Source organism: Columba livia, chromosome 2 (genome assembly GCF_036013475.1).
Source record: "Columba livia isolate bColLiv1 breed racing homer chromosome 2, bColLiv1.pat.W.v2, whole genome shotgun sequence".
In the NCBI taxonomy this organism is placed as follows: Eukaryota; Metazoa; Chordata; class Aves; order Columbiformes; family Columbidae; genus Columba; species Columba livia.
In genome coordinates, this window is record NC_088603.1 from 150,569,913 (window position 1) to 150,858,270 (window position 288,358).

At 41.7% G+C, this 288,358-nt stretch overlaps 4 protein-coding genes and 1 long non-coding RNA gene across 7 annotated transcripts; 3 read left to right on the plus strand and 2 right to left on the minus strand.

The window, feature by feature from the left end:
* Nucleotides 1-33,738: 33,738 nt before the first annotated feature.
* SQLE (squalene epoxidase) lies at nt 33,739-52,750 on the plus strand. Its single transcript, XM_005507292.3, has 11 exons — nt 33,739-34,315; nt 36,466-36,718; nt 37,010-37,190; nt 40,002-40,098; nt 43,277-43,390; nt 46,937-47,108; nt 47,398-47,493; nt 48,057-48,199; nt 49,210-49,306; nt 49,825-49,912; nt 50,917-52,750. The coding sequence occupies exons 1-11, from the start codon at nt 34,031-34,033 to the stop codon at nt 51,107-51,109; spliced, it is 1,719 nt and encodes a 572-aa protein (XP_005507349.2). The 5' UTR covers nt 33,739-34,030; the 3' UTR covers nt 51,110-52,750.
* Nucleotides 52,751-63,632: 10,882 nt separating this feature from the next.
* On the minus strand, nt 63,633-91,036 carry WASHC5 (WASH complex subunit 5). 2 transcript variants are annotated; one of them, XM_065054371.1, is made up of 29 exons: nt 90,873-91,036; nt 89,626-89,925; nt 87,213-87,358; nt 86,034-86,118; nt 85,668-85,768; nt 84,540-84,732; nt 83,448-83,600; nt 80,839-80,952; nt 79,570-79,741; nt 78,632-78,759; nt 77,699-77,828; nt 76,454-76,566; nt 75,675-75,841; nt 74,972-75,047; nt 74,265-74,375; nt 74,011-74,151; nt 72,531-72,611; nt 71,771-71,872; nt 70,960-71,139; nt 70,158-70,282; nt 69,602-69,764; nt 68,761-68,863; nt 68,576-68,655; nt 67,536-67,639; nt 66,954-67,083; nt 66,740-66,836; nt 66,188-66,341; nt 65,824-65,911; nt 63,633-64,023 (listed from the first exon to the last, which is right to left on the minus strand). In XM_065054371.1, exons 2-29 carry the CDS (start codon nt 89,809-89,811, stop codon nt 63,967-63,969), a joined length of 3,480 nt encoding a protein of 1,159 aa, XP_064910443.1. In that variant the 5' UTR covers nt 89,812-89,925; nt 90,873-91,036; the 3' UTR covers nt 63,633-63,966. The 2 variants fall into 2 exon arrangements, with proteins under 2 accessions (XP_064910443.1, XP_064910442.1); XM_065054370.1 differs by having other exon boundaries at nt 90,838-91,014.
* Nucleotides 90,926-224,997, plus strand: NSMCE2 (NSE2 (MMS21) homolog, SMC5-SMC6 complex SUMO ligase). Of its 2 annotated transcripts, XM_065054385.1 has the most exons (8): nt 90,926-91,168; nt 92,479-92,537; nt 94,472-94,619; nt 120,855-120,961; nt 153,080-153,233; nt 220,819-220,904; nt 221,225-221,331; nt 224,621-224,997. In XM_065054385.1, the coding sequence occupies exons 1-8, from the start codon at nt 91,018-91,020 to the stop codon at nt 224,778-224,780; spliced, it is 972 nt and encodes a 323-aa protein (XP_064910457.1). In that variant the 5' UTR covers nt 90,926-91,017; the 3' UTR covers nt 224,781-224,997. The 2 variants fall into 2 exon arrangements, with proteins under 2 accessions (XP_064910457.1, XP_064910458.1); XM_065054386.1 differs by lacking the exon at nt 92,479-92,537 and having other exon boundaries at nt 90,927-91,168.
* On the minus strand, nt 193,063-205,308 carry LOC135578699 (uncharacterized). Its single transcript, XR_010470790.1, has 3 exons — nt 205,179-205,308; nt 193,886-193,989; nt 193,063-193,513 (listed from the first exon to the last, which is right to left on the minus strand). It is a non-coding gene; the product is annotated as an uncharacterized LOC135578699 (long non-coding RNA).
* Nucleotides 224,998-234,195: 9,198 nt separating the features above from the next.
* Nucleotides 234,196-239,607, plus strand: TRIB1 (tribbles pseudokinase 1). Its single transcript, XM_013368575.3, has 3 exons — nt 234,196-234,637; nt 235,023-235,315; nt 237,373-239,607. The coding sequence occupies exons 1-3, from the start codon at nt 234,335-234,337 to the stop codon at nt 237,839-237,841; spliced, it is 1,065 nt and encodes a 354-aa protein (XP_013224029.2). The 5' UTR covers nt 234,196-234,334; the 3' UTR covers nt 237,842-239,607.
* The last annotated feature ends 48,751 nt before the right edge of the window (nt 239,608-288,358 follow it).

A 288,358-nucleotide genomic window follows, 5' to 3' on the forward strand; every position in this document is an offset into this window, starting at 1 on the left:
AAGGATATTCTTGCACATGGATTTGTTTGTCAGGAATGTCCACAGAAAGTTTTCTGCATATAGTGCAGAGTATTACAAAAACAAATGCCAGCATTACGCCAAAGCAAACACCTTAAAACCAGCTTTCTTTATATGTAGTTAGGATAGTTAAGATGCTCTTCAATAAAATGGGAGCCCTGGGCTCATGCCCTCTCAGGTTGCCATTAGGCTAAAGGGGAGAATCTTCCTCCTCTTCCCCAAATCATACTACTGCCTAAGTACATGAGATAAAGATTTGAGTGTGTTTGACTCCCTATCAATACCTCTGGGAATGAACAGGAGCAGTGGCCTGGGCTCCCAGGAAACTTAATGCCTCCGTTTTCAACCATCAATTGAATTTAAGGTTCACTTAACTTGAGGGCACAATGAGAGCCTGCATAAAGACTCAAATTAATTGTCTCAAGCCATGACTAGGTGCAATTTAAGTCCAGTGTAGCTCTATATACTCAACAGGAGCAGCTCAAATGTTGATTGCTAAATGCTTGTAAGCAATTGTTCACAAACATCAAGGAGAGAATCGGTAGGAAATATTTAATCAAAATGAAACAAACAAACAATCATACAACCAAAGCCAAAAACAAAACCTGAAGTCCAGAAAAGTGTAATCTACTCATGAAGAACTTACGAATAATAGTTACTCCACAAAAGAATAGACAGGAGCCATATGTTGAACTATGCCACAGATGCCCTCAAAACGCTTCATTTTTTTCCCCAGCAAAACACTCCCTGGCCCTTTAGTACCAAAAGACAGGGGTGGTCTGTAGATGGAGGTGAGCTGCACTGTCATGGAAAATTATAGCCTGCAGAGGCAAGCAGAGCGATTCAAAAGTTTTGGTTCACTTTCCCTGTCCATATGCAGGCTGGTGGCCCCAAAGGAACGTGTAGTAGCCGCTGAACCAGAGCCACACAAGTTGCCCCCCCCGAAAGCAGGGATGCAGAGGCTTCTGTCTTCTGGAGAAGGTCCAGACACTTCTTCCTTCTTCCCCCACATCACTGGGAAGTCCCACGCAATCCTTTTTCCCTGTCCCCTTTGTGAGGTGGGAAAGTCTTGAAGAAACCCAAGTCTTAACCTACTGACTATGAAATAGGTATCGAGGCAGGCAGTGTGCCTGAGTAGGAGTATGTGTGACAGGAGAAGGAGCTTGGAGATAGGGGAGGAGAGGAGTGGGACAGAGGAGAGGTGGGCGGGCTGGCAGCAGCAAGACTGGGCAGGCCCGGATGCAGCAAGGGTATGGAGTTCAAACAGGGTGATGCACAGACAGGTGCAGGTTCTGGCCTCCTGTGCACACTGTGTGGTGGCACTAGGGAAGAGTGAAACCTCCTGAGATACGTCAGGGAGAGAAAAGCTAAGTCAGGGACATGGCCTGTGAGCAAAAAACTTCTAAAGGTTAGTGCTTTGACAAGAAGAGGGTGATCTGGCAACAGTGGTGGTTGATGGGGAACAGAGTGGACTCAAAATCTTTTTATATACCTTGCTATAAAATTATTAGCAGCTAAACTATAGAGGATGCCTCAGATTCCTCATTCCAGGCATTATCATTTATAGACATTTTAAAAAAACACCCTCAAGTTCCATCACATTATCTATTAGGCTATGAGGAATCACAGAGACGAGGATCCGTCATTTCCCTGTCCACACAAGTCTCATCTGTGATGAGAAGTATTAACTCAAACTGTCTAAATGATCACCAACTCTCCAAACAAAATTTCTCCTTCCATTAAAAGAGTAAAGTAGTCAAATGACATAAACCACAGAATCACAGAATCACTTCAGTTGGAAGAGACTCTCAGGATCACCAAGTCCAACCATAACCTAAATCTAGCACTAAACCATGTCACTAAGAACCTCACCTAAACACCTTTTAAACACCTCCAGGGATGGTGACTCCACCACTTCCCTGGGCAGCCTGTTCCAACACTTGACAACCCTTTCCATGAAGAATTTGTTTCCTAATATCTAATTTAAACCTCCCCTGTCACAACTTGAGGCCATTTTGTCTTGTCCATTAATATTGCAGCAAGCTTTTCTGGGGGTGCCTTGGCCCTCAGAAGCTGTTTTGCTAAATCAGACATTAAAAAGAGAGAGAAACCTGAATTACTAAAACTGCCCAGGCAATGGTAACCTGCTTATCCCTCTCTCTGCCTCACGCCTGTGCTGACCAGCAGCAGCCCACCACTGCCCAAGGGACAAGGTGGCCACTTCTACAGCCCCCACACTGTACACACGTGCCACTCTGCAGTTTTGGTTCCCAAGAGGAGGGCCATAGGCGGGTCTTTCCCATTTCATGCCTCATGCAAGAAGGCAACCACTAGCCCATGCTCTTTTTCTCTTTATTTCCCGCTTTTTCAGCAGCTTGCAGAGTTAAAATATACTCAATTGCTTAACCAGGGCCATCACCTGGAACACAGTCAAGATTAGGAAATCTGCATCTTGTGTATTTCTGAACAAAGTGCCTTTAGGTATCTTGAGATAACACACTCATTTTCAGCTCTGTGTCAGCAACTATTTTGTCTCCCCCCCTCTGTACTTTTTCTTTTTAATATGAAATGCATTTTAAAAATAACTCCAATCTTTCCAAAACTAACAAGGAAAGGATTTCTTCCTCTGATTGAAGTGGAGTTAGCAAGGTTGTGATGAAGCGTTGCGTGCTGAGACCTGTACGATGCCAGCAATGAACACGTATTCAGATGAGAGGAGTCGTTGTAAAACTCTGGGCAAAGGGGCTGGGCCCATCTCTCTGTGGCCTGATGTACACCTCATTATTTCAACAGCAGACAAACAGCAAGACCAGATTGTTTACAGGATTGTGGAGGTAAATCTTGAAAGTATTTTGTTTCTTCTGTAGTTAGTGATGACAGAACAGGCGATCATGAAAAGCAATTGAAGTATTTCTTCTCAGATTGGATGATTCACAACTCCTTGTTGATGCTGTTATGCACTTAAAGTGCTGTCATGCACTTAAAGCCTATTCATAATTTCTCACATTAAACCATCACTCAGTATACCCCAAAATAAATAAGCCTGAGTAAATCTCAGAAAAGTCTTTGTCAGAGCACAGAGACCAAGAAAGGCAGAGGCTAACACAGGCTACATCCTCACCTGCCTTAGTCAGAATAACTAGAACAAAGCCAGTGCAGTTGTGCCAGTTTATACCAGCTTAAGCTATGACCTGTTTAAACACTTTTGGATGGAGTCCAGTGATAGAGTCTAGACATTGTTATTCAGAAATAACTTGATCTTCATCTTTTGCTTTTGTAAAGAAAGGAAGAGGAAATGTAAGTCACAAAGCAACATTTCACGCAGAACAGCAGGGAAAGACAGGATGGTAACCCAATTAAAGGCAGATCGGAAATCTTTCAAAGCCATTTATAAAGAAACATAAACCATCTCCATCCTCCTGTGGCTGAATAAAAAGAGATTGCACGGAGCAAAGAATCAGGTGATCTGCCTTGCAAAATCTTCTTCGCCTCAGAGAACAAAATTCAAGAGCCCATTTCATCAGCCTTGCCCCTTTGGTCACTGCTGCAATCTTCTGCTTTTATCTTCCTCAGTTCCTGACCTGGCAGACCCAGCACCCAAGGAAATGAGTCTGGCCACTGTCTGCTATCTTATGTTTGCAAGGAAAAATCTAAGGAGCTTACAAGGTCTTCTGTGTTTAGGGGCTATGTCAAACAGCAGTGCTTTTTTGCCCCTAGTTGCTTGCTGGAAAGATTGTCTGAAGCAAAATACCATCTCCAGTTCTGATATTTTTTATCTTTCTGGTCTTCATTGCCTCTAGGTCTCCTGGTCATACAGTTTTATTTTTAGCTCACTTCCATGGAAGAATTCGGCATGGTCCTTCTACACAAATATCTGCACTAAGAGCAGGGACATGGGGGATTCTTTGAAAGGAACATCTGTGAAGTCTTTGTGCTACAGCTTCCCGAAGGCCCTGACATTCTGTCTCTTCCTTTGCTTCTACACCAGCTTCTTGTCTCTTCATATGCAGCTTTTAAGTATATTTTTAGATAGCTGAGCAATTCAAACAGTTTGCCTGAAGCCAGCATTTAAACTTAGACCTATATTTTTTATTAATATATTTTTAAAAATAGATTTTAAAGTTATAATGGTTATTTAGAATAACCATTTATACAGAAGTTTCAAAAAGATCAAGCTCCTGCTGATATTTTTACATACCTTATTTTTGTAGCTGCTTGTATTTCAGATGAAAAATTCGTACGTTTTAAAGAAACATATAATCTGTTTCAAGAGAAATAAAAAGATGTCACTAAATTCTGTCATAAAATGGCAGAGTTTTATTTATTTTCCTGTACTTCACAGGCTAAGCTCAGTAGGACTGCTTTAGTACAACCCAAGCTACAATTTGATGATAGGCTAAGGTCTGTGTTTGAGGTCTTAGTACTGCTTCTCAAACATCACGCACACATCATGACAAGCACTGGTTCAATAAAACCCCCTCAGTTCGCTAGTTCTTTTTTATCAAAACCATTGTTTGTGTATTATCGTGGCAGAGGTAAAGCAGTATGCTGCATTGCGTGCTGTCTGTTCTCCCGTGGCTGGCCAAAACCAGCATAAGCATCCCCTTGTGAGCCTTTACGAGTTGAACAAAAGCCCACTCATAGCCCACACTCCAGCCTGATCCAACAGGGCCCAGGTTCTACTTCCGAGTGGGGAACTACAGCCTTAGAAGACAGATGGAGAAGAAAGCCAAATTATCTCAGCAGCTATCAGAATGGATGCAGTGTTGGGATATTCAGCAATAAAAATGCTAAAACACAGCCCCTAATCTCAGAGGTGTTCCCCATCTCAGACTGCAGGATTCATTGGAAGACAGCAATTGAGCTTGACACACAGATTAGTCCTCCTTTAAGAGAACTCCAGGTGCCTCCACCAGAGCCTGTCTTCCAGTTCCAGGGAACCCAAACTTCCTGACCTTACTCAGGTATCTGTTGAGAAATTCTTCATCAGCCATATGAAGAAACTACAGAGAGCTGAAAGATGGTGAACTCCAATGGATTTTTGTCTGGAGAAGAAAACAGTTGTTCCCCAAGAACCTCACCCCTTCCTGGCCGGACAAACCTGTCTTGTGTACCCAGCTGCCCTCTGGGTGATCAGACAACACCAACCTCAGCAGGTGAAGACTTGCTTCCTCCCACAGGTGAGGTCTATGGTCAAGGTTGTGCTGGTCCTAGACACCAAGTCCTCACAGGAGTAACACAGGAACTGCTGGAAAGCCATGTGTGGCTCAGGGGTCACAACACAGTTACTACTGTCTTAGTCAAACCTGCTTACCATGGGGATCGCTGATCTCATTGCCTGCCTACCCACTCCTCTCTATTGCTCCTATTTCATTAAGGCTCAGACTACATGTACAAAACCAAATAAAAACAAAGTTCCTTGCTTTCTCCTGGCACCACTCCTGGTCTGACCCATGCACAGGTCGTCTTTTCACTTTATACTTGCTATTTCTGCTGGAGCCTCAAGTCCCTCTCATACCTCCCACACAAGTTATACTGCCTACCATCCAAACATCGGGATCTTCAAAGGCTGCCAGTCTTGATATGGGGATAGTTCCCTGCCCCACGCTGCTGGCAGTGTACCTTTCCTGGGAATTACTTCAGACATAGCCTGTGATGCTGAAGTAGAGGAGACTGAGTAGAAAGATGACCAGAGCAGCAGTGGGGTGACTTGACCTTGACAGTCAAGGAAAATGGTATTTAGGTGACTGGGACAACAGGTAGAACAGCTCAGACAGAATGGGACTATGCAGAGAAAAGTGATTGCGACGGGGTCATAGTGGAAAGACAATTTACCACTTCTCAGCTCATCTCCAGGTTTTCTTCATGGTAGTATTTTCTTATCTACACCAAGTAATCCAAAGAAACTTCTCATGGCCTCAAAATGGAAACCCAAACCAACTGGATATCTTTGATATTTGCTTATCTGAACTTCAGCTCTCTCTTAGCAAAACTTGGTATTATACTTATCTCCAGAAAAGTATGAAAATGAATTCAGTAATATTCATGATAGTTCTGAAGAACCTGTTAGGAAATTAACATTTGTGACTTCAGTGTAGGATTAAACAGAACCCACTGGAACACAGTCCGAAGCTGCACAGTGAAACTGTTAAAGCTGATAATTCAGCAGACATCATCCCTTTTTTGCACTGAACAAAACAAGCGTCATATAGAAAATACAGCGTGTAGTCATTCAATAAAACCCTGCACCGTAACACATAGAAAGGATATAAACTAAGGTAACATTGCAAATGTTAATTCTAACACTTATGTTCAGAGTTACTGCATTTGTAACTCAATTTTCTTCTAATACAGCTTTTTGGATGAAATACCAGTATATGCCAGCAAAAAAGAAATTCAAACCAGACAGCTGGATGTCATTTTTTCCCCCTCTAAGGAATGTCACATTTGGAATGGCCCAGTGGGCAAAGGCAAATACATAATGGTTATTCAGAAAGCAATTAGATTCTGACCGCAGGGAAATGTTTTCTGAATGGATTGAGCTTTAATAGAATAGACCCAATAGTCTTTTTTGTTATTTCTTATATAAGGAATCTTTTTTCCTTAGAGTTAAGATCTGGGTTAACGATGAACACATAATTATATTCTTCACACAGTTCTTCACTATGAACTCATATATATATATCCTAATAGTTACAACAGCTGTATTCTAAGATAGTAGTCAGTGTTTGGGGCTGATACAAACAACAAAAGCAAGTAGTAATCCAAGCCAAAAATGAAAAGGAATTTATTTGCCTTCGAGCAATTTCTAATGATTTAGAAATCTCACATCTTTTTGTGCTGCTTCTTTCAGTTCTAAGACACGAGAAGTTACACTGTATCTAGAGATCTAACAAATAACAGACCATCTTCTGCTCTCAACAACACTGGCGAATCTCAAAGCTAAGGCAGGGGGCTTCAGGTAGGTTGTGTAAACCAGCGCTGCTACCAGATCTCATCAAAGTCTAATCAGCAGCAGAAATCAAAAAGGCTGCTATAAATCAGTGTTTGATAACATGAGAAAAGTTAAGTCTTTACAATATCTAATCTCATACCTCTGTAATGACAAACTGTAAATATCTACATTACCTGAATAACCAGCAAGAGACAAGATTAAGTAGTAACACAGCACAGGCAGTACAGACACTGAAGGAGGGTGGAGGGGAAGGGATAAAAAAGTTTGTTCTTTGTTTTTCTTATGGACATCCTCATACCAAAGGCAGGCTGATAGTGTGCCCCAGCCTAAAAGGTACAAGGTAATACAGAAAAGAAATAGCTTTGCTAAATAGCTACAGAACAAAACACAGTCTTCTAGGTAGCAAAGTCTCATGAGGTCAGCTGCACTTTTTCCTGTATAAATTACTATTTCAGGTTTTGTGTTATTGCCAGTAGTGCTTAAGAGGTTCCACTAAAACAGCACATTACTGCACAAGCTCAAAAAGCACTGGCACCTTACAGACTCATTTTTTTTAGGGGGTTTGTCAGTTCTCAGTTCTGGTGATTACGTGCACCAGGGCTGCTTCACGCAGGTTTGAATACACCAGCTGCTGCTGGTCTTCTGACAGACCAGTTTCAGGTGTCTCTAATTAGCCAGTGAGATCAGGTGCTCTCATAAAAGACTGCAGTGTTGGCTCAGCTGCTTGGTGCATCAAAGCCGATCTTCTGTGTTTGGTAGTGATCAATAGCTGAGGTGTGAGTGAAAATGCCTGAGGTTATATCATCTCCTCTTTTGATACTGGGTAGAACATAAGGTGGTGTCCTGGTTTTGTGAGGGATAAAGTTTATTTTCTTCATGGTAGCTGGTATAGTGCTGTGTTTTTGATTTAGTATGAGAATAATATTGATAACACACTCATGTTTCAGTTGTTGCTAAGCAGTCAAGGAGTTTTTGTCTTCTAGCACTGGCCTGTCAATGAGAAGGTGAGGAGTGCACAAAAGACTGGGAGAGGACACAGCCCAGACAGCTGACCCCAACTGACCAAAGGGATATTTGACACCGTATGATGTCGTGCTCAGTATATAAAGCTGGGCAAAGAGGAAGGGGAGGATGTTCAGAGTGATGGCATTTGTCTTCCTAAGTAACTGCTACATATGGTGGAGCCCAGCTGTCCTGGAGGTGGCTGAACACCTGCCTGCCCATGGGAAGTAGGGAATGAATTCCTTGTTTTGCTTGCTTGCATTTGCAGCTTTTGCTTTACCTATTAAATTATATTTCTCTTAGCTCATTAGTTTTCTCCCTTTTACCCTTCTGATTTTCTCTTCTATCCCACTAGGAATGAGTGAGTGGCTGTGTGGGGCTCCGTTGCTGGTTGGGGTTAAACCATGACAGGTGCATAAATCTCTTTTCTTCCCAATTTATTGTATTACTTCTTCTTTCGAAGTAGGAAAAATGAATCTGACATTCAATACATTTCTCTATCTGAGCACCCAGAATACCTGTAGGTCTGTAGCACAACTCAGTTCTGATGTCTGTGATAATTTACAAGAAAAAAAGACTTTCTTGATTTTGTAGCAGTATCTCTAAGAATATTTACCCTGTGGTAAACACTATCTAGCTATTAAGCAGAAGAAAAGGCTTTTTGTTACTAGCAACATGCAAATAGTGATAGAATTCTAGTCATTAAGGTTGTTATAAGAATGACAAAACACCTGCTTGGATAAACACCAAAGTTTAAACACATGAATGATATAACGCGTCATCAAGTGATAAGATCTTGATCTTATGAAGTGTTTTTCACTGGTGGTGGGAAGAAAATCCTTGTCTCTTGATTCCTGGATCAGCTTTCTGTCCATCACGCCGCTGCAGATTATGCCATTTAAAGTTGGTGGGGTTTTTTTGCTTGCCTTTTTTTCTTTTTAACATTTGATATTATAGAGAGAAGTCCAAAAAGACCAAGAGAAAAATAATCCTTGTGAGCCGTCAATTATTACGATACTATAATGGGAGTTTATCCAATGGAACCCAACATCCTACAAATCACCAGTTCAGTCTTCCAGCAACATGTGAGATGACTGGGTCTTACAATGTTCAAATAATGTGTGAACGAAAATGTATATTGTAAATGTTTTTACAGCTACAGTTTAGCATACAATCATTTTTGGAATGAATTATCAGGACTGTGTCCTGGTATTTTTGAGAAGTGTGTATGTTGTCTTCTATACAAGTAATTTTGAAGAAATGCTGGAAGAACGTGATAACTGTGTTTTCATTTATTTGCTGTCTCTCTGTGAAACCGAATGTAATAGTTTACTGCCCCTTTCTCTATAATGGATCGTTTAATCAGAATTTGCTAGTCCAGTGGATGAAAATGTTTAAAGCCCATAGAAAGGCATTCAGTAGCCTGGCCTTTGCAGGCAGGCCACAATAAAGTCAGTTGTGAAGATGTGAGAGCAACTGATCTAGAACTGGAAAGATTTACCTTCCCAAATATTTTAAACACATAGACTAACTGTGTATTACAGATGTTGAAGTTTACCTGGTTTATGATCTTCACTCTAAATCTCTCTGTTTGAGCCCATTGGGTTGGATCTGTGAAGGGCTGTAGACACCTGAAGCTAGACTTAGGTGGTGTTTAGGTACTAACTTCAAAATATATAAATCTCAAAAATACCACTTAGCACTGGAGATGTATGGGATCTGTAAACATCTCAACTTTGATAAATTTTCCCAGCAACTTAACGTTCTGCTTCTGGGCCTACTCAGAATCACCAGTCAAGCTCTACAGTCAGGTCATCCCCCCACCTACATCTCCTGCAGGTCCTGATCCAGTTGCTGTGCTCACCTAATGAACACCTATAGCATCCTGTATTTCCTACAATAGCTGCCACTTTTGTTTGAAAATGTGACTTACAGAAACCTTCCAGAGCTTATACAACTTGTACTTAAGATGCTCTCAGGGAAGGACAGCAAGGGGTTGCTAGCAGACACGAAGAACAAAGGGGCAACCTTTTCCTAGGTCCTCAAAAGTACATCGGGGTGTTTCCGCAAAGAACGTTGTTGATAAAGAATTGCTGTATATGGCCTTAAGGGTGTTAGGGTTTTTTTGTTTGCTTGTTGTGTTGTTTTGTTGTTTTGTTTGTTCATTATGGTTGGCTGCAAAATTAGTAATTTATTTGTTTCTTTTTTTTAGAAAGAGCAGAACAATATTTCTACTTGATTTTTTTTTCTTCTTTCCTGGGTACAGTAGGAATTATCAGCAGTGTTACAAAACCTGTATAGAGAGTTTCTGAAGTGTTCTCTGTGGTCATCCAAGCTTCACAGAGCTTCTTATTAAACAGAGAGACTAGCAGAGAAGGCAATTTCATATTGTCCACAGGACATTGCTACACAGCATCATTTTTTTTTAAAAAGTGCTTTATATTGAATGCTACAGATACAGACAGATTTTAAAAGAGTATTGTTTTAAGAAGCACATGGAGCTCCTAAGCCAGCGTCCTCTCTTTGTTCCTATTCCAACCTCAGCCTCAGTTCTTCTGAGATGCCCCAGGATATGAGTCAACAATGACACTTAAATCATATCTGTACTAAAGACAAGGAAAATCTGCAACAACCAGCAAGTCTATTGCCTCGTGATGTGTAAATGCATTAGCTGAGTAACTACACCATCATCCTCGGTATAAACCCTGCTCACTGTTTCTGACTCTTCTTTCTCTAATCTTCCTGAATCTACTGTATCTTATTCGTAATAAAATCTAACATTTGATGGATTCTGTTAGTATATTCACATTTCCAAATTCAAAGCCAAAGTTTTGCAAGTAGGTTCTTAGTATATAAGGTGCCTTTCACCATTTTACACACAGTAAAATATTAATGTATTATAAGAATAACTTGCTACAAGAGTTAGTTTTGAAATCATGGACCATCAGCCAGGGGCCACAAGTTAGACATCGAATGTACCCTGAGGGCTTTATCTTCTGTGATAATCATGGAAAATGTTTTACAGTTAACTTTAATGCACTCCTTGGGTCAATTTTGAGCTGCAATTTGTCATGCATCACTAATTTACAAGTCTAAACAAGACCTGATATGAATTATTACTTCACAGCAGCCAAACATTTTATAAAGCTGTAGTATTCCTGTTCTTCATCTCTTCCTGTAAGTATCTGGTTGCTGAATATTTGATACTTGGTGCTTACTTTGCCTCATACTTTGAATTTGTTAGTCTGCACTTACTAGGAAAAATACTGCAACATAAAGCATGCAATTATGATATTCATTCTTTAACCTTCTGTGTGGTATTTGACACCCACAGAGATTTTCCCAGCTCTGGGAATTGTTGAGTCAATGTTGTCTCAGCTACAGACCAGCAACCATAGCAAATGTTTTCAAAGCTGTCAGAAGCTGCACTCTTAAATCCATTATTTATACCCTTAGATAAAAGCGATCTGATTTTCAGAAACATGAAAAACCCAATAAATTCCCAACTGGAATCAATGAAGAGTAATTATTAGCAACCCTAATTAGCGATTAGAAAAAATAGTCTATATTGACTGTCATGTATAATATTTGTGTCTAGTCATACCTCTTTTACCAGGACCAGTATGGCCCAGAGGCTCCCATTAAATTGCCTGTTACATTCAAAAGGCGGTTCTTAAATTTGGGGTTAATATTTCACAGCAGTGACCAAAGGGACACCAAAATCCAGATCATAGCAATAACTGAGTTGCAACAAGTATCTCAGAAAACTGATGTGTTAATAGTTTAGAAATGAATGTGAGTGGATAAAAATACCAAAATGTAACATGGCTCTAAAATTTTTTCTGTACATTCTTAAATAATTTGATAATTTTTTAATTCTAGAGCCAACCAATAGCTTTGTAAAGGCTGATAGACAAAAGAAAGAAGAGGAAGATTATTATCCAAGAGTTTTTCCTTAGAGACTTGCCTAGAGGACATGGTGGGAAAGGTGAAGACTCCTCCCCATCGGGCAGCTAAGAGGTGGAGGTTTCTTCCTTCACTGCAGTGACTCCTTGGCCTTTCCTGCCACCCTGGTCCTCCTTCCTACTGCAGGACACCGAGGTGAGGGCTGCAAGTGCCACAGGAATCTCCCGGCCCTGCCAGCACAGAGTTCTTGGCCACAGCTGATGTTGCAAGGAGAAGGGAGGAGGAGGAAAGCACGCAAAGTCGGGTGGGGTAGCAGCAAGGGGAAGACATAGTCTTCTTCACCCTGTATCCAGACAGCAGCTGGCAGGAGGTACCTTCATCCTGCCTTAGAATTAAGCCTCAGATTTAGCTTACCCCACCTATTTAAGCCGCCTGGGTTTATGTTTCCTTTGCAGCAGTAATGCAGCCAGGCCAGTCTGGCTGACCCCAACTGGCAAGCCCACAGCCCAGAGTCTCGTTATGGCTCCCATGGATATGCTGTACTTTTATATCAAGAGCTGAAATAAGAAACTCGGTTCATTCAGGGGGCAGAGCTTTGGACTCATCTCTGCTTGGAAGGCCTGGTTATTTATTAATTATATTTAAAGTTTTATAACAGCTTAAAAGGAATGTGAGCCAGAGGCAACACTTCCAGTGAAGCCTCCCTTGTGCAATGCTTGTATAATTCTCTTCTTTTAGCACTGGTTTGTGTAGCTACGGAAGACTCCAGTCTGTTCCCTTCTCTAATGCCTCGACTGGTCCTGGTGATTTCTTCATCCTTTGACCTGGGACGGTTCGGACACACAGACCCCCAAAAGCACTGCTTTGTTGTGAAATCCCGGTGCATGGGAGTCCAGCATGCAGACTAATGCAAACACTTGCCCAATCACTTTCTAAGGAAAATCTGCAAGACTCCTGCCTTTTGATACACACTCAGTGAGACTGGAGAAAATGCTTTGCCAACTGCTTCCCTTCTCCTTGAAATCCCACTCCCCATACCAAGGTGAGTGTGGCTGGTTGGCTGCAGGATTCAAGTTTCTGATTCAGAGCCTGCTGAGATCAGAGTATTAAAGGGTGGTGTTACTTAAGAACTGACGTATACCAGCTCATTGAGTCAGGACAGGCCTTCACAAAGATATGTAGGATTTACCACAGCCATTTACATGGTGCCAAACAACCGTTTACTCAGTAGCAGGCACTTCTGAAGAAGAAATTCCCCAGTGTGAGTGGTTCGAACTTCAAAACACTGCACAGAACAGGAGGATGGGAAATAGATTTTGGCTGAGCATATTTGGGGCATGGATAGCCAAGGACTAGACTCTGCCATAGGGCTGTTTGTGAAGGTAACTGGTGTTAATTACTTCAGTGAACCTACTCAGAGTTTCATCCAGTGCAAGGCAGCCGGGGAGCCTGACCCACTCCAGGGAGCTGCTGGTATCTGCAGCCATCTGCTGCCTCTCTCCTGCATCCTGAAGGTTTCTGCGCCAGCTCCTGCAAGGCACAATGAGAAGACTGGGTGTCAATCTTCCATACCACTGTCTTTTTAAACAAACATCACCTACTTAGTTTGAGAGCAAGTTCTCATTCTGAACAGATCTTTTGAGATCTTTATTGCCTTAGTGTTCTCTCTGTGTATACATTCACTCTTTTAGACAAGCCAAGAGTTACTCCCAGACACTTAGAGCGTATTAGCTAATGAAAACATTGCAAAGCAGATTAGTGTAATTATGCCCATTTTGCAGCAGAGAGTACAAGAGAAGTAAGTCAGGTGAAGGTTCAAGGTCTCTCAGAAGCATTGTTGGTATGTGCTCTTGTCTGACCGTTCTTGCCCATGCAGTTTTATACTTGCTGGTTTTTCTTGAGATGCTGGCCCTAAGGAAAGAGAAGCTGGGCAATAAGATGTGCTGTACCCTGTTAGGAAGTAGATGAGGAGTCCCTAGAAATCATTTCACCTTCTGTCCTCCTCTGCTGATGAATTCAGCTTTGCAGGAGTACAAGCAGGGAAAGGCAGGCCTAAGAAACCTGACGTAAATTTAATGTATTGTGGATGAGCTGCAGGTTGTACTTTGATTAAATGAATTTGCATAGCCACTATAAGCTATATCCTAATGTATTTAAAAACATGTTAATCAATTAAGAAGTGCTTAGAAAATGATATGCGAACTAAATAAAAGAAGGCATAGGAAGGCCTGCTGACAGGAGGGGTTCCTGAGAGGTTTCTTGAGCTTACTGCCTATGGATAAGATGCCACCCTGCTTCAGCAAGGCCTTATCAAGATAAGCCAGTGACTGCTTTGATTTTAGCAATAAAAGATATTATCTATGCTTCTGGATTTCTTTTAAATTAACATGAAACTTTCTGTAGTACTGTTACAGGTTTCATAAACAAACCCAGCAAAGGTAACAAATGTTTATTGGGCCTACTAACCTCAATTTAATATGATAATCAACATCCTTGTTTTTTGTCTTCCTGTGTTGCTGACTGTGTAATTTCTTCCCTATCCCCCTGCTCAGTGCATTAACCCTTCAGTCACCCTTTTGATTTAATTTTTCCAAGAAAAGCAACCTCTTCTTGGCCCATTATGTGTCCCTTTATGTCTCTGGCCTTTGGTGCTATCCAAATGGATAAAAGTGGAACACCTTGTCCTAGAGCTCTCTGTGTCTAAATGGATGAACAAACTGACTGTCGTGGCAATAAGGAAATACATCAGCCTCTCTAACGTGTCTGTTGCCCTTGACACCACTATTAAATGCTTGTCCTTTCTTCCCTTGTTACATTGGCCATCATGACTTTTCTGTGCTCTTGTTCTCTCAGTCTAGACTTCTCTCCAGCATCTCTCACCAAACTTTTTCTCCCACTTCAGAGTGTAGCCCCCTCAAAACTTCCCAGTGTCCCTTCCCCTCCACCAGTTCTCTGTCCTTGGGTGACCTCTTCTGCTGATGTGGATGTAATTATAACCTCTGTGCCAGCTATCTTTAAAATACTTATCTACTGCTGATCTTCTGCACGTCTGTTTCGCATCTCACTGCCTCCGTGGTGCTGTGTCCTGACAGACAGCTCGCTACCAAGCTCAGGGAGATCCAAAAAGGAACTCATTAAAAAACAAACCCAACAACAGCTTTCCCTACCTCTCTGGCCAGCAGCCAGTGCGTGTGTCAATTTTAACGTCTTTGATATTTAAATTTAGCTCGCTCTCACTGCTGATACCATTTGGCAGAAGCTGTACTTACAATATTATTCCCAAAACTATTCACCAGGCATCTCTTTGCTACACTCAGACCTTCCCAGGAATACACTTTTGTGAACAGAAAAATGATGAGCAAACTATTGGTGCTGTCCTAATTGGCTAAAAGGATGATTTTCTTGTTTTCTCTCACTTCTTTCTGCTGTTCTTATGTTCAAATCTTCCCTTCTAGCCAAGGACTGTCTTTAATTGCTCATGACACATCTTCAGGTTTTTGGAAAATTAATGGTTTTTGTGCAGTTCTTTCATAGAATTACAAACAAGATATAAAGTATTTTAGTAACAGGACAGTATGACTATGCAGCTGCAGTGTTGAAATGTGGTATCAGAGGCAGATGTATCATCTGCCTCAGAATATTGTACTTCTAGGTCCCAGATTTGACACTAGTTGTGCAAGACACTGCAGATTGGACTAAAGCTTTTTACATGTTGAGTATCTTGGTTTAATAAGAGAAAAAAACCCTGTTGCCTCACAGCTAGACTCAACAAGATTCTTTTGATTATTTTCGGGTTGGTTTTTTTTAGGCAACTTCAACACTTCTGAGCTGTGCAAGCATTACCCTCATGCTTTTCTTAACTTATAAACTCTTCTTTATTGAGGTTCCTAATTTCTCTTTCAAGAAGACTTTGAGAAATGATTACTCTTGGATTATTAGGACTCAATTCTGTAAATTTTTAAGCCATTATAGAATGTTGAAGTTACACAATTGGGATTCAAGTGATTCTGTGTAATCTGCTTTTGACCAAAATTTGGTGCTACTGGTTACAACAAATAAACAGTGTTTTTAAAATAATAAAATTAGTGACAGTTACTTAGATGTTGCAAAAACCTAAAGATATTTATCATGCCTCAATACCAACATCTATGGCATTACAGCACTGAGATATTTTGAATTTAGACAGAAATCTCACCAAGATTCAGGGGACAGATTTTTGTTGCTCCTCCTATTTCACCTGCAGGATTTGGTATTATGTATATGCTGATATGCAATTCCATACCACCATGGCTGAAAGAGTCTGTCTTTTTTCCATAATAGCTCAGAAATGAGGCACTTACCTAGGCCTAATTATTTTCCAGTTTTTATCCTAAGACATTGGAAGTATCTAGTAAGTGGTAGAATCACCCAGCTATTCAGAGGAGAAGTTCTATACTTTGTTTTCCATACAATGCTTAGGTACTAATGAGAGCTGGGCACAACACCCACTTTTTGAGTGCTCTAATGACCATCTTGTAGCATGGTACTCATTTGCTTTCCTTGTCCTTCTCAGTATTCAGGTATGGCATAGCAAGGAGAGCTTCCACAGGAGACCAGAATATCCTGCAGCAGATGGGTAGAGCAACAACAAAGAGGACGGAGCTCTGGATTTAAACCTTCTCCAGAACAAAGGCACCTGGACTTTGGTGTCCCACACTCTGAGTCCCTTACCCAGGCAACGAGATAACTACCCTGAGCATTTGGATAAGTGGTCAATTCCTGGCTACGCTTTGAAAGGGCTGATGGTCTTCATTTTATCTCAAAGGTGTTCTTGCCAAGAGGAGAATTACACCTCTGTATGTGCCAAATCAGAACCCCAAATGCACGTGGTTAGAAAACAGGAGTTACAGTAAAGCCCCCATTGATAAAGTCTTCTAACTAGATAATTAATCTTTTACGAATTATGGCCAAAAAGGTCTCCATTTTCTCTTGCCCACTAGCCTTTTTTTTCATGAAAGCCCTGCTATTATGCTGTGGAGAAGTCCTGCTTCTTTTTAGCTTCTTAGAACAACCCAGCAAGAACTTCATCAGGAAATACTTAAAAATGCGAGTTACACTAATTGTCTGTAATAGATTTGGCAAATTTAAGAATTAATTGGTTCTTCCAGCAACAGCTCAAGAATAGCACCTAGCTGTGAAGTCACCTATGACTTGTTCTGTATTGCAGTTTTTGTTCGCAATATAACCCAAAGCCTGTTAAATTTAGTGAGGAAGGTGTTGTTGCTTCTGTTGCTCAACTGGATGGTTTTTCTCATGGTGCTGTAAAAGCTCTGCAGAAATTAAAAGGGGAAAGTTTCAGTCTGAGAAGACTGACATAAATTAATTATTGAAGACATTAATATTCATAAGGACCCAATTATCTGAGAAAGTCATAGTGATCTTATTTGCTGATTAGCACAGAAAACACTGGCATGATACATTTTTAAGTTCACCTTGTTGACTAAAATTTGTGTCAACGAGCAAGTGCAAGGTTAAGAAGGAATAAGAGGATAATCACACTGGTGAGATAATAACTGCTGAAGTAAAAGTAATACAAATGTAAGTGAGTGTTTTTTCAGCAAGAATCATAGAGTCGTAAGAAAATTTAGTTTGGAAGGACCTCTGGAGGTAGGTTGGTTCAACTCCCCCATCAAAGCTGGGCCAAGTTCAATGTTGTATTCCTCAGGGCCTGCAGGGGACACTGAAGTGTTAACAAAACATGAGATGGGAATGCTTGAGAAAAGGAGGTGGTTACATAATCAGGTATAAAATACTTCAGGGTGGTTTGTTGGAGTTTCATCCAAGGAAAAATGTTTTTTGAAGTCATCAAGCTGTTCCATTTGGCCAGGCAGTGTTATAAAGTAAGCGAGATAAAAGGCAGAAACCTTGTCTAAAATTAGTGTTTTAATTCGGATCATAAGGGAAAGTCTCCCAATTTTTACAAAAACAAACCTCGGACTTGCTAGAAAAACAACAGTGATTCAGAACAGCCATGAATGTACCCTGTTTTCCCAAAACTAACACCTACCCTGAAAATAAGCCCTAGCATGATTTTTCAGGACTTTTGAGGATGCTTGAAATATAAACCCTACTCCAAAAATACGCCTTAGTTACAGTTTTTAAAAAGTCAATTTAAATAGTGTCCAGCCAGCCATACATGTAAAAAGTAAGCATCTTTTGGAGCAAAAATTAATATAAGACCCTGTCTTATTTTCAGGGAAACAGGGTAGTAAGTAGCAGCTGGACTTTATCAAACAACATAACTGAGTAGTCAGCATCCCCCAAAAATGTGAATCAACTATGAGGGTCATTGCAAAGTGGCTCAGAGGAGACACCTGCCGCAGGTCTCCAGGGATGAGAAGAGCTTCCCAGCACACGTGTGGGGGTAATGGTGCAGCTGTACCAACACCTTCCTGACCTGGTGTGTGATGAGCAGCAGCCTACGGACACAAACATCACCATGAAATGAAGAGCAGCACGTCCTGCTCACACACACGCTCCTGGCGTGTATTTACGCTGTTCTATATCACATGCATTAAAGCCAGAGAGTATTAGTTTATTCCCATTCCTGGGAAGGGTCACCACCTTGAGATTTTATCCAGGATGCATTCAACCTTGTTACAGCTCTGCCCACTGCTGTTTTTCTGACTCACGGCGAGGGTGAGAATCAAAGGTAAGTGAAGCTCCTGCGGGCGCTGCCCTTGTTCAGCAGGGCTCTGCCATCGCCAGACTATCTTCAGGTTGCCTCTGTACAGCAAGAGAAGGCTGACTCACCTGGTTGTTGTGAGGCATAAAAGGTACTTTGAAAACTGGGTTTTGCTTTCAACTGTTTCTACTATTTCCACACTGGGCTAACTTGTCAGTTGGAAAAAAAATTATAAAGATTCTTATGGAACAACATGGATTTTTTTTTTCTCTCTATGACTTATATTTTTTTCAAAGCCCCAAAATCAACAGCAAACTAACTGAATTACGTGAGACTTTGTGAATGCCTAATTTCTTCTGTTTTTTCCTCTATTGTTTGCTTTCTGTTTTGAGCCACCTATGCCAGCACAGCCTTACTGACCGGGCATGTTTCATTATTCAGGTCTGATGTATGAGTGATTAAATTTTTGGGGTCTTCCAGCTATTCTATCGTCTCACGAATGCTGTAACACTTGCTTTAATTTTGCAACGAAGGATTTAAAAACTGCCAGTCAGAAAAGCATGTAAAAGTCTAATTAAAAGGTTGTTTTTCCAGCAGTAGGTTTTTGATTTATGTAAGAGCCATAGACCGAATTTTTTGTCCTTTCTGAAACGTTTATGAAAACACACAATGACTATTTTTTAACATGACCTCTCCAACACAAGTTTTATCAAAAGACTACTGTGGGTACAAAGGGAAGATTCTGAATAATATTAATTTGTGGTTATAAAATTACTAAGTTAATCACAAATAAAGACTTCTCCATGCTGTTTTGAATTTAAGGCATCAGAGCTTCCAGGTTGCCTCCCTGAAAAGATCGGCTTGAATTGCTCCTCAGTCCAGATCTGCTTCCAATTAAACAGGAACATACACAGCCAGAACTAAGGAAGATGGATTATGGAAGGTTTTAGTGGTTGAAGAAAAAGAGGATGGGATATGGCATTTAAGATATTAACACTGACAACAGAAAGGCAGAGGAAAGACTTATGGGTGTGATCTTGAGGAGAAGCTGAAAGATGGTCTTTCTTGGTCCAGGCCCTGGAGTCACACACCCCCACTTTTTATGGGCGATGAAAATTCCAACATTTGCTGCTTCTGCCTACACAGAAACAGGATTTAAGCATGTTTTTTGCAAATAAACAAGATTATACTAAGCGCATATCTAATTTGTATCAGGAATTTTTATTGAAGTAGAAAAAACATCCTTGCAAGGCCTTGCAATTTGATGACCCACTTGAGTGAAAAGGGCAACACTAGTCAATAACATCTCAAATGCAAAGCTCTTCAATAGACCTTGAAATGCTTTGGAGAGTTGGCTTTTAGTTAGCGTTTTGTTCTGTGACAGTCACAAAGTAAACTAAAACATCAAATTACATTTCTGTTTTTTCTCAATCCTGAGGAACAATGTGTGTGATTATGTGCAATAATACGAGACTGAAAGGAGTATTGCTCAAATTGCTCTTCAAAGCAGGCAAATCTGGCCACAGCACACAAGAAAAGAAACTGAAAAGTTTTGGGAAAGGAATAAATGAGACTCAGCAGAAAGCCTGAATATGACTGGAAATCTCAAACATGTTTGGTGCTGCTGAAGAAAAGGCAGGAACTTCTACAGAGATAACTGGAATTGCAAAAGAAAGAATTAGAAAAACAAATTTCTCAATTCTTGACATGAATGCTTGATACTGAGAGATAAATCTGTTTTTTAAAGGCAAATATATACTTGTGTGTATGTACGTCTGGTTTATTTATAGACGCAACATTTCAAACATGGGAAGCTAATAAAATGAAACACCATTTACTTCAGAAAAAGGACAGCTACAAAGTTTTCTTATATGACAATAAATCAGATTAGAATAGGATTTTCTTGCAGCTGCAGATTCACCTTTAGGTCCCTGACACATACGCAGTGACAGATTAAATCTGGTTGGCTGAAATTGTTCTGCCTCTGGCTGTCTGCCAGACCTTTATGGCACAGCTAATGCCACAGTGTTTTAAATACAAAATCCGAAAGCAAACTAACCCTAAACACAACTTGCCTTATCACAGTAGCCTGAAAACTGTGGCAGTCCAAAAGCTGCTTCACTTGCCATTGACTTATCCCAAGGCTGGATGAGGCGCATATGTGGAGTGGGCTGAATATGCCATCAGTTTTAATCTGCCATCACATTGTGTTCGAGCATTAACCACAGTTCTGCTGCTGGCAGAGAAGAGAAAACTTCAGCCAAGAAATGTCATTGGACAAGACAAGCTTGAGAAAAAATGTTCAGTCTGATCTGTGAGGAAAAACATACTGAAAACATGAGCCAGAGAAGATGAAATTTGAGGGTGAGATCAGTTCTGTTAAAGGCATTAATTTATCTTTAACTATTTAGTCTGTCACTTGTATTTGGGAATAGGGTGTAGAGGGGCCAAGGAATACCCTTATTCATGTAGCTCTTTATAGCACAGTAGCATGAACGTGGCCAAAACCATCTCGACCTTAGCTAATGACTTCTTTCACAGCAGAACACCCTCTCATTCAGACACTCCTTGCACAGTCTGCTTGTCATTGCAATCCCTTGCATGGTTTTGGATGTGAAATCAGGATTTCTCTGGGACCTTCTCTTTGGCTCTGGCTCCAAACAAGAATGCCTGCTGGTGTCCCGCACAGGGCAAGTTAACTGAGAGACCTCACTTGACTTGACTCTAATGACCATGCTTTGTCTTTGTTACTCCCTCTGTACCCAGTGCTGTTTTCTCAGACCAGATCTCCCAGGAATATTTGCATGGCTACAGCCCATTAGATAATTATAGACCAGGATTCCTCAAATGCCAGAACATGGTCTGTGTTCAGGCTGTAAGTCAGCTTGCCAAGGTCTGGTAAGACTGAGGAACAACCAAGACCACAGGGAACGCTCAGTCAGCAGCGGGGCAAGCCCTGTGCACAGGAGGACTCGCTCTGTCACCCCTACTTGTCCCATCCTGCTCCACTGTCTCTCCTGTCAGAGCACCCTGAGCCCCTCTCTCAGTCCCTCCTGATGTCTGCATTTGGCCCTTTGATAAACAGTGAAGGATGAGGCTCATCTCACTGATACCCACTTTTAGTAGAAGCACTTCAGTTTTGGCACAGAAGCCATTGTCCAGTGACACATCACTTGCTTTCACTCTTGAAGCACCTCAGACACCAGTGAACGGGCTAGAAGCACTACAGGTAACTGAGTCTGAACATCTTCTTGACCTTGGCAGGCTTGAAGAACCTCATGAAGTTCAACAAGGCCAAGTGAAAGGTCCTGCACCTGGACTGGGGCAACCCCCAATATCAATACAGGCTGGGGGATGAAAGTATTGAGAGAAGCCCTGCCAAGAAGGTACTAGTGGATGAAAAGCTGGACATGAGCTGACAATATGCACTTGCAGCCCATAAGGCCAATTGTATCTTAGGCTGCATCAAAAGGTGTGTGGCCAGTAGGTCGAGGGAGGTGATTCTGCCCCTCTGCTCTGCTCTGGTGAGACCCCACCTGGAGTCCTGTGTCCAGCTCTGGAGCCCTCAGCACAGGACAGACATGGACCTGCTGGAGAGGGGCCAGAGGAGCCACAGAAATGATCAGAGGGATGGAACAGCTCTGCTGTGAGGACAGGCTGAGAGAGTTGGGGTTGTTCTACCTGGAGAAGAGAAGGCTCCAAGGAGACCATAGTGTGGCCTTTCAGTACTTAAGAGGGCCTTGTAAGAAAGATGAAGAAACGCTTTTTACTAAGGCTGTAGTGACAGGACAATGGCTTCAAACTAAAAGAGGGTAAATTTAGATTAGACATAAGGAAGACATGTTTTACAGTGAGGGTGGCGAGGCACTGGAACAGGTTGTCCAGAGAAGTTGTGAATACCCCATCACTGAAAGTGTTCAAAATCAGGTTGCACAGGGCTTTGAGAAACCTGATCTAATAGAAGGTGTCCCTGCCCCTGACAGGGAGGTTGGACTAGATGATCTTTAATGGTCCCTTCCAAATCAAACCATTTTATGATTCTGTGATTCTTCACATGCAAGCCCAGACTGTAGCAATAGAGAATAGATGGAAAACAGATGTTAATAAAAGGTATCTGCTGTAGACAATAAAATGGAAGAGGTCACCTTCTTCTAGCCCTTCTTTCTCTCTCTAATGCATCTGCTTCAGACTTGCCTTGGTTTTTCTCATCTTCTTGCACTTACTGTATGTTTGCGGGTTCTCTTTAGAAGCTCAGCTCAGATACTTGTCCATAAAGGAAGCAGTCCCTCCCTTTTCTCTATGATTCCACCGATAGAGTCATACTTGTCTTCATTTCATTATACCAGCTATCAGGAAGTAACAAACTCCTTTTTCCCTCTGAGAGGCAATGCTGAATTTTGCTTTAAGGACGCCAGCTAGTGTTTTTAAACAGAATGTTGTAACACACCTGCAACTCTGCTTGTACCACCAAATCTGACATTTAACAGTCGTCTCTGCTACAGCCAAGTACGTAGCTTTTTTATTTGGGATTTTTCCTAATATTTCATTTAATTAGTATCCCTTGGCATTTTACAGATGCTCACAGGCTATCTCAGGAGTGTGAGAACTCCTTCCTTCATTAGCTCTACCTCCCTCTCACGCTGGTAAACAGCTGGTTTTGAAACCACGAGAGAATACAAATTCATAGAATGAAGTTCCAGGAGGGGACGCAGTAATTTAAACTCTCACATGTAATGCAAACCATCTTGTGTCAATCAGTTACCTCTGTATTTAACCCAATTACTTATGTTGAAGAAAAGCTTAGCTTGTGGTTGGCTGAAATATGTACAACGTGACACCTGATTTACAGACATAAGGAGATGGCAAATTGGCACCTCCATGCAGCAGCACGGCTGTGAATCAGACCCTGATTTAAAGACCAAATGTGGGAGTTTTGGCATGTAATTTAGCAAAACACCACAAGAGGGGGATACTGGCCACAAGCAAAGCCTGGGCTAAAAATGTAAACGTGGTCTGGCTGAGTTGGTCTGCAGGGAGTTTTGCAGTGAAGCTTATTTTTTAAAACTATTTGGAGATGGAGGTGAAAATCCAGCCTCACTGTGGTTGTTGCTTAGACAGCCCTACCTCGGTTGTTTTTAGGATTCTAAAGCAGCTGAAACAGTTTCTATATAAAACAATTGAAAAATAACTTTTGAAACAAATGTTGATTGAAGCTATCCTATTGATCACTTCAGCTTTTGAGGTAATAGGGAACAAACTCCGACTCTAGAAATACAGCAGCACCTGACAGTAGAATTTGTTCCCAAGCCTTTATGAGAAAGCTAAAAACCAGGTATCCTCTTTTCACAGAGAACATTACTGAGTAAAAAGTACAGATCTAATTTAATCCACCACTGTTCACATGCGACTGCACTATACAGAGCAAGTTCTATACCCATTTTTAACCTCTTTTCCTTTTTTCCTTAGATACTTTGGGTCTTTGTTTCCCATACTTGACACTTTGAAAGAAGTAAGTCTCTTTAGTCTTGTAGAATCTGAGTTTTACATGTTGATTTTCAATGCAGCTCCATTTTCTTTTTCTCAATGCTGCACGTTTAGTAGAGAAGTGCCTCTGTAGTCACGACACTGTGATAGCTGTGTATCTGCAGAAGAAAAAGCTCAAACTTGGGGTCGTATTTGGCTTATTTCACAGAATCACAGAATGTTAGGGATTGGAAGGGACCTCGAAAGATCATCTAGTCCAATCCCCCTGCTGGAGCAGGAACACCCAGACAATTCAGCATGTACAGCTTTCTCCAGCACTGATGGAAGCTGAAAGCAACCAGCGTTCTTGGAAATCATCCCAGTTTTAGCTAAGAGAACAATCTTGAGATTGTAGCTGAAAGAACCTTTGGGGAAACGTGTGCAATTTCTGGTAAATTCAGTGTGTTTATGTTTCTTAATGTTTATGTTTCCCTGGCAATATACTGGTACTCATTATGCACTCCTTTCTCCTTTTGAAAGCCGGTTGCCTCTGTTGTTGTCCTGGAGATTAAACCAAGCAGAAGCTGTAGTAACCCAGATATATTTCAATAGATTTCAGTGGGAAATGCAATACCTGTTGCCTCAACTCCTGGTCTAGATGAAAGAGACATGGGCTCATGTGCTAATAGAGGTGACTATCAACTCATCACATGCACTTAGAGATTCCTGTGGAAGGCCACAGACAGAACCATAGAATCACAGATTCATTTAGATTGGAAGAGATCCTCAAGATCATTGAGTCCAACCATAACCTAACCTAACTCTAGCACTAAACTATGTCCCTCAAACCTCATCTATACGTTTTTTAAACACCTCCAGGGATGGTGACTCAACCACTTCCCTGGGCAGCCTGTTCCAATGCCTGACAACCCTTTCCGGGAAGAAATTTTTGCTAATATCCAATCTAAACTTCTCCTGGCACAACTTGAGGCCATTTCCTCTTGTGCTGTCACTTGCTACTTGGGAGAAGAGACCAACCCCCTCCATGCTACAACCTCCTTTCAGGTAGTTGTAGACAGTGATAAGGTCTCCCCTCAGCCTCCTTTTCTCCAGGCTGAACAGCCCCCGTTCCCTCAGCTGCTCCTCATCAGACTTGTGCTCCAGACCCCTCACCAGTTTCACTGGCCTCCTAATGTTGTTGTTAAAGTTCTTCCTACAAGGGTTTCATGCAGGGTTATTCATCTACACCTTTGCCAGTGGGGCTCTAGAGCATCTAGAGAGTGACCGCACTCTGTCACAGGTAGATGACTCTTGCAGACACTGTTTATCCCAGCAGTCCTTGCTGTGTACCTGCTAGCAGTCGTGTTTCTCTCCTCACTCTCAATGACTGAGCTGAGGAAGGGAGATTACCCATCTATAGTGTGAGTCCTCTTGGCCTTCCAGTGCTTGTGTTTGTGGCTGGCTGTAGAGGCCAACGAGAATACAGATGGCAGCTTTACAAAGCCTGCCCTCCTCAATGGCTGTACAGAGGATGTCCATCACCTGACCAGCACATCCTTCGCCAGGGACCCAGCTTCTCCCTGGAGGAAGAGTCAGGCCAGGGACGACCATCAGCAAGACTGGTCCTGCTCATCAGCCTTGACTGAGCTGAAAGAAGCTGGCATTCTTGAGCTGCAGAGTGGTCTTATATGCAGAAAAACAAATATAGGAGCCAGGGACCTGCCCTGAACTAGCGGAGACAGAATCCATGGGATACAGAATTGGCATTGACAAGAACATGTGAAAGAAGCTAGAGCAGAGGTAGAGCTAAAGCAGGACATTCAGCAGTCACCACTAAGAGTTGTGAGGTCAACAAGAAGGGTGGAGATAGGCAGCCATATCAGCAGCTGTTCACTTATAATTGTAGCAGTGAAGCAGGTTTGAGCCATGATTGTGGGCACCTGAACAGTCTCATCCCAGAGAGACAACACAGTGAGCTTAATTTGAGGGACACGTAACACTGCTCTGGTGGGGGAGCAGAGAGTGAGGAGGCAGTGCAGCCTTTCATCTAGGGGTGCCTCTGTCTCTCATCCAAGGCCAAGTTTGATGTAGCACAGCTGAGTGAATTTTGGACACATTCATCAAGAAAATTGTTAAGACATGAATAAAAAAAGCATGAACTGAAGCCTTGCCAGATAAGGAAATTAAAAGCAGAAGTGAGGCTGTTGAAATTGCAGCAGCAGCATAAAGATTAGAACAGAATTATGATATGAAAGATATAAAATCCTAAAAAACAAATCAGAAGACCAGCAGATAGCAACTCAGCAACACTGGGGCTCTCTCCTTCTCCGCAGAGCAGTGGAGGTCAGCCTCTCCCCACTTAACCAATGTTCTTCAGAAAGCAAAGAACTATAGGCCTTCTCACCTAGGGCAGTGAGCATATGCCCAGCCCAGCAGCTCCTTAGTTCTAGCTCTGCATTTGTTAAGCGTTTTGGCCAACATTTTGGGGGGGTTTTGTTCTTCACTTGTGTTCATCATACCTGAAGGGCTTTTGCTTACACAGTAAAAGTTACCTGAACGAAGTGGCCTTTGATACCCTCAGCTGGTCAGAGGGAAACACTATAAACTTCAGTATCCTTAAGGAGGCGAAATAAGAGATTAGTGCCACTAAATTAAGCTTGGACTTCAGTGGAAAATATTCAGTTCTCCAGTCCAAAAGGGTATTTTGTCTAGGAGTACTTTTTCTAGCTTTTAAAGGTTAAGAAGCAACTGTGCCTCCTAATGAAAAATTAGAGTAGATGCAGAAAACACTGAAAAGAAACAGGGAAGATGGATGGCAGGCAAGACACAAGAACTCAGTGGAAGAGCTTATCCACACACTGAGATGACGAATTTTCAGAAGTTTTACCATATGCTCCTACAGTCCAGAAGACAAACTTTGGTTTACAAAACACCAACCAAACAACCAAAAAAACCTGCTAAATGGGACTTGCCAGATGTGGATTCTCTCCAAGTTTTGTAGGTCAGGCATCTTGCTGTAATGTGGCCCTCCAGAGCCCGTGATTACAGGCTGTCCCCATTTTTACAGACATTTCCAACCCATAACCTTTACCTATCCTTGACGTTTCTAGATGTCAACCAATTCATATATAAAACTTTTATAGGCAAACAATATCTTTTGTTATAAAGTCATGTGGAATTTAATACGTGGCAACTAACTCCCTTGGGCATTAAGTTAGCTCAACAGCAGGAAAAGTTCACTCCCAGCAAAGCTGATGTGAATTAATTCCTGTCTCATAAGATTTTTTCTTTTTTGTTATTTGCTAAGCTCTCTCTGCTGTTCCTTTCTGGTTGTCTGGCTTGTTCTTTTTATCTGCCCTTGAGAGCTCACCTGTTTTGAAATTCTTGTGTATTAGGGAATAGACTGCCTTAGCTTATTGAATTGTTTGGTACACTGGTTCTTACAGAACTGGATTAGAAACTGCTTATATAGAATTTGTTTAGCATAAGTAAGTTGGTTTACCGCAACTTCTGCAAGCTGTGAACCTTTGAACTTTCTGTTTCATTAAGTAAAAAAGGCCCCAGAGTCTTCAAGCTAAAATAGGGGTGTCAAACTCATTTTCACCGGGGGCTACATCATTGATACAGCATCACTCCTAAAATGACATTTGGCCCTCTGAAGGTAACTGCGAGGCTGATGTGGCCCTCGGTGAAAATGAGTTTGATAACCCTGAGCTAGAAGATGAGGGGAGCTGCGTCCCTGGAGATAAGTAAAGGAACAGAACGGTGTCTAACAGAAGAATGTTTTGGCTATTACCAAAAACTTATTTTCTCCAGTTGCAAAATAGCAACCGAAGGTCAGAACTTCAACTGACAACCTGCCTGATGAAAATTAAGAGATCTGATGAAAAACTGGGAGACCCCAGTCTCTAATTTTGCAATTGGCCCGGAGTGACAGGCGGGGGTGAGGGCTTGGGTTGTGGGGCTACAATTGCCCAAGTTTTTTTCCACTGAGGGTCCCTCTTCAAGAAGGCACCAGCTCAAGCTGCACTACGCTGTACCTTGCGAATAAATTATTTGGTTTAGAAGAATTTCTGGAATCCATGCCTGAGTCTCTGCTATGTGAAACCCAGGGAAAATGAACTTTCCTAACATAGTGCATGGATGGACTATTGTTGATGCATAACCTGCAATTTCAGCTCATGAAAATTCACCAAAATTAGCTGCTTTCTTGTTTATAGAGCTAGTGCACCTCTTGTTTCGGCATTGCTCCATACTGCCCTTGAAGACTCAATTGTCTTCTGGGAGAATCTGAGCTCCAGCTATGAAGAAACAAACTGCTCACTGAGCAACCGATGGAGAGAAATGGATTCCGAGATCCATGATAGGTCTGCCGTAAAGAGAAGGAACCAACTATTGCATGTGGCGCTACAGAGGCTGCATTTCTGTTAAATGCTGTGTAACTGCACAAAAAGAAAGTCTTTTAAAATAAATGTCATTAGAACACTGATATGCTGCTCTAACCCTACCTCTGTCTTCTGGTTCTTTAACCTCTTTTTCCCTCTCAGTATCTGTAGTCGGCTATTTATTAACCCTATGCCTACCTTGCCACCTTCACACTGCAAGCCTGAGGACTGTATATGCCTGTAGCCGCTTTTGAAAATGTTTGCCTGTCTTCAGCAATGCACAACTAGCAAACATGTATGGAACAGAACTTCAAAATCATTGAAAACCACAAAACTTCACCACTGCTCCTGTGAGGACTGTACTTTTTAAAATAAAGAGTTAGGCTTTCCCTATCCTTCTGTCCCAGTCAGCTGACTTGAGGTTATGGATATCATTGACTAAAGCTTGCCCATTCTATATAGGATAAAAGAGAGGTAAACACTGATCGTACAGGTAAAAAATCATGATGTGCAATCTAAGACATAAAATTCTCATGATGATCAGTGAAACATAAGGATAGATATTTTTCTTTCATCTTTTAGTCTACACATCAGGCTTTCCCCATCTATCTACCACTGTGGGTAGAACCATAGAACAGTTTGGGTTGGAAGAGACCTTCAAAGGTCATCCAGTCAAACCCCCTGCAATGAGCAGGGACATCTTCACCCAGATCAGGTTGCTCAGAGCCCTGTCCAGCCTGACCTTGAATGTCTCCAGGGATGGGGCATCTACCACCTCTCTGGGCAACCTGGGCCAGTGTTTCACCACCCTCAGTGTAAAAATTTTCTTCCTCATGTTTAACCTGAATCTCCCCTCCTTCAGTTTAAAGCCATGATCCCTTGTCCCATCGTAACATGCCCTGCTAAAAAGTCTGTCCCTGTCCTTCTTACTAGTTTCTTTTAAATACTGAAACAATACTGTAACAATACGGTCTCCTTGGAGACTTCTCTTCTCCAAGCTGAACAACCCAAACTCCCTCATCCTGTCCTCATAGCAGAGCTGTTCCAGCCCCTGATCATTTTTGTAACCTACTCTGGTCCCTCTCCGACAGGTCCATGTCTGTCCTGTGCTGAGGGCTCCAGAGCTGGACACAGGACTCCAGGTGGGGTCTCACCAGAGCAGAGCAGAGGGGCAGAATCACCTCCCTCAACCTGCTGGCCACGCTCCTTTCGATGCAACGCAAGATACAATTTGCTTTCTGGGCTGTGAGTGCACATTGCCAGCTCACGTCCAATCTTTCATCCACCAGTACCACCAAGTCCTTCTCTGCAGGGCTGTTCTCCATGCCTTCACCCCCCAGCCTGTACTGATACCAGGGGTTGCCCCAATCCAGGTGCAGGACCTTGCACTTGGCCTTGTGTAATTTCATGAGGCAGGAGCAGATGACCATTAACGAGAAGAGCCTCTACATGACATGCAGCACGCACACAGACGGGAAGGCTCAGGCTCATGTAGCACATGCTGCCCAGTTGTGCGGTTTATAGCCAGTAGATCTGAAACCTCAGATATTGGTCCTGATGCATGTGCTGCCAGGGTAGTTGTCACCATGAACTAGGGGCACGTCTTATGTTTTATGGGTCTTCATCTTAAGATGGCACACATACGACGCCTGCTTCTGCAAAATCCACAGAGTCTTCATCAAGTGATTTGGTTTTTATAGCCTGGAGTTCAGCCAACCATTTCTGGTTATTCCAACATCACATTGCTGCCCTGCCAACTGCTGCTTGTCTGAGCCTGAAAACAGCACTTCACTGAGTGACGCTCCTTCTGGAGAAGGGCTAAGAGGCAACTCTGCTCAATTCCAACCTCTTCCTGGGTGCCTTTATTTCCTGGTTGTGAAGTTGTAACGAAAATTTAGAAATTCTTATTCCAGCCTGTTCATACTTACCACTGTGAGATTTAAATCATTAAATGATGTTTCACAGTAGTCATCGTGACAGTGCTTCACAAGTGAAGCAAGAAGTTTCTTGTTCTAGAAAGTTATTAATAAAGTTCAAGAATGCGCACAAATGCAAAACTGAAACAAAAATATTGTTCTGTAAAGCTGGAAAATAAGGACATAGCAAAAAATCAGTAGCTCTACCTATCTGCGGAAATACCTTCTTATTTAATGTAAGGAAAAGATAGTTCTCACAGTGAACAAAGACACATAAGTATGTCAAGCTCTTCACCATGGCCAGGTCAGCGAGAATAAAAGAAGAGGTGGTGTGGGGACACCCACCTTTCAAGTCTTGTCTGGAAATACAGAAATGTTCTGATAACATCTGAGCCTTGAACAGATGCATCTGTGAATGTTGCATTCAAACCCAGAATTCTGTAGCTGCTTCAATTCATAGTGCTAACCACTTCAAGTCTCAAGAAAAATTACTCACAAATTACATAATCTTGAAAGACAGTTTGCATGAATACTTCATCAACAGAAGGTGATTTCTTGGGGTGGAAGGAGAACGAGTGTCTGGTTTATTTGGTCACCTAATAAGATCTAATTACAGCCTGCAGCCGAAGAGACACCCACACTCACTCCTTCTGGACCAGCCATTTGTTACTGCCCTCTCCTCACGTTCAGGCTCGGTGACTACAGGGTGAGTTGGATGAGACAGAAAGTCGATGTTCTGTAGTGGGTTACACTTCTGTGTCATCACTGGGTTGATGCAGGTAACCTTACAGCTGCATAAAGCTGTACATACATAAACCATACAGCTGGGGGGTGAAAAGGGGTTTTTGGTAGTTTGCGGTAAACCAGGAGATGAATTTTTCCTCTAATCTTAAAATCATCATATAATTATCTTCATTCACATAATTTTGCTTCAGTCCTTTTTCTTAAACACCATCCTTTTTTCTATTAGCCACTAAAGCTTGTTTGGCTCCTTGGTACAGTTCTGACTATGCACATGCTTTATTCTGGTATCATTTTCAGTAGGTTTTGGTTCATTTATTTCAATTGACATATCTTAGTCTTTAGAATGTTTGTGTTGGCTCCAGTAACTCAAAGGCTTTTGTTCTTCTTACGTTTGGTCTCTACCATGAAGTGCCCAGAAGGGTTACACAGGGTTTAGTTTGGTCTTACAACATACTGAGTGACTCTGCGGAGCTCAGTCCATTTAAAAAGGGCATTTTTAGCAGGCACAGGGAACATTAGTAAATTGAACATAGGAAAACAAGTACAGATGTATTTAAGAGGTTCAATTTCAAGTAGTGTAAACATAAAACTTGTTGACAGCTGTAATAACGCTAGTTCAAACTGGGGAAAAGCAGCTTCTGCTGTGAACACGTTTTTACAGGTTGATGCCTAAAATTACAGATGCCTCCACTGCACCAGAGTTCATTTCAATGCTCGATGAGACCTGTGTCTTTACCACGTAGAAAAACCTGTGCTTGATCTCTTTAGCTCACAGGATCTTTACTTTTAGCCTGAACTGACTGATCTGATGAATGAACTAAAGCCCCTTCTATTATTGCTTCCCATTTTCACCTGTATTCATTCAAGTCTACCAAATTGTTTTCAGTCTCCTTTCTACTGCATGAGAAACTACTAAATGTTGAGGTGTTTGAGTTTTCTGGTTTTGTTTTGTTCCTGTTTTTTCCCCTCTTCAAAATCCACTCCATTTTACTGCTACAAGGATCTCATCTCCTTTCACTCCACTCGCATGTGGTTGGGTTTGCTCATTCTTTTACCAGCTCTGCCTGGAGTGGGGTCCTGACATGATTCATAGCTTCATCACTTTTACATATTATTATACTGCGGTAGAGAGACACGTTCAATATGGTTGTGCTGCGACAAGCACATTGCCCAGTAAAGGTCCCTCTCACAGCGCAAAGGGGGATCACAAGTGTGTGCTCAGGAGGAGCTCATAAAAACAAGGATTATTTAGGTTTTGTTGGTTTTGTCCAGCCATACAAATCATCCCAGGAGCAAATCCTCAAATTCCCCTTCCTGTCAGTAAGGCTGGGGCACAGCAGGCTCTTTATTTAGCCCCACAACCCAAATTTCTTCCATGGGTTTTGCATCTCTGCGCCCACAATGTTTTAAAATCTCAGAGCAACAAAGATGATGAAGGGAGTGGAGCATCTCCCTTATGAGGAAAGGCTGAGGGAGCTGGGGCTTTTTAGCTTGGAGAAGAGGAGACTGAGGGGTGACCTCATTCATGTTTATAAATATATAAAGGGTGAGTGTCACGAGGATGGAGCCAGGCTCTTCTCAGTGACAACCAATGATAGGACAAGGGGCAATGGGCACAAACTGGAACACAGGAAGTTCCACCTAAATTTGAGAAGAAACTTCTTCTCAGTGAGGGTGACAGACACTGGAACAGGCTGCTCAGGGAGGTTGTGGAGTCTCCTTCTCTAGAGACATTCAAAACCTGCCTGGACACCTTCCTGTGTAACCTCATCTGGGTGTTCCTGCTCCGGCAGGGGGATTGGACTGGATGAGCTTTCGAGGTCCCTTCCAATCCCTGACATTCTGTGATTCTGTGATCTCCTCAGGCTACAGGCCAGTGCCGGCCCTCAGGACTGACCAGCGCAGCGACCAACGCTGCTCCACCCTCGTTCTTTGCGCTGTTCGCCTTCAGCCTCCTGCCCCCCGCAGCCGGGCAGGCGCCGAACCGAGCACGGGCGATGGCGGTGCCTGGATACTCCGGGCTGCCCGGGAACGGTGCGGACAGGGGGAGCGGGCGGGGCGGCCCCGCTGCGGCGGGCGGCAGCCCCTCATCCCGTCACCATGGCAACTCCAGCGCTCCCGCCCCGCCCTCCCCGTCGTCACATCGCCCTAGGAGCCCGGCGGGCGCAAGCCCCGCCTCTCCCCCGCTTCGATTGGTAGCCTGGCCATAGCGCCATCTCGGCATAGCACCGCCGATTGGCCAGATGCCGCTGAGGCACCAGGCGCGCGGTACCCAGAAGGAGGCGGGGGCGGTTGGTCATTAGCATAGCCCCGCCCCCGGCGGAGTGCCGCTCTCCCGCCCCCTGGCGCTTCTGGGTGCTCGGTGGGGCGCCGGGGGGTCGGGGCGCCGGGCCGGGGTTCAGCTGTTGGCCGGGCAGGAAACCGGGACGAGGGGAGGAGGAAGACGAGGAGGCGGCAGCGCCGCATCTTCCCTCCGTGAAGAGGCCGCTCGGGGCTCTGACTCGAGCAGGTAGAGCATCAGCCGCGCCCCCCGGGCCGTGAGCCTTCCCCCGCCTGGTGCGTCACGGGCGCAGCGGCGTTTGACTCACTCAGCGGGCGTGGGGGCTCCGGCTGCATCGCCGCCAACGGAGCCGCGTCCGTCCCGGCAGCCGAGGCGGGGCTGGGGCCGGCGGAGGAGCGAGCCCGGCAGGCGGTGGCGGGGAAGCCCCCGGGCGGGAACCAGCTCCAGCTCCGCGGGCATCGCGGGGGCGGCGGCGGCTCCTCGAGGGGCCGTGCGGAGCTCGGGGGTTTTTAAGAAGACGTTTTTTTGAGCTCCTTGCTTTTTCATTGAGATCTCCCTCCCTACCATTGCAAAGCAAGTCTTTGCATTTCTATACGTATATTTTTCATACCTTGTACTAAAACCCGTTTTGGGGAGCATCGGTCGGCAGGAAAGCTTTGGAGGAAGCAATCAGGACCAGTGACCAGTCCTCTCACGATGTGGACCTTTCTGGGTATCGCCTCCTTCATCTACGTGTATAAAAAGTGTGGGGACCTCATGACTTACGCAAATAAGGAGGTGCTGCTCTCCGTGTTGGTGTTTTTCTCTCTTGGCTTGCTGCTGTCGTACAGGTACCGCTTCAGGGGGCCCAAACAGCAGCAGCAGCAGAAGACCCACCAGGGGATGCTCTCTGATGTTCTCTCAGCTTTGCCACTTGTTGGCTTCTTCTGGGCAAAACCCACCCCAGCATCTCAACAAGTTGAACAACCCAAATCCAGAAAGGTAGGTTGAATTCAGACGTGGCATGTGGGGTGCAGTGTCTTCCTGCTCTTCCCTCTGACCACTGACCCCCTGCCCTGGTGAGGGAAAGGAGCTAAGAAAGGGTTGGAGAGCTTGTCTTTAGATGCTGCATGTCTGATTTGCTGTATTTTGTGGTAGTTTTGGCTGACAAAAGAAACATCTAAAGTTATTTAAGTGTCAGGCCAGGGGTTTTGTAGACTAAAATAAAATATAAGTGTTTGAAGAAAGAATTATAGTAAAGGTTTATTATACTAGCAGAAAAACATCTTCAATGGCCAGTGTGTTGTAGAGACGAAGGACTGGAGCATCTCTCCTATGAAGAAAGGCTGAGAGAGCTGGGGCTGTTCAGCCTGGGGAAGAGAAGGCTCCAGGGAGAACTCATTAATGTATATAAATACCTGATGAGACAGTGCATAGAGAATGGAACCAGGCTCTTTTCACGGGTGTCCAGTGACAGGAGCAGAGGCAATGGGCACAGACCAAAACACAGCAGTTCCCGTTGAACATCAGGAAGCAGGTCTTTTTACTGAGAGGGTGACTGAGCACTGGCACAGGCTGCCCAGAGAGATGGTGGAGTCTGTATCCTTGGAGATACTCAAACCCCAACTGGACGTGGTCCTGGGCAGCCTGCTGTAACTGACCTTGTGTGGGTGGAGCTTTGGACCAGGTGACCTCCAGAGGTCCCTTCTGACTTCTGGCCATTCTCTAGTTCTGTGATCAGCTTCCTAATCCTTCTGTATAAAACACAGTTGTTTAGACAACTGCAGGGTTCGTTGGAAATTGTTGCTAAACTATTGCTTGTGCAATGGCTGCAGGACCTGAGCTCAGATTGCCTGTGTGTTCCACTGAACCCAGCGTGAGCCTTGCTGTGAGGCAGTGCGGAGAGCTGTAGTTCGTGGCTGGAGCTTACCTGGAGTCCTGCCATCTGGGACTCCCCACTGGACATACATATTCAATATGTCTGTGGGTCAGCACTGTTTGGCTCATTTCCTGTGTGCTTCTGGGCATTTTTGGCTGGGCACTGACCCCTTGCACGAAATAATTTGAAACTATTTTTGGCTGCAAGTCAAAGGTTCTGGATTTTATTTTTGTTTTCTGGTAAAACCTGCCTTTACCTCCATTTCTTGTATTATCTGAATTCAGACAGTTAGTTTTGCACACCTTTGCTGCCTTTTAGATATAAACACAACACTATGCCACTAGAAATCCTTGTGTCAGTGTTGTTCTGGGCATTTGTTCCACAGATGCAATTGTATTTTTACCAATGTCAGCACTGTAGTGCTGAGGCATGTGTGAAAGAGTGATTTGAACTCTGTTCTACCAGCTGGAGAAGTGACATGCAGGTTTGCACTGAAATTGCCCTTATAAGATTTTTTCACTTTTAAGTGCATGTGATTAAATGCTATTGGGGAGGTACAATAACATAACTGGTCTGTGGGTATCAGTGTGTATGTTAACTGATGTGATCTGATGGATGTCAATTCTTAGCAGTTTTAAGTGTAAGTGGACAATAATTTTGCCTGTACTTTTGACTTTCGGATGAGTTTTCATTTCAGGACCATTTCTTCATAACAGTTCCCTGGCAGGTGCTTCGGCTGACACTTTTCCATGCTGAATATTACTGTATTTTGGTTATTACTGTTATTTTGGTAGGTAGGTTCACTTCAAATAAAATTAAAGAGAAATACATTTTCCAATGAATCTGATAACTTTTTCGTTGCAAAGTGCTAAGGCCTCCACGGAGTGGTGGCTCAGGGGTACAAAGGCATTGGTGTGTTGTTGTTACTTCGTAAACCCAGAATATGGGACAGCCTTGGCTTTCTGCCCTTTGTAGGAACTTGACTCTCAGTCTCTCTGAGGCCGTGATAGTGGTTTGACTTTGATCAACAGGGCAGGATCTTGATTTTGTTTGGGGTGTGTCGTTTTTTCTTTTCCCTGCTTGTTGTGTTTCTGTTGCATTGTAGAGGATGACTGGTGTCATTTTGGACAAAACTAAACCAGAAGATGCTCTCCAACTACCCAATGTGCTCTCAGTGCCCTGGATCAAAGTAGAATTAGTCCAAAGTCAGCCCTCTGATAAGGTTATGGTATAGATACACTGGCACTTTTAACTGTGGCTTTCTTCTCTAAAGGGTAAAAAAGAAGTAAACTTCTCAGATGTATATCTGACAGAGACTGCTCCAAATGCAACACTGTCACCCCAATACGATCCAGAAATTATCATCGTGGGATCAGGTGTCCTTGGTTCTTCCTTGGCCACGGTGCTCTCAAGGGATGGAAGAAAGGTGACCGTGATAGAGAGAGATCTGAAAGAACCTGACAGGATAGTTGGAGAATTGTTGCAACCTGGAGGTTTTAATGCCCTTAGAGACTTGGGTCTTGAAGGTGAGTGCTTTTCAAAATGTAAATATACTTATAACATAACAGTCTCTACACTCAATTATGTTTGTAGAAAAATCATGCCTATGGTGAAAATGAAAAAATACATTATCTGTGCTTAATATTTGAATTGAAATTGCTCGTCTATTTCCAGTCTGCCATTTTGAAAATTTTCAGGCTTCCGTATGTGTGTTTTGATTAAGAAGATTGGACTCGATGTAAAGAAATAATTTTCATACATAATTAAGCTTTCTTAAAGACTTTTTTTAAACTCATCTATTGCCTTATATTTTGCAGATACGGTAGAAGGTATTGATTCACAAATAGTAAATGGTTACATAATTCATGACATAGAGAGCAACTCGCAGGTTGAAATTCCTTACCCGACATCTGAGGATGGCTGTGTGGCGAGTGGAAGATCTTTTCATCATGGCCGGTTCATCATGGGTCTCCGAAGGGCAGCGATGGCAGAGCCCAAGTGAGTCACCTTGTGAATGGCACCTCTGGGATCAGACACTGAGCAGAACTGTTCCCAGCATCCGTGAGATTCCTTAAACATTCCCTCTTTCCCAACAGAGAGGGCTGCAATGAACAGGACTTGAAGTAACAGCTATAGTTACTCGTTCTATTTTCTGTAAATATGTTCATGAGTTGCATATACATCACGTGTTACCCTTTGGGAGAAGGTAATCTTCTTCTCCCAAGTAGCAAGTGACAGAACAAGAGGAAATGGCCTCAGGTTGCACCGGATGAGGTTTAGATCGGACATTAGGAAAAAATTCTTTACGGAAAGGGTTGTCAGGCACTGGAACAGGCTGCTCAGAGAAGTAGTGGAGTCACCATCCCTGAAGGTGTTTAGAAGGCCTTTAGATGAGGTTCTTATGGACATGGTTTGGTGCTAGAGTTAGGCTATGGTTGGACTTGATGATCCTGTAGGTCTCTTCCAACCGAAATGATTCTATGAAAATATGGGAATATAGGCTTTAAATATTAGGCGATGTACTGGCCCATCCGTGTGAGAGAACAGTTCAAGGTTAAAAGATTGAGTCTCTTCTACTGATTCTTGGGTTTGGCATTTTATCAGAAGAAGTGACCTCTTCTCTGCGCAATGAGTAGAACTTTTATCAAGAAACGAGCGGCAAATCCAGTGTCGTTTCTTAGAATCATAGAATAGTTTGGGTCGGAAGGGACCTTAAAAGGGTCCAGCCCTCCTGGAATGAGCAGGGACGTATATTTCTTCCACTTATGTTATCTCTGATGCCAGAAATCAAGCTTCTTTTACACTTGGATGTTGTGCTTTTTCTGATAACAAGAAGTCAAGCAGAGTAACTAGAAAGAAGCACTAAATGGAAGCAGCTCTTTCCAGTTATTCACTTCTGGTTTTTAGAATCTTGATGATGCCTTCTCTTCCTCATTAAATAAGAATGAGTGTTTCCTCTTAAACTGAATTTTCTTTTATACAAGAGGTGAGAAGGAAACTTTTATTGGAACAGAATAGATTCTAGATGCTGTTTTCTGTGGGCTGTTTTTTTGGTTTGACTTTTTCTCCCCCTTAATAATGCCTATAAGGGAAACATGGCATTATAGTCTTTTTACCTTACATGTCTTTATTCTGAGCTGGAAAATTGCTTTCTCCTAATCACTAAAATTAGCACTGAAAGATAGCAGCTCTGTAGTACAGTTTAAATTAATGACAACCACGTTTACTAGCTATAAAAGCTAAAGCCACCTTATTGAGGCTTCAAGTTGGTGAAATCTGAGCACCTGTTTGCTCAAATTATGGGAAGAACACCAGTAGCTGTACACAATCTTTGAAGCAGAAACTTACTTAAGTTAATGTTTGTGACTTAAGTTTAATTGTTTCTCCTTTTTTCACACTGTCTTTAATGTTTATTTTGTGTATGCTTGCTTTCCATTATAATTGCAGTGTAGAAAACTGCATATTAAATTAAAGTGCAGGAGAGATCCAGAACTCTAAGTAGTGCCATGAGGCTTTGTTTTTCATCTCAAAGCTTGTTAAAATATAGGAGAAAATTAGTACTGATTAATTTAACCTCTTTAGAAGTACTAGGCAATATGAATTTAGTTCAGATGAGTAAAATCAATTTTGCAGAGGAAGGAGGTGGGGCATCATTAATTAATGATTTTTATAGTGGGTGAGAACCAGAAAATAAGTGAGCACTTATTTAGATAACTGAAATGACAACTACGAAAGAAATTTAAAGCTGATAGGATCTGCAGCACTCTGATTCACCTGCTGGTAACCTGACGTGTTGGTGCACTCCCTTGCTGTTGAAGTTTCTGCTACTGTGTGTATGTGTAACCAGTTTGATACTGCTCTGAAATCTCTGTGCTGGCTGACAGAAAAAAGACATTAATTCAATTGCTCATGTTCTTTCTGAGAGCCTAAAATATCAAGCTGTTGTATTCTCATGTGGACCTTTGGCTCATTTCTCCAAGTTGTGAAATTCCGTCTGGATATGAAAATATTTGTGAGGGAGAGAGAGTGTCCATTTCGAGCTGCTAAGTCTGAACTGCTGGGGTCAGGTCTAACAGCTCAGACCTAACAAGGGATAAAAGTTTACAGGGATTTAATTTGTGAACCCCAAATAGCTCTGGTTGGGAGGTAGAAGTAAGAGATGCACCATTCAAACTCTGAACATAAACATTAGCAGAACTTTGAAAGCATAAATAGCAAAAAAACCCAAGCATCCTGAATTCCTGAGGTGAAAAACTAGATGTCTCTGTCCTAAACAAGTTAGATTATTTTGGACTACCCTGAGACTTAGGTACTTCACTTTTACCCGCTGTACATGCTAAGTGTTGAAGTGCTACTTTGGATCTTGCTTCTGAGTTCTGCTTGGAGTTGTGTCTCACTTTGTCAGCATTTCCCACTGTTGAGCAGAGATGACTCAGTCAGCTGCTGATTTCTGACCATTATTAGGTGTCAGACTCCTCTCTGTACCTCTCACATGGCTGTGGAGCACCCAAAGCGCAATGGGGGATTCTCCTAAGTGGTAGGGTGTTTAAGACAACCGATACAGTTTTAGAATATTCTCAAGTATCAAATCAAATGATAGTGTTGAACTGAAATTAGATACAAGTACTTTTTGACTTTCAGTGTGGCTTCTGAAGGTGATCAAGAACGTATCTTTGTAAAATTTAAACTGTTTGTGTTGGCGGAGACAAGATTAGTGAAAATCTGGTTCTTGTTCTGTGTCTAGTGCCTTGAAATGATGGCATCATGAATCCTCTTCCATTCTGTTCTAACCTCTTTATTTTATTTCAGTGCAAAATTCATTGAGGGGACTGTGTTACAATTACTTGAGGAAGACGACTGTGTTGTGGGTGTTCAGTACAAGGACAAAGAAACTGGAGATACTAAGGTGAGACAAGTCTCTATTACAATCTTTGTTAACTATTGAGAGAATAGAGGTTTATATATATAAAAATAAATATAAACTTATATATATATCATTGTAAAACTCTACTGGTGCAGAAATAATGCAGTTATCAAGAAAGCAAAAGCTTTAATAAAGGGAGATTACTTTCTGGTGGATACAGTTCCAGAAAATGGGAATTCTTGTTATAACTTCTTGTGCAGCTTCTGCTTTCAGTGTTTCTGGAGAATTCAGTTCATTATTTGCTTCCCTATTCATATGTCTGGAGTTTAAAATCTCTTGAGAGTTACTCATTGAAAACCAAATATATTAAGATTCATGCTTTGCCTGTGTGTGATGGTCTACGTTTCCACATCCTTTTCCACCACTGACTGAGGTGTCTGAAAATGAGAAGATAGGTGCCTATTCAGAGAGGTAGATCTGTCCAGTCATTCCTTGGACCACAGAAAGAGAGTTCTGGCCTATTTTAATTGTTTCACTGATTTGATCAATGTTCTTTGCCTCAACTAATGCTAAACAGCTGGCTAAATACTGTGAAGCTATGTGAACTTACAAAAAAGTTTAGAAAAGCCCACCTGAGGTAGAATGTATGTGCTGAAGTTTTGGATATACTGCCTGTTCTCTAGAAAAGCCAAATTTGTAATCTTCTTTGTTGGCTTTAAAATTCCTGTGGTGTCTAAAGTTATGTAGCCAATGTGTTCAGGTGTGCTGTGATGGGGGCGACGGGAATCTCCTACCTGTGCTCTGCTGCCCTCTGTGCGAGGCTGAGAAAGTTCCTGAGTAGAAGGAAGATCCTACTCTAAGCATTACTAAAAATATCTCTCATTTTTAGGTCATTTAGAAATTGAAATGGTGGTATAAAACCATATGTAAAAGACCCTTTGAAAAGTGCTTACCCCAGATGTAAGGGAGCTGGTTTTAGGCCCTCCTCAGGCTAAGGGCATTCTAGCCCCCTGGATGGCAGAGTGCTGGAACTAGGAAGCTGTAAGAGAGCTGGGTGGAAATGACATCCTCGGCCCCTCTCGAGGCAGCTGGAGGAAGGGCAGTTCCAGGTCCTCCTCCTGGGTCTGTCTTTGATGTCATCTGAAATGAATAAAACTACATCAGGAAATCCACTCTGGTCGAATAAGCCGTTGAATCACACGTGGGTACTGGAAAGACAGGATGTTTTGGGAGGGGAGGCTTTGGGGGAAAGGTGGTGTTTGGCATTTTTTCCCCAAATCCAGTTGACTTAATCATCCAGCAATATAGAAGGGGGAGATTTTGGTTTTAGGAGCGGTAGTGCATATTTTGCTTTGAGGTTTATTTTTAAGTTTTAGACATGATAATACCACCACCATCCATAAATGTTAAGTATGACTTTATTTGACCAGCAGTAAGGTGAGCAGTGTTTTAACCTACATCTTTCCTGACAGTATGGATTTTGTTCTTAAGGCTTTGAGTTTCCTATCTGTGTAATGGGGATAAGCAAATTCCTGTTTTGCTTTGTATGCTGAAGTCATGTGGCCAGAAAGAGCTTGATTATTTGCTGGCCTAGATGTCTTTTGATGGTAGAAATCTAGTGTAAGAAGTTTCTGCTAAACATTTCTTCTGTGTTACCCTACCTGTGACCTTTTACAGCTGGGCAATGCACTAGGAACAATAAAACACAACAACAAATATGAAAAACACAGCCTGTTTGCATTCCTTAGACTGCTTCCGTAAGGAAAGGAGGCTGATCTATGTTGTCTGTGTTCTTCTGTGCTCTCTGTCCCCATTTTTCACCACATTACCTTTGAGATTTTTATTCTTTTAAATGAGGTTGAAGTTAGTCAGTATCCTAAAAGCAGGGTTATAACATTTATCAAAATCAGATGGCCAAATAGAGGAAAAGTCTTAAGATGTTGACTGGAAAAAATATAGCATCAATTAGACACCAGGGAACCCATATGGGCAGGTGACTTTGCTCTAACTGCAGGAATAATTAGAGCTTGTCTGAGACAAGAATCCATAGGAAAGAGGTTTTATTGGCTTTACTGTCTCTTGCACTGCTTCTGAGCTCAGTTCCATAGGCTCAGAGGCCAGAAATGTATATTGTTTTACTCAGCTGTACACTCATTCGATTTTGTCCGACTTCCCTTTGGTGTAAGGACCATGTGCCACAAGGGACTCAGTTCCATTCCTGAGCAGGAGGGAACTGCTTGTGGAGGAAGCCATTCTGAGCAGGGATGTACCATTCACATACTGGTTCCCCAGATCCTTCTATCCAATAGTAAAATAGTTGGCAGGTGTGCTGATAAAACACAGCATGCATTTTGCCATTACTTACATCCTGAAATCTTAAAAGGTCTGCTCTTGCCAAATGTATGAGCTTATTGAAGGCCAAGGTCTAATGCTCAGTATAAATCTATAGTCATTTGCAGATAAATCGCTGAGTACACTGACTGAGAAAGCTGTGGGTAGAAGGAAATATCTACCTCTAAATGCTTAATAGTATGATAATGTTGTCATATTGCCTTAACAATAAAATGCTTAAAAATATATTTTAATGATTGGAATAATTTGTTCATGTTTGAGAACAATGTGTGTGTCAAACATGAGATTTTATTTTATTATTTACTCAGATTTTATTTTATGTTTTGCCTACATACACAATTAGCGCTTGTAGTTCCTAAGTATACTAGGAACTGCTCAAAGTTCGCTGCTTGGTCTTTAAAATCTTGGTATGCTTACTGCATTCCTGTTTGTTATACTTTGGTTTGTTTCTGTTTAGTTGCTCATGCTTGGTTATTTTAGTTAAAATTTGTTTATGTTTTTTTTTCTCCTGAAGAGCATTATAGGCTGAAGGGAATGATTACTTTCTCGTCTTTGTTTTATCCAGGTTCTTACACAGCCACCATAACCATGTTATCTGAATGCATTTCTGAAAGAGCTGGAGCATGTTGTTAGGCTAATTCTTAGAGGAAATAGAGTTAAATATCAAGATAAGAAAGGCAAAATATACTTCATTTCTTAATCCATGTATTATAAATTTGATCTGTGATCCTCTTATGCTTATTGTTTTGTAGAGTATCTAGCGTGCAATTGAACGTGAGGGCTTGGGAGTTGTTTCACTGTTCTGAAATAAAATTGAAAAAGTAATTTTTTTCCTTTTCTCTTTTTCCTTCTTTCTTCCGTGCTGCAGGAGCTTCATGCACCACTCACTGTTGTAGCTGATGGACTTTTCTCCAAGTTCAGAAAAAAACTGATCTCTAACAAAGTTACCGTTTCATCCCATTTCGTTGGTTGTATATTGAAGGTAACCTCTATTTGTAATACCTTATAAGCCAATGTGCTACCGCTTCTTAATGTGGGTCTGAATTTCGCTGATTATGTTGAAGTTCATTACCTTTGTGCATATGCTTTGGTATGTTGGCTGTTTGTGGTCTGCACTGAGAAATGAGAAGAAAAGTGCTTCCCCGAGTCTGATGTCTCAGAGGGGCCTTGCAGCATCTAAATATTCTTGGAAAGATCACTGCAAGGTGACACCAAACCCTACTGTATTTAGTATGTGAGAATTGCAAATCGCTTTTACCTTAAGAAGAGATCAAGTATCTGTGCTGGGGTGGGAAGAACAGCTAACAATCAATATTTTTAAAGCGTTCATTAAACTGTTGTTATCAACAGAATCACTCTGTAGTTATTAATGGAGGATAAGTATTCACAGACATGGTGAGTTATTCACTCATGTTCTTCACTGTTACATTCCCAGCTGCTTGGCTGGGACAATCCTTGGGAGGCCAACCCTGACCATGCACTCGGGGGAAACAGGTTGTAGTGATATTCTAGTTGGTGTTTGGAGAGTGTCCCAGGAGTTTGTGTAACCCTGCACACATAATGCCGTGTCCTCTGTCTCATACAGCAGCCACCACCCTCTTGGTGGTGTCACACAAGCTGCTGGTGGTGCTGATGTGGGTTGGTGGACTTGTATCCATTCAGCAGACTTTTGGTGTCCCACTTATTGGTTCCTCTGTATTCCACAGGATTGCTGGTCTCCAGGGCTTATCCCGTGAGAAACCTTCTCATCCTGTCTTCTCAAGATGTATTTTTTCTCTCTTTGTTTACTGTTTGGCAGGGCTTTGTTTTGGTTTCCATCCAAATGTATAGGTACCTATAGAACCTGTTCATATGAACTCATGCAGAAGGGGCTTTTATAGCAGAACTTTGTGAAGTGAAAGATAAATGTTCAGAATTCTGTGCAAGGAGATTTATGCAACAAAGACATTGTTATTAAATATTGTTAATAGAGGCACAGAATAGAGAATATGCCTGTATAAAAGACTCAAGCATTCACTTTTTTTTAAAGCAACTATTGACATTTTATTCCAAGGACTGTCTTGAATTCTAACATTAAATGTATTCTAACAAAATCAATTAGAACTGTGCTTTTAAATATTTATCCAGCTGTTCTGTCAGTTTCTGTGTCCCTTTGAGGAGTGCTTGGAAATTTTAGCCTACATTTTTAACTCTTGTTATAAATTATTGATGCATAGTCCATCCCAGCTCTAGTATAGCTCAGCTCGTTATGTCAGATTTAGCATATTTGCTGCAATTGAAGATCAGATTTTTAACTCTTAAAATACTTAACTATGAGGCAGATGTAAAATACCTTTTGTTAAAAGTTAGATTTCTGATTTTAAGAGGAGAGTACAGTGTTAATCTATGCATGTAATTGAACAAAGGAGGGTAAAAAAAATTGATTAGGATTCAACATAGTGAGGTTAAACTGAGCACTGGACTCACTAGACCAGTTCATAGAAAATAGTTTTGGTTTTTTTATGAAAAACAAAGTTTCAGCACCTCATATAAAGTGCTATATATGCGCTATTAGTGCTGTATCTTCTAACATTAATCTCTGGATTAGAAGTAGGCACCGTTGTAAAGCTGGAACCCAATCTGCAGAATTGTTTCCTTAGGTATAGGTGCTTTGACTGGTTTGTGTGAAGATGTTGTAGGAAACTATTACCTTGCCAATTTAATAGGCCCAGGCAGGATCTGTCCCAGGACAGGAAACTGCTGGAGAGGGTCCAGCGCAGGGCAGCAAAGATGATGAAGGGAGTGGAGCATCTCCTGTGTGAGGAAAGGCTGAGGGAGCTGGGGCTCTTTAGTTTGGAGAAGAGGAGACTGAGGGGTGACCTTATTAATGTTTACAAATATATAAAGGGTGAGTGTCATGAGGATGTAGCCAGGCTCTTCTCAGTGACAACCAATGATAGGACAAGGGGTAATGGGTACAAACAGGAACACAAGAGGTTCCACTTAAATTTGAGAAGAAACTTCTTCTCAGTGAGGGTGACAGACACTGGAACAGGCTGCCCAGGGGGGTTGTGGAGTCTCCTACCCTGGGGACATTCAAACCCGCCTGGACACCTTCCTGTGTAACCTCATCTGGGTGTTCCTGCTCCGGCAGGGGGATTGGACTGGATGAGCTTTCAAGGTCCCTTCCAATCCCTGACATTCTGTGATTCTGTGTGATCTCTCAGCAAAGAATATTTTATCAACGATTTTGCAAGACAGGGTGTTTTACCTAGAGGTGGGCACACAGAATAGGGCAAAAAGCCCCTGCTTATATCCCCCTCAAATCCCAGCCACAAATTCCCTCCCCTGCTCCCCATTGGTTGGGTACTGCAGGGTTTACAGACTACCCGATGCCTGCCTCCGTTTACCTGTCTGATTCACCTAGTTCTAACAAACCCCTCCCACTGCCAATTTATTGAAAACATGGATTCCTGGCTCTGGCTACCCTTCCCCCTAGCTTCACTTTTTAAATCCACTAATCAGTTTGCATTCCAGGATTAGTTCGAAGAGACTTTGTTTTACATTAAGGATCCATAGTCAGATGTCTCTCAGTCCTACCCTGTGCTGGGGTCAGATGCCAGGTCCCCAGTTTTGTAAAAACAACATTCCTCCTTCAGTGGCTCCTTACAATATCAATAGCTAAGATGGTGACACACATTTTTACACAATACTCACAGCACTTGTTCAGGGAGTAAAAATCTCAAGGTTTAGCTTGTCCTGGCAGCTGTGGGTCAAACCAGGTATTTTTTATACTCAGGAGAATACCCAAGCTGTGCTCCTGCCTGAAGGATGCGTACCTTGCAACCAGGTACATCTGTACCTTCAGGACTCAGACTTTAAGAAAGAAGGAAAGTGGGAATTGGTAGCTGGGTGGCTGGAGAACCCAGGTAGGACTTGTGGCTGGTTCTTACCCTCCGTGGCTGCTGCAATAATGGTGATTAACAGCAGAAGTAATTAAGGGAGAAGGGACCAAAACTACAGAACTTTCACTGGAATGGGAACACTGACCTGGAGGAAGTTTTTGGGTCCCCAACCCAGTTACCACTGCCCAAATGCCTCCTGTTTCTCTACTTGTTCAAGATCTAGTTAGGTGGACCCTATGATTCTTCCTCAGTTGGAATCTCCATGTAGTTGTGTACAGACTAGTGTGTCTTTTTCCTTTCCACCACCTTATTTATGAAAAGTTACCGAAAACTACTACATTGATTACATTACAGATTTTCAATAGTATGTATTAAATATCAGTAGGGTATTCAAATGAAATGTATAATTTAACGTATATTCTAGTAAATATTAAAATGTATTGCTGAAAGAATTATAACTTTGAAGTTCGAAATCTTCTTTTTGAAAACACTTTTTTGTTCATTTAAGAGAGAAAAGTAACACAAACTTAATATGATAGGGGATATTGTTTCAAAGCATTTCAGAAAACGGTTTTGTATATCTGAAGTTTAACATCCTTTCATTAATCAGTCTCAATCTTTCTCCCCCTTCTTTTCCTTTTAAGGATGCATCACAGGTTAAAGCTAATTATGCTGAGCTTGTTTTAGCTAAAACTAGTCCAGTGCTAATCTATAAGATTTCTGCAACTGAGACTCGGGTCCTCGTGGATATTCGAGGGGAAATGCCAACAAATTTAAAAGAATACATGATTGAGAACGTTCATCCACAACTACCTGGTAAGTCCAGAAAGATTTCCATCTGTAATTGACACAATTAAATGTGCCAAAAAAGGCACATTTCATGGAATCCATGGAAGTGTGTGGGCTTTTTCCATGTGTGCAGTTACTATTTCAGTAACTATTCATCCTTCTTTGATACCACATCAAATAGCAGTTTGTTCAGCTCACATGTGTGAGATTAGCAATTCACAAAGCTTATATCTCTAAAAAGCAGTCACAACGGGTTATGTGCAAGTTATTTTAGAGTCTATCTAAGTAGTGTAACTAAAATATTTGGTTATTGCAGATCACTTAAAGGAACCATTCTTAATAGCAGTTCAAAATGATCGTTTAAGGACCATGCCAGCCAGCTTCTTGCCTCCTTCGGCTGTTAACAAAAAAGGTCTGTATTATGAAATAAAAGGAGGGGAAAAGACATCAAAAACTTGAGTTTTTGCTGTCATAGATGTATGTTTGTCATTCAATACTGCTGTCTCACGGTTCTTCTATTAAATATAATGCTTTGAAAATGTGTACCTTGGGCATAGTTTAACTGGAGTGTTTATATTGACACCAGACTTCATATCAGTGCCTGCTTTATTTTGAAGTTTAAATCACTCAGTTGCTCAAGCTCATACAAATGTGGTCTTTTTAAGAAAAACTTGATTAAAAAGGAAATAAATTACCTTGAAAAGTGTCTATGTTTGTGTTCTTTGACACAAACACCTGCATACCTATAGGCAAAAAATATTTTGGCCCTGATCATCTTAAAGCCTTTTAGAGCCTGTTAATTTCAATACATACTTTTTTTTTTTGTCCCCTTTCTTTTTTCTCTCTTAATTGCTGGTTGTTACTTATCTCATTTTCTGGAGGGAGTGGATTCTTACTAAGTTTGATTTAAAACAAAATAGAGGGTTTGAGTTCTAAGATTATGTAGTATCCCACTGATTTGTCTCTTCTCTCTAGGTGTTCTTCTTTTAGGAGATGCATATAATATAAGGCACCCTCTAACTGGTGGAGGCATGAGCGTTGCTTTAAATGATGTTAAAATATGGAGGAGTTTGCTCCAGGATATTCCAGATCTTTATGAAGATTCTGACGTTCTTAAGGTGAAGCTTTATTTTGGGCTTATTTTAGGCAGCTTTTGCTGCAATTTAATGACACACTTTTAAATCTAACGCAACTCGGGGTCATGTAATTTATTAGTAAGGCACAGCAGTTTTCAGAGCGGAGCTGCGATGTGCGAGTGCGGTGGCTGTGCCACAAAAGGCAGATTCAAACTGTGCTTACCGACCTGTCGTGTTTTGTCTAGTCAGTGTGCTTTGCTAGTACAACCCGATGTTCCCACATTACTCATGTATTTTTAATGTAGATTCATCTTAAATAGGGTGGGTTTGGACCATTACGCTGGTGTGACTGGCACTTAGAGAATAATGAGGACGTGTGCTGAGTTTTTCAAGACACATCTCAATGCTCCACTGAGCTCTTTGCATTAATGTCAGAGCAGTAAGTTAGAAGACGTGCTTCTTTCATAGAAATCAGCACTATCAGTGTTGATGCTGGCTTTATTTTTTCAGTGAGATTTAGACCCAAAATTCTGGTGAGTAGATAATAAGAGATCTTATTTATTTGTTTACTGCGTTTAATCAGGTTAGGCATATTGTTTTGGCTAAATTACAACTAGAATAATTATAGACTACAAGTTAATTATTCAAAAAGTGTATTTGAAAATGGCAAAGCACTTAGAGGGACCCTGAATGACAACACAGGGCTTACCTGACCAAATGCAGACACTTAATCTCAGCTGCTTGTCTCAGACTTTCAGTATTTTCTATTTATTCTCAGTCAACAGAGAGAACTAGGTGAGTGTTATCCTACAAGTTTCTGACCTACATCAGCCACCTATTAAAGGATGAGTTGAGGCACACCCTAGAAAACCCTTTTCTTTAATTCTGTATTTAGTGTAAGAGGAGCCTCAATAACTGGTTTGACGAACCAATCTAGTATGTCCTCAAATCCACTCTATGTTTTGCACGATTATGACTCTCGCCACCTCTTTGGGAATCTTTTGAATGTTCTACTGTATTTACTGACAGAATTGTCGTTTCCTCTTTTTCAGGCCAAAAGAACATTTTACTGGTCAAGAAAGAAATCTCATTCTTTTGTAGTGAATGTTCTTGCCCAGGCTCTTTATGAACTCTTTGCTGCCACCGATGGTAAGTGTATTTTAAAGATAACTTCTGATTAATTACAACTTGCTAAAAAAATATGCCTGGAGGGGATGTGTATGTGTATGAGCATATGTCTGTGTGTTTGTATATATATATAGATATAGATATAAATTAAAAATACATCAAAGGATTTTAATGAGTTAGCTTGTATTCTCTGCCTAGTTGTTTAGTTCTAGTGTTATGTAAACTGAGTTTTAGCGATGTGAAGGCAAGTCTGGAGTTAGTATTAAAAACCAAAACCAAAGAAAAACCCCACAAACAGAAAAAAACCAAAACAAAATAACAGAAAACACTTGTTCTTGTGTCGAGTTAATATTCAAGAATATGTGGATATTCTGTAAGGCTGTCCTTTACTTAAATAAAACTAGCTCAAAATCCAGCTGAATTTAACAGAACAACAGCTATCAAAGTGCCCAAGCCCTTTAATATTCTGTCGTGTATGTTGAAAATGTTTTTGGTACACGTTGATTGTATTTTTTGAGTCATTTTAATTCACTTTGTAGATTCCTTGCATCAGCTAAAGAAAGCCTGTTTCCATTACTTCAGACTTGGTGGAGAGTGTGTCTCGGGTCCCGTTGGATTGCTGTCTGTGTAAGTTGGGGTGTTTGTAACAGTTACTGTGACTGGGTCGATCCCTGTGAGGATCTTTGCTCCCAGTCGGTCAGCTCTGCACAGGAACAATTATGAAATCACCTAGGTTGGAAAGGATCTTTAAGATCAAGTCCCACTGTTAACGTAACACTGCCAAGTCCATCAGTAAAGTATATCCCTAAGTGCCACATCTACACATCCTTTAAATACCTCCAGGGATGATAAAATACTTTTGAGGGTGGTGAAGCATGGGCACAGGTTGCCCAGAGAGGTGGTAGATGCCTCATCCCTGGAGACATCCCAGGCCAGGCTGGATGGGGCTCTGAGCAACCTGATCTAGTTGGAGGGGGCTTGGACTAGGTGGGCTTTGAAGGTCCCTTCCATCCCAAACTATTCTACAATTCTATGATGGTGACTCCACCACTTCCCTGGGCAGCCCATTCCAACAAGGCTTTCAGGAAAGAATTTTTTCCTAATATCTGATCTAAACCTCCCCTGGCGCAACTTGAGGCCATTTGCTCTCATCCTATCACTTGTTACTTGGGAGAAGAGACCAACCCCCTCCATGCTACAACCTCCTTTCAGGTAGTTGTAGACAGTGATAAGGTCTCCCCTCAGCCTCCTTTTCTCCAGGCTGAACAGCCCCAGTTCCCTCAGCTGCTCCTCATCAGACTTGTGCTCCAGACCCCTCACCAGCTTCATTGCCCTTCTCTGAACTCTCTCCAGCACCTCAATGTCTTTCCTGTAGTGAGGGGCCCAAAACTGAACACAGGATTCAAGATGCAGCCTCACCAGTGCTGAGTACAGTGGGACAATCGCTGCCCTGTTGGCCGCACTATTCCTGATACAAGCCAGGATGCTGTTGGCCTTCTTGGCCACCTGGGCACACTGCTGGCTCATGTTCATGTAATCTTCAGTGGCGATGTCTATTTGTAAAATGAAAATCTGTCAGTGCTTTCTGATTCTGTTTATTTACGTGTTTTATCTATTTATTTTTAACACAGGTTATCTCCTAAACCAATGGTACTGATTGGCCACTTCTTTGCTGTGGCATTATACGCTGTTTATTTTTGCTTTAAGTCCGAGTCCTGGATCACCACACCTCGAGCGTTTTTCAGCAGTGGAGCTGTTCTCTACCGAAGTTGCTCTGTAATATTTCCACTTATTTACTCTGAAATGAAGTATTTAGTCTATTAAAATCCAGGAGGAAATGACTGGAGGAAGAAAACGTTAAAATCAAGATGCCTTCAAAGTCTTTGGACATGTACTATTTAATATTGTATTATGTTTTCTTCAAAATCCAATTTCCTTGATAAGGATTTGACCTATTTTGGTTTTGTGGTCATATACATATATATTATATGTAAATATTCTCCTTTGCAATTAAAATTCAGAATGAATTAGCTGTTTACAAGGATCATAATTAAGTGTTGACATGTGGTAGATAATTGCCAGTTTTGTCAGAATTTCATTCCTTGTTTTATCCATTGCTGAGTGCACCACTAATACGAATAAACTGAGAAGTGAAACTGTAAACCCTATGCTGCTATTATCCTTCATGCTTGTTTCTGTTCAGTAGTTCCATAGACTGTTTCTTTAGTGCTGTGAAATATTGTAACATTCTTGATTTGGGTTATTTCATTAGAGTTTGCCTCTGTTCTTTTTCAGTTGTGGCTAAGATTCTAGTCTACTGACATTTAAAAGGACACTGTAAAGGATTTCAGATTTTGGAGTGTCACTGTATCTTTAACTCGAGTCACTCTTGCAGGTGCTATGTTGCTCTTCTGAAATAATTATTCACAGCAGAATTAATTTAAACGAGTAATAATCAGACCATAGGTATGTTGGCTACTGCACCGCACTCAGGTACTGAAAGCACATGTTTTTCTCCCTGTGTCTCTGCCTTTTAAAAGCTTGGGGGTTTGTTTTGGTTTACTTTGTGTGTGTGTGCAGTTCAAGTTTAACACTGCCGTGAACTAAGCACAGCAACAAACCACAGCTACTGAGACAAATTCAGTCCGGCCTATTTCCAGTAGACAGCAATCTTTAATGCTACTTCTTAAAATTCACGACAAGAACCACAGAAGTGTCCTTTTAATACTTGTGGTATGTATTTTTCCCGTTTAAGTTACTGTATGCTACTAAAGAGGTGATGCCTTTACCGTTGGTCGCTGTTCCTTTCACCGTCGTCTTCATCAGTGTGCTTTCCTTTGTTCTTGTGTATTTGCATTTCTCTTCACCTTTCTTGTCGCTGCTTTGAGCATCGCCGTGTGACTCTCCCGTCTGCCTTGCCCAAGCAGCCACGTGCAGCAACAGGTCAGAGAGCAGAAACGGATCATGATTCCCTGTACTGGCGAAACTTTGACTCCGTCTTGGAAATGTCACATTGGATAAGCTGTATATAAACATACACTTTGTGTTGGACTGTGAAAAAAAACTCTGTGGAGAGGCTTTTTTAATAGTTTATTTGACGGATATTTCAAATTACCTGTTATTTTCCAGAAGCAAAACTATGTATATTTTTCTAACCATTATCACTTTTGATACCCTCTTGAAATTACAGCTGTCGTGAATATGTCTGTGTTTAAACTTTAGGGTGAAGTACTAATACTTTCAAATATCATTATATAGGCTGACTAAATGCTGCCCCTTCAAGGGAACACAAAGCTTGCAGAATTTATACAAGTGATTTCAAAATTTGTGACAGCTTTGAAAATATTAATTTTACATTTTCTATTTTTTTAATCTAATTTGCAGCCTTTTTAAAGTCAATGGTAAGCAATCCTGAGCCAAATACACACCCCCAGCTAGCGTAAATAAAAAGTTGTGGTATCTGTAGGGTTGTTTTGTTGTGTATCTCTGGTTAATGAGTCTTGTTAGGTTCTGATTTATCATATATATACGTATATATTTAAGCTCATTTTTTCTTTTATTTTCTTGAATGTGCTGCCTGGTTAAGTGTCTGGATGATGGAGGTAACGATCACTTGTTGGACATTGGGGAGAGAAAGATCTTGCATATACGTGTAAGGAAGAGCAAGCTGAGAATATGGCTCCTGGTGAAGAAGAGTTGCCGGGCAGAGTTTCAGGTGCAGTTTTGAACCCCCTGGCTGTGATGTTTTTCTCAGGTACACAGGAGGACAGAAAGTCATGAAAGAAGCAGTTCTTGAGTCAGATGAGAGTAAGAAAAGTTGGAAGTGAGTGGGCAATGTCCGTAGGTGGAATGGCCAAAAATGGAATCAAACAGCAGCTGAAGGTCTGTAAAAATCCTGGGTTTCATTTCAGGAAAGGTGTCACAGGTGTGTTCAGAACCTGAGAGGAACACGATGGGGATGTATTTGACGCAACCCGTGAGTTATCTATAGATCTGCAAACTCTGAAGAGGTTAATTCTGAGGATTTGCACGCTGCAAAGTGTCAAACCATCCCGCGCCCTCCGCAGGGTGAGACGCGCTGTGCCTGTGCGCTTATTCCGATAGTGCTGAGCTGGTGCAGCTGAGAGACAGAAGGAACAAGAGCAGCAGCTGCATGGTGGTGAGATCGTAGCTGGCGACACAGTGCAAGAGGGTGAAAACTTGCCCATGGTGAGGGTGACGGAGGACATGGGAGTTGCCGGTGATCCGGGGGCTTGTTCGTAGGTGGGGAGTTGGCTCATGTGTGCAAGCGTCGCATTCCTCAGGGCACTGAGAGATTCCTATCGTAGGTTCAGTGTTCTTGGTCTTCTGTTTTTGGGGCTTGTTTTTTGTTCTTGTTGTTCTGAGCAAGCCCTTCTACTGGAAAATGTATGAGGCAATGAGAGGGGGTTTTATTAAAGCTTTAAAAGCAGAAGCTGCCGATGCAGGCGTGTGCTGTTGGATTTCATGTCAGGGGTGACCCCTGTGTTCTGTGCCTGCTCCAGTGCAAGTGAGTAAAAGTCAGTGATGGCAGTTTTCCTCCCACCTTCGCTTTAACCAGCTGGAACAAAGGAAAAGCACTTGGTTAGTCCTGCATCAGCTGATGGATTTTGTAATTTGTGACTTGATTGTGCTTCTGAGACAGTGAAGGTGTAACGTGATGTTAGAAATCTCAGACATCGTTACAGTGCCTCTCTGGGGAAGCGTATGAATAGAGGCTTAAATAGTTTGTCCTGCAACTGAAGAGAAGGGAGCACGTCATTTTCTGTAGATGTAAATGGTTTGTTAATGAAGTCTGAATAGTACTCAAAGACTTTACACTTAAAACTGTTGCACTGATATCTGCAGTACACTTGGGGAAAAAAACCAACAACCAGTAACATGGAACATACGCGATTCCTCATCTGTTCTGATTCCCCAGCTCTGTTTCAGTTGAACAAGGATTTGGTTTTGAAGAACCACACTTGAGTTTGTTTGTAATCAAGCTGTTCCAAAGTCCAAGCAACATCAGTGCTGTTACTTGGGTTTCCAAACACCCGTGGAAATCTGAAAAAAAAGGGGATAATTAAACCAGATTGCTCCCTCCTTGGTAACGCCTGTTTCTGTGTTGTCTTTCTCCCTCGTGCTCGTGTCGTGCCCCTGATCTCTGCCTCCTCCCGCTCACTGTTCTGGTCCTTGCTCCGCCTTTGCAGCCACAAACTTGCTGCGAAGTGGGACGGGGCTGCTGGGTGGGACAGTGCGCTGGCTGTGTCACCTGCGCCCGTTTCACACGTGGAAGCTGTGACCTGGGCTAACCCAAAGGCTGCTGGCGTCTCCTTCAACCTCCACGCTGCTGTTTACTGGGATGTTGTTGATGCACGCCGGTTGTTTTGTGTCAGTGGGGCAGTAATTTCGGGTTGGCTCACAGTGCCTGCACGTGTTGCTCTCTGGAATCAGTTTGTGTCTTCTGGACAAAAGCAAAAGCCATTCAATCCAGAATAAATATGGGCAGCTGATAAATTATGCATCCTGAAAATCCAGCTTGCTCAGCATGACGTTACTGCATGGAAAATAGTGTCAGCAGTTCCTAAATTGTTCCTGTGGAGCTCCAAAGAGCTGCGCAAGGTTTTGTGCTGCACGTAGTGAACAGCAGTGTGACAGAGTTTGCTGAGATGAAGTTATTCAAGATACTGAAAATAAAAGCTGACAAGGTATTTTAAATAGTAACTGAAATTCATGGGTAATATAAGCAAAGTAACATAAATAGGAAAAATAATTCTGAGGGTGAGTCCGTCTGTGAGTGTTCAGGAACAAGATCCTGGGAATGCCCACAGCTGGTCCTCTCCCATCTTACGCACATCTTACAATGGTCAAAATGTAAACAAGATGTTGTTACTGAAGGGCTAAAGCAAAAAAACCCATGGGAAACACAATTCTGCACAAAATGAGCCTTCGCACCAACTGTGTGTGTCAGAGCAGGAGCTGGTAATGCTTTGGGCAGAGCTGAGAGAAGGTGCAGAGTGAAGCTTGGGGCCATTGCTGGTATCATTTTCCAGAAGTGAAGAGGTGAACAAAAGCCAAGGACAAAGGGGCTGTGGGCTGGCAGCCAGGTTTTGGAGGGGGTCTTCAAGCCAGGGTCACCAGGCCACCCAAATGCAAACAGCAGGGCCACAGGCCAGGTGTTGAAATCACAGCATCAAATAATAGTTGGGTTGGAAGGGACCTTCAAAGCTCATCCAGTCCAACCCCCTGCAATGAGCAGGGACATCTTCACCCAGATCAGGTTGCTCAGAGCCCCGTCCAACCTGGCCTGGGATGTTTCCAGGGATGGAAGATGCCTGAGTGTTAAGGCAATGGGCACACACACAAAATGAACAGCTCCGGAGGAGTGGCAAGATGACTTGGTGGGGTATGTTGCAGTCTCATATCTGGTGGGGTATGTTGCAGTCTCATACCTGATTGTAAGCGGTTCCACCTATGCTGTTACATTGCCTAATTTGTTTTGTCATGGGAATGTTTGGGTTTTCTTCAGCTCAGCCCCTGCCTTGCCTGTGGGTCCCTCTGAGGCAGCTCCTGCCTGTTCAGGTTTCTGTGACACAGCTGCTTGCCTTCAGATTCACGTTCTTCAGGCGATGGGATCTTAATGCTGTGGTTTCTGATAGCCCTAATATAGGATCTGAAACATACATGGTCCTGTAAATTTATGTTGCCTAGTAAAAGTATACAGAATTATATATATACATACCAACTCCTTTGATCTGCTGTCTGTATACGGTTGTACCACTGGGATTTGACTTTATGAGTTCCTCTAGGCTACGAGACTGGATTGTCTAAGGGCAGGACAGGCTGGGGAGCTGGCACCGAGGGGCGGGGGTCTGTAGTCCCAGCCATGTCTTCTTGGCATGAATGGCTTCATCTACACTGGGAGACTCCGGGGCCCTGGCTGTCTGTCCCCCTTTCACTGGTGGCACCCTGTCCACAACAGTGTGGGTCCAGGCCAGCTTGTGCTCTCCCAGGCTCTCCCTGGGTGTGGTTGGAGGAGAATGGGATTCCTGTGCGACGGGGATCATTGCTAACACTGAGTGGGTGAGGCTGCCCTGTTTTGGGTGTGAGCCCTGCTGTGCCAGGTGCTTCCAACATCACAGGATGGGTCCAGATGTGTTTTATAGAGTTGTGCAGTGAATACGGAGATCCTGGACCCAAATGTCCATGTGGGACTTCCTGGGCCCAGCAACAACTGGTCCATGGGGGAAATATGGAGTAAACACATCCCTCACCTATATTTCAACATAAATAAACCCCTGGTGGTAAGGTTTAGGTTACAAAGCTTTACCACCTTCCTTATGCCTGGATATGTTTATTTGCTGCCTCTGCATTTTCCATGCCAGGACAGTGGTCGTTTTATCGAGTGCTTTGTCCTTGTGTCTGCTGGAGGAAACTCTTGCAGAAGAGGACACTGGTAGCAAGAAATTGGTTGCTATTTTGAGAATGTGGTGGATGTGCTTTGACCTTGGCTGATTTTTGCTTTGCTTTTCAAAATGTGGGTTGAAATGCATTTCATTGCCAATGGTGACATTTTGATGCACATCCCATCGCAGGCACATAAACCCCTCAAGCGTTCGAGATAAGATGAGATACTGTCATATGCAGGAAACCATCTCAGCTCTGGGCACATGTCCCTGCTGCCCTCACGCCCTTATTGCCACCTCCAGTGGTGGGACACGATTCTATTCTTAATATTAACCTTGGGCCTTATACTGCTTTTTCCAGGCAAGTTTTCTCTTTCAATTGAGAGACAACAGGAGGTGGGAGAAGCTTCTGCCACAGGCTGCCTGGTGACACCTGGGGTCACTTGTTCTCCCTGGTGCCTGGCCCCATGCCAGACAACTTCCCTGACTAATGATCGCTGCCTATATTGCGTTTTTCTCCAAGGTGTCCATTTCTCCTGCCATCACCAGGCAGGAATCAGATCCAGTACCTGAGTTTCCATCTCCAGTTGCCTTTATCCCTGTCAAACACAAGCTGTAAAGTGGCCCCGCTGTGGCTCAGGTTTTGCCACACGGTAACTCGGTAACCGCAGATAATTACACAGTGGTGGAAACTGGATTTTGACTTTCCTGCTTCCTTTGTACACAGAGGACACTTGCTTATTACTATAGAGCGTACTGCGTATTTGACATCTCCGTTTTTATTTTGTCTAGAGCTGTTTTTTCCTGCAAACAGCATCTGGAAACAGATAATGCATGTGGATGTTATTTGCGAGCCCATATTGGGGCATTTAAATCAGAGGTCTCTCTTTTTCATGTGTCTGATTGCATCAGCATCACGTGGCATCATTCTACTCCATATAGTGCCTACACAGTACCTGTCAGCTACTGTATTTGTCACACACCAACTTTATCATCAGATAAATTAAAGCCTGCAATGGGAAGGCTCCTCCCTCCTCCCTCTCTCCTCTCTCCTCTCTCCTCCCTCTCTCCAGAATAATAGAATAATTTGGGTTGGAAAGGACCTTCAAAGCTCATCCAGTCCACCCCCCTGCCATGAGCAGGGACATCTTCACCCAGAGCAGGTTGCTCAAAGCCCCGTCCAGCCTGGCCTGGGATGTCTCCAGGGATGGGACATCTACCACCTCTTTGGGCAACCTGGGCCGGTGTTTCACCACCCTCATTGTGAAAAATTTCTTTCTCATAACCCGAATCTCCCGTCTTTTAGTTTAAAACCATTACCTCCTGTCCTGTCATAACATCTCCTGCTAAAAAGTCTGGCCACATCTTTCTTTTAGGCCCCTTTTAAGCACTGACACCCTGGAACAATATGCTGGGGAGATGCACACCTTAAAAACATCCTTAGAACTGGCTTTTAGGGACTGGCATACCTATAAAAAGGATTATCTTGATTTTAATCACTTATATTTGGACCACAAAATGAAGATGCTTATTTGCCAAATGCAAAATAGAGAATCACAGAATGTCAAGGATGGGAAGGGACCTCACAAGATCACCCAGTCCAATCCCCCTGCCGGAGCAGGAACACCCAGATGAGGTTACACAGGAAGGTGTCCAGGCGGGTTTTGAATGTCTCCAGAGAAGGAGACTCCACAACTTCCCTGGGCAGCCTGTTCCAGTGTCTGTCACCCTCACTGAGAAGAAGTTTCTTCTCAAATTTAAGTGGAACCTCCTGTGTTCCAGTTTGTACCCACTGCCCCTTGTCCTATCATTGGTTGTCACCGAGAAGAGCCTGGCTCCATCCTCCAGACACTCACCCTTTATATATTTGTAAACACTATAAGGTCACCCCTCAGTCTCCTCTTCTCCAAGCTGAAGAGCCCCAGCTCCCTCAGCCTTTCCTCATAAGGGAGATGCTCCACTCCATCATCTTTGTTGCCCTGTGCTGGACTCTCTCCAGCAGTTCCCTGTCCTTCTGGAACTGAGGGGCCCAGAACTGGACACAAGAGGAACACAGCATGCAGAGGTTTAAAGGGCACAAACACACGGAAATGAAGCTGTTTCTGCATTACCCTAGTGTGTAACATCAGCTTTCCAAGCCCTGTGTGCTGCAGCCAGTCAGACACTTGAGGCTTGAAAATCTTTTATCGCCGTGCAGCTGTGGCAGCGCTGGGGAGCGTGTTCGGGATATCGTTGCTTTTTTAACCCTGGAAGAGTCTTGGTGGAGATTCCTGTCCCATGGAGATGCAGGTTACAGATGCCTCCTCTGCCCACAGAGGTGTGAAAATAAACACCAGCATCCCCCAGGGCAGATCTGTGTGTGAGCCTTGTGCTCGCTCATCTCAAACCAGATAATGAGCTTTCCCAGGCCTGGTTAATCAACTAAACAACAGGTTGAAATAAATATCTTACGCTTTTTCGATGGATAAACAACATTTAATCCAATTCCTTAATTGTACTCCTTAAACACATGTTCATTAGAGCATAAGCAAAACAGTGCTGGGTGCACGGGGGATTCGCTCCCCCCAACACGCACACCTTCTAACAATAAGAAGTGTGCTGAAATACAGTAAGGTATTACATATTCATAATAACCCCAGGAATGCCTATATAGATTCATAACCCCTCCCCGTTTCTGATTAAAATGAGTCTCAGATAACTATTTCCATAGATGCTCCCCTGTTGCGCCTGCGCAGTGTCACTTGGTGAATTTGAGGAGGGGTCTTGGGGGGTCTTTGGATGAAGGCTCCTTCAGCTTCATCACAGTGAGCTTTTAACCTTTGGCTCATTATGATGAATCGGCTGGAACCCAAGCTGCCCAGTTGACCGAAACCAGACTGGCGCCCCCTTTTTGCTGTAATTCTTGGCTGTCTCGTCTCCTCAAGGTTGAAGCTGGTGCTGTAAAACTTCTTATCTCGGCATTCGATGAAGTCCTGCTTTTTTCTTAGCACAATTGGTTACATACAGCCCTAAACTAGATATTCATTATGTGGCTTAAAGTGTTAGTAGGCCCTTATTATGTGGTTGCTTAACCTTTAAAATGTTAGTTCCCTCTATCAATCTAACTTCATAAACAAGTTTCATAACTTTTTACATAGAACTTAACCACCTTTTCCTTTTTCCATGTTCAGAGCCCGTGCTTCATTTGGTTATATCTGTAAACATTAAACATCTTAGCACGAATCACAACTGCATTTCTCACAAGGTCATGGTGCTGGGAGACAACACCGGCTGCCACCATCAGACTTACAAGTAAATGCAATACATTGGGTCTTTCGATTCATGCTGGAATGTGAACTGGGATTTATAATTGGGGTTGGACTAGATGACTTTTGAAGGTTCCTTCCAACCCAAACTGTTCTATGATTCTCTCATATTTTAAACATAAACTCAGGGGAGGTTTATGTCAGGCATCCCAGGGACGGGGTTGGTGGTGCTGGGGTGGTGCTCTGCGCAGAGCGGTGAGTTTGACAGGACAAACCAGCCATTTGTTCCGCATTCCCTTCTCCAGCCGAGTTTCTTGCGAGAAAAGAACTTCTTTCATTTCCTTCTTTCCTGGTACTTAATTTGGCATGACAAAGATGTATTGGTGGAGAACTTGAAGATGGAGGGCGCTGTTCGATGTTACTTCATTTGTATGCAACTGGACTTTCATTAGTCCAACTTAGTATTTTTTAAAAAATACAAAATTTGAAAGCTGGAAGGCTTGTTTTCTATGCATTTCTATTTATTTCAGCTATGGAACGATGAGAAAATATAATGGGTCTAACCAACTGATTTATAGAATTATACCTAAATATAGAAGAATTATACCTAAATATATATAAATATTTTCTAAAGACTCAAACAGTTAAAATTAAGCATCATATAAAATTGGCATAAATTGCATTTTGACTTACGTGACACATTACGTACTGGTCAGTTTGGACCTGCTTGAAGTGGAAGGGAATCCTTGCACTGTTGTTTATACCCAGATAAAGCACGAGATGGTAATTGGCAGGGAGGAATGCTGGTTGACTCTGGCATCATGGATTTGTCCCAAAGCAGATTAGTTCAGAGTCAGGACTTCATAAAGCATTATAGAGACTTTGGCTGTAATATAATTTGTTTTAAAGAAGAAATGCAGGGATATATTTATTCCCTGCTGAGGAATACTGTGATGAGCTCACTTTGAAGAGACACTTGCTTATTGGCTACTTCAGCTCCAGAAACTAATTACATGTGGTTTTCCAGAGTATTTGCTAATCTGCCTGTGAATCCTCATTTTCCTTAATAATAAAATCATTACTGCTTTTCCTCTTGCAGAGTCACAGCAGTAACTTACACTGCCCCCCAACTACCCCTTGTATTCTGCTTTTTCCCCAGGGTCTGTTGTAACTCCCAAACAGGACCTACAGCTTGAAGCCTTGTCGTAAGCAATTGCATTAATAACAAAAGCCATAACGTGTTACGAGTTTTCTGTGTGTTTTAACTTGTCTTAACCAACTTTAGGAAACTGTCCTTCTGTGGTGGGGACAGGATATTTGCATTTGTTTAGGGACAGTTTAGAGCTTTCTAAAGGAAAAGCTTAAAAATAAATTCAGATAAGGAAAAAAGGCCTGGTGGCAGTTTGCATTCTTCCTTTGTTGCTCTTGGCTTTCCTACCCACTAAAACAGGAGCATGTCGTTCCAGCAGGGACAGACATTAAAGGCTTCGGGCTATTAAATCCGGGTTATTTCTACTCCCCTCCTTCCCTATGTCACCCTATCCTTTTTTTTTCTGCCATCTTACCATTGTATTCCCTCTTTTTCCTGCTGTATGTCTTGGTTTGCTTATCTGGTGTCACCGGTGAATTATTGAGAGAAGTCATCGTTATGAGAATAACTAAAAGGGTTTTATTAATGATCAAATGATGATCAAATGGTAATTAGTTGATGACTGAATGAAAATCACATGGTAATCAAACGGCAATTAAGCTATAATTGAACATTAAACAGTGATTTGATGATTTAAATGATGAGTTAAATAACGATTTAGATGGTGATTAGACAGCAGTCGAACACTCCACTGCTTACTATACTTTCAATAATAGCTGGATGTATATGTCGGTAGCACACAATATACTCATAGGCCTAATGTAAAACTTCACTTACCTTGCTATAGATACCAGATGCTGGGTAACGATTCTCTCAGCCTCAAGGAGTGACCTTGAGAGATGTCCCTGCCCAAGGGGATGTCACTGCTGTCCAGCCCGCTGTCCTGCAGGAGGTGACACATTTTTATAGCATAATGTGATTGATGTGTAGTTGCTGTAAGTGCAGGGGAGCAGCTCTAGCAGTTTGAATTATGTCCAGTCTCAGCGTGGGCTGGTGCTCAGCTCCTGCTAAGACGTGTCCTACAGCCCCCAGTTCCTGAGGAGCTGTCCTGGCACAGTTCTCACAGGTTGCACAGCCGGGCTGGGTTCCATCAGGTCTCTGTTGATGGTGCATGAACCAAACTACCCTCCCCTCCCTCAGCGTGGGTGCATCCTTCTGTCCTGGTCTCAGCTGGCACAGAACCAGCTCTCTTTTCAGGAATTTGTCCTGGAGGGAGCCATGGAGGCCAGAAGAGCACTGGCTGCCAGCGGGGAAGCCTGTGCTGTGCTGTGCTGTGTCTTGGCTGGCGTGACCATGCCCAAGCTTGTGCAATGGGTGCTGGGCAAGGCTCTGCTTGTTGGAGGAAAAAGGGCTGTGCTCCTAGCAAAGGCAGCTGCTGGTGCAGAATGCAGGAGTTAAATTCCTTCCTTCCTGACAAACACATTACTGTGACATGTTCAGCTTCTGCAAAGGTTGAGTTCAGAACAGGTGAAACAACGGCAGTGCTGAACCCTACAGATCATTACTGGGTCCCTCAGCAGAGAAGGAGCAGGTTGGGGGGCATATTTGAACAACGTGGGCAAGCAGAAGCCCATGGGAAGCTGGTGGGCTGCATCCCTGGCTGCGGGGAGAGCTGGCGGGTGTCAGTGTGCAGCCGCCCTTAGTTCTCTGAGTGGTGGTGGTGATCCTGGGGACTGGACGACAGCACCATCACTCTTGTCTGCAGGAAGAGGTTGTGAGAGGACCAGCCGCACCTCCCTGGAAAGGTGATGGACCAAACAGACCTGCAACCTGTGCCCAAATGGGCAAAGGACAGGAAGGTGACTGGCCATAGTCAGCATCAGCTTATGAAGGGAAAACAAAGCTTAACCAACTGGCTGAACAGCTGGGCCTGTGGGCTGATCAGCGGCACAACATCCAGCTGGAGGCCAGTCACTAGTGCTGGTCCTCGCACTAACTTCCCAACCACGTCCTCACATGTTGCACATGACACTGCTCAGCATCTCCCTGACATCACCAGGATGTCATCAACACAGTGGAGTGGGTGACACACTGGGGACAGTCTGTCACTGCCCCGTGAAGGCTGTGCAGGTGTTCCTGAGGTGGCAGCCAGTGCTGGCTGAAGGCCACACGGGCTTGGCACGGGGGTGGCACCACAGTGGGAGCCACAGCCCTCCCTGCTACAGGCTCCCAGGTCCCAGCTGGTCAGGTACAGGTGGAATATTGCTGTCCCAGTGACAGAAAAACAGCCCCACTGGCCTTGCCCCAGCAGCCCTGAGCAAGAAAATTATGCCAGGTAGAAAGAATTTCATATACAGACTGAAAGATAGTTGAACGAAAACCTTCTCCCCACCATTGGTCATGTTACAGTTGCACTGAAAGAAATTTAACATGACAGGACTTTTCAGCTATGGATATTTAATTACTTTTCTGTCCTCTACAGAGAAAAATTAACTTTTTTTACTGCAGAGGCAGACACCAAACCTCTTTTCACTCTCACTAACGGTTCTTTTAACAGGAAAACTGACGCTTTGGAATCATCACTCCTTAGCAAACTATCCAACGAGTTCTTCCAATTTCATTGTTTATTTGCAATACAAAAGTCAAACTTCCACAAATAGTTCTTCAGAACAAAAGAACTAAATGATTTATACATAAACAATTACATACAGCATTTATAATGCGCAATACAAAATGTACATAGTTTGGATGAGACACAAACTGCATATCATGCCAAGATTTAAACAGGTGTTAATTAGTGCTGATGGTTACATTTCACAGAGACAGTTGTAGGTACTGCCTTAAAGCGCAGAAAAGACACAGTTCTGAAAAGCTGGACTTGTCTCATCCTCAGTTCCCCACTCCTCCGTTCAGGGGAAAGACTTGGTCCTGTCTCCATATTCACAGAACTGTTCTGAATTCATCAAAAATGAAGCTGGGCACATGTGCTTCAACAACCTACAGTGAACAGGAAGCCACAGTCAGGTATTTTCTCTGAGATTCATTTACATGCTCTGTTCACAGAATCACAGAATGTCAGGGACTGGAAGGGACCTCACAAGATCATCTAATCCCCCTGCCAGAGCAGGAACACCCAGATGAGGTTACACAGGAAGGTGTCCAGGTGGGTTTTGAATGTCTCCAGAGAAGGAGACTCCACAGCCCCCCTGGGCAGTCTGTTCCAGTGTCTGTCACCCTCACTGAGAAGAAGAGTCTTCTCATATTTAAGTGGAACTTCCTGCATTCCAGTTTGTATCTGTTACCCCTTGTCTTACCACTGGTTGTCACCAAGAAGAGCCTGGCTCCATCCTCGTGACACTCACCCTTTACATATTTATAAACATGAATGAGGTCACCCCTCAGTCTCCTCTTCTCCAAACTAAAGAGCCCCAGCTCCCTCAGCCTTTCCTCATAAGGGAGATGCTCCACTCCCTTCATCATCTTTGCTGCCCTACGCTGGACCCTCTCCAGCAGTTCCCTGTCCTTCTGGAACTGAGGGGCCCAGAACTGGACACAATATTCCAGATGTGGTCTCACCAGGGCAGAGTAGTTCACCCACTAGCGAGCGTATCTGATCTATCACTCAAGCACACAACACAATCGACCTGAAGCACCCCAGCTCTAGGATGTGCTGCTGGATGTTCTTGCTCAGAGGAAGGAAGAGCCTGTCAGGACAGCAGGAAAGGCCACCCAGGCTGAGCCCAGAGGTTCTGCGTGGGGCTGGAGGGATGCTGATGCTGACACTGACACGCTCCCTGCTGCTCCGCCACTGAGCACCAGGCTCAGGTGGGACCTGGAACAGGTACCAGATATATCAGCTGCAAGACTGACACAGGGACCTTCACTACATTGCACTGTGCGTTGGGAGGAAGAGAGAAACAGGAAGAATCTCTCTCTTGGTTGTGAGTATTGGCTGGGAAGTGGCTTATTGCACAATCACTGAGGTACAGCCTATAGCAAACAGGATAAGGACCTACTGTAAGACCATGTACTAATAACACACCCTCTTAAAATGCAGTTAAGCTGCATTTAACCCTTAAACAAAGTCTCTCTCCAAGCTCAGACTCTCAGAACTTCCCTTGCATGTGAAATACAGACACTGCCTGGAAGGCCACGCTTTGGCAGGAGAGGAAGGGCAGGAAATCAAGGACTGGAGATGGCATTTCACCAAAATTGAGATTTGCTAATTAGCTTTTTTTGCCCTGCGTGTTGCAGGTAATAACAAACCTACTAAGATTGTTATTACTTAATTCTGCAGTATCTCAGAACTTCTATTTTATTTCTTCCCTTGCCAAAAGCCCCCCAGCAATGGGCTTGATCTCTGAAGAGCAAATGGAATAAACTCTTCTTAAATCCACACAAAGTCAAAATCCTTTTCTGTATTTTGTATTGTCTATTTTCTAGAAAATAAATTATCCATAAGGATACTACAACTAGTATAAGAATATTTACATGAAGTAAGAATAGTTACAAGAATTTGTAGCTTGTAGAGGGTAAAATAATTCATTATGACCCATTCCTATCAGGTAACAGCTTTTTTGTCTGTAGTTCCTGTTGGAAATCTTTTACGGAACATTTGAAAAGGGTCAATACTGCTTTTTGAACAAGGTTAACAGGTCCAACCACTTTGCCCACATTCCAGAGTAGTTATGTGCAAGCAAACTGTAGTATGTAACCACCGCAGGAACCAAGACTTCGCTCCTCTGAACAGAAGTCCTGCTCAGGGCTACTTACCGGACACATGGAATTCTTTCTTACCTTTCTTGGTAACTTTGTGTAGCGAATGTAATCTTCCAGGAACATGAGGGCACCCACTACATCTGCAGGCATTTCTGGAATCTTCTGGCTAAAATTAAACCACCATGAAGATTATATTGTTACTAGCTGATCACTTATTTGGATAAAATTACATGAAATTACATCAAATAACACTGTTTCCACTAGCTACCATATGATCACATTACAAAAAGAAATAGTATTTTAATTTTATATTTAGTCAAATACATTGTTATTATTATATCAAATACACTCTGCTAGAAAAACACAGTGAAAAAGCAGTGACAATACTACTGAAGCCCTGTTCACAGAGGTGAGACTTAGGGAAAAAGTAAAACATGGATACCTTGTGCACTGTTCCATCATTGAACGAATAAACTGTCCGATCAGGGCCAGAAATTGTTCTGTGTATCTTGAGTGAAACTGTTTCAACAGAGTAAGGAGTCCCAGAACTAAAGGAAGCCAGTCGATTTGGTCAGCTGGCCGTTTGCACACCATTCCTGCACAGAAAACCCAAACCAACACGTTTAGAAACCAGAACATATTATACAAGTTTCCTCCTGCTATAAATAAGATACTTTCTTGAGGTTCTTTTTCTGTGCCTCCCCTTCTGCTTACCCACACGTAAAAATTAAGAACTAATGTAACAACTGCATTTCTTCCATTGCGAATGGCTTAACGATTTTAAATTAAGCCATAGGACGAAATGACAAAGAGGTTTGGATTCTGTTTCCTACACCACTGTATTTAGCTTCAATATTATAACAAACCTGCTTGGATATGATGGACTAAAGTCACAAACTGAGTATTTTCTATGCAGGTAATTTTACTATCTTATCTACAGATAATTTCACATAGGTTTTCATTAGGTTGAAACAAACAACAACTTATACAATACCTAAATTTCTGTTGTACTGAAGTTTCGGAAACTGGGAAATGAGAAATAGGAAGTTGACAGTGGGAAAATATGGCAGACGTTTTGTTGTGATATAGATCTGAGGGGAAAAAAACAAGAGAGGAACACAGTTCTTCCACATATTATTTTTTTTCTCAGTAAATAATCAATAAAACAGAAAATAAAACTGTACCAAGCACCAGAATGTAAGGCTGACCTTATTTAATGGATTGTGGATGCCAGCTGCTTCCAGATAAGCTGTGATTTCATACAGGAGAGTGTTGTCCTCTTTAGGATAAGGTAGTGATGGGTTCTGATAATGGGCTTCAATGTCAGCCAGTATTGCTCTAAAAGGAAAACAAATTTATTATATTAAATACTTATTTAAATTATCCCCAAATAAACCTTACACAACGTCACGTCGTATTAATTTTAAAACTTCATAGACGTAAAACCTGTAAACGGTTACAAGCAAGAGTAAACCACCTTTTCTGGAATATCTTTTTACAAACACTATACTTATTTCAAAATCAGCACTGCCCATTTTCACTGTTCTTACTTTTCATCCAAATACAACCTAAAATCCAGGTGTAACCACATGAAATTAGAAGCTGTGCTGCCCATTATCATGGTCACACAGATTACTTGCCAAGTGATTTATTTTTGATGGTTTTGTTGGGTTTGAAGTCAAATACTCATCAAAAAAAACCTGAATACAATCAGACTCCATATTTTGCCATAGTTCAGGTTTTAAGGATTACTGAACTAACTACATCACAGTGATACATGCAGTTCTTACTTATTGAGATTTTCCAGGGCAGCAGCCAAATGCTTGGAGTCAAACCTGCAGGAATAATTTAATTCATTGGTAATCTGTCGTCTTAAAATCTGCATCTGACCAACCTGTTGGAACAAACAAACAAAAAAGGGGTGGGGGTTACACTGAGTGCAACAAAGGAAAAGTCAAACTACGGAAAAACTTAATGAGTAACAGTTTCCAGCTAAATAAATTACACAAAGCCCTCAGGACAGCTAACAACCTCCGCAGGGCTGCCCAAAGCAGGGACATCCAGAGTGGCTGCAGCAACTTTGGGGACAGAGCCCGACTCAGACCACCTGCGGTCAGAACGGACAGACCTCAGCTGCGCAGCGCAAAGCAGGAGCAGTCACGGTACTCAAGATTTACACACAGTTCAGGGCAGCAAACACAGGCAGTGTGAAGAGACCACTAAAAAGGTAACAGGTATAAAACCCCAGTTACTTGCTTGTTTTTCACTGGTAAGTGAAAATGCCTGTGCTCTTTTCCCCACCATCACCCCAGACCTTAGGGTCAGCAATGGCAGGGACAAAACCCAACAGAACAGCCTGTTGCAGTCAACCTTCCCCTTCCTCTTCCCTTCAGTAATGCACTCAAACATACACGGCACTCTGAAAAACTGGTGTTGCAAAATATCACAAAGATTAGTGTGTGAACAATGCAAGTTCAGGACATGCTACTGCTCCAAACTTTACCCTTAAGCACATGACATTCACAAAGCAGCATGGGGAGACCCAGAACTCCTGGTACTGAGCACTAACTCAGCCTTTCCAGAGCTGACCTCTAGTGCCAGACTCCATTTTTTGGCAAACTACGAGGTGTGAATCTCAATGCTGGGCACGTTGTGGAGTGTGAGCTGTCCGCACAAACGAAGCTCAGGAGCTCTCGCAAATCCAGGCCTGCTTCACTTGTGATGTTACAGAATTCCAGGTCAACATAATACAACATTGTAAAATGTATTAAAGGACATAACCAAAAAGGTCAGAGTAAATTCTGCAGATCACAAAGTCACGTAAACCTACCTTCATGATGGAGTCTAAATATGCTGTCCAAATCTTCTGAGTTTTTGCAATTGCTGCAGAATAAACCTTGTTTGAATTTGCTGAGAAAAGAAGAAGGTTGAGGCATTTAAAAAAGGACAAGAAGAGAAATAAGTGCAAGTGTAAAAGACAAAGGTTTTCTTCCATCTTGATCTGTAAGCACTTACCTATAATTCCTTTGAGAGGACTGACAGCGTTCATAAGTGCTTTTAAGGTATCCTGTACTATCCTGTCACGCAATATATTTTTCTGAAACATACTGAGGAAATTCTAAATAAATGAAAGAAATAAGTAAGTAATATCCTCACATGTGCACTCTACTCTTAATCCTGGTGGTACAAGAGCCACATTTTTTAACAGCAGGGAAAGAATATTTCCACAGTTGGAGAATTCTGTCCTTAGACTTTGTGCTTTTCTGAGTTATGCTAATCAGTGTTAGGACAATTAGCAGATCCCCCTCATCAATAAATAATACGCACTGTAGTAAACTATGACCTCAATTTTTGAGGAAGAACTATCTTCATCAATACTTATTTTCCTTAAAATCTTTAATAAGGCTAGGACTGAATTCTTCTCAAAACCAAAAAAAATCTCCTTGTTGTCACACAGAGATATTAGGGAAAAAGTAATTACATAGAATTGATACATTCTTTATATCATGGTAGACCCAAACAATGTAATTCTTTGTTGATACCTAGACAGGAAAACTGAGGCTGAGCCGAGGTCGAATTTAAGTACACACAAAGTACACACCTTCAGAAGACAATCCTTGCAAAACACTGTTTAATGTAACACAACCTTGTGTTACACACCAGCACCTATTCAAGAGCACCAACTTTCCTAATCATATCTGTAACTAAAATTCTTACCTTTGGGTTTGAACACACAGTTTTCATATTATTTTGATTTCAATTTACCATTTCAAAAATTAACAGATGTTTTATTTCACTACGAGTTATTAAACAATAAAAGCATTGTGACCTTGAGAAACTGGAGTTAAAAAATTACCTGCAGCTCCTTTACAATCATGAAACACAGCAGCCTGTCTAAACCGTTGAGACCAAAAGTACCTAAAGTATCCTGGATCTCCGAAAAGAGACGACTATTGGTTACTTCCTGATGAGTTTTGATATCATACCAGGTGTTCATTTGGTCAATGTAACATGTGATTCTAAGGAAAAATCAAACAGATACTTCAGAATAAGGTGCAGACAGTTCCTGTGATAATCTGAGTAATGAGTTATTCAGGCAGAGATTAGAAAGCCTCTCTAAGCGTCTCTCTCAAATGATGTTTAGTTGCTCCTCTCTCTGCAACAGTTTTGTTACCCTTCCCTGTTTTTTCTCTCCTATTTGCGTAACAAACAGTTTCCCTTCTTGGATTAAAATCACCACTTTTCTAGACTAATATTTAAAATTTACAGGATGGTACATTTAGTTTTAGATAAAGATAGTGATATGACAGCTATAGAAAACCTATTTGTTGCATATTTTCTTTGTATATGGTGAAATAGAAGCAATCCAAGGCACAGTGCTGTAACACAAGCTTGTGACACACAGTACTTACTTCGGGTCTGTGATCCTCAGGATTTCTCTACAAAGCCGACCAATAAATGTTACAGATTCATCCACAGGTGTGAATTTTGGTATAGGAATATGAGTAGACTGGTATATGCTTTGCCAGTCTTGAATCTGAAAAACAAGTTTTAGAGTAATTTGCAGTGTGACCATTGCATGTTTCTAATTCACTTAGAAATTGTATTCCTTTAATTTAGAAGTAGCACACTGTAAAACAACATTGTATCATGTCATGCTGTAATTTACAAACAGAATAAAGCAAAGAGAAGAACAAGTCTTATGAAAAAAACAAGCAGAAGATAAGTGTGGAGGTTGACAGAACTACCTACGCTCCTGGTGCAAATTCCATCTGCTCCTCTCTGCAGTAAGAGCAGCCACCACTTCGTCAGCTAAATTTAAGATCTATTCACTCCACCATTCGTGAAATATCACAAAAAGATCTGGTAACTATTGCAGTTCTTCTAAGCCTGTATTCTGATGGCTAACAATAGATACAGAGAGGTTTACTCTGATGTAGTAGTTATTCTCCATTTTCTTTGAGAAAGAAGGATATTTCACTGGTGAGGGATACTAAATATCCTCTTTAGGCTACTTTGCACTTCTTGTGTACAACTAAGGCAGAAAAAGCTGGGAGCAGATGTCCCACATAGTAGTTAGCACACTTCATTGAAGTCACAACAGCATGGACTGTGCACAACGGGGTACACATATACTCTACCAGTCACAAGCATCAATATCCAAATATGAAGACATTTATCAACTTTTTACTTGTTCTTGGTTTTGACCAGCACCTTTGTTCTTAAGAAGTTATTGCACTCCTGTTCCACGTTGTAGTTAATAATACGAGACACTTCCTCTTGCCAAATTTTTAAACCATATATGTTGACATAATCCTGGATATATTCAAATGACCGGTGGAACCCATCCATTGTAGCCGCCATTTCTTTCAGTTTGGGCATCAGTTCGCTTGCCTACAGATGATAAAACAAAACAAACCCAAAACTATGAACAGGTAGAATACAGATAAAATGTGAAAGGCTTCTAAATGCCTTTACGCAACAACCTCTGTGGGACTTCACTATGCTCCAGCCAAAACTGAAAAGCACTGAGAAATTTATCAAAGGTTGTTTGATACCTGAAGTAATTTTTCTTACTAAATATTTCTTCCTCCTGCTTTTAAGGTTTCTTTTAGGCTTCAGTGGATTGATCTGGGAGAGAGACTCAAAAATCTGGACAGGACCAAAACAAGGAGTTACACTCCTTATTCTATCACTGCATTCCTATGTTTACCCAGCTTATGCCTATTAAGAGTTGTCATCAGTCGTCACAGAAAAAGACAGAACTGTGAACTCAGAATTGATGGACACTTGGCAATAGAATATAAAATGTGTTTGAATTTTATGTACTCTTAGCAGTTTAAAAGCTCATTTTAACATAAAATAAGGCATTCCAAATAAAGTTTGGGAAGTTCAAAAAGTGTAATTTTTACAAAAATGGAAATCTGTACAGGAAAGTATGAATTATTTTCTAAAAGGCAGTATATTAAAAGAGGTCCCAGAAATCCCAAGATACATAAAAAATAAAATCAAAGCTGTTACACACCTTGGCTCTAGGATTAAAGATGAGTCCCCTGTGAAGAGCTAGAGCTACCCGTTTTACCAGCTCCTTCCTTATTCCATCCTCTAGTAACTGTTTTGGGTCCACCTGAGTACAAGAAACATTTTTTTCTTAAATTCAGAAAGGTATTAAAAACATAAAGCATTCCATGTGTACCAAAAAAGATATTAAGTAGTTCTGATGTAATAGGAAAGTAGTGCTTACAGATGTACTTTCCCAGCACTGCCTGTCCAAAGAATAAATATTTAAATACTTTCACCAGATTTAAATTATTCCTTTAAGTTTAATGGCAAAAGGTTTGTAGATCCCATATTCAACCTCTGTTAATGATCTGCTGAAAATGTTGTACAGTTATAAAAAGCCAGAATGCATTAAGAAATGTATATTTCTTTAAGAATGTGCACTCCTGATGTCCCAGAAGAGGTTACGTTAATGTGGGAAGAGCAGTCTCTGCCAATGGAAGAAACAGCTCTTTAGAAAAGCTTGAAGTCATTTTTCCAGTAGAAACTAAACAAACAAGTGTCACTTAGGGTGATGAATCTATGTACAACAAGAACTGTGCGTTCTTAAAAACCTTAAGTATGACAGTTCTTATCTGGATGCCAAGTTAGCTATCACCATTTGAAAATTAGTATATGAACTTATTTTTTTATGTCTTTTAGTCTTTCCTGGAGGTCTTGTTTAATGTGCTGAAGCGCTAATTGCCACCAAATGACTTTTTCCCACTGGAATAATGGGACATTACCTTGATGATACCAACTAAAGTAGTTTTCATCATGAGGATGCCTTCAGTGAAGATTGAAATTGCATGGGTTAGCTTGGCAACCTTTAATAGAAAGAGAAAATACAATTGATTGAGGAGATTCAAATAATTACTCTAAACAGAATTTCTTCCCACAGTGGCAGCTTCCTATTTTAGGTTAAAGTAATTTGCACTGATGTATTTTCAATTTTACATCTTGTTCTAGACTTACTGTACAATAATAATCTTTCTTTTAACTAGATCAATACAGGTGTGTTACCAGTAGCAAAGAACAGATCAGAGGCTTCACAGAAATTAAGAGAGGAAAGACCCTGCTGGCTACATCATGTGTGTACAAAACATCACTGACAAAACATCTAAGTTGGTCCCTTTGAGCAGGTTAGAGGCAGTTATTCCATAATAAAACCTACTGCCAGCAATGAGTCCACTTTAATATCTTCATTGATTTCATGCGTTAGCATGTTAAGTTTTAAACTATTTGGTGAGCACCCTTATGCACAGACAAGCCAGTCTTTTGCCTTTAAGACATTTACAATATAGAACAGAGACAACACAGTTCTGACTTACAATTCTACAGAAATCAAAAGTGAAAAGCTTTTGTGTAAGATAAGTTCTCCTCTACCTCCTCAAAATATGAGAAATATTACTGAATATTGCCTCCTCCTCCAACTCTACCCACACACAAAAATCAACTGATTTTACAAAGTTTAGTGAGTCTAAACCTAGTGTTCAGGTCTGAACATCAGCTTAATCAGAAACCACAGCTTGTTCGTATAAAACACCGAACAAGGGAGCACTTTGGCAAAAACTACTGGAAAAAGCTGGCATTTTAACTGATAACTGGAGACATGTTCTTTGAGGGAAACTTACCAGTCTACTCAGGTTTTTGCTCCTTATCTTTGTATATTAAAAATAAAACCAAATAATTTCAATGTCTGCTCATTCCTCCAGACAGTGCAGGAAAAAATGCACAGACAAAAAGCCAATAAGACAGAGCAGCTTTATCTGACCAAACCCACGTGTCCCCATCCTGTCCTCACATTTGAGTGTTGCAAAAAACCTTCACCCTGCTGGCTTATTCAGTCTTCAACCTTCCCCTTCTCCTGGAACAATCATTCCAAATGTGGAGAGCTTAACTTCAGACTTGGGTTTTTAGGGTTTCCTCCACAGATAAATCCCCAGATCTTCACTGTCAATTATAAATACATTCAGTTTTTCTCCCACTTCCTACAAGATAAAAAAATCAAACTTCTACAAATAGAAGAACTAAAGTTACTCATCTATCCTCAGGAAACCTAAGGTATACTCACGATAACACTACTCAATTTTATTTCTTATTCAATCAACAAATCCAATTTCACTGTTACAGTATAACTCTGTAGAGCTGTACCTATGTAAACTTAGGTTGAAGTTAGCCACCTATAAGATATGCTTTTTTTACAATTCCCCTTTTTAACTGCACCTCATATCGTGGTCCAAGTTGAGCGTAATCTCGTAGCTTGTCCTTATCAAGCCGAGTAGGCACTTCAATAATATCGTGAGTCTGAAGCTTTATGATTTTGAGAAGAGATGTAAACATGCTTTCTGGAATTATCTGTAGAACCTTTGTAAATGAGAGAAGAAAGAAACACAGTATATTCTAATTAAAAACAACACATCTTCAATTAAGGAAGAATAATTAGAGAACAAGACAATTACACCTTTCCAAATGCCTACCTTTCTAACATAGGAAACCAATTCACCAGAATAATACTGTGAAACACTGAGAAGATCAGGACTGTTTGCTTGATTGATGCGGAGAAGTGGCAAGTCAAGGGCAGATGCAAGCTATAAAGAAAATTAACATTTTAACTTCAAATGTCTGTTTTTCTAGTATAAATTGCATGCTTGAATTCTCTTGCTCTGGATCTTAACCTACAACTCAAAGCGCTAGATTCTTCCTGTGTCACAACATTAGGTTTCCAAACAGAAAAAAAAACAAAACAAAATGTTAAAAATAAAAGAAGACCAACAGTCTATGATGCTACATTCCCCTTCTTCATTTTATAAAAAACCTTACCAGCTGTGTGAGGTATTTTTTGGTTGCAATTTTACACTCCCCCCATGCTATTTCTCATCCTTATTTCTACAGAAAATAGTTTCATCTGACCCTAGATCTTCATCATGACAGACAAGGGCACAGTCAACAGAACTTTCATAATTCCTTCGGCTTCCTCTGACACATACGCAGAGGATCCCACCTGCTATTTTCTATGAAACCAATGTTAGAGCTAATTTAATACAGTCTAAAAAATCTGAATATAGAAAAATGTTGGTAAAAGGAAGTTTTGACTGTTTTGTGACTTCACAGCCTTAAAAGCTATTTAAAAAATGCTTTGATTGACCTGCAGCATTCAAGCACGTTGCCTGTTGTTCATACTTACCTTTAGGAAAGTGGCTCTGAGTTTAGTTACCATAGATGGACTGACTCTTATGCTTTCCTGCATAATAGTTGTAAAGCTGGGGTAAGAAATAAACAAAACAAATTAGCTTCTTCCCTGGAAGCTCTAATTTTCAACTCTTAAATCATATGTCACCAGCACCACTGTAATGGCACAGGAGATCAGTAAAGAATTTCACTAAAGGAGGATTTTGGTTTGAAGAGATATGGGATAGAAAAAAAAAAAATCAATAAGATGAAGAGGTAAGTGGGGCAAAAGAATGGGGCATCAGGGATTGTTAACAGCCAAGGTCAGGAAGTATCAGCTCAGCTAAATCACACCATGGAAAAGCAGTTCTCTCACATTTATCTTTCCTTGTTTGTTTTTGGTTGAAACAGTAACTCCAGTATTTTGGAGAACACCGAAGTCTGGAGATGGAAGCTTATCAAAATTGTTATAGTTTGAACAGGATAGACAGTAAAAAGTTACACCATTGCCTATCCTGCAGCTAACAACATGACAGGGATGACTGTGAATTCTTATTTGAGTTGATGAGAGTTAAACATACTCAAAAGCTCACAGAACAAGGCTTCAAGACTGTTTCTAAATTGGAAAGTTTACAGTATTAGTAATATTTATGCATGTTAATTCCCTTAAGTTTCACAAATGGTGACTGACAGAGAAGAAAAAGCTTCTGCTAAAATACCTGTCAATTAATTGCCACGCATAAGAAAGATCACCAACTATCTGCATAGTGATCAAGACTTCTTCTTTAATGTTGATAGTTCGGATCATCTGATGGAGAAATTTGCGGGTGTCAGCCAGAAATTGGCAAACTTGCAGGTTAGTTTCCAGCTGGTGAAACTCTTGGACCTATATTCGAAAAACAAATGGACCCCATCAACCAACTTGTTTTTTCTGTTCAAGGACAGCAATACAAATAGAATCAGTAAACTGACGTGTTTCTTCAGGATGTTCTTACAGTAAGACACTTAACAAATTCTGGCCTACTTCAGAGTGCATTAAATAATACCTTTCAGAGTTACTCGAGGTGTACTGTGAAACAACACATTGAGTATTCTTTATAACCCGGAAGTAGAAGAAATGTACACATAACATATAGGTATTTTTATTTTCCCTTTCAAACTGCCTTCTTTAGCTTCGAATGAATTTATTTTCAGAATTTCCACCAAAATGAGTAACGCTGCCGAATGACTTTTAACACTGAATTTATTTATTCAAAAAAACCCTAATCCTCAGCTACAGGTGGAATGACTTTTCAGGCTATATCCCTTATTTGACAATCACGAGGTCTATAAGCCATTCCTGCTGACTGTATATAGAAAACTGCAAATATCTACAGACTTAAACAATTGTCAAAACCAGATTTGTTTTGTAACTTATCTATCGGAAGTCAGTGCATATGTACCAAATGCTATTTGTCAAAAAGATGAGGTCCTATATCTCCAAATTGCTTTGCCATACCTCCTCCAGTGCCTGTATTAGCTGCACAGTTTTTCTGCCCGCTGCAGTGGAATCATCGTAGTTTAGAGACATTATTTGCTTGGAGATTTCTCTGAACCAAGCCTGAAGATTTTCTGTGTAACAACAAGAACAATTCAATCTAATCTTTACATGGATGATAAGGATCAGAGACATAGGGAACTTGCTAGTCAAAACAAACAAGCAAGCTATACCTGTAGATTATTTTAAAAGTCTTTATCTTACTCTTACATTTCTAGTCTTGCAACACGTACACTTGTAAAGGGACAAATGCTCAGGTAAGTTTCACATACAATATTAAAAAAACCAACTGTCAACACAAATGTGCATTATAAAATCTATACAAAGATGATAAAGCCCTTTAAATCATAAATTTGTGTTTTACGAATGGTTTTACAATGTCAATTGCCTTGGAAGTTGCAATTTCTATGTTTTAGCTACAAGTTTGCTGACATCAAAAAGATAAAGGGAAATATTTCAGTAAGGTAATTCTGCTTTTGAGTGGAAGCAAATGAGAAAATTGCCTGTATTCTAAATTTTGTTGTTGTGGCTTGATCAGAAATGTTGCAATGTTGCCCTTACACTGACACTTTATGCAGTGTTCCTGATCAAATGAGAGAGGGATTTACAATTCTTATTCTTAGACCATTTCAAGAAAAAAAAAAAAAAAAGATGTTTCAAAAAACAGAATAAGAAATTTGGAAAGAAATAGAGATTCATGCTTTTGAGTCCTTGGAGAACTTGGAGAATCAGAAAGATAGCACTTGGTGCAGAAGAGAAACCAAAGGAGGTTTGAAAAATGCTGCTGTAACAGAAATCCAGGTTACAACTGAGGGAAAGAATGAGAGGAGAGGTTAAACCACCCCCCTAATTAGTGGGCATGATCTTCACTCTCTCTTGTACATAGAACACAATAAAGTGAACTCCATTTACACGTGGAAAAGTGAACTGGCATTTCATAGTCTTTCCTGGCATATCTAAATAAAATGATAAAAACTTATTTTTTTAAATATGGTCATCTAAATATTAGCTACCAAAATACGGATTACACACGGAATTTATGCAGAAAACCTGAATAAGACAGCACGTAACAGACCTCTGTGGCAGCTGAGGGACACGAAAAGTTTTCTTATTATCAGTATTTCCCTCATGTATTTTCTTTTGCTGTCAGGTTGGAAATAAAAACAAAATATACTTTTTCCCCCCAGTTTCATTTTTAACAGTTACCATTTTTCTCCACTCTAGTAAGTGGTTTAACTCCTGAGAAGACGTCAGCAAGCTCAGTCATCCTTTCAGATCCCTCTTTTTTATAGTTCTCCCATTTTGTTTGTTTTTCTGACAGCATCTGCTTGAACATCTATTGAAAGCAAAGCATTTAGCTTACAAAACTGGCAGGAGAGCATACAACAATAGATGAAACAAAATACTGAAAACGGCTGGAACTGACTTACAATGATTACTACATAACTTCAAGATCTTGCCAGAATATTAAATACATTAGAAAGGAATACAGCCAGTGAGATGGAGATACAGGGATAGAGGTTAAGAGTATGATGCAGATATTGTTGATTTTCAGTCACTTATAAAAATATCCAGTAACTTTTTTAGCTTAGAGATCCCAAAAGACTCCGGTCTAATGCTGACTTTGCATATTAGTCTCTGCCTATGCAGAGAAACCCAATTCCAAAAAGTGTGCACATGAAGTTAGGCATACTCTTAGACATTCTACCAGGTTAGTATCTGAGCTCTATTGGGGAATCTTTATAAATGGCAAAGTTCATATGTAGGTGTAAGAGTTTTCTTAGCAGCCTACCCTCAACATAGACAGGCTTTTGTCTCTGTTCGAAAAAAAAGTCTGAAAAATAGAAATATGGCAGGACAAAAACACATGCAGCTTCCTCAACAGATTTTACTATGCCTGTTATCATGTAAATATAAACATGTTGGGTAGGAATGAAAACTGCAGTTATTGAGAAGACTGCAAAAGTCACTTCCAAGCAAAAGTAATTTGTAATTTTCTATAGAAAACTCATAATTACAAATCAAAATAATCCTTCTTTATGTAAGTGGACTGTGTGGTAACTGTGCTACTACTACTCAAGTCTTCAGCTCTGTTCTGCCATTCATGGGAAAACGCTGAGGAAGGCAGCAGCACATTACCTCTTTCAAAATGAACTCAAATTGTGCTGTATCCAGAAGCAGCTGGAAGAGGATCCTGGGATTGTACCTTGAGTCTGTTAGAATTTGATCCTTTATCTGGCGGAGACGTTTGTTATTTGGATCACAAGCTGAAAATGGAAAGACAACATTTCTCCACTGCTACAGAATTTGGCCAAGCTTTTCAATCCTTATAAACAGACTTTTTTTAACAGCTTGAAAGCAAAATCACTTTGCTCTGATATGTAAGTCCCCACTTGTTCTCCATTTACATGGGTCTCACCACCTGTGCACAACTCTTCCTTAGAACACACAGTAATTCAGGCTTCTGTGGTGCTTCAGCCTTCTTAAAACTCTTCTGCTGGCTTCTGCAAACTAAATGTGAATTTAGTACACCTGACTGAGAAGCCCAGAGATGAACACATCTGAAACCATTACAGAAAACACATGGAGGTGTAACAGAATCCCTCTCGCATGCCAAGAGCCCTTGAAGATAGCACAGGCATTCAACCAAGGGAATGGTAAGTCTACAGACCCAAACTCATGTCAGAGATATTACTTAACAGTCTCAGCTGAATTTCAGTTCAACAGAATAAAAACCTTGGTTTTTAACTATTCATTACCAAGATATTAAGAAGCTCACTACTGCTTTTCTTTTGGTGCCAGGTAAAACTTTCAGAATGATGCTTTCAGTGATAAGGCAGAAAAATATAAAGTTGCCAGACTTCTTCTGCAGAGTATTATACAGCAGGATCATGTCTTCTCATTCTACTTTTTATATTTGTGTCTAGCTCGGAAGAATTAATGAAATGCACGTGTGCTGTCTCAGCCAAAGACTTTAAGAGGCTGTTAGCAACAAAATCCTCCCTTGGGACATAACATGAAGCAACAGTGTAACAGGATTGACAGCTCTGTAGTGAAAGTTTAGGATGAAGTCTTACCTGTGTCTGCAGTGTGAAGCATCAGCCAGCGAATCGCTACATTGCAGTCTCGCAGGCAATTCAGCAGCTTGGGAATATTGTCTAGCACCAGCTCTTCCCTTAGACAGCCCTCTTTGAGAAACTGCTGCACCTGGCTGTGCACCCGCTCAGTGACTGCAGCATATCTGCTCGCCTTAAAATACACAAAGCTCGCATCAATATAATCCTTGTCTCAAATGGAATGCATCGTGTACAGTGTAATCGTGGCTTTCAGAGAACTTAAAGGGCATGTAGATCAAAAAAAGTGCTCTAAAAGTTATAATTACTAGTAGGCAACAGCATACACCGCAACTGCACACGTGCTAGATTTTAAAGCTAAGAGCCTACACAGGAAGCATAATGTTTCAAAAATGCAGACTTGTAAATTTCCTGTATTCACTTATATACTCTGTACAAATTATTCCTAAAAAGGGTACTAATATTTTACTGCCTATTGAGAAGAAAAACAAGAAAAATTTATTCCAGAATGGAAGTATTAGTTACTAAAGTCAGTTCTACTTAGAGAACATGGTCCCTAAAGACTAAGGAAAAACTTCTGCTCATATTGCCTGAATTTTCTAGACATTATATAGTACAGTTCTACTAGTTAAGACAGTTCTGTGTGTTTTTCCCTGAGTCCTCAAGTTAGATTCTAAAGAGGCATTTAGCTGTCATCAGTCAACTGAATAGTTGATTGGGCAAACTATCAACCAACCCAATACTATTCACTGTTTTTTAGGCATGGAAAAAATGATTTCACATATAAAGAACTAACCGCATTGCAGCATACAACATTCCAGTGTCATTATTTTAAATCAGATGCTTTTTTCAGATAGTTTTTTACATAATTTGGGAGGCCCCACTTAAAAGTAACTGACTGCCACATTCTGTCAGCATAAATGTGTAACTTCTAAAACTGTTATTTACAAGAAACCAAATACCAAAGTCAGCTTAAGACATTCCAGTACTGAAGAACATGGCAATGAGTGCTAGCATCTATTCAGTCAAGTCACAACCCCGAAACTTTTTAGGGGAAAGAAACACTGCAAGAGGACACGAAGCAAGCAGTGCTGTGAAGACCAGATTTTGAAACTTTGCAGTATCTTTAATTCAAAGTTATGTATAAATTTATGTACTCAAAGTATTGTACTTGAATGCAATACAAATAATCATATACAAGAAAAAGATCCACACATTGTTGATGTCATATACTTGAATCTTGCTAAAAATACTTCACTCTGGTTTATGTACCTGCTCTTTGACATTTGAAAGATCCAGCGTGTAGTTGAGGGCAGTTTTAGCAGCTTTGTAGGGTTCCCAAGCTTCTGCTAGATTTACAGTGATTCCCATGTAAATGCTAATAACCTAAGATTGGAAACAGAAAAGAAGTTGAATTTATATTTTTATTAAGAAAATTCATACTTCTGATTTAGCAATATGAGTGGAAAGTTACATGCTGTGGGTACAAATAATGTGAGAGAACTAAACTTTTTGGGCAGCTGTACATTTTGTTCCACCACCTTAGGAAATTAAGGAATAAGAAGAGTTTGAAACAAAAGACGTATGGTTAATTAAAGGCTTAGTTCTGACAACAAGCTGATATTTCTTTTAGTCACTATATATGATCCTTGGCCTCTATTTGTTTCCCCATGAACTGATGGCTTCTTTTTCATTCCCATGATGCTATGTAAGAGACTGACAAAAGCAACTGGGGAAATGACTATGACAGGGGAAAAAAAAGAAATCTGAATTAGTCCTACTCTAAAGATGCCCAAAGGACAAACTTGAAATGTAATGCAACTGGTATGGTGAAACTGAACAGAAGGAAGCTATGATTCCACACTGTGATTTTTAAGGAGCAAAGAGGAACTGAATTCAGACCCCTAGCTCGAGTCTGAGCGTCATTAAAAACACAGAATTGTGATTGACTTACAAGTGGTTGTAAGATACTTGATTAAAAATGGAAGTCTTGGGTTAGGGACAGATGAAGGATATATACAACTGTGGCATTATGAGCTCTGTCACACTACTGCTCTCATATTCCACCACCCTGAAGTGATCACATCTATGGGGACACTGTCCGTCAAAAAGGAAGCCAGGAAAGGCAAATGGGACACTGATCTGCTGACATGAGGTTCCCTCTCATACTGCTGAAGCAAAGGTCCTTGTTTTCTGTAGATGGCAGTTCCTCAAAAGGCTACACTTCAACTGCTAACAATGATTTGAAACCAGCCCAAGAGTCAAGTGTTCCATATGATGCAGCTAACTCATCCGTACCTGATCACAAGGAGATGTGTTGTCTTAAAAGAACAATTTGTACTATGAAGTCAAGTGAATAAAAATGCCAGCATAATAAAAAACTCACAATGTCAAGTTCTACAATAAGGCTGCAGTTTTTCAGAAACTGATGGATTCTAAAGTCTATTAAAACAGCCAGCTATTAAAGTTTCTTCCCTCCTTTCTTCACTGTTCTGCTTAGGGTACAGAAGAATACAATTTGAAAACAAATTCTTTGTAAAGTCTGATTCCCTTTGACATAGACTACCTGGGGACTCTGTTGTTACATGCTAGTCTATTTCAGTAGCACTTTTGCAGACTAGGGCTTCTGGATGGAAATCCTAACTCTTAATATTGAGATACACAGTAATGCCATTTTGATTGCTGCATCTGAAAAGGTCTATAGAATTGCATAGAGCGACAGGTTTTGCTTCTGAGTTATTTAGACAACGGCATGGAATGAATTCTTAAACAAGTTTTCAAATAACATCAGTATGGAGGGATTTGTTGGAGAGCAAGACTGCCATCCAGAGCACCCCTGACAAGCTGGTAGAATTCATCAGCAGTCACTACGAAAAGTTCAGTAACAATAAATACAAAATTCTGCCCTTGGGAAAGAACCAAACTCTTGCAACAGCACAATCTGGGAACCGACTGCCTATGGAACAGTTCTGCAGAAAAGGACCCAAGTGTCCTGGTGGACAAACTCAACATGAATCAAACATGCAGCCTATAGGACAACAAAGATCAACCATACGCTAGGCTATGTCAGCCATAGTGTGGCCAGCAGGCTGAGGGAAGGGATTATTCTCATCTAGTCAGCCCTCATGAGGTCCCATTTGGAGTGATGTGTCCAGATTTGGGCTCCTCAATATAAGACAGACATGGACAAGCTGGAATGAATTGGACAGAAAGACATTTATGGGGACCTACTATGAAAGTAGAGGCTGAAGGAGTTGTGTTTACTTAAGCTAGAGGAAAGATGACTTGAGGGATCTGACTGTGATCTTCCACTGGGAAATCCAAAAGGAAATAATGAACAAGACAGAGCCAGACCCATCTCAGACATGCACAGTGAAAAGACAAGAGGCAACAGTCATAGGCTACAACTGGGAAATTCCAGTTGTACAGAAGAAATTCTACATCATGAGATCAATTAAGCACAGCAAGAGGTGCCCACAGAGGCTGTAGATCTTCATTTTAGATATTTTCAAAACAAATGGGCAAAGCCCAAGCAACCTTATTTAAAACCTTATTTAACTGTGAAGCTAGCCCTGCTCTGAGGAAAAGGCTGGACTAGAAGATGCCTTTATTACCTTCCAGCCGACATTTTTATATGAATCACTTTACCACAAAGGTATGAAGAGTGGCTGATTTAAACATTTTAGACAATAACTGATATTTTCAAAGGACAGCTTTCCATACTTATCCAGAAGGTTTGACTCAGATTGCTTCATTCTGAACAAAGTAAAATTTCCCCAGAGAAGAATCTATTCTATTCTAGCTGTAAAAAACAGGTAAATTGTTCCTAAAACATTACATCCAAGGAACAGTTTTAAAACAGAACTGAATTATTTTTTTACCCAATTATCTGGAAAGTATTTATCCACTATCTCTCTCATTTTTGCTTGTTGAGTGTGAAGAATGGAAGGGTCAAAATACAGTATCACATAGAGCATAGCAGCCTGAGTAGCCAGGGCAGTGCTGCGGTGTTCTGGTAATGGGTATGCAGAAACCTAAGAAAAGGGAACAAAATAAAACAGAAATCATATAATGCAACATAAACTGCTTGCAAATATTATGGAGCACAGTAAAGAGTAGAATACATAGGCCCTTGGAAGCAAAGAGGCTATGTAAGCTGGACATGTTTACACATGCAGCATATTTACCATATATATTTTTTAGCCTACAGAAGCTGACTGTGTAGACGTCTGATAACTTTAACAGGCTACAGAAGACTTTACTGTGCTGTAAATGAGTCAAAGGAGAGATGAACTGAAGAGCTTAAGATGTCTTGAAAGGAGAAGAAATAACTATTTTATATGCTTAGTCATCTCAGATAGTAACAAGGCTTAATTTAGTCAAAGAGGCTTCAGATGCAGAAGATGCAGATAATTTAATTATTCACCATGTACCAGCAAGATCAAAAATATTCAAATTATCAACTTAATTTTCCTTTAAAAAATATATAGGATATTAAAAGACCTCCATACTAACAAAAAAGTTGGTATCAAAATGGTATTCAACAAGACAATGATTTGTCATTAGGAAAACTGTTCTTTGCTTTTATTTAGTAACATTCTATAATGTTACTTTTCTTTAATTTTTCTTTAATTTATAATAATTTTATAATGTTAATTTTCTTTAATTTTGTTGTGTTATTTTATTAGATTAAGTGTTCAGACTACTAGGAAAAAAAAGGAGGCTTCTGCCCACTGCCATCAAGAATAAGCTGCAAGTATCAAAGGAAATAACACGTCAGATACAACATAAACTAGTAAAACAAACTGTGTTCAGTTTGGCTTGAGCTGAAGATTTCTACCCTACTTTTTGTACTACATTTGGAAATGTACTACATTTGTGATTTATTTTAATCTGGGTTTCATGGTTGAGGAACTAACCTAAGAAACCATTTTACATTCAGTTTTAGATCTCTCCTTCTCACAGTAACTGACCTGGTTATAAATGTCATCTGAGCGTAGGCGGCCAATAACCATGCTAATGAATGTTTCACTTATGGGTACCCTGCTGAAGTAACTCTCAGGGTAGTTGGGAGGTCTTTTAGCTCCAGGTTGGCTCGAGTATCCAGTGCTTCGAAGCAATTTACAGATGTCATCTAAATTGGAATCAGCAGAGGACCGGGCTGCACTGTTTTACAAAGGAAAGGAACAAAAATTGAGCTGTACAACCTAACCATTTCCTCTTTTCCCTCCCCTTCTAACCATGCCTTCTCTCCAAGAAAATGATCAGATATTAAGGTCTTGGAGATTTTTGGTTGCTTACTCCACAAATATAATGTTCACCATATTATAGAAGGACACAGACAAATATCCATACTGGAATCCCAGATAAGCACACAAAGCAGAAACAGAACTGTATCCAGGAACAGAAACAAGTAGCTTTATATTCAGAGGAGAAGTTTTGTTCCAGGTTTATAATTTCTTTTTACCTCCTCATTTCTGAATTTCCCTTGTTGATCCACTTCTGCATTCCAGAGTTAAGGAGTCCTCTCTCATTATATACTGAGATACATAAACATGGTCGAAGCAGCATAGGAACAGGATATCCCCTTTCTTTTATGAGTGAAAGGATTTGCACTGATACCCTTTGAGACCCTGTCATACAATTATGCTGTCAGCCTACCCTGGAAAATTCATTATTGATTTGACTAATCAAGCATGGTAACCACAAGAAGTATGACTTGCAAAACATTTGTCATTTAGCTACTCAGGACTTTCCACCAAGATTTGCTCACACATTTGGGAACCTATGATACTTTCATAGCTGACACTTGCAGTATTAAAGCTTTAGCTGAAAGTTTATTCATCAGTGGGTTTCGAATTTCTATTGTGACAGCATGAAAAATTCTTTTGCTCCAGTTTTGCAGTTAGACCTGAAGACACAGCTAAAGCAAGAAGTTCTTCCAAAATTCAGAGAGCTCTGCTGAGTTAACAGCCTACCTGCATATAGCCAGTCAATCAAAAAGGTGCCCATTTCACCATTTCTCTTAATTCAATAACCTAGTTAACTGAACAGACTGCATGTTGCATCCTTTCAGCCTCGAATGCTTCTGCATACATCACCTGTATCTGTAGTAGGAAACCAACATTCTCTCTCTGACTTCTCCTTCAATCTTCTGGTCCACAACCAGTAGCATGACTCCATATAAATAGAGCGCCTCACACTGTTTGGAAAAAGAAAGAACAAAGGAAGGAAATAACAGAAACACATTTTTGTAGTAACATTTAAAGACAAATGTGTATTGGCAAACTAACCCAACAATAAAATCAACAAAATAATAAAAATGGCAGGCTGTAGATTTTTGGTCTTAGTCCTCATTAAAGTGAGTCATAGCATTTCCATGCATTGGGTAAACTTAAATCTTTGTCTAGTTTAGCACAAAACTAGTTGGTTCATTTTCTACTATTACAAAACTGTTCAGAACTTACTAGAAGCTGTTTTCCATCTTCATTAAGGAGGACTGTTTCTAATGTTTGCTGAATGTAAATTCCTTCATTGAGGTCATCTAAATACCTAGGAATCATAACAAAGAGTTGGTCATTGACTATTTTGCTCTCAACTCATGTGTCCTCAGAACTCAGTTGGTCAATTTTCTCGGAGAGTCAACAGACACATCAGAACATTTCCCTGCACAAGTAGCATGGAGTTTTTCAGACAAAGGAGATGCTCTACTGTGAAGTGAGAGGCTGGAACTCCTAGCTAGAGCCACGCGGTTGGCAAAAGCCTCCTTCCATATCCTGGTGGTATAGGTGAAAGACACAAGAGAATACTTTGTAACTCACAACTAACATCCTCTTAATCTTCTTATGGGTGGATAACAACCTGGGAAGAGAGTACTGAGAAGGCTTCCAATCCAAATCTTAGTAAAACTGCCATATTTTCAAGTTACATCAAAAATATATCCTGGAAATACCATAAAGTGATATCAAAGTGCAGTTTGGAAGGCAGAGCTAGAAATAAGAGTATGTTAATTCTTGATAAAGAAAAGATTTTTTCCTATTAAAGGATCTTCCAGTAACACTACTTTTTAATAAGTAATGTTAAACACTTAATATTTTAATGTATCTTTTCATTTAAGATCAATAACAAAACAAATCCTTACACTTCAGATTCTCTGGACATTTTTTGGTCGAATGTTTAATGAACATTTCATATTGTTTTCTACAGGTGAGAGCAGCATACTGGAGAATATGGCAACTCCACCGAAAAATTGAGTTCAGGAAAATAACGCCAATGAAAGTTAAAGAAAAAAAGCTGCCTGATACTCTGTTTTGCAAGACCACAAAAAACGTAAGTCTAATAACATGGTATCTCCTTTTATTAAAAAAAATCTTCAAGACAATCTCCAAGATAAAGAAAGAAAAAGCTCTAGCTTAAAATTGAGGAAATGAGATAGAGAGCTTAAATGTTTTCAAGTCATATATTGAGGCAGTAAGCCACAGTAGGAGTAAAAGCCTGTGTTCACTCCAGCCATCCAGGTTTCCAGGTGCACAAGAACATGTTTCAGTAGCAAGCATGTTGGATATCGAAGGGAAAAACTTCTCATTATTAAGACTATACAGTAATCTAGTCTTTAAGAAAATCCACATGTATTTAAGACACCATACCTGTTTAAATCTACAATGTATTTATGTACACTCTGAAAAGCTAGGTAAAATCTTGTCAAAATTTCAATGTTGTTTTCACGAAATTCTTCATCTAAATCCAGTAACTCAGGTTTGGCTTCCAGTTTGCCCTCACATATCTCAGGCCCCTAAGAAAAGAAATTCACCTTTAGAGACAATATTTGACTTATCTTCAGTAAGACATAGAAGATGTACAACCACCCACTGTGTGCACAGCACCAGAATTAATATTTCTTACTAGAACAAGCTACTTTATGATTGAACATTGATTCCATAAAGATGAGTTTTACACTTTGTTACGATCTACAATAATTTTATATATGGTTTGTCCTAGGCAACCAATGGAATAGTTAATGCTTTGGGTAGAGCCTCAATGCAATCTGATGCACTGTGTGCTTTTCACAGTGCTAATGATCTCCCTGCTGGAATTTTTTCCTTTACACATTTGATCTGATTGATTTCTCAGACAGAAATCATAACACTGAAGCCTCTCAAAGCTTTGTATCTTCTCATACATTTAAACTGCTTGAAAGTATTAGAGAAGTATTGACCTGTGGTTTTTTGTTTGAGGTTTTTATATTTTTTTTAAACAGACTCCCAAACTATCGCAGCACTAGTCCCCCCAGTTATGCAGAAACCATGTCACTAACAACTGTGGGGCAAAAAGGGTTGGGACAAAGAGCCTGGCTTCCTTAAAGCAATGGTACAAACTTTTCTAACCATCTACTGCTGTTAACATTTCTTATAACCACCATTTAGTCTTACCATCACTAGGTAAATGAAGATATTGTTAATGTTTAATTGAAAATATTATTAGAATTTAATGGAAAATACAGTTCACGTCATTCCACAGTCCACTTACAACAGCACGAGATCATGGCTTAAAAGGATTTAGTCAACACCAACTCCACAAAAATAACTTAAAGTAGAGTTAAACATCAAGCTTAATACCCAGCTGACAATATCTGTGTGGTTTAAAAAATGCTCTTCTGTTTCTCATTTTTGTGCAAAATACCTACATAAAAAAAGGATAAAAGCAGACCCTGCACTGCCTATGAAGTTCAAGCAAACAGCCTGAATTTTCAAAATCTCAAGTATCTTCTCATTGTGTAACTCTATGAAGCATGAATAGAGGAATGGCACATTTGTGGTGAAAATATCTGTAAATTCACTAACATCTGCTTTGTCAGTATATCCTTTATGGATTTTTGGGTGATTACTCTGAAAAGCAGCAGCACTGTTGTGCTTCCTTAGCATTCAAAAATCTTACAGTTTCAAGGACACTTGTGTTTCTCACCAATTCTAACCACCTGCTTTTAAATTTTCAAGCCATTTGTGTAAAAAAAAAACCAACAAACTTCTAACAAGCACTTAGATCTAAAGGTATCTGGGAAATTCTTTGTGTTGAGCATTTTCATTGTATAAGGTTCACAGTTAGTGCTTGAAATTTACAACTCTTACTAAACTAAACTAACAAACAAATCCCCCTATTGCTTTATTATTAGCACTTCTTACATCGTACAATCCAGACAAAGTCAGATTAGATACTCTCTATAATTCTTTCTTAATCATGCTGGGGAATGTCATAGGAAAAGAGGTACTTCAAAAAGCTGAATTTTGTAAGAGAAGTAAGTGCTTTTCATGGACACTAATCTCTGATTTGTTTATTCAGCACATGTGACAACTCCAGTGAATGAACAATCACGGTACTGTCAAACAGGAAAGCAGAAAGTAGATTTCATGGCTGCAAAGAATAAGCTACAGAAAACCAAACGAAGATGGGTGTACTGCTCCAGAGGAAACCAACCAACTGCACAGGCTCAGAACCTGTTGGTGAATGTATAATCTAAAGCTTCTGCAAATACTAATAATACTAATAATAATAAACAAAACCAACAAACAAACAGAATCCAATACTCAAGTCTTATATAATCAATATCCATCAAAGTTCACAGGCCAAATGACTCATCAAACATTTAGAAATGCGCAGCCAGGATTGCTCTTGTATGGATGCACTTAAAACTGCCTCCTTCTTCATGTCCTGATACTCTCAGTGCATGTACCGGTTATACTTATATCCTGCCAAGGGACCTAAGTACAGAACCTTTCCTAAACTGTTTCTGCCCACTAAAATGTGTAAGATAAGGCTGAATATAATCCAATATATATAAAGTACAAGATAGCCCAGAAACGGACGATTGGCATGCAAGCATATCCCAACTGCTATCTCAATTTGGTGAATTTTTGGTAAAAACTAAGTAGTAAGTCATGATAGTCAACTCTGAAGCACGCTATGAATAAACACAATAATCAGGAAAGGCTATTTCGTAACCTGAAGCATCCTCATGCAGGACAGCAATGCTTTCAGGAGAAGCTTAACAATAAAAGGACTTACCTTAAAATAACTGAAATCAAATATGATATCCCCATATTTCTGTTGATCAGCTTTGTCCTTTAGCCTGAATACACCAGGAATAAATTCAGAAAGTCTCAGAAGTTCAGCAATGATGGCATTTCCACAGGAGACAATCCGAAGAATTGCCTGACCACAGAGATTGTTTTCAGCTAGAAAATCGACCATTGTGGAGCGGGCCGTGGCAGCGCGGCACAGTCCTGCAGTCAGATTCTGATCGTTAGTCTTGAGGTTATCGGAAGAAGAAAGTCTGATGAGGAAACTAGCTGCTCCATTAATAACCTGAAAAACAAAACCACACACCTTCAAAGTGGTTCATATTTGCATTTGTGATAGTTGAATATCTGCGGATTTTTAAGCATACTGTCAAATATTTCAATTTATGCAATCTAAATTATCCGCAGCTTTGTAAAATGAAAAAAATGCATGGAATTCATCATCAGCACATACAGCATGAGTCAGTCACCTCTGTGACCCGGCAAGGGAAGCACAACCTTTTGTACAAAATAAGTCAAAAACAACCATTGAGGAATGAAATGATCTCAAACACTGCAGCAATTGAGACTTTGCAAGGAAGTGAATGCAAGGAAAGCAAAAACATTTTAAAAGATGTCTTTATAATAGTCACTGAAAAAATACAACCAAATTGTCTGTAGCAGGCTTTAATAACAAGGAAAACTTCTATAGCAAATGGAAACAATCCAGTTTCATTCCTTTATTTATCGCTGAAGGGTTGGCTTCTGCATTATGTTTGCATTTCACGGTCAATTTTATTTAACACGTTTCCTGCAAGACACAGCACGCAGCACCGCTAAAATTAAGCTTTTACATTTAGAAACACTTATATAGGAGCTTATGAGCTGGCTTTCCTTTTCAGCAACAACTTTCCGAGACAAACTGCAGACGACAGCGCCTTTCCCGCCCCACAACCAGGACCAGGAGTCCGGCCTTCCCGTCAGCGCGGCGCAGGGCGCCACCGCCGCTGAGGAGGCTCCTCCGCAGGGCCCCGCAGCCGCCGCACCGAGCTTTCAAACCGCCCCCCGCCCTTCCCCGCCACCGCGGGTCGTGGCACCGCCTCCCGCGCTCCCTCACGGTTTGAACCCGCCTCGGGGCAACGGCCGCGGCGCGAGACCAACCGCCAACCGCCTCGGAGCGGCGGCGGCTTCAACCCCCGCTCCCGCCGCCTCTCCTCACCCAGCGGCCCCCCCGCCGGTGCCAGCCCCGCTCACCCTTCACCCGCCGCCGGTGCGGTGAGTGGCGGCAGCGAGGAGGGTGCTCCGCTCCGTCGGCTGCGGCGGCAGGTGAGGCGCGGGCAGCGGGTGAAGGAGGGAGGCGGCGGCCCCTCCGTGCGGCGCGGCCGAGCCCTCCCATCACATGACGGCGCCGTCATGTGCAGAGGCGCCGGTTGATGAGGCGGTTCCGCTGCCCGCCTGGACCGTCTCTCCCGGGCCTCTGCCGCACAGACGGTCGGTGCGGGGGCCACCCCTGGAGCAAGAGCCCCTCAGGCCTCGGCGGCCGGGACCAGGTGAGCAACAGCCGCTGGCGGGGCGGCTGCCCTCGCTGCTCTGTGGCGGGGTGAGGGCAGCGCTGTCCTGGCCGAGGGAGCGGGGAGGGGCTGCGGGGCCGGTGCGCTCCGTGCATGGGTGACAAGGAGCTTCCTGCTCGAAAGGCTGAGGGAGCTGGCTCTCTTTAGCTTGGAGGAGGCTGAGGGGTGACCTTATTAATGTTTATAAATATGTAAAGGGTGAGTGTCACGAGGATGGAGCCAGGCTCTTCTTGGTGACAACCAATGATAGGACAAGGGGCAGCGGGTTCAAACTGGAACACAGGAGGTTCTACTTAAATATGAGAAGAAACTTCTTCTCAGTGAGGGTGACAGACACTGGAACAGGCTGCCCAGGGAGGTTGTGGAGTCTCCTTCTCTGGAGACATTCAAAACCCACCTGGATGCCTTCCTGTGTAGCCTCATCTAAGTGTTCCTGCTCTGGTGGGGGGATTGGACTGGATGATCCTTTGAGGTCCCTTCCAGGCCCTGACATTCAGTGTGCTTGGTGGGCTCTGCCCCCGGGCCTTGTGGCAGGGGAGAATGTCTCCCTGTTGGTCACCAGTGGCTTCAGGAGGTAAACACTAATCCTGGGAGTGTGTAAGCACTTGTCACCTATAGATTTTGTGTTACAGAAGTAGCTTTTTTTAATCTCTGCTTCATCGTTTGGGATATTAAAGCATAGAGAAATTAGATCGTTTGCTCAAATCTTTAAAATAAATGGCAGAAGCTATAATTTGAGTTTGCTGTTTGGTAATCCTGTCTGGACCATTTGATCACTTACTGTTGGAAAAAAAACAAACCTGCTTCGGTAGTCTCACTTGGTCTTCTTTTCAACTATTATTTTGCTGGTTGTGTTTTCTAGAATTCCAGGGGTTGGAGTGGAGGAGTTGCAAATTTTAGGTGCTTCTTTCATGCACCCATTTATGACCTTCCTAGCCAAAAAAAGTACCTTAAAAACACTGCTGTGAAACCATTTCCAGTGGGGAATGTGGCTTTTCCTCTGAATGCAGAATGGACAGCTACAAGCTGAAGATTTCATTTAGAAAACTCAAGAGTGATCATAAACAGTTTCTAAGAAAAATAATCTTTTATTTAAAAAAATACGGAAAATTTGTCCAAGAGTACTTAGTTTACATTCCGAAAGACTATTTGAGATGAAACTACCAATGAAATGGTATGATATAATGTTGTAAATAGTAACTTCTGTTCCTGTGTAGTTTGCTCAGTGCTTCCACAAATGTCAAGAGAATGAAAAAGCCTTTTTAACTTTTCACTGTTGTTTTTTGCAGATTCCCGCCTTTCACAGTGCGTATCTGTGATATTTCCAAAAGAACAGCAGGCTTTCTCAGTGAGTGAGATTTACCAAGTTCAAGAAGGGAATTAGGTTCTCACTGTTAACTTTGATACACTGAATGGGCCTAGGAAGATAAAGCTGCTAACATGATTTTATGTGACTATTTAGTAGTGTATATTTGGATCACAGAGGTTCTACACAGTCTTACTAAGATGGCAAACAGGTGTTTTTAAGAAAGAAAAGTTAAATAACAGCTGAAAGCATTGATTGTTTAAAAGCATGATTTTCCTTTACTTTCAAGAAGTTGTGTAAGGAACCTTTTTCTTGTCTTCTATTAGTCTGGCAGCCTCTAAAGGCCTTTAAAGACAGCAATCACTGGTTTTTGTTGGGGAGAGCATGAGCTGACATAAGGAGCTGTTGTTAAAGGCTGCTGCCTCCTCTGTGGCAAGATGCACCTTTAGAAGGGGATAGAGAGGAAAGCAATATCTGTCATTCCAAAGTTCAAGTTGTAGTGAACTTGAAACATCACTGTTGTTAAAATGCTGTTGGAAGACCATGATGTAAAAACAGCATAATAAATGATAGTCTTGAGTGGCCAAGCACATTTTTAAACAGAAAAAATAAAAAAGATACCAAAGAAAAAAGCATGACAGCAGGTATTCGTGTCTCATAGTTTGCGTGATATTCACGAGGAGTGCAGCAATGTTTTTCAGGTTAGGGTGACTGTGTGATGTAGTTCTGGTATCCCAGGGAAAATAGTAGAGGGAGATATAGCCTTAGGTATGCAAAGTTTGGGCAAAGCTGTGTCCTTTCTACTTAGATATTTTGTAGATTTCTGTTGGATTATAGCCTGACAAAGGCTATTGTTGATACAACAACTCATCCCCTTGTTATTTTGTGTATGATTCAGATAAAACTTATGATATACCTCAATTTGGGTTGTGGATTCTGTTCTCTCCCCTCCCCAATATGATCTCCATGTGGTCTTTGAACATATCAGTTCTTTACATGGACTAATGAAGTATTTCTGTCTATCCAAGACTTGTTGTTGTGAACGGCTGTGTATCTAAAGCTGAGCAGAATTTTTCTTATCTCCTGAAACTTGGAATATAAAGCTGCCCACCAGGTTCATGATTATTATAATAGCTGCATGTTGTCTGAGCAAGTTACGGCAAAGCATGAAGAGGGAAGAGCAAAAGTTGGAATTTTTGAGAAGAAGCCACCTGATGTGGTGGGTGTGGATAGGCACAGCATAAGCAAACCCACGTGAGGAGAACAAGCTAATCCCTGCAAGCCTGTAGCTTGTGGGTTTGTATTGGAAAGGAAGACAGAGGTAAAGAAAATAAATATGATTCCTGTGCAGCACTATCCTGTGCTGATCAAACGTTGATACTAAAAGTTTGTAGTATCTTTGGGAGAAGCAGGCAGCATTTTTAAGGTGGGCTTTTATTTAAAAATGCTGCTAGATGTTTTACTGTTAAGTACATTCTTAGAAGACTGGCTCTTTGTTAGATTGTTTTTTCCAAGGGTCAGTTGTTGAAACAGACTTGTAGTGGTGAGGCTGAACTGGATGTGAGAAGTCATGTTTCTTTCTAGCCTAATTGGTAGTATGCCTAGAAAACACAGACTAGTTTTTGGGCATGCGGGCTTCTTTGGATCTGAAATAGAGGAGCAGTTTCTGAGCAAACATAATGATTAAGTTTGAACCTCATTGTGCTTTAGCAATATGAATGAGCAGACAAAAACTGCAAGTTGCTTTTTGCGGTGTAGTTTTGTTTAAAATTGACTAGGAGGTGAATTGAAAACCTCTGGTGAATTGCAGTTCCACTGAAATTACTGACATCTTGGGAGCTACGATTTCATCCCTGCTCTGATGTTTCACCAGTTCTTTTGACACTGCTTTATGGTTAGCTGGCTGTACTTCTGTTTTCTCTCCCAAATTCTTTGAGTGTAAACTGCATTCAAAATGTTATGTCTGTTATTTCTAGAGTAACGATTTCAAGATGCCAGGCGGTGCAAGAATCTCATTCAACTGTGTGGATTCTGCTCTTTCGTCTCTGAAAAACTGCCAGTCTTATATAAATACTGGAATGGATATTGCTACTCACGTTGCCCTTGACCTTGTGGAAAGTTTCAGTAAGTATATTCTCTCTTGTATCGTGTCCTGGCCTACATATTTTGACTTAGTTACTGGCAATCTCTGTATTCATTATAGAATCTGTAGCTCTTCTGGCTAGACCAGGGTGTTTTCATTCCAATCACTTCGTTGTCTTAAATGATAAATTCAGTGAAAATGTAAATATCAGCCAAACATTGTCCCAACTTTTGTAACACTCAAGACTAATTGCATTCCAGTGGTTGTTACCCCACAGCTTTGTAAAAACTTTAGCGTTGCTGAACAAGATGAAGGCCTCTTAAGTGGGTGAATAAAATGACTTTTCATTCTAATATGCTTCTTTGTGTGTGTTTTATTTTTTTAGGGCAAGATATATTAAAATAATGCTAATGATTTTGAGTACAAAGCTTGAGACACCTGTTGGGGGATGTAATGTTTTTAAATGCTGTCTCTGTCCTGAAAATCAGGCCCTTTTAGGGTGCTACAATTTGGTCATTTGCTAACTGGCATACCTTAAATCTGTAATAATTTCTATCAGTGTCGTCATTGCTATTTCACAATAACAGGTGCACTGCAAAGCTACTTTTCAAGGACAAACATCAGGCATCCCATTTCTCTGTCTTCTTCGATCTGCGATAATGTTTTCACTAGGCAAAAATAAAAACTTTAAAGGTACAAAACCATAATAGTTTTAATTGTGAGTAGAGAGTGGAGAATGAGAATCCTCTGAAACAAACATGCTGTTCATTATAAATCTTCCAGTCAACTAAGCCAAGGTTTATGTACAATCAGGATGAATACTTTTCTCTTTGTCTAGTGTGATAGTTCTCTCTACTTTGGCATTTTTATCCATACTGCTGTCAGAGACAATTGACATGCCATTTCTAGAAGACTAGAGGAAACAGAAAGCTTTTCTGAACAGTCAGCTGGGGATTCCCTTTGAGGTAAAACTGGTATAACCAGTTCTGATTCCTCTCTGCTTTCATAGTCACCATCTCTCCTACTTTGCCGAAAGCAATACATGGAAATACACTGAAAATACTGAATTCTTTCAGTACCAAGACTGCAGGATGATTCACAGAAATTAGTTATTTGTGCAAAAGTTAAAAGCTTTGATTAATTTCACCTTTCAGTGGAAGCTCCTGTTACATTCGCATTTGGAGGGGTGAAAGGCAATTTAAGCTCCACTGTGCAGGTCTGCAACTGGAAGTCTGCGCATTATACTCCCAGGAAGTGTCGTTGTCTTCCTCACTTACCTGCCTCTGACACATGAATCTTTAACTACGATCTTGAAATTATTTTGTCCGTTTCATTCAGTAACCAAAAGGACTATATTTAGCATTCTGTCCTGAGAGGAGGAGATTACTCTTGATGAAATACCTATGGTCATTGTTACAGTTATGTCATGTGACTGGAAAACAGCTCCTAGACCAATACTCGCTTTTCATTTTAGCAGGAGCAAGTTTCCTGTAGAATCATAGTTACAGAGTTACCAAACATGACCTTTTTAGATAGTCCATCCTATTGCTCTACAGAAAAGGTATTCCAGACTTGTATTTGTAGTTCCTACTTCTTTGGCCTGGTGTCATGGTGTTAGCTTTTTCCTTACAATCGTTGTTTTCTTCACTCTTACACTTTTCCTTGCAGATGTATGTACATGTGTACATGGAACAAATGAACGAAGCTCCTCACTTTTATAAGGTGCAGTTTTCACTCCCCTGACTATTCCCCTTGGACTTCAAGTCCTTATGTTCCATATACAATGCCATTAGGAAAAGCACAGGGTTTCTGTGGCATGACATACTTTGGTAAACAAATGCTTTTGGTGTTTTAGAATTAGCATCATCTGATCTGTCATGCTTGACTGTTCAGCTCTTACCTCCAACTTGTATGTGGTGATTTCTATATCTGCAACTGTTACTCATCTATCCTACTTTGCCTTCACGTTCAGAGGCAAAATATTAATTTAATTTTGAGCCAGCTTTAGGTAATATGCTTCTGCATACCATTTGATATTTATTTTAATTTCCTTGGCAAAATCTGTGTTTGTCCAGCTTCTGACAGGTTTACTTGCCAGGCTTTGTAGTAGCAAAGAATTCTATTGTAACTGTTATTTTATTTTACAAGCACTATTTCTGTTAAGGTATTTTGTTGCTTTGGACTTCTGTATTGGACAGCTTTGTTTTTTGGGAATAGTACCAACATTTTCATAGCAACTACATGAGAAGTTACATCTGAAGATAAATAACTGAAAAGACAGCCAAAGTTACAATCACAGAATCAGATGGTTTGGTTTGGAAGGGAACTTAAAGATCATCTAGTTCCAACCCCCTGCCATGGGCAGGGATACCTTCAGTGAGACCAGGTTGCTCAAGCCCCGTCCAGCCTGGCCTTGAACACTTCCAGGGATGGGGTATCCACAACTTCTCTGGACAACCTGTTCCAGTGCCTCACCACCGTCATGGTGAAAAATCTTCCTTTATATCTAACCTAAATCTCTCCTCTTTCAGTTTAAAGCCATTACCCCCTGTCCTATCACTACGTGCCTTTGTAAAAAGTCCCTCTACAGCTTTCTTCTAGGTCCTCTTTAGGTACTGAAAGGCTGCAGTAAGGTCTCCCTGGAGCCTTCTCTTCTCCAGGCTGAACAACCCCAATTCTCTCAGCCTGTCCTCACAGCAGAGCTGTTCCAGCCCTCTGACCATTTTTGTGGCCTCCTCTGGACCTGCTCCAACAGGTCCATGTCTTTCTTATGTTGTGGGCCCCAGAGCTGAATGCAGTGCAGTAAGTGATGTTGGTTTCTTTTCTTAGTTGCTATTCTCCACAATCCAAGTCTTGCAAACATTTACTGGTAAACATATTTATTAAATAGTATACAGTAGGGTTTGCTGGACTGGCTACTGTTCAATGCAGTATTACGGAGAGACTTGCTGTAAACGTAACTGATGCTAAGTTAGATCAAAAGATCTAACTGAATCACTTTTCACTACTTACTGACATATGCCGGTGGGTTTGATCTGGTGCTGTATTTGAGGTGCTTTCTAGGAAGCAGACACCATAGGTTTTTTGTTTGTTTGTTTGTTTGTTTTTGTTTTGTGTTTTTTTAACAATTAAACAGTGATATGTGAAAGAACCAATGTGTGATCTTTCTAACATCAGACTTCTATTAAAGCAGAGAAATAGAAATGAACAAATTTTTCTTTGACATTTTTAATGGGATTCTATGGTATCCCAATTTTGAGGTTGTTTCCCTGTTCAGTAAAAATCACTTCCTCCATATTAGCACCGCAGGGCTAGAAAAGGCTCTTTGATTTCTTATTTGTGTAGCAGAGAATGATAAGAACCGTTCTAAAGGGTGTCAAAAGAATAAGAGTTTGGCGTTTCAGCACTTCTAAAGGCATTTACATTGTAAAGCTGCCACGATTGTTCGGGTGGAATGAAAATCAAAGCTCACTAGGGGGCAGAAGAAGATAGGAAGTGAGCAGTACTTGCTTCCATTTAAGTTGTAAATAGCCCTGAAAAGAAACTGGCCTCTTTACCAGTCTGTTGCTCTGGTCATGATCCCTGAGTAGCCTAAAGTCCTCTCCAGTTAAACCATTCAGAGAACAAAGCACTCTTGCACTGGTTATGTGGAAGCTGTAAAATCCTCTCAGAATTATTTTGAATTTGAGCTTTGTAAACAGTTGGTGATAGTGTTACATGGAATAAAGAGGGAATGAAAGTACTTGTTTGGTCATGAAACTAAAGGGATGCTGATAGGAAGAGGTGCCAGACTTGAGGGCAGGAATTGACTCAGAATATTCCATGATTTTTAATAACCCTGTAACCTATGGTAACCTTTTTTTCAGGCATCTCAGAGCCTTTGCAAACACAGGCTAAGCCTCTCAACTCTCTGGGAGGTAAAGAATGGTTATAGGGATTACTTGCTTTACCACAACTGAAATGAAACTCTTGGGTGAATAATGGTTGCCATATAGAGACATTGTAACTGTATCATAATCCAAAAGAGAAAGAAAAATTCCTCTAACTGACTGAAACAACTGAGAAAACCTTATTAGAGAAGACAGATAGAGGTTTTTGAGTTGGACATCAGGGACATCTGATTAAATTGTCATTAATAAATATCACAATAAATCTTTCATACCTTTATTTTGACATAATATTTGAAAGTTTCAGAACTAAATCAAACACTGGCTTTTCGTTTCAACAGTAATTTCATATGGAGAAAGTATTGTGTTGAACTGAGACTATCCTTTCTCTCTGCACCACAATTCCTTTTAGGAAGCTGCCATCTACCTACTGATTCACTTTAGTCCTGCTTAAATGGGATGTATCTGTCTCTGGGTACAGGTGGCATGGCTGCAAACCAGTGCACATACTGATAGTGCCATTGATTACTGTGCTTACTGTTCACACCTGTGCTGCTCTAGTTAAATTTATTCTATTTTAAGAGCCTTATGTACATCTGTTCATTATATTCTTAAAAACAAACACTTTTGAGCTTCATAGTTAACTTACACGAGGCCGTTACTTTCTGGCAATAACTACAGAGCTTTTTAGTTTAGATACAGTTCTCAGGTTTGGCATTCTTTGTTGTTTTTTTTTTTTTTTCTTTCTTTTCTCCTATACATTAATTGGGTTCAGAACTTCCCATTAACTTGGCATTTTCTCCTCCAGTTTTTGACTTTCTGTTCCGGAAAGATAAAGTAATCTCGCTGGACAGAGCTCTTCCCAGGAGTTTAAACAACTGTTAGAAAAATTGATGGGGGAATAAGGGTTCAATTAAATAATTAAAACAGTGTAGCTCTGCAATAGTGGTCAGAGAAGTCTGGAAAAGTGAGGGAATTAGTTTCAGGGATATAAATTGCAATTCAGATGACTTTGAAGATCTAAAGATTTAGAGCCTCTCATCACATGGTCCCACATTTTTAAATGTAGGACAGAATATACCAATTAATCTAATTCTCCATGACCTTGAATGAGCTCATTTTACTACTTTCTGCAAAATAATAATAATAATAATGAAAACAATGCTTTTCCATTTCATATGAATAATGGAAAGATTTAGTACCCAATATTTCTAGACAGATTCACATTCATCTCTACTTATGCATGTACTTCTCTTGAAATCTGTTTGCACTCCACAATAGTAAATTTAAAATTATTCCTGTTCATTTAAGCTTTATTTCATGCTGTAAGATGTTTTGGGAATCCTAGTGAGAGATAAAATGGAAGTATGGATTTTTTTACTATGGAATTGTAAATAATAATAGACCTCACACGAAGAAGCCGAAAGGAAAATATTTCACAGTAGAATTAAAACAGTCTGAAATGTCTGTGAGGCCTCTAATGACATAAACACTCAATCTGTTCCCAGCTTTGTACTACCTCCCTTTCTTTTCTGCCTTCTAGCATCTTGTTCACTGCTGCTGTGCTCTGGAGATAAATCTTAAGTCAGCTCTAACCACAGTGATTCTCAGTGATTCCTCTGAGGAACCCACCATTCACAGTGTGCCATAGGGATGAGACATTTAGACTACTGTCAGGTTCATTGCCAAAAATGCACTTATCCAAGTCTTAATTTCATCAGTGATTCTATTGTTTAGTCCACTAATATATTTAAGTCCATTTTGTTCTAGTCCTATATGTATTTATTAAAATAAATTGCTAGTGTCAAATATTCAGGTCCAGCATTGCTCATTTCTAAACATACATGATCTCTAGCAAAATAAGGCAATAGTGCTATTCAGAGTTTCTGTTAACTGCTGTTCATTTAGGTGAAGAATAATTTTAAAGAATAATTTAAATGAATAATGTTAATGCATCCTGATAACCTTTTATTTTTTAAATAACTGTTGATGTCCATGAAGTTACTCTGTCAATTAAGACCTCCCTGTCCACTGAGAATCTGCAGATTTTTAGGACTGAGCATCTTCATACTGTTGTGCTGTGGGCATATGTTGGCAAAAAGCAAAAATTAAAAAGATCCTGTAAGGGATTAAGGATCTGTATCTAGAGGTGAGAAGTAGTTTCTCCAAACTGAATGTCGAGGGGAAACAGCCAATTTAAAAGCTCATTTTATTTAATGAGTTAAAAAGAAAGATAAGGTTTACGTTGTCCTCGGTCTTTCTGCTGATTATCTTTAGATACTGACATTGTCTAAATGTCATACTTTTGTCTTCCTTCAAAAATACCATTGCAGTATAGAAAGCATTTTAAAATGTTGCTATATATATATGAAGTGTAAGCAGAAAACCAGGCTGTGCACAGTTTGTTTCAGTGCATCTTCCCCATGCTCAAAATACTCTTGGATATTCTGTGGCCCAGCTTGGACCAATACTGAAGGAAAGGTTACACTGAAATTCTTGTGTGGTCCACCAGCATTCAGAGTGGTCTGTAGATTTTAAAGCTTAAGCACGTGCTTATATCTGTTGCTGGACTGGAGTCCTAATAGATACCTGAATTTGAAGGTGACACTGTTTGAAATCAGTTATAATGCAAGTAACATCATCTAAGTTCTGCTATAATTTGCATCTTCCTAAATTTATCCTCAGTGTGTTGTTTAAGCTGTGTGATTTAGTGTGATTGAAAGAATAATTCACTAAGTCAGTACTTGTTTGGCAATGTCTCTCAATTGTAATACTCCTGGTATTGAACTGTAAGCCCTGTATTGACACCTCTGCACACTGAGACATGGCTGTTTGCACTGCTAATTGATCTGCTAATTGAACTGTCTTTACTTAAACTGCTTAAAGTAGTTCTAAAGTTAGAAGGCATTGCTTTCACATCTGTGTGAAATACTTCAAGAAAAAGTCTTATTCTCTGATTTTAGAACTAGTCTAACCTGCCACATGTGTTGACTGATGTGCTGATAATGATGGGAGTATGTTGGTCTGGTATAGGCCTGCCATATCCAAGACAGGCATCCATTCCCAGCTCTGCTCAAAGTTATTGGATGTGAATTCTGTCACCTTGCTGAAGATGGCAGTTTTATCTTGCTCCTTGTGGGAAAACAGCAGAATTTTGTCAAGAATATGAGACTGTGAAGTACGGAGACCTCTAGATATCGGAATGAAGACAACTGACTCATGGTCATCTCCAGGCTTCCAGCCCAGCAGTTTGCTCTTTTGAGGGGCTGTTGCTTTTGTCTCTGGGCTGGAGCCAAAGTTGTGTGGGACTGGGAGGAATGTCAAGTACACATGGGAAATAAATGAAAGGGCTGGACAGTATGCTAACTGCAGCCAAGATGACTAAAATTTCTTAGCATAAAACTTCTGAAAAACATGTTAAAGCATTAAGAGATAGGGTTTTGTCTAATGAGCTGAACAGATGCTTCATGGAACTTTCTTCTAGTCACACTCCCACTGTAAATTGTAGAGGCCCTGGAATGTAAAATAGCTGGGTGGGAAACAGTTACTGCACCTGAACTCTTATCTTATTTGGGGAAAATAAAATGAATTGCTTTTCTTTTTCTTCAAAAACTTGCTCTAAAACGTCATGGTCAGCTGCTACCCATGGCTGCTTGCTATCTGTATGACATAGCAGTGATCTTCCTGTAGCAATATCACAGCCTGTGTGAGAATTCCTCCTCTCTTCCTCCACAATTAGAAGGATTTTTATGCTCACCAGTATGTACAGAGCAGGCCCCTGGGTCTTGCAGAGTGTTAGTGGTAGGACTCTTTGGCATGTGCCCCAGGTTAAGGTAGCCCTTTACAGCTCTGGCTTTTCCTGCTTGTCTACCCATTTCCTATTGCACAACCTGCTCTCTCTGCCAGCAGAGCTTAGCTCAGCTTTGGCTGTTCCCCTTCGTGTGTGCTGTGCTGTAACTCACATGCTCAACGTCTTTACTGACTGCTTTCTGTTCTCCAGATTGCTTGGGATCCACTTATGTCATGATGTCTGGTAAATACTAGCCAAACAGCAGTTGGTAATGTAGGATCTTTTTTCAGTGTGGATTTAGCTCTGTGAGGTTACCCACAGCACTTGGATTTCTCTCACTGCTCTCTTAAAATGGCGCTAAACAGGAATCACTCTAAACATTGCTGACCCTTGTTGACATAGGAGGGAGTGTATAGAATATAAGCATGGTGGTCAGCCTGGATTTATGAAATTACTGGCAGCCTTTTAATACACAGTTGATTCATGAGTTTCTGTGGAATATCCACTATGATTACATGCGGTGGCTTTCTAAACACATTGCTGCAACCTATAACAAACAGTCAGACGTGAAGAACATAATCTCATTCATCACTGAGAGCACGGAACCTTTCCATGGAAGTTTCTCTGTCATTGATCTAAAACTTCTCCTACTTCAAATGGTGCAAACTCCAGCATAAGGATGGACTCTGTAGCTGTGTTTGAATATGAAATGGTTTGGTTAATTTGTTTCCTTTGCTCCTTTTTTTTCCCCTAGTTTATTTTTAATTGAAAATTAAAATGCAGGATTCCTGCAGTACAATAGCATGAATCTTAAGATTGGTAAAGTTCTTGTATATGAAACGACTGTAATGTGATTATTTTGGGATTCAGAAATGAACTTGCTGACACCTGTACTTCTGAAATTCTCATACCCTGTTAGTTTCCATGGTGTTAGAGATCATTGTGCTTCATAAAAATAGTCAAAACATAAGGTACTTGTCCTGAGAATAGCCTGGAGCGTACAGACTAGAATGACATGGTGCAACTTGCTTGAGTATGAGGCAGCATGAAAGTCCACTGACTGAGGAAATAAGCAGGGCTTAAACTTTGACTCGCTATCCTGTTCTTGTCCAGGGAAGATAAACTGTGTCAAGATGTTTCCTTGCACATCCTACCTTCCTTCACATCTGAACCATGGTTTTAGTTCACATCCTAGCTCACGGTGGCCACATAATGGACAAAGCTTGTGGCCTGTGTTGTCTGCACCCTGCATGAGGACTCAGACCTTGTTTTTCTCCTGCGAGTGTGGCCATGTATCTGTGAAGGTGTTCTTGGGAAGCAGACAGTTTTATGTGCTGTGTAGGAATAGCATTAGAATTGAGCAATCCATTACTTCTTTATGGACATGAGGGAACAATCTTACTTGGATTTGAAAATCCCCAAGAGTGTGCCTCTGTCTCTCAGAATTTACTTTGTCTTAGGTTAGAGTATATTCCAAGTAATCACTGCAGGATCAGGATTTTTTTTTTAATTGGTAGAGAATATAAGTGTAGAATGTCCATTCTGGAGATAAATGGCTTTTCACTGACGCTTGCTATATAAAAGTGTTTTCTGGCTATGACAGAAGGTACTGTAGAAAATGAAAAGAGACTGGTGATCCATTAAGTGCAGTAACCCTTCTGTGTTAGCCTCTACCAGATGCTTCCTGTGAAACTGCAAGAAATCCCTCACGATACCGAGTTGTTCACAGGGGAAGCTTCTGACCCCTGCCATTTATCTGCCAGAATCTGTCAACTGCTCTGCTTTGCTGCTGCTCTGTGGTACTAATTGGTGGTGTGCGCAACCTCAGTGCAGGCACCAAAATTGCATCCTTCTTCTTGGGAAAGTTAGTTTCCTGTTGTTTAAAGTAAACTTGTATTTTGGGGTGTGTCAGATAAAATGTTTCAGATTCTTTTTCTCAAAAATCCTATTTTTTCTTTCCTTCAAATCCCATCCTTTTGGAAAGGTGTTATTTTTTATCTTAACTTATGCTTCTCCTTTATTACGTTTTGCTTCTCAAATTGTTTTATAGGTATTTAACCTTTCAGCTAACAGTGAGGAAGATATGTATCTTTTCTTGAAGTGGGTAGGTAAATGGTGTCACTCCTCAAGTATTTCTTCAAGTAATTCTATTTTTTGAAGCAAAAAGGACTGTTTGGGTTCTTGTGAACTGCTTTTCTGAAGACAAAAAAGTTACATTTGGTGCATTATGCTCTTCAATCAATACTAAAATTTTGAGAAGAGAGGGTTGGATTACTATTTTTGTTCTACCTTTGTGCTTCAGTAATTACAGTGTAAAAATTACTTACAGCATTCATAGCCAGCACTGATGAGCCCGTTTCTGGAATACACAGCAATTTGTTCTGAAGGCTCTTCTTCAGTGAAACTGTCTGAAAAAATGAGAATTTGTAAATGTGCCTCGTTTCAAAATCTAGAAAAAGTAAACTCGTAATGAAAGATTTGTGTTCTTTTATCCTAAAACCACCCTGACCATAGTCTGTAATCTTACGAAGTGGGAAGAAACGAGTATGTGGGGTTGTTACTATTTCCTAGCTGGCATTTTGACTGTGGAAAGAACACAGTGCAGCGAGGGGAAAGTAGCTGTATGAAGCAGCATGCTTTTGTTCTGCTGGCCCTTTGTCAGTTTGGTTGGTCAGCAAGCTGAGTGCACCCACCATTTTCATTCCTCAACTTCTGCAGTTCTTGAAGGAAAGAGAAACCCATGAGGTGGCAGCACAGGCTGTCCTGCTGCTGGTGCCCTTGCTCTGTCACCTGGCGTGCTCAGCTGTGCAACTGCAGTAACTCACTCCTAGGATGGATTCAGAGGTGCTGGTGCCGTATCACTGTACTCTTGCATTTAGTAATGCTAAAATATAAATGGAGAACTAAGATTAATAGTGGAGAAAGAGAATCTATATTATGAGATCGTAGATTTTTAAGGCTGTTCAGGACCAGCATAGTTTGACTGCCTGCATAATACAGATCATTGCATTTTGCACAATTATTCTTGCATGAAACTGGCATGTTGTGGTTGAACTAGAGAGTATCATTCAGAGTGAAATCCAGGCTTGGTTTAAAGCTAGCTTCCGCTGTCTTTATGCGTTCTCATGGAAATGTACTGGCCGTTTGCACCTGAACGGAACGTCATACTCTGGACAGTCTCTTTTTTGTCAGAACTCTTGTGAGTGCTGATGAAAACTGCAGAATTTTTATTTCTTAAATTTCGGTAGGTGTTATTCACATAGTGTCTGATTTCAAACACATACATACATACGTATGTGTGTATACTTATACTTTTTTCTTATGTATTTTTCTGTGGAAGTGGGTAATTTTCTCCTCCAAAGGTCGTTATGAGTTAGGGAGGTTTGCAGTCACCTGGTGGGTTACCTCATGTACCCATTGTCACTATAAATTTCTCTGTGTCCTAAACCTCATAAATTCTCAGCAGTCTTCAAAATAGATCGTAAGAGAGATTTAAATGCTGTATAGACCTTTTTGCAGACCCTCTGCACACTAGTGATGTTAACCTTGAGAGAATGGGTGAGCTTAGAGCTGTAAGTTACAGGCTTAAAACTGCTGGGTGAGGTTCTTTGGCCTCTACTATGCATGAGATCAGAATAAATGATCCTAATGGTCTGTTCCAGCTTCAAAATACTATGAAGTACTGCAGAGGTCTTGTGTGAGCTCAAAGATAAATCAACCTCTTTGAACAAAAGCCACAGAGGAATATTTTATGTGAATAATTTACTGTATGAAGATATTCTCTGTAGTATATTAATCTGTCATTTTCTTATCATCATATTTCTGCCACAGAAATGTGGCAGTAAGAAAATACTGCTAACTCCTGTTTAAATGTAGAAGCATACAGTATATATAGAAAGTAGTGTGGGCTTTGAAGAACCCCCTCTGAAGGCTTTAATTTTTATCAATTTGAATAGATCAGTGTTTAGCTTTCAGTGATCTAATTGAGTGCCTAAATAACTAGGGAGGGAGGAGGAACCCAGAAAAGTAGAAAAAAATCTGGGGTTGGCAGCGTTCAGAAAGATTACGAATGTAAAGCAGTTGTATTTCTTTTCTTGAGTCTTTCCATTATGGATTTATCTGGGTAAGCATTGTGCTGACATATTCTCAATGTTTGTTCAGAAGATGAAAGCAGCCATTCTGTAGACATGATCAGTCTGGAACCTCCGCCCTGATCCCCCATCTACAGGCACAGGACACTCATCTCTTTTGTTATTTTTATTTTATCCTTTCTTCAAGAATTCAAGAACTTACGGCGGTTGTTTTTTCTTCCTTTTTTTGATACTCAGATAACGTTTTGAAAGTGTATGTAGAATTAATTATGAGAGGGTTTTAATACTTTCAGATGAAAAAAAAAATAAAAAAGAAAACTTGAAAATGCACTCTGACTCAAATCAGGTTTTATGACATGTTTCCATTTACACCAATATAATATAGCATGCTGACACTCTAGTGAAGAATGAAGATTATAATGTGTACTGGTTAAATTCCAAGAATTTAAATGGCAATGCTTGCTTTATCAGTCAGAATCACATGCAAGACTTGTGTTTTCCTATGAAAAATTTCATCCGTTGCAGGACAGACAGAGGTTAGTTGTCTGAACTGTAGATTTAGAATATTTTTTATTATAATTTTCATATATTTTTTTGATTCCCTTCTCATTTTCTTTTCCATTTTCTCTCAAAAAGATCAAGGATCTCACAGTAGCCTTATATGAAAGAGACAAAACAAGTAAGATGCTCCAAGTCGGATTTTGCTGAGGCTTCGAGGCAAAGGAACCACAGTGCTTTCCATCTGGCATTGCCACTCTGTGGCCTTGGGCAAGGCCTTAAAGTTCACCAGGCGTCAATTTCCCTTCTATAAAAAGAGATGTCAGGAGTGTTTTGAGAGGATGTATGAACATCTGAATATCTCAAACTCCTGTGTAAATATTAAGTTCTGTTGTTGCGTATGTCTTCTATGCTTGTGGAAATTACATTACAAGAGGCTAGGAATAATTCGAGTTGTCTGTGATGGTGACAGGTGATTGGAAAGGTAGGAGGCGGGTAGCCAGGAAAAGTATCTGCAGGGGAAATAAAAGGCAGCAGAAGACAACAGCCTAGCAGAGATGTCATCTTTACCTCTTTTGAGTTAACAAAAAGGAAGTATCACATCTCCTAGAACCATTCTAGGTGATATGAAATGGTTTGAACTACTAAAATAGGCACAGGACACTAAAATAGTGATTTGCACTTAGATGAAATTTATGAGTGGATCCTTCAGCCATGTCTACAGGAGGGTAGCCAGATGTTTATGAGTGGGTTAATAAATAATACTATGTGAAGAGAGAAAATACTACACTGTTTCAAAAAATTTGCTACTAAAACTGCTTATGGAAACAAAATTTGCCAGTGAAACCCACAGTCCAGCAAAAAGTCAGCTGAAGTGACAGATTATCCATCCCATCTCTGAATAAACAGTTCAACCTTATATTTTCTTTCTTCATTAGCTTTGTTTCAGTTTTCAGGCACTGGATCTTATGTTTCTGTCCCATAATCAGAGCCAGATATGTTCAGAAATCTTCCGAATGGTAGTGGTAGACCCTGAGAAAGTCACCTTTAGGGTCTCTTGCTTAAACTTTGCAAATTGAACTGCTTTAGTCAGTCTTGATGTAAGTCACACTTTTTGGGCATTGAGTAGTTTGTGTTGCTCTTTGTTTGAAATACTGAAAGAGCTTCTCGAAGGAAAATGCAATTAGGATTTAGTCTCAGGCTTGTTGGTCTAGAAAGAGCCTTTGCCTGAATATGTGCCATATAAAGATAGGGATACATCTGAAAACTTGTCAGCATACAGTCATCCCCTTTAAAAAAAAAATACATTAGAACAATCCTTGTACCCCTTTTTAGAGATTGACCAAGGGTCTGGCATTCATCAAGAGCATTATATCGCACAACCTTCTGTGTAGGGCAAACAGCAATAGCCAGGTAATCTGCCATCACTTGCATCGCTGCCCTGGCCACCCTTTCAGGCAGTGTCTGCATTAGGTTAGTTCCCAATCTGTGCGGTACATCGCAGTTACTATTAATGACCGGTGAACTTGTGGCTTTTTTTGTTATTTGTTTCAGTTTGAGGTCTTTTGTGTGTTAATGTACCTTTATGTCAATAAAAGAAAATCAACAGCCATGAGTCTCTTTGAGCTGCCATTATATAAAAGAATGGGAGAAAGTCCGAGGTGACCCTCAAAGATTCTGATCACCGGGAAGATTATTACGTGCTAGTAGAGCAAGAATCAAAAAGCAGACTAGCAAGTGCTCAGGGAAATAAAAGAGCAGGAATGGGGGAACTGGTTGAGGAAAAAGAGAAGCAGAGAGGAGCAAGTGGTAGAGATGTGTGGTGAAGGAGGAGAGGTAAGAAATGAGAATGCCACAGCGAAAGGATTAAGCAGGATAGTACACTGATCATGCTCTAGATGACAAAAGATATTTAAATGCTTTCCTAATGATGTTTCCCATGTAAGCAAGTTCTCTCACTTCCACAAAGGTGTTATCTTCTGCAAATGGGAAGAGTAGTCTGGCGTATAAATCAAAGGATGTCTGGTTCACGTGGCTGAAAATGAGAAGTGAGGTGTGGTCTTTCTGATTAGTCTCACACTTGAGTAGTGCAGGATATATGTACGTGACCTTACTTTTTTGACATTATCAACCAATGCTGAAGAGTGCTCTGAAATATGCATGTACTCTAGCATTCAGTATAAGGTGACAAACTCAAACTGCTCCGTAAATTACATATAATGAACTTTCTTATTAAAAAAGACTTAACAAAAGGAGCCAGCTGGCTTAAGGAGAAGGTGGCAGATGACAAGAACACAATTCAAAGAAGTGTTCACACATTAAGGAAGTATTTTAACAGGCTTTCCCCAGACTGTAAGTGGGAATGGAATTACACATTGCATGTAAATGTCAAGTGCCAATAATATATTCTGAGTTAAATCAACCTTGCAAACTCTTTCCTATTTTTCTTAAGCAGATGAATAAAGTTTAACTTGTGATTTCCTTACTAATCATCTTAGTAAGCAGTGGGTGAGTAGACTTTTTACTGTATGGATACATTAATGTGACATTTTCACAAGACTTTTTTTTTTTTAAGTTTATTATTTGTGGGTGTGGGTCTAATTCACAGCTGGTTTTTGAGTGAATTAGGTATGCCATCACTCATTCAAATTCTGTATTTCTTCAGTATTTTTAGATTAATCTTTTATCCATGCTTTGTTGGAGCTTTGTAGTCTGTCCTGATGTCTCAAGGTAATCCCAAGGTAGTCAAGTCTTCTTTTCCACTGGACAAAGTTACTTTAGTGCAGAGATTTGGCCTAGTCACTTTTATAGAAAAGAAGATTTTAAATGGAACAAAATTCAAAATCATATTAGTATAAAGGGAAGAAGAAAATTGTCTCAACTAGCATGTTTCAGCTACAGAAATCTCGAGCATAGGCCTATGGTTCTGGATTTAATTTATTTTAATAGCACAATGTTTGATAGCTATGTGATAGTTTACCAGTTCTGTTTAAGTCCTGAACAGAGGGAGCCTTCTATTTCTTCCTATCTAGTCACAGAACATTCTTGCACTTGGTTTCAATTTATATTCTTATTTTATCAAAGGTTCCCCTCTAAAGGCAATGAGGCCCCCACAAAGCTACTTCTTTCCTACTATGGACAAAGATAACAGGGTTATCAAAAAAATATGCTGAGAGACTATCATCTGTGGTGTACTGTAAGCCATCAAACAAACCCCTGTTTCCTCTCAAAATCATAAATACTTGTGCATTCATGAGAGACCCAGGCAATACAGAATTGCATTGCTGTTTTTAGCACAGGGCTGTGCATTTTGCACATGATAGCAAAGCAGCAGTTCCTCATAGTAGGAGTAATTTTTCATATGAAGTTTGTGGGAAATGGAAAGATTTAGCTCTTACCAGTATGCAAGCAACAGAAAGAATGCCACATACCAGCGATTAATGCCAAAAAGGGGAGATCTGCCAATTCACAGAAGAGGCTTTATGCAAACGAGGCCTGCTAGGGGCAGAATGAATTGCTGGTTTTCATTACGCTTGCAGTTTGTGTCTAGTCCTTGCCTTGTCTGTGTAAGAGGATTAGGTTGTGGGTTGTTTTTTTGTCTTGGGTTTGGGTTTTTGTTTTGGTCATATTGAAGAATTATGGGCTCTGAAAGGCTTAGCTTTAGTACTGCTGCATGGTTAGAACTTCAAATACTGTATCAATATGTGATTCGTGATGAACTGGATGTTTTGTGTGAGGAACATCACTTCACCTTTACTTGTGTGAGACATTGGTTTTCTAGACTCCTTTGGTTTAACCTTGGTCGTGTTCTGTCCATTAGCTCTCTTCAACAGAAACTCAAAAATATCTAAATCATACAGCAGTATCTACCTTTTGAACAAACGATTAACTGTGGAGATGATACCCATATCTATTGCTACTAACCTTCCCATTTCTGATAATCTAACAGATCAGTTTCAGATTTAAAAACCCCAAACTTTCCAGTGTTAGCTGTATATTCTGTATCTGATGTATCTTTTGTTTATTCCTTTATGTACGTGAACCAGTGTCAGCTCTGTTGTAAGACACATCACTGCTCTGCCCACAGTGGTATAGAACGTGGAGTTCCCTGCCAGCCCAATTTGGCTAAAAAAAGTTGCCTATCAACTGGGTTGTTTTTCCACCCGGAGCTGGTTGCTGCTGCAGCCGTGGCATGGCCAGTGCCCTGGCCAGTCAGCTCAAGTCCAGCCTTGCTCTGTCTGGGGCTTCCAGCTTCTCTAGGTTCTGAAGACAGTGGTGCCAAGGGTTGTAGAAGCAGAAATATAAAAGCTTAGAATGGGAGACTGTGTGGGTTCAGAGAAAAAAATACAAAAAAAGAGTTATGTCTGGAAATGTCTAATAAAAATATTTGACATTTAAAAAACAGACGTATTTTGGCATTTTTCCTTCCCTGGCTGTTTCCTTTTAGGTCAGTAATGTTAAAATGTCAGTGCTGGAAGTGCATTCATTTGTGTCTGCATGAAGCTGTCAGTTATGGAAGCTTAGTTTGGATTCTGTGTTCTTCTTGTGTGGGAATTAACTATGACCACTGAACTGAGCCGAAATAACTTGGTGCTGGAGTGTCTTGAAGTGAAGGATTGTCTTGGTCTTACCTTTCTGTTTGATATGTGATCCACTGCTCTAACTTGTTCTGGAGCTCATGGGCACCACAGTCTGCTCATGGGGCTGTAGGAAGAACAGCTCCCTCTGTTTTAGTGGGACAAGTTTGCTGAGCAGTTCACGCACAAGCACGAGCACCAACACCTGTAGAAGGGTGAAGGGAGTCTGGAGCGAGGGACCAAGAGCGAGGATGCCTCTGGACTGCGACTGCACTCTGGGTCGCTTTTCTTGCGTCATGGCCCTATTTTCTGGCCAGGCCATTGAGGATGCACCATGCGACTCCGATCTCTTGTGGTGCCCCATGCAGCGTGTCTGGTCTCGGTAATGAGGTTTTGAATTAGATATATCTGCACCAGACTCAAGTAGCTTGAGCCCAGGACCAAGATAGTTGCATTTACTAAAACGTTATATCTGATTAAATAAGCTCCGGTGAAGGCTTGTTAGCTTGGGCTCTGAGCTAGGCTGCCCCCAATTCTGGATGGAGAAGTAATGTTTCTGAGAATTTTGAAGGTCTTGGGTGAAAAGGGTTTATTTTCCTATCTTTACTGATTTTTTTTTTACTGAAATGTCTTTTCAACCCATTTCCTGTTTCCCCCAAACAGAGGAAATTCTAAGTAACTACTGCATTTAGTTTAATGAAGATTCACTTTGAATGAGCTTCTCTGAGATGAGAAATATAATAGGTTCATTAACACAAGCAAAAGTGTTGGTTTTTTTCTTGTGAAAAACCTAATGTTATTGTTTACTGCTGGCTAATAAGAATCATGCCTTTTATTAGAGTCAGACTTGCACTTCACACTAAAATATTTATTTTCCACCTGACAATGCAATTTGAAATAAGACTAGAATTGGTTATTGACAACAGAAAACATTAACACTGTTGATTTGTGAACAAAAAAGGGGTGGATTATCTCTGTAGAATTCATAATGTTCAAGTAGAGGTCTTGTGTAATACAGAAGAAATTGTGCTTCTTAAATTGTAACAAGTTGGAAATGAACTTGTTGGTATAATAAAAAAATTATATAAAATTGCTTATAGTATTCCTTTCCAGTGGAAGTCACAGGTCAAACAGCCTGTGACCCTTTTGTGGAAATTGTAAATGCCCATTAAAAGTCTTGAAATAAAAGACTTCATTTGAAATAGCAGTTTTAGAAAGTGTTCTGAGGGATCAAAGAGTAGCAATTACAACACCTTAACAAATATTGCACTGTTTCTTGTGAGGGAAAATATTTCAGTAAAATCTTTGGCCAAATTCTAATGTTACCATATCAAGCTCTGAGAGGAGAAGGTGAGTAGCAGGACAGCAGTAGGTTGCTTGGTTTTCAGTATTCGCAGCCGTCCCGTGTCTGGCTCTGGGGAAGGCAAGGTCAACAGCCATGCAGTGTGGTGCAGACATGCCCACGCCTCCACAGCCAACAAGCGTGTTAGTCATAGGAAAATCCTTCCCCATTAAAATTATTAGTGAATGTTGTTTTCAGCCTTAATGTGATGAAATCCAGCAAGAAGAGAGGGATATATCTACATATAGTTATGAAAATAAAGTGCTTTTTTAAATTTTATTTTATGAGGGATTGGTCGAGTTTGTGTGTGAAGATAGCTCATGCCTTTTACTTGCTTAGATAATACAGGTGTTGTTGCTCTACCTTTTTCTTGGCAAGCAAGTAGGCTTAGGAAGTTTCCCCCCCCAGCTCCACCCTGCTCCACTTTGCCACCCCCTCAGTTGCACTGGTACAACTGTTTGTGTATCTGCGCTTCAGATTTAATTACTGGAATACCATGGGTTTGTTTGGTTCGGTCTGGGAGGACGGAATGCTATTTTTAGCTTGGATTGTTTCATTAATCCAATTTATAGTATAAGCCTGTGAAAAGCTATCCTAGCTGGGGGGCAGCAGAGGAGGAACATAGAACAGCAGGGATGAGGGCCTGGGGAGATGACCTGTGAAACTCCCTTTGTTGCCAAAGAAAAGGTACATGAACCTCACTCAGCCTTGGTGTTTTCTTGCTGCTTGTCTGTCAATGAACTGGTGTTTCTGTTCTTCTTGGGCCTGTGAATGTAGGTAGTGTTAGGGAATGCTGATTTACTCATTTGTTGAACAGAACACAGTAGCTCTAGATGGCTTTCTCCGTAATGCCAGGAAACTTGACACATAGTTACAACAGGAGAGCCTTGAGTTTCTTCTCGAAAACTGTTGCGTCTTATAAATGCTTTATCCTTTTTTTTCAGTGCTCCTGCTTACTAGTTACACTGTGTTCGTTAACTTTAAATTGGTCTTTCGGCAAAATTGTGTAGGCGTTAATTGGTAAAATAAAGATTAACCTCACTGTAACCTTGGAATTTAGTAAGGAGGAAAAAGGTGTTGGTCAGGTGCTCATCTCTTTTGTCTGAAGAGAAGGAAGGAGCCTGGGAATCCTATGGGCCTTAATATTTAGTCAAGTAAGCATCCATTTTTATTTGGTAAAGTGTGTACATACTACCTGTCTTCATTTCTTGGTGCTGTATGTGTGGCACCAAACACACATGTTACAGTAGCAAAAAATATGTAGATATGATAGAAAGGCTTTTTTCGCTTTCTGTTTGACAGAAAACTCGGTTCACCTGTATGAGAGAGTAGTGGATGTCTTATTTGTGTGCCTCAGCTTAAATTAAACCATCTCTGTTTGTGGTGAATAATATTTTATTTGGATTTTATACAACAAAGCAGGTCAGCACATGTTGGAGTGTTTTGCTAAATCAAACTGTGTGAGAACCTTATTTCATGAGGTAATATCACAGAGTCAACAGGTGTTCAGAGGTATTGCCCTTTACCTTGCAGTCTGTTTGGATACTGTGGCAGAAATATCTGGTAAGATAGATCTTTGTTACCGCTCTCAAGTCTGAACTGAGATCATCATGACTTTTTAGCCTTCCCCTGGTAGTTTTGAAGAAAAAAAAACCACTGTAAGGAAGTTGCTTTCAAAAGCCCTGTTGGCCTAGTTCTGCTGGCTGTGGAGTTTAAGGGAGTTTCATGTTGAGCAAAAGTTTCATGATTACTTTATTATAGAATAATATGGTAAGTTATTTTCAAAAGTGGTTACTAATACTGGGTGCCTCAGCTTCTTTGTGCCCACTCTGAGATGACTGTTTCCAGAATGTGTGCAACACCCACTTGCTGGAAGTGGTGGCCCCTTGAGATGTTTCAAACTGGGCATTCAGCAACTGAGATGTTTCAAACTGGGCATTCAGACCCTGCATGGTCTGTTTCTGTTGAATTTCTGTCTCTCTCTACAATATAATGTACTTGAGTTTCATTTCCATGGGATTGGCAGGAGCCTCTTGGGTCACTGAATCTTGTCTCTTCCCATTTCAGACTGTCATAGCCTACGGGGAAATGGCTTGTAATGCAATATGAGGGGTTTTGTCTTTTTTTGTCAGGAGCAGACTCTCTTGGCTCATATTACTTAAATAAGCAGGGAGAAATGGATAATTGAAGATTTTTTCAGTTACTTGCTGAATGAAGCAAATGTTTAAATCCAGACTGAAAAGCACTGCCCTTTCTGAAACAAAGCCTCAAAAGACTTTACTCATGTACGGCAAAATGCTTGACCTGAATCCAAGTATTGTAGTTTGATTTGCAATTTCTTAACAGAAGCCGAATAGAAAATAAGATGAAACTTCAGAAATCATTCACAAGTGATAGTTCTGGTACAGCTGTGGGCTCAGTCAACTGATGGTGTTCGTCTGTGCTGGTCTTTCTTTTACAAGTTCTAGCAGTCCTGTGCCAACACTCCTCTCACTTTTATTCCTTCTACTCAGATTTCTTTCTTTTATAGAATATAGGAAACTCAGATTTTACTTCCTTCTTTGCTTGAACTTGATTTGAACTTGAACTCACTTTCAACTGTCTTCCAGAAGAATGGCTTCGAGACAAGGCTGTTGAATATTGTGGAATTTGATAGAATCACAGAATGGTTGAGGATGGAAGGGACCTCTGGAAGTCATCTTATCCAACCCCCCTGCTCAAGCAGGGCCACCTAGAGGAGGTTTCTCTTGATGCCATTTCATTTTGCAAGACGTACCTATCTTTTCACTATCACTTCAACTATGTTGCTATCTAGGTGAGGGTAAAATCGCTCATGCACACTTGGTCTCTAACTCCATGTATATGAAAGCTTTCTCTGCAAGCAGAACGGCTTCATTAAGGGACAGTGAGGGAAATCCAGCTCAAAATACTCTACAGCCCAGTTAAGTAATTTCCTGAGAAGCTGGAGGTTTCTTTAGGAGTAGCTTTAGCAGTAAGTAGCTTCTGACTGTTACGTGGAGGGAAATTTTGCAATTGCTGCCCTGAGTTCCCCTTTACTCCGCCAGTTGCCATCCCCTGTATGGTTGTTGGCCCTCTGATCAGCAATAATTTTTCTTCTCTTATGAATTGCAGTGGTTAGTTCCCTAACCAAAGGGCTCCCTGGAGATTTTTGGGCATTCCACTTTCAACCATTTCTGTGGTTTTAATGTAAGGACACCTGCATTCAGGAGATCAAATTGGTTTTCTCCTGTCTTTTGCTGTTCCTTTTTATTGCTTCTGATTTCTTTTAGTTTAGAATATTCTGTACTAGCATTCTGCTCTTTTGGCAGCCTAATAGATAAAATACGTTATAGGTTGGGGAGATGAGGTTTTGAAAGAAATCTCCTTTGATGAGAGTTGTCCACGTATCTGCAAGAAGAGTGAAGATGCACCTTCAGGGCTGCAGAAGCAACCTGGCTCCTGTTTAAGTTCCTGTTGGTTGCGTAGGCTGGAGCACCATGGCAGGGTTCAAGTGTATATAGGCAGAGGAGGGAAATAGGACAATGGTCTCTTACATAGGTCTTTATCATCTCACTACTACACAGCAGAGGGACATCTTGCTACTGTCTTCTCCAAGTGTTTTGTGAATCTTTTTTTACAGAATGTGGGTTGGTTGATTGTTTTTTTTTCCAGATGTGTTGTCCAACTTGAATTACCAACAGTTTTGAGTAGACCAAAATTGGGGAACATTGTGGTGTCTTAGCACTTTTGGTTTTGAAAATGAAGTACTTGCTAAAACCAGCAAAAGTGCTTAGCTGTATCCTGAATTGAGAATGTACATTCTCCTGCAGAAGACAGAATTAAATCCAGCAGTCTGGGAGCTTGTGTTCCTCTGCTGTCAGCAGTAACTTGAAACCTGCTGGCAAAGTGTGTATTTTATCTGCTGCTGGTGCATATGTAGACAACTGACTACTACTGCTGTTGCTATTGGCTCAAGTGACAGATGTTTGTGTTATGTGTGTTTTAAAAGTCTAAAATCTACTGTCAAATTTGTGGGCCGTGGTGTGCCATTCCTCTTCTGCCTTGAATGATGGGAGAGTCTAGTAGAAAAACCACTGTGTAGTCCTGAAATTCAAAGCAACCTAATATGTAGTGCAAGAGGTGAAACTGACAATATCCTGTTTTCTTTAAATAGGAAATTTCACTTTTGTTAGACAACGCTATAAAGATATTAGAGTATATATATATCTATGTTAATCCATGTTTTCTGTGCTTAAAGTACTGTTACATTGGTAGTCTTAGAGCCTTCCTGTAATTTCATGGTATTCCAGACTATTTTGTGTTTGAGACAGTCTGCAGCAGAAGTTAATGCTTATTAGAATTGCTGTCTATTGGCCTCAGGACAGCTGTAATACCCTACATAAGCAAATACTGATGTTGTAACTTTTGCGCAGAAAAAGAGGTAGTTGTGAAAAATCTTTAGAAATTTTGCTAACTCAAGGATGCTTACAGGGAACTAAAGTAAGTATGAACTCAGACGTTAGAAGGAAATGCACGCTTCGGATAAATGAGTGGCATTTTAGATGCGTGTTAATATGGGAAGTATTAAACCAGTGCTGACTTAAATCTATCGTATTATTGCAACTTCTGTTTTAACACTGAGATTCATGATATGTAACTCAGCCCTGATTGATTACAGTTTGAATCAGCAGTAAGGCACCTGAGCATGATCAGTTTGGTCTCTTATTAGAAATGAGAAATTGAACTCTTGCTAGTCTCTTTATGTAATTTTCTTCTTTAATATTTAGGGAGACTTTTCAGAATAATATTCCTGTTTCCATTATAAAAAGAGATCATAAAGTCATGCGAGCTGGAATTCATAATCATGAAGTGTGTGTGTGTTCAGCCAGCTTATTTTAACATGATGCACATGGGCCTTTGAACGTGAAAATTATGGCCTTGAACTGGGCTTTCTGTGAGTAAAAGATGTAATATTGCAAAATGTATAATCTCTGGGTGGTGAGGGTAAGGACTTGTGGAGAAATGCTTACTAAACTCAATATATTTAGCTTAGATAACAAGGAGACATAACTACAGTATGCAGCTTCGATGGTATTTTGTGGCAGTAGCTAAAAGCATATGCAGAGCGTCTGGAATGCATTCCTTAGATATGAATGAAAAACATGATCAGGATAAATTTTGATTAGATAACAGAAGGGCACTGATCCAGCACTTGCGAAGCGTTTGATTTTGGTGTTGAGCTAGGCTGTCGGCCTGCAGAGTGAAAGATTTGAGTACTTTGGGGAGTCAGCTGGCTTTGTAGCTGGAGTCTGGCTGGAGGCTGTTCGGCAGATAACGTGGTCACCGTCTGCTGGAAGGGAGACAGTGCCTTGATTCCCTTCACCACGAATCTCTGCGGCCTTCCGCACACTGAAATAAAAGTAGCAGTGGGGCTTAAAGAGTGGATAATGGACAAAGCCTTTTGAACCTTTCAAAAGCATGATATAAGTATTAAATTTTGATCCTTCTTGATATTTTAGCATTGTTATACTGATGGGTTGGTGGGATTTGGGAGAGTTGTAGGATGGTGGTGAGGAAGTCTTCTCTAATTTCTTGTTCCCTAGTAAGATCAGGTCAACCGGTGTGTTCTGATTAGTCTATGGAGTCTGTTGTAAGGAAAGATTTAAGGTGCTGGGATCTCTGCCTTGATGAGCTGTAAAACTTGACATTCCCATACAGTCACCCACAGGTTCTCATCACCTGTACCCAAGCTCTGCTCCTCACCAGAGAGAGGCAGAAGTGCTCTTAGCTCGTCAGGGGAAGGAGTGTGGTGGGAGCAGAGGAGCCATGCACAGTGGGTTCTGGCAGTGTGTAATGTGCGACAACGAGAGGTTTTTAAGGCAAACAGGGTAGCCTGTAATGTAAGTTTTATTTTAAATCTTGTTTAGGAGATAGGGAGATGAGTGGCTGGGAACAACATGGGAAATTTCTTCTTAGCTCTCAACACCTTGGACTACAGGTGGAACTGCAGTTATAAAATGGACTCTGTTACCTGTCAAAGAGCAGAAAGAGGGGATGGACAATAACTGACCTATATACAGTCCTTCAGATCTATCTTTATGTCTATAATGCCTTCAAGGGCAGGCTGTGATCATGTGTTAAGTGACGCATTCAACAATTTCCTATTATACGTATCATAATTTATGTGCATGAAAGAACAGCAACAGGAAAAGAGCAGTGAACATCACCAAGACCTACAACAGGCCTGTGGATGGATGGAACACTCAGGACATGAACAAAGTAGGGCAGGATGTAGTTACAGATAATGTCCCTCTTGTCTGAGCTGCGTTCCACCTCTTTGAGCTTTATTTTAATGCGTCTCTCAAGTGGCAACATTACTATTCTTTATCTAAAGCTTTCTTTAACTTTTAGGAAAGACAGTGTTAATACAGCTCTCTTGGTGTTTGACAATGCACTTCTCTTCCCCTAAGGAAAAAAAAGAAAAGATTTAGACCACTGTAGTTTCTTTATGTCGTGGATATGATTCATTCTGGCCATGGGAGGAGAATGACAGTTACTTGCTACACAAACTTTTCCTGTGATTCATGGAGTGCCATGTGTGTCAGCCTTGAAGGAGGCACTTCGTATGCTTCCTAGCAGGAAGGAAGGAGAGCATGATCATAGTTACCAGCTAGGATATGGAAACAGGGTGGGAGGGAAGGGAAAGAGGAGAGGGAAATGCTGATTATTCAGAAGAAAGTTGGAATGCCAAGATTCTGTCTGCAATACTTATTCATCTACTTAATGAAAAATGGATACATACCAAACCTATATGTAATTAAGGGAAACATCATGACTGTAATTGCCATGTTCACAAAATAGTATGGCTTATTATGTAACTTTTTTTGTGTAAGTATATCTTAGCGCTTTTCCTTCTGCTTCCTGGATCCATCACTGTTTCATATGGTATGAAGCTTCTATCCCTGAGTGTTGTGTTTCAGCAACACTTTCAGGTTTTGCTCTCAAGCTAAGATGGCTTTATGCAATGCTTTATGTTAGTTTTCTGCAGAGACAGATTTTTGTGCTGTAAAATACTAATATAGTTAGCAACTTAGGAAGTGCACTTACTTGCCAGCTCAGAAGACATTTTCTTTTCTTCACAAAAAAAGTAATTTAAAAAGCTATGCCACAATTTTCTTCCTAAAAATAACAGCACAGATTGGCTACTTAAACTGCTTATAAAGAAGAATACTCCATTAAATGCAACCCCTAATGCTGCACGGCAGGCTTTGGGGCTCTTTCATGGCTTCCAGCTGCTTCCAGGTGTTTTCTTTACACCTGGAAACTGCAGGGTGGGAATAAACGGGAGCAGAAGCAGTGGAAACTCACATTTCTGAATTTCTTGTGTTTCTAAATGAGTTACGGAGTCAGGGCTGGCTGTCCTCCCACAGCTGGCAGTATTTGGTGTGTTACATGCACCTGTGTCAGGAGATACAGCAGGGCTGCTCAGCCCTATTGCATCTACAAGAGTCCTGCAGCTGAGCAGATGCACAGCAACGTTACAATTAATTGATTTTCATTGGCAATTAAAATGTTACTTTTTAATTTGCCAGTGCTATTCAGGCTTCCATTATTTCCTGTGTTATAAAGTGCTGGCTCTGTTCTGATTTTGCAGTAGCTATGCTTATTGGGGATAAGGGGTCTAATTATAACTCTGAACTATACTGTACTGAGAGGGCATTTAAGTTTCTTCTGACTATTTCTGAGGCAATGTGATGAGTCACGAAATATAACTTTTGCAGAAAATATCTTGATTGCCTAATGACTAGGTGTTGGTAGATGAAATTACACACACTCTCTCTTGTTCACATGAAACCAGGGAAGTGTTTTTCTGAGTAAGCTGTTTGTTCAAGTTACCCAAGAAATGTCAAGGTTTACAGTTGCAAAATAGGAAAAATGTATATGTTTGTGGAGCTCGAAAACCTTTGCTTTGCCTTGCCAGATGCTTTAGATATTCACAACATTAATATTTGTCTTTATATCTGTGAAGAAAAAATGCTGCTTGAAAATAATACAGCTGATCATCCATGTACAAAATATTTTGTTCTGCAGATGATGTGGAGGATGTTAACAGCATGGAAAATGTCATGTTACAATATGCTGCAATGGACAGAGAACTTAAGCATTATATGAAGGCAATTGAAGAAACGGTAAATCAGGTAAACTGCCACTTCTATTAAAGTTTTGAAACTACATCCTTACTTAAATATTATTTTTAGTATATACAAATATTACACTAAAACAATACATAGCTGGAAAGATTGATCTTTGACAGGTATGAAATACTAAAACTGCCAGTACAACTATTAGTTTTTCTTCCTAGCACGCATGTAGTGTGATACAGTTTCTAATACGTTCCCACCAAACTCTTGCACCAGTTGGAGTGTGGGATGAACAGTGCTTTGGCAATGACTGAGGACCGTGTAATGTCAGCTAATACCTTCTTCTCGTATTGCGGAAAATGGAAGCCGTGTAATGAATGGGGCAGCTGATCTCAGAGCAGACCAGCAGCTGTGGTAGTGGGGAGCTGGTGAAGCCTGGTTTCCAGTGTGTTTCTGCCACATGCATTTGCTGGTGCTTAATAAAGGGTGAGCTTATTAATTGTTTGCTTAATTACCTAGGGTCTGGTTTGCTAGCTGACCGCTCATTTTTTTGCAAGAGCTGTTGCATTTCAGGCTGTTCGGGGGGTTTCTGGCTCGGTGTGGAGTGTGGCTGCAGTTGCACAACAGGTGCCGGGGCTGTCGGGATGAAACGCGCGCAGCACGCGTTGTGGAAGCTCCTTTCATTAGCAAACCGGGCCCGACGGAAGACGCCGAACACCACCTTTCGGAGGACTTCTCCCTCCCGGCCTTTCGCGGACAGGAACGGATGTCGAACAAAAAGTACCTTGTCCTGCCCCGCTGCGCTCCGAGGGGCCGGAGCGCGGGGCGGGGGCTCTGGCCGCCAGGGGGCGCCGCGGTTGCGTTGCCCGGGGGCTGCGCTGAGCTGGGCGGACCGGGGCTGCGAGGGATCCCGGGCTGCGGGAGGCCCCGGGCTGCGCCGGGCGGGCCGAGGCTGCGGCGGGTCCGGCGGCCGCGCTGCCCGTCTCCGTGTGCCGGCCCTGCCCGCCCCGCCGGTGACTCGGATTTCCTCGTGTCAGCCCGCTTTGATTCTCTGGACCTGGCTCTTGGACTATGCGTAATACGTTCGGCTCTGGCACCTCGTTACGCCGATTCCAGTGTGCTGCTGCTGCACCTGCATTCACAGAATCACAGAATGACGGAATGTTAGGGATTGGAAGGGACCTCAAAAGATCATCCAGTCCAATCCCCCTGCCAGAGCAGGAACACCCAGATGAGGTTACACAGAAAGGCGTCCAGGTGGGTTTGGAATGTCTGCAGAGAAGGAGACTCCACAACCCCCCTGGGCAGCCTGTTCCAGTGTCTGTCACCCTCACTGAGAAGTACTTTTTTCTCATATTTAAATGGAACCTCCTGTGTTCCACTTTGAACCTATTACCCCTTGTCCTATCATTGGTTGTCACCAAGAAGAGCCTGGCTCCATCCTTGTGACACTCATCCTTTACATCTTTATAAACATTAATGAGGTCACCCCTCAGTCTCCTCCAAGCTCCAGAGCCCCAGCTCCCTCAGCCTTTCCTCATAAGGAAGATGCTCCACTCCCTTCATCATCTTTGTTGCCCTGCGCTGGACTCTCTCCAGCAGTTCCCTGTCCTTCTGGAACTGAGCGGCCCAGAACTGGACACAATATTCCAGATGTGGTCTCACCAGGGCAGAGTAGAGGGGAAGGAGAACCTCTCTCAACCTACTAACCACCCCCCTTCTAGTACACTCTCTGGTTACCCCGATTGCTCTTCCTGCAGCTCTTTGGTGTACTCTTGGCTGATCATCACAGCCTGGCCTTTAGCAAGCAAGCTATTCCAAGTGTAGGTGGGCTCCACAGCAGATCTAGACATTGAAAGAGTCAATTTCAGTTGAGTCCATACCTGATAATTTCATTTTTGGATCACATCATGCTTGGAGAGCTTGACTTTCAAAGTAACCTATTTTAGTGTCTGCAAGTAGACTTTTAAGTGTCAGTTTTGTATGGATACAGGTTCTTAGGGACATCATTTACTGCTAGAGTTAGGTTGTGGTTGGACTCGATGACCCTGAGGATCTCTTACAACTGAAATGATTCTGTGATTTCTCTAGAAAAGGCAAAAGCACATCCCTGATTTCCCTTCAAGATGTGAAATTTGTGTTTCAAACCATGAAGGTAGAAGAGCTTTTTTCACTTAAACCTGTCTTGCTATTACCTTGCTATTGTTTTTTGCTATTAGAAAAAAAAAAACAACCAGGAGAACAAAGCCATGCGTTTCCCACTAGTCTTATTCTGAGGAATGCCTACATGGTTTTTATTTTGTAGAACAGCTTTCCTTTAGTAAATTTTTAAAATCATCCCGAGTCAGGTGTTTAACTGAAAAATCTTCATCCAAATAATTAAATATTACATGTTTATAAGGAGCTGAAAACTATGACTACATGAACAAATGTTGGACAGCATTAAATACTGTTCCACAATATACATTTCTACTCACGTGTCACCATAATTGTAGGCCTCCTAGTTTATATTTGTCAGAAACATGATGGATCAGAACTTTTTCCTTTTGTTTGGAATACTCATGATTTTTAAAGTTTTCACAGTAAAACATGACATAGTCCTTACATCGTTAGAGATCAATGATGTATATCCAGATTTGAGTGAAATATAGTAGGTTTGTATTTTGATGGTAACTATTAACTAATTGATGTGTTATTGTCATAACAGGATTTTCAAGTCATTTTCAACAATGTAACTTCTCTCAGTTATGTATCAGCAAAACACACTCTTCATCCTTAGGAACACAAAGACAAGCCAATGTCTTCACCAACAAAGCACTCAAATCCTGTGTACTTCAGATGCATTCCCTCATGATCTTTTAAGTTAGGCACAGGTTTAACTGCTTGATTGAAGTGAAGATTTCTTGGGGGTTTAGGTAGGGCAATGGTACATTTATGATTTTTAGGATCAGATTCAGCAGCATCTGTTGTGTGCATATTTATGCTTGTGTGCAAAAAAATTAAAGTCCTGGAAGGACTGGTTTTCATTTTTTCCTTTTTTCAGCCTGACGTAGCTCATTTATGTTGTGTGAGAGGCTCCTCCTTGCTTTGCTAAAACAAGCTCGTTCTCTGTTCTTTCATTCCTAAGGTTTCAAAAATGCAGCTCCAAGACATTTATCACATTTAAGAGTCTACGTGGATTATGAAGTCAGTAATGGCCAACCTGTGTATTAATCTCTAGCCACACTTCTGTTATCTCTGTTTCCTATGTTGCTCTAGGGAATTTTCTGTACTTTCCACTGCCAGCATCCTTAGGAAACCTTTCTAAGTTAGAGAAAGAAATGCATATAAGCTTCTGCAGACATATAGGGATACAATCTGTTCCCTACAAAATAACAGTAAGTGCTTTGTTTTGGAGGGTAGCTGTGTGCCATGCCTCTAGAACTGCACAGTTACCTGTCAGGGACAGCTTAAAATCTGCTTCTGGGAAACAGATCCTGTTGCTGAATTTAGGACTGCACCTGGAGGTAGCTGTGGAAAGGAAAGGCTTGGGTTTAAAATAGTCTCTGCTGGCTTGGTCCCTGGTTTCATCAGAATTCCTTACCTGAGGGCTTTCGCTGGGGAGTTGCAGCAGGTCATTCGTTTTCACAAGCAGACTGTTTTTCATATAGTGTTATAAGTATTTGTCTCAAGCTGCAAAACACATTTTATCTGATTATTCTGTGAGTTTGTCTGTTGTCATTTTTTCTGGTCTTTACATACAGCAGTGAATCTGAAAGTATAAAAGTGTTCTGTGCTTCACCTTCTAACCACCTGCTCGTAGTGAAATGTCCAACCAGCAAGATAAGGAGATAGCGGCAGTTAAAATTCCTGATTTATTATTTTATTATGTGTACCTTTAAATGACATTGACAGAAAGATGATATTGTACAACAAAAGTATGTGATATAAATAACCAGGAACTAGCATGAGATATAGTCACATGTTTTTAAAAGTCAAGTTTTTTGTTGATTTAGGCTGCAGTAGGTGGAATGCAGAAGGTGAAACGTATCAGCATCCTCTTCTATTTGAATCAGCAGCCTGTTGAGCAAGAAATAAGCAGTTGAATCACAGTATTTCCAACAATAGGCTGTGGGAAATCCTTTGACTGTGGAAACTCCCTGTGCTACTGGATTTTCTAGTACCTGTGTAATGACTGGACTCCTACTTCTGCTTCTTTTTTCATTTTTAATGGGTATTTTAAAAATAAATTAGCCAATATTTGGGTCATTTCCATGCAAAGTCTGAACAGCACTCTTATTTTTAGTGCAACACCAAAAAGACTTATGGAGCTGGAGTGTCTCTTGCAGACTTCTTTCTACTCTTGAAGCAGACCCAAGTGAGTGGGGCCCAGGCTGACCGAGCCAGCTCAAGTGTCCCCTACTCTGGGTGCACTCTCAAGTGGCCAGAGTGCCAGCACATTGTGCCTGCTCTTGCTCTCCCACTCTGCTTTCTAGATTGGCAGGGGTGTTGGTGATGGACTCTGATCACTGTCTCAGCTTTTCAAGCATTTGGCTTGATTTGGACTGTAAAAGCTATGGTAAGTTTTCTGAACAAGTCCCCAGACTTCTCTAAGTAAAATGAACCACAATGTATTATAGATCTATCTCGAGAACAAAGATGACATAACTAGCTTTCTATTGTTGTGTTACTCCTACCTCTCTTTTCTTCTCCTGCAAGGAAAGAGAACCTGGCCTGTTTTGTTTCTTTTGCAGGTGAGAACTAAGTGTTGCATGTGGTAATGGCACCTCTGCTAAAGATTGCTTAGTACTCCTGTTGGAAGTTACTCCGTGGCCAAACATCGGTCTATCTTGCTTGAATTGTGTCTGCCTTTTGCTGAGCCTGAGCACTGTGAGGGAGGGCAAATCTAAACCTGAGTGAGGTGGAAGAAAAGCATAGGAGACAAATTTAAGAAAACTCTTAAGAGCCACATTAAGGAAGGGCTGCGAATGGGAAGAGGGAGACAGGTGAAGGATGTGGGCTTGGGAAGTCATGAGGTCATACAGACAGATAGGGGAGAGACTGGTTGAAAGTGCTGAGGAGGAGGTGATGTTGAGCTGGAAGAAAAAGATGGAAATATTAGAAGTTGTGTTGATGCTTGGGTTTTATCCTTCTGCTACAGCTTTCCCATGTTCTAGGTGAGTCAGTTCTGTCACCATGTCAGTGGCTGCTGACATCTTTGTTTTCTGATTGTCCTGCATGGAAACTGATTTTAGCAATTATAACTGTAAATTAGATAACAGGTAATTATAGTTTGAACACAGGAAGGGAAATGAAATGTGTTCTTTGTTGGGTGTTATCTATAAAACTACATACAGCTGCTGTAGGTACGTGTCTTGCATAGGGGTTGAAGTCTGGATGTGTCGGTCATTCATGCCTGTGTAACTTAACACTGTGACAAGTGTTCAGGCTTCCTTTGGCAAAGATGAGGGACTGCACCATGTTCCTTATACAAGAGTGGTTTTGTCTCTACGGAATATACAGGAACTACTCTTAGATTTGTTTTGTGTTTTTGGTAATAGTTCCCTTTAGACTTAGAAATTCTTTGGACAATGGGTTGGAGGGGATGTTTGTTCACTTTATCAGTAATTCAGAGCATATTACTCAGTACCGGGGTCTGTTATCACCATGGCCAAGTGTGTAGGTTTAAATTCTGCAAAGGACTAATTCCCTTCAGCAATGTAGGCCATAATCATTCCAAGTGTGCAGCTTGTGAGTGATCTAAGGAGCATCTGCAGAAAAGGAAAGGATCCTATTTAAAACTGCTGTACAGCGAAGTCCATGGGCTATGTTTGACTTGCAAACTATTTAGAGGAATTCCAGTTTCTTCACTTAAAACTCATAATATAATGCTCTAGTGACATGGAAAGTTTTCCTCAGTCTCAGAAAAAGCAAAAGGGAGTTGAAGATAATATCTTTGTTACCCAGCTCTGCCAGTGTAGCTGTGTTAGCTGTCGGTCCTGTTAGAGAAGGTTCTGCCAGTATATCCAAGTCATCTCTATTGACAAGGCCAACTAAACCAACAAACTCTTGCTGTAGTGGTAGCTCCATCTGCAGTGTGGGTTCTGAAGGAACAGCAAAGTGAGCCAGGGGTTGTGATTCCACCCAGCTCCCATCCTCCTTGGTGGCACAGGTGTAGCAGCAAAACTAGTGTGATGACCAAGTCCAGTCTGTGTGGCAGACACTGCCAGTGCCATCAGTGACCTCTGCTGCCTGTTGGAGACAGTGCTGTCCTGCAAAATCGGATTGTCACTTAGTTTTCTGTTGGACTAAGTAACAGCAAGACTATGAATCCCGTGAGATTCATGTATTTTAGTTGATTCAGGACCTTGCCAGTGACTGATGCTGTGGTACCCATTATATTTTGACGTTGGAGCTTCCCAGTTTCATGGAACAAACAACCTTGTTTGGTGCTGATACTTTCTTAATGAGCGCTATGCTCTTCTTATTCTTCTTGCTGCATTGCCATGACAGCATCTGTTAGGGCAAATCCCACCGATGATATCCATACCTGCAATGTGACCTTTGCTGTTCAGAGCATTTTCTCTGATATGTGCAATGCCTCAGTGTTTCTTGATTCTGAAATCTTGTATGCTAGCCACAAAAATTTCGAGACCTTCTAGTTGAAAAAGTCCTCTGCTGCCCAGAAATGGCTTAGGAAGGTGTTAGTGAAATCTACTACCATGAAAATGGGTTTAGTGAGATGGATATATCTCTTCTTGGGCTGGTAGGAAAAATAAAAGAACTCTTGTAGTCTTCTACTACATTTATTGTGACTCTGTAATTGTAGAAGTTGGCGAATCTGTCTTGAAGTTCACTTACAGTGCACTGAAGGCACCATCAGCAGCAACAAGTCAGTCCCCTGGTGAAGGGCCTTGTACCTGTGCAGTGTCTTCTTTTGCATCAAATAGTAAATAGATTTCTGGAGAACTTGCTTCGTCTTTTAAGTTTTTGTTAACAATAGATGTCTCCATGGCTATTATTTCAGTACCCTGAATGCTAACTGGAATTGTTCTTTACTGCCTGTTTACTTGCCATCTACTAATGATGCCTTCACCTAACAGAATAAGCAAAATATGGACATTGGATCAAATCCTTATATTGACTTAGGCAGGACAGAAGAGGAAAATTTGTGACTCTATATTATGCTCTGCACATATATGTGATGCCATAGGGCTTAATAAAACTTTTCCAATCAAACTTAATTCTAGCATTTACTAGCTATGGCGTCCTTTAACATTTTGAAGTTTCTTCAGTGAAATTTCTTTGATATAATTTATAATCAATAGTGTAATGCTTACTCTGTCCTATTGCCATCTCCAAACAGTAATTCAAACAGCGTTGCACTGTTGTAGGCATGCACTCCACTTCCTGCAGAAACTGGGACAAGGATGCATTTCAACACATTTCTGATATTTACTTTCTAATGTTTACTTTTTTGTGTCAGTCTCTGGACGTGTTGGGTAAGCATCTTTTGGAAGCAGCTTTTTTATTTGCCCAGAATCGGTAAGCTATACGTATAGTTCACAACAGTAACACATTAGAGTCCACATTTGATGAGCTGCAATAAAAGATAATTTTTTTAGTGAGCAGTATATAAAGAAGTAGGAGTAGTGTTTGATTTTATGTGGGTTGTGTAGCCCATCTGCAGTAGCATGTCTGAGTGTCTCATAGCAGGCGTAAAGACGTGCCCTGCTTTTTGGAGACTAAACCCTGGAAACCCTAGCACACAGACACAGGTTTATTTGACTTCATTGCGGTTGCTTACATTTGTCGAGCTAAACATTTTCCTAAATATTTGCAGTGTCAACACAGGAGCTGTAGAAATGGCCCTTGGTTTGTGTGGGCAGGAGTGGGGCAGCAGGGGCCACAACTGGTTAGAAGAGCGAGGATTTGGGTGAAAAGAAATGGTCTGGACCCGGGACTATCACATGGAACTGGGAGCTCTGCAGACAGGGTGGCAGCAGGGACAGTATTTAGAAAAAAACATGCTGAAAAAATGCTCAGAACCCCATCGTAATTTGAAAACTGTGTTATGTTGGGCGGCAGTGCTGCAAACTAGCCCAGGATTAAGGAGGACTGGATGCTATTTTCAGGTCTACTAGCAGCCTGCGTGGTTGACCTTGACAAATTATTTTGCTCTGTGCCTTGGGCTATGGTACGGTGTTCATTAATACCAGTTTTGTGCGGTACCAAATCACCTGGTAGCACATTCTCATCGAATAAGCCACATCACATGATAGCGTGTTTATGCTGGCCCTATGCCGTTGCAGACGGACGGACACTACCTGGTGAAGCACAGCTCTGTGCGGAATTAGAATTGGCAGAGTGAGTTGCACTCGATCAGTGTGTCATGCAGCTGTGGTGTTTTTGATCTTGCGCTAGACGTACTGAAACTGAATTTACTGTCTAGTTCAACCACGATCTCAGTCATGTGGGCAACATCCCATATTTCTGCCTGTGAAGAGGTGGTTTTTTTTTTCAACCTGAAGATTTACAAACAATTTCAATTCAGTTTTTTAATGGTTTTATTTTAGTACTAAGGATTGTAACTGGCAGTCTGAACTGTTGCGGGAATTCCAGAAGGTCACAACGGGGAGCAACTGAAAGTCTCTGTGGTTTTGATCCTTGCTTTTCTAGGCAATGTCTGTGATAACTCTGTCTGGCTAGATTAGCCTAGAGGAAGAAGATAATAGTATGAAATGTAATGAAATTTGTAGGTGTTGAGCTAGATAGATAGCCAGTGCAAATTAAAAGGCCATCTTCATCTCAAATAATGGATTCTTTTGTTGTTGTTGATGAAACTTATGACTGGAAACACTGGAGTTTCAGCTGATCAGTAGTGAAAATAGTCTTTCAGATTAACCATCTCGCCTAGAAAAATCCTGCTGACAGTCCAGAGATTTAAATTCTAGGGTTAGGGGGCAAGCGGGGGGAGCACTAAAGACTGTATGATTCTCAGCAGCAGAGGTTTTGACTTGAAATTAATTTCTCCCATTAATTGAACACACCCACATTGATCAGTATCTTTGGGGAGGCAGTTCTGGAATGCCTTCCATAAAATATCTCTCTCCAAATGTTCAGTGTTGTTTTAATTACTGTAATTGTTTCCAGAAATCATATGTTAATGTGGAGTATTTTAATATTGCTCCTCCAAAAGTCCCAAAGTTAGGTCACCCATTTAAAAACATTTAAAAACTCTTTCTCCAAGTATGTTTTTTAACTGACCTTATCAATAAAAATATTCAGCTATCCAGATTTTCCCTCTGCAAATTTCTTAGCAGCTTTCTAATGAATCACAGACAAAATGTTGCTTACAGCATTAACTAGATCACACTTTTTTGTGGCTGCTACTACCATGAATTTGTTTTTGCTGAAGAGTTCCAGTTAAGAAAGAGTTAGTGGAAGGTGCTCCCCTCATTCCTAGCATCCTTATAAACTATATTATTTGGGACTTTTTCTTGGTGAGTTACCCAATACTGAGCATAAGCAGGGATGTGCATCCAACGTGTTAACACATAGTTTAGAATGTATCAGATTCTTGTGACTTGATAATATGGGTCGTTCTGCATGTTTTAACTTTTATACAACTGCGTATGTAGGGCCGTTGTTAAAATGGAAAGAACTGATGATCTGTGCAGCATTTCTTCTATTTTTTGACGTTGGAAGTTTAAGAGCAGCTATTTGATGTTTATTTCATTAAATTATGTACATAGTGGGTTCCTCGTGATTTTTAACACAAGTACTCAACCTGTTCTGCAAATGTCAAATTGTCTTTCTTTCTCACCTTTCACATTGCTCCTGTTGATAGTGCTTTGGCTTAACAGAAAAAGCATGACTTTGTGATTTGCTGCAGTGTGTAACTATGCCTATTTTAATGCATATTAAAATAAAGAAAAAAATCCACTTAATAGTATGTATGTGTTATATTATCTTCCTAACTTGAGGCAGAGTTTTCAAAAAAGACCCTAAATCTGGCCAGAAATCAATACCAGATGTCACAGTATCTCCCAAATGTGGCTCCATTGTTGATAACCTACTGCGAGTTACAAAGACTGAGCTTCATAATAAGGGTTGGCAAGTTGGAGTAATTTCTGGATTCTCATCTTATTTAACTAAGCTAAGTGCATAACCTGATTAAGCTGATTTAACCAGTAAGTAAGCTGAAGTATTTCTTCTACCCTTAGACTTGTGTGTTAACAGTGCCAGTGAATGAAAAATATTTTAAGACTTAAGAAAAAGTGCGTGCGTCAGATACACTGACAACTTCCTTGTAAAGTGTAAGGTTCCCATGTTAACTTGTATTCACACACTATGCCTGATAAATTCCACAAAAATGGGGAAATCAAAAGCTCAGTGATATTGTTACTGTTAACCCTTTTGGCTTTACTGCATCACCGCTGCTGCTTTGTGAACAATTCAGTGTTTTTCTCAAATAGATTTTTAGCCTTTGTTGAAAGCTGTTATGATACTGTTTTCCCCAGCAGTCTGTTGTGTGGGGAGAAGAGAGGATAGTGAGGGCTGGGATGTAATGGTGAGTTTACAAGGACTGTTGGGAAGAAAGCAGCTCTACCCTTTTTTTCCCCAAAAATAAGACCTACCCTGAAAATAAGCCCTACTGTGATTTTTCAGGATTTTTGAGGATGCTCAAAATATAAGCCCTACTCCAAAAATAAACCCTTGTTACAGTTCATAAAGAAAGTCAATTTAAATAGTGTCCAGGCAGCTATACATGTGAAAAAGTAATAAGTTTTGGAGCAAAAATTAATATAAGACCCTGTCTTTTTGGAGGAAGCAGGGTAGTAGGTAAAACCTACGAGGTGTGGTTTTGTGGTGTGTGATAATTGTTGTAATGGTGAAGTGTGGGCTGCAGATGAAATGTTTCTCCATGGAAATTTTTATGCTTAAATGGAGGTGATCAAGGGATACAGGTGAAGGCCAGGCTGCACTAGAGGCAGTTTGGTCCAGATCAGTAAAACTTTCTATTGAAACAGGGCTTTTCTGGACTTAGCTGTTAACAACCCCACTGTCTGCTTTTGCTCCCCACAAAACAACCCCCGCTTCCCCAACTTCTCTCTGCTAAATTCCACTAATGACTGGAGCCACAGCCCTCATCACCACCTCTTCTCCCTGGATTCATGTTGATTATGTTCAGTTCAGTGGGCAGCTCCTCCCCTTGTTTTCCCTCTCACAGCCCGCTTAGGCTTCAGAATCCCTTTCTTGTCTTCTTTTGACCAGAACCGGAGCTGGCTCTTGTTAGTTGGTGGTACATGCTTGGACAAGTCCTGCAGAAGCTTTTTGCCCCATCCACAGCAGTGCATTGTATCTCTTGGCAAACAAACCTGACAGAACAGTGGAGATCCTGTTGAACAGTGTCTTAAGAGATTCTGGCCCATCAGTCGGATTTGCACAGATCTGCCCCATCAATTATAACAACATGTGTCTCTGCTAACCCTCTATGTGTTAATTAGGCCTGAATACAGCTGGTTATCCTTAATCTACCGGTTATGTTTGCATATGTCTGGCCTCCTTCATCAGTCAGGCTTATAAACATATATACAGACAAATCCCATCAACTGGGTTTATATGCACAGCATGGAAAGCTATAGTTGTAATGTATGTTACAGCTCAAAGTGCGTTTACACTCAGCCACAAAACTCAACCCCAAACTTCTTATATTAATCCCTCCTTATACTAGTTCTTTTCAGTACTTATTTGCCTGGTAAATTTTAATTAGAAGGACAGTGGTTTATGGTAAGGAGAAAATCCAGCTAAAGTAAAAAGCACCTATAGAGGATCACAGATGTAGCTTAACGTCTGTTCAAGGAGAAGCCGTGAGTTAATTCAGATACGAGGTGACAGTAATAGCAGTGTGTACAGTCATGGATGGAACAGAAGTGCTTGTTAACAGCGTGTCACATAAAAACAAAGAGTCATTTAATAAAATTATCCAGCAGCAGGTTTTAAGCCAACAAAAGGAAGTAACTTTTTACACAGTGACTAGTTAAATTGTGGAATTAATTTCCACCAGATGTTATGGAAACCAGAAGCATTAATGGGTTCAAAAAGCTACTAGACAAATTAATGGAAGAAAAACTCATTGACAGCTATTAGATGTAAAGATTTAAATACAGTCACTGTCTTGGGAAATCCCTAAATTGCAAATTGCTAGAAGCAGGGAAAGGTGGGAAATGGGCAGATCTTTCTATTTGGTGCTCTTGTTATACTCTGACTCCAGCTTTTTGCTTCTGCCACTGTCAAAGATAAGAGAATACACTGGATTGATCTTTGGTCTGATTTGGTACTCAAATCTTCATGCAGCAGAATGCAAATTACATAGAAAATACAGAGTCCACAAGCACTACTGCAGCCTGAAGTTTATGTTGACTTACTACATAGCTTTAAACAAATAACATTTACACTCTGTTTCAGACCTATTTTGGAATGTAGTTCTATCCAAACCCTACCTTTTGCATCCATAATTTGAATACTTGGAAAGTCTTCAGGGTATCTAATAACTTATCTCTTTGTTCTTACTCTTATATTTGATGATTTAAAAAAGTAAGTAAATGAACAGCCTCTGCTTTGGGCATTGTTACATAATTGAAAAAGTCATCATCTCAAAGCTCACTTCAAATCTGTATCATATAAAACCACACAAACCATTTAATAATTAGGTACCAGCAGATAAAATCCTGCTTGATGTTAGCAGAGCTACACCCACTTGGACCAAAGAAGGGAGGAATCTTCAGCTAGATCCTTGTCTTACAGCCACTTTTCTCCCTTAATGCCCAAGAAAAACTTAATAACACATCTTGCATGTAATATTGATGTGAGGAGGCAAACTACAGCTCTTGGTGAGCATCTGTTGGGATCCCTTCTTATCAGTGCGGTGAAATTCCAACTGAAGTACCTGCACTGATGTCAACCACACCAAATGGGATGAAAATGTTTTCCTGAATGGTTAGTTAACATACAGTGTAGTTTTTTTACTTATTTTAATAGATCAGGATCTGAAAGTTAATAGATCAGGATCTGAAAGTTTTTAGATCAGTCCTTGAAAATCCTGGATTGGTGAACATAAAAAAGCCTTTTATATCCCCATCGACAGTGTTACCAACTAGGAAAGTGATCCAGCTGGGATAATACATGGTCAACTAAGTTGTGACTATGGGCTGCTTACTACAGGAGATACTGAATAAGAGACAACAAAGCATGTCTTATTTTTAGAAAAGTAAAGCACTAAGTTGATATCCCTGTCAGAAAAAATGGTGATTTTACATGCGGTTTCATTTACTTGAGGAAAGCTTGGCTCTGCCAGTTTTGTAACTCTTCTTCAAGTAGTTTTTTGTCTCTCTTAGCCCCCTGTTTATCAGCCTACAAAAGCCCAGCTGCTTCAGCTTCTGCCAGTTGTGAGCCCATGGCTCCTCTCCAGACTCCAGCTTCTTCATGTACGTCTCAAACTGGCGAGTCTGATACTGGGTGCACTATTTCAGCTTTCGCCTGATCAATGCTTTGTATAAGGGAGGAGTCACTTCCCTTGCCCTGCTGGCCACACTGCTCCAAATGTAGCTGGTATCCAGTTTACTTCATTAGCAGTGAGAACCTTTCCTCACGTTTCCCTTGACATCTACCAAAACCTCCCTGACCCTTTGAGCTGCTACAAAACCAGTTAGTTCCCGGCATCTCCTGATGTATGGGAAAACCTGCAGAACTTTTCTTCTTGTTGAACTTGACATTTCTTTTGACCCAGTCCTGAGTTTTCTGGAGGTCCTTCTTGATTAAAGCTCCACTGTTTGATATGTCAAATACCAGTAGGTTAGCATTGTCTAGAAGATTGCCGTGAAGGCATTGTGTTTGGTAATCCAGGTTGTTGGTGAGGATATCGAACATTTTCAACCTTCCTTTCCGTCGCTATAATACTCTGCTTGGTACTGGCTACCAATTGGATATCAAACTAATGTTTACTGTGAGTGTCACACTCTGAGCCCAGTGCTGCTGGCAATTTTCAGTCTACCTACCAGATCATTTGATTACATCCACCTGTCTCCCCACATCTGCATTTCAGGTCATTTCATCACATGAGGCAATCAGTGTGATCAAGCATGAACTCCCCTTTGTAAGTCCATGTTGGTTGTTGCTGATTACCGCTTTGTTCCCTGCATGTTTGGAGGTGGATTCCAAAAGGATGTGGGATGTAATGTTTCCAGGGGCTGAGGTGAGGCTAACCGGCCTGGAGTTGCCCAAGTTCTTCTTCTTTCATTAAAGGCAGGCACAGCACTAGCCTTTCCTCAGTTTTCAGGGACCTGCCCCAATGATCATGCTTTTTTTTTGAGATGACAGGCAGGACTCTTGGAGTCACATCAGCCAGCTCTGTCAGCATTTTCAGATTAATCCTGTCTGTCTTCATAGGTTTCAATACATCCAGCTGCTCTGACATTCCTAAGTTGTTGTCCCTAACCTGTTCCTTCCCAAACCATCCTGGTACACCTGGAAATCTAGGAGTAATCTTGGCCTGTGAAGACTGAGGCAAAAATGTAATGAGTACTTCAGCCTTCCCTATTCAGTAATATCCCTACATTTCCTCTGAACTTACATAATTCCCTCTTGCGTCTCTATGTATCTCTCACTTGTTTTAGTTCCAAATGTGTCTTAGTTAAATGCGCCAGTCTGCTGGTCACATCTGCCGGCCAGGCCTCTCTATTGACTAGCAGGGTTGAAGAGAGCACTCCTGGGATTTCTGCTTTCTCATGTTTGCTCTGAGCTCTCTGTGCTGCTCCAGCTGCTCGAGGTTTCCCGTGGCTCTATTACTGCTGTCCCACATGGGTTAGCAGCAAGAGGTAGAATTTGGGAGGCTGGATGAGTGTTGGCAATTTCTCTGCCACTTCAGTGATCTCTGTTCTGGGCGAGCAGCAGATCCACCTGGATAATAGGGGTAGATTCTTCTGTTTCACAGAGGAGAGCATCACCAGCTACTAACACCCCATGCTTTCTTTAGTACTGGTACTACTCCAAGGACTTGAGATAGTCACTCAGAATCCTCCCAGTTTTGTTTGCAAGTGCCAAAGTAGTGCTTTTGTACTCCTTTTTTGTTGCCTGTTCTTGTTTCTTGTATGCTGTCTTTTTGCATTACAGTTCACTAACCAGCTCCTTTCTTAGTCAAGTGGGTCTTCTACTGAAATTTCTGCTCTTCTTGCGCAACACAATTATTTATTTGTGAGCTCTCAATAAGTTTTCTATAAAAAATTACCAGCTATCCTAGGCACCTTCTGATTCAATTTCTGGGAGATTCTGCTGAGGTATTTCCTGAATAACCCGAAGTCCACTTGCATAAAGTCCCGAGTCCTAATTCTTCTGCTTTCCTTCCCAGTATTCTGGATCCTGAATGCAATCAGCTTGTGGTCACTGCTCCCAAGCTGTACTATCTGTGGCCACATTTGCCGCTTGTTCTTCCCTGGTTGTGCACAGAGGTCACGCAGAGTGTTACCTTTGTTTTGTCTGTCTAGCATTTGCATTAAAAAGTTATCACCAAAGCAGGCTAGAAATATCTTGGATTGTTTGCATAATGCCATGGCACCCACATAGTTGAAATCCCTGATGAGGACCAAGGCCAGGAATTGGGTTGCTCTTGGTGGTTGGTTGTAGACAGTGTTACCCACTTCATCCCCTTGGGCAGGTGGTGTGTAATAGGCCCCACTGCTGTGTGGCCAGTGTTGCTTTTGCTTTTGACCAGGAGATTCCTGTCAGATACGTGTCTGGTTTCACCCTGGGCCTCTGCATAGAGCAGGAGGTGCTTTGTGAGAAAGTGCCACTGCCCTTCTTCACTTGTTCTCCTTGAACGGCCTCCATGACACTGTCCCAGTCATGGGTGCCATCCCATTTAATCTTTGTCATCCTGGTCACATCAGAACTCTGTGTGTGTGTGGACTTCCAGTTCCTCTCCTTTGTTGGCCAAGCTCTGTGCATTAGTATCCGGACACCTGAGGTAAAACTCTGCCTGCCCTCCCTCCAAATAGTAATGTCTAACTTCCCCTTCTGGACTTTCCTCACACATACTTTTTCTCCCTTCCCTAACCTCTTGGCCTCAGTACCCATTTCTCAGTGAATTTCATTTAAAGCCATCCTCACTAGATTAGTAAGGCTTCACAGAGATTTGTTCTCTTTGTCAAGTGGCTTCCAAGTCTTTCTAGCAGCCCTTCATTGAGTGAGGCGTTGTCATCAAACCAGAGTCTTGCTGGTGACAGCAGCTGTACAACCAGGCGCCAGTCTGCTGGTCACATCTGCCGGCCAGGCCTCTCTATTGACTAGCAGGGTTGAAGAGAGCACTCCTGGGATTTCTGCTTTCTCATGTTTGCTCTGAGCTCTCTGTGCTGCTCCAGCTGCTCGAGGTTTCCCGTGGCTCTATTACTGCTGTCCCACATGGGTTAGCAGCAAGAGGTAGAATTTGGGAGGCTGGATGAGTGTTGGCAATTTCTCTGCCACTTCAGTGATCTCTGTTCTGGGCAAGCAGCAGATCCACCTGGATAATAGGGGTAGATTCTTCTGTTTCACACAGGAGAGCATCACCAGCTACTAACACCCCATGCTTTCTTTAGTACTGGTACTACTCCAAGGACTTGAGATAGTCACTCAGAATCCTCCCAACACAGCCCCTATTGTTCCTAGACTGCTAGTAAGGCACAGGTGGAGGAGGAAACAGAGCTTTATTCCTGTTACCTGAAGTTACAGGCTTCCAGCTTTCACCCTCTGCAACTTTGTATCCTTTTCCTGGTCCTTCAGCCATACCTTTCTCCTTACCCCAATGGGGCTTAATCTTACGTCTTGGAGAAATTTCCTCAAACATGCTGCTGGTCTCCGGTGCAGCACCCCTGATGCAGTGAAGCCCACAGACCTCTCTTGGCAGCTCCTCACTGAGCACAGCAGCGACTCGATCAGAAAGCACCTCCCCGGCTCCCTGCCCCAGGGAGGAGCACCACGTGTCTGAAGAGTCCAAGCCCTGGATGGCAGAATGAACCTTTGGCACTTCCATGAAGGCTGAGGTTGCCAAAGGACCAGAAAAGCTGAACCAGTGGCCTGTCCTGTGTTATCACCTTTTGGGAGCAGACTCCGTCAGTGGCATCTCTGGGATTTCTTTACGCACCCTGCCGTCCAACTGCCATATTAACTGCTTTTCTTCTGGTTTGTGTCCTGATGGCAGGGCTCCTTGTTGCTGGTGTTCCCTAAGGAACACCATTGCATCTCTAGATGAGTGGGAAGCTGATGCAGGTGAACTCTGCCTCTAGTGAGACTCCCACCTGACTGGGAGCTCCTCATGCTGCCGGGTAGTTGTTAATTCCCTGGCAAATGAAGGTGATTTATGCAGGTTTTAGTTTTACGGGTTTTTTTCCACAACAACCACTCAGGAAAGTAAATACATGTTGTTATTTTTTTCTGTAAAGTATTTTTAGTAAATCCTCAGTGCCTGTTTTATTGAATGACTAATGCATTTTGGTACATCTGAATTACATCTATACTGAGTCATTTTGTTTTGTAATGACATATTTAAATGTTTAAATCTCTACAAAAATTAAATATTGTAAAAGACTTTAACCTTTTGTTCTGGGGATTGGTTAGTGCCTGTATTATGTCACCACAAGCCTCTGCTATGGGAAAGAACTCCTGTAAGCTGAAAACTAACAGAATGCTGTAGCACAAAACCGTTTCTGGAATCTATAAATACCCAGTGTGGTTTCGCACAGCCAAAATTTTGTTTTTCTGAATCAGATCTTCCCCTGCTTGCTGTGTAATGTTGTTGCATTTAACATTTCACAATACGTTTGCTTGACTATTTTTCCTAAGCCACTGTTCACTCAACATTTGTAAAATTTTCCCTCATCTCTTCTCAGGCTGTAGTTACTTCACATTTTTAAACTATGGCTTCATTTATCTCAAATAGGACATGTAAAGTGAAATGAAATAAAAGGATCTGCAAGTTTTACAGTGGGATAACTGTAAAATAAATGTAAACGTTTATTGCTTGTGTAGACCAATTGAACAGCCTTCCTTGAATTACTTTGTCATGTGCACAGCTTCTTGAACTACTTCTTCCATAGTCTGCTATCTTTCTCTTATCAGCTCATGATGCCCTTATAGTCCTTGAACCAAATGCCTGTTATACCAGGCTGTCCTTATTTTGAAATACCTTACAAGCTTTCACATGTGCTTCATTACCCTGGATTTGTAATCTGTGTTTCTCCCGATGTGTGGTTTATATTGTGTCTTTGCTTGTGTGCCAGGTCCATCATTTACTTTGCAAGATCTTTAGGGCAGAGAGCTGTTCATCATATCATGTGTTTTTGAAGCCAATAGTATATTTTTAGAATCTAAAGATTGATCATCAGTCATTGTGAAAGACAGATATCCCTTTATTCTGCTGTCTTTGAATACTGTTAGAGGCTTCTTGTTGCCTTCTCCAAGTAAAAAATCAAAACTAAGAACCACAGAAGAAGTTGGGTTTGCACTTAAACAAATAGGTTGTGCTGTGACAAAGGGTTTGATAAAGAACATCCCCCCCAACAAACAAACAAATGAACCGACCAACTGCCTAGCTTACACCTTTGAGCACAAGAGCTGGTACGAAATATGAGAAGAATGGGAGATATCTGTAGTGGTAATTCTGAAATGAATGTGACTTTCTGCCCTGTGAATATTTGTATGTAAAATACAGAGAACAGGATTTTCAAAAGTGCCTACATAATTTAAGAACCTTGTAGGAACAAAATGAGAGACTGAGTCCACAGCTGAATGGTTAGGCAATAACCTGGGATGTGGGAGAGTCAGGTTCAAGTACTCGCTTCAATTATCTTTTAATTAGTTATACAAAGTGGAACAACTTCAAACAGGAGAGATCAAGATGCCTTACCCCTGAATACCCAATAGCCTGTGGGCTAGGACAACTAATATGGGATGAGCAGAGATTTGAAAACGGGTCACTCACCTTACTGATGACTGTTTTAACCACTGAGATATTAAATCTGATAATATGTGGATTTCTCTCATCATCGTTTATGAGGAAGGATTTGCCTGGCTTAAGCAACTGACTCAAGGCAAGGGTTTGTGGTGGAGGCTCCCGTCGCCATCGGAGCAGTAGGACTGCCTGCCGCTTAGACAGTCTTTGCTTAGGTAGCTGGCCTTTGTGATTCCTGTTTTTTGACACTGTCTTTCTCCATGCATTTTATAAAAAGTCTGACTATTTAATTTAGGGAGGGGAATGCATTAGGTAGCAGAATGTCTAAAGCTTAAGTGCTACAATTTGCATCTTTCCTACAACTTAGTCCTTTTGTGCATCTAGTCATCTGCTACAAAGGAGGGACTTACTGTGGTGCTGAGAGACCAAACAGAAGGGCGCGAAGGACTTTTAGCAGGGCTGACATATGAAATAGCAGACATAAAGATGTTACCTATTGTTAAAATGTATTTACTACAAAATGAGGAAACCATGCTAGTATCCTAATTACATCATCTTGAGAGACTCATAATTATCTCCACAGGACTTCATGAGTCCGCATCCATTTGATTTGTCCTAATTCAGAGCCTCGTCATCCTCATCTGCGATCTTTTGCCCAGATGGAGCGTGGAAATCGACACCGGCATTCCTAATGTGCAAACAGAGATCTGCAGCTCCACTTCAAAGCGGTAGCTTCTGAAGTGGGAGTTTTAATTATTCCATTTTGAGTTAGTGACTCTGCAAAAGAGTTTTTTAATTCTACCAGTGAGTTGGGTGTTCTTTTTCTAGTTTTTTTTAATTTGGTTGACCAGCGTTGCAGGAGGCGTGAGGCATGTCTCATTCTCTCTGTCATGCGAACAATGAAATGGTTGACCAGTTGATGATCCATCTGTTTACTGATTGTAATCCATAACTTCCTCAGGGAGTTGTTTGTCCTGTTCTTGGGTTCTTTTGCATGTAGTATTTTATATAACAAGATGAGATTCCTCATTGCTCATCACAGGAGTCTGTCATAAACTTGAGAAACAAGGGCAGATATCACCTGCCCTTTATTTTGTAGGGATGAGCTGTGTCTGCTGTCCAAACTAAAGTCCCTTGGACAAGAGAATGTGCTGCTGAGGTTGGTGGAGGAGTGCATGAAGCAAGAAATATTATCATGTGACTGTATATTGCATGGCAGAAGACAAAAACAAAGAGAAGGAATTATGACAGAGATTAATAATATTTAATCTACAGGAACTGGCCAAAATAGCACGTGATTGGTTTAGAAGTAGCTGAATTTTCCTCTGAATGAGAATAACTACAGAGTAGTGTCAAGTTAAAATTAAGTATTTTGCTATGACATGTACTCATAGAGAAGATCCCTGTTCAAGCATGAGATGCAATTATAAGGTTTAGTTACTTATGGTGAGCTATAGTGTTCCACTTTGGGTGGTGTATTTTCACTTTGTAATGAGATGACTTGAGGAGGCGACTGACAGCTGAGGAGAGTGCTCAGCTTCAGCCCTCTCAGGGCAAAATATCCCCAGGTATGAGTGGGTACATTGGGAAGGCACCCACGACAACACCCTGTGAAGAGGTCAGCACAGCCTGCGGGCTGAGCCGCGGGTGGAGGGGAGGGAATCCCTCCTTTGCCAGTGACTCAGGAGCTGGCGTTTGGTGAGAATGTAAGGAATATTGGAGGCATCCCGTAATTAGGGCTAGTAATAAGAGAGGAATCAGCTTAGCATGAGATATACAGTGAACGAGTCAGAAAAATGAGGGAAAGGAGAGTTACAAAAAGGAAAGTGCGGTACTGAAAAATTGTGATGAACAGTGATGAGCTTCAAAAGAAGCTAAAATAGGAGAGCAAAATAATATGAGATAGAGTTCAAAACCAATACTAAATATAAGGGCTAGGACTGTAAATTCGGGAAGATGTAGGGAGAAGTTTGATGGCAGGGGAGGTGCGACCAGGAGAGCTGGCTGGCATAGGGTTTATGCTCACAGCCTGAAAGAATTTGGGGAGATAAATTTGATAGTGTTGCAGAAACTGAGGAACAAGAAAAAATGTATCTACTGAGTTGGAAAACAACGGAAAGGAAATGCTTGCATAAAATGATAAGTTTAGAAGACGACAACTTATGTTTTACTTTTAAATCTTACAGTAAGTGACAGTTTCTAGTCGTGAACAACATCAGATTTCTGGGATTGTCAGCCAGTGTAATGGGAATGTTTATGAAAGTCAGAATTTTACATACTGGGTTTTTTCAGTATTATGGCCAAACTCGCAATGATCTGATTCCAGTGTAAGTTCTTGTTGAGACAAACAAGATTCCTATGGCGTAACCTCTTTTTGTCAGCTGAGGCAATATTAAGAAAAGTAGATTTAAATTTGAGGCTAAGCTTTTTAATTTCTATTGCTTTTACAAACAGTGCTTCAACAGTCGATGTGAGGAGTACCCGCACTTAGAAATTCTGCTGGTTCATGCTCATTGTTTTCCTATTGCTGTGCAGATGAATTCTTCAGCCTTACAGCTGCAGTTGTGGATTCTTCTTTTTGTCCTGTTTCTTCTCATCCTACTGTTATATTTTGTAGACACGAGCAAGTTCATGCTGCTGCCATATACCAGTCTCATTTACAGAAATTGTTATTTTGGCTATGGACTATTTAAGCACCGTATTAAATTGAAGTTGGATTTTAGTTAGTTCCAACAACATGTAAAAATCAAGGGCTTATGTATATTGGAGGAATCTATGCTGGCTGGAGAGCTGGAATATTATTTCATTTTTAGTCATAATTTTAAAGCCGGATTGATAATTTACATTTAGATTTTAAAAGGGCATGCAAATTGCCAGAGAAATGCAAAACAAATGTCTCTGAATTTTTAAAAACTCTTCTTATATGCTTTCTAGTCTACAGTCAGCTATCAGATTGCATCTGGTATCCACCTTACAGTTAGATATTACTGTTGCTAATATTGTGTATAATTACAGCTTATTATATTGTTCACAGTTTTTCAGGTTTCCTTTAATGTGGAGAGTAGGAAGCAAGTTGCTTTTGAGCTAAGATGTGGAAGTCTATTTAATGACCTGTAATAAGAAAGCTGTTCAGGTTTCACAGAATTTCTCAGGACCCAGTTTTGCGAGATTCTGTATAAAAAGGGATGCTCCAGCATCGGAAATTGGGGCTCAGTCGTGCAGGACACACAGCTGTCATAGCACAGAAACGGTCAATTGTGAAAGGGTTTGTGGGCATCACAACAAAGACATTTTTAAACAAAGATTTTGAAGAAGGATTTAAAGACTTATTCCAAAATATTTACAAGGAGCTTTTCCACAGCAGGAGGACCAGGAGAGAGGAAGTGGGAATCCATTTATTTCAAAAATCAAACAGGTAGAGTGACAGGGACTGGCATCATCGGTTATCTAGTGGCAAGAACCAACCTCTTGATGCTCTGGTGGATAACAGGAAAGTGGTAGATAGACTCCGAGGATTTTGGTAGGTTGGTGGGAAGGATGTGTAGGGTGATGATGTAGCCAAAATTAACCCAGGCTGTTACACAGCATGTGTTGTCTTTGCAAAAATTGGTGACTGTAGAGGCATGTATAAGCAGCTTAATTTAAGCATACTGGGAGCAAAGGCCCTTTGAATGCTAATTTTCTGATACAGTTCTGTTTCTGAGGCTTTGCTGAAACTGCATTAATAACAAAGATGGGACCTATAAGCAAAGAGGAGGAAAAGAATTGCAGTTGAAAATATCCTTCTGTCAGATGATATACTCCCTGCGGGGAGCCTATAAAAACTATGGAAATGAGATATCCTGTGACACCTATATAACAAAAAAGGTATGTTAGCATTCCAGAGTGTCCTATGCAACCCAACAGAAAAGAACCACTTGTGCATGTATTATACTAGGAAAGCACGTAGTGTTTGTCAAGGTGAGGGAGGAGGTGCAAGCTGGTAAGTCAAGAAAGATAAGAATGGAAGTAAGACCTGGGATTTAGTAGCTACTAACTCTATTGAGAGCTGTCCCAATAGGAAGCTGGATAAGAACACATCACTAATAATGACTGAAGAATGTGACATGTGGCTCACAAGGGACACTTGTCTCGAAGGCATTCACAGTCAAATGCTAAATAAAAGGCAGTTCTGCCACAGGGCACAGACTGGGACTATCATACAGGTGAGGTGTTTTACACTCACTACAGATGTAAGGTAGGTCCTCCCTCCTTAAAAGGAAATGTGGGGGCATAATGCAGTTGCACCCTTTATTTTTTTTCTGGTTAGTGCAGCTCTGCCCCATCACTGAGTTCGCTGTTCGGTGTCAAAGGTGGAGCTGACTCTGGTGGAAGTATTGCCATCTTGATCCACATATTAATGCAGATATATTAACTTGGTGAGTCTAGGCTGTGGCAGCCAGGATATATGTTTTTCAACTAATGTCAATTCAAATAAAGCATGAGTTTGTACTTAGAAATCTTATTACTGTTTCCCAAAAGTTTAAAGGTTACATTTAGTCTTAATGAAAAATGACAACATGACTCACATCGTTGCTGTTTTGGATAGCATGAAAAAGGAATGCTGTCAGTGCTGAAGTACTTTTTGGGGACAAGAATTTAATCAGATAAATGAAAAAAATATTAAGAGGAGTAAAAGTTGAAAAAGTCTGCTTGACTTTTGCTGGAGGTATAGCCAAGGAACATGGAAAACAGCCCTCTGGCAAATCAGCTGATCTTAACAAAATGTGCTGTATGCAGTTCTCCAAAGGATAAGTCACACTTTGTATTTAAACAGGGATCAGCTTCACAGCTGGTATAAATCAACAGTGTTTTGTAGGAGCTGGTGAAGTACACTGAATTGTACTTGTTTTAAGATTTAGCCCTTTATTTCCACACAATGGAAGATGTGGGGTTTAGTGATCTCAGTCAACCAAGCAGAGCCATACAAGAGTAAACAGGTTGTTAATCTAAAAATCACCTTCGGGCCTTCTTTTGCTCCCAGTGAAATCAATGTCTAAATTCCCATCAGTTCGAGTGGGATATTAAAGATGAAAATATGTGCTAATATCCATGTTAATGTATTTTCTAAATATGTGAATTAATCAGCAGCTTGGTAAACTGGTTCAACAGCCTGATACAATCAGCCTTGCCAGAACAGATGCACCATCTGCCTCACAGTCTCTAACATGCTGTTAAAGCAACATTTTTATAAGAATAGTTATTTTTGCTGTTGCAGGCCTTAATTTGTGCTCAGGCAAAACTATCTAGAAGAAGATGCCATGTATCTCTACTGTACCAAAAGTAAGTTGCACATAAATTGTGCTTGTGGCAGAACTTTACATAGAGAAGAAAGGATTAGTATATTGATGTATTTGCTCCCCCACTGTCTTGAACCATAATTTTAAGGTGTTTTCATAAATGTCTCCTAAATACTGCAGAAGTTTTTGCTTTGTTGCATTCGTACTTCATATATTGAAAAACTATAGAGAAATATGATGATGAAGACAGACTTTTCTTTGGTTGAAGTCATTAAGCAAATCCAGTCCGACCCTCATTGCAAACCACAGGCAGCTGGGCTTTCAGAAATGCTGAAAGGGATTAAGGTGCTAAGTATCCATTAACTTTCTTCACTTTGGTATCTTGGGAAAACCTCACCTTTAATGCTCACATTTATTGCTGTCTTTAATGAGCCAGTTTTACACTATTGGTAGCAAGTAGTTTCAATACTGGTATTTCAATAAGATGCCCTTTCATTGCTTCTTTTTACCCCTTTGCACTTCACAAAGCAGCACACAAGGAGTTTTGGAAGAGAAACAAGAAGATGTTCACAGTCTTGTCTCTACCATAGTGGAAAAATGGGGAAAATATAAAGACAATTTTTTCTTCTGTTAAAACGTGCAGAGTAAAGCATTTTACCTGAGGTGAAACGTCTAACAGATGGGAAGCCCAATAAATGCAGTTCAGGCTGTAAACTTTGCACTGGCACTCAGGCAGTTTTGTTTCTTCACCTGGTGCCCATTTACTTTAATCCCATTCTGTATATATGATTCCTTTCTAAACAGGAGAAAGAAAGCAAATAGGATGGGCCCAGGTCCATTTCTAGCCTTGCCAAAATGACTCGAATGTGCCATGACTTGTGAGCAGTTAGTTGGGATATACCCCGGTACCCACAGGAGCAGGGGGTCCCCCTCTGTTCTTGCTTTCTTTCAAAGGTCAAACATTTCCAGCTGAGTTCATAGTAGAGAAAAGAAACTGCGGAAGTTACCAATAGTTTAATTATGGGGGACACCTTAGCTACACCCACCATATTGACATGCTGCTTTTGAACCATGGCAACTGTGCTTTGCCTTCAGACTGTTACCCTGGCAGAGTTTTGGGATATTTGAAACGTGCTGACAGTCATTTTCTGTTGTGCTGGCCTGGCTTAATAGGCAGTATGTGTCATAAGTACGGGTCAGCCTTCACAAATATGCCTCTCCTGGCATTTCACAATTGTCTGCGAAGGTGTTGCTCAACCCGAGCCCCAGCCCTGCAGCCATGATGTGTTGAGGTGTTTGAATCTCCTGAATCAGATGTGGGCCCTCAGGCAATCCTGAGTGCAGCAGAGCTGTGTTCAAACTAGTGCGGCTCCTCCTGCTGAATGATCATATCCTTTCTGACTGCCCTTGCAGATGTTTCCAAGAGCTGGCTGTTATTTGTGCATCAGCAAATGATCTGATATTCGCTAAGGGTTCGAATCCAGCCATTGAAGAATAATAAATGACTGTTTAGGTTGAGCTGAAATTTTGCAGCCTGATTCAGTTACAGTGGTGACTCACTTAGAGTTGGTTCTCACATGATTCACAAAGTGTATGGGTGACTCAACCCACAAATTTACTTAGCTCCCATGTTATTTTCCCTCTCAGTGAAAAAAATTGGTTCTAATAAATAATCACTGCAAACTTTGACTTACCCTGAGGTGAAAAAAATGTGTGTGTTGAAAGCCTGCATATCTGTAATAATAAATTATTTAGTGAGGTAAGGGTGAAATAATAGGACATAGGAATTGTTAAACAAGAAAGAAATGTGATGTGCATTTTTGGTTGATTTTGTTGCATAGCAGATGTAAACAGAGAAAGAATAATTATTTTTATCTGATGGAGATGCTCAGAAAAGCTGTTTTGACAGTGTCTGTACTTATTGCTGTAGCCAGCCAATTCTTGGCATTTGTTCTCTGAGATAAGTAGTCTTAGATATGTCTATGTCTGTGTTAGACATTTTAAAGTGATGTCTATTCAGAAAGTATGAGATACCCAGGTTCTGCAAACTGTGTCTTTGTGGGATGTGTTAGGCTAGTCACCTCAGCCCCTGAAGTACTTGAAGTTCACAGTATCACAGTATCACAGTATCACAGTATCACAGTATGTTTGGGATTGGAAGGGACCTCAAAGGATCATCCAGTCCAATCCCCCTGCTGGAGCAGGAACGCCCAGGTGAGGTCGCACAGGAACATGTCCAGGCGGGTTTTGAATGTCTCCAGAGAAGGAGACTCCACAACCTCCCTGGGCAGCCTGTTCCAGTGTCTGTCACCCTCACTGAGAAGAAGTTTTTTCTCAAATTTAAGTGGAACCTCCTGTGTTCCAGTTTGTACCCATTACCCCTTGTCCTATCATTGTTTGCCACCGAGAAGAGCCTGGCTCCATCCTCGTGGCACTCACGCTTTATATATTTATAAACATTAATAAGTTGTCTGAAAAATCTTGACTGAGCTCCTTTACAGTATCAAATTCACAGAGAGAAAAAGTTCTGTCCTGACAGGGGCTCTAAAATACGAAGTTTTTAAGATGCAGCTGCTATCAGCGTTCCGTAAGCATGTGCACAGGCGCATGGCTGTAGTGTAAATACAGTCTAAATTACTATGAGTTTAGAATTAGCTGGAGACATCAGCGTATCCTTTTTTGGGTTGTCCCAAAAGGATATAAATATCTAGGTAAGTGCATACCTCTGAGCTTCTCAGCACTGAGTGACTAATCACCCTCCCTTTCATAAATGAAACAACAAAGAATCTGGAAAATGAAGAAATTCTGCCATGTCAGCTGACTTGGTTATTAAAAGGGTCATTAGCAAGCAGGAAAATCTCTTTGCCTCACAAATACCAAGTGTCAAGAATATCCATAAATTAAACTTTAAAAGTCTGTTTTTGTAGGGATTAAATTACGGGGAACAAATCATGTGTGGCTTGAAAGATTAAGGTGGGAATTCTGAATTCTTTGAAAAGATAGTTCTTTTGCAGATTATGCCAGTGGTTTGAGGAAACCTCAACCTGGTTCAGGTGTGGCAAGAAATTTCTGAGAAATAAAATGGATGACTCTGGCAAACGCCCCAAAACCAGGGGACATAAACAATTACCCTGAGAAAGGGTATCTAGGAACACTGACAGGATTAAAAACATGCAGCTAATGGACTTCTGTGCTAGAGAGGGAAGAAAGAAAAGGCTAAAAAATAACCATGGAGTATCACATGCTGCAGCACTGCAATGCAAAGTCCAGTGGAGCATTTTTGTGGTATGCAGAATGCCACTCTTTTATCACAAAGTTTGCTGCCAAGCAGCCACAAGCTTTTTCAGGCCTCTTTGTAGAGAGCGAACCAAATGCACATGTTAATTTGAACTTTCCCTAGCTGAAGGAGAAGGTGAAAGGATGGCTTTGTGCTCAAAGCACAGAACCAGGGTTTATTTATTCTTGGCTCTGCCACAGCCTCCTTGTGCAACCTTAGGCCAAGTTATTCATCTCTTCATGCCACAGTCTCCCCATTTGTAAAACACGGTTGATGGTAGATATGTCACAATGGGCATTTGAGGCGAAATTCTTTAATGTGTGTAAAGTGTTCTGGGGCATAATACTGGGAAGGTCAAATTACTAAATGCTGCAATGCTGTATGCAGAGTTATTCCGATTAGGGCCTTTTTAGACACCGATCCCTTGCTCTACGTAGACTAATACAACAAGCTGGTCCAATTTTAGTCTATGGTACCTTTGACCTCACTGGTTCTGGGATTGATCTGGGACAGAATAAGTTATTTCCCATTTGGTGGTTATGGTAATTGATGAAATAAAAATTTCCCAGACTGCCACTTAGAGTATCCTGAGTTTACAGTTATCTTGGGCTGTGCAAGCTGGCCTTTCAAAAAGCCTGATTTTTGGAGGCAGAGTCTAACAGTTTATACATGGAATATACATGCTATCAGTGAAAGAATCTACAAAAGGAAGGCTCGTCCTTACGTATAATTATTGGCAGAAGTCACCGTGAGCTGGCTCATTTCGTAAGCATTGCCCATCAAATGCAGCAACCTCTCAGCCATGACCAGGTGGTGTGGTGTGTTGTCATGAGCAAATGTATCTTTAGATAGGTAAACCACAGCTACGTTTTTCTAAACAATGGGTTTTTTTAGTGTCTCTAAATGTGTTTTCCTATCAGCACTGCTGGTAGATCATGTGTGGAGTATCAGTGGTTATCATCTAACATGTCTGTTCTCCCTCTTGTTGCTGAGCTCCCATGTAAACACTCATGTGCTTCTTCACTGCTATGGAACTGTCTCAGCAGATGCTTTTGCTTTTTCTATTGCTGTAAACAAGCTGTTGTGACTGATACTTCTTTTCACCATATGTCCTGAACACTCCCAGTTCATAGTTGTATGTCATTTCCAGGATGCTTTGCAGGGTGTGTGTGCCTCCACCCCGTTTCAAAATCAATGTAACTCTCAATGGATTGACTAATGACTGCAAGGTGTTACTTAGCATGCTGCGTTTGGTTGACAGTGCTACTAAACGAACACTTGTTTGCTTAACATGTCTTTCATGGTTCCCATGTGAAGTAACTTTTACTGACATATTGAACATACCAGTGACTTCAGGTTTGCTAGTAAGCCTCTGTCTGACTACTGCTGAGACCAAAAAGTAGCATGACCTCAACTTGTTGCCCTGAATATTGAGAATTTTGCCTTGTCCCTTAGGCATATCATATGTTTGTATTGCCCTCATACATTTTGTTATGCTGATCTCATCGTCATTACATCCATCCCAAATCCGTAGAGTAAGAGTGGGTGGTGAGAACTAAAGAAAAGTGTAATGTACTTGTAAGGGTGTTGTGCTGATGCAGGGTATAAGATGTTGCAATTCTGTCCCACCATGAGCAAGTAGGACTGATGTCACATTTTCTTTAATTTATTTTCATTTATGTTGTTGGGTTAGACCATCCTCAACCCTCTTCATGGAACAGTGCATGCAACACCAAAGAGAAATCTCTTGTGCACAGCAAACATATTTCTTGTTATTATAGTGGGTGGACATGCCTTATTATTCACCTGTGACGTGTTGACCTTCCAGAAGGTCCACCTGGCATTTCAGTAATAACATAGGTGATGGTACGGTGTTGAGTGTGGTCAGGGATGGTGTCTCTACTAATCATTTTAATGAAAGCAATCATCTGGAGGTGAACAGAAACTGAATTTAAATTGTAAATGTGAAAGAAGTTAAACTACAGGAAAGAGCATTCCTTGAGCATCTCTCTCATCTGACTCTCCAGGTTTCTGCATTAGCTGGTTGTCTGAGCCTGTGTCATATATGCTGCATTGCTGGACTATCCTCACAAAGTAATGTATTGCTATTGGGAAAATAGCTGGTGTGAAAGACTTTTTTTTCGTGGTAACTGGTGGAATTGTTCCTGTTACCTTTAGCAAACAGCATGCTAGCTCGCTCTTTGTTAGATATATGGCAGCAAGCTGTGGGATTATAGTTCTGTAGCCAAGGGAGGGTTTGTATAATTGTCCTCTTGATGTTAGCACAGATGTCTACATGCACATTTTTGTAGCTCCGCAGCGGCGGGGGCAAATCTTATTTGTGTGCACATAATGCAGTTTCTCAAACATCTGTCCTTTTTGCTAAATTAACAGGATAAGATACAGTTCCTGCTCTTTTTCTCATCCCATGTGTAAAGTCCTTTAATTCTGGAAGCTGAAGTTCAGCAAAACACTGTTTGAGCGAACATTGCCCGTGCCCTTCTCTTCACCTCTTACTCTGAGGGTGTGATTGAAGATGCAATGTTGGTGAATTTCTGTATTCACATCTTCCATGACTCAAGAAAAAGATATAAAGAGCCTGATGTAACTGTATCAACGTGTAACACACTCCTTCTAGAGAGGAAAAGATTATTGACATTGACTTTGCTACAGATGGATGTCTGTAATGAATGTCCACATCATTTCATTTACTCTTTGTGTGAGTATCAGCAACTTAGAAGCACTTGGGAGTTTTTTTAGTATGTACTGTAGGGATCTTCTTTATGGTATCTGGCCATGGTGTTCTCATTTGTGCTGAGGGCAAGCCTTCGTGATGGGTTGTTATTTGGGCTATTCTTGTGAGTGTGGTCCTGTGTTTATACATTAGTTTTATGTTAAAGAGAATGTCGTTAAAAACAGCCCGGTGGAGCTGTTGCAGAAAGGAGGATGTTTGTACGACATATTATCTAAATCAGATCATTATTTTATCATGTGTTAGATTTTAAATGTGTTTTGATTGAGCAGCTGCTTTCTTTTACCTGCATACACCTGATGGGCAAGTTGCTTCTCCAGCTGAGTACTGAACAGCGTTGGGTTCGCTTGTGATAGACCGTCTTTTGCAGCAGTTTCTTGTGATACTGACACAGGCAAATCATTTGAGGGTATCTGGTTGTCCCCATTGTCCTGGGCTCAGGATGCTCTGGTTTCCTTTGCTCCTTTTATCAGGTTTTGTGGGATGAGGACTGTATGCGTTCCTTGACTTTCCGCAGCAATCTGAGCATCTGCGCTGACTTGCTCTTGGTCTTTCATAGTCCCTGTGCTCCTTTGGTACCAAGATATTCCTGAGTCTTTCCCCTTTGCAGTTGGATGTTGTGGTAGGTGATCTTTTATCTCCAGGTGCCTTAGAAAACTACATGCTATCCCCTGGCAGTGCATGTTTTTTCTCATTTTTCTTCTTGCCACAACTTGTCTCAGCTTAAAATAAATGTGCCAAACTGGCTTTACTCTTGGAAGAAATAATCATTCAATAGATTGCTTTGCTTTGATCAAAAGGAAAGTTTTCCTGGCTATGTAGCATTTTATATATCTGCAAAGTCCATTTTTGCATGAACATTTATTATTTCTTGGCTCCTCAATTAAATATATTCTGTAGGATTTCCAAGGTCTCTGTAAATGCTGGAACCTCTAAAAGGTTTAATGAAGTGGAACATTTTTTTCCCAGTTGGCTCATTTCCCGTCTTTCACAATGAATAGGACGGTGGTCTGCTGAGCGGCTGAATTTAACGTGCGATGTCCACGTTCAGGGTTTGTGCTGTTGCTGATCATCAATGCACAGCACAGACCCCACCACCTTCAACTGGTTCTTATGAAAACCTTGTCCAAGGTAGAGTTCCCTAGAATTTAATGTTGTCTTGAGAAACAGAATGGAAATTATTATTTTTATTATTATTTTTTGGGGGTTCCCAAAATGCTTTTTGCGTTCCCAGAGTACCTTAATATTGCCTGTGTGATGATTTCCCTTTTAGTTCAAGTCGTTTATTCTTCAGATCATTCCAGATGTGATTACTGTAAGTAGGGGCTTTTCAATAAACTGTGGTTTTGCCTGTATGGCAAAATGCTTCTTGTTCACACAGCACAAGTTATGTGAGCTATCTGCGCTGCTTTTGCAGGTGCTATCACACTAACCGTGCGTGTGGATTATAAGCTTCTGTAAAGCTGAATCAGAAATGGTGAGAGAGTGGAAGTTTTTAGAAAACTCTTTAAAAGGCCATTTCTGTTTTTCATGCGTTTTCTCACTTTTCAGACAGAGTTGTGTTCTTTGATTTTATTCACGTTCAGTGTTATGCTGGTTGTTGTTAACATGTTGATCTTTACCACTCGCAGATATAAATTTGACCGCAGAGGTTCGCTTTTCCATATTGCTAGTGTGAGAAACACCCTATATGCAGTAACTGAGTTAAATGACACTGAAACACTACATTTTATAGTTACTTTTGCTGAAGTAAATAATAACCTGGAGGTTATGGTTCCAGAGCAGGAAACCTAACTAGAATCAAAAGAAACTGAGATTATGCTTATGGATTTTTACTTTACGTCTTTTGTTTTGTATTGAAATACGTCATAATAAATAATGTTCTGTTTCTTGTTTCTTACAGATAAAAAGAGAAAAACCAGAAAATATACCAGATCTAAAATATTTAGTAAAAGAAAAATTTACTGCCCTGGAGAGCAACAACAGTGACTCAGATTTGCAAAACAATGAGAAATATATATATTTTAAGGATCAACTTAAAGAGATGAGAAAACAATGTAAGTCTTATTTTTAAAAATATAGATTCTTTGAGTGCTAAATGGTAAGATGTGACTAACTACCCTAAAATATAGAACTGCCAGTTATGGCTCAGACTGAGGTGAGTGTTCGTATATAAAAACTTATTTAAATTGATATCTGTATAGGAAAAAAAATCAACAGCAGAATTACCTTGGTAGTTTTGTTTAGACTCCCACAGGTGCTGCTGTGTTTGAATACAAATATTGTGAAAATCTTGCTTCACATCTTTTTTTTCGTAAGGTAGGCTTTTTCATTTGAAGACCTTTTTTTTTCTTAATTGATAGGATCTTCTAAAGGGATTAGGTAAGCTGTTTTCATTTGTCACTTAAACAAATTGCTCCTGTTTCACAACGTAGGATGTGTTGCAACTCTAAAAAGACCTTTGCTTTAATCGTAGAACTATATTGTTGGAAAATGCTTACTCTGTATGTTCTCAGGTTTACGGCTTCTATGCACGCACCATGTAGCGCCACAACTTATTAAAATCTATTTTTCTTAATTCATGTGATTCATCAAGTATTAAAATTTTAACTTATTTGTGCTTGAATTACCAGAAAAGTTGGAGAGTGAAAAATTCTTCTATTTATGCAACACAACAAAATTATATGTTTTTATTGCCCTGGACATGCAACGGCCATTAAAATATCATTGTGATTACTGTTGCTAGGAAAGTTCATGGGCTCTAACACTATTTATGCTGTTCTTCCCCAATCATGATTGTGTTTTGAAATCATATTATTCTGCTTGCTGTCCCTTGACCCCTGGACCTATTCCCTCCCTACCCTACATTTTGATTTCAACATAAACTGGTATCTCAGGAACTTCAGGAATCGTAGATTAATGATTTATACCATTGGAAAATGATATTCTGCATGCTCTCCTGTAGCTCTCCTTGAGTTTTGTTTTTTTGGAACCCTGTCCAAAACCTGCTGAAACTAGCGGAAAGAATTCTCCCGCTGGCTTCACTGGACTTTGAATTACTTCCCTGGAGAGGTTTATGAAGTGTGAGGACATGCTTCACAAGGTGAATTTTAGATCTGATATCTCAAGACTCCCTAGGATTAGAACTTGAGTGCTTAGTATATTTGTTTCCAATCTTTATGGTTTTTAAGATTTTGGATTTGAGTATTAGCACTGATCTCTGAGTTTAACAGGCTCTTGGCACTACTCTAAGAATGAAAATACCGAGTTGTAGACCACAAAAGAGTGTAATTTTCACTCCCTACCTAACCATGAAATTATTACTGCCCCACCATTATGTTCTAATTCCTAATTTCCAGGTGTTTGTAACTGAGAAGATAAAATCTTGATAACTGATTTTGGATTTACTTTCCACCTTGAAACTGCCTGAGGAAGGGGTGTATGCCCTAGTAATACGTTCAGCTTAGGCTGTGGGGCTGAGTTCTAACTGGCAGACCTGTTGATAAAGCTCAAATTAAATAAGAACAATAAGAGTTATTCTTTAAAAAGGAAAAATATATGAGGACGTCATTCTGCTGCTATGTCCCGAAATCCAGATTTGTGTTATTAGCCACTTCGACTTCCATTTTGGATGTGCATAGAGGTCAGTCTGTGCGCAGAATGAAATGCATGATGACGTTGGATGGACTGCTGTGTTCAGTACATGGACTGTTGATCAGCTGGGTCATCCTGGGTTTTGTAGAATTCATGATGTTTTTGATGAGGTAAAACCATCACATTTGCTCCTGTTGCAGCATTTAATGCAATTTAAAAGGTTGAGTGCAAAATCGTTAGTTTTCACAAGCAGTCTCGCATGCAATATAATGGTTGTGTATTCAAATACACCGCCCGGTGCAGCCCATTTGAAATGGCAAACTCGGTGCCACGTCAGGTCTGCAGATAGGAAAGTGGTGGAAAATTCAAAGTTAAACCTTTCAAAGCAAGCACAATTCTGCTGCCTTAAACTTGCATCAGTGTTGTCTCTTCTGCCCAAATAATCTGTTGATCCATCACAGTCCTACTTTACTTTCCTCTTCAAAAGGCTCTTTTACCAGGAAGGCTCCCAGAAATTCTTGAGTAATAATGGGTGACTGACCATCAGTGTAATCTGTTTATATTCACATATGTAAATTTGCTTCTGTATGATACAGTGACCTGGAAGCAGTCAGACTGTCCAATTTCTCTATCGTAGTTATATGATCTCCTTGCCATTACCCTTATCCTCCCTCTCTCCTTTTTGTGTGTTTTTCTCACTCAGACGTAGCCTTTAACAAGACCCACAGAACTGAGTGTCACACATTTGTTCACAAGCTTAAAAATGTCAGATAGCCACATTCTTATAGGATCAGGGCCTCTGGTCTTAACACCTTTGTGAGAGGCTAAGCTGACATGTGTGCTCCATCTGGTACAAGATGTCTCTTCTCATTGTTGGGCTCTACATCGTAAATTACTATGCTGCATAATTGATGTATAATTGAGCACTCTTAAAATGATCTAAAATAACACATATGCCATGTACTGTTATTGTAAAGAAAGAGTGGGCTCCAGGTCACTATACCAGTTGAGCCGAAGATTGATAAAATCTGTAAAAGACATCTGCTAGCTTTGATAAAGTGGTGATTTACCTGATAGCACACCACGTGTACATGTTATTTTCTTTTTCTTTTGTGCAGAACGTTAATGTCTCTTTACTAAATATTCAGCAGCCATACTTAAGTCATTTGTGTATTCTTTAGCTTTTCCTGTATGAGTTGTGATTTCAAAAGTGTGAGTCCTACAATACAGGTCCCATAATACAGCATATTCTAATATGTCTGCAAATTTTGAGACACACTTTAAAACTACTTGATGTACTTATATTTATTGATAACTTCATCAACAGCTACCTGGTTAATATTTTGTTTTCAACTAGTAGTCTTGCCAGCTTTCGACACAACTTAGTGCAAAAGTCGTGGCCTGTTTCAAGCAGACATATACATTCTGGTCCAAATTTTAGCTCTTTCCTGAGATTTGGTTTTATTGCTAAGTTAGATAAAATAGAATCACTCCAGCCAAGTTTTCTTGGAGGGGCTTTCCTGGAGTTTTCTTTTTCCCCAGCCTTTTTTATCTCAGAGGAGCGGACGGGGTAGACGCTGAAATGATCTGCCTTCCATGATGAGTTACCATTAATCATTACTTATCTCTTATGCAGGGTTTGACATTTGTACTCTAGAACAGCTGAACAAGGAAACATAATATTCTCATGTTGTCTTGCTACTTAGAAATTAAGTAGGATTTAAAGGAGAAAAATGTTTTCAACACAGTTTTTAGGTATGGTGCAGAACGAGTTCTTTTAGCAGAAAATTAAGAAAGCTAATACATCTTCTCTCTTGATATTTGCTGCCACAGTGATGAAAAGGACCCGCATGGTCGTTCTCTGCCGCCTGACAAGTGACATGCAGCGTGGTAGTCAGCTCTAATATTCAGGGAGGAGAACGGTGCTGTATCACCTTCAGATTGTCCTCTTCTCCAGGCAGTTCTCGGCTTTGGACGTTAGCAGCAGCTGAGGTGCAGAAATTAAATTGGGAAAGTGCATCTGTGTGGCAGTGAGGATGATATCATACCTCAGAGCAGTTTCTGTTCTGCTCATCTTTCAGTCAGTTTGCAGGCATTTTCCCTCAATTTGTGAGCCTTTATTATGCAACTACTTTAGCTGGAATTTGTGCAAAATGATACAAAATCTCCACCTCTGATGATACGTGTCAAAACACTGTCAGACAGGTTTTATGTGAACAGCAAGTGATTTTTCTGAAGTCTGTTTTCAGAACTATCTTACATTGCTAAATTCCCACTTCTTACTTTTAGTGGAAAACATTTTCATTTTTCTACCTAAACCTGCTTAGAATGTAAACAGTAGAAAAAATCTGTTGATTTTTTTAAAAATTATTTTCTAAACCATATCTTATACCCCAAAACAGCTACCATTATCTTTTCCGAATAATTGGGCACTTGGAGGGATATTCACTCAATCTGGTAATACCAGGGATTTCTAAATGGTTGCATGTGTGGTTTGTAAGGAAATGCATGACTGATGCTCTCCTTACACAGAAGGGTCCTGGATCTGCAAAGTGCTTTGTGATCCCCTTTCGATTCAAAGTGAAATGCTTAAGCAAGTTGCTGAAATTAAGTTGTGTGAGTAGATCCTTTGAAATGAGGGAGATTGCTGGCAGGTTTCACTTCCCTATGGGAGTGGAAGCACAGTACAGAACCTTGCAGGGCTGAGCCCATAGGAGCTAAGACACGATTACTGCAGGAATTGTAGCTTTGCATTTTGTATCCTCTGTAAATTTAACATCCCACCTTCTGTTTAAAGTTGTATTACCAAGTCTTTTTATTTCATGCCAGTATATATATCTCTCAAAGGCATCATCTGGCACAGGGTATGAGAATTTTGCCTTCACGAAATGAAAGTAAGATCTGTCTTCAGTCTCTATGTATCAGTTTAAATTTCTGATACTGTATGAAAAGAGGTAATCTGAAGGTATAATCTCTGCTCCTGTGACCTGAGCTGCCACTGCTGTATTTGCTGAAGGTTATTTAGTTTCACATTTGGCTCACAAAGGATGACAGGCTCGATAACCCTTTTATAGCAGCTGATAACATGCACTTTGAAATCCTTGATATCTCTGGTCTATAGGAACACCCAGCAAACGCACGCTTCAGGACTCATTTTGTAGAAAGTGTTAAGATTTGAGTGAATGGCAATATTGACAGTTGTGCCAAACAATTTGAGGAGTGAATTTGGCAAATGCAGGAAATCTAATATTTTTTTGATAGGGAACAAACCATTTTGAGATGCTATAGTAGCTTAGGAAACTTCTTGTCATAGGAAACCAGTCACTGTAATGTAGTTTGGAAAGCAGCAACACTGCAGCTGTAAAGCTCTTCCTTGCCGTCTCCACTGAAGAAAAATGTCTCAGAGGTTTTGAAAGGAGAAGGCATGTATCATGATTTAACATTTGGTAGGACAGACTTTTAGTTATTATCAATGAGCAAATATTTTGAAAGGATTTTAAGATTTTAAATTTAGTATTTAATGTTCAAGTAGATGCCTTGCAACATTATACCCGCTTGATACATGTATTTTAAGCCATACATATGCTGACAAATAATGATGAAAAAAATATTGTTTTAGATGCAGTTTGGGGTAGAAAAAATGACTCTGTGAAAGGAATTATCTTTAAATCCATAAAACAGCCTATCTGGAAATCCCAGGTCAGATGAAAGTCTTTGATTTGCTTTTAGCAGGATAAGAAAGCAAGCTGCAACAAGACACTGTGTAGTATAATGCTTGACAAGTTTCATCCAATTAATCCTCACAACATCACACTGAGGTAGGCAAGTTATTATTAATTTTATTCTTCATGATACAGGGCTGAAGCTTGAGTAAGTAGTTGAAGTTACTGGTGTGGAGTCACATAACTGATTTGCAGATCTGGGTTTCTCTCCACGTGTACCTGACTTCCTAGTTGGTCTCTTTTCATCCTTGTACTTTGCTGTGTTGGCAGAGGATCAGCTGAAAAATAACAATAGTGTGTTTTTCTTTGTATTTGTAATATAAAAATAATAATTTAAAATCACTTTACTGACTAACTGTGGGAAAACAACTTCAGCACAAAAGTTGAAAATTCTAACTGAAAGTGGGATTGGTGTTATGACAGTTCAGTGGTGTGTGTGGGATCTGCACTTTTCATTTATGTAAAGTTCCATATAGACAGCCCTTTCACTAGTGATGAATTGACAGATAATTCAGCACTCAGGAAGGTCCCTTGGAGTTTAGGAGACCTCAGTTTAGTTCTTCGCTTTGTTACAGTCTTATGGTATTGCATCGAGTTATTTAGGTTCTGAACACATCACCAGGAGTTAGGTGCCTCCAGTCTTTGTGGATCTGAACCTTATACCTATGTCTGAAATTCAGCCATGTATATGTTGTATTTGTAGACCGTGCAAGGAGAAACTAATGGACATGGACTGGTTCATGTCCATTCTGCTCTGGGCTGGTACCCCGTGGAGCAAAGTAGCCATGTCCACTCTGCGCTGCAAAATACTCAATTTCACTGCCTCTCTTGTGGCGCTGAAAACATCATTTTTATTTTTTGTGGGTTTTTTTCAGTTCAAAGAGCTGGAAATTATAACATAACTGTGTTTTAGTCTGCCAGAGTAATGTTTTCATGGCATGATGCTGTGGGAGCAAATTGCAGTCCCCGAGGAACGGCATGAATATGTTTAGAGGCATTTGTGTGAATGAGATCTGACCTCTGGGTAAGGTTAAAGGGCTCCTCTCAGGGAAAAACTAGGCATGGTTTTGTACTTTTGGAACTGTCCTGTCTGAATATTTTCTGGAAGGAACTAGTTGGCTTGCTCAGGAGCGAGCCAGCCTACTTGTAGTTTTGTAGGATTAGGAGATCAGGGCCTGGGAAAGAAATGAGTTAAAGCCACAATGATTATGTCTGACAGGCAAACACTCTATATCACGGATAATGGGAAAAGAAACAAGCTAGAGAAACAGACTAGATGAACAGGATGCTCAAATCCTATAGCAGTTGGAGCTATACAGTACCTGAGGTGAATATCCAAATTGCAAAATTACTATCGCAGCTAGTGTCTTCGCTAGTTTGTGAGCAAGGACCAACTCTGGAATGAATGAAACTGTCAGAACTTTTATTTTGCAATCTTGAACATTTTTTCCAGGTCAAAAATTAGCTGTGTTGATAGGATAGCAGGCAGAATCTTGCATTACCAATAATTCTATTAGTGGTTTAATTAAAAGCATCAATTGCCAGTGGATCTGGTGAAGGTTTCTTTGATGCAATGGTTGCCTTTCTAATGTGATTGTTCAAAATAAGTTTCTTGCTTTGGCATTTAGAGCTCTGACTTGGAATTAATAGTTAAAATAAAGAGGAATCAACCCACTCGTTCAAACAGCCCTTCTCCCTCATGAGTAACCTGGAGTACAGGAGACCTGGATTTCAGTCTTAGCAATTTAAAATCAGAACTTGGCTGACTCTGGGCTGACTAGGCCATTGTCCTGTAGCTCTGGAATCAGCCTCCCTCTCTCTTTTCAGCGTGTATTTAACTATATAAAAAATTGGAAACGACTGCAGAAGGAAATACTGAGAGACACTGATGCTTTAGCCCTGTGGTGAAGGTGCTCAGCTGAGGGACGTGTCTATATCAGAAAGGACATCAGATGTAGGTCTCTCCTGTTATAAATATCTGCCCTTCTGATCAGTGAATACTTGAGGGTAAACTCTTTTAGCCTCTTTTAGCCACTCTTCTGATCTATATGTGTATTTTTAAAAGATCTACTTTTTTTTTTTCCATTGCAAAAGTCTTTGCAAGATGTAACTCTTGCTTTTATATCAGCCTGGCTTTCAGATCAGCACTGCAGATATAAAATCTAGAAAGGAAACTGAGTGTTGCATAGAAGTAATTTTTTATTATTATTATACACGTAGGAATAATGCTTTGGGTGATTTATTGTAACTGTCATAGGATAATTCTCTCTTAAATAAGTGCGCTGATGGCTACCAGCATGGCACTTTTACTGTTCGGAAGAACATATAGGTCAGAAGGGGAACTTCTGGATGGTGATTCCGTTCCCTTGATGTTGCAGTCAGTCCCATTATCTAAGAAAATGCCATCTTAAAATACATTAATTTTTTCCCCTTTACTTCTGTTGGAAGAGTGATGAAAAACCTGAGAACCTTGCTCAGATGGTGAGAAATTTTCAGGCAAAGCAGGTCTGTGACCAAGTTTTTCCTCATTTGTTCTTGTGCCAGCACTGCACCCTATCTCATATATATGTTCTCCCTCAATGGTGTTTAGTTCAAGTCAGTTCCTGTATTTCTTGATTCTATGGTAATCCATTTGTGCAACACGGAAACTTAGAAAATCTTGTGTCTTGTGACCATATTTGAACTAATCGGAAATGTTTTATACATTCAGATGAGTGAGAAGCATAGAGGCTAAAGCTTGCCTGCATCTAAAACTCTGAAAACTTCAATAGATGAATTATACTCTATGGAAAATTTGCTGTCTGGTAAGAAAGCATGACCAGTTTTACTAAGAATTTTCATTAACTTATTTCATGGTATACTAATGCTATTTTTCTTTTGAAAAACTGAGTGGTGAAAATGCAAGGACTGCCTCTGCCAGCTCAATACAATTTAAGTTGCCATTATGTTTTTTGCATACTATTCAGACAAATTTAAAAGCTCTTGTGCCACGAGCTTACAGCTTAAACTTCATGTGCAATCATAGGAAAACAGATGAAGAACAGTCCAAGGAGAAGAAAGCAAACAAAGAGGAAAGGGAGGGCATCTCAGTCTTAAAGTTTTTCAGTTGAGATGTTCTCATTTTGAAGTTAGCATAGTGAGGAGGAAGGAGGAAAATAAAGCTCAATTGATCTTTAAACTTAGGAAAGTTTGTTTTATTTGCTCATTTTTTGTGTTACTCAAGCATTTATCTTACACATGGAGGGACAGTAGGGTTTTTTCTACCCTTCCTATATGTTCACTTTAGTCATTTATATGTGGGACTTTGTGCCACTAGTATGCATAGGGATCAAAGGAAATACTGCTCCAAGTAGAACTCTTCTCCACGTAATGCATTTGGATTGAGTGCCAGCACAAAAAGCATTTGAGGAAGAACAGGAAAGTAGATCTGAGATAATGCTGACTAAATAATAATCCATCAGTGCCTATCACACTGCATGGTAACTTCAGAGTACTCCAGTTCAGAGCAAGGAAAACACCTGGTGTTTTTATGGTTCCTGAAACTATTTGCCATGTAGCTCTTTGGTGTGTCTTTCAGAAGAGCTGCAGGTTGAGCTAGATCTTGGTTAGGTAAGCGTCACTGTGGCTTCTGAAATCAGTGGAATTTCCCTGATTTACACTTGCAACACGCAGTAACATGCAAGCTAGTAATGTACAGCAAGATTAATAAACTTCCTCTAATTCCTTTTATCAGAAATTAATGTACATTGGCTGCTTATCATAGGTTTTTGTGTCCATATTGTTTCATTCTCTCTCACCAATAACCTCACAATAAAGCATGATTTCTTTCCAACTGGAATTTTGTGACATTAAATGTACAGGAAATCTTCTTCACACTACTGCAAACCTGTTAAATAAGTTGAGCTGAAATGGAGGAAGAAAGCTAGAGAAGTGCTAAAGGACTGCAAAATCCATCTTGGAGGTTTGTGGAGCTCAGACTGGATGCCAGAGTCCAGAGTTCAGCGCCTTGGCTCTCACAAGGAGGATTAGGGCACATCTGAATGAACAGCTTTGTTCAGTGATGAATCTGTTTTGTCAGCACAGTGTGTTTTACATCTGTACGTCAATCACAGCATTGCATAAGGTGACTAAAAACATACCAACTATAAAGCAACGCAAGGAGCGTGAATCAGGGCTTTTCCTATGACACTGAGCACAGATGCTTATATGATGTAGCTGGAGAGGAAACAGGCCATGGCTCTGATCTGTGGATGTGGGAATTTCAGGTGCTCAAAGCATTACTGATGTTATCGGAGAGGTGAAGTGGTGATTGTGTGTACCGTCTCTTAGGGGTAACCTAAGATATGTTGCTTTCAGTCGCCATTAGCACAAAGTCAAAGAAGTCAAACACCTTTGATGGCATTCACACTTACTCTAAAACAGGCTTAGAGCATTCAGATGTTCTGTCACAACTGAGGAGTGGTTTAAGTTGTCATTTTTACGCTGTTGCTCGCTCTCATTTGAGACACAGCATCTGACCTTACAAGTGTGGATTGGTTTATTGTATCTTATCATCTCAAATGTGGCTGTAGATTTGTTGTGTTACCAACTTGATCTCAGGATTAAAGGCAAGTCATTTAACAGGTGTTCAAGCAGGCACCAAAAATACCTCATGAGGGAGAGAAGCAATTATGGGAGTGATGGTGAGAGTGCTTATGTTTTATATCATAACATTGTGTCTAGAGCAGTTGTCCAGGAAGTGATGCTAATCAATTCACAAGTAAGTGTGTAAGAAAAATCCCTTATGGGGAAGATGTCACTTTTGGATCCTCTCTGGATTTTCCAAATGCCCCGATCAGATTACTGGAGGCTGGACAAGAATAACAGGAAAACATCGCTGTAGGCTTCCCCGGCCTCGTGCCCTCTGTAGGGATTTGCTGTTATTCATCATCAGAAAGGCTGCAGGATGGGATGTACCTCAGGTCTGACATCATCCTGTTGCTCACGGGCTTGGAGCAGCCCTGGGCTGAGGCTGGGCTGCAGATGGCACTCGTGCAGAACCTGCACCCTGTGCCGCTGGCCATGGATGGGGCTGGGAAGGATGCAAAGAGGGTGCATGACTGTACCCCAGTAGGTAACTCAGCAAGGAATGGGAAACTGGGTTCTCTGCATCTCCATCACCACCTTCTCTTCTTCCACTTGGACGGAGCTGTGCTTGCTTTCAAGAGCCAAAGAGGTCACAGGAAAAGCAACATATTCCTTGTTACTCAGGCTGGGGCAGCTCTGGGCAAGTCAGAATTTCAGATCCCTGGAGAACTTGGAAGGGGCTTACCAGAGTTAGATGCCTTCAGGGTTAGGAGACCACGGAGCAGGATTTTTCATAATTTTGGACGTTAGTGTCTGTAGTTTGCTTCAGTTCTTTGGATCTGGCCCAGACTTAAGTATTCTTGCTCACTCCCTATGTGAAAGTTTATGGGTCAATCCAAGACTTAATGAAATAAAAAGAAGTCTTTCCATGAAGGCTGTTCATCAGGATCTATCTATAAACTTCCAGTATAAACCAAGTGGCTAGTTTATAATCAGGTAGGAAAATGGGGGAAAAAAAATCCCTGCTTATTGCAGCATGGAAGAAGATCTCATGCAGAAGAGCTAAAGAGATTTTTGAGGAGAAAAAATGTGAAAGCTTTCTTACTGCTTTATCAGCCTCTACAGTAAAAATAGTAATTACTGCAATTTAGGACTAATGAATAAATTGCTGTATTATAATATGAACAAAAAAGTTTTAAAAGCAATCATATGTAATCATTCGGCAGCTCTGTCTGTGGGCAAAATAAGCCATTCACCTAACCTTTGCTGCTCTATCCATTGGTTTTTTTTTGCCCTGTCCCTCAGATTAATTTCTCCCTTCCTGTTCTCCAGCAGTTTTGCAGTGCCATGTCAGATGTCTACATGTAATAGTTCCTCAATTTCACAAATACCTGCTCACCCAAGAAAACACGGCTGTGCAGGTAGTTCCACTGAAATTGTGCCTGCATATGGGTTAGTCACATTGCAGCTATGTCACGGACAGATGTTTTCTAGCTCTGTCGTACTCTCTTTACCTCTTCTCTCGTTTTACCCAACTGCTCCTCAGCCTGAATCATCATCCTTCCTCATTTTTCTGCAGCTGCTTTCCCTTTTCACATGACGCCACAACCTCCTGCACTTCTCTTTGGCTTTCCTCCCTGCCAGCTCCTCCTCAGACGTATCACAGAACACATTACCCATGATCGATGTACTTAGTTTCACTAGCGAGGCCTTCATGTCAGTCTTGTTTTGCCCTGAAAAAGATATTGTCCTGATAAACCCTTTGGTTGACTTACACTCGCTTTGCCTGCGCAGTCGCTGATAGGCCAGAGTGCTGCCAGCTCCGCTGTGTGCACAGCACAAGCCATCATGTAGAGGAAAGTAGTGGCTACTGACCACTAACAGTATGGTTGGTGGTGTGCTGGCTATGGCTTTACATTTTAGTTAGAGTTGGAAAATCTAGTAGCTGAGTGAGTCACGAAACCCAGCGTAGCAAAATTCGGTTGTAAATGAAAGAGGAACATTTCCATATTCTTTATTTGGCTTAATTCCTGTGCCTAATGGCTGTGTATATACCATAAACATTGAGAAGGAGCAACCATGGAAACACTTGTTTTCTTGCATTGCTAAATTTACTCTGGGTTGAATATTAACACAGCGCCTGGCATTACTTTAAAAGCAAAAATAGCTAAAGCGTGACTCACTATGAGTCATTTAGTGCTAGTCCTGCTATACTGCCTAGAGCTTGACATTGAACAAGTTGGCAGCCTGCATTGCTACATTTTTTTCTAGGAACTTTGAACACATTTCATTCTTGTGAATTCTCTTGTGCAACAATATTAAACACAGCAATGTGTTTATTTTGCTTCCAACATCGAATGAATCAGAAAATGGTGAAACAAAGAGTATTTTTCTTGGAGATTCTGGAAGAGCTGTATTCTGAGAATTATTTTTTAGCTGCAGTAACAAAATGATTGCATGGATGTTAAAAGTTAATCACATTTTATCCAGATTATGTAAGATATATTTTAAACATTTTAAAATTTCTTTATTTAAAATTTATTTTCATTTTCAGCAAAGGCATGTGTGGAATCAGAAAGCTAAGCTCTGCAGATCGAGAACGTGTTCTCTTTGGCTGGCAGAGGTTTTATGATGGGAAGGCAGTCAGCTCTCAAGGGGCAGACAGAACCAGGCAACTGGGTTCCTATTGGCCTCTGTATTTAAAAGGCACACCCTAAATATGGTGCTCGGCATCTGCCAGCGAGCAGCTTGCTGGCTGACGGCGGGAATGCCTGGGCCAGATCAGCTGATCGCAGTCAGATGGGAAGGGGTAAGGAGAGAGACCTGAAACCAAAAGCAACTTGCTGAGGGAGCCATGTGATGCTGTCCTGAAATACACCGGCAGGGCCAAATATCACTTTTCAGTACGCTAAAACTTTGGTTCCAGCTAAATGTCATTTCTAGCTAAAAGCCACTTCTTGGAACAATAGATAATGAAACTCTTTAATATTTTAAAAATATTACTATGATAACTGAAGAAAAATCTTACACTATCAGCATGCAACCTTCAGCGGGTACCATGCTAATAATATAAGTTCAATACATCTACAGAAGTGAAATCCAACATACCTGGGTATGGTTAAAAATATTACTATGTATTTCTTCCTTTAACTACAAATTATGGTAATAGAGACTGTACGGTACATTCATTTGTACATTTAATAATTCATGCTAAAGCATTTTCTCTATCTAATCTGTTAGGACACCACCTGCAAGAATTTTTCTTGAGGTGTTTTCCCTGGAAAAAATTCTCATTATGATGACTCAAGAGAGAAATAAGAATGATTAGTTAAGCTTAACAGCGGCATCCTGTGCATTATCCTGATGTGCACTATTTACATTATTTCACATGGATTTGTGAGTAAAAGTACAGACATAACTGCACTGAAGAGACTTCTGTTTAAAGCTTAAAATTGTTCAGTAAACGTAACTACAATAAGGTTAAAGTAATTTTTCTTAATGTTTTCCTGAGTAACAATCATACTAAAAAATGATATAATGTTATTTTCCAAACCTAGAATAAAAAAAAAATAATTGTATTATATCAAACAGTGCAAACTGGGACAGGGGGTTGATTTCTTCTGTGTTACCTCTTTGACAGTGACCCCCAAATCACTGTTATTGAAATGGTTTCAGTAGTTACTCATGGTATACACTCTTTAGCAATCTCTTTGTAGCTACTGAATAGGCTGCACCTCAGCCACACCTCCAGACATGTTATGCAGAATATAGACATGAGAATTTATGTTAGGAGTAAGACTGTGCATTTTAAAAGACAGCTCTGTGTAGGAGGTTTTTCTGCTCTGAGGATCATCAGAAAGATTGGAGCTGCCTAAGGCATGATATCTCTTGGGCATCTCTATACACGTCGTGTAAGTAATGCCTTTATTAAGCTACAGCAAATTATTTCCCTCTCATATGTAAGTGCTTCTGTGTACACGTTCACACATATTGACACAGAGAGTATGGGCAGGGCAGTGACGTGGAGTCTTTCTCTTTAGCACATGTCAGAAAACCATGTGCTGAGCACAAAAGAACCCGATAGCCTCACACTGAATGTGGACGTCATTACAAAGTATTAACCGCTTTCCGTAAATACAGAAGAAATGACCTGTTGAACTGAAACCAGCGTCCTGTTATGTGTGCATCCTTAAACGACCAGGAGAACTCTCAGTTCTCAAATCACTTTCTGTTCCAATGAATATTATATTTAATAAATTTATATGTATCTTTTCTTTAATATTTTTATATGGTAGAACAAGCAGAAGACATTATGCAAAACTGAAAATCATACACAGTGCTGAAAAAATTCATAGCCATTTAAGTACTGTGGGCTGTGAGGATGTCCATCCTGCTGCATTCTTCTCCTGGGTCTTGAAGTGTGTTTGAGGTGCAGTATTGGAACCGATATGTCTGTGAGTTGTCAACAGAAAAGTGATAGGAATTTTGGACTACCAAATTGTGTTCTGCGGATATATTCAGTTTCAGCACTGCGTTCAACAGCAGAATGGAGGCTTCTTTTTCCCACCCTTCAAATTGACTTTATCAGGTACATCTAAACATGAGGAATTCTTTTGATATATAATGGATGAGATGCCTAGGATGTAATCCCTTATTCTGCATGAGTTGTGAATAATATAGTTATTACTAAGCAAATTTGCCATTAAATGTAGTACTTGTACAACATGAGCTACAGATGGCCAGAAAAAACTGTTATTTTTCTATTGCACTGTTTTTCATGTGACTGTGCCCTTACAGAACCAACCTTACTGACTGAGCTTGTCCTTTAATCTTAAAAATAGCCCTTTTTGCTGCAGTTTGTCTGAGGTTGATTCACAAGCATAGTCATGCAAGATCCAGTAGCATCATTGGTCTGACTGTTAATCACTGTCACCTTTTGAGAAAAAGAGACTGTTTGTTAAATTGCTCATTTCTAAACATCTGCCAAATTCTTTTAGCACTGCTTTTTCTACCACCCCCTTTTCCCCCCTTAAAATCTATGGGAAGACTTTTATACTTATCGTGGCAGGTGTTTTGGTGAAATATTAGTGGGCAGATTTGAGATTAACTACAGACCAGAAACTGCAAACAGATGTTTGCAATAGAAAAGGTCTTCCAAATCATGAGAATCCTTAGTCTTGGGGCAGTCGTGTCACCGGAGAGGATGGCAGTGAAGAGATGCGCTTTTCACTGACCAAGTTAGAAACTCCTCCTTTAAGGCATAACTGGGTTGTGTATTTCAGATCAGCTGTGCCAGTTGAGAAATTTAAGACGCTGAAAGTTAACTTTCTGCATCAGCATGGCACGTTCCGAAGTCAATTTCCTAAATCCTCAGTTAGGAGTCTAAATCTGGAGCCATATTTTTAGTTTCTATATCAACTTGGAGTATCTCTTCAGCTCCCTGATTGAGAAGTTTGATTATTATCTTTATTATGTTGCCCTCTGTGTATCGGGGAAAGTCTGCAGCTCAGCATGAGTGTCTGCAGACATGTGCAGACATATTGAGCTCCTCAGCCTGCGTTGTCTCTACATCTCGCCAGGTCAGTGCCATGCAGATTTGACTGTACAACTTCTGAATCAGCACTAGTCTCCATCAGTTCACCCAAGGGAATGGGCGAAGGAGCTTTGTTTACACCTACCTATGTAGACATGCCCTCAGATTCTCCAAAAATTCCAGAGGGCGAAGATTGTAATTAGAACAGTGTGCTCATACTTCTGCTTATATAGGTGTTTCTACATGTGGGTTAATTTGCTTTTACTGCTTATTCCTCCGGAGCAGAGGTCAAGGCTCTGCTTGAGACATCAGTATGATTAATATTACACTGGATATCTAGAACAGCATCATTATTGTATTCTTTTTAAGCAGTTAAAAATAGGTAGCAAGAACTGAGAAGCTTTTAATAGGCTGTGAAGCTGTTGACGTATCTTCTCTTTAAACAGCAACACAAAAAAATTAAAACATTCTGTAGGTAGGATGTATGAACCTTGTTCCAAAATTGCTTGAATAGAGGTGTTTAAAGAAAAAGATCATGTTTGCAGTTCAGGTATTGTTTCAGACCTTAGTAAAATACTACAGAATGTGAATCAGTTGATGGTTATCTGTGATGAGCAGGTAAACAAAAGATTTATTTCCCAATGGGTTTTTCATATGATGGTGACAAACTCCATTGCACAACAATGGTCACATTCCAAAGCTGCAACCAGGTTCTGGAGGGCTTAATTTCACAACTGCTTGCTGTGTCCTGTTGCATTACAGTGACCTTTCAATCAAGAAGGGAGATTGCTGTGTTTTTTGGTGGTTTGTTGTTTTCTGTTTTGTTTTTTTTTTAAACTTAAAAACTAAATGAGGATATAGTGTAGTGCCCTACTTCTACATAGCAAATTTTGTCCTTGACATTTTTAAACTATGTCCTTATATGTCATACTTCTGACATATCACATATCAATACAACAAAATTATGTATTGTTTAGTTTCAATGTGGGGTTTTTTTCAAGGTGAACTCATGAAACCCTGATTTCTAAAAATTGTTTGGTTGAAAAAATAGCTTCAAAGCAAAAATTAAGTCATGTTAAGATGACATAAGAAGGATATAAAAAGTAATCTAAATATTATTTAGTTCTTGGCTGTTAGAGTTTATTTGGTGCTTATGACATTCCCTACAAGAGTGACTTATTTTTGAGTTTGAATTTTAACAACATGAAGCATTTTGTTACAAGTACACTCTTACTTCATAGTGTGAAATAGCCGTGCAATCTTCAAAATAACTTCAGTGAAAAATTACTCTCAAGCTGATAAATGAAGACAGTATCCAACAACCTGAGAGAGCAGAAAAGGCCAGATCTGCAATCAAAAATACTTTGCTGTTGCTCCTGGGCAGGATCCTGGGTCGTGGATCATCTGTGTCTGTGATGTGTGAACATCACATTTAGACCTGGGCAGGCATTAGGTGGATAGTGCGTAGATTCTGAAGTTTGAGTAAATGCCTCTTTGAGATAACTGAATAGGAAGGATGAAGCCCATTCGCAGCTGCGGACTTGTCCATCAGCCACACTGTTTGTGCTGGGTGTGTGCTCAGGTGCAGACTTAGGTCTGACGTGGGGAGATGCTCTCAATGAGGAAAGCTTGAGGCTGCTAGCCTGACCCAAACCTATCAATCATGTGCTCTGATCTCATCAGGTGCAGGTAGATTTGGGCACCTAACGACCGCAGCTCACCAGCAGATCACATAACCTCTGCTGTTTGTAATCATAATTTGGATGCTTTGAGCCTGAGCTATGGCTGTGCTGGCAGCAGGGTACCAGGTGTGACACCTGGAATTCTTTGCTTTCAGACAGCTGTTGACTTTACCGTATTGACAGAGGCCAGGAATTACCCCCTGAAATTCAGTGAGAATTAAATTGAGTGTGTAACAGTAGCTTGAAAGTTGCTTGTATTGTTAGTACCAATAGATGTCTTCAGAACAATCCATTGCTGTAATGAGTTTCCTAGCAGAGAGAAAAGACAGTGAAAGTCTTCCCCCCCTCGATTTCCACACCAGAAAGAAGCTTTCTGTGGTGCCAGCGAGTCTGAAAGCAGTGTAAGCAATTAGCAAGAAAGAGCTTGAAAATTCCATTGCAAGAAGCAGGACTGCTCAGAAGTGGAGATGCCTGGGATTGTTCAGCCTGATTAGCGCCACTGACAGAGGGCTGGTGTATGCTAATTACAGCTCCTTAACCTCCTTGGAAACAGTTGCATAAAAGCCCAGAACCTTCTCCATGTTGAAACATAAGGCACTGCAGCATTCCCTGCCTTCTCCATGTTAGTATTCTCAGACCATCCGGACAATCCACTGACCTGCCGGGATGATGCATAGAAAGGTGTGTCTGTGAGCCAACCTGTCAGTGGTTGCAGGTACAGGAATGGGAAAGTTTTGCATTAGGACGTGCGGCTGAGTAATATAACCCCTGATCCTATCTCTTTGGGTCAGTCAGCCTTTGCGAGTGGATCCTGAAACTGCGGTGCAGTATTTAGCCAGTGCTCTGTAGTGCACATCTGATCTGAGGAGAGCTGCTTATGTAAAATGTCATTTCTGCTTTACCACGTGATATTTTCTACGCTGGTATATTTTCTACACTGGTATATTTTTTATGCTGTCTTCATTATAACAACAAGAAATAATGACATTTGATCCATAGAAGGCAAAGTGACGAATTCTCATTATTCAGTATTGCTTGGAGGGGGAAGGAGAGATCAACATGATATTTAAATTAACTCTTTGTAAATACAAAAAGTCTCATCATGGATAATGACTGTCACATTTTTTCCAGGAATTATAATGAAAGGATGTTTTTCAGCTGTTTTTCAACACAATTTTCCAGGTGGCTCATGGAACAGATTGCTTAAGACTTAAAATAGAAAAGGGGTCGTTAGGCAAAAAAAAGGTTTTAAAATACTGTCTTTAAAATAAACAACCAAAGACTTGAGCAAAAGATCTAACCTGAAATAATACCTTCTGTTCTGCTCTTTTTCTAGGCAGTTCTGTTTAAATTGATGGTGGTGTTGTAACACCAAAATGTAATTCTCTTATAGAAATCAATTCATAAACAACAATTAAATAATAAGGGATGTTTCATATATGTATCACTAGAGTTTAATCTGGAGAACTTTGCATATTGCATGGACTAAGTCTTATGAGACACTACAGGAAATATGTGCCACAGCAAGCGTGTCACGCCACCATAAAATATGCCTAAATTTCGTGCAGGTTCATCAGCATTGAGGCACATGTCATCCCGACTCTAGTGAACTTTTTCCAGAAGTTCCACACGCATTTGGTTAAATGTTTGGTTTCAACGTTATTTCAGGTGGAAATGAATATTCAAGTGAAACCTGATGACCGTAAACGTGGCAAAGAGATGTTAGTGTACATTTTTTGAGAGGAATCACTTCTTCTAAGTGGTTCAGCATTGAGCACGAAGATCCTTTTGTAAGCATTGAAACCGACAATATAGTTTCCCCAGATGCTGTTGTGCAGCTTTGACAATCTTTTTACTTCTCAGTCAGTTTTTCTTCATGACCTGAACTGGAAGCTCTTTGGCTGCTCTTTCTCCAAAATCTACCCAAAGTACGGTACTCTGTTGAGGTTTGAAAGTAAATCTGGAAATGGCTTGCTGTTCCTGGATGCGATGTATGAATTTTATGTTCAGAAATAAGTCTTTGAAGCACACATCAAAGGAAACACTGAAGTACTTCAAGTACTGTTCTAAACACATGTATTGAGTTTGAACATGCTACCAACAAATTCAAAGTCTCTCCAGGAACACTAAAGAATGCAAAATATATGAACCAGGCCTGTACCCATGGCCACTGCAGGACTTGACCCAGCACCATTATTCTGAAAATTTGTGCTTATGGTCATTTATAGTTACCAGTGTGGTCAATTTAAGCAGGAATTTTCCCCCTTTACTGATGTTTTTAAGATACCATGCATATGTTACATGCTGTGTATACCTTCGCTTCTCTAACTGGGCCTACGACCTCCTCCTGTTGAGCACTATGCCAGCCATGGGGACGTCACTGAGCACTATGCCAGCCATGGGGACGTCACTGAGCTGAGCCCTGTCTCACACTCCTTCCTTGCAGTGCCTGGATCTCACTTCTTTACGTTATAGCCCTGTGGTCTTGCTTTTTCTGGCCAACAGCTGAAGGATGTGTTCTGAAGTTTTGCCCTCACAGGGGAAGTGCCATCTAGCCACATGCTCAGCTTAAGAAGATCTTCCTAGAAGGTCCTTTTCTTGAGAATCAGCCTGGGACCAGAGCCCTGTCCAGACGTTCCACCTGGTTTGTCCTCACTGAGGTTGTAGATATCCGCTGCCCTTGTGGTGTGTCACCAGGTACATGGAGACCCGTGTGCCAGTGTTGAGTGACATGGAGACATCTCTAATGACAAGCCCTATAACCTTGCTCTTGAATCCTGCCTGCTCTTGAAGGGGTAGTGCTCCAGGTGATTTCTGCTAATTCAGCTGATAATCCAGTGATGTTTTTTAACTCTTTTGTGTGAAGGCCACAGTAAAAGCTGTTTAGCGTGCAGTCTGGCTTGTGTAATAGTAAATAAATCAAGCTGCTTTGACAATGTATTGTGACTTCATCAGTTTAGGAAAAAAACCCCACAGTGCATTAAAATACCTGCTTTAAAAGTTAGGAAAATCAAAACAAACAAACAAAAATGCCCTTGCTGCTATTCCTATTAAACTTGTATTCTTGATTTCCTTCTGTGAACTAGTTTTCCTGGAAATAGATTTTGTCTTAAATCCTCTTGATCACCACCACTGATGACTTTTGTAGGTTGTTTTCATTAAGCCGTGTTCTGATGAGTATTAGCTGTTCAGAAGTTGCATGGTGAGGCTGCCCAGCACGAGCCACATGTACTACCGTAGTTCCTTTCATTTCTCAAGGCTTTACGTGTCCTTGCCAGTGCTTCACTGCAGCTGTTTCCCTTCATTTGCATTATTTTCAAGAGTAGGCTTTTCTGTTTTCAGTTTTACTCAGCTATTTTTCATCCTTGATCAATATTTTTGTTTTGGGATGCTAAAAATGCAGACACACAGCTGTAACAGCTGTGAATTTCCCCCAGATTTTTTTCAAATACAGCAAATGTGCCACTGTCAGTACGTATTGTAAAGCTGTAGTTATCTCTTGCTTGCTACAGGGTAATGGTTGCAGTCGTATTTTGCAGCCTCTAAGGGTATCCACCCATAATGTGAGCAAGTCGTTTGACTTTCCATTTAAGAGCTGGCTTATCTGTACAGAATTTTGCAATACTGGGGCCTGAAGTTCAATGAGCTGTTTTTCCTGTCCTAGTAGAAACTGAAAATTACTTACATTTCCAGAAAGAAGGGACCGTGTAATTGTGTAAAAGACTGTATTTACAGAAAATGCCATGGAATGTGGAAAATACTATTTTTGCATGTTTATATTCAGTAGATGTGTTGCAATGCTAAAATAACTGTTTTTGCTAAACCTGAATTTCATGACTGTTTGTTTAATCCATAGTCCCTGCTCACATAATGGAATGATTTATCAGAATGAATTGAAAATGAAATCTCAAGTTCTTCACTTCAGAATTGAAAAACACAAATCTAGATGTATTGAGTAAGTTCTGAATCTACAGATTTAGAAGGTTTGAAGGTCAATGGTGTATGATCATTCTATTTCAGCTGTTTAAAGTAACCATTGTTAGAGTGAAAGCGGCAGTTCATGAAAGCAGCTCATGTATTCTGGTGTCCTGTGCTGGCAGAGACAGGCACAGTGTTTTGGAAGAAAGTATAAAAACCTGAGCAGTGATCATTGTGACTAAGGAAAAAATTCTTGACTTCCTCATTTAGGGACGTTCACGTATAACCCTGAGCAAAGATGCTTTCAGTTCTTTTAAATCACTCTGTTGGTGTTCAGAGTTCCAATAAAGGCATCTTCTTTTTGCTGCAGATTATCTCAGTGCATTCTAAGAAGTACAAAGCAACTGTTCAATGCCAGCACGTTGAGATTATACTCTTTCAACTAAGATAGTGTAACTGGAAATAGCAGTTCCCAGTCCATTGTAAATGAGATGCAAAACCAGTTAGGTGAAACCACCATGAAGGTGAATTTTAAAGATTGTTCTGACTGTGCGAGCAAAACCTAAGCGAGCAAATATCCCTTTCTGTCTGTGACCTGTTATCTCATTACGTGTTTGACACCTGCCTTTGTTGCTGGTCTCAGTCTTCCACTTCTCCCTGGGCATCTTTGTCTTTTCTTCCTTGACTCCTTACCAAGCACAGGAGAAGCTCCCAAAGTCCTGCTCTCCTCCAAGTGTCTCTTCAAAACTGCTCCTCTGCACTGCATAGAGACAACTCTAATCTAATTACGGGTGGGCAGATGGCGTGTTGTGATTGTTCTTCCTCATTGGCTGCAAATCCTGTGCATCCTATTATTTGTTACCCCATCTTTGCTACCACCCCCAGAACAACCCACTTGTTTGTCTCCTCCACCTGGTTTGTCTTGCCTTTTATGTTGCATGCTTCTGAGCAGAGATCGTCATTTTGCCTAGGATAATGCTGCTCTGCCCAGGCTGGCATTCAGGTGCTCCTGCAATCTAGATATTATATAATTATAATACTTCTGCAGAGATGGTATGAATGTTTTATATAAAAAGAGCTTCATTCTCTTCCAAGATGCACCATGTGCAAAGATTTTGTGGGCTTAACTATGAGCAGAAGCTTCTATCACATACATCTAAACAGAGATACTTTGGCAGACTCCCTGTGACAACAGCCAGCATTCTGTGAATGTAATTTAATCAATGAACTGTATTTAAACCACTAAAATTTATTCAGGCTAAACAAATCCAAACTCTTTCATTACAAATGTTTAATCCTTCAGGATTTCATAACTAGGGGATTTAGGGATTAGTAAGCTTTGAAATAGGTCAGGGAAAACATCTACATTTGGTTAAAAGCTAATCGGGTGAGGAAATAAGTAAAATAGTATAAAAGCTTTAGAAAAAGTCTTTTGCAAAATGAATTTTATGTAATGCTGCTGCAGAGTCTCATTCCCCCTTCATTTGCACTGCTAGAATTCAAGGGAAACTCCACTAAACAAATGATGCAAGGGTGTGCAGAATTAGGCGTTGTATATTTTGTTTCTCTTGTGTCCAAGGCTTTGGAAGAACTTCATAAAATTTAATAAAAACTTCAGAATTACTGTTAAGAGCAGTGATTCACAAGTATGGACACTATTGAAAGTTACAGTGAAAATAGGCTTCTAATCCCAGAAGTGGGGTTACGAAAGAAGAATTTAGGAATCACTACAGTGGGGCTGTTGAGCTAAATCTAATGATCTCCCCAGCCACTGAAACCTGCATTCCTTCTTTCAGCTGGTATTGAGCTTTTCTTCCTCACTTTACCTCTTTTGCTCTTTGGAACAGACTGTCTGCTTTCTAGGGCTGTCTGGCATCATGGAAGGACTTGTGCTGTCAGAGGCTGCACAGTCTTATCATCTGGGTTCATAAGGCTTTTGTTCTGTCAAGTTATTGGAGAAATAAGTTCCAAAACGCCCTGCAAGCTGGGGCTCAAAGTTTAATCAAGGTCTTTGTGATGCATAAAGAGGTGCTGTCTCTGAGATGCACTGTGTAAGTCTGTGTAACTTTGCGCTTTTGAGTGTTGTAAGAAGCAAAAAGCACAGAAATGTCTTCAAAACTGCAGCATGGCTCACAATACAAAATGTGCTTCCGTGAACAGGGATTGCAGACTGAATCTTCCTCACCTCTTGAAATTCCTGTGTAATACACTGAGTGTTTGCAGTTTAACATCTGCAAAGCTAAAATCCATCACAGCACGAGATCTGCACAGTCTTCTAGTCAAATAAACAGTTGAAGAATGTTTAAAAAGAAAGAAAAAGTTTTACTTGCTACAGTAAACGTCTTCATCTCCAACATACCCCAGATGACGAAAATGAACATTCACAACTGCTATATAGAGTTGCTATAAAATTAGCTGATACTGTAATTACTGTGAATAAACTTCTTGCAAGCTTATCCTTTCTCTAGCAAACATACATTTGCCCTGAGTGAGGACTGTGGGGATTTAGGCTACTGACAGGGTGTATTATTGTTTATTTGTTCAAGGTTTTTTAGCTTTCTGAAATGTTGTGGTTTCAAGGTGACATGAATATAACTAAGCAGTTTGTCTCCTTCTTTGAACAGTTACCCTTGGAACATGCGTAGTGTTTTATTTTCTACCTGAAAAAGAGTTTTAGTAAGTGACAGTTTATATAGCAGGCATGTGGTATTGAGAGGACAGCTTTGTTACAGAAACATTGAAACGCATGCTAAAGGTTAGCTCGAGTTGAGCATTCAGACTTAGGTAAATTAATAATGAAGCTTCTTACTAGGCTGGGGAAATGAGAAAGGAGGAAAAAATACCCAGCAATGCACAAATCATTGACTTGTGATCCAAAATTCAGCATTAGAGTCCTCGTAGTACTATGAAAATCTTCTTTTCTGTAGTTCTGTAGAACTAAATTCCTCTTTGTTCTTGGCTGGTTTAAGTCTTATTTTATAAGCTGTTACTTTCTATGCTGTGCCTTCTCAGTTACCTCATTCCTCAGTTAACCATCTGATTAGATGCTTTTAAATGCATCTATTTTCTTGTCTTATTTAACACAATACATTAGATTTTGATTCAGCTGAGAAGCATGAAGGAGAATGGCACAGGGTTTTTATTCCCAGTTCTAGGCTTGGATCTGATCTGCCCAGATGCCGTGAGGCTGCCGGGGATGACAGGAGCAGCAAAAACCGGTTGAATGCAAAGGTGACCTGTGGCCATGCAAGTGCTTCAGAGAGGAATGATGATGTTTTGAGCTTTATTAGCCGAACTGCAAAGTTTAAAAACCGTTGTGCAGTCTGCACATATCTAAGCTTGATAGAAATCAATGTAACTTTTTTATTGAGAGCTTATTTTAGAACTGGAATTTCTTTGGGTCATAAATTCTGTCTCATTTCTTTTGTCCTCATGCTTGACACATATGGTGAAAATAGCCAAAAATAGGATTTTTGTTTGCTGAACTGATTAAAATAGAAAATTTTCTGTGTATTGAAAATTGCGAAAATACTTGCTGGGAACAAATGGACAAGTTATTGCTCTGAAATGATATGCAGTGTCCCAGTGTTGACTTGAACTGTGGTGTTCTTGTTTGTGTAACTGCTGTGAAACCGGCAGGAATGGCACTTGCAGCTTCAAGGACCCTAAGCCTGCTCTAACGCAACCTCTCCTTGCAAGACCCACCTCTTGCTTCTCTGGGCTGCCACATTCCAAGTCTTCAACACCTACAGCCCCTTACTGGGGTAATCAGAGAAACAACAATGGCCATGGAGCCTTTCCCGTGCATCGTGAAGGCTTCCTTGCCTCTTAGTGCTACAAAGTCTGGCAAGATCTTGTGGGCCTTGCAGCAGCCAGATTTCCTGAGTCTGCAGCAGAAATTTGGGACATCTAGCACACTGAGACTGTTTTGTGTTTGGAGAAGTTCCTTTGCCCCGAGAAACTCACCAGAAAATCAGCAGCATACTGGTGACATGGAAAAAGGTGTATAAATCCACAGTGTTTTTTTGAAACATATGAAACGGGTCAACTTTATGTTTTTCACTGTAGAATTTGTGGCCAGCTTTAGCTGATAATCGGTTGCTCATGTCTTTAAGACAGAAACAGATTTGGAGCCACATCTGGTTTGCGGGACTTTTTACAGCATCCTGTGTAAGCTGGCAGGAGTTACATGAAATTGCCGGGTATCAGAGAATCAAAGAACTGTCATTTAATACAAATGTCTAGAAGACATTTGATTTCTGCTATTGGGGATTTAATTTCAAAATCTATACTCAAATTTAGAAAATTCCACCAGGATGCTGAGATGGCTTATTCTCCACTATCCATCTTTGTCATTATTTTCCAGAGTTCACCAGTCAAAACTAGTATTTTCTCAAGACCTCTCAAATTTAAATGAATTCAAGCATTAGATTTCATCATAAATCCCCTGGTATAACTGTGTACATAAAAATGTAGATAATGTAAAATATTTATTCATTCAGGACAGTTGTTGCAGAAGCCAGCTGCTGAGCCTGTGACATGATACAGTCCAGACTCCCTTGCAGGGGCATTCAGTCAGAGCAGCGGGATTTGTTTCATTATGCAGTGGTATTTGCCTTTGATGTTGGCTTTCATATTCAGTTGTTTATGACCCAAATTTTGGTTTTAGCTTTCAGTTACTTCAGAGTTCACTGCATCATCTAATGTGAACTAACATAAAAGGATAATACACTGGTGAGGGGAAATGAGACAAGCAGCTGGCCTTGATACTTTAAAGCCAAACAAATCAACACAAATGTGTTTGATACACAAAAAAACATCTCTTATACTGAAATCGACAACCTGAACTGCAGTCCTCAAGCCAAGCTATAGCTATAACTGTTTCTCTGTTAACTTGAGCAGATACTTGTCTTTTATTATCCTCTGACAAACATGGGAACACAAGCACAATGACAGGTCAGTCATAAGTAAAAGCTGTTCCAAGCATAATAGTCATTTTACAGTCAACTTTTTATATTTGTTGCGTCACAAAGATTTATTGAAGAGATAAAAGTGGTTATGGAAAACAGTGTCCAGTAACTATGGCAACAGTTATTTGATCTCACAGTAATTAGCTTAGCATTTGGTTGCACAATACTTTCACAATACCTCCTCGGTTAGTTCATTAAACAAAATTAGCTTTTGTTTGAACTTTCATCATCTGTTGTTTTAAGATTAGTCTAAGTTCAAAAGAATTGAAAAATATATTTTCAAGCTGCTATTGTACATGGACGATTTATGCTATAAGTGGATTTTTTAATGTCATTATGCAGTAACTCTGATTTTGTTAGTCCTAGTTATATTTTATTGGTTTAAGTGAAAATTACTTAATATGTAAATATAGGTGTACACACAGTATCAGTGTGGAAGATGTGTGGGCACCTGCATGAACACTAATATGTTCACAAACAGAATGTGGAGTTAAAAGGAAATGATGAAGGCTGCAAAAGGCAACCTTACAAAGTGTCTGAATTCAATTTGTTATTTTAGCCCCTTCACCTTCCCCCACACATAAGCCTTTAAGTTACACAGTCACAGTTTACTTTTTCCTCTCAATTCTGATTCAGTGTTTTGTGTTCTTTGCTCTGTTGGCTGTATGGTCAGTGCCTTTTTCTTACTGCTGTTACAGGTATCGCTTACAGTCTATGAGTTATTAAGTACCGAGACTTCATTCTGTTATGATATAAACACAGAGAACAAAAGGCCCATTTGTTGTTTACTGCAGACTGATCAAACCCTGTTCCCAACACAGAGTTAGTACTTCTGTTGTGCTTTTTTTATGTTACTCATTACTACAGTATCTGCAAGCATTAATGGATTTGTTTTTACATTGCCCATATGAGAGGATTATTATTATTCCCACTTGACAGATGGGAAACCGAAATTCAGAGAGATTAACATGAATGTTTTTGGTAGCTTTTGAGAAGCCCAGGACCCGGTTTATCAGAGTTGTTGGTAGAGGGCACGCAGTCCCCACTGACTTCAGCATATATACAAAGCGGACTGCAGCCTTACGTTGGGTTTCATGGGCCATCTCGAATCGCTCCTTTTCTAAATTCGGAATTAGGAAATTCCCTTCCTACCTTCCCTTTTCCTTTCCCTACCAGTCTTCATTCCATTCCCCCTCAGGCTGCTTTTCTCAACCTTCCTCTTTCCTCCCCAAGGCTTGTGTCTTATCTCCTTTGGATCAGAAAGCCTCTTCCTCCTCTTAGTCCACTTAGTTTAGGCAGTTTCCTTCTTTCTGGACTCAGGCCCATTCTAGATGAAATCTCAATATTAATGAGCCCAGAAGCCCACAAGAGAATGTGCAGATTTCAGCTTTTCAGAAAGTTATTGTTGGATAAAATGGACAGAGTCTTGTAGGAAAGACAAACATTTATTCCCAGCACAGAGATGACTTGAGCTTTGCTTCAGGTTCCTGATTCAGCACAAAGGGACGTTGGAGCTGTCCAAAGAACAAATTGTCACAATTCTGGAGGTGAAACTGCATCATTTTCCTTAGCTTTTTGGTGCTCTGGATGCACTTTTTTGACTGAAATACAGTCAGTCTGTTTCAGTCCAAGTGGGTACTGTTTAGTAAAATTATAAGCCCTATATTGCTATATTACTAACACTGCTATTTTTAATAAAATTGCTGAATGTGATCTCTTTGTGTATATGTTTGAGGGTAAAATATCATTGACTTATTTGATTCTAGCTTTGTCGGATGGCTTTACGTTGTGACATGAGAGAATGTATAGATCTCTTTTTTCTTTAGTAGTTAACCTTCTTTGAATAAATTGCTACTATATTATTCTACTATATACAATAGAGTGTTTTAGCTGCTTCTTCACAGATAGAGCAGAAAAGTGTCCGAAAAATCTGAGTATCCATGGGAGAGGCAAAGTTTTGGGGATGATACAGAATAAAGTTGTTGTCTGTAAAAACATGTTATAGGGTTGATCCTCTTGTAGGACTTGCAAGAGTCTAGCAGCAAACTTTGGAAAAATTACAGGTCAGATTTCATCCATATTTTAACAGTAAATAATGATATATTTATTCCTGTCTCAGACAATTTGTTCACCTGTGCAGCTTTTCTATCCAGATATTATCACCGACAGTATTGGCAGGACAGCAGAAGTGCTGGGGAATTCTTTTTGATGCCCTCATACCTTGACAGAACATTCCTTAAGTAGCAAAAATAATGTGCTTCTTGGTCATCAGGTCTGGTGAGGTCAGAACGGGAAAGCAAGTTGCATCTGTAACAAATGGCTTCTTTATCTGAAGGTATTGTGAGCAGAAACATTATAGCTTCTGAATTTATGAGCTGAGTTGCTATTACAGGTTTTGTTTGTGCTGGATGAGAAAATAATGAGATTAGGGGGTTTACTACAAAAATAGTTTTCAACTTTTCTAGCTGAAGCCAGACTGAAAAGAGGTAGGTTTAAGACACATTCAGAGTGGTGACGGATAGCTGTAAGAACAGAGATCTTTTCCCATTTTTGAAAGCAGAGAAAGAGAAGGCAGTGAAATTTTTTGACAAGCAGAAGTTTAGTCCTGTCTCCAGAACAGACCTGGTGAACTGGTAAATGCAGTAGACAGTATGGACTAAATAACGAGGAGAGTATTAGGGGAAATCCAGGTCACTCATAAACAGGTTCTTGTTTGTGAGGGGGCTGGTCTATAGATCCTGGTCCTACTAATATTGGTGTGATTTCTCTATTGTTAATGCAGTAGTTACCAATTTCAAATGCAGGTTTCACAGAATGAAGGTGTTGACCCTTAAAAAACAAGCCTAAGTCTCATGAAGATTCATTTGCTTCTCTTAAACCCTACATTTCACAGAGCACAGACTGGAAACGACTGACCTATAGCTCATTAATGAATGGGGCCTTACCTTGCAAATGCTTGAAGACAGAAGTGTTAATTTTAAAATATTGTCAAATTGTTGGGGAATCACCTATTAGAGAGCAGCATAGGGGAAAGGGACCTGGTGGTCCTGGTGGACAGCAGGATGACCATGAGCCAGCACTGTGCCCTTGTGGCCAGGAAGGCCAATGGCATCCTGGGGTGTATTAGAAGGGGGATGGTTAGTAGGTCGAGAGAGGTCTCTCCTGCCCCTCTACTCTGCCCTGGTGAGACCACATCTGGAATATTGTGTCCAGTTCTGGGCCCCTCAGTTCCAGAAGGACAGGGAACTGCTGGAGAGAGTCCAGCGCAGGGCAGCAAAGATGATTCAGGGAGTGGAGCATCTTCCTTATGAGGAAAGGCTGAGGGAGATGGGTCTCTTTAGCTTGGAGGAGACTGAGGGGTGATCTCATTAATGTTAACAAATATATAAAGGGTGAGTGTCACGAGGATGGAGCCAGGCTCTTCTTGGTGACAACCAATGATAGGACAAGGGGTAATGGGTTCAAAGTGGAACACAAGAGGTTCCACTTAAATTTGAGAAGACTCTTCTTCTCAGTGAGGGTGACAGACACTGGAACAGGCTGTCCAGGGGCGTTGTGGAGTCTCCTACTCTGGAGACATTCAAGACTTACCTGGACACCTTCCTGTGTAACCTCATCTGGGTGTTCCTGCTCTGGCAGGGGGATTGGACTAGATGATCTTTTGAGGTCCCTTCCAATCCCTGACATTCTGTGATTCTGTGATTCTGTGAAATGGCATGGATACACAAAGCACCACAATAGTGAACAGCATTTCAGGACTTGTATTTTAAGGGGTAACTAAACTACAGAAGGAACTTTCAGAACTTAAAAATTCACAGTGCTTTACACAGCATAATCAGATACATATGAAAAGACCATTATATTTAAGAATAATTTTCAGAATTAGTATTCTGAGATTTTTAAAGGAAAGTTGCATTCTGTACTGGCTAATTGGTTAAGTTTTGGCTGTCAGCTTCCCAGGTGTGCAGACAACTTGTTCAAAATACGTGCTTCTTCAATAACTCCAAGTGTAGCAAAATACACTTGAAAGTTGAGCTCTTTCTTAAAAAGTTTCTGTTCATAATAATGTTGGCCCAAAACCTTTCAGGTAAGGGATTTATAGCTATATATATGCATAGGAATTAAGGGTATTCAGCTCCCTTGGGGAGACTTTGGCTTTGAATCTTTACTTAATTGCTGCAATTCTGGCAAACAGATGGTGTCAGAGGAGATATGAAGGGGAAGGAATGGGTTGGAAAGCGTAAAGGGAGTGCGGTTAAAGCTGCAGGAGTGGGAACCCTTTCCTTGCACAAATCAGAACAGAGTCTGATTCGCTGCAACTACGTCTGTATGGGGACTCGCATTTACATGAGAGGCTGATTTCACAAGATAAGAAATCATAGATTTACATGCACATCAAAGAACTTCACATTTGGTACATGCTATTTTATCCTCTTAGCAATCTCAGAAGAAAATATCTGGGCAAAAGCACATTATAGTTTAATCTTTTCAGTTGGATTTTCTGCTCTGGATATGGAAGCAACTCACAGAATCATAGAATCACAGAATGTCAGGGATTGGAAGGGACCTCGAAAGCTCATCCAGTCCAATCCCCCTGCCGGAGCAGGAACACCCAGATGAGGTTACACAGGAAGGTGTCCAGGCAGGTCTTGAAAGGTCTCCCGTGAAAGCCGTTAAACAGCAGATTTTGATTCAAAAACTTAGATGCAAGATCAGATTTTTTGAAACGTGTATGCCCAGTCTGGTTCCTTTTTTTTTTCTTTTTTTTCTTTTTAATTGCATTTTAAAAATACTTTCCTTTCGGATTGGCTTCTTCAGAGTCGCATATTGAAAGAGTCAGTGTGGTCAGCAGTATGGGAGGAATAATAAGGGCATAAAAGATTTTTTTGATGTTTTAATGACTTCTATTATTTGTTCTCAAAGATCAGTTTTTGAATTAGTTATGAATTTGAGCATCTGGAAGATTTTAACTTCCTCTGCTTCAGGAAGTTTATACTTGTGTTGTCTTCACTTTCTAAGAAAAAGAAAAATATAGCCCAAAGTTCACCAAAATGTGGCCTTCCACTAATTATCGTTTCTGTAGTCCACAACCTAGTATTTGATTCAAAAATATCTTTTGTTCTAAGAAATGCTTTTATCTCTTAATAGCTGTAGAAATTCTGAATGTTAAGATATAGCTCAGGATGTATCCTGAACATTTGATTCTGAAAAGTCTTCCAGCCATTACGCATGTAGTCTCACTGCCGCAGACTGGAGATGTTTTGGTGTGAATACCTGTTTAAAAATTAAACCCAAACACCAAAACCTACTGTCCTATTATTTACATAGAAGTAAATAATATTTTAAAAAAATAATAGTCGGGATAAAACCCTAGTAATCAGTTATGTTATTTAAAATGGGATTTTGCTTACTTTTCCTTCACCTTTAATTCATAGGAGAGCTGTAAAATCTAGTCTGCCCTTTGGAACTTTGAAAAGAAGAAAAAGTCTTAAATGTGGTCCTTAATATACATAGTTTTATGGACTAATTCACAATGACAGGTCCCCTCTCCAAGCAGCTTACAGTACAAATACTTGATGGAATGTGATGTGCAAAAGAAAATGCACATTGTTTGTTAATTCTGGCATATTTGCTTTAGTGCATTTATATAGGATTAGGTATGGATTCGGTACCCACACAGTGTAGTGTGCATTTTCAATCTCTTCTTATAGCACTATGAATAAGCTTCTTATTTGAAACAAAAGTGCTTAATTGAGTTTTCTATAAGCTGGACCTTTCTTCTATTGTGTTTCCTCTGATCAAGAACTCTTCTGAGAGAACATGAGTAAAAATACCAGGTAATACCCCTTGCACAGTTTGAATGCTGTTTGAACACAAGTAAACCTGGGAAGTAACAGATAATGAACCCGCTTATTCTCTTCCAGCTACACAGAGTGATCAGAAAGTATTTCAGCTCATAAAACATCCTTGTGAGAAATATTATCTGTCTGTAATCAAACTTGATCTGTAGTGTAAACTCTGGTTGGCAAGGTCATAGAGTGTTCAACATCAAATGCTGCACGTTCTCTACGCTCGCTTGGCTTGTGAGTCTCGCGCTTTTTAACACAACAGAAGTGGGAGCACAAGCATATCCCTGACATAAGAAACAAAGCTGAATGTGTAATCAAGGAAATATTTTTATTGCGCTATAAAATAGGGAGTTTAATAGGTGAAACAAGGCACTAAGCCTACGTGTTTGGCTGTGTCGCTTGCCCAGGTTGTTGATACCCTTATGTAGTTCCCTGCCTTGGTCTGTTAAGTCTTCTTTTGCCTCTGTGCTTGGTGCCTCATGAAAGGAGTGTGGACTTCTAGGGCTAAGCAGAAATGAGATATACGCTGAGTTCTGGAAGGGCATGCTGAACATCAAAAAACAGTTCAGCAGCGCACGTTGCTTACTCTTGATTTCATCATCACTTTTTCCTAAGCCTGCTTTTTTTCTGTGGTGGAATTACATGTTTATTCAAGCTATTGCCAGCTGAAAATGGCTTCACATGATGCCAAGTGCATCTGTGAAATAATCTCTTGACAGCTGACTTGTCTGTTCCTAGAATCATCTTTCTTGAGCAGAAAGCAGTAGACTACTCAAGCAATCCAAAGCAGCTTCTTGTTTACTAATGGCTGCAGATGAGGAAACATGAAGAGCTCAGACTGGAAAAAGGCCATCTGGGTAGGGAAGGAGAAAGATTATTATTCTGTTGTTCAAAATGTGGATAAATGCAGCAACATGGAAACTGCTGCAATCTTTATCTATCAAGAGGAAAACTAAACAGAAATACTGGGTTCCTGCTGCACAGTTGATGAATGTTTCAAGTATTACCCAAGAGGAAAAATGCTTGAAAGCCTGACAGTTAATTTCCTGCAGATGAATTACAGGCACTGTTAAATGAAGAGTGTTGCTTTTTACTTCAGTAATACAAAGATTTCATCCATTTGGAAAAAAAAAATGAGTAGAGAATAGTTTGAATTTGCCTGTCAATGGAATTTGGGAAGGTTCTGGGTCAAGTTTGGCTTTCCTCTGTGTTTTGTGCTTGGTGCGTTGGTTGTGCATTCATTTCTTCACTCTCAGATCTAGGTTGCCTCATCATCACATTTCTGCTGAATGTCTAAAAGAACGTTTGATTGTGGTTTATTGCTTTGGTGAATGAGGGACATTGCTGATATGTTGGAGGCTATTCTTCTTGCTCTTCACTGTGCTTCTGAGAAAGGGCTTAACAGGTACTGGCAGACAACTCTATGTCATCATCAACTGTTTTGAAATGCAGCAGCCCCTAAGGCCATATTCTGCCTCCCAGGTAGTTTAATATGATGCCTTGTAGAGCCACCACTTCAGAATTTAGAAAGAAGACTCATCAGTATGCTGGTGAAATACAGACGTGCCTCTCTTTAGTCAGAAGAACCTGAAAGTTCAGCATCTCCCATGAAGTAATGCTTGGATGATATTGCCAGCTGGCTGTCTTAAAGCTACCTTATTTTCAACCCTGGGAAAACTGAAGTGCTGCTACTGAGTAAAGGTCATTGTTACAAGGAGGTTTATTCTGCCTTTTACTCCCTGTTTATCCAGGCTGTGTGTTCACAAGTAACAAAGCCAAGCTACACATCTCAGAATCTCTTAGGACCGTGTCCTTTCCACAGAAAATCTTCTGTGTTGGATTATTAGGATGTATTTTTTTCTCACTACCCAGTTTGTCTGTGGTTTATTTTGCTTGTAATTGTATCAGAATAGCAGCACATACCTTATGCATCAGCGCTCACAGATGGACTTTTCTGTTGCCCGTAATTCGCTGATTCACCAACACAGCTGCTCCCCAGTTTGCACGCACCTTTACATATATGATTCTTTTTAGGATTCTTTCTACTGACTGTTACCAGAATAACAGGCTAACTGTCGAGACACACCATTCTTTTTAATGAAGCAGATTCTGGCAGTGTATCTGTTTCGTTTGAGCTCTTCTTACTGGTCTCCATTACCCTCACATTAGTGTATCTAATACATGAAGCCTTTGTCAGCTTCATCCAGGAGGCCTGTGTGCTCATGCTGCCTGCCACTTGGGCAGTCTGTTGTGATGTCTTAAGTTGTCAGCTTCATCACAATTCTGTTGCATTGAGACAGCATGAAATATGTTCAGTTGACAATTAAATCGTGAAATGAGAGGCATAAATCCTGAAAAGCCCTAAAATAAGGGGCTTTGGCGCAGTCACAAGCTCGCTGTATTAATGTGTTTCTTTGAAAAGTTGTTTGGGCACTCTTTAATTTACGATCTTGCAGCCTTAAAATTCCAGCTATTCAGCAGACTATTGAAGACCATACATGGTAATTTCCATTGTGTGTTACTGAACTTTTTAACGCACATACACACGTTTTATTTTCTAGCAAGACATGGAACTTTCAAATTCTCCAAACTCCAAAGTATGGCTTTTCAAAAACTTCTGCTGTCATTAAGCCCAAGACTCATTTTGCTGTATTAGAATAGATTGGTCAAATGGCAGCTGCTCTCACTAGTGTGAGAGTTCACATGGAGAAGACTATTTTTCATATCTAATGAGATAACTCAGTGCAGCAAAAATGTCTCTCTTAGCGTCTCACCTCTGTGACATGCTAGGATGCAACTGCGCTGTCGATCCATAGTGAGGCAATATGAAGCAGGTGCTAAAAATAAGCAAAATGTCACTCAATTTAATTCTGCCCTGAACCTCAGATCCTATACTGAAGTGTTGATCCAACTGAATTTGATCACTGTTTTCCAAATAATTGTCATGTGTAGGACTTGATTTTTCTCTTAAAGTATCTATCAGTAAATATTTACTATAAATAGCCATGACAAGCAAGCTGTTGGAACACTTAATATGATTTTGATTACATGCCTGCTGGAAAGGAGAGTTTAAATAGGAACAGCAGGCAGTGGCAATAAATCAAATGCATGAAACTTAATGACAACAATATTTTGGCAGAAAATCTTAGATTCTGTTTCAAATGTAGAAATGTTTCCTCTTTCTATTCATTTTTATAAGGAAAGGTAGGTTGCTATACCTTTGCTGGTTGTCTTTCTTTTTCCCATGCTTGTACAACCACTCAGGTTTTTGCTCTTCTGGAATTTTCTTAGCACAGCAGCGTGTGTCAGGGAAACTGCAGCTGTTGGAGATACTGGGATTGTTTCTTTTAAAGACAAGTACAGCTTTAGGATCAAAATGCATTTTTCTAGGTCTCTTTTTCTCCTGTCTATTTGTGTAATATCCCACGCAGCCAGTACTGTCTTTCAGTTCTTCTGTACTGCGGGTACTAATGTGTGAGCTGCTTCGGAAGAAATGCTGTTTTGCAGTAGTACGTATTTCGCAGATAGATACTGGAGACCCAGAAAAACAAGACTTAGTTCCACAAAAGTTTCTGGAGACTTCGCTTTCAGGGGCTTCGGTGGAAGTTGGGCACATCAGTCTCTTTGTGGCTCTGGGTTGAGGTGATTTGTACAGGAGCTTTCAGAAAGTGTGTCAGAACAGAGAACTGAGCCCACTTCTCTCCTGTCACAGGCTAATGCTTTTCCTTCCAAATCATCCTTCCTCAACCACGTTTTTCCTTATTTTCCCTGTCAGTCTGTCTCTATACACACCTTAAAGAAGAACGTATACCTGTAGAGTACTTGCTGCCCCAAGGTATCTTTGGCCATACGGAGCCCTGGTAAAATGCCTGTTCACCAGGAGTAACTCTGTGCAAATGAATCTTATCCCTAATAAACAGAGATATAATTTTCAGAATTAGAGTGCCAGAACCCATAAAGCTTTCAGAAAGCTTTTAAAGTATTTCTGTTCAGGTGGTGAACAAGTTAACATTGTTGAATTTTCTAAGCATGAGAATAATTTTAATAGAGTACTATTGAACATGGAATTAGTCTGGTCTCCTGACCCGTGGCACAAAATCTGAAAGTGTTGTGGATAATAAAGCCTTTATCAGATTTGGGAAAATTAAGTCACTTTCTGTGGCACATGAAAAGCCTTTTATTTCAAAAAGCAACTTAATCTGAACCAGCAGAGGATAAAATAAAGAACAGGAATAAGTAACGCGTTTTGTCGTGAAGGAGAGTCAATTTGAGGTCACTTGGGGGTCATAATGCAGTAACTTATTTTATTGCTCTTCCAAAGGACTCGGTACAGAAAATCAAGGCATTTCAGAAGGAAAAAACAAGTTATTTTCTGTAAGAGATTTTCTTACTTAAGTCAGGACAAAATACACTTCAAAACACAGACTCAGCTCATGAGGTCGAGTAGATGGTACAATCATTTGGCTTTGTTGTTCTGCACTTGTGTTCTTTAGAATAACTCAGTGGAGGAGAGCTCTGACTTTCCAAGAACTGATCCCAGAAACACACTGACTTCTGTATAGAAAGCCTTCCTGATCGCAGGCTTTTCCTCCCAAGATCTTTAGGTGCAGAAATGATTTCAGCCTAAACGTCTCCAGCTAGATGTTGCCTTGTTTTGTTACTAACAAATGGACAAGAAAGGCCCAAAACAACGAGTGCTTGCTTTTCGGAGTCACCCGAATCAGACCCATCATAGTACAGCAAGAAGAAAAGGATCCTATTTAAAATGAATAGAGAAAGCTGAGAGATTATATCCAAATTATTTATCCTCACTGTGAATGCCGTATTCATCTGCAGGGATCTTATCTTCAAAGAGAAGGCAGTTAAAGTAAAGTTCAGAGAGAGGCAGGAAAAATTATTGAAGGCACAAAACCCCCCTTTATTTTATGAAGAAATCTAGTCTGGAAGTGAAATAACAGAAGAGAGGCCTGTAAAGTGATGAATCATGCCAAGAAAACAAATTAGGGAGTACAATTTACTCCTTATTTCAGATAGAGATACGCTCTACAGTATTCAAGTGGGTTCTGTTTAAACCTGCAGATTGAAGCACTCTATTTTAAATGCAGACGCTTAGAGTAATTCAATATAAAAAGCAAAAATTAAAGTATGTATCTTGAAATCCTCCTCAAATGAAACTAAAAGACTTTATAAGTTGCTTCCAGAAAACAATGCAGTTACATTCTGAAGCAAAAATATTCTGAAAACCCAGAAGCCAAAACTTTACAGACATTCAAACACCAAGTCAGGTGAGAAGGGTATTTTTAAGGGTGTAATGATTTTAGTCCGAGGTGTATGATGCTAAATAAACAGCTTTTCAGACTGAAAGAGTTAATCATAAAGATGTGAAAAGGAGAGTGTCACAAATATTTCTGGTAAATACTCAAAAATTAACACATGAATGATTCTGGGTTGCCTTCGAAAAGACAGCTACATTTTTAAAAGCAGACCTCACTTAAAAAGAACTATTGGAGGACAGTGATGCGACGGAATCACTCAAGACTGTAGTTAACGTCAGAACTATTGATAGAAAGAAAAATTCTTCTCTAATGAATAAAGTATTTTCATCTCTATTGAATGAAGATGACCAATAGTTGTGGCACAGTTAGCAAGGTGTGTGTGCAGACATTCTTATGCGGAAGGCTGAATTTAGTGACAGGGTGATGAGCACCCCCAGTGCAGTGATGACTTCTACGTTGCTCACAGAAAAGGAGGTGGCAAGTGTGCAGCTGGAGCAGGGTTGCAAAAGTGTTCGATGTCCTCTCGGTACACAGAGTAACAGGTTCCAATGACATGCTGAGTCACGAGTTTACAGGAAATGGGCAAGAAAATAAATGAACCTTTAACTGACATTGGTCGATGTTTGCTGCAATAAGAGAACTGTGGGAGAGTAACACAGGAGAAAAACCAACATCATACTTCTAAAAATATGGATGTCACTCATAAATGAAAAACAAGGGGAAATAATTCAGTATCTTGATTTTTTACTGTGAAACCTGCAAATTTGGCATACGTTTGTGCTGTAGAAATACTGTGAGCAATGTCACTAGCGCTGTGTAGCGCACTATTTATGTGTGTATTTGTATTTCCACTTTGTAGTAACTAAGGCCACCTACCTGTGTTTTGCAGTCTGCAGAGTTATTAGGCAAATCTTCAGTAGTGTTTGGAGAGTTCTTGAGTGATTGCTTTGTTGTTCCTATTGTGTCTATATAAGTTCCTCCCCACCCACCAAGCTGTTCCTATAGCTGTACTATTCGTATTTATGTATGCATTGATGATTTTCACAGGAATAAGTTGTATTCGTCTCAGTTAAGATGCTTATCCCATCAGACTGGGTGCTACACATATGGACAGTAAGAAATAATCTCTGCTTAGAATAGATTATAGTTTAGATGCAGAACAGACAGTGAGAAATTCAGTACTATTCCTCATTTCTGTAAAGCAAAATCCCAAAGGTTGCATGTGAAAATGCCCAGATGTGAACCCCAAACTATTCCTTTGCAACAAGACTGATGCTTGCTTTGCAGTGCTCCTTGGGAGAAATATTGATGGCCTCTACTATTTATTATCATTACTGTGTAATGATTGAAGGAGAAGAGGGCAATGAAAGGGGATTTCATTTGATTTTGTCAATAATTAGTGTTATGCACTTTGAGTCCTATTTTGAAACAATATTCTGAAAATGAGGTGGAAGATGGTGAATGGAAGGTCCAAATCTAAATTAACCAAGCAAAAATACCCTGTAAGAAATTGTAGGGCAGAACACTAAGGGTCACAGAAATAATTTCTCAATGGAAGTCAACGCATTAGATTGAGGAGTTTAAATAGAGAAGCAAAATGTAATCATGTGCTATTTACTCATTTTCAGCAGAAGTTTCAGTAAGCATGCTTTATTTCGTAAGTAGTTGGAAGTGAGGTTTCACATCCTTTCTGAGCCTTTTGTAATATGAACTCTCTTTGATATGCTCAAATATCCAGCAGTCCCTTTTTCTAGCAGCAATTCTGTCATTTTACTGTACAGGAACTATTAGCACTACGGAACACTTTTTAACACAGAAAGATCATCTTCTCCAGGGATGCAATGGGAGGAAATCTGTAAAATCTTCTCTGGCTGGCAACAGGGCAAGTTATTGCTCTTCTCTTCTCTCTTGCACCTTTGTCCATCACTGTTCCCACCATGAGATTCCATGCAGGAGAAGAGGGCAATGAAAGGGGATTTCATTTGATTTTGTCAATAATTAGTATTATGCACTTTGAGTCCTAATTTGAAATAATATTCTGAAAACGAGGTGGAAGATGGTGAATGGAAGGTCCAAATCTAAATTAACCAAGCAAAAATAAGAAATGGGCTGTTTAGGATGAGAACCAGCAATAAACCCCATTACTTGGTGATTTTCTTTCACTGCTACTGTTTATATATATATTTTTTTTCCTTTTCATTGTACATACAATGCCGTTAAATGTATTGAATATATTTTGGAGTTTCTTTAAAAGGCTGGAAATTGGAGAAAAGCTAGCAGAATGAGTTCTTTATCAGTAGATTCTTTGAGAGCACGTAACAGATGATGAATGAACTTGCAGAAGTCCATTGCTTTTAGTATCCTTCTTTATTGGAAGTCAAATTTCCTCACTTTAATCTCGTATTTGTCAGCATCTATGCAGAAAATAGCTTATTTGATACTCATGTATTAACAATAATAGTCATTATCATGGGTACCATTGTGTCAAGACTGGTGGGTGTGCTGATGACTCTGCAGGCCTATGCGCTCTAAGTACCCAGTAACTGGCTTTTACTTAATTACTACTGCATATATACCTTGTTTTTAATCACCAGGTCTTGATGTGCTTTACCAAGGAAACCACCTCAAATGAGGAAACTCAGACACTGAAAGGGAATGTGTTTTTTCAAAGGTCACCCCACCAGTCAATGCAGCATCAGGAATAGAGCCCAACGGCATGGAAAAGTCTAGAAGGAAATGGTTCTTTCTATAATTCTGGTTTTGATGGCTCTAGTGAGTGAGCCGTTGAACCACACACTGAGTCATGATGATAGAATGAAATGTTAAATACTGATCTCTTTATTGCTCTGCAGCTATCTTGTGCTACCAATACCACAAGCACCCCGTGTATCATTTTTTTTTTAAGTATGAAACTGTATAATTAAATGACTGTTTTGTAATGCACATGTGACAGCTTATCTTCAGGAAAGAGTGATGTTTGAAAAATACTTTTTCAAAGTGAACATGTAACTCTCAATGTGCTCCAGTGTGATCCTTCAGGAAATGCAAGCAAAGAAATTCAAAATTTGTAAAACAAATATAAAAAGTTCATTTAGCTCCAAGTTCAAAGGTAAAATGCAATTTGTTTTTAAGAGCAAACCCATAAATTTGTAGTAGTTATCTGTAGCTTTCTCTCCATAACTTCCTGGAGAATTTGTGGACAAGCACTGGTCTCTCAAATTCAGATTCTGTAAGGAAAATGGTAAAATCAGTGAGTTTCTTTTTTATCCTGTTAAAGTAGTCTAATGTTGTTGTGCTTTATTCGGTGCAGGAAAGAGACAAAAAATATGTATTACAGGAAGAACAATCCCAATATTTTTGTGTGTGTGTGAAAAGATAAATAAGAAACATAAAGTAAGGCTAAAATAAGCAGCATAAGCAAGAATAAGGCAGAAAATAAGGCTAAAAGCTAAGTTATTGACATAAGTAAGAAAATATAAGCTTATATGGAAGCTCTCAATATGAAAAAGAAACTTCTTCTCAGTGAGGGTGCCAGAGCACTAGAACAGGCTGCCCAGGGATGTTGTGGAGTCTCCTTCTCTGGAGACATTAAAACCCACCTGGACACCTTCCTGTGTAACCTCATCTGGGTGTTCCTGCTCCATGGGGGGACTGGACTGGATGAGCTTTCGAGGTCCCTTCCAGTCCCTAACGTTGTGTGATTCTGTGAAAAAGCCAAAACAAAACCTGAGAGGAGAGTTGTGAAACAACTGATGCATGAAGTTACTTTTAAGGCATTTGGAACATCAAAATGATTAAACAGATCTTAAGCTTGCTGGTAGGAGCTGAGAGCCCTGTCAAAGTTTGATAGCTCTTCCCATTCATCTGTTCCAAATGATTGTGAAACAGCTGGACGGCAATGGGAACAGAGGACTGGAGGACTCCCATGCAGTGAATACAGTGCAGCTATTATTAAGATTTATTTGATGTTTTACATCACTGAATTTTAGATGAGTAGTCATTAAAATCACAGGAAGAAGTTAAGTGACTTTGTTGTTCTCTTTGCAGCAACAGAATAGATTTGCTGCTTTGGAGTTTTATGCTATGTAGAAATACTGTTAACAAAGAAATGAAATACTTTAGACAGTTTTTTTAACACATATTCTCGATATAATATGATATTTCTTACTCTCTTCTTTGGATTCCAAGACTTACAAAAATGTAATACAAAACATAAAGGTAGGCAGTATAATAAATCATAATTTGGGAAGAAATATGTAGCAAGGAGTTTACGTTGGCTGCTCGGGGTGGATAATGCCTTTCTAAGTGAACATAAAGAGGCACTTAAGACTGCAAGAAGATTTACATGAAGAGCTTTTTAATTGCATGTTTTAAAAAGGAAGGACAAGACGCCAGTGGTGTCAGAGAGTATTCTAGCAAGATGTTTCAGAAGAATATTTCACAATTCCAGCACTTGAAGGTGGAAGTATTTAATCACACCTCCTGTTATGAAATATTTTATTATTCAAGTCAAAATTATAGATATGAATAAATATGAATGGAATTACATTTGGATGTAGCTAATCAACTTAGAAGATTTTTAGTTTGATAATGTCTTGAATAAAGATCTTTATTTGCTCAGACATGAGGTCAAAAGGGTAAATTCTAAATGTGTAGAGAAACCACAAATGTATTCACATAGCTCAACATTTTTGATTTCCGTGCTTTTTTGATTTTGCTTTCAGTAAAATTCTCAGCCATATGTGTTATAGTAAAAATGTTATTTTCTATTTAGGATTTTTTTTTTTTAAATTAAAGAGCATATAAGCAGCTCGGAAAACTGGATTTGTCACCAGACTAAATCTGCTTTCTGTTTTTCTGATGATTAAAAAAGTGATCGGTTCTATAATATTATGCCTGGTGTTTTGTATTTTATATTTGCCAGTTCCTTCTCTTTTTCAATACCTGTTTCTTTTCATACCAATGCTAAAAATATCTCTCTGTGTAAAGTGGCTGTAGTGAGTTTATTGCCCCGTGACGCCAGTTACACGCGCAGAGCGCAACTGGTTGAAGTCTTGTCTTTGTGGTTCTTATGGTCGTCAGGAACCAAAATAAATACATACCCTTATGTCATAACGTTATACCTTGCAATTGGTGCATCTTGTGCAATTCCTTCAGAGGGGATTTCCCATTCTTTCCTGTAAACTGAAACCTTTCATGTAAGAAGCAGTGTTTAGACATACTCTTTTGTAAAACTGACCTTATCAGAATTATACAGAGCTTCCCACTTTTCTGCAGGGTGAAGGAATGCTTACCGCAAGTGACATTAATATTTCAACTGGAGAAAGGGGATACTTTCAAAAAGAAGGGCTGGGTTTTTTTAAGTCTTAATATTTGATTTTTTTAACTGAACAAAAGCTATTGTATTTCCATGAAGACAGTATACTGAGTAGCATATGTGGTGTTAGACAACTCCCTCTTAGAGATGTAAGGAAACCCTTCTTAGTTTATTATCCATTATTGCAACAGCTTATAAAGAGGCTTGAGTGTTTTGTAAGTTTTATTGATGTTGGAAAATGACTCATTGAAATGTCACAGAAATAGCCTTATAAAACTTTAGAAATATGTCTCATTGTTACGCCTTACTCCTCCCTTCTTTTCCACCTACCAACCTTCTGCCAGCCCACTACCCCGCTTCGTATGTATTATCATGCCAGAACATGACAAAACTCATACTTAAATTTAGGAAATACTGGAACTGGAATTGTTTTTCACTTGGTTTTGGGTACCCTCAAACCTGCTGTGGAGGGAGTCAAGAAATGCCAGAGAAACTCCTTTTCAGTGTGTTACTACACACACTTTAATCTACATAGAGTGATACAAAACGATTGAAAAAATAACATTCTGTTGAGCCCATATGTTATCAGCTGATTGGATTCATTTGGGTATGTGGTATCCCCTGCCACTAAGACACAGAAATAGCAGCAGAAGCAACAGTTTCTGGTTCTCTTTTCTGACCAGACACTAGTGAGAGATTTTTCCGGTGTTCTGGAATTTCAAGTTTAATTTCAGACTCAAGGAAGAAATGCTGTGCTTGTCGGAACTCTCCTATTCCAGCCTTGGCTATTTCTCTGTTTCCCTTTCCAGATTTTCCTGATGTTCTTCAACCCAGCCCCTGCTTGTGCCTGTCACTCCCACCTCTTCTCCTTCAACCCAACTGCTGTTATGTTTTTCATCTTACCATCCTAATTCTTGCCCAATTCATCCGCCTTGTGCATTCCTGCCATTTATCTTACTTGTTACCCAGATCTGCCTCCCTTCCTTTTCCTGTTTCTAGTTCCCTGTTTTCATTCACTCATAGTTTCTGCAGACTCACATTTTTGGCTACAGAAGAGTTTCAGCATTTTGGTCTCTCCATGTAAAGCAGTTACAGTTAAAGTCCCTCTCCTTCATCATTCTAATTGCTGTTTCCTGTACCTTTTGTAACTCCACTTTGTCCTTGAGTTGCAAAAACCAGAAATGCACAGCGTACCTTAAATGTGGGTGCACCAGTGTTCTACGTATAGGCAGGCAGGTGCCCAGCACCATGCTCTTCATGCCATTCCTGGGGATGCCCGGCACCTTAACTTGTCCGGTTCCTTGAGCTGCTTCAGGACTGGCAGTAGCAACTCCAGGATCTCTTTCCTAACTTGTAACTACAAGGCCTGAGTTCAGCAGTTATGGTTTAGATTCTTTTTCCCCAGATTAATTGTGTTACATTTGTCTACACTGAAGCTCTTCTGTCACCTTTTAGACCACTTCTGTAAAGCCTTAATGTAGTTCCTCATTATCACTCAACTACCTGAAAGAGTTCAATAGCATCTTCACACTGGGAGATTTCGCCACCTTCTTGCTTCTTCGGGTCACTGGTGAAGGTGTTGAATGGAGTTCCCTAGGAGGGATCACTGATCCTCCTGCTGACTCTTCTCCAAATTTCAGTGCATAAGAGGCTCTTTCCTCAGTTCTGCAGAAACGGAATTTCTGTAAAAATCTTTAGAGTGCAACCTTCTGCACCTCAGCTCCTGCCTCTGAGGGTAATAAACTAAGAGGGAGCCGTCTAACGCCACATATGCTACTCAGTATACTGTCTTCATGGGAATACAATAGCTTTTGTTCAATTAAAATATCAAATATTAAGACTTAAACAAAACTTAGAAATTTTCACTTCCTAAGTAATAATAATTTAGTAAGATATGCGCTGTTTGTTTTTGTGTTTTTTTTTTTGCTAAGGTTTCACCATGCCCAGCTTTGTGTGGGGATACCAAGTGCCAAATCCATGACACAATGGTGTCCCTGTCATTGTCAAATATCTGATACTGGAGATTCTGAAATCATCATTTGCAACACAGTTTTGCTAATCTTTGGTATTTTTACTATGTGCCTTAGCATAATTTTACCTCAGAATAGACTTGTTCCATGTTTGCTGGATTTGGTATAAAAATGTACATTATCAGCCAGAGTCAGGCAGCTGGCTCAGAAAATGTCTGTCTGAACCCTTACAATTTAACAGCATTATATCTGCTGAATATTGCGATCTCTCTGCCCGTCATTCCTGTTAGCAAGTTCCCATTATAAGGGAGCCTGCCTTCTGCTGGGAAGTGATGCAAAGGATTAAAGGTATGAAGCTCTGAAAATAAAATTTGGGAAGAAAGCTTGCTAATTTACAGTGATGGTGTGAGCTTTAATTAATTCAGATGAAGCATCATTCTTGAAAATGATTCTGGGCTAAGGGAGGTCCATGAACCCTTACAAAGTCGTCTGTTACTTGAATAGTTTTGAAGGGCAGAGAGTATAGAGGGGCAGACAGTTTTAGAGGCTCCTTCTGTTTGCTGGAGTTGAAGAAAAGTGGCCTTTCACAATCTGAGCAAATCAAATTAATTCACTTTTAGCTCTGCACTTAAAATCCTTATTCATTTATCCACCAGGTAAAATGCATAATGAACCTTCCCCCTTCCCATTCCCCAGCTTTGCCCACTCCAGAGCATAATTCTCTGATAGAATCTATGCTGGTAACTAGTCAAAGGAGCTAATCAGGATGCTAGATGGAAACTGAGACTTAAGTCAAGCCTTAACTCCTATTTGGCCTCTTCTGGCAGGCCGCCACAAATGGCAAAGAAAGATCGCTCTATGGCCGTGCTGAGCTTCACCAGGAATGGTCGGCAGGATGCAGAGAGCAGATACCCAAGAGAAAATCATTAAGAGCAAACAATGCTGATCTGTGTTGCGAACAAAAATATTTAAAAGCTAGGAAGAAGTTAAAACATTTTAGCTGTGGTTTTAGAAATATATGGCAGGAATAATTAACTTTCTTTGCAGTTTTCCCTCGAACTTTCAGAATGATCTTGAGCCCTCTGAGATCAGTAGTTTCTGTTAATCTGCTCTTGCACTGCAAAAATACTTAGGTAACTGTTTGCTTTTAAAGATTCTGTTTTATTCTCAGTAACACTAGAATTTGTAAGCTACTAAAGACCTAATTGTTAAAACTTATTCTGTACCTCTCTCTGAACCAAGGGCAACTTCCCTTTCTGCTTTTGATCTAAACACGTAGCAGGTTTATGCCCAAAACTACTCTCCAACAGGAGAATACTTTTTTTAGGAAGGAAATTTTTATGCTCCCTGTTTTACTTAGGGAAAAAGTGTCTCAGAGAAACTGATTATTTATTGAATAAGACAAAAGCATTCTATAGTAGGATTAGGAGCTGAAGCCAGAATCCACTGAGTCTCAAAGTTCACTATTCAACCAAAACCCCTTATTGAAAACAAGAAGTGGGTTTGATTTGGTGAAATCAGGACTCCATAATAATTGTGTACATTACTACAGTTCACACATTTCCATTAGCTTTACAGCTCTCATATTTCGTCTTTTTTTGTGTGTTCATTTTGAAAATTGAACTGTATACATTCATCTGGTATTTTATTTGCACCGTTGTTGCAGTCTGATTATTAAGGTCGAGACGAATTAGGGTCAGTGTAAGGAGTGAAATGTATGATACAGTATAGTATATTTCAAGTATATTAAAAAGCCAGATTTCTTAGGTCAGCAGCTCCAGATGGATAAACACTGAGGGAAGGTTCTTTAAAAGCTGGTTAAATAACTGCAAATTGCTGTTGAGAAAATAGAGAAGCAGGACTGGGTGTCTGTTTCATTCCACTCCACCTGAAAAGGCTGAAAAGATTTCATTCCACTTTTACTGAAAAGGCTGAAAAGATTTCTTGCTATCAAAAACTAGCTACGTGTGCTTAATTTGAAATTTCTAGTTATTTGCAGAATTTGAAGGTCAAATCTACATTTCTCAGAGGAGATCAAGTCGTACAATCAGTAGAAGAGCAGAGCTGACTGCGTTAGCCTTGAACGTATTTGCCTTAGAGGACTTCAAGCAGATTGACTAAACTTTAATGACATGCATGACTTCATTGTGTCTTTGGAGAATACTGCTATTTTATAGCCTTTGTGGTAATGTCCTGCCCAAAAAAATAAGCACAAAGGGATTTGTTTTGTATTTGAGAAAATGCGGACTTCTGGAAAGTAAAGAAGGTCTTTTGGTAGCAGACTTTGTGTTCCTTCTGTGTAAATAATTGCATTCGTATGTGGGTAAAGAAATACGTTTGTTGGAACATTTTGTATGAAGACAGAAAAATAACATGTGGTTAGATACTTTTGAGCTTGTAGATAACTAATGGTCTAATCTGAAGGCCAGTTTTAACATAAGGTTTCATTCAGTGCCTGAAATAACTAGCAATACCATTTCTTAGAAGAGATGCCGATTCACTGTTATGGCATTTACTGGCATAAACTGACCCAATGTTCAGACATGTAAGTAGGTGTCCTGATTTCTTAGAAACGCTGAGGCCCAAGTGAAGGGAATTACACATAATGAGCACCTCAAGAATCAGGACATTTTTGTTCAGGTGCCTAAAAATCAGTTTGCAAATAATACATTCAACAAATTTCAAGGTGTTGGTCTTTCTTGTATATGTTTGCTATTTTTACAGATACTTTTTCTTACAGGTTTTCTATTTATGAACTTTTCTTTATCTTCTGACTCTAGTGAATCTGTAGTCCACATTTGCATGTCAAACAGTGACTATCATCTTTATTTTGCTTTTCCCATTAGTTTTGTCATCAGTTGAGAGAAGATGTTGAAAGACACAGATGTTGGCTTTGTCAAAGTGAGTTGTGTCTGCTGTGATCACAACAGGGGCAGAGACAGTTTGTTCAACTGGGTAGTGCAAATATTGATAACAGAGTTTTTAGCCCAGCTTGAGCTAATATGTCTGTGGAAAAAATAGAGTTATCAAAGACAACACTAATGTAGACATGACGAGAGGCAGGTAGGGGAAGAGGTGTAGGGCTTTGAGAGGAGAAGTAAGGCATGCTCTCTCCAGTGGTGTAAAACCAATATTCACTCACTAGATTCCCAGTTCTAGGAAGCGTAACAGGTACTTCTATGACTTTTCTGGAAGTAAGAGGCCATCATTGGAAAGGCTTCCCTGTCCTCTTGTCATCACCAGGCTCCAGAATAGCCCCTTGGTCTCATTGGTGGCCTTCTTCAAGATCAGGCAGACCATGTGGTTTCTCTAATTCATATTTGGTGTTGGGCTCTAGAGAGCTTAAATAATTTTTACTTTCTTATTTTGTAGGCTGTGGTGCAAATCTGTTTGAACAGTAGATTCTGGCCTAAAAATTGTATTTCAGCCCTTTCTATGTTGATGTCATTGTTGAGGTATGTGAAATGAGATGGGAGAGAGATGCGTTGAGATAGAGGAGCAAATGAAACAAAGGGAGGTTAGAAAAGGAAAGACAGACGTATGAACTGCAGATAATAGTTGAAGCTGTGTGAGTGGTTGAGGTCACTCACTGAAAAAATATAATGACAAAATGAAAGATATCTATTGTTTCTATGACACAGAAATGTTAAATCAGCAGAGTTCTGTAAATATAGTCTGTGAAAGGTTTAGTGTTTTTTTACAGGATACCTTTGAAGGATCTGTCATTATTTGCCTACTAATGAAGCAGCCTTAAAGGAGACAGTGATTAAACTTTTATATTAAATGGTTTATATATTTTGAATATGTAAAACACAGATAACCTGAAAAAGGGAAAAATATTTTTTAACAAGTATGTTCCAGTATTTGTAGTTGCAGAAAGGAAAAAAAAGAGAATTGAATGAATTGGTCAGCACAGTTAAAAGTGTTCACTAAAGCTCAGCAGCTGGATATTTCAATTAATTTCTAAGTAAGTGTGGTTCTGGATGATAAGCTTTTTTTGGTTTTTCCCCTCATTCTTTTTTTTTTCATTGTAATGAACACAGAAAATCTTCGCTTTAAATAAGATTGCCATAGAAGACATGCTAAAAGAGAGATATGCTGTAGACTCTGTGGAGTCCATTAAGGATTTAGATGCTGAAAGAGTGAGACTAAAAAGAAAGAGTGGCTGGGGAGGCATTTGTATATTTAGGTATATGTTTCTTAAAAAAACGACAAGACCACGTCATGTAGTAGAATGCCTAATACTGAGTTAGGTTCCTTCACATTATGTACAATGAATGAAGACAGAGCTTTAAGGGTAGGATTTGGAGCACGCAACAAGCTCAAGCTTCAGAATACTTGGAACACCTCAGTGATCTGGACTGCAACATGGAGATGAACCAGTGAGTCCTGTAGACACAGGTACCTTGCTCAGGGCTGCAGCTCGTTCTTGTGCCCCGCACTGTTCTGTGAGAGCCACCTCCATGTCTCCGGTGAGCAAACCAAGAGCCTGGACTGAGACACTGCATTTGCTTAGTTGGGTGTAGACCTTTGTCTTCCTCTTCTCTTCAAAAAGAGCAGGGGTGACAGCAGGAGACCAAGCAAAAAACAATGGTTTTGCTTTTTGTTGGTTAGGGCGTGCAGCCAGTTGTTGGCACTGGTGCTGCTCTCAAGATACCAAGGGCTGCATTTTACATTAGGTAGCATGTGCATATACACTAGAAATAATCCAGGGAGCTAAGCTCAAAACTTTCTCCCTCCCAGTTGAATGCTTTGCTCTTGGAGCTGCAAAATCACGCTCTGGATTTTTGGCTCTCGTTTTCAACCCGTTGCTCCAGCAGCACAGTGGTCCAGCTTCAGCAGAAGACATCAGAGCTGCCCCCTACTTTTTGCTTAGTAGGACTGAAAGCTATCCAAGAATAACTGTTTTTTTTTTCTGTCTTCTTACTTCATGAAAGAAAGGGTAAGAGTGGTGCCATTGCTTTCTCTTCCTGACGCATTTTGAAAGAAGCAATATTGTCTCCTATTGTTTTGAAAGGAGCTTTGAACTCCAGTGAAGCCTTAGAACTCTAAATCTCTGCTGGTAGGAGGCTTTTACAGAATAAAGCACCAGACTTCCATAGATGAGAGATCTGAAATACTGTCATCAGCATGTGCTGTGTGATATCTTCAGCAGTTTCAAGGTCTGTGGCAGCTGTAGATCCCTTTGCCAGTTCGCTGACTTTCCCGCAGCACTAGATAAGGTTCTTCAGCAACCAACTTGGTGCCCTCTCTGCCAGCGCAGTGACTGGCCACCTTTGGTGGAATGGCTTGTAAAAGAATCACTTTTAATTTACATAGCAGGTACCCAAGCAAGGGATTAATAGGAAGTTATATAAAACATCAAGACTGACAAAGACAAAACATGATCTCAGTTGGTTTGTGTGTCTTTGGAGTCACAGCTTCTGAGGCAGAGCTACCTTTGGCCACAGGATTTTGGTAGTTGTCTCAGTCTATACCAATGATGACTATACATCTTCAGTTAGCAATTTTGACTATTACAACAAAGAACCTTCCTGACCATCCTGTACTGAAGTTTCTTTATCAACTCTCCCAGCCCATGTGTGCATGCTGAGCATGACCCACATTGCAATTTGTGTCCCAAAAATTGATTTGCACCCTCAGAAAACTAGCAAATCCTTGTGAACTGTACTGCATGGCAGACCGGTGAGCCATTGCAACAAACAGTAATTATAGGCATGCTTGAAGCAAGACTTTCATAAAACTGAATGAAAAGTATGATTCATTTCACAGGAAGACCCACCCACCCATTCAGCCATTGACATGTATGTCGTCTTCTTTTGCTTCTTCTTTTTTTTTAAGTTTCAAAGGGAAATAAAATGTCTGAAATAGAAGGCCTGCCTGAACATATTCCTCTTCTGTATTTAAATCAATTTGTAAAATAATGTTTTGATTATAAGGTTTCTTAATTCCTCAAATGTTAATAACTCTCTGAATTTCCACCCATCTATTTGTGTACTAATCACAAGTATTGCTCAATGGATTAAATCTGATGTTGGCCTCTGATAAAGAAGTTTTCATCATTTCAACTCAAATTTGAGTATAAGTTGGTTTAGGTTGGTTAAGTGCTCTAGCTCAAAAATTCTGCAGAAAGCATTAGAGCTCTGTGTCATCTCAAGATAGTTAATTCATTTTGGAAAAAAATTAGTTATGTTGTCCTGCTAACTAAGATTTCAGTTAGAAACTTGTTTTTACAATGTTATAATGCTCAACCCATTTAAATTTTCAAGCATCCAATAACTAGATCTTTATGATGTTGCATATTAGAAAAGATGCCTGTGGCTACCTATGCCAAACAAGTTTACAGGATTAAAGCAAGATTGCAGTGGGGTGGTGCTAATGCTACTGGTTTATGCCAGTTTTAGTATGTTAGCACTACTTGATTTCTGTTCCTTTTTCAGGGTTTTAGATCAGTGTGAGCAGGATTCTAATGATGTTCTTCCAAATAGAATTTCCCCTATGTCTTCAAAAGCCTTTTTGTATTATTTGATACTTGTAATTGTATTTGATTTTTCATGCACGGCTATGCTTTGTCGAAGTGTTGATTAAATCCTAAATTTTGTATGATCAACAGACTAGACAAAATTCTTCTCAAGATGTTAGCCATGACAGCAGCCTGTTTGAAGAGGGATTTCCATTCTTCGGTGAGCTTAGGGACAACAAGATGACCATTCAACACAATTGAAAGGACTGCTGGTACTGCCCTTGTGGACCTGGTTATATGATCAAGATCATAATATAGACTTAAATTCCCTAGTTAAAAAACCCAACCAACCAACAAAACCCCCCAAACCACACTCCATTTGTGATTTTGTTGGAAGAGGAGAAAGTCTTTCATAAGATCCTTAGAAATTCACACTTGCCTAAAATGAGAGTGAAATAATGTGGATACTAAGATCTATTGCTGGGCCAGTATACGGACAGCAGAATGCGTAACTTATATGGCAACATGTAATATTGTATATGGTCAATACTGATATTTCAAATGCAGCCTCAGTTTACCAAATCCAGCTGATCAAAACACCCAATTAGTCAAAGATGTATTCTTGTCTCCAGAGTGAACTTTACTCTTGTGGAGACCTGATTAATATGCTTTGGAGACCTGTAATGAGGGAGACCTTAATTATTCAGATGCATCAGCTTGCAGAGGTGTTGGATGATCCCACATGAGCTGCTCAATCAGCATTCCAGAACATGTGCAACCTGCGTGTTTAATAGTGGTCATGGTTTGTTTTAAGTGTACACTTTAAGGTTAACCCCAAGATTTTCGTTAACTGAAGAGACCCCCTCTTCTATGCAGCTGACTTTTAATGCTTATTTCACTTTCTATATGGAATGAAATATTATTAATCATGCGTATAGAGCCCTAAAAGCTCTGCCTCTTTACTGTATAAAGTTGTGTTCCCTGCCCCAGAATGCCTGTGATCCAAGATAAGTGAGACAAGACAATGAGAAAGCCATACAAGAAAAGGAGGGTGTGGAGTGAAACAAGAGACGGATAAGATGGAAAAAAAAAGAACCTGGCAGATAGGACTCCTGCAGGAGAAGGTTCTGGGAATGCTTTACCTGTGAGGACCTTCGGGCTGCGGGTGGTGGAACTTGATGGAGCTGCCCTCTTCCCGTCTACCTGGGTAGCACTGCCCACCTCAGTTGTCAGCTTTGCTTGTTTTCCCCTGAGCATCCCTTTGCTGTTTCTAGTGCCTTTCCAGAAGGAAAGGAGCCCTGTAAAATAAATTTGCCTTCCGTCAAAACCCCCCTTTAATGATTTCCGTTGTAGAAACACTAGTAATCCCTGAACTAGTGCTAAGCTAAAGCTAATAATATCTTTTTATTGATTAAAAGGAACTATACAAATGCTCCATAAGTAGAAGCTGTACGCACAGCTAATCTGTAGAAACAAACATGCTGCTTGTACACCATCTCTCTCACTCCACCATCTGTTTGCTTCACAGAGCTATCATGTTTTGTCTTTAGTGAAGTGTTCCTTGGCTTTTCTAGATAAAGTTGTTTTTAAATTTACACAGCTTTGCAGCTGGACACATAAATTTGCAGCAGTGGAAATTATGAAGAAGAAAAGTGGAAGGTACATTTGACAGAGAAGTAAGATACTGTTCTGAGCCCAAGAGAAACACGCCCCAAAGTAGGCAGCAGATTCAAAAATAGCACTAAAGAGGTACAAGAAGACTGTAAGCTGGAAAGAGGAAAGACAGACGTTTTTCTACTTTTGGCAGGAAACTGGGAATAACGAACCCGGCAGCTCCTTTTTATGAAATCTCCAGCTGTCAGCATGAACCAGAATTTCTATTTCTGTCCACCAAGTAGCTTTCTGTCTGAGGAAAACTGGGCAGAATTCCCATCGGATCTTAGCAGTGAGATTCCCAGTGTACAACAAAGTGAACTCGGAAGCCCCCTGTGATCACAGGCAGCGTATCAGGGTCAGAGAGCTGAGGAAATAACCTGCTTCTCCTTTTGAAGAGATCTTCTAACTTACCAACCTGTGTAGTTTTTTACAGGAAACTAGGCTAAAGCTTTTGATGACAGAAAATGTGAATAGAAATACTAACCTATTATTCTGCCTTTGACAAAATAATGCCACATTTAGGTTGTAGTGAAGTGCATTGGGCTAAAAGCAGCTGCTACAGACACCTTCTCTAGCTTTGGCTTGGTTTTCCACCTTTGTTATAATTTTCTATATTTTTTTCTGTTGTTCTTGAGATGGTTGTAGTAGTTCACCAACAAAGACTTGTCAGGGGAGATGCTTATGGATGTCACCAGAGCCGGGGAAAATACAGAGAATTTGGATGTTCCAGAAAGAACTGGTGGACTGCTGAAATTAGTGCATCTTAGGTGTTCCACAGGAACAGCAAGAGAGGTACTGAAGCAACCACATATACATGCAAAGTAAATAGTTTGCTCTGCCACTGCATTAGCAAGGAAACCACTTCAAACAACTCTCTCTACCTAGGGAAAAATGTAGTAATAATAAGCAATAGCATAAGTCTCCACTCCTTGCCCCAGAGGTTGTCTACTAATCCTTAGGAGCCTTTGCACTCTGCAGGCTTCCTTTTTCTATCCTCATTTGTCACTGGAAAAATATTTGTATGGGTCAGAGGCATAGTGCAAGTTGAAAAAAAAATATTATTAGAGAAAAATGAACAGTTCTCCAATTAATCCCTTTATGTACAAGAAGTAAACAACAATTTATCTTCTCAAAGGGAAACAGAAGCTGGTTAAAGAAGTTCGAAATCCCTTCTGCTTATGAGTCCCTGGTAGCCCATTGTGCTCTGATACTTGTGAAAGGAAACGGAATGTACTTGTGAGGGTTTTCTTTTCTTTCATTTCAAAAGCTTTCTCTGGTTTGAGATCTCCCCATAGCTAATTAAAACAGCACAGAGCGACATTAGTTATGCACCAGAGTGGGAGTCAGAAGATGCCAGTTCGGTTCCCAGCCCTGCCACCGACTTCCTGGGTGACCTTGGGTGAGCCTCTTGATGTAGATTTTCAAAAGACCTCTGGGCCAAATTTTCATATTGAAGTTTGATTTTCAAAGGAGCCCAATATCTAGTGATTTCCATGATGTTGTTTATGGCCAGAATTTCAAGCGAGCTCAGCAACAAATATGCTGAGCTCATTTGAAAATCAGGCCCTTAATCTTTTTCTACCTCAGTTTCCCATCTCTGACAGTGTTGGTAAGATATTTTCCTTGTCTGTCCTGATTGTTTAGACTGTAGCTCTGCAATGCAAGATCTTTTTTTTCATGAATGTATATAGTGTCTTGTACAATCTTGTTTGATCTCTATTATGGTTTTTAGGCATTAATGGTTTTTACACCAGGGATCTGTTTCAGAAAAAAAGAAACTGTAATCAGAAGAAAGCTTAATTATTGTGTTGTTTTTTGCATCTGGATGAAGATCTATGTTAATTTCTTTAGTTTGCTTGGGAGAATGTCATCTGGAGAACATCAAAAGCTGTATTTAAAGTCAGCATATATATGTTAACTGATTTCTCTTGTCCACTAGGGACAGTTAATCTATCAGAGAACCAGGTTTGATCAGTTTGGCATGATTTGATCTGGGAAAAAACATACTGACTGCCTTTTACTACCGTGTCATCCTTTAGCTGCCTACAGCTGAACTGTTTAATAATTTGCTGAAGAATCTTTTCAGGCGCTGAGCAGTGTGGGGTTCCATACACCTTCCTGCCCCTTGTGGTAAATCGTAGAATCATAGAATACTTTGGGTTGGAAGGGACCTCCAAAGCTCATCCAGTCCAACCCCCTGCCATGAGCAGGGACATCTTCACCCAGATCAGGTTGCTCAGAGCCCCGTCCAGCCTGGCCTGGGATGTCTCCAGGGATGGGGCATCTACCACCTCTCTGGGCAACCTGGGATAGTATTTCACCACCCTCATTGTAAAAATAATGTGATGCTGTTTGTAGTTCCTACTGCTCCAGCTCTGTTTGCACTTTTCCCACACTGCTTGCATGTTCTTGCAACACCTCAGAGCAGCATAACATTCTCTGTTGGCAAAGGTATAGAGTGCTGCTTTGCTTCATAAGTGCTGTTTGCTTCCTGGGACCCACTACAACCCATTCCTGAAATTCCAGATCAGCATTGTCAGTGATAATCGAGCTCCTGGTTTCAAGCTCTGTGCTGTACAAGCCAGAGGCCAAATGTAGTAACCCAGGAATGCATGATTGCAAAGACTGTCACTTCCCAAGGAACTCTGCCTACTGCTAAATGGCTGCCCTTTCCACATACCTGTGGGTGTCACTAACACGGTGACTCTTCCCTCTTGGGTTTGTCACATCTGGGTGGACAGCACCTCAAGCAGCTGAAAGTTTTGAAGTGATCATTTCCTATGTTTACAAAATCAGCATGCAACTCGCTGTTGTCTTCCTGATTCCCCTCTACTCCCTGGCTAGAATTATTTATTATTCAAGTATGTGCCCTCTGAAGAGCCCTTTTGATACTTCATATGTTTTCTTCTACATGAAATGGGATGCTGTACATGATCAGCTTTGCAATGAGAAAACTAGTAGGACACTAGGAAGTGCAGTTTTTCTGTGAAGGCTGAGTGTGCTTTGTCATGGGGAGAGCTTAACTGTGTCATTTGTCTGCGACTAGCATTTTGTATTGCTGCATTTTTTAAGGATATAGTCCCTTTATGGTCTTTACTAAAAGTGCTTTTCAGCTTCTTAATAGAACAAATAATTTCCTAAATTGTGTTACATGTTCTAGTATTGCTGTGAGCACCATATCAAGGTAGTACCTGATCCTGAAGAGCTGTAACTGCCAGTGCTGGGATCTGCAAATAAAAACTTGGAATCAGGGAAATGTTACAGAATGGTTTGTCAAGAGACCTTTGAAAATCAGCTGGTCCAACCCCCCGCCATGGGCAGGAACATCATCCACTAGATCAGGTTCCTCAGAGCCCCATCCAACACTTCCAGGGATGGGGCATCCACAGCTTTCTGCTCCAGTCTCTCACCACCCCAAGAGTAATGGATGTTTTCCTCATTCTCAATCTGAATCTACCCTATTTCTGTTTAAAGCCATTTTCCCTTGTCCTGTCACTGCATGCCCTGGTAAAAAGTCTTTCTCCATCTTTCTTATGATCCCCCTTTATATATTGATTCTGTCTTTAAATGTTTTTCATTCCCTCCAGTCACTGAACCAAATTCCCACGTATTTTGACTAGCTGTAGCCAAATGTGCAGAAAAGAAGTAATCTTAATTACCTGTACAAACCAGAGGGTCTCAGTTACACTGACCTAACCTAAATTCTGAGTTGGGGGACTGCTTGATTTCTGAATGTGAAAGGAGCATTGACAAAACCCTTATCTGTATTGTTTTGAAATGGTCATTCCTTAGTGTAGCTCTGTGGTATTCAGTTTTGGTTTCCTTCCTTAATTAGTGCAGTTTGATTGTTTCACTTATATTAATCTTAGTTGATTTTGAGATACAAACATCTTGATTTTTCTCAGTGTATGTGTAGGGACTGTGTGTGTTTCTGCAAGAGCTGATGTGCCAGCCAAAGAGCATAAGGGAAGTTAATAGTTCTTAAGAGGACAACTACAAGGTTACTCCATCGTGATAGTAAAACTATAAGATTGAAATAGCGAGCGTAACATTAACTGCTTTGCTAGAAAGATGAAGACTGTGCAGAACACCATGTGATTTAGCAATGTGCTCATTCTCCTTATTATGAAGCACAAGTGACACTGCAAGTGCTGTCCCATCAGTTCAAAATAAGCATCCATTGCTCTGCTTGTCCTTCTGCGTCGTTCTTGTTTCAGTTGCTGTGTGCATCTGTGCTGAGGGTGTTCAAGTCCTTTCTCTGTCCCACTTTACCCTGTTAAACCTGATCTGGAGAGGAAAGCGTAGATGTAGAGAGACTTTGAGGGTTTAAAGGACATGGCCTCGTGCTTGACCTTAGTTAAGCCTCTTACAGTCTTCCCAGCACATTTGCCATAAAGCACAGTCATTCCACATTGTCTATTGTCTGCACTGTGCAATAATGTCAAGGTGAAGTCTGAAATGCATGTGCTGCCATGTAAATTACACCTATAGAATGGTTTTCTGATGCATGCAGCATTAAAGAAGATGCTCTTTGCCACTTAGACTCCTGGCAAATGAGAATTGCAGAAAGACATTTAAAATAGTATTGATCAGATTTAAAATTAACTACTAATTACCATCAGAAGCTACTAGGCTGCTGCAGTTATAATCCACGAGTATTTTTAGCTCAGGGCTTTAGCATTAGATTTTTTTTACCGACTGCCATTCAAGAAGCTTAATCTTACATCACAGGACGGGCTGAGAAAAATAACTGCTCAGCTGTTCCCAGCTGATGATGGCGTTATGTTTAGCTGCCCAAGCCCCCTGTGACATTGTTTTGGAGGATGCTGTATAAATTGGGATTAGCAACATTTTTTATTATTTTTAGGGAACAGGTTATCGAGGATTATTATAGTGACGATCTGCTCAGTGTGCACAGCATACTTTATGCAGAATGCCTTAGAACACACACATGCCATATGTCACTCAGCCTTAACCTAAGTGAAAACCTTGCATTGTTACAGTTGAGCAATGGCAGATCTGTAAGTTCCTCTTAAAAAACAACAACTGTTTTATTTCTTGTTTCAGTATGATATTAAATGTTCATTTTTTTTTTTCATTTTCTCATGTAGTTTAGCAAAGACGCATTATTTTATAAATACGACTTAACAGAAAATGATAATGTGTTCTTCAGTGGAAGTGTTAGTTTTCTCAAAATAAACAACCAGATATTGTGCAATTACTAGGAGATACTGGTTTCTGTATTGTATTTTTTGCTCTAGCGTGGAACTGATGCGTTCACTAAGAATGTATTTGGAAGCCTTTGTCAGTCAGGGGGAAGGCAGTGTGGACTAATGGGACAGACAATGGTCTAGCACACAGATGTGCTGGTGGCTCTGGATATATTCCCGCCCTGTGCCCCAGTTTTCCACCAGTCAAATGGCCATAGCAGTAAAACTGTCATTTTTATAACACTTTGTGTTAAAGAGAAGAAGAAACCAGGTGTTATTAATTCCCCATAGCTGCATTTCAGGCAGTGGAAAGCTGCAGAATTCAGAATAACCGGAGTGGTAAAGTTTATATATATAAAATACAGAAGAAATTAATTTCTATAGAAAAAAGCCTGGGAAATGAACACAACTTCTTTCTTTATACATCTTAATAATATAACTCAAATAAGTTATGTGGATATATATATAGTGCTTCACTGCACACTGAATTGGAATAACTTGATGTTATGTATTTCTAAATGAAGTAAATTAATTTTTGAAGTAGTTGTGAGCTTTAGAAAGCACTCCAAAGGTGTGAAATGCATCACTAAGAAAAGAATTGCAAATGTTGCTCTCTTCATTAATATTAATTTTGAAATAAAATCTCTCACCTAAAAGTTTATTTCAAGTCTTTCAACGCTGGGCATTAGAGGGTGTAGAAAATAATATTTTGTCCCCATCATTTCAGTTTAATGTATTTGTACTCATGTCTTTATTCAAGAGTGATATAGTACATCTGTGTTTTCTGGTAAAGAGAGGCAGATCTGTCCCTCCAGCCTCCTTGGGATAAAGGAGGCGGTGGAGCTGGTTTGCTGTCCTACAAACCTGCTGATGTCCAAAGGTGAGCTATTGCTCTTTCCTGCGCCCTCGCTGCAGTGTCAGACAGCTGCTGAGTCAGTGCCAATCATCAAATCAACAGGTTAATATTCAGAGATTACAGCTTCTAGGCCTCTCACCCTGTACCTTATAAATAATCCTACCTGTGCCCCAACACATGGCAACCTCCATGTGTCTGTATTCACCACGCTCCTGACACCGGGGCTCACTTGTTTTGGTGACATTTAAAGGTGTTTTTCAACAGAGCTGCTTAGGAATGGAATACAGTGAAGTCCTTTGCAGAAAGTCTTGTAGGGAGAACATGAAGAGAGAGATTGAAATGATAATCATGATGATAATCTTTTAAGGGTGTGATCATTTGGGCTCACTAGGGGCTCTGTGCTCACTGGTTCCATAGCAGGCTGTTGGATGGGCTGCTGGGGAGCGACACTGCCTGGTCCCCTTGCCTGATCGCTGCTCCTTTCATTTTCTGTCCCTCTGTTACCCTGGAACAGTTCTGTCCAGGAGTGTTTCCTAGTAGAAGTTTGTTCCACATGAAAATCTGTCACCAGCTCAGCTTTTCAGAAGTGAATGACTACAAGAATGCACAAATTACATATTGAAATGGGCAAAGCGACCTCCAACTCTACAGTTACAAGAAACATCATGTTACTTTTCGTTCAGGGGTGTCGTAGACATGATTTCTGCTTGTGAGCTAGTATGTAGAGCATATTTGGCATGGACTGTTCTGAGAAAATTGGAACTAAATTTGCAGAACAAACCATCCAAGGACTTCTAAGGACTCATACAGAAATGAACATGGCTCCAAATTGCTCCCAGTACCAACAGCTTTCCTCTCACTACTCCTGTCCATTAACAGTGCCTCACTGGAGTCCGCTGTGGAAGTGGAGTAGGCTAAACAGCCAACAGGCACTCCTGGTGCAGAATGAGAGTCTCCACACAGTGAGTTAAAGCCAAGTAGCTAATGCGTTCTGCATTCACACCCTCGCTTATTTTGCAACAGCTTCCCTGTGTAGGCAAGCCCTGCATGTTCATGTCATTTGATGGTTAGCATTGCATCAGTGACATTCCAGATTCTGACCACAATGTTAGTAATGGAAAGTGGTTCATCTTCTCATGAACTGGTAGGCTTTTTTTTTTCTTTCTGATTGCATCTTTTGCAACTTTTTCTTTCATGTGTCTGGAGCGAATTTATTCATTTTTTAAATGTGTGTGATATTCTTCTAATCTCTGATATATGAAATGATGCTCTCTAACCATGGAAATTGCCTTTATACAGTATACTGTGTGAATCAGTGATTGTTCAGCTTTTTTTCTTCTGAAGAGAAAAACCAAGTAATAAAAGCTTTCTTTACATATATTTGCAATTTAGTAGCTTGTGTCTGATATATTTTTTCCTCATAAGATATTCCAGGGTTTGTCTTGCTTTGCTCATACTGTGGCGTCCCGAACACTTTTGCTCTATTGTCACATGCCCAGTGTGCTTTCATGTAGACCTCAAGTTTCCCGGTCATTTAAGTAGTCTGTTTATCAGTTAGGTTTATTTTCAGCAAGCCTTTGGTGTTTAATTTACTTAGTAAGTTTACACTCATTGTGGGTGATGATAGTTAAGATGGAAGAACATGGCCTTCTTAGATTTTCCAGAAACAGTGAGTTCTCTGAGCTTACTGATGAGCCTTCATGGCATCTTCTTAGGTAACCTTCATCTTCCCCAGGAGCTTCTTCAGATCTAGTCCAGACTGCAGTGATGAGGAAACTGCTGTTTGAAATGTCATCCATGGACTTTGAAGTGTGGATTTCTCATGTTTGCAATAACAGAGGGAGCAAGAAAACCGCCTCTATATGTTTGCCTACCAAACTGTCGGAGTTGTGTGGTTTATAATCAAAGATATCCTTCATGTTCACGTTTCTAGGGACACAGCTCCCACTGCACAACAGTCTGAATTTCCCCAAATCTAAAGGGAAAGATGATGTCTTACTTCTCACTTCAAAGAGTTTATGAGTTAAAGGTTTCACAGGGCACCTCTGGAGTGTTTGTTTGTTTGTTTGTTTTTTTCTCCTAGGTGGGATTTGTAGTCACATTTTATTTATTAATACATTAAATGGCAAACTGTATCTAGCTTCAAGTGTCTTTCCATCTCCTTCACTTACACTTCTGTAACAAGTGCCCCATAACGTTTCAATCAAATCATAAGGTCATTCTGGAAGACTCACATCAACCACTTTTCCAGTCAAAGGATAAAATGGGAACACTATTTCCATTTGCAATAGTGTATTCTAAAAGGCCTGTAGCTTAGTGAGACAAATACTGTAAAATATGCAAGTGCTGTGAATTTGATGGTACTAAAGCAGTTTTTAGAGGATGGTTGCTTAGTGCAGGTTACTGTCCTTTCCTTCCCCACTCTTATTAAGTAAAGGAACTAACAATTTGCTAATTTGTTCACCTAATTTGCTTTTCGCACTCCAAGAAAATCAGAATGGCTTATATTTATAGGATTGTCATTTTATTTTGGATCGACCGAATGCGTGCCTATGTACTTCTTATACAAGTATGTCTAAAACAGGGCCCGTACAAGGGACTTGTTAGTAAATTACCAGCAAATTGCTTGGCCTGGGCAGGAGCAAGTAAATTTGCAATTGCAATCTGGAGCAACATGTCAGAGGCCACCTTCCTTAGATCAACTGGTGTATTGCAACACCAGCAAGTAATCAAATTGTAATGTACTTTAATGTAAAGCCTAGTTTGGCTTGGTTGGCAAATTGAACTATCGCATGCCTCTGGCAAGAGCAGAAAGCCTTTGAACTGTTTGACTGCAGCTGTAGCTTGCACACCTTATTTTCCCTCTTAAAAATCAAATTAAACTGTAACCTGCAGCCTCTGCGGTAAATTTCAAGGAAAATTAAACTGTTGCTAACCTTTCTAGCAAAGATAACTGTCTCTAATCAAGCTGAAAAGTCCAGGCCCAAATTCCCCTCTCCAAGTTTAGACAAATTCATTGAAGGAAAACTCCAGGGCTTATTAAGTACAAAGATATTACTTCTGACTCAGGAAGTCCTTGGCCACAAATTGCAGGAGACTGGGAAAGTTTGCCAGGAAGGTATTAGTCTGTGCTTCCCCTCTTCTTTCACTCCTCCTACAGCATTTACTGCAGACCCATCTCCAGGGCAGGACTCTGGATGGTTGTTCTGGTCAGCTTCTCCGGATCTGCAGTCTAACCCAAACTCAGAGCACTAATGCGTGTGCTCACCAGCTCTTAAGCGTTGCCCATGGTGGTCTCAGCAGTGCGTCTCGTGGAAAGCAGTGTTTGGGTTCGTTCCCTCCTTTAGACTTGGCCTTGGATCTTCTTCAGCCCATGCTGGCAGTGCCCCAGACTCCTTCTGTCTCTTAGAATACAACTCTTGGATGTGGCCATGTCCTTCACCTCCCTCACCTTTCATCATTTTCTGTGTCCTGCTGGCAGGAGCACTTGGTATTTGACTTGCCCTCATCACATCCATGGGTTTTTTGGAGCTCTCAGAGGTAGAATTTTTCCCAGGCTGGATGAGTTGCTGTTATTTCTATAGAGTCAGCAGGACAATAGACCCTCTTGGGAGCCAAGACCTTGTCTGTCTAGTGGCTCAGGCTTATAAAGACTCAATTCTGCAGGCTTAACATTACCCTTTGATTTCCGGGATTAGCGTCTGACTGGTGACAGGTGAGAAGGCAGAACAGCACAGCACACAAGGAAAGCAATCAATTAAGTTTACATTGCAACATCTGCTCACTCAGAGCCAGGTTAGAGAAACAAGAATTGGGTAGACAGGGGATATCATGGGCACTGGAAGCAGCGAGCAGACACCACTCTGTCTGTCACAGAAGTGACAATGACAACAGAGAGGATCTTTCCTCTAATGTTTTTTTAAAATGTATACTATCCATGCCTAATATAATTCACAATATAGCAGTTAATGTCTCCACACCATGGTTTTCTAATTTTTAAAATTTGGCTTTAAAGTTCTCAGCCTCTCTCAGCAGAGTAGGTAAAAACTGAGCTAAGGCATATTAGTCACATTTTTATCAAGAGATGAAAGTGATAGAGATATAAAGTACTGCCAGCTTTTAATTAAAATTGAATAAGGAAAAAACTGTTGGCAGTTGCAAAATTCATTATGGTGTGTTACCAAAAATAGTTACCTTTATGAGAATGCAGTTATATTACAAGAGTGGGCACTAATTAGCCATAAACATTATTGCTGAGATAGCCAGATAGAAAATGTATTACTAATACTCATAACAGGTTTCAATTGGCTGGAATGGAAAAGTAGAAACTCTTAAGGCTCTTAAAATGTAATCTCCCAGACTACCAAAATAAATGTATGTACTTCTGTCACATAAGGCAACATCTGAATTTCAGTAACAATAAGTTACTCTTTTCTGCATCTGGTTTTAATTTCCAAAGAAAACTTAATTTTACAAAAATGTAACCTGACTTAGCTGAAATATGTAGGACCTGATGTTTTTATTTCTTCTTCCTATAGAACAGTCAGACTTGCAGGTTAGATCCTCCAAAATTTTATGCATTTCATTTGGTAAAAAATCCCTTTGACCTCAATAAAAACATCTTCCAATGTGAGTTTACAGGTATAGGTTTACGGTTTAGAGCATCTTACTGACCAGATTGGGATGTATGTGTGTCTCTGCATAACCTCTGCAAAATTTACTGTAACTGAAAAAAGTTCTTTTCCTCTCCCCTCCTGTAATCTAAACATCAAGCAAGAACAACAAATCTGTGGGTGGTTTATCTGATTTATGCTAATTTGCTATTGACATGTTTGAGGTATCACTTGCATCATCACAGTCTTCCATATTTATAACTAAAAATACTAGTTGCTTATAAAAAGGAAATATTTTAAATAATTATTCATTTATGCTGTGATAACCTCTTGAAACCAGGGCCCCGGTCTGACAGACTGCATACAAAATCATTGCAAATGAAGTGCAACCTAAGTGTTTAAGATAAGCTTGCACCAAGAGGACAATTTGAATTCAGGAAGATTAATTTATCCCATCTACAAGGAGTGGGTCTCAGCTCATGGAATTTCAACCACTAAACATGAGGCATCTAAATCAACCTCCAAAGCCAGTACAAGTAAGAGGTAAACCCAGCCTATGATTTAGCCCACATAATTTAGAGACCTGAGTCCTTCTGGGTAGACTCAACACCAGTACCCAAGCTTCAGCTCGTATTTTCAAACTTGGATGCTTCAACATAGTCTCCTAAATTCTTGTGTCGATACCTAAGAGAGCACACAGAGTTGAAGTGGTGAGTCCTTAGCAAAGTCAGAAGGTGCTGCACAAGGTGAATATTCTTCCAGAAGAGGCCACTTGCACAGCTGACATGGAGTGCTGAGCTTTAAAAGTAAAATCACAGGCACAAGCCCCGCATTTTAAAACTTCACCCAGCTTCTTTGGTATCTACATATTAGTGATACAGAAAAAATCAACCTTTGTAATCATTCACCTGTCCTAGATCTTGCTAATACTGCTGCGTTCTGACTTCACTGACCAACATGATGTGCTGGTACACTGGACTTACATGCCAAGTTCGTGAGTTGAAACAAAGTACAACATAGAAAAATGTGAATTTCCAGATGTTTTCAGCAGGAAAGATTAAAGCTGCAGGATGTTGAAATTTGCAGATACATGAATTTAAGGAAATTCTGCGTCAGTATGGTATTTAAATAAGGCAGCCCATGCCAAAGCTGGCACCTACCAATATTTGGAATACTCTTTAGCCTTGCTGTCTCAGTGGGATTTCACCCATTGCTTTGTATTTCAAGACCTTCACTAAACGCCCACTTTTCCCCCAAAAGTTGTATTTTCTTCAAAACACTGTGTTTGTTATAGAATAAACCTTGTATGTGATCAGTGTAAGAATAATATGTGACAGGTTTTCTCTTCTGAAAACTGATAACTGATGCAAGTCTTTTTCTGATGTCTATACCGTTGCAGTTTTGGAATTTACAGTTAAATTGTGTCCACTTTTTCCTTCTGACTTGCAAGTATTTGCTTTTGTTATGGGGTTCAGTATCTGATAAATGTACATTAATACTCCTGGAGATTAAAGCCTTAAAATTATTATTGACATTGGACATTTGAGCTCCTTTTCTCCTTGCATCCATACCCTATTGATTGAGTGAAGCCTTACTAACAGAAACAGAAGCACCCTTGATGCTCGTTGAGTATTGCCTAAGTATTTGCAGCAGTACCTGGGTCAGAAACATTTCTGGATGCTTGGAAAACTCGTGGTGTATTGGCATGGAGAGAAGGCCAAGCTCGGTTAAGAAGGAAGGAAACAGATGCAAATAAAACTGGCATACTGAGAGGTGCTGCGGTGGAGCGGTGGCTGCAGCAGGGATGCTGAGAGCAGCTCATGCAGGGATGTGCTGGCTCACAGGGCAGCGTGCGTGGTCTAGACTGGGTGTGAGAGGTGATGTCTGCTTTATCAACCGGAAGGTGATGGGGTTCTACAGGCATGCAGGACCGACCATAAGTGAGGAAACACTGGTCCTTAACAGATGGGGAAGGCTCAATGCCAGGGATGCAAAAATGCAAAGACTGGCTGATAGGGTGCAATAGCAGCAAAGGGAACCAAGGCTGAGGCTTTGTAGAAGGTAAATAATGAAGTAACTAAAAACCCTCTGTCTTACTTGTGTTTCTCACTGCCCTCTTGGCAGCCAAAGCCAACACACGCCATGGAAGGATTTCATCTTTTCCTAACAATCTGTGCATAGAATCATAGAATGTCCTGAGTTGGAATGGACTCACAAGGATCATCGAGTCCAGCTCCTGTCCCTGCACAGGACAACCCCACAGCTCACACCATGTGTCCAAGGATGTTGTCCAGTCTCTTCTTGAACTCTGTCAGGGTTGGGGCTGTGACACCTCCCTGGGGAGCCTGTTCCAGTGCTCCAGCACCCTCTGGGTGAAGAACTGTGGAGGGGGTTTTGGTAAATAAAGACTTTGTTGATGAATTAGTCTGGCTCAAAGGAATCTCAAGGCCGCTTCAGGGAGCTGAGAGCAGAGTCCGCTGTGAGAAAGAGGGGTGTTCCACAATCACCGGGGTCCTGGTGTGGCGTGAATCATCGGAGGACGTATCATTAGTGAGACTCCAGAGAACGGACAGCCCACGATACTCATTTAGCGAATCCATGCTTGGAGCGTGGACGCATGATTAGAATATAGTTACGTATATAAGGAGACTTGTTTCTGTAATAAATGGCTTAGCATGATTCACATTGAATCGACTTATTTTGCTGAGTCCTTATCTCGCTCTTACAAAGAATCTTTACTAATGACCAACCTAAATCTCCCCTGGCACATCTTCCTGCCATTCCCTCAGGTTCTATTGTTGGTCGACAGAGAGAAGAGATCGGTGCCTGCCCCTCCTCCTCCCTTTGTGAGGAAGCTGTAGCCACCGTCAAGTCTCCCCTCAATCTCCTCTTCTCCAGGCTGAACAAACCAAGTGACTTCAGCCACTCCTCATATGCCTTCAACTCCAAACTCTTCACCAACTTGGTAGCCTCTTCTGGACACTCTCTAGCAGCTTAATATCTTTTCTATCCTGTGTCACCCAGACCTGCACACAGTGCTCCGGGTGAGGCCGCACCAGTGCAGAGCAGAGCGGGACAATCACCTCCCGGCCCAGCTGGCCATGCTGTGCTGGGTGCACCCAGGACACGGTTGACCCTCTTGGCTGCCACAACACACTGTTGGCTCATGTTCAACTTGCTGTCGACCAGAACCCCAAGATCCCTCTATGATGAGCTGCTCTCCAGCATCTCTGGGATTGGAAGGGACCTCAAAAGATCATCTAGTCCATCTTGTCTCCTAATCTCTATGTACAGCCAGGGTTGCCATGTCCCAGGTGCTACATTGCAATGTAGCTTGTGCAGCTAGAGAGAAAAATTCAGTATGGGACACCCTGAGGACTCACCTTGGGGCACTGCTGCAAAAACATTGCAGAACTACCCCAAAGGAATGGAAAGTTATGGCAGGTGTTAAGTTTGCTATTGTCACCAGATAAGATTTAAAGATAAACAAATGCATTCAACTAAAAGCCTAGATTCACAATAACAGAACAAAATCAGGAAAAGATAAAATAACATGTATACATTTATTAAGGTTATACATAGCAATACGTAGTCCCCTTTGCTGCTCCGGTATGTCAGCTCTTGACTCTGGCTAATGAGTTTCTGCATGGATCCCTGGGCTGGCATCCCCTGGCACCTAGAGCTGCTTACACCTTGTTGTCTTCTTGTGGTGGAGGTGGGGACCCGCATCTTCTCTAGCTCAAGGTGGATTTCTTACAGTTTTCCTGCTTCACATTCCCTGGCATTGGGCTGGGAGATTTCAGTATTTTGTTCTGACCCTCCTTCTTAAGGTCACTTCAATAATGTTTCTGTTGTCAGTCTCAAATAACACTTTCCTGGCTTTTATTTTTCAGTAATTATAGTATTTTTAAAATACAGTGGCATGACTTTACAAATGATGCATTATGGTAAACAGTACAAATTCCTTTTAAAGTATATACTGTGTATACAGGCTATATAGCAAGCCCATTTATGGCATTTAAACACGAACTGATCTTGAGGGTAGGACTGCCAAATCTGCAAAAGACCTCATCCTTTGTTAGGTTTTGTTGACTCATCCACTTGTCGCTGTTTTTTGGTGAACCTGAACAGAGAATACCAAAGGCTTTGCATAGATTCAGGCCAGCTTGCTTTCCCTACCAGCCCTCCTTTCTACCTATATATAGTCGCACACACACAAAAAGTGCTTGCTCTTTAAAAATTCACATTTTCTAACAGAGACCATGGTACAGTATTTTTTGTGGTGTCTTGTTCAGAGTGTAGTACAGAAACATGTTGTGGCATCTTAGACATCACTGTGAGATAACGCTTGGCAAATGCTGGATTTTATTTGCTTATTTTAAGTATTGGCTATCTATATTAAATGGAAAATGAAAACTGTCTTGTTTCCCATTTTGTCATCAATCAGGTAATGGCAATGAGTCCATTGAACAAATTGATGAAGACATAGCTGTGACTCAGAGTCAGACGAACTTCATTTGTCCCATTACACAGGTATGCTATCACTGCTACCGTAATTGATTGGGCAGTAGTTATTTCATAATCTCCATTGGATTGTTTATTACAATTCTGCAATACTTTTTAAAAATCAGGCAGTAGAAATGACAAGCATTATCAAAGAAGAGCAACACTGCTTGGGAAAAAACCCCACATAAGCAGTAATGCAGTTTACCATGCAGGACCTGCCCCCGTAATTTCAGTGCAATGCCGTGTATGAATGGCAAATGCACTTCCTGCTGTTTTACGTAAAATCCTGTAAGAAGCACTTTCATGGGCATTATCAGTTCCTTTAAGTCAAGCTTTATTGATTACAGATGGAAATGAAGAGGCCGGTTCGGAACAAAGTCTGTGGACATATTTATGAAGAAGACGCCATTTTAAAAATTATCCAGACTCGAAAGCAGCAAAGGAAAAAAGTCCGGTAAGCTAACAAGCTATTTGCTTTGCTGTGTAAGTGGAATTTTACTCCACTTGTTCTAGGAAATGTATTTGGATTGGCAAGGCTGCAGGAAGTAATACTTCAGTGTCTGCCCAAGTCACCGTCTCCTCATTAGCACAGTACACGTGAAGGAGCTTTTCTTTTTAATGAAAACAATGTGTAAGGAAATATTCAGGAAGTGTGTGGGGAAGTTACAGCTACTCATGGTACCTGCGCAACAGAAGCAAAGAGATTTTGTGTAGCCGTGAACAACAAACTTTAGCTTCCCAAAATTTAATTGCGCATTTTGTTCCCAGTGCTTCTTTAGCAAGCCCTGAAGTTAATGAAAAAACATAAAAATCTACTCTGTGCACCCTCTTTTACAGTTATATTCAAATACAACTGAGAAGTGTTAAAACACTTAAATCAGTATTGAAATGAGAAATATTAAACCACTTTTTAGGTAGTACAGAGTTTAAGAATGATCAGACGGAGCTTTAAGAATGATCATATAGGATTGTGCAGTTCCTGCTATGATGCAATTAAATAATTCTTACTTTATATCATCAAAGCAGCCTGCCACTTGCCACACAGGACATATTTTCTTGAGTGAGAAGATGTAACAGTTGAATTTTTAAACCTGAAATCCTCTCCAGTAAGTTTCGAATTTAGGATGGTTTTGCTTGGGAAAAATAACAACAACAAAAATAAACAGAGAGAAAGAAGAAAAGGGGCTCAAGCACTTTTTAGGCCGAATTTGGAGGACATCATTAGTTTCACGTTTGTTTTTACACTATATGTATGCTAGAGCCTGCACATGCTCAGGAGGGTCTCTCAGAGACCAGCAACCTGATTTCCCCAACGATAACGCCACAGACACCTTAGTTCCTCCATCCCTTGCTCTTGCCTTTCTGTTACACTCTACATCAGGGGTGTCAAACTCATTTTCACCGGGGGCCATGGTGAAATTATCCACTCCTAAAATTACATTCAGCCCTTCAAAGGCAACTGCGAGGCTGACGTGGCCTCCCAGTGAAAATGAGTTTGACACCCCTGCTCTACACACTCCACCATGGGGCATACAAAGGTGGAGTGGGACTTTTTATTCCACGCTTCTTCCTGCCTGCAGGAAAGCACTGATGTGAAAACCAGCATCAATGGGGATGTCCAGCCACTGTGTCCAGACAGCTCGAAGAACAAGACAGAAGTACCTTGCCTGTGTTATGAGGTCTAGGGAGAAAAAGTGGAGTGGGTGCACCATCCTGGGAATTACAACAAAACCAGCAACACGAATGGACAGAAACTTGGCTGGAAAAATAACCAGGAATTGGGAAATAGCTCACAAATTTGAGAGAAGAAAGTGAGTGTTCTGGAGCACAAGGACAGGTCAGGAAGCATGTGCTCAACAGCCCAAAGCCACGACAAAAGTACCTTCTGCAATACAGAAGTGAATTTAGCATGTTCATATCTAAATATTTCTCTTTGTTAAATCCATCAGGAAAATGTCATGGTAGTAGAGACTGTTGTGGTGAACCAAAGTTTCAGCTCTGCTGAAAAACTAATAGCGTCACGTGATTTTTATTTTACCTTATAAGAAATGAAAGACTTGGAGAAAATATAGAGTAAAAAAACCTCATGTATTCTGCACAACACCTAGCTTCACAAGCTACGTTACCCCAAACTGAAGTTATTTGTGCATCCTGAATCCTGGCAGTTCTTGATGTTGAGCTTTTAGCTTGCAGCCTTCCCATATTTACAGTAGTTACTCCAGTATGCTAGAAAAGCACAAGCACAGCAATAACTTGTCTTTGCAGTAACTAAATTAAGAAAGACAACTTGGTTTTCTCTGCCCAGTCTCACTGACCTGCTGTAATTTTAAACTTTCTCGTGAAAACGCAGTCAGTTTTGAAAAACCATCGTCTGCTGTGGTGAGAATATTGGCCAGGTAGTGCAACAAGTTCCCCATTTGAGCTCCCCGTTCTCAGGGTGTTGCTACTCAACTGCACTCCCACCAGCAATACTGAAGTGGCAGCAGGTATCTTGATAGAACAGAGCCATGATTAGGGGGGATTCTCTCTGTCCTGACTCTGAAATCAAAGCTGTTGCTCACTCTGGGCTTACAGAAGTGGCGGTTTCCTCACTCGCACTTTCCCGTTCGGATGCACCGGATCCCTTTGGTGCGCCTGGCAGCGCCGGCTGTGGGTCAGCTCTGCAGCTGACGTATGTGCTGCCACCGCTTTTGGGCTGATAGACGTGACATAGACTCCTTTAGGCAACTCTTACGTGTCTCGGTTTGCTCACTGTTTTCCACTGCCTGGAAGGACATACTAATACTTTATGCTTACAGGAAATATGAGAAGTTTTCTGAGCACTTGTTATTCATTAATCTGTCAAGTTATTGCTCTAGTAAGGTGATAAATGGGAAAACTGAGGCACTGAGCAATTAACTGACTTGTCCATGACAAACACAGTAAGCTGTGGACAAATCTGGAGTAAAAGCTATGAGTACTGAGCATAAATAAGTTCAGTGCCTCAGAGAAAACTTACTCCTAACAGAGGAAAAAATCAGGAGAACTGTTATTTCTGACCACAGGTACCAGCTGTGCATGCCTGGGCTACTTACAAAGGAAAATTACCTTTGATCCCTGAATATCTTTCACCCTTTATCTGGTTGTTTCAAGTAGTTGTAAGTCATTTTGTATGTGATTATGATTTAGAGGCTGTTAATTTGACCTTATTTCTCCTTTCTGTGCTTCTCAGCTCATAAAAGGCCAGGTAAATTTTTACACCAATGAGATAGTCCACTGATTCACCAGTCACCCTTTGCAAGTTTCATTCTCTCCTGTCTATTTCCCTGTACATTAATTTCCCTATTTAGCTATTAGTGAGGATTAGACCTCTCTTCTGCTGATTAATAAGGTAAGAGGTAGTTCCCTGCAGTTTGTAGAAGGCTGCAAAGAGAGGAAGCGGCGCAGAAAGATGGCCATGCCATGCTGGTGGTGTTACTGATGCAGGCAGCTTGTGTATGTGAAGCAAAGGAGTGATCTACAGGTGAGAGGCTCCATCTCCTGCTGTTTTCCTTCTTTCCTTCAGCTGTTGATTCCCACCAGTTTAGATAAATGGATTTAATTTTCCCCAGAGAGAGCTGGTGAAAAGGAAAATAGGTAATGAGGAACTGACATAGAGAATGAATCCCAGATAAATATAAAACAGCAGATGTTATACAGAAGCCTATATCGGACAAAAATACAATTCTTCCGATTGAATGGAGTCTGTCTTTTCTTTTTAACAGATGTCCTAAAATTGGCTGTAGCCATGTCGATGTAAAAGGAACAGATCTTGTGCGAGACGAAGCACTTAAAAGAGCGATTGACAGCCAGAAAAAACAAAGCTGGTCAACACTGGAGAAGTCGGATGGAGACGATGGTGACACAAAGAAAATTTGTTGTTAGAGGTTTTGTGAGATAAGCTGCTGATTGTAAGTAGGTTGCGTAACTGATCGTTATTTAAAGTGTTTCGTTTATAGGCAAAGTTGAAGGTCTCAGCTGTGACTGAAAGCATTTTTTAAACAGCCGAATATGAGGAATTCCAGTTTAACTTGCTTTTTTAACGTTCCTGACATTCTAAAAACTTGCATTTGATAAATAAAATGTGTTTCGCAGCATTTAACCTTCTGTGTGGGTGTGCTAATTTTTTTCAGCACATTAGAGATACCAATTCTGCCGGCATTTGACAGGGAGCGCTTTGCTCAGTACTGCAGGTAGTTCTGTTACTGTCTCTGTAACTGCTGGAAATACCCGGAGTAGGGCACGTGGAGCAAGGATTTACCCAGGTCATAAACTCTGCCTGGGAGCGTGTCCGCGCTTTAATGCAAACCTCAGGAAGCCTTAATAGAGCTTAATTTGCAGGAAGTGCTGCACATCTCTACCTTGCATGTGGACACGCAAAATTACCACTCAGCTTTGAGGATCTTGGCCTCGTTCTTATAATTATTGAACACTCTGCCCTCACTTAGGCTTTTCTTTTGAGATTCAAAAGCTTTCATTTCAGGCTTTTTGCGTTTGGAAGTCCCAGAGGGCTTTACCTTAATAGTATAGGTTAGGAGACTAGAATTATTTACAACTGTATTCCAATAATTTGTAGATAATACAAATATATTCTAATATATTCTAACCATATGCCTTGAATTGAAAAGCAGTTAATCTCATTTCCCGTGTTTCAGATATCTATGCATTTGGGCATAGATCTAAAAAAGGACTTAAACTTTGCGACACTGTATATATTACCTAAAGTGATCTGAACACATCTAGCAGATAGGGCATTATGCATATGAATCAGAAATAGCCATAGCTAAAAGGAGCTGCCTTGGTGGTCAGATGATAATTTTCTCTTGGCATATGTGAAAGAGTAAATACAGGTTTCTTTGAGCCTTTGGATCCTTAGCAGCTTTGATGGTATTTTCCTAAGTCAATTTTCTGAATTTACAATCTGACATTTAGTGTAAAATGTAGCTAAGGTACCTAAATACTGAGCTTTCCACTCTGAGTTGCTGTTTGCTAACAGCTTTCCTTTCATAGAACATTATTAACCCCAATTGCACTTAAGAGGGCAAACCACTTCAAACTGAAATTGTTATTTTGTAATTGAAGAATATTAATCTGCAAGCTGATTTCATAGCTAAAAAAGGGAACCGAACCATTATTATTTGCACTGAGCTTTTGTGTTCAAAACACTTCATGGGAATTAGCTGGGTAATTTTCATAATGTGGTCTAACCCCAAAGGTCCGTCTTCTCAAAGCGGAGCAGGGCTCATGAGCGCTGCTGGCCATAGGAGCACAGCTGGAACAGCTGGAAGAGACTGGGGGCAGTTGAGCTGTATGTGCTTGTTTGTATTTTTCTGTGTAAAAATAGGTTCCTTTTAAGACATCTCAGGTCTCAAACTGATAGTTTTTAATATGGGTCACTGATTTTCAGTTAAATACCACAAGGGAGGATGTTAAATATAGCATTTATGATAAAAAAAAAAGGAGGGGAGGGAGGATGTCCTAAACTGTTCATAGCTTTTTGTTTCATCTTTAAGCTTGTGGTTAAATTTACTCCAGTGCAATTTGTAAGCAGAACACTCAGAAATGGTAACTTGTACTGGTTAAACAATTGCAGTTTCTGACAAAGGTGCATTAATGTCCTCAGGGATCTAATTCAATCCCCAGCGGTAATCCCCCTCCCAAGTTCTCAGATGCAAAGATGTACATATGTTTTACATGGCCGCAGTGTCACACATTTAGTTTGTGTAGGTGTCTGGATGATTGAGTGCACCTTCCAATAACACGTAACATTATAAATGCTAAATTATACCCAGATTAATTCATACCAACAAACTGGTGGCAGCAGGTTTGCTTTGCTACGTGTGGTGTTTGTGCCAGTATTACCCTTAGATAGCGACAGTTGTTCCTGATACGGTCGTTACCCTCCTGTTGCAGTGAGTAATGCTACGAGGGAGATTGCTGTCTTGGTTACACCTTGTTGTGTGTTAAAGAGAGAGGCTTGACCCATAGCAGTGCCAAATAGTGAAGCACTCTTTGCTACTCTAAGTGGAAAGGTATTTCTGAATGTTCACATTCCTGCCTCAAAATGCATGATCTTCCATCCCTCCTTTGCTAGGCTGAGCCTGGCAGCGTCAGTGAGTCAGAGACTGAACAGCACGTGCAGCCTAAATGCTGAAATCCTTCTCAGTCTCCAGCTGAGAGAAATGGACTGCCTGCTTAGCATTAATAACAATTGCATGTGAGCTGAAGAGGCATGTGTGTTTAAATAGAGGTAGGTTTCTTTCTTTTGGCATCAGAAATACTTTCATTCAAGTATGGCCACAGTCATATTACCCAGAAAAAGACAATTACTTCATGCAATTATGTCAGGATTGCTGATGAGAGTACTTGAGTGCCAATAAATTCAATGATGCATCACGTAGACTTGACTTCTAGAGAAAAATATCTGTATTTACTGAAATCAAAGCAGTGCTCCCCAAAATGTTTGGCTTTTCTGAATTTATATCATAACACCCAAGGAATCCTAATATGACGAGTGATTTTTTTTTCCTCTAAACCTGGAATCTGAACCATCCTGTTGATTTTTCATGGCTGGTTGTCTCTTGTTGGTGGTTCTTACAAGTAATTTTCCTTGTGACCTTTCTGTTCCCATGTGTCCCATGTCTCCCATCAACTCCACTCTGGGTAGAGAGAAGCTTGAAAGGGTTAAAGAATAAAAATAAGTGATGAATAAGCTGATCTGTATGATTCACAGAAGTGGAAACTCAACAGCAGTTAAACCTTCAAACCTTAATCTGTTTTGGCTATAAGATATCATATGTAAACAGGCATATGTTAACAGTTCACAGGGTAGTTTGTGTCTCATTGTTTGACGTCAGAAATTTTGCAACAATATCCAAAGAAAGAAACTCAGAGGTGAGCTGTTTTTTTTTCCTTTTTTTTCCATAAGGGGTGCTTTGCAAATGCAGCAAACCTCAGCGTAGCTGATAAGGGTCTGTCGCTGAAACCTGGTGAGAATCTGTCTCTGCCAGAGAACAGAAGTTCCACATAATATTTTGAGTGATAAAAGAAGGGCCTAATCAAACATAAAAATAAAGGCAAGAGAGATCTATATGCAACAGCTTTTGTGGTAGCCCGAGGCACGAGCCATTAGCACAGCTCTCACACTTGAGCAGATTCTCCCCGTGAAGCAGAATTCGCCATTTTACAACTAGAGACTCTGAAGTTTTCAAATCAGTGGAGCCGTGACGTATGTAGATAAAAACTAATCAGGCAGGCATCTCATGGAAGATTTAGCACACTTGTGATAAAAGGAGTGCACATTCCTCTGAATCAAGGACATATTCATCATTACTGCTCCGGAGCTGTGATCTTATTCATTCTAGAAGAATCAGAAAGAGTTGGCTAAGTCAGCGCTCCCTTGAGAAACACCCGGAGCAAAAGCAGGGGCTGCAGGAAGTGATACCGATGACTCAACAGCCGAGGCCAACACGCTGCCTTATTTTAGACAATGTCCTCTTGGACACACTCATGTTTCCTCATGAGTGGCTGATGACAAAGGTCTTACCTACCTGCAGTCACAAGTACCTCATGACATTTTTCTCAAGAAAAGCTCTAGTATTGTGGCCAAAACTAGCTTAGAATTCACTGTGCAGCTTGATTAACTTCCATGGCTGTTTCAAGTGAATGTTGATCTCCGCCTTCTCTAAAAATCTACATGTATGGATCCTGAGGTACCAACTGAACATTTCCATAATGGATACTGCTCTGTTATGCAGTGAAGAAGTTGCACCTGGGAAAGGTGCTTCCCGGACTGGAAAATGTTAGAATATTCCAAGGACAGGTCTTCCTTTCTCTTGCTACAGCCAAAGCCTTAAGCTGATGGCTCCTCACTACAAGTACAGACTAGTACTGCCTGCAGTTCCAAGTCTTCCGTAAATAAGGATTTATTTTCTGATCATAAATTACTTACTGTTAATACCTATTATTTCAAACACACGATGTGGTCACAGCAACGCTCAGAGGAGAACCCTGTATGGATTCTAGGCTGCCAGCCAGTAACTATAAGAAGTAAAAACATCCGATGGATTGTTAATCAAGTAAAATTCTGGGATGTGTGTACATCATACAGTAGACAGCCATGCATGTGCTTATCCTCTTGCATGAGTAATGTCAGTGACTTAACAGCGCTGCAGGAAGGTACAGAAAACACCGTGTGTTTCACCATTTCAAATGCCGCAGAAAATGCTGTGCTGGGCTGAGAAGAGAGCCTGCCTCGCTTGTACTGCTGTTAGGCCAGAAGACAGAGCTTGAAAGCAGGCACATGAATTGAATTGCATGGGAAGCTCACCAAAGGAAGTGTTTGCTTGTAAACTCAGTATGAATAGGATCTTCTCTGACCGCAGGGGAAATGGAGAGACACTCATTCACTGTCCGCTTGTGCAATCCACTTCTGAAGTAAAGACAGGATTTGAGGTTTAAAACCTGAACCTCCACACGTCTTTCAAGCAGCAGAAGGAGCCTTCATTCTCTCTAGTCCACAGAGGAACAAAGTCAGGAGGTGCTGCTCATGAGACTCCTTGGAGTTGATAACAACTGGCTTATCAAAAGGGAATTATTTCGATTTCCTAGCAACAGCAACCCTCAGAGCAGCTTCTGTGCGGGCTTGAGGGGAGACATCTGAACACCATTACATTGCACTTCTTTTGATGTCACTACGTGCTTGTCATGTGTTTTATATCTTAACAGTGAATCTGCCATTGGGTTCCACAGTGTCTAAGGATGGTTGTGGGTTTATCACTGATGCCTTTCTTGCTATAAAAAACCATTACTTCTAAGTTCTTTATCACCCGGCCACACAACTACTCTTGGAGCCCCATCTGTGCAGGGTGATTCTCTACACTAGTAGATTATGGACGACCTGCTGGTTTTAAATTGCTGCCTTTCAATCTAGCAGTAGTTTAAGTTTCATTACATGGGTTGAGATAACTTGTAAAATAAATATAGATATTTTTCATCATTTGCCTGATAGTTTAATATTAGCTGAAGTATTTCTATGACACATCTCTCTCATCCGATAACTGAACTAATGACTTTCTAATTTCTTCTCATAGCAAGCAGCCAGTTTATTTATAAGTGGCCTAATCTAATAGAGATTTACGCTGCGTATCCCATGAGACATATTGTCGAAGTTACCAGACCTGTCCCAAGCACTGGGGAAGTGGGGAGATGGTTACACAATTCTCATTGCCTCTGGCTGTTCTAGTTACAAAGATAAAGGGTCAGAGAACTGGAGCAGCAGAGATAGTTTTGTGAGCATCTAAGGAAAAGCAGCTGATCAGGTGAGCATAAGCAGTGGCTGAGGGCGAGACAGGCTTGAATGACACATAACAACCCCCACTAAATAAAATAACATGCCAGGAAAAGAGAACGTTGATGCCTGACCATCAGAAATTCTGGGTGCTTCATCTGGCAGATGCTATAGCACTGCTCATCTGTTTTAAAAAAGAGAAAAAACACATGAAGAGCACCATCCCGATTGCCACAGTTCTGGCAAATCTGTGCTGGGCAAGACCCTTCCCTTTGCTGGCAGGTGCCAGGTCTGTGATGCACATCCCACAGGATCCCATCTCCCCTCGCGCAGCAGCCAGGACTCCGGGAAGAGAGACAGTGAGCAGTCCTGCTGGATTTGCCCATCCTTTGCCAAGGCAGGATCTACTTTTTGTAATGGTTTTATTATATCCCTTGACTGGGAGCTCCTCGGACTTCCTTAGTGCTTGGAAGGTGCCTGCTCCACAGAGATCTGTGTTCCCAAAGGCCACCCCTGCCCCTCCTCACTGGTACTGGGCTCCCGTCAGAGCATGCAAGGTGGGTGTTTGGTTCCTTGTTGCTCGCTGCCTCACAGTCGTTCATTTTTCCAGCACTTGGGTAGTAAGACTCATCCACAGAGCCAGTGTTGTATCCCAGGTTAGGTCTATAAACGTAATTCTGCGCTGTTCTGTGCTCCACAGTGATTTACAGTGCCATCCATCGGAGACGTGCAACGCTGCCTTGGTTCATTTGGAAGGGCTGTAAAGCCATTCAGACTCCAATTCACTGCGGGCAGAGCTGAGAATTGCCATGCTAGTATTCATCTCATGTATGCTAAGCAGGTAGCACCCAAAACTTATTTTATGGGAGGAGTGGGAGATGGAATGATGAAGTCTTGTGCAGGGCACAGAAATAACACCCCCAATGGCTTTTGATTTCAGTAGGAGACTCATGCAGGAGATGTGCCTGGGTGCTTCAAAGCCTGTGGCGTGATCTACAATGGCAAGTGTGGTAACCCAAAATTCTGCAAAAATCTAATGCTGAAATGCTGCAACAGGTCTTCTGTTCTTCACAAACCTCTCCCTGCAGTTCCTCTTGTTTTCTGCTTTGGTTCATAACCAAACCAGGCTTGCATGCCAGTGCTGGTGGAGATGGGAAAGGAGGACGAGTTTCAAACCTCTGCAAAGCACCATGCTGTGCAGGTCATTTTTTTTGTTTTGTTGCTGTTTTTGCATTTTTGGGATGACCCAAAATTAGAAAAAAACAAACAAACCAGAAAACGCGAAGTGAGAATCACTTCTCTGCTTCTTGGAATGAATTTGGTGGGGATGGAGCAGAGCCTGGACATGGACCTTTTCTTATGACCTATACCCAAAACAGAAGGTAGTGAGTATTATTACTTGGGTTAATAATTGCTACTTTATTCATGACATTAATGCGTTGACTACCTGAAAGCATGCCAGACATTTTACGGAAGCAATGAGGGTTTCCTGCTGTGAAGAACATCCCATTTTGCAAAGAGCTGACACCTGGGAGATTTAAGCCTGGGTTCATCTCAGCAACATGTAGACAACTGAAGTTTTGTCTATGCAGTCAGCTGGGAGAGGGCACCCACCTGCACTTTGGGGATGAATTGCCCAGGGATTATATTTTTCCTGCCCTTTGGGGACTGCACACCCGGTTTCTATGCTCCGCTTAGCAGAGACACCCCTGCAGAGCATGAGATCTGGGGAACCCCTGTGAGAACAGGCTGCCCAGACACCAGGAGCCTGTGGCAGGACTGTGGGGCACAATGCTCTGTGTACCTCTGTGCTCTGCTCCCCTCTCACTCCCCAGATGCTTTTGAGGGAACAGGATGACGAGAGAGGCCTTTTGCCTTTCTTAAGTGTGTGCCATCCCCTATTTGGCTGCCAGTAGCCTCAACCAAGCACCTCTGCTGGTTCTTGTGGCATGGGGACAACACGAGGTGACCGGCCATGGACTATTAGGAGGTGTTAAATGGGTGGGAGACTGGGAAGGTGAAGGACATGGCTTCCAACAGGGTGTGCAAAAGGATCCTCAGCAGGTCCCTTCTCCTCAGTGGGGACAGTGAGCTGGCACAGGAGCTGAGGGGGGATCTGCAGGGGCTGAGGTCCCGAGGGCCAGACTTACCCCAGGTGCACCCTCAGCCTGAGAGAGCTACAGGGGATGCCGTGATACACCATTAACACCCAGGAGCATGTTTCTGTAGGTCCTTTACTAATTCGATGATGTGTCTACACCTTTCGCCCATCCTCAAAAGCACGGGCACCCCCGGCACTATCTCAGGCATAGGGAGCAGCCCACATGTGCAGGATCCTACCAGCTCCATTCACCCGGCAGTGACATCCCGACCATAAAACTTCCAGGAAAGGAAAAGTAAAACAAAGGTCTGATGGATACTTCTGCGTGTTTTACGCATGAGAGGAATGAAATAAAGTTATGTGCTTTCAGAGTTGTGGTGAATCGCTCGGAAACAATCTACAGAATTGTATTTCTGGGAAAAAAAAAAATAAAAAAAATAAAAAAGGGAAAATGCAGGCCCTGGGATATCCCTTTATGGCATATGCATTTCATGTTTAAATGCATTAATGGGACTGCTATGCTATGAGTCATCCCGCACAAGAGTTTCATGTGTTTCTTAAAATACACTAGAAGTAGCTGAAGGCATGCACGGGTTTGCCGTGCAGTTATCTATCAGGAATCTGAGCAAATACCTGCACGTGTGGCATCACGGGCTCCGGAGCTGGGGGCCCTGTCCGGTCCCTCTGCGCTACTTGCACAGACCAGGGGCGGGGAAGCCAAAACGGGATAGGAACTGATCCTACAGAATAACAAAACGCAGGCTCCCTGTGCTATAAGTGAAGCCTCAGCACTGAATTACCGAAAATTTGCATATATGTAAACAGAAAAGCTGGAGATTTTCCTTCTGAAGAACTCTGGTCAAAACTACAGCAGTCTGCATTTTTTTTCCAGGGATGATTTGTTGTCTGCTTTTCTCTCATTTTTCTTCTGTTTACTCACAGTCCTGGCTGCAAATCTGTTTACTATTCTTTTAAACCCACACTTGTGAGTCCGATGGTGGCTGTTGGGCTGGATTCTCTGCTCCTCGCAGGTCACTGCGCTGCTGCTCGCTCTCCACGCTGTTCCTTTTTCAGAGAGCAGGTACTTTTAACATGGGAAACACCCAACGCAAAGGTTTTCTGCTGGTGCACGTTAAGTCCACGCTCATGAATGAACAGCGGTAAACGCACAACAGCTTCGTGACGCAAACCTTGGGATAAACACTCATTATTTAGTGATTAGTGACAAGAATTAGAGCTGGGGAGAAGTGTGGCAAATGCATAAAGCAGAAGCTTCTGGGAATCGAGCTGGACTTGCTTTCTCTTTGCAATTAGCCTGGCTCAACTTTTAGTTTTTTACTCATCACAGAGGCGATGCTGTCTGGAAAGCACTACGGCGGCATTCGAAATTTCTGGCACCGTTTCGCAGCAGCACACGCTGGTCATTGATAAACCTGCTGCTGCCATTTCCAGGGCTGCCCTTGCAGAAGAGACGCTCATCCTTCGGTGCCGGTGACTTTCTTGTGTATTAGATTTGCCAGAAAACGCTCCCTGCCCGTCTCTTCGTGCTTACAAGCGGGCGGTGGAGCCTTGAAGGTTCTGCCAGCGCGCTGGGCGTGCAGAGGGCGAACCCCTAAATCAAGGGGTGACCCCCCCAGCGCTGCTATCCCCAAGCGTGTGAGTCGGACATGGGATGTCCTTGCTGGAGAACCACAGCGGGGGGGGGTCCCGCCGCGCCCCCGGTCCCAGCGGGTCACAAAGCCCGGCGAGGGGCTGGGGACCGGTCTGCGCGACCCGCTGGCACCCGGGACGCGGAGAGCAGCGGGCGGAGCGGCGCAGGAGTGTCCGATCCTCCCTCCTCCCATTTCCCCGTGCGTCAGACCCGGGAGGAGGAGCCTCACATTCATTTTTTTTGCCTTTTTTTTTTTTTTTTTTTTTTTAAAAGCCTCCAACTACTTTAGCGCGGAGTCGGCAGCAGATGGTGGACACGGCCCGAGGTGAGGGAGCGAAGGGATGCGCCAAGCGCGCACCGCCCGCCTCTGAGCTCCGCGCCCGCTCCCGCTCCCCTCCATGAGCCGCCCCGCGTCCCTCCTGCCGGCCGCCCGCTGCCGCAGCGCCCCGGCCAAGCGGCTCCAGCCTCTCCACGACGGCCCCGCCGAAGAAGCACCGGCCGCCAAGTGCCCTCGCCTCGCCGATTGCGGACCCCCGGATTGCCTGAGCGCCCCCGGATCGCCTTGTCCCCCCGTGTCTCCCGCCGGCGGGGGAGCGGCGGGTCCCAGCCTGATCGCCTCGTACCTGCTGCTGCCGCTGGCCGAGCGGGAGCAGGTGTCCCGGGCGCTGAGCGTCAGCTCCGGGCGGGAGCTGCGCTGCAAGGTGAGCAACGAGCCCCGCGGATGGGCTGGGGTGGGGGGATCCTCCCGGGGGGAGAACCTGGCAACACATCCGCCTGCTGCTCCCCGGTTAGAAACGCCCGCCTGCTGCCCGTGGGGATTTACATGGGCTGGAAGTAAGCTGTGACTCCGGGTTACCTCGGAGTATCTTCCCCAAAAGGCTTTGAGATGGTGGTTTGTTTTATTTCCCCCCACTTCTTTCAATATAAAAATGAACAGGAAGGGTCTCGGTAACCGCTTTGAACGGCGTTCCTGCCGAGCCCTGGCTCCCCTCCAGCTCCCTCGTCATTGTTTGGGGAGAGTTGCTACGCGAGCCGCTGCTTTCAACGCCCTTGAGAATGAATTTTGGCTTAATTTCCTCTTTACAGGTGTTCCCCCTCAAACACTACCAGGACAAGATCCGGCCTTACATTCAGCTGCCGTCACACAGAAACATCACTGGGGTGGTTGAAGTCATCCTCGGGGACACCAAGGCCTATGTGTTCTTTGAAAAGGACTTTGGGGACATGCACTCCTACGTGAGGAGCTGCAAGAGGCTGAGGGAAGAGGAGGCTGCTGGGCTGTTCAAGCAGATCGTCTCTGCTGTAGCTCACTGCCACCAGTCGGCCATCGTACTTGGTGACCTCAAGCTCAGGAAATTTGTCTTCTCTAATGAAGAAAGGTAAGTGGCTGTCACCAGCCAGCCCTGGGGTGAGTGGGGAGGGAGGAATGCCACAGCCAGAGATGCAAAAAGTGTCCCAGGGAGTGGAAACGCCTGTGTCAGCCAGGCATCACCTGCGAGTGATCTGAGTAGGTCCCCATCACGTGTGCGTAGTAGGTCATGGATCTAACCGGTATGAACTGACTCTTAGCTTGATCTCAACTGACGAAAGGGAGGAAGCTCTCCGGGAGCTTCCTCTCATTCAGCAGAAGTTCAGTGCAACCCTCTGGTAGACAAAGGGACGATAGTTTGGATGCTCATTAGCACCAGAAGATGTCATGTGTGCCACTCATTCAGTGTAAAATGGATAAAGGGCAGGGAGAGGAGGGGGGCCGAGGCGCTGGCCCAGGGAGTGGGAACGGCTGGTCGGAGGGAGCAGGAGGTGTGAGGAGCTGGAGCTCTGGTCCCTCCTCGTCCCCAGGAGAGCTGCCCCATGGCAGAGCCGTGGCTGGGAGAGGGGTGCCCGGAGGGGTCTCCTCGCTGAAATTCCCTGCTGGTCAGGGTTACGCTGCTGAAGAAGGATTGTCTGTGTCCTTCAAGGCTCTGATCCCCCCTCCACTACCGGCGGTGGTGGTGCTTTCTGTGCCCCCTGTGCCCGTGGATGTGGGCACACACAGGAGGGAAGGTGGGACATGGTTAAATATTGCTTTGGGAATCCTGCACCGAGGAAAAGCACTTTGGTAAAACTTAGCCTAAAGCCTAGGTTTATAGAAATGACGTCCAGAGTCTAGTTGTTAGATTACAGAAATAATTCAGTATTTCCCTGGAGTTTTAGCTGCTCTAGTAGTGCTTCACCGCATGTGGCAGAGCCAGAAATACATTTTTGATCCGCAGAACTGACTGACTAGCTGCTTATCCCGTGGAAAGCTAAAAAAATAAGTGAAAGCTGTAATGGAATTGTGCTTAATCTGATGAAACTGGATGTGATATTACTGAGGCAGAACAAAATGCCTTTTTTCTTCCTTTTTTTTTAACTGGGCTAACCCTTCTTTGGGATATCATTTGCAAACGTGATAAGAAAATTAACCATCACTGCCCCTCTTAAACAGAAACAGCCATATGTTGACATCCAAAGAAAGTAATTCCTTTGAAGGAAACTATTGCAGCTTTTCCCGCCCATTAGAAGATGAAACATTTGTTGAAATGTTACATTGCACACAGTCTCACTCATTAGGAAATAACGCGTTGCACAGACGAGTGTCATGTGCATCGCATTTGGCAAGAAGAGGGTTAAGCAATGGCAGGCGGACTCGGGCTCCCCTGACACAGGTGCAGTTTCAGGGCTCCCGCAGCCAATCCCGGGCCCACGGTTCGTGTTGAGTCATATTTTCCGTTTGCAGAACCAATGGGTACTTGGCGAGGTCACGCCGAGGACAGGCTGCAGCCAACGCATCGGCACCCAGCGGAGCCCTTCCCGGGCCAGCCCCTGGCTGCCTCGCTGACGCAAAGCTCCCCTTGCCCCCCAAAACGGGAGGTCAGGGTGGACCCGTCTCCACCTGGGAGGTGGCGGGTGCAGCGGTACCCTCCAGAAAGGCAAAAAGAATAATAATTTTAAAATAAAATTTAAAAATAGAATACAAAATTCAGGAGAGCTGGTGGTTCCTGCAAGCGTGGAAGGGAGCTGGACTTTGCAGTCTGCAAAACCGAGCAGCTGGACACTGTTTGCTCAAAGCCTGAACGGCAAATAGCAGCGTGTACGATGTGTTGTAGCCGATTAACCTCCTGCAGTTGCAGTGCAATCTGCCTAGACAGAAGGTGACTTGCTGGTGTTCCTAAAGAGCCCTCTGTACTGTTAAAATCCCCAGTAAATAAAATAAGCAGGTGTTGCTGAGCGCCCACCCAACGCACAAAGCTGCACTTCCATTATACAGGTCTGGGAGTCCAGGCAAATTGCAAAGTGTTTCCTTTATGCCGGTGCGAGAAGGGGAACGGGGTTTGCCGTGGCGGGGGCTCTCTGTGCTTGCTGGTGCTTGGATGTTGCTATTTCTAACCCGTGGCTCCTCTCCTGCCCTCCCCAGGACTCAGCTGCGGCTGGAGAGCCTGGAAGACACGCACATCATCAAAGGTGAAGACGATGCGCTCTCAGACAAGCACGGATGCCCAGCGTACGTCAGCCCTGAGATCCTAAACACAACGGGGACTTACTCTGGAAAATCGGCTGATGTGTGGAGTTTGGGAGTGATGCTCTATACCCTGCTGGTGGGACGCTATCCCTTCCATGACTCGGACCCTAGCACTCTGTTTTCCAAAATCCGGCGCGGACAGTTCTGTATTCCTGACCACGTCTCCCCCAAAGCCCGATGCCTCATCCGCAGCCTTCTGCGGCGGGAGCCCTCTGAAAGACTCACTGCTCCGGAGATCTTGCTCCACCCTTGGTTCGAGGCGGTTTTGGAGCCTGGATATACAGACCAGGAGACGGGAGCTTCAGATCAAATTGTTCCAGAATACCACGGAGACAGTGACGATATTAGTTCCTTCTTCTGCTGACCCCGAAATCTCAAAAATCTCAGTGGTTCTCGACTCTGACATCTTCGTAGGGTTTCATTTTTCCACGTTTGTGAACTGAACAGCATCTTAAAGTGCCAGTATGGTCAGAAAAGTGACCTTCTTTAAAATGAACACCAACCCGTAGCTCTTCGCTCCCTGAGTGCACTCAGAGTTTCATCCTCTTGCTCTGCTGGTAGGTCCGTCCTGCTGGCCCCAAGGACCCATGCAGCTTTTTGGGAGCTTTTCTCCTGCCTCCCGCATCCTCCACCACTGGAACTGGCCACATCTTGGCCACCGAGTCCTACGGCCGACAAGGCGTGAGACAGAACGGCAGCCCCGTCTGCTTCCCCACGGTGGCTATGGGGGAGCAGAGCCCTGGCTGGGACGCGTAGGGGGTGGGGGGTGTGAGACGCGCCTCTGACTGAGCAAATCTGACAGAAATGGGGAAAAAGGGGAATGGACTCGGCGTGCCGCACCGGCCGGCTTGCAAAGTAGCTTTCTGACTGTAAGCGCACTTTAATGAGGGAAGGAGGTCTTCACCCGCCACGGCCAGCTGCCCGCTTGCTGCTGCTCCTCCAGCTCATCTCGCTTCCAGAGGCACGAAGCTCCTCAATCCACCCGTAAGACAAATCACTGCTGTGGCTCTTTCCGAAGCAGAAATGGGTGGATCTCCCAGCCGGATCCCCTTCGATTCCATTTGCTGCCCAGGAAAGTATTTTAAATAGACTTAAGCCTCGCGTTACCATGGTGTAGCCTATATAACTTTATGCCCTCAGTTTGCTCGTCGAGTAGCAGGTCTCGTTAGCTCCGAGTGCCAAAACGTATCCGTTTACCAAACCGTAACACTATCGGCTGGCGCGCCTTCCCTTGGAAAACGATAAGGGGTATCTTGTACAGTACATGTAAACACAGTTGTGTTTTCCTACAGGCTCAACTCTGAGAAGCATCACATCCCCTCCTTTTCTCCCTTCCACCCCCCAAAAAGTTAGTCTTAAGAGTAAAATCTCCATACACCCTTAGCTGATTTCCAGGTATGTTGTTTGCCTCCAGCTACATTTTTTTTTCCTTTTTTTTTTTTCTGCATGATTGTTCATAGTCTTTCCAATGTGCTTGGATAATGAATATACCTAAATCATTAGCTTCATGGGTTGGGGGTAAGTAAAGCTTAGTCCTGCCTAAAATTTCTGCTCTGTTTCACATTTGTACCCAGTGGCTTATGCAAAGAGATGTCCATTCGCCTTAGGCGAGAGCACGGCTTCTGAAATGGCTGAGAGGTGGGTAACGTAGGTCCCTGAGAGGGCACAGTTTGAGTGAAGTCATTTAAGGGTTAACCCCAGCAAGCTGCAGTCCCACCACACGTGCGAGAATACCATGTATACCTCATGGACTGTGTACTTTGTACATACTTTACTGTTTGGGGTTTTGTTTTCTTGTTTTGTTGTACTTTGTTTGTCCTAATAAGAGGTGTCAAAGAGCAATTTAATGTGAATTATTGTTGGCAATACTAACTTGACAGAATCATGAGCATTAAGAGCAGGGCGCTACAGCTCTCCGTTGCACTAAACCTCTCATGATTGCTTGACATTTGTATCTGTGATACAGTTTAACCCTTCTATGAGATACAGTACCTTTGTATATATTGGTGGAAAACTCTGCCAGAAAAGCTAAAAACACTATGGTCCGACTTGTAAATATGTATATGTCTGTGGAAACCTGGATGATAAAAGTCTGACTTGTAGAAAGTTTTAATAAACTTGGTTTCATAATGTTTGTCCCCATTTTGTTGTGGTGTCTCAAAGGGAACACAGCTCGGGTATGTTTGGTTTTATTAGAAAATATAGCTTGGCCTCAAAGAGGATGAACTGATGTATGGTCCCTATATATATATTTGGGGTCTGAACACTGATGCCCCCAGCTCTGCCCAGTCCCCATGGAGATGAGTGGGGACCAGGGATGTCTCCTGCCTCCCGGGGGGTGGAAAAGGTGACATGAAACGAGCCATCATCTGATCAGCAAGGGGGAGAGGGGTCACAGCTCTGCCTCTGGACTTCAGACACCCTCTTGCCTTTCAGGACATGCGTTCGTTTCCATCCATGACCCGAGAGCAGAAAATGCTGCGGCACCACAAGACTGCCACCCTGCACCCATGTGCGTGGTGACCTGACCCTCCAGCCGGTGGAAAATCAGATCTCAGGTGTCTAAAAGTGAGCAGCCAGGAGCAGAAGCAGCATCTGAGAGCCTCGGGTTTAACCGGGAGCCGCAGCCAGTGGGCTGGACCTGGCTCCCTGGAGCCAGCGCAGGGGCCACCTGGTGCTCCCGTTAAAAACGAAGGGAAAGATTATTAGAGCTGCTTTTCTTTGTGGTGAGAAGAGAGGAGTATAAATAGCAGCAGTATCAAGGTTAGAGAATGTGCTTTCCTGAAAGAGATCGAGCCACCCTTGCAATCCACCCGGCGCGGTGAGATCATCTCTCACAAGTAGAGAGGAGGAGGAGGAAGAGAGTCTTTATTTTTATTTATACTTTGCCTCATGTTTAACTTTGTCCTTTTCCTTGAAATCTGTTCATCAGAGCAACTGCTTCCAGGCAGCTCTTCGAGCTGGAGCAGCTTTTAAATAGGTTTTGCTTTTAGAAAGGGAGTAGAAAGGGAGAAGGAGGGAATAGGGACCTGGTCAATGATAAAGCCAAGTACGCTGACTTTCATGAGGCACCTTGACTCCCACCCTGGGAAACCAGTGATCTGTGCAGTAAGCATATTTTCTTAGCGCTTACTGAGTGAATGTCAGACACCAGAATATCTCAAGTTACTTTACTGATGTTATTCTTGCAATACTTGTAAAAATACATGCACCACGTAGCCTGGCTGATTAAATTACTCCCTGCTCTACCATTGCTTTTGGGCTTGGATGGGAGCCCTGTTGCATCCTTTTAAAAAAAGGCTGCAGGAGGTTCATGCTTTGGTGAAACCTTGAGAACTTTCAAAACACGTTATTTTTTTTCCCCTGCAGTTAAGTCACCCCGAGTAGGTGAATGTGCAGGTCATCCCATGACTTTGTTTCACGCGCTGCACTGGAGAGCAATTAAAATAAATGCCAAATTGTAGTAACATCTGCAAACAGCCTCTGTGTTGCTTCAGGGATTATAATGCAACATCCGTTTGCACAGCAGAATAAATTGCTACTGCTTCGTAACTCCACCGTTTGTATTATTGTATACAAAGTTTCAGAGCATGTTGAAAGAACCAGCATATTAAGTGATTAAACTTTGACGGTGGGTGTGAGAACTTTGATTTATGCAACGCATACATCTCTTTTAGAGAGAGTCATAATTTGTCTATTTTTAAATGGTCTATTTTGGATGGGGACTGTATGAATCTCTCAGGTGTTTCTCAGAGCTGGTCACTATTTTCATTTTGAAGCTGCGAGATATTTCTGGCCTCTCTGAAGTGCTGGGGACCTTCAGTCCTCCTCTGTTTGCTGCTGAAGACACACCAAAAGAAGAAGTTTTTCGCTACATCCAGGGCTCCATCCTAAACTGGCATCAAGCTGTCTCTCAGTCAGGATAGATCTTATATCCTAGATACATATTTTTATCAACTCTTGTTACTTAAGCTGCATTTTAGGCATCAATTCAATAATTTTCTTTTTAAAGTAGTGCAGCAGAATTTATTAACTGGCTCCCTTTTAAAGTGCCAGGTAAAACAGCCAGCTCAGCAAGCTCAGGTTTAAGGTCAACGTCTCTTTGCCAAGCAGGTGATACTGCTGAGGTTATTTGCAGTTATTAAGAAGGATTGGTAGAGGTTCAGTTCCACCTATGCTAAAAAATTGTCCTTATATTCGAACGCTTTCAAGTTGGTCTAAAGCACTTCTTCAGTGTATTATTTATGAAAGAAAAGGGAGGATAGAGAAATGGTTCATAAAGATATGCAAGATGAAGGTTCTTTGTGCTTGGCTGGATCACAAAGACTCTTCTCTAGCTCTGCTTTAATGCATAGAGGGGAGGCCTTGGAGATTACTTGAAAAGCACATTTTATTCATTCAGTGCTGAGCACACTCTGTCCAGCAAATCTCTTCAGATTATGTCTTTATACAAAACTAGATTTTATTTTTCCTACTGTTTTCATTCTATTGCATTCTTTCAGGGAAAAATCCCAATGTTTAGTGTCATGGCACTGCACAGATTTAGCAGCACAAAGAAATATCCTATGCAAATGCTCCTTATAAATGTAATGCTTTTCTAGGGAGCATTGAGAATAGCTTGACAGATGACCACAGCCTGAACTAAACCCTTGCAGAAAAATGACTTGGTCCAATGCAACATCTCTCAGAACTATTATTGGTTAAAGTACCGTGAAATTTGCAACAGTCGTTACCATGATTCCTCCATAACTTGCAAAATCCTGGTCTCCAGGTGAAATCCAGAGTTCAGATTTCAGCCAGGGTCAATTTTTGTTGCAGCAAAGCAGCGAATCCTTCAGGATATGAGTTCACAGCAGGAACTTTTTTTATTTTTTTAATTTTTTTTTTTTTATGAAGCCAGCTATTTGGAAAATGCCTTAAAGAAAACTCATTAGTTTTCATTGCACTGCATGTATTTATTTACAGTATTTAACCAGCTAAACAAGCTAATGTGCAGCACTTCATTTCCTAATTTGGCTTTGAAGCCGGAGCAGCAGAAGTATCAATTACATTCTGTCAAATGCAAACATTAACATAACTGTATGAAGCAATCATGTTTCTAACAACAGCAAGCACTGCCCAGAGGACCAAAATAAATAAAATTCATAGAGCAAGAGGTAACGCTTTTCTTTATGGCAGGATTAGGGCTGGCGAGCGCCCGTGCGCTTTCCTCCCAAGGGACGTTTGTCTCGCAGGGCTGCGGACAAATCTTATTAATGACCTGCACTGAAATGCAGGTGATTAATAAGGCACTTGCTCACTGAGGACACGGTCTCATCACAGCGGGTGTGGATTTCTGCATGCCGCTCCCACTGTCATTAATGGTTAATTAATGTGTAATTTGCAGAAAGAGATGAAACCGGGACCTCGGCGGTGTGTTGTGAGCACACACACGGGCTTATCGTTCGAAGAAATATCAGGGTGACACGAAGGGTGGATGACAGAAAATAAGTGCAGCATGAATCAGCTGCCCCGTGTTTATCACACAGAGCTGTTGTGGGAAAACATTCACCTCCACTGACTACCGTCTCCTGCCAACAACTGAAGTCGAGTTTGATAAATTATTAGTGGAGATGTTCTCAGTGGCTTTGCTTAGATTTTACTCCTCTTGCGCAAATTGCAGATTAGGAAAGGATTAAGTAACAACAGTGTGGCTAAAGTATTACACATCATGCTGGCGATTAGCCAAAGAATGTAGCATGCAAAAGCTGACATTGCCTAAGAAATCAAATATAGCTCTGGTCACCACAGAAAATGACTCTTCCCCACCACCTAAAGTAGTTGCTCAGTTTCTCCTGTGTCATCCAGTGTCTTGCACCAGCAAATTGTTCATTACAGGGCTTTTTTTTTAAATCTTTTTAAATCTTTTTTTTTTTTTTTTTTTAATTTCTTAAGTTCCAGGTAGTGACAGAGCCATAAAGATGAATCATAGAAACCATAAATGTAATTGGGTGTAAAGCCATTGTTGGGCCTTGTGATAACATCCCCATCAAGTCTCTGCTTGTCAGATTCATAGTCGTGCTGAGGTTCAAATAGTGTAAGATTTCTTTGCTGTGCTAGCAACCGGGGGCAAAGTATCAACGCAATTTGGGGCAATAGGCTGCACAAGGTTCTCATACCCAATGACTATGACTTTGTAGATGGGCAGTGGGAAGCCTGGTGTAAATGCTTCCCCCAGTGAGCAAAGGCAGCAGAATAAGGCTCATGAAGCTCAGCCTGCAGCCTTCACGGCAAAGCAGAGGGGCAACGGTCCTCAAAGCCCAGGTGAAAGGGTAAAACCCACCCTGTGCTTGTGTGACATCGTTGCCTGACAAGCATGGTGGTGAACCCTGCTCTTCTCCAGCCTCACGCCTGTGCCCAGGCTGCCTGGGTCTGGGGGAAGGCAGGATGCTGTGGGGCCAACAGGTCTACCCGGCCCCAGGAGAAGCACCAGCAGATGCCTACAGATGTGCATGGAAGCAGGGCAGGCACCTGTTGTACTCCCGCTCTGATGTCCCCCCTGCAGCACAGGGACACAGCACCTAAAGAGGACCCACAGGAATGATGGGGAGGGAGTCTTTATCGGGAGTGTAGTGATGGGACGAGAAGTAACAGTTTTAAACTGGAAGAGTGTAGATGCTCCATTAAATTACCTTGCTTGGAAATGAGATATGCTCCAAAACGCAAGAATCTGACTGGAACCATCGAAGAGGACTGACTGGCCCAGTGTTGGAGGGACTGAGGGCAGCACAGAGCAGCCATGGTCTACGCAGGGCAGCAGCTTTCGGAGGCACCACGCCTGGGGTGCTGGGGACTTGAGCCCAGCGGACAGAAAGGCTTAATCAGTGAACTCACGGGATTTTTTGTCACGAGTCTTGTGATTCTTAATATGTAAGAGTCCTGTCTACTGAAGTTAATGATCTCCAGGAGATTTCAAACTTTCACGTGAGGAGGAATGAGCAAGTGTCCGGTCCTCGCTGTTGCAAAGAGGGATTTCAAAGGATGTGTCCTGTGAACTTTCTGGACTATTCCCCACTCATCACTGGTGTTCCAGCCAGATGCTCTGTGCTGCAAAGGCGTGCTTGACTAGCTGCCTCATTACAGCAGGCAGAGCTTTGTCCTTTTATCTGAGCAGCTGGCAAAACAATAAATTAAAAAATAAGGCAAAGTCAGCAAATAGTTTTCTTTCCCCATGCATGAGGTTAGAGGAACTACTCGCCCTCCTCCAGAATGATTTCCTGACTTGGTAACATTTTTCTCAATCTCTTCTTCTTCTTTTTCTCTGGGTGTGTGGGAAAAGCAGGATTTGTGGTTGGGCTGGAGGGAGAGCACCTTTTCATGCCATGCTGTGTCCCAGGAGCTACACGTGCCTGTACCAGCCACAGTAAAAGTCCTGAAAAAACATCTCTCTCCAGCATGGGGCAAGGGTGGTTTTGCCAGGAGAGCACTTTCAAGGTATCAGGATGGGACCTGGACTCCGGGCACGAGGGACCCCACTGCCTGTGGGCTTGTTGGGCAAGCCATGCTCATGGGAGGCAGCACTGCCTCTAGCAGCCACCGCCGGGAGCTGGTCCGTCCTGGGAAGTGTTTCTGTGCTGGAAGGAAGACACTGCAGTTGCGTGTGGCTTGAGTTCCTGGAGCTGGGAGGCTGGCAGGGCTTTGGCTGCTGGACACAGGCAGCACTGCTCCCGCGGGGCGCTGGGGACGGAGCTGGGGACCCGGGGCTGGCCCGTGATGCACATCCTGCTCACGCATGTGGGCATGAGTCAGAGCCCAAGAGGAAGAGGCCTCACCCAGCGGCAGGCAGAGCGGCGCGGGGAGTCGGGCTGTGTGCGATGGAGGAGATTGCTTATTGCTGCTGGCAGCCTCCCTCGGCAAAATCCCTGCACCTGGGGCATGGGGAAGGGGGTTTGGAGCTATCCAGGTGTCCCACCGTGTTGTCAGAGGTTCATTGCAAATGCTATGGGATGGGCTTTCAGCATCTGTGTACCTTAGAGCTGACAGAGTTGCAGGGACTCCCAGCACACACATCCCAAGCTGCTGCCCGTCTCCTACACTGAGAAGGAACAGAAAGGCTGAGCAGATCCACATCCATCCTCCTCCACTCTGCTCTTGTGAGACCCTACCTGCAGTATTGCATCCAGCTCTGGGGCCCCCAGCATAAGAAAGACCTGTTGGAGAGGGTCCAGAGAAGGGCCATGAAGATGATCAGCAGGCTGGAGCACCTGTCCTATGAAGACAAGCTGAGAGAGTTTGGGTTCTTCAACCTGGAGAAGAGAAGGCTCCAGGGAAACCTTGTAGCAGCCTCACAGTACCTAAAGGGGACCTTGCAGGAAAGATGTGGATGTGGAGGGACTCTGTGTCAGGAGTGTAGTGATAGGATAAGGGGCAACAGTTTTAAGATGAAAGACGGTAAATTTAGAGTAGATCTTAGGAGGAAATTCTTTACTGTGAGGGTGATGAGACAGTGGACCAGGTTGCCCAGAGCAGCTGTGGATGCCCCATCCCTGGCAGTGTTCAAGGCCAGGTTGGATGGGGCTTTGAGCAACCTGGTCTAGTGGAAGGTGGCCCTTCCTATGGCAGGGGGGTTGGAATTAGATGATCTTTAAGGTCCCTTCCAACCCAAACCATTCTATGATTCTATGCTGGGCAGAGGCCTCTGGAAAAGCAATGCAGTCTTTACCTCTCTTCTTTTATTGTCTTGATCTCAGTCTTGCTATCTTCAGCGCCCATCAGCTGCTCTTTACCCAGGTGCAAATCTTGCTCGTACACTGGGACAGCTGAGCAATGGTCCAGCTGGCCAGGAAACAGGTGTCTAGGTCTTTTGACCCCTGCAAATGACTGCATGTCATTATTTCTGGAAAATTTCCACAATGGTCTTAGAGAGATTCTTCCAGAAGTCGGGTTCATCTTTGCTAGGAAGCTCTTGCACGTCTCAAGCAAAGGTCAGGATGAATCATTTAGGAAAGCACTCCAGTTGCAATGGACTCCCAGCACCGGGTGAGTGGAAGCGTGTCTATGGTTTGGCACTTAAACACAAAGCCCTGAACATCCCCAGTGCTTCTCGGACTCGATGGGATGACTTGCCTGGAGTAACAAATGTCAGGTATGACTGTAGGCACTTCAAAAACCAGTGGTAGATGGATCATGGTCTTGCAGCTGTGGTTTTAAAAGGGTTATTGATTCATTTGAAAACAACTAGCAGGAGTGACCTTGTAACAGACAGGATTATTTAGTGTCACCACATGCCAAACGTAGACAAAGTACAGTTCAGCACTGAGATTCTTCCAGTGATCATCAAATAAAACACCCAACAGGAAAATGCACCAATGTGCTGGATAACGTACTTTCTTTAGGCGCATCTACAGACACCAAAGGATGTGTGTAGCCCTCAAAAACAGGGAGAAATTCTTCAGATAAAGACTTAAAAGAGTTAAGTTGGGAAGCAATCAACCAAAACAAAAAAAGTATGTGGATAAAACACAGCCATGATCCAGGCTGCTGCAGCAGTTCAGAGTAAGGACAAATAAATCACTCTGTGACCATATAGAAAATTTGTGCTCTGAAAACACACGCGTACAGCTTCTCATCTCATATCCGCTTGCTATACTGGCCAGCCTAAGGAAGCTGGAGTTTTCCTTTGTGGGCCAGCTGAGGATGCTTCTGGTAACAAGGGCACAGCATGATACCAATGGAGCCATCTCATATCCCTGCTGCCCCTCCTTTAACAGCAAAGACTCAAAAAATAAGAATCAAAAAGCACCAGGGAGTTATAGAGGCAAAAACAACTGGAGATGGGAACAACCAGCACGTTGTCTGCTGTGAGCCCTTGTGGGTCCTACCCCACTGGTGCAAGTCAGAAGGCTTCACTCAAACCAGATGCCTCTGAGGAAGCAGAGAGCTGCAATTAAACCCTGGCAGCCCTGTTGCATCTTCTGCACGGATGAGCCAGATTTCATGCATGGGGTATCTGGTCCCACAGATCCCCCATGCAGAAAATCCCCAGCCAGATCATAAGGGTATATCCAGAAGTTTTGCTCTGACATGAACTATAACTCAGTTATGTTCAGGATATGCTCAGGAGTTTTGCTCTGGCATAAATTATAATGCAACCACTGTAATCCGGAGCAAAGTCAGGCTTGGCCTGCCCAGCAGCCCACCGCGTTGCATCCTGCTTGCTGCGTGCCGGGTCAGACCTAGAAATCCTAACTCGGTGTTCACCCAGCACAGCCTGAGGAGCAACCCAGGGAGAAATTCTCTAGCGCATGCAACATTCCTGTGTAAATCAATGGGAACTGTAGAGTCTGGCCTGAAGTCAGGATTTCAGGATTTGACCCAATTTAACCTTGGCATAAACAGTTGCCCAACTGTCTTTTTTTTTTTTTTGGAGGCTCAACAATTAACTTTCAAAACAGCATTAAAAAAAAAAAAAAAAGAGCTGGGGTCCAGAAGTGCTGTGCTAGCCAGCAATGTTTTGTTAAAGTTACTTCCACTATTATGGTATTTGTTGGCATCAGCACTTTGCACAAACTAAAGCGCCGCTCTGGGCTCTGCATCCTTGGGAGAGCTGTACGAGCCTAGGACAGAAGTTATGATTCTTCTCATATTTGACACATAGGCACAGTAGTTCCTTTTACCAAATTCAACCATCAAAGTGTTTGGTTTGCTGTTTTGTTTTTTTTTAACTTACTAGAGTAAAATTCAGTCACGTGCAAACTGCTCATTGCTCAGATCCAATGAGTCCTGATGTTGAAGGTTTATTGGAGAATCTTCGGGGGGGGGACCAAGAGATGTGACAAGAAAATGGGGAGATGCAGGAGATGTTTACTCCTTTGCAAAGGGTGAGTGACAGAGACTCACACCCCCTCTGTCACTCACTTCTATGCAGGGAAAGGGTGTTTTCAGGTGTCTCTTTCAAAGATCTAATGCAGATATAAAGCTCTCTTTTTTTTGCTTGCCTTCTACCCACAACAAAAAGCAACATTTCAACCTGAAAGATTTTATAGTTTTAATTACTCCACTGCATCTTGGAGGTTTCAGTGCCGTTACTTGTTAACGTATTTAATGGAGCACAAGGGACACCAGCACCATTGGAGCCTGATGACATTTTGTTTCACCTCGGATCCCAACTTGTAACCGTGCACCAGTCAGTCCTGCGGCGCTGGATCCGACCCGGGCAGCAGCTGCAGGGACGAGTGTCCGGCTGCGGTGGCAGCTGCTGCCAGGGGAAGGACGAGTCCAGCACCGAGAGGTCACTTGCAACCCCGTTGTGCCTGCTAGGCAAAACCAAATGTGTTTTCAGGGAAAACTGGTTTTATTTCCCCTGGGGCAAATACATGTGTAATTTCTTTTGGGTTTAGAATAAAATTGGCATGATGGCCGGGAGCAGGCTGTTAACTAGGAGTGGGTTTTAATATATGTTTAAGTTCTTTGCTTAGTTTTGGTTCAAAACTCCCTTCCCTTCTACTGCAGATGAATCTGGGGTATTCCTTAGTGCTTCAAAACAGTTAATGAGACTCACACTTAAGGTCTGAATTACTTTTTGCCCCCAAAACCTCTTCAGAGGTTGCTCGAGTTTTTTAACACTTCAAGCTATGAGACATCCCTCTGTGCTCTTCAGCTGTGGCTTCACTTGCAAAGGTGCATGAAAATAAGAGAAAATTACTATTTTGGCAGAAAAACCAGCCCACGGAGGTTTAAGAGGTGTGGAGACACCTTGCCTCAGCACTGTGAGATGTTTCTGTGCTGGAAGCATTGCGTTGTGTTGGTGTATGTGTGTTGGCACGAGGGATGCTCGGGAACCACCCAGTGCTTGCGTGGGGGAAAGAGGAGTGTGGATGTGGAGGGGAGACCTGGGACTGGGGCAACTGAGGGTTGGAATTTTGCAGATCATTCCAGGGCTGCCCATGATTCTGGTTGCATTTTATAACTGTGTGGGTGATGCCAGGCCACCGGCCGCTTCACTCCTGCTGCCCCTCGCCTTAATAAACATCTGCGGATCAGCCTCTGGGCTTATTCAGACCTGGGAGGGGAGAAAACGCGGTGGCGGGGCACGTGTTAGGATGACTCTGAGGTTGCACTCAGCCTCCCAAACACCAAGAAGTGCCCTTTGATTCCCTTGCTGGGCTTGCAAATGTGAGCAGAGAACAAGAAGGGTTTCAGTAATAGCGAAAATCTCAGATTCGTGTAGGAACTATTTACTTTTAGCCTTCTACCTCCCCCCCCGCCTCCCCGCCTGTGACTCAACGCTGTTGCGGCACAGCAGCGTAAGTCCAGGCACACAATGGGCCTGCAGATATTACAACTGTCAGGCAAACAGATTGCTGACTCCATCCCAGGCTCGGCTGAAAGGATTACAATATAGATTAGGATCAGGATTGCCTTCCTAATGTTCTCAGCCTCAAAACAGGTGTAAGGGGAAAACACGTGAGGGAAATTATTTTTGCAGTGGAGAATCTCTCCAGGAGGAACTGTTGGATAAATACTGACTGGAGATTGGGATCAGGCAGCTGCTGAGCTGGGCTTTTCCCGCTCAGAGGTAGTCTGGGAGCAGCATCACAGGCTGCAGGCCCGTGCAAAGCAAAAATGCTGTTGCATGCATGCATGATGGTAAATGCCTGTGCACTCACATGCTGCATCCTGAGAGACTCTGGTAAAATGGTAATAAAACAGTGGAAAAAAGAACTGAACACTCTCCTTTGCCAGTGAAGCGGGCAACATAAAATACTCGTCATTGGAGGTGGGTTAAAGAATGGAGTGAAAAGTGTGACTGCAGCACAAGATCCTGAGGATTTGTGCATATATACAGCCTTTTGTTCAGGTAATCCTGCGTATGCTGGGATTCTTTGAGAACTGCAAATGTAAAGAAAGAGGTGTGAGTTCAAAGTCGATATGTATTACCAAGAGCCTGGCATCTTTGTTATGGAGTATTGACTCTAACCTGCATGTGTGGTGTAGCAATTTAGATTCTTTCCTGAAAATATATCTGTGCTGGAAGGCTCAGATTGGGTTCAGCATGTATTTCTTGCCTGCTTTTTGCAGCTGGATAGATTTAAGCAAACTGAGATCATGTGACTTGCCAAAACCACCCAGTGAGTCACGGGCTCAGCCCAGATTAGATCTCAGGAGCTTTCTAGCTTTGATCTAGCCACAAGACCACATGGCCTCTTTCTATAGTCTTTGATGAAAGGGTACATAAACATACATAAGGGAGTTTACCAAATTTTTTTGGAAGTTCTGAAAAAAGTTTTGCCCCTGCGGCAAGCAAAATTAGGATCGTCTATAAACGGGTGCCATGCACGTATCTGCTGGAGTGTAAGAAAGTAACACAGAGAAAAGCATATGTCCCAGCACCCAAAAGAAAACCTCGATGCAAACAGCAACAGGATGCTCTGGATAATAATCCTGTGTATCCTGTATCTGCCATATGGGTCTTTCCACAAGAGCTGCTTACCTTATAAAGAGATGTTGTTGCGTCATCCTTCAGAAAGTACAAACACATTAAGCAATGTTATTCTCTAAAACATCAACACATGAGCTACTTACAATGGACTAAGAAGTCATTGTTGCTTTGAGGATATATTTGTCCCAAGTGATTCATAACAATCTGTGGCACTGAGGCTATGAAGACTTCTAAAGGATGCCTCCACTTCCAGGCAAGTATCCACGGAAACAAGCCCACAAGTTTGCTTTGTTTGCCTTCTTTTACCTAGGATAACCTTTTAAGCTGCTTTGTAGACAGCCAGGCTTCCTGGCTGAAGCAGACGTCTATCTCCTTTGGTGCCGGGCTTCGCTTTCTTTACCTGCTGTGCCACTGACCACCGCAACCCCTCCCGGAGGAAGGGCAGTGGTGCCTGTTGGCGGGCTGGATGAAGATGAGGACATCTCGGTGGCAGTAGCCCCTCCAGTACAGTACTCATGTGGTTTCAGAGGCAGCTGCCAAGAATTGCTTGCCCATGCCTGTCCGCACCAGGAGATGTGTGGAATGCTGAAACCAAAGCTAACGGAGTGCAGGGGCCGTGTCACCACAACCTGGGGACTTGCAGCGGGACCTGAGAGCAGCTCAGACACCCTCGTGCTCTCAGGATGGGCGGCTCAATCAGGCAAAGTCCGTCCTCTGGCAAGGGAAAGCTCAACCATGACCACCGATGCCAGAAGACTGTTTAGGCCTGTAAATCATTTCTTCCTTCCTTCCTTCCTTCCTTCCTTCCTTCCTTCCTTCCTTCCTTCCTTCCTTCCTTCCTTCCTTCCTTCCTTCCTTCCTTCCTTCCTTCCTTCCTTCCTTCCTTCCTTCCTTCCTTCCTTCCTTCCTTCCTTCCTTCCCATCTTTCTTTCTCTCTTTCTCTCTTTCTCTCTTTCTCTCTTTCTCTCTTTCTCTCTTTCTCTCTTTCTTTCTCTCTTTCTTTCTTTCTCTCTTTATTTCTCTCTTTCTTTCTTTCTCTCTCTCTTTGTCTTTCTTCCTTCTTTCTCTTCCTTTTTCTTTTCTTTCTCCCCTCCCCACTCTGGCCTCCCTGTCACTCTGAAATGGCCTCTGACATGTTGGGAGACATCCTGTAATATTTTGGATCTTGTGTAGCCCCCATGGCTGCCTGGAATTCAGCTCTCAGTTTTCGGAGACACTCACATCATTAGGGCAAACCAGTGTGTGTGTGTCAGTGTCAACACATAACAAAACACATTGTACGCACCCTGAGCTCAGGAACTAATACGTGCTCTGGAAGGAAGACAGCTGTACCAGTGAGAGCACAGGGTCATAAGCAAAGGCAATATTGTCTCCTGTGGGACTAATAAAGACAAAAGACAAAGCAGCTGTTTGCTGTACTATTGAGCGGGCTGCTTGAGGCATGCAGCAGCTACTGTCACACGGTCAGTAAGCACAGGTAAATGTTCAACTTGAAAAGCAGACAGACGCTCAACCCCAGACTGTACATAGATGTTCTGGGCACTGAGGCGAGTGCAGAACTGAGGCACGTCAGAGAAGCTTGTCTGATGTCCTCCTCTCACACTGGTATTAGCTCATCTTACCTTCTTGATTTAAATCACTTGAACTGCATCCACATTAACTCATGCTTTCTGTTCAGATCAGTTGGAGAGGTGCAGGGCCAGACCCTTTTTGATGCCCTGGGAAACCCAGGACCTCTGTGCTTCTGCACCAGGCCTGGCCTCTGTACCGCTGCCAAGCTCTAAAAGCCTGCACAGCATTTATGCCCAATACCAGCAGGAAACCTCTTCCTTCTGGTACTGCAAGTAACGAGATGTGATTTATGAAGTTCTACTTAATAAAACTGGAAATAAGATACTGATGGGTGGCTGTGAAAAGACCACCTCTCTGTGCAAGAGAACGGGGTGTTCAGTCCTCCAGTCACCTCTTCACAGCTCAGAGGAGAAAATCCCACCAGGATTTTAATTCACTGTTAGTTGGGTCACATCATCCAGCCAACAGCAGTTCCCCAGAGTTTAAGAAAAATAAATAGGGGTTCATTTCTTAAGCTTCAGACAGCTCTGGCTAACTCAAAAGAGATCCTCCTTCTGATGGAAAAGGAGGGACTAATCACTCAGTCTAAAAGTTAGAAGTTGTTTTTGTACCACAGGTCATAATAAAATTAGATTTATCTCATACAAATATATTAGAGCACTAATTATCAGCCTATATATGTGGTTTACACACACACATCTCTGAACATAAACACCTATAAGCATCTATATTCAGAAACACATACAAGGTCAAATCCAAAACCCAAGTGGAGAATGTTATTGCTGCTCTGTGTGGGGAGGAGGATCTCTACATCTGCGGTGCTGGACAATCTCCACTTCATCAATGGCTTTGGCTGCTTCAGACATCTGGGCTTGTCCAGAAAGATGGTATCTTGGAGCTGGAGGATTTGGTAAACCTGTGGTGATGGAGGAACAACAGTTAAGCCATAGGCAAGTGTATGGCCTGGTAGGACTGGAAGAGATTGCGTTGAAGACTGGGCTTCTGCCAACAAATCATTAGTAGCCGCAGGGCAAGTTAAGCCCTTGTGACCTTCTGCTCAAATTTCTAGCGGTATCTCTGCAGGAGAAAATCCAAATGATGCTGGTGCTCTTGCTGAAGTCAGCAGACCTGAAGAACATGTATCATTGTCAGAAGCCCAAGCACGTGCTGACAAACTTCATAACTTCTTGGAGACACGGGCTGGTACATCACATTACTTCACTGTGACTGATGGAACTGAGACCTCTGCGGAGCAGCAGAGAGCACCATCCTGGAGACAGAGATCGCTGACTTCTTTTAGTAATGACATGACTGAAGGTCTGTTCACCATATTGAGGGTGGGTTAAACACACTCACTCACATTGCTGTCATTACAACACAGTGCCAAGTCTGTTCTTTGGTGTTCCCACTTCATAGAAATTATTGCAAACACGACCAATTTTTTGTGATCCCTTGGTGCCTGAGTTTTCAGGGTTGCACTGTGTTTATGTGCACGTGTATGTGTGTGTGTGCACATATTTAAAGCTGTTGCTGGGAACAGAAATGTAAAGTGTGAAGTGTTAACAAAAATGGAAAATTTTCCTACATTATTCTACTGGAAGTTCAAAAATCCACAATATCATGGAGATGGAAAATAGACATGTGGGGTAAGAAACAGCCTGTTTAAAAAAGAGATGTAGAAAGAACAATTATAACACGAAGAAATGATGTCTAAAGCAGGCAAACTCCCCCAGGAAATAAAATGACGATGGTTATAAATTACAAGTTAAAACAATATAAGTGATTGGTAAAAGGAAACCAAAGGATTAATAGACTATCAACAGCCAGGGGAGTGAAAGAAATGCAGAAAACATTCAAATAATCATGCCAGAAACAATGCTGCCTTTTCTCCCAAACCCATCCCCATGGCACTATAGATCAATTGCTAAATGCAGATGGTAAAATCAAGAACAGTGGTAAAAAAAAATAAATAAAAAAGGCAGCAATGTTCACTCGCTATTTCTGCTCTGCATTTGGAAAGGAGCAGGATATTTATCACATATGATGTTGCAGATGGAGTACAGCCTTTACCATCTGGAACAAAGGAGGATGTGAGGCAGCATCTGCTAAAATTAAACATTTTTCACATCATCTGGCCTGACTATCTCTGTGTCTTGAAGGATTCAGCTAAAATGCTTGGTGAAGTTTTATATTTACAAATCTGGGGAAATTCCAAAGACATGGGAGACTGCCAAGGGTAGCTTTGGGTCTTAATAGGCTTAAACAGGACACTCCAGGGAGCAATAAGCTGGTTAGCAGGACAGCATCCCTTGACACAATCACCAAAATTTAGTTCAACAAGGTATTAGAGGTTAAAAATAAAACAAATGCTAATCAGCAGGGTTTTGTGGAAGGTAAGTCTTGTCAAAGAAACCTGTTGTCTTTTGCTTCAGAGAAGATTAGAGATCTGGTTGACACAGCATTCTTGGCTTTCTCCACCACGTGGCAGTTTGATTAATGAGCTCGCATTATACGGGATGAATAGGGCACACACTACCTGGATTAAAAGTTGGCTGAGTGACAGGTGTGAAAAAGTAGTTATTAATGGGGAAATAGCAGGAGGCCGGGGTTGTTCGGGGAGGTAAAGTCAGCCACATGGAACTCAGTGTTTCTGTAAGTTCGTTCTGGTTGACTCAAACATCTCCATTGTACAGCAAAAGGTTAGGGAGCCTAACGTAGCGCATTTGTCTTGGCAAGGCCTTGTCTGTTTACACAGCACTAGGATACAGCTGAGCATTACCTCCATGATCCAGGTAGAAAAGCATGTAGGTAACGGAGATGGGCTGTTGTTTTAGGAAGCTGTGAGAAAGAGTGGATGCTGAGAAACCAGCTGCTTTCTTACGGGGCAGTGTGAGCAGGCAATATCAAATTTCTGGCCTGACAAACCCACCGAGGCGATCAAGCAAATCAGTAGCAGAGCTGGAAAGAGAGCTTAGCATTCACTCACTCTGGGCCTGACCCAGGATGACTCACTTATCTTACACATGCTGCATCTTTTCCATGCAGGGACCAGGCACTGACATCAGCAGAGCCCAGAAGAACTCCTCCCGCTGCCCAGCACACGCATCAAATTCCAACATCAAATAACTGGAGCAGCACTTCATTAAAAAAAGAAAACCCTTCCTCTGTTACTAAATGTTTGATAGAAGATTAAAGGAGCAAGTTAATGTATGCTAATGTGCTCATCAAGTGTTTGCTTGGAATTTATCAGTTCACTTTGTTGTCTCTCCTGACAACTTGACTGTTCACAGGAAATGTTGGCTTACAGTGCACCTCACAGGCTGCAGTGACTGTTAAACACAGTTGCAGGAAGACGCCAGGTATGGTAAACTTTACTACGCGCATTAATTTTTGTTTCTGTTGCTGGCACAGCAAAAAGCTTGTGTCTCAAAATTTGCCAGTACCCTGTCAGCAGCAGCTGGTACCTGGTTTAATGCTGGGGGTTGGGAGTAAGGATGCAAACAGAGCCCTGTTCTGTCCTGGGAAGGCTGCAGAAGAAATGAGAAACCCCCTGGGGATGTGACACTTATGGCAGGGCTGCCCTGCACCCTCCCTCCAAGTACTGCTCCCTGCCAGGCTTGTGCTTGGCAAGAAGAGAAGCAGTGGCTGTTCTGAAGGTGAAATAGTCTTTATGAAAAAAAGAGCAGAGAAATGAGGTAAAATAACTGGCTCGCAGATATTTTATTATCTGTTGGAAACCAGCAAGATTCGTTTTATTTCCTCGGTAGCGCCTCTGCTTGACGTGGGAGAGATGCCAGCTATGACGTCTCCCCTAGGATCAACCACCCACAAAGCAGGAATAACCGACAGCTGGACCCGTTTGGGCCTTTCATAAAAGAAAAGAAACCCCACAACATAAATGAATGGTACTATGATTAATAAACAAAACACAGGGCAGAAAGTGTCATACTGGGGATGCTCTGGGAGGGGCAGGGTGCAACACTGGGCTCCTGAGCCTGGCCCCCTGAGGAAGGCAGGTTTCCCCGAGGCTAGGGTGGTTACATCTCAGTGACACTGGGTACAGTGGCAGGAACATTGATAATGAAGATGTGGATAGAAATCCCCTCTGGGTGCAGGGGTCCCCAAGGGCAGGAGAGCTGGAAACGCAGCCCCTGCGTGCACAGCAGCTGAGGCGCTGAGCTCAGAGGACAGCAGAGAAGCCCTACCTGACTGCAGCCCTGTAACACTATGTCCTGGCATTTATTTTTATCAGTAACAGCACTCTCCATGCTGTAATTACAGCCAATCACCTGGGAAAATCAGCAGAAACTCTAACCCCTCCAGCTGTATAACTGCAACAAAAAGCAGGTACGTGGCTGGCACACCCTGCTGCTGTTTCCCGGGGTCCCGGCACAGGACTGAATCCCTGGCCATGTCCTTACAGTGGCAATGGTTTCTTCTAGAGACCCTGACATGCACTCACCCAGATCCTGTCAGAAAATGCTGAGAACATGGTCAGGGTAAGAACCCAAAGAGATGTGGTGGGGCTGGGAGAACCTCCTGGGGATGTTGAGGGCTTGGGTGCAGCTGCGGCATTGTGAGACTCTTCTGGTCATCAGAGACACCTCCGCCGAGGTGGGGTGACTGGGCAAGGAGACTTTGCTGGCAGCGTGCTAGGGACCAGGGCACTTGCTGAGGTGTCCCAATACCCCCATTTGTTCACTCACCACACCCTTGGGTGACGAAAGCCTTATTGTTCCCAGTTATCTCAAAATCTCCACCAACAAAAACACCAGCCAGCGTGACATGGGAAGCAGACAAAAGCACAGTGGAAAAAGAATAGCCAGGACTCATTTCTAAAGGGTGGAGGTGGAGACCCCCTTCCTTATCCACTCACACCTGGATGGAGCTGGATGAAGCTCCATTGAACACCACCAACGTGTGCTGCCTCGCCTGATGTGGCGGTGAAGGGGCTGCCATCTTTCTATGGTTCTTGCACCCCTTGGGTATCGTGGAATGACCATCTGTCCTCCTGATGGACTTGGGTAGTTTCAGAGCCTGCCTGCCCCTGGACATCCACTAAAAGGGCCTAGCAGCATTTACTTGTTTTCCCAGAAACGACTTGATGTCTTTAATTTTCATGGGGAAGGGCTGATAGCTCTTGGTTGAATTAAGACCCTCTTCACCTCCTTCAGGTTCAGCTGTGTCACTGTCAGATGAACACTCATGTACTGTCCTTCGCAAAACAATGGCCAATCCTCCTCCCTTATCCCAGGTACCTGCTTGAGCGGGATTCACCCTTTCTTGGATGGAGTGCTCTACAGCCCCTGGCACGTTACTGTACCTGAAATTAAATCTAAACACAATAACTGTGTGTCTCAGTGCTGGCTCCTGATTGAGATCATTCACTGTGAGAGAGACTGACTCCAATATTTTTCCTCTAGGCAGAGCTTAACACAGAACACCAGATTCATGCGAGAGTCCCGGAGCAGCAGCATTTCTCTGTCTCCATCTGGTGCACAGACATCCCAGCATGCTGCATGCTAAGACATCTCCTGCCATATTTGTAAATAATACTAATTACTCTGAGCTCCTTCAGAAGCACTGGAATTAGAGGGAATAATGAGCAAACTCCAAAGCTGTCTTTCTGATGGGCTGCAAGCCTGGTTTGAGCAGCCGGCGTTACTGAGCACAGAAAACTCAGCAGCTGCAGCTGTGCCACAAAGCCCCAAAGACAAAACGCAGCTGTACTGGGGGGCAGAGCTGGCAGCCCTCACCTGGGCTCAGGCCTGCCTAAAACTCTTCAGCTGTAGAGGATGACATCAAAAACCTCAGTTCTGTGGGATGATCTGCCCTGGGGCTGACAGCAGCCCCCACTTTGCAGCCATGGGAAAGGGCTCACGTGGATGTGGGCTCCACAGCTGAGCTATGAGATCAGGAGGTTCATGGGAGCCAAACATCAATGAACTCCATGAATTGATATGGAGGATGTAATCAGCGCCTTGCAAGGCTGTGAATAGGCCAGCAGCAGCCTAAGGCCCTGATGCGGACTGTAGAAGGCTCTGTTTCTTCTATGACTGGGCTGCATTATTTTTCCAGATTGTTAGGTGCTGCTTTTTTTCTTCATCATAGAAACAACAACAAAATAAATCTGTAATTTTCAAAGGACATCATAAAGGGTAAAACTTCTTTTTTTTTTTTTTTTTTTTTGTATAAGATATATATTTTGCAGTGTTAAAAGAAATCTAATGCTTATGGCAAAATATCATTCTCATTCATTCATGGGTCAGGCACAATTCAACCTCATTTTTGCCCAAGCACTAAGATTAATTTAGGCTTTCGCAGCTGAAAACTTGTCACTCAGTGCCCCAGCCATATGCATCAGCCACGGGCTCTCCCCGACACTGACATACGTCTTTGTGCTGTGGTCAGTCCCGTGGTGCTGCCCGTAGCATGGAAATAGCTGGGGGAGCTCCAGAGTTGAGTTTTGCAGCCTGTGCCAGCTCTGGCTGAAGGCAGGTAGTCTCACACTGACCCAGTTGCTCTGATGTGGACATGTCCAGATCACAGTGACCAGAAACAGCATCAGTGTGGAGCAAGAGCGTGTCTACACCATGAAATGGGGTTCAGCGTGGGGCTGCCTGAGGTAGCTGGGACTCTGCTGTCACACCCGTGGGGCACAGCCAGGGTCTGGCTGACCCCGGGTTGGAGAAGCCAGGCTGTTATTTACAGGTTGCCGCCTATGAGCTCCCAAGCCTTGGTTCTTGGCAGCTACAGCCTGATTTGTCTAGACTACATCTGGACTTGACCTGGCTCTTGGCCAGCTCAAATGAATCTCTCAACACCATGCTTCCCACACGTCCGGCCCTGGGATTAGCATGGGCAGAGGAAACTCCCATCTATCTGCAGCAGCCAGTGCAGTCGGTCCCGTAGATGTTGATAATATATCCTGGATTTGCTAGAACGTTTATCTCCCAAAACCTTTGAAGTAGACACATCTTGTTCTGTGTTTGCAGCTCATGCAAGGGTCCCTGTCCTTAACTGGCATTCCTTGGCAATACCGCAACTCAAATACTGACAATATGCACTATAAATATACATTTTCTAGCAGCTGAGCCAAAATTGAATGAAGTCCATACAGAGGCATAGGCAGACTTCACTGGTTTTACAGTGGGACATTTATTTTTGTTCTGAATAAAAAAAAAAGTAATTACCATGTAATAGAAAGTTTTCAGGTCATAGTTGGCTCTCAGGCTATGTCCATATTAGTATATGGAGCAGCACACATTCCTGAGCCCTGATACACAATCATCCATGCTATTGAATAGTTAACATGTTCCATTGTGCAGTGCTGGCCAGTGTTAACTAACAGGCTTCCAAACAATTCCCAGGCACCTTTGTTTGGGAGTCAACACGGGCTCTTCAGCTCCCAATGGGCAGGTTGGATTTGTCTCCCCTGTTTTGATGGGTAAGAGAATTTAACTGAATGGACATGCTGTTCCATGCCGGTTGGCTTCAGGGCCAGAAATTGTCTCAAGCACATTTATTTTACGAGTATCAGACACAGCCTTTGGTTGTGACCACTTATTTAAGTGTATGTAAACAGGTAGTTAGGATTGCACAATTGTTGCTTAGATTAATTGTGTATGCCAGATCTTTAAAGGAGGGTGGGTGGTCAGCACCCAATATACACCTTTTTATTTAAAATAAATAAAAAAAAGCAGCAGTAATTGTGTGTAATAAACACTCAAAAACCTGGCCCCAGGGGTCTGTGTAAGGCTGGCAGAATTCAACAGGAGTAAGTTGACTTTGCTATTTCCATGGTGGTTTGGGTTGGGGATTTTTGTTTGTTTGTTTTGTCTTCATTGCAGTTTCTGAAATTTGTGGCTTACGGTGGCTGGCAGATGGATGGGAGAGTAAAGAAAATTGGCTACTCAACATTTTTCAGAGAAAATTGCCAAGCTAGAAAGTGGAATCCTTGAGAGTCAGGGAGAGGGAAAGAGCAGGAATGGTTAAAAATGGAGGCCTGGGGCTACTGGAGCATCATTACCTCTGACTGCTAGAAATCTGGTGCACAGAACAAGAATCATGGCAGCAGGTGATTTAAACTGATTATTTAAATAGTGTCAATTACTGCTATAACACAAAACTTTTTTTTTTTTTTTTTCTCTGAGGAACATGATAGCACTTTTTCTATTAGCAAAATGTGTCTTTTTCATATTTATTCAGTTCATTACACTACTTATTGCTCTTTAATTCACATTAGATTAATAGCAAGGAAGATTTCAAATGCAACTTGATGTGATTTAGCATGTTCTCTTGCTCAGCCTGGTTACTTGGGGACTGCATTCCTCAAACTCTTTCCTGCTGTGCTGCTCATTCAGCACAACCCCAGGACTGGGATAAATCCTGGATTACAGTGAGTTTCTGTCAGACTCATGACCCCACTTGTAGTTGCAGGACTTCAGTTGAGCTTTTGAGCCCTTTTACTAGGAATCACAGTGTTAGTGTCAAATTTTTGAAAGTGTTCTTCAGCTCAAATTTGCTACAGTTTATGTGTGCAGATAAGATTGAGGGTTTTCTGATTCAGGTTATCTATTTGCAAAATGAATATAATGATAGTTACTTAATGAAAAAAAATCTTATGTACATAGATCTTTTTTTTCCCTCCTTGTAGGATTGCAGAACATCTTGAAAATGTCACAAATAGTTCCCAGAGGTCACTTTATCTCCTGTTGAAGTACAGCCAGCTTTGGAGTGATCTGTGGCAAATATTTAACATTCCAGAGCAACAATTTAGGCTAGGAAGTGGAAAGGAAAGACTTGTTCAGTTGAAACTAAAGGGAGATTTCAGATAGGCGGGATGTAAGTACCTCAATTGTACTTTGATTAATCACAGCTACCTCCCTGAGGTAGTCATAAGCTTGGTCACCTTTTATAAACAGTCATAAGAGGAAAGGAACTATAGAAAGGGAATTTCAGAATCATCCTTTGCAAACATGAATGAGTTAAACACTATCTGATAAGAAGACAGTGTTTGGGGTTTTATTTTCAAAACATCCCATGTGTAAATGAGTAATGCAATGTTCAACCTCTTGAGCAAGTGGCCATGTACATAACAAGCTGTTTACTCAAGATACTTCCATCAAACACAATCAGGTTGCCTAACTAAGTTTGCAAGCAAATGTTACAAGACCCCCATTGCAACAGGTACTGACTGCAGAGGCCTCCCATAGAAGTTGAAGGAAGGATTAAAGCTAAATGTGACATGGATAGATAGTGAACATTGACGTACTAAAATGTTATCTTTGGGAAAACAGGGCCTGTGACAGGTGGGCTGCTGGAAAATAAAGTCTGACAGGCAGCCAGCAAGTGTAATAGTGGAAGGAAAACCTGCCAGTCAGGGGAGAGGTGAGAGAGGGGAAAGGTTTAGTGGGAGATTTTGCCCTTTTCTGTGACTGATTAGATCCTTTACCGCACAGAGCCTGGAGCAATTTGATTTGATTTGACTGTTCAAGGCAGTCTGGCCTGGAAGTACACACGTTCTGCAGGAGCATGCAGGATTTACTTTAAAAACTGTATCTGATAAATGACACCCATGATAGAACGTATAATTTTATCTCAAGAAAGCCACAAAGCAGAGTAGTAATCAGGAAAAGACTCATAACAAAATGCCAGGAAGTAGATATATTATTCTGAAACTGATTACTCTCCGGTACTGGAAGTCTAAGATACTGAAATTCTTGGTCTTTCCAGGTCTTGGAACAGGAGCCATCAATCTCTGCTAGTCAGACATAATTCTCCAAGTGCTGACATTTAAAGGTGGGCATTTTGAAAGTGTTATTCAAATTTAGCCATACGTTAGTAGGTCATTGTCCTCTCTGTTATGCCAGACCAGAGAACCAGCTCACGGATCAGAGACTTGGAGATGAGACAAGAATCTCACAGGCCTGGGTAGTCCTGAGGTTCCAGTTTGAAGCTCTGACACATCTTCCTGCATCATTTCCCTCTAGACTCTTCCATGAAGTAGGTATCCCTTGGAAAGCATTAAGAGTGGCTATAGGTAGAAAATGGTGAGCAGAAGAGAGGCAAAGAAGACCACTTTCCAAAACACTAAAAAACTCTGGAAAAAGTATCAAACAAACTGATTGGAAGCCCAAGAGATGGGCACCAGTCAACACGGATTTGTTAAAAGCAAGTAATATAAAACGGATCTTTCCTTTATAGTAGGGTAGGAGTATGGAAAACTGTAGCTAGTGGAGATCTGCAAGGGTCTGCCCTGGGTCACTCTCTTCTCTAACAACCTGGGTGATGTTATAGCTGCATGTATGCTAGAAGCCGTCATCACAATTCAAAATGTTTGGGACAAGTTACAGAAATGTGTTGAAAGGTTCAGTGGTGCAGGTGCAAAATACTACATGTGAGCAGAAACAGAGTAACTAGATCAGTTTGGGACAGCGAACAATTGTTTAGCTGGCAGTTCCCTTTCAAGAAGAATCTCTCGTTCTAGTAGGTCACATGCTGAACATGAATCAGCTGTGTTATGGGATTGCAAAAAGGCAGACATTGTATTGGGTTCTGGTAAGAGGAATGCAGCTTGCGAGACAGATGAAGTCATCCTTCTGCTCTACTTATCACTGGTGAGGCCTTGGCTGGGATATTATGTTGAGTCTGGGACACTTCAGTAAAGATGTGAGTCAATTGAGGAAAGCTCAGAAGGGGGAAATAGAAATGATCAGAGATCTGAAAAGACTTTGTCATGCTGAGACTGAAGAACTTACGGTAAGCTTAGAGAAAACTGAAGTGGAACACAACAACATTCTCCAAATACAAAAAGAGTACTTGATATTTTTAAAATGTGTAGTGCATTATAAGAGTGGCCTTAAATTTCATTAGAAAAGATTCAGATTAGTCACTGGGGAAAAAACCCTAATGATAAAAGATAATGAAACACTAGGATCAATTGTAGAGCTTGAAGGCCAAGCTAGGCAAATGTGACAGGAATTACATAGGTACTGTTTACTGTTTTTAAAGGATCTTGTTTTGAAACAAGAAGGATCATCTTTAGAGATCCTTCTCTTCCATTTACCTGAGGTGTGAGACAGCATATTTTATGTAACTCAGTATCACAGCATCACATCATGGCTGAGGTTGGAAGTGGCCTCTAGAGATGGCCTAGCCCAACCTGCTGTTCAAAGTGGAGGCAAGTAGACATGGTGGGTCAGCACCATGTCCAGCCAGGATTTAGTCTCCACAATGTCTCTGTGCAGCCCACTCCAGTATTTGACCACCCTCATATTATTATTATTATTTTTAATTCAATGGAATTTGCTGCATTTCAGTTTGTGCTCATTGACTCTAGTTCTGTTACTGGGTGCCACTGAGAAGAGTTTGGCTCCATCTTCATAATTCCCCCATCAGGTATTTATTCACATGAATAAGATGCCACTGAGCTTTCTCTTATCTAGGCTGAACAGTCCCATTTCTCTCAGTCTTTCTTCATGTGATGAATGCTCGAATCCCTTGATCAATCTCGTGATCTTTCTCTGAATTCACTTCAGTATGGCCAGTTCACCTAGCACTGGACATGACACTCAGATATGTCTCACCAAGGTCAAGCAGAGGGGTAGGATCAACACTCCATCACCTAGATCAGCAATGAAGATCTTGCAGTATTGACCCTTGGGGTAGGCCACTGGCCTCCAGATGGGTTTGTGCCAGCGATCACAACCTTTTAAATCTGGAAGTTTAGCTAGTTGTCAGTCCATGTCACTATCTATTTATCTAGTCTGCACTTCATTGGTTCACCTATGGGGATTTTATGGGAGACAGTGCACGAAGGCACCCCAGAGTCAGTTTTAGGCAGACAACAAGTTCAAAACCAGACTTCATTCTGGCCAGAAAAGTGCAGCCAATAAACAGACTAGAAAGAGGGTTTATACAATTAGTTAACACTCGGACAATATAAAATACAGGTTTGAATATCAGTTGAGGAGATTATTGGGCTACAGCAAAATGAGAATAATGAGGATCCACAGTGTGCATGCACTCACTTATACGTAACACACCAGAGACCTCTGACTCCAGGGTACTCACTTGCTTGGGTTAGGCAAGGACTCACACCTGCCCGGTTATGCAAGGACTTATTCAAGGATATATCCAGTAAATTATCACTCACCCCAAAGAGAAGGTGAGGCGCTCCCAATCCCAGGAATTTTCCTTAGATGGTGTTCCAGTCTAAGGGGAGGGCTCCAGCTCAGCAGACCTGTTGCTCCGAGAAGACCACACAAAGGGGATCTTCGGTGGGAGCCCCATTTTCTAGTCTGATCAGATCTGGATGTGGGTATTTCAGAAGCTTCTCAGCTTCTCTGGGCCCCTCCTCTGCTAACAACCCTGTCAACCCTCTGGGTCCCACAAAAGAGCCATTAACTGCCTCATTGAAGGCTCCAATTCTCAGAGTGGGATGTGCAACTGCCACACCAGTTCTCGGGGGGGAAGTGCAACTGTCACAGACAGTCCCAAGAGCCTTGCTAAATTCAAGATAAACAACAACCACTGATCTCCCTTGATCCACCAAATGAGCCATCTCATTGTAGAAGTCTATTGGGTTGGTTAAGCACCATTTTCCCTTCATAAATATACTCTGAATACTGCCAGTCACCTTCTTGCCCTTCATGTTTGAAAATGGTTTCCAGGGTTATTTGCTCCACGACCTTCCCAAGGACTGAAGTGAAGCTCACTAGGTTACAGTTCCTCAGGTCCTCCTTCTCATCCTTGTTGAAGACAGCAGTGACATTTGCTTTCTTCCAGTTTACAGGAATCCCCCTGATTGCCATGACCTTTCAAAGATAATTGAAAGTGGCCTCACAACTATATCAGCCAGGTCCCTCAGTTCTCATGGGTGCATCCCATCAGGTCCCGTGGAGTTGTGTATGTTCGCTTTAAATTCCCTAGCTTGGTTCTCACTCACCAATAGTAAGTCTTCCATGCTCCAGACTTTCCCTCTGGGATTCCTGGAGGCAGGTCTTACCAGTAAAGAGTGAGGTGAAGAGGGCATTGAGTACCATGGCCTTTTCACCAGGTCGCATGCCCCATTCACCAGCCCTACATTTTCCACAGTCTTCCTTTGCTACCAGTATACCTGCAGAAACCTTGAAGTCCAGTCTGTGATCCTATTTTTTGCCCTGCTCCCTTCTCTCAGGATCCTGTACTCCACCACCTTATGGTCACTGCAGTCAAGACTGCCCCTGGCTTTCCTATCCCAGATCAGCCTTTCCTTGTTTGTAAGCATGAAGTCTGTCATTATACAAAGGTGTGTCAGTGTGTGGGGAAGGGGGAAACTGCTGTATGGGGAAGTTCAGGGATCAAATTTGTTTCCTGACTGTGGTCTGAAAAAATAGAGAATTAGAGAATTACCTCTGAATTAATTCTTCTGTCTGGCAGGAAAGCAGGCAGGGTTGGGTAGTTGTCTCCATTAGACTTTTGAGTCCAGTCCACTATAGTCAGACTGACCTTTCCCAGAATCCCCTATCTGGACACGGCAAAGAGAAATATCAGAAATTTCTGCTGTGGCTGTGAAGGAAGGTAAGGAGAAATGGTGAGGATGGGGATTGGAGAGGGCATGAGTAAGGGAGGAAAGGCAAAAAGAAGGTAAAAAGAAGAAAAAAAGAGCAGCACAAGAGCACCTTCCTGTATGTGTAACATTACCCTGCAAAGTGCAAAGTCATACCTGCACCACTGACCTAGAACATACCTTTTGTTAAGTCCTGTCATTTCTTTGGGTTGTTCTAGCCCCTCCCTCCAGTTGCAGAAGTGCCGAGAGCAGGAGAGGGAAGAGGAAGGGCTTGGCCAAGGAGGATCTATCTATCTATGCCTTCACGCCGCTAAGCCTGCACACAGTAGGCATATGTCTCCCATCATGTGAGGTTATCAGTTACGTAGCTGTGTAACTGTCTTCCTTGTCTGACTCAACCAGAAGTGTAAGCTTGTCTGCTGCAGGAGCTTTTCCCCATTCTTCTAATAAGATTCTGACTTCAGGCCCCAGTGATCTTTTGGTTGAGCATCAGATTTCCACTGCAAAAGGCCAGGTTTGGTCCATCTTCTCCATGCCTAAGGATGGCCTGAGTTCAGTGCTGTGGTGGCCCTTCTTCTTTTCCTGGCTTGGCAGAGAGGGAGGATGTTTGGGAGGCTGGAAATTAATAAGGTGAGCTGGAGGATATGGAGGTGACTTTGTCAAGGAAATACAATAGGCTGGTTTATTTTTCCTGTTTCCAGGGAAATATTTTCTTTTCTCCTAGGGCAGATAGCAGAGGTTATTCCTCTGCATTGATAGCCACACTCTACACAAACTTGTCCAGTCTTGGAGACGGCTGCTCTGAGGTTTAGTCATAGGAAAAAAAAAAGAAGTCAGAATTCCCTTATTCTGCAAATAAAACATACAAAATAAAGCCTGAATGAGATGTAAGGGACAGGAGGATGGGCAAAGTTATTGCCCTCCACAGTCAAATGGCACAGCTGCAAGAAAGGATATGGCTTACACTTGCACAAACAAGCGTTACCTTTTGCCCTTGCTAGAAGTGACTCAGCTGCAAATATCATCCGCAATTGATTGTTACCCCAGAAAAACAAATGATTCAAACTTTTTAGAAGGGCATGTGTAAGGCACTGGAGTCTGACAATAAGACACAAGAGAGATCATCAATTTGCTTGCAAAAGAGGCCTTTCTAAAGACCACAGCAGCCTTTGAAGCACACTTTAAGGCACAGAGTAGCACTACAGGCAGGCAAATAAAACCTGGCTCTCCCCAGAGTTAACAAAAGTATTGCCACTGGATAACTTCCTGGGGAACCGGCTGGGAACCCTATTGCAGCCTCCAAACTGGGACTATATAGACTGCAGAAGTACTTACTGGCCTTGGCATGTGAATAAACAGTAGGAACAAGCTCCTATGCAATGAGCAATGGAGAAATATTTACCTCCCTGAAAAGTCAATATTTTAGCACAAACATGATCGGAAGAGTTTATGAAGGTATTTTGTTTGTAAGCAAACTTCAAAGCTTTTAATAGGTTAGTTCTTTAGCTACTATTATTTACATTTTTTAATGTCGAAACAGTTCCCAGAAGACTGAAGGGGATGAGTTTATGGCTCCAGTAAACTGTGGGAGTGACACACAGCACTTCATCGCTGGCTGTGTGGTGGGAGTGTGGTAGGATGTCGGGCCCAGCTGTTTCCCAAGGAGATGTCCAAAGTAACGTACTCAGCCTGGACTTCTCCTTCCTGCTAAGTGACATGGTATGCAAATATCCCGCAGATTAAAGAGAGATTTCCAGTGCTCCCCACTTCGGAAAACTGTGTGGATTGACTCAGAATTTAATTTGCTGTATTTTTTAATCCTGTCCAATTCAGTCCTTCAGTATATTCCTCTAAGAGAATGCTTTTTGCTGTCTCCAAAGCTATTTTAAGGTTCCCAACCCTTCTGCCAAGCAAATGGAGGGCCTCAAAAGGAGTGACCTAGGACACAGAAGGAATGAGGCCAGGCGACGCAGCCATAGTAGCAAGTGTCCCTGCATCTTATTAGAGACATTACTCTAAGTTGTCCATGGCCCCTGAGTTTAAGTGGCAATTCAGCATTATTACCTCTTTACATTGACAGTACAGGGATCTGAGGGAGCCATTTTCCCAGAATCAGAAGCTGAGATAAACTGGTCAACTTGCTGCTACTTGGCAAGCCAAAGACTGGAGTCCTGTCCCCAGCCCCCTTCGTGCCTCCCTGTGCACACTCCCTGCTTCACTCTGTAAAACTGCTAAGAGAGAGACATTAAGCTCATCTCCCTTTAGCTTCCTTACCAAAAGCTCTCACTTTAATCTTGAAATGCTGTAAGAAAATGGATCCAGACGTGTGCTTTCTACAAAGCCCTGTGACTCTAAATAGATAGTTTAAATAAAAGATGAGGTGTAAAACTGAAAGGTCATGGAAAGATCATTAACCATGCAGAACTGTAGAGTCTGCAGTTTTTCTCCTACCTCACAAATTATTCGTTTCCTGCTTTGATGACTTTAAGCATAAATGTGATATTAGTATGGCCTTCCTGAGCACCTCTGTCCCACAGATACCAGAGAAAAAAAATACTCTGTGGTATGCATCATTTGGCTGCTTATGAAGAGCTGTTTCTCACGTGCAGTGCTTCAGAGATGCCCTACTTAAAATTGTCCTGATAACTCTGTCTAAGCAAACCCCAGCTGTATAGCTACTGCTGCAGCTGCTGCTATACCCTGCCCTGTGGATGGGTAACATGACAAAGAAGCCAGGGTTTCCTGGAGTATCTCAGCGGTTAGGATGCTGGCAGATGACTCAAGCACAGAGGGGTTTAATTGTGCTTCTATTCAGTGACCTTGCATAAATCATTTCCCACCCCCTGAAAGTGCTTTGAAAGTGATGGCTGACAAGTGGTATATAAGAGCTTGGTGCTTTAGCAGGGCCTGGTAGTCATTTCAACACAGCCATTTTGTAATCAGAGAGACAATGGTTTCTACTGGTGCCAACGTATTTCATTAGGGCCCTCCAGTACGATGTGGTTCCCAGTGGTACAACTCACTTCTGTGCCATGAACACCTCGGGTCTCCTTCCCACTACCCCGAGCTCCCCATGCCTGTGTTGCGTGGTGAGAGTGATGACTCCAGCTTTAAAGGAAAGCTAATGTGGTTGGTGGGCAAACACAGTTTTCGGTTCCCATGTCCAAATGAAGATGTGCAGTGTGGGAGGATGGAAGACAGAGAAAGGGAGTATGAAGATGGATTTCAGGAGAAAGCTTTCTGACAATAAGAGTCATGCAACAAGAACCCAAACCACTTGGAAATTCCAGGCTTGCTTCTGAGTGTTGAATCAGTGGGAGCCCTTCTCAGGAGTGGGATGGAAAGGAAGCACTTGGCACTCAGGGGAGTCCCTGCATCTGGGGCAATGGATGGCTCCCTGAATGTCTGATCCTTGCCTAAGCTTCACTACTTGCAGAGACAACACACTACCTTGTACTTTCTTCATATATTTCAGGGTTTTATTACTTCTGGATACGTTTGGCCTTTCTTTTTCCATGAACTAAGTGTTCACGATTGTATTGTGGAAAAGAGATCTCAACCAATTTGTTACATTGAGGATCAGGTGGGGCACAAGCAAGATTTATACTTTCCTTTCTGTCACTTTTTCTCACATGTGGGAGTATTTTCACATTAGGTTGTCCAGATGTTTCTTAATCTGTATCCCTTCCTGTCATCCTTCCTGTTCTTCTTGGTCTTCTCTTTTTGCTTCTGCAATCTTAAGTATGTGTTTGTGTTTTTGTTTTTTTTTAGAAGATTTATTCAGATAAGGGGCCTTGTTTGCAGAAGTGGGATAGAAAAACATGGCCTCTGAATGGTTGTGCCTGTACAGCACCATTGCACCAAGTGTTGGCTGACTAGAGAAAACATGGACCATTAATTATGCACTGAAGGTTGCTCTCTGCTCTGGAAGAAAAGGCAGTTTTTGAGTAGAAAGCTGTCTATATGCAAATCACCACCTGTGTTGGCATTAGAGACCTGACTGAATGGGTACAGGGGACATCCCTCTGAAGGACAACTCTCCATATCAGTTCCAGGAGACACAGAAAGCTGAGTAAGAAGAACGTTAATCTGCTACATCTCTTGTCTCTGTTCTGTGGAGAGTAAGCAAATGCACATTTTGGAGCTAGATTACACCAATGTCCTTAACTAACATCACGTTCACATTGCTGGAAAGGACAGGAAACATTAGAAAAGAGTTGGGTTTTTTTTCCTCATGTCCTGCCTACCCCTTTCACACCTGAATGCTCTCTGCTGTTGCTCATTGTTCCAGGCAGATTCCTGAGATCCATGGCCTATGCTTTTTACACTGTTGCCTGATCATGCCATCTGAGAGGCTGTGATCTAATCTTGTAAATTGTTCTGAAACACTGCTTGTGTAAAATGTGCCCAGCCTGATGTGATGGCCCTAAGAAGCTCTTTTCATTATTTGCAATTCAACTCAATGCTTTGCTCTGACTGCGTCTCTCTGTTTGAGTGCTCCTTTTCATAAAATCTGGAGTCCTAACAAGTATCTCAAGGTTACAGGTAAATGATCTTCCAGTGTGTTGAGTATATCTGCGTAACTGGTATATTCTTGTTTTTCTGCAAAACCTACATGTCTCTTTGCATCCTCTACCATGTAGCCCTGAAGAGGCAAACTGTTGGCCCAGTGGGGTTTAAGTTGCATTTAACCTACTGGGAAGCCAACACTCCTTTTGCTTGTGTTGAGCACCCAGAGCTTTGAAATCCCATTTCCATGCCAGGATAGAGAATTAGGAAAAATCCCAGAGTGAGAAAGTGAAGAAATGTTCTGGCAGCCTGAGCAGGTCTGCAGTGAGATTCAAGCAGACGTTAGATCATTGTCACCTACTGTGATAAGAGACCCAAATTCTGCTTATGTGCCACGTATTATTGTACAAGTTGGCCTAGGTACATCCGCTTATTTTTCAATTCCATTTTGTGTGCCAGCCTTGCTGTGAATGCAAAGCTGAGCAGTACATCTTCAGGCTTTGTTTCTATAAAGCAGTTTGTCATTTGGGTTTTTTTCGCTCTGTATGACAAACTTTATGGCAAGAACTTTATGAAGGCCTGCATATAATATTCCTGCACATACAAAAAGTATTCCATGACAATCCTAGCAAATGGGCATTTTGAGAGAGCGCAGTTCAAAAGCCTTGTTTTCCACTGTGCCAAATGCACAGGGCTCTACCAATTTCAGCTGGACTTCAGATGACTTGAAAAGAAACCAGGAACAACTGCAATCCAATCTAGAGTGCTGAGACTCAACTTTCATACCAGTGTAGGTCCATGGATATGTAACAGCACAGGTTCAAGGTAATACAGGAGTGAACAGGAATCCACAGAGCTCTGGTGACAAAGGTACCCCTGTCTTGATGGTCTGGGCCTGTGGACTAACCTCTGTGTTCTTCACATTAGATATAAATGGAGAAAGGATTGGACAGCGCTGGTAGAAAATTGGTGGAAAAACATATGTTCCTTTATACCTTCTAACTATGCCTCAGATGCTCAGTTTAAAAGTAAAGAAAAACATCAGCTCGGCAAAATACCAAAAAAGAAAAAGGTCTCTACAGATTTGTCTTTCTTTTTTCGTTGAGTTTGCACATTTCACTTCTACAGGGGGAATAACAGCTGCAATCTTTCCTCATCACAATTGCAAAGAAATGATCATCCCCTTTCGCTGCATTTCCTAACTCCCCCACTTCCTCTTTCAGGTTTATGTCTTTTCTGTATGAAGTTCTCTTGGTGGCATGGAAATTAATTGAAATGAGTGTGACTAAGAGGGGAAGACCCAATAATGTCAGGATTTCAGTAGTAGCTCCTGAGTTGCGTAAGTCCTATTTTTACAGCGATTGCAGACAATCTCATGAATCATTGCGAATGTACACAGCTAAACACATGCTGTTTCTTCCCAATGCTGGGCCTGAGCTGTTAAAGCTTGTACATCCACGGTGCATGGGTGCTAATAGTAACCACTGCATTTAGACAGCGCTGTGAGCTGGTGTCACTCACAAAAATTATGTGGCCAGATCTATGGAGGTGTAACGAAGCTACAACACTCGTTGAAACAAATCTACTGCAAGAAATTAGCAATTCCTGTAGCCTTGTTGGATTTCCTGCAAAATACCTCATCCCCACAGGCCATTAAAAATTTCCCTGCCAAGGGTCTAGAGGCAAAAACACATCCAAATCCTCACCTGCTGTATTACTCCTTTCCTTCCTTTGTCTGTACATTATTTAAGTGTCTTCCCCTTGCCTTCAAGGCCAGCTGTAACCCTTAGAGGCCACTATTTGAGGCAACATCTGTACTCCACATACTGTTTATCTAATTTTTTTACAGAGGCATTTGAACTTTATTTTATCTGTGTGTCTTAATATCTGTCATGTGAACTTCTTCCCGAACTGAGACTGGCTCATTGTTCAGTGCCCACCTGCAGAATTATCAGCCTAGGCTGTTTCTTCAGAATGAATTAAAAAAGGAAAAGGGAGAGAAAAACCTACCGTCTTTACTGCATGACGAGCAGTAATCCTTATTAAGTTCCTCTATAATCTTTATTGCTATTAAGGCTTGTTTCCCTCTGCTCTGCAATCCTTTTTTTCTTCTTTCAATTTGAGCGAGCTAGGAGCTTTACCCTGATGTGCCTTTTCATTCACATTGACCTTGAGATGGCATATTTCATTTTGGGAGAGGCAATATTAATCCGTGCGGCTGCATGAGTATCTCTAATGCCTCATCGAGAAGGCTTCCTGCGCTTCCAGTCCCGGCTACTCTTGGGCCTCTCGGCTCTGTGGCCGCGTTACCTGACCCTTATTTACCACACTGTAGTCTCCGTGCTGTCTACACTGACAGGATGCATCATGGCAATTTGATGACTGCAGTGCATTACAGAGGCAGACTCCAAGCCTGGGTGTCTAGCTCAGGCAGCAAGAAGCAGGTGTGAGGCCAGTAAATGATGGGGACTGGGAAACAGAAATGACATTAGCTGGGACAGACAGGTACGGAGAAAGATGAGACACTCACTTTTGTGCAAAGGCTATGTTTGGTCCTTTCCATATTACTGTGAGGGTTGTGCAGGCATTAATGGGGTCAGGGAACCATAAAATACAGGGTCGGAAGAGACTGTTTGTCCATTTCCCAGCTAAAAAGTGGGAATCTGTGACTCAGTGGTGAGTGATGGAGGATTGTCATTCTTTTGCCATTTATATGACTGCTAGGCTGCAGCTCAGAAGATGAGATTGCTTGGAGTCAGTTTTACAATGTCCCTGTCCTCCTCCAGGCATTTGTGAAGCATAAGGGTGTATGCTCAGAACATTGCACATTGAGAACGTGTTTCCATCGAGGTGTGTATTTACAGTGTGCTGTTGCTCTTAAACCAGATCAGTTTCCTGTTTTCCATCTGGCTTTGGGTGGCCCAGTGTGCTGCTCCTCTTCAGCTGCCTGTTTGTCTTTGTACTGAAGAGCAGCAGGACTCACTCTGAAGACACTTAAATCTAAAGGTTAAAGTAGACTGCAAATTGCTTCTCCTAACCCTATTATTAGGATTAACAGAGAGAGTTACCCATAAATCATGATGGATTTTTTTTCCTATGGAAGATGTACAGCTGTATTTATAGAGTTTAAGAGGTTGTGAAATCACAGCAAATGTGCTTCCCCAGCCAGAAGCAAAAGATGCTTGAACGTAAATTGGAGTAGCATATTTTATTACTAACAATACATCTATTTTTGAAAACACTGTGCAGCAATGTTGTAAAATATTCTGCTTTTAAGAAGTACATGCATAGCCACAGGGAACACAAAATATTTTATATATATGTATGAGGTAGAAATATGATAACGACAACACAATAGAGATGTGCATGTATGTTTACTACCATACGTAACTGTACTAGTCCCAAAGCATTGGGCATATAGTGAATAAAACATGGACTTCTGAGTTAGAGGGCTGGGGCTCTGGGATTATCTGGGCATTGATATGTATTGACGCAATGTCTGATATGAAATGTACATTCAATAAAATTTCTCCATCTGCAAGTCTTTTGCTCCTCTCCTACCAGCTGCATATTTTCTTGAATCATTTTCATTTCTGTAATTTTGAAGAAAAACCTCAAGATTTTAAAATCCGTGGAAAGGGAGGTTAAAAATGTCCTTTCCAACCTTTTCCTCTCTACCTTGCTGTCTCTGAAAACTGGGTAATACATTACATAAAGGCCCCTGAGAAATAAGGTGGAAAAGCACTAGTGTTGTCTCAGCATTTTTAGAGATGAGTGTCTCGAATGCTCACTGAACAAGTTTGTTAAAATTATTGCTCTAACAAATCCCCAAAATACTAAAGATGGTGAAGATGTGGGGAATGATAGATGGACCTTAACTGCAACATACATCAACATTCAGGGTGTATTCCTTCTTGGATCCCTGATAAATCAGCTAGTTATCTGCTCTTTATCTTAATCTTGCCTAATACTAATTATAGCAGCCTGAGCCCTGTAGGGACAGGAGATTTGTGGTAGGAGCTACACAAGGACAAAACTGTGGAAACCAAAGACTTAGCAATGTAATTCAAAGCAATCTGCTTGCTCCCGTTCTCCAAAACAGCCCATCAGAGACACAGTGTGGGGACACAAGTGTGGCTGTGTGAGGCAGTCAGGCCATGGCTGAGAGGGGCTGGCCCAGGCGCTTCTGGGGATGAGGGAGACTGTGGGCCCCGGGAGGGTCCTGTCAGCTGGGTGGGCTTTACACTGGACCTGGGACAGTTTGGGGTGATTAAAACCTTAAATATGGTGTCAGGGGGCCACTGCTGAGCACAGGCCACCAGTGCCCATGCTCGGGGCGAGCGGGGTGCTGCTGCAGAGCGGGGCAGGCGCTGGTGGGAGGGAGAGCCGTCTGGCACGGCGGGGGAATCACCTGCGCTCGCCCTTTGTTGTCCCACCAGGGTGCTGGCCAAAGCACTCAGCCATTTTCTCTGAGGTGAACTGACGAGATCGCAGCGTGAAGAGGGCAGGTTGCCTGCCAGGACCTGGGGATTTCTCTTTCTGTAGGTGCTTGTCCTGGTCCTACTCTTGACAGCAGATGGCTACTCAGCCGCAGCGTCACCATCCCACATGTGACACCATCCCATGTTTGGCATGAGTGCTGGTGTCTGTCTAGTCTTTTGGGTCAAATACTGCTTGCCATCCCAGCCCTTGCCTCACATCTGTGGCCCGTGATGGCAGCAGGTCTGATGGGGAGCCCTGGCTGCCCCCCATTGCAGCCCCAAAGCTGAGAAGGGTCCCACTGCTGCCATGCAGTCCCTGGCTCAGCAAATGTTCTCGGTCCCACTCCCTCCAAGCCTCAGCCCTCAGGACGCCGCTTTGCCACTGCCTGTCCAAGGCTGCAGCATCCTGGGGCTCCTGAAGGTGGGTGGTTATACAGCTGGGACTGCTGTAGTGTCCATCTGTCCCTGGAAACATTTACCACTGTCCTTTCTGCAAATACGTGAACAGTAACCCATACTGCAATCCAATCTGCTTCTCTCATCAAGATGGCTGCACATCCCAGCTCTGATTAATCACAGTGCCCGCAGCCATTCACCCAGGTGGCTGCCGTGTGCATGGAGGGTGAGCTGCTCTCCTCCCCATACCACTGGCACTGATGTCAGGCTGGGCTGCTCCTGCACCTGGTTGAACACCTGCCCTGGACTCTCAGCACCTGATGAAAGCATTCGGGGATTGGCTGGCTTTTGTGGTTCCCTGTGCGAAGTTCAAGGCAGGTCGAGAGACCTAGGCAGGCTGCCAGTGGTTCTGCCATGATTGTGCTGGATCATCTGTTGAGGAAATTCAGCAAGCAAGCAGACGTGCAAGGCTACAAACACTGGAGGACACATACAGCCTCCCAAGGTGGAAACCAGTGCATTGTAATGCAGGTTGGGTAGGAGAATTTCACAGAATCACAGAATGTCAGGGATTGGAAGGGACCTCGAAAGATCATCCAGTCCAATTCCCCTGCCGAAGCAGGGACACCGAGATGAGGTTACACAGGAACGTGTCCAGGTGGGTTTTGAACGTCCCCAGACAAGGAGACTCCACAACCTCCCTGGGCAGCCTGTTCCAGTGTTCTGTTACCCTTACTGTGAAGAAGATTCTTCTCATATTTAAGTGGAACCTCCTGTGTTCCGGTTTGTATCCATTACCCCTTGTACTATCATTAGTTGTCACCAAGAAGAACTTGGCTCCATTCTTGTGACACTCACCCTTTACATATTTATAAACATTAATAAGGTCACCTCTCAGTCTCCTCTTCTCCAAGCTCCAGAGCCCCAGCTCTCTCAGCCTTTCCTCATAAGGGAGATGCTCCACTCCCTGAATCATCTTTGTTGCCCTGTGCTGGACTCTCTCCAGCAGTTCCCTGTCCTTCTGGAACTGAGGGGCCCAGAACTGGACACAATATTCCAGGTGTAGTCTCACCAGGGCAGAGTAGAGGGGAAGGAGAACCTCTCTCAACCTACTAACCATCCCTCTCCTAATACACCCCAGGATGCCATTGGCCTTCTTGCCCACAAGGGCCCAGTGCTGGCTCATGGTCATCCTGCTGTCCACCAGGACCCCAAGGTCCCTCTCCCCTACACAATTTGACCTGTATCTTGCTCTAATTTTCACCCTGAACTATAACCACTTCAAGATGTGAATATTTAATTCTTCTGCAGTGAGTGTGTTACCAGCCAGATGCTCTCACCTGTGTACCATGATGATTTGGGTGGGACAGGTGGGCAAGGGGTGGGGTCTCTACATTGCATTGCACAGATTCATGTTTTTTCCCTAATGTCTCCTGTTGCAAAACAATGAAAGTGCTTTGGAGGATATTGAGAAGAGAAACAACTCAACTCTTTGCCTACATTGCTCACCGTTAAATTCTGTTTGCTGAGGAAGCAAATTTTTCTCGCTGGATGAAATCTGCCTCTATGCCAAGGTGCAAGGGAGCATCTTGCCATTTTGCTGAGCTGGCTCCCAGAGGTGAATTACCTACTTGGTGAATATAAAAAAGGGCTTTCTAAAATGCTGCTTATTAAGCTGTGTGACAGAATTTATTTCTCTGAATTTAAGGTGAGTCTGTGATATTGGAGATGTCAAGGAGGATGATACATGGTTAGAAGTTCACAAAGTGATAAAGAGTACAAGAAACAGTCGTTTAGTTTAATGTGTTTAATTTGTGGTATGGCAATGTATTTCATTATCCATAGACATAGTCCACATAGGTTAGAAATCCCCTGGGGACAAGATAAATCAGGAGAGTGCTTACTTGAATGTCAGCTGTAGGCACATTCACAAAATGAGGCAACTGGTAATTCCTGGGGAATGTAGCAAAAAGAAAAGTGTCAAGTTCCCAGATTCCTAGTAGTTCTTTGGTATCACTTCCCAACTGATACCACTACTTGTGAAGATGGCAAGGCATTAAGAGGGTTCGTGGAGCAAACTTCAGTGGAAGACAACACTGAAATGCCTTGAGTCAGCGTTGAAAAGTTCATTTATCCTTACTGATGTGTGCTGCCAGGACTCTGCTGTGGTGTGCTCCATCATACCACCTCCTACTCAAATGTGAAATAGTAGGTTTCAACAGGTGGCCTCTTTCTTCATGGGATGTTACTCCATTTCAGCGGCTTTATATCGCTATGTGCTCTGGAATTTCTGAAATGTTCTGGGGGACAAGTGATGACTTACTGGAGCTTATTTTGGATGGGGAGGAAGAGATCAGCTCTTCGAGTTCAACTTTGCTTCTGGTGTGCTTCTAGGTGTGAGGAAGTAGCAGGATTGCCTTTTTCCTGAAGCGCCCTCACAAGCACCAAGCAGCAAGCAATGCTGCCTTCCCATGACACACACTAAGGCAGGTTACAACAGGGTTTGTCAGTTATGTCACACAGCGTGATGTGGTGTGGTAACACAGTGTGACAGCAAGACGAAATGCAAGACCCTGTGTCAAAGAGTCTGCTTTCAAAACATAGCCTGCTCCTTACCATCCCACGGTGCAAGAAACTTTTCACCCAGATGTCACATGCTGGCTTGTCGGTCTGCCTGCCTGTTAGGATTGTATCTCTAGAGCTTATCTGCCACAGCTGAGCAGGAGTTGAGGAGAGATCAAAAAGGCATAGGGAGAAAACACTGTGTTTTTGCTACTTCTCCCTCCTCTCCTACACCCATGTCACTTTAAGAAGAGTGAAAGTGCATTAACAGCTCTGAATTTGTTGTTGGACATTTCTGAACACTGCTGATTCCAATGTTGTTGCTCCAAATTTGCTGGATGTTGACAAGAAACACAGGTGAAAGTCTAACACTTATGGAAAAAATGCCCATAAGTCCCCTAGGGAGTATAGCACGAGTAATTCTTCTTGTGTTGCTCTGGTGATGGCTCCCAGCTCTGTTCTGGAGGTATTTACATCTGTGGGCAGGACTATGGTGTTAATTATAATGCCCCAGGAAATAAGGTAGTTGTGTAATATGTTTAGGAATAGTACCCCTCAACCCAATAACCACTTTCCATTTCATCTTGTTACATTTTTAGGCAGGATCCGGCACTTATGTTTGTGTCTGAAGTACAGAATGTAATAATTCATGGAACCTAATTGTCCTGCCTGACTACATGCATTTATATCTATGCACTGAATGGATATAATAGTTTATTTGCCTGTTACTGATGACCTCATTTGTAGTCAGCTCTATTGCTTGCAAGGGTGATTTATGGAGACAGCAACACCAATACTCTTTTTACTAAACAAACATAGATAGTGCAGAAAGGTGCTGAGCTGCTGGAAGAGTTTCTGCCAGGAATGTCTTCATTCCTTCATGATTTCTATATTTACATTTTTGGATAACTCCGTGGAGTAGGCAGGCCATGGTTTACTTGTTCATTAATGAGACTTATAAGGTAGGTGCATTTCCACCTGTCTTGCTGTGATGGTCCAGTCTGACTCTGAAAATGGCATATGAAAACTGCATATAACACCAAATGCCTCCATGTTTGGAGAGGATGAGAGTGCTGTTATAGCATGTGGGACACAAGGGCTCAGATCTGCTTTTGGCTGACTGTAGAGCACTGGAGTATGTGCGCAACTCCATGTCTGTTGGGACTTGTGGTTCACCAGCAACATCTCTGGGTGGTGGCATTAACTGGAGCAGGGACTGGAACTTGATTCTTCCAGATGTTGGTGTTGGGCTCTTACTACACCAGCCATTTAATTACAGTTCACAATAAATTCACAGTAAGACTTCAGCATTCAAGTCTCACACCTAGAGAAGAGCAAGCTCAGACATTAAATGAACTCATCTCCTCATTTCCAACAAATGAAGAGTTACATAAAGCTAGCAGCCATCAGGTTTTCACCAAAACGTTTCTGTCAGTCCCTAATGTCTCTGCTTCTAGGCATGTCTTGTTTTCTGCTTGTGCTTTGATTAAAGGAATGCCTACACCCCTACGTGATCCTCAGTCCCTCCTGCTCATATTTGTCACCTAGGACATCCTGGAGCACACTTATGACACCAGAACTTCCCCCTAACAGTTGCATCCAGATATTCCTGTGGTTAAGATGCTCAGCCAGAACATGGGACACACGACCTCCATCTCTTTCTCTACCAGATGAGGTCTGAAGCTGTATCTCCCACACAGGTGTCCCCATCAGCAGGTTAGAAGGTGTCTCAGGACAATCCTGTGTATGGTCACTGCAGCATGGGTTAGGTGCCCATCGTGCCATGGAGGGACTTGCACCCCACTAGTAGCAGTCAAGGCACTGCATGGAAGCAGGCTGAGGTTCCTGCTCATGAAACCTCCTCCCTGTTCGGGGAGGGTGTGGCCACATCGCCTGGGGGGGTGTGGGTGTGGAGCAGGGACTGACACAGGGTGGCGGTGCGGAGCCGGCTCCGCCGCCGAGGGACCCTTTAGTAAGAGGGACTGGAATAAGAGTTTGGACCGAATTCCTAGCGCACAGAGGACACTTCCTTATTTTTTCTTTTCTTTGCAAACACACAGAGGAATGACTATCAGACATCTTGCTATTGTTTTCCTGTCAAACAGACAGGCAATTGTGGCTCCACATTCCTAAAAGCCTCTTGAGAGATAGCAAAGGTGACCAGGGAGGTTAATTTTACTTTCCTGGGTGGGAGCACATGCTGTAGTTTTATTTAATTAGCCACAAGGACCTCCAGGCTGACTGAGCAGAAGTGCTAAAGAGAGTTTTGTGGGAAATGCAATGTGAAAGTGCTTCTGTGATATGGGCAATTAATGGCCCTTTTGAGAGCAGGTGACATTGGGCTTTCCGCTATGGGGTCTGGCCTCTCCATGCTAGGAAGACTTGGGAGCTGCAGTCACCGGGGGGGGTTGGGACATTTTGCTGCTACACTTTCTAGAGAGACGTTGTTAGGATTATCTAAGTGGGCAGTCATGCTCTTTTTTTGTCTGACAAACGAGATAAATAAGATGATACGTTTAATGAAGAAGGAATTTCAGAATGCCTTAGTATAATGTTGGGTAGAGTGGTAGGGTGGTCCAACCCTTGGGTCAGGTTTTGGTTAGGGGTGTCAGGCGGTAGCCACTTACAAATGCTTGAATAGAAGAAGGCTTATTTGGGAACACCTAAGCCTTGGTGGGATAAAGGAACAAGGACTGTTTTTTTGTGTGTGTTGTTTTTTTTCCTCTTTTGTTTTTTTCTGCACTAGACATGGCTGAAAATATTAAAAATTAAATATATTTAAAGATTTACTTGCCTATTGAGTGGAAAGAGCTCATACTCCAGTAAAACCACCAGGCTCTTTAACCACCAGGGAATGTGAGAAAATCACCAACTAGCAAGGTAACAAAATTGCCTTTTTTTAAGTGGGCCCAGTATTTGCCTGTTGTGTAGAAAAATTTGAAAGCTTCTGTGCCAGCGTGCCTGGTATTAGATGCTACAGTATCAATCCTGTAAGATGTGGAAATATGAAGGGAAATACAGATCTAAACCAGAGTGCATTAATCCTAGTGTTGTCTGTAGTGGGAGAATCCATCATACTTTGACCTTTCAAATCCTGTGAGACAGTGATTCCCCAAGAACCTTCCCCAAAATACTCCCACTGACTCATTTCACAGTGGCCACTGACCAGTCAGGTATCTCCTTGCCATCTGGCAGACTAAAGCTCCAGTCATTCAAATTGTCTAATCCTCTCCATTTTACAATCTGAACAGGAAAAAAAAATCCATGAAAACCAAAATAAAAGCATCAAACATATATTTTAAAACCATTGGCAGGGTTTCCTACCAACCGTAGCACTCTCTGGTTATCTGTTTTACAGCGGTTCGAATTTGACCTCCATGCAGAAAATGAGCTTCAAGCAGCACCACTTGAATGAGGGAATTTTAGTTTTTCCTCCAACTATCACAATCATGGACATTAGCATAGAGGGCACAATTTGAAGAGGTTATTACTGAGCACTCATCATTTACTTAAATCCTCAGATCTTTTTCATGTAGCTATAGAGAGAACACTTTCATGAGCTTGGAGGCTTTTTCTCCTGGCTCTTTTTCATTTCCAAGGAAACAAATAAGAATGACTTTGAAGAGGTGATTAGCCTATGAGCTAATTTATGGATTTTTCACAGTCTGGTTCTTTTGAGCCTCTTGCATGGAACTGTTTTTTTGGAGTAAGACTGTAGATTTCAGTCAGTGCAGACAGGATTTTTAAAGTAGCTTAGCACTGGCTGCAGTGTTCTCAAGTTTAATGGGAGTTTTGCTGCTAATTTTAATGAAAACAGCAGCAAAGGCTCTTGAAAATCCAATTTTTCCTGCTTGCTGCACCCGGTGTGTTCACAGAAGAGATTTATTTAAAGCTCTTTTAATGAAAGAACAGACCGTGTTCCATCAACAGTAAGTTGGCACTGAGATATTTGATGACAAAATCTAGGCCAGGATACTGAGGGAAAATGCTTTGTGCTGAGTAGAGGGAGAATGAAGGGCTATGCGGAGGTGATCGGGAAGAGTCCTGGTGCCTTGTTTTCTGCAGGTGAACACAGGCAGAGGTGTCCAAGGGCTGACACATGCCATGTGTCACAGCCTCTACTCACAGTGACATTTCACAGGATACTCAGATTTGCTATTTTGGGATATATTTGACTGCACAGCCTCTTTGGCAGACAGCTTGGACCAGGCCTCCTATAAAATGAGTGTGGAGAAAGCTTGTTGACATTGTCTAGAAGGCAGCTAGTGAACATTTCACATATACTGGTGCAGCATTACTCTGGCACATGGGAGCTCTAAATTTTAGGCCATTCCATTTCTCTTGACTCAGAAATCTGAATTCAAGAACGATAACTGTATGATTAGATGGTTTTCTTCAATTTTTGTCATTGTTGTTTTTGCTTCTTGTTTGTTTTAATGGGAAAGGGCCGGTTTGGGAGTTTCACTCCTGGAACAACTCCCGACTGACAATTCTGGGAGCACACAGGTGTGTCCTGACATAGAATCTGACAAAAATGTCTCCTTTAGAACATCTTACATTCAATTAATTTCCACTGAACATAGAGCTTCACCCATTAAAACCTCACCTGGGTCCCTGGTAGACTGCCTTGCCTCTGAGAGCTTACTGCCTCCACGTTCAGTGACTGAACACGAGATTGTCCAACAAAATGCTTTTGCACTCAAATAATTACAAGAATCTGAAACTTCAAGAGTATTTTAGATTTCCCCTTCAGCCTTTTCCACCCTGTTCCTTTCTTGTTGATACAAGCAAAGAAGGCGATCAATGACTCATTAGAACAGAAAATCTGCATTGTTCTTTGTTCTTGAAGTCTTGAACCTTATTGTTTTATTTTGAATGCTGTATATAGAATACAGTATTCTGTAAAACTACACACATAGTTCAGGGGCTGTGAGAAAAAGTCCTGGTCCTACCACTGACCTGCTGGATGGTCTTAGATAATTTGGTCCCCACTTTCTCATCTGCAAAGCGGGGAAACTAATTCTTTACTAATTATTTGCAGGTCTGATGCAAGATGACCCTCTCCACTGTGCTCTGTTCAGATAAAGCACTGTGGTCTGGCTGGCAGCTCGCTGTCTCATCGCAGCCCTGGGGTACTTTTACCCTCTTTTTCTCCTCTTGCACATGGACAACTCTTTGAGGCTCTGACACAGCAGTAGCTGCTACCTCTTATTCCATTGGCAGCCCTTTACCTTGCTGACAATAATAACGACTTTTTCCTTTAGTTTGTCTTAGTAGGCCCAAGAGGGGGAGTTTGTGTTTGTTTGTCCAGCTAAAGGTAATGTGGTGGATCTGAAGTCTGTAAATGCTGAGGACCTCAAAAAATATTAATAAGAGAAAAGGGAAGAGTGGGATACATGATTCTTAAGATGACCAAAATGTGGTGCAAAGGAAACATCTTTCATGATTTTTGGTTTCCTTCAGTATCCTGGTACATGAGAACCAGAAACTATAAGACAGACAGTGAAGCAAAGTCAGCCAAACACATAAATTGATATTATGAATCTGGGACAGGATATGTCCGATTATGCTTTGCAACTTCACTGATAGGGTTTGCTCTATTTATGGCTGAGTCGTTCTGTGATCTTACAGGAAATTGCTTCCTTTACACGCCATAGTTAATAGATTTTTGAATTCATGGCTGCTCTAGGAAAGTGGATTACAATACAAGAGATTATGCATTTTTCCCCAGCTTTTAAGGAGCAGCCTTAATGACGGTTATTGTTGATGAAGGCATAACAGAGTGTTCGTGTAGCAACCACTTTGAATAGATTAGAGTTGAAAGCTTTAATTTTCCATTTAATAATAGTGAAACTAGTTAATACTAATTTTATACAATCACTTCCTAAGCTTCTTAGAAAGCATGCAGTCATGGATTTAGTCTGTGCCATGGGGGAATGCCATACATCATGAGGCTTAAAAACCCCAGAGTTATTAGAGTTATGTGTGATATTTTACATCCCACCTCAGATCCACTTTGTAAGGCCTCTGATTCACAGGCAATGATGACTTACCTGGAGATGGCTGCAGTGATTCCTGCCGCCGGCTGTCTGCCCCACCTCTCTCTCGGAAGTTTTCATTCGAGCTGTGAAGATGTCTCAGCTCTTTAGGAGGAAGCTGTTGAACCAGCACTGTTTGCAGACCAGTAATATTAACAGAAAAACTGGCACTGGCTTTGGTTTTCCTTAATACAACAAGCTGTAATTTGCAGTGGTTCAATTACTGCCCCACGAGAGCTGAGCTGTCTCGAAGCAGGGGCAGGGCTCGGAGGTGAAGATGGGAACCCCTGCAGCCATCCGCTGCCATCCCTATTCATCATCCCTATTCATCCCTGGGTTGGGGTTTGTAAACATGTGTGGCAGTTCCTTTGGATATTCAACCAGCTCTTTTCTCAGACTGACTTCCCACCTTTGCCCCACCAAACCCCATGGGGGTCTATGGTCTTGCTGTATCACATGGAGATTTCCATGGGGAGGTGTTTCTGCCTTTGGAGCAAGGACCCCCCATGGAGCACTGGGGCCTCGGGAGGGTTGAAATGTGTTTTCTTGCACAGGACCAGTGCAGGACCAAAGCCCTGCTTGTGTCTCACTGAAACCTGCTTTTGAGGTTTCTGTGGTAACTTCTTCAAAAGCAAATGTCAGAGGATAATATTGGGTTGGGGATTTCACAATTTACTCTTACCTAAGATGCCCAGCCAAGGGGCAGAGTCAATACCGTGTTATTTAACAAGCTTATGTGGGTCATACCAGCCTGTTACTGGTTCACAAAAAAGCCTCCCCCCCGTGGCTGTCTCACTGTGGGTGCCAATAATCAACACCCAGGACTGCCTGGCTGCTGAAAATCACTCACATTTTTTCCCTGCAAGTCACTCATGGGCTGACGATCTTTTGTGAACAGCTTGTGCTTTCTGCCTGTGTTCGGTCTCAGCAGCAGCACAGAGCATCACGTTTGCATCCAGTCAAACAATGGTTCACAGCTGCTTCTGGAAAAAGGGGAAAAGAAAAGAGGAATGAAACCCAGCTTAGCAGGCTTCAACAACTCCTTGTTTTGCATTGGACATGTCCTCTTAAATCTCTTTCCAGGTGCCGTTAAGAGAGTTTTTTTGAGAAGTGTGGCTGATGTCCTAACTGTGTCTTTCAGAGCAAGGACTGAAAATTGTTTATGTGGGAAGAGCAGGCCAGGTTCATGCTCGGTTGTGATAACCAGCCCTGTCAGCCCCAGTTAATGCCCAGTCCAGGGCAAAGTCTGTCAGAGGGGCATCCTCCTCCTCCTATGGATGTGCAACCTGTCTGAGCCCCACACTGTGTCTAAGTGGGGGCAGATCAGAGAAGGAAAGAGAGAGGGCTCAGGGATGGGATGCCCAAGTTGTTTCGGTGAGCCAAGAGTGGAGAATGAGGCTTTTCTGGAGCTGGTTGCTGAGAGTGGTGGGGGCTGCTCTGGTCTCAGGGCTGGCAGGCAGGGTGAGTGGGGATGGAGAGGCTACAGTGGGAGGTCTAAATCTGGTGACTGTGAGATGACAACCATGACACTGCAAAAGGACAAGCAGGGGCCTTAGAAATTAAGGCACCCTCTCTCAGGCTGTGTTTAAATTTCCTATGGGGGCACCCATGCTTCTTCCCACAGCCTCAGCTCTTCTTGGCTTTGAAGCAGGACACACACAAAAGCCTACCAAGAAGTTCCCATCCTCTGCAGGAAGCACAGCAGTCCTAGTTGCATATTCAGTAGTAATTTACATGGCTTTGGTTAGTTACACAAGATATGTGGAGTTTCTCTTCCCCTAACTTGAATGTCTTGCACAACTAGTCAGCATAGTGTGAATTGTCAGTGTGAATTGTCAGCCCTACAATCAGGACTACCAACTGCAGTTTGCCCTGACAAAGGAGACAGCAGAAACACAGGGGGGTTGAGAACAAGCAACAAAAATAATTAAGCACGGACAGACTTCCCTCAGGAAGAAACTGAAAAGAATAGGGCTACTTTGTTAAGGAGCAAATGACTAAGAGCTATACAAATCAATGAATGGGATAGAGAAAGTCGGAGGGGGTGTTCCTGTTTACCCTCTTGAGCTATAAAAGAACAAGGACACGTTCAATTAAAGGGGGAGCAAAAAACATCAGGTGACAAACCCCACTTTGCTTAGGTTGGAGTTGAGTTGTGTTTTAGGAGTCTGTCTCATCATGGAGCATGGATGGAGCCTCAAGGACTGCACAGTGTGTAGGCACTTAAGCTCATGAATCCCACAGTGTTTTGTTTTTGTTTTTTTTTTTAAGGAGATGCTTGTTTACATAGAAAACAAGAGTAAAAATAGGAGATGGTATGTGTTTGAAAGTGCTAAAATTTCTTTTTCTAACCACTGGTTTCATGAATGAAGAGTAAAATTTTCCTTTGTGGACAAATATATAATTTTGGAGCCTCTACTGCAGCAGACTGCATTTTATTGGTTCTAGCAGTCCCCCTCTGCCACTATCTGACAGTTATACTGTCATTTAAGATGACATTTTCCTTTGTGCTGTTTTCCTGCTATTAGCTTCCTAGTATGAGATGTCTGATTATTGTCTCCCTTGCTCACAGCAGGTATAAGCATTTCCATTACAGGGGCTGGGAGCAGAAGCTGCAAGAACACAATGAAAGGCTGATAAACACTCAAGAGAAAGATTTTCTTTTCCACAAAAGCTATTCATAAAACAAGAGACAAAGGATGAAAAAAAGGGGAAGAACACCTAACCTCTTAGTTAATATATTGTGTTGTGCTTGGAGTCATAGGTTGAAACTGGAGCTATATTGGGTACTTCAATTATATGGGAATGCTCTGTCCCAGTGAACTAAAATGGTACTCAAAACTAATCTGAAACGTTGGGTGACAGCAACAAATTAATCTTAGATACAGCAGATTATATCAAGGCTCTCTACTACCTGAGTCAACTAGAACTTGAATTCTTTGAGCTATTCTACAATGTCTTGCACAAACATGATCTGATGCCTACAGGCTCCCATTAGGAAAAGGAATACTAAATGAGCTATTCACCTTATTGAGATGATGCTCAGCTACCAGAGTAAATATGGGTGAGGTAGAAACAAACTGATTACTAACTACATGGGAAGATAAAGGACTTGGCAGAACTGGACTAGTGCCCAAACCAGCCTCAGTAATGAGAGAGGGTAGGTTTTCCTTGTTTGTGTAGTGGCCACATACTGTCATATAATCACCACAGAAACTGCCTGCATGCTCACAGAGCTCTAGAACAGTTCTTCTGGGACTAGAGGTCATGCCCCAAATGGGTTACAAACGGCGTCCTGACTCAACAGATACTAAACTGTTTGGATTAATATTTATAGTCATGAGAATGTCAGAAACTGCATTATAACAGGGAAGTGTTTGAGAACTGCTGTGTGAAGAGCTCTGCCGTGTTACATGTTGCATACTTGGCATACCTGTCCTAGCAAAGTCAATGAAGACATACCTGTGCACTGAGCTGAGCATGTGCTTAAGTGCTTTGCAGAGTCATTGCCAGTGCACATAGCCAGGAGTCAAGTCTTGGGCAGTTTCTGGTGCTTCCTGCCCCCACACGCTTGGAAATCTTCGGATCTTTGTACTCCATGAAGAAAAACATTATTGAAAAAGGTGTAAATGAGAATACATCTTCTGATAAACAGGAATAACCAATATTTGCAGTGATCTGGATGTTTCAGACAGTTTACAAGATTATGAAGCAGAGAACCATGATATAGCCTGAAACACCCTGACATTAGTAGGGGGTGAAGAGACAGGTGGGAATGCCAGGGATATATTCTCTCCCTGTGCTTTCAGTGGGGTTGTAATGAAAGCAATATTTGGCCTAAAGCTGCTAAGGACTATATTTTCAGATTAGCTGCCTGAACTTTGAAATGTGATAATTGGCTTGGCTTTCAGACACTGATCCTAACAGTTGTATCTGGAATGTAGGGCATGTTTTCTCATTTTTAGGGTCAGAAGGGTCAGGCAGATGATCTTACCTGGCTGCTTGAAACAAGCCATACCATTTCACCTGGTAATTCTTTCAGCTGAAGGAATTGTCCCTTGAGTAAGCAAACACAGTAGAGGTCAATAATACATGCTAGTTTTTCAGTTCCTTAAAGCCTACAATGGGACTGATTCTCTTGGTGGTAAGATTAAAAACAAGGAGGTGGTTCTTGCCTGATGTTTTTTCCCCTGGTGCATACAGGCAATTCCCAGATTTACCATGTTTTCTGTTAACAAGATACTTTTTTAGTTTCCAGGCTAAGTCCTTCATGTAAATATTTCCTATCTTTTGCTTCCTGTGGCTTCTCTGTCCAGCTCTCCATGTCCTATTCGTACTGTAAAGCCCACAA

Excerpts from the sequence above, each read along its gene's own strand:
- SQLE (XM_005507292.3), top strand. The coding sequence starts at position 34,031 with ATGTGGACCTTTCTGGGTATCGCCTCCTTCATCTACGTGTATAAAAAG. Across the intron at positions 37,191-40,001 it reads GCAGCGATGGCAGAGCCCAA|TGCAAAATTCATTGAGGGGA; the intron begins GTGAGTCACCTT and ends ATTTTATTTCAG. Across the intron at positions 48,200-49,209 it reads AAGATTCTGACGTTCTTAAG|GCCAAAAGAACATTTTACTG; the intron begins GTGAAGCTTTAT and ends CCTCTTTTTCAG.
- NSMCE2 (XM_065054385.1), top strand. The coding sequence starts at position 91,018 with ATGACGGCGCCGTCATGTGCAGAGGCGCCGGTTGATGAGGCGGTTCCG. Across the intron at positions 92,538-94,471 it reads AAGAACAGCAGGCTTTCTCA|AGTAACGATTTCAAGATGCC; the intron begins GTGAGTGAGATT and ends TGTTATTTCTAG. Across the intron at positions 221,332-224,620 it reads CAGCAAAGGAAAAAAGTCCG|ATGTCCTAAAATTGGCTGTA; the intron begins GTAAGCTAACAA and ends TCTTTTTAACAG.
- TRIB1 (XM_013368575.3), top strand. The coding sequence starts at position 234,335 with ATGAGCCGCCCCGCGTCCCTCCTGCCGGCCGCCCGCTGCCGCAGCGCC. Across the intron at positions 234,638-235,022 it reads GGCGGGAGCTGCGCTGCAAG|GTGTTCCCCCTCAAACACTA; the intron begins GTGAGCAACGAG and ends TCCTCTTTACAG. Across the intron at positions 235,316-237,372 it reads GTCTTCTCTAATGAAGAAAG|GACTCAGCTGCGGCTGGAGA; the intron begins GTAAGTGGCTGT and ends TGCCCTCCCCAG.
- WASHC5 (XM_065054370.1), bottom strand. The coding sequence starts at position 91,014 with ATGGGAGGGCTCGGCCGCGCCGCACGGAGGGGCCGCCGCCTCCCTCCT. Across the intron at positions 83,601-84,539 it reads CAGATGACATTTATAACCAG|GTTTCTGCATACCCATTACC; the intron begins GTCAGTTACTGT and ends CCCTTTTCTTAG. Across the intron at positions 71,873-72,530 it reads CTTTAGTTGGTATCATCAAG|GTGGACCCAAAACAGTTACT; the intron begins GTAATGTCCCAT and ends TCTTGTACTCAG.